At 50.4% G+C, this 258665-nt stretch overlaps 1 protein-coding gene and 1 long non-coding RNA gene across 3 annotated transcripts; one reads left to right on the top strand and one right to left on the bottom strand.

Annotated features, from left to right (window-relative positions):
* Positions 1 to 24870: 24870 nt before the first annotated feature.
* On the bottom strand, positions 24871 to 241256 carry GLIS1 (GLIS family zinc finger 1). Of its 2 annotated transcripts, none has more exons than XM_081057163.1 (11): positions 241169 to 241256; positions 239817 to 240117; positions 111198 to 111375; positions 104915 to 105797; positions 47850 to 48011; positions 43062 to 43172; positions 38715 to 38847; positions 33483 to 33636; positions 28606 to 28784; positions 27827 to 27994; positions 24871 to 25392 (listed from the first exon to the last, which is right to left on the bottom strand). In XM_081057163.1, exons 2-11 carry the CDS (start codon positions 240073 to 240075, stop codon positions 25235 to 25237), a joined length of 2385 nt encoding a protein of 794 aa, XP_080913289.1. In that variant the 5' UTR covers positions 240076 to 240117; positions 241169 to 241256; the 3' UTR covers positions 24871 to 25234. The 2 variants fall into 2 exon arrangements, with proteins under 2 accessions (XP_080913289.1, XP_080913290.1); XM_081057164.1 differs by lacking the exon at positions 241169 to 241256 and adding an exon at positions 240481 to 240548.
* On the top strand, positions 71348 to 73445 carry LOC308501216. Its single transcript, XR_013993852.1, has 3 exons — positions 71348 to 71475; positions 72336 to 72430; positions 72572 to 73445. It is a non-coding gene; the product is annotated as an uncharacterized lncRNA (long non-coding RNA).
* Positions 241257 to 258665: the final 17409 nt, after the last annotated feature.

The raw sequence follows: 258665 nt of genomic DNA, 5'->3' as shown, positions 1-258665 counted from the left end.
GCCTCCAGCCCCACTGTTCCCTCCTCTGGGGCTGTTCACCTTCCACACCATGATATCCTTTGCCCCTGCCCCACGTCCAGGCTGGGGATTCCACAGCAGCCCTGGTAAGCAAGCGGTAGGCCGGCTGGGGAGGGTTACCCACGCTGTGCAGCATCCTGTGAGCAGATGTACAGCTTCTCTGTGCCTTTGTGCTACATTTTATTAACAGCAGATTGCAAGATGCTAACATTCTATCATGTCAGCTCTTGCATTTGAGCTAGCCCAGGCATTGGCCTGTCAGTAATTAGCTGCTGGGTGGTGTCTTTTCTTCATCTTTTCTTCTTTTGTTAATTGGAATCAGAACATCTTTTTTCTTTCTTCCTTTCTTTCTTCTTGGTAGTAGATGCAGTCCATGAAACACTGTGTGGACTTGGCTGTTTTTCCACATTCATGGGCAATTAATTTCCAGCTATAATCCAGTTATCCAGCAAACACTCAGTTGTCTCCCAACAGTGTCAGCCATTTGCTGGAGCAGTTGTTTTCCCCCCACCTAACTTGGGAAAACAAGAGATAATAACACCTTGTTCTGAAATGTGTGAAACTTACCTGGTTTTGAAGCCCTGGCTATTTCAATTATCAGTCTTAATTAAGTCAGTGTTTTTGAACATCTGGCTTTTGCATTATTTTTTATTTTTTCCAATTTGGAGTGAATTTTTCACTACCACAGGATATTAACACCAGTCATGGGGTGATGTCAGCCACCAACTTTAACCTCAGCCCATATTCTGTCCACAGAGTCAATAAGCATTTTTGCACCTACAATGGGCCAGGCCATGTGCTGGGCTCCTAGGACAAGGAGGACATTTCCCCCGCCCCCCACATCCAGGCCTGGGCATCCTAGCACCCTCATCTGAATACTCCCCCACATAAAGCCCTTCTCTGGCTCCCCACTGCTCTGAGACCAAGTCCCAGCTCTCCAGGCTGGCCTTTCACAACCCATAGTCTAGGTGACTGTTCCAGAGTCTTCTATGCCTCTTTGTCCCCATTGCACTAGAATTTCCCAAAATGTCTCCAGGCCTTATCCCTACAGTGCCCTCTGCCACCGGCCTCATCATGGAGCCTGCTCTGAGCCTCCTCCTGAAGTCCAGCCTGGCTCCTCTTTGATGCCAGGTGTGTCCTATACTCCTCCTCCAAGACTTTCCTGCACTTACTTGCCTTTTCTGTGAGTTCATTGCAAGTAAATGACATCTCACTCTCCCATGGAGGTCACCAGCGATGACATCACGGCCAGATGCAGTGGTCAGTTGTCTTGTCTTCTGCTCTCTTGGTCTCCTGACCTGTTTTACACACATTTCTCTAGATTCTCTCTCCTGATTCCCGCCTCACAGTGGCTCCTTCCCCATCCATTGCTGCTCTTCTCTCTTCTCCGCTGGCCTCCTGGATCCTGGTGCTCCCCAGGTGGGTCCTGGACCCTCCTTTCGTCTTGTCAGTGCTCTTTCTCTGGAGTTGCTCATGCAGGTCCGTGTCCTGACACTCAATCTAGTAGTATGCAGGAAGGGCTAGCGTGGGCTCTGGACGTGTGTCACTTTTCTCTATGCAAGCTCTCTACGTATTTAAAAGGTGTCCTGGCAGTGAGGATTCCAGCGGGTAGCAGAAGCCAATTGGAAGGGTCAAGAGGTTTAATGAGAGGCCTTTTCTTCTCAGAGATATAAGCAGGATTAAGGAATCAACAGGAGATTCTAAGGCACTCCGAGGCTAGCAGCCATGAGAGCCATTACCGCCCAGGCCTGAAGGGAAAAGGCGTAGAAAATAGTGTTCCTGGAGCCCAGAGTGAGCTGGAGCCTGTGGAGGAAGCCTGACCATGCAGGGGCTGTGGTTACGGAAGGATATAATTGCAGCCAAAAATCAATAGCCCAGAACATGGAGAAAAATGGGTAGACCCAGTCCTACACTGCCCTCCTTCCGCCCTCTGATCTCCTGTTAGTGCTCTCCATTGGCCAAACACCATGGGGAAACTGGAGGGCAAAGGAGCCTGGGTAATGCAATTCACAGAGCTCTGGCTCAGCCCCTTGGGCACAGAACCCGGCAGAGAAAAGGTTGGGAGGGGCAAACCGAGAATCACTTTCACAGTCCACCCCTGTGCCACTCCGTATCCTTGCTTTTTTCTCTGAGCAAAAAAATCCTCAACTCCAAAATGAGAGAGGGGACACAAAGCCCGTCAGCCATTGTGTTGTCATGGAGTGACACCAGTTCAGTGACGTTCAACTACAGCCTCAACTAGAACATTAGCTAGATGGCAGGAAAGAGGAAAGAAATTAATTAACCAATATGCAGATAGCGCCGCAGTCTTCACCATCTGTAGCTGATTGAGAAGCAGAGGCCAGTAATTATTACTTGCCATGTTCCCCTTACACTCTGTGACCACCTTGTCTGTTAGGAGTTCTGTACCTGGAAGGGTGACCCAATCCTTTATCCTCACTGGGCCTGAGTCCTTGGTCACCCTGTCTCTCTTGCTTCTTGCGTTTTCTACCGACCGTCATCAGAGGATATGGAAGCATCTCTCTCTGACCCCGCTTGGTGGATCCCCGGGTTCCTGGCCGAGTTCTCTTTTCTCTGTTGTGCAGCAGAGCCCAGTTGCCCCTTGGTAATCAAGACCACCCACCCAGGCCACTATGGCAACTTTTACCTATCAATTCCACATAGTGTGAGGAGCTCAAAGTGGCCAAGAGGAAGCCCCAGCTTCTAATTTAGGGGAATCGTGGCCATGTCTCATGGTGGAAAGCCCTTGGAAAATAGCACCTCCACACCTGCTGAGCCCATGGCTGCTGTTGTAGTCTGAACTCCTCAAAAGCAGACCCCAAGGTGAGGTTTCGAGTAGAAGTGAGTTATGAAGGAAGTGCTCTCTGGAGAGCCCTGTAAGGGAAGGGGTGGGGCAGGTCAGGGAGGGGAGAGAAGCCAGGAAGGAAAACATTTCAGGCCAGCTCTCAGCTTCAGGCTGACCCCACAGGGAGCTCTGAAGTGTATATTATGCCCCGGAGTTATCGGGATTCGAGGCAAGAGACCTGGGCTTACACACTCCTTCACCTTCAGTGTAAGGGCCACACCAGGGGTGGTGCAAATGCCCAGGCACCTCAGCTGCCTGAGCCTGAGAGCCAAGCAGGCTCTGGGAGTCCAGGGGACGTTCTCTGAAAAAGGGCCTCAGCTGCGCCTGTTGGAAGCAAAAACATGGTGAACTCAGGAGGGTCCCAAACATGAGAGAAAAAGAATCTGAGGGAATCTGGGCAGAGCACCAACATGATCTGTTATGTTGCAGAAATGGGACACAAAAATTCCAGAAGCACGTTATTAAGGTCTAAGAGTGAGTGGGTTGCACAACTCTGGGCACTAAACACCATTGAATTGTACACCTTAAGTAGGTGAATTGTATAGCATGTGAATTATAGCTCAGTAGGTTACTGTTTATAAAAAGTGAGTGAGGACACTCCTGGTAAAACACCCCATCTTATGGGACAGATCCCCTACCTCATAGGGTGCTGTTTCCCACCTGGTACTGTAACTGAACCCTCAGTAGGCCATTTCACCATCCTCCCGGGCTAGCTGCTAGGTGCAAGCCTATGGCCACGCTTCTCTCCTTATAATTGCGTTCCTGGGTTGGAGGCACTATAGTGAGGCATAGCATGGTGATGGACAAACCATTCTGTATGGCCACAGACGCTGGCCCTGACAGACGTACCCAGCAGAGAAGGCAAATCTATACCAGATTCCATGAGGATTAACTGATGCGTCCTTCATGATGGAAGACATCCAATGTAATCCACTTGCCATCAAATGGCCCTGGGGAGTGGGGCCATTTGGGCACCATTCGGCAGCCTTGGCAGACTGGGCACTTAACAGTGGCAGTAGCCAGATTAGCTTTGGTACGAGGAAGTCGGTGCTGCTGAGCTATGAAAAGTCTGTATCCCTGCTGTTATGGACGGAATGGTGGTGTGCCGCCCGCCCCCACCCCCACCCCATTCATATGTTGAAGCCCCAACACCCAGAGTGGCTGTGGAAACAGAGGCCTCTAAGGAAGTCATTAAGGTTACATGAGGTTGTAGGATGAGGCCTTGATCCAATAGGATTAACGCGTTTATAAGAAGACATGCCGGAGTTCTCTTTATCTCCATGCACACAAAGAAGTCAAGGGAGCACACAGCAAGATTGTGCCACCTACAAGCCACGAGAAGAGGCCTCAAAAGGAAACCTACCTTGTTGGCACCTGGATCTTGGACTTCCCATCCTGCAGAGCTGTACATTCTGCTGTTTAAGCCACCCAGTCTGTGGCATTTTCTTATGGCAGCCTGGGCAGACTAACACACCTGTTGTTTTTTTTATGTGCGGCCCACTTTCATTTGCTTGTGTTTGTTTGTTTGTTTTTAATAATGTGATAAGCACCCATGAATCCTTGCTCCAGACAAAGGCAAGGCCCTTGATGGTTTACTATATTCAGCCATCTGGTCCCGATCCTACTCTCACCTCCTGCACCCATGGCAACCAGCACCCTGAATCTTGGTGCCTCATTCACTTGCTTTCCTTTTTTTGGAAAAAAGGAATGAAATGGAGTTCATTATCTCCATACATATTTCTAAATTGTTTTTAAAACTATTTTAGGTTGTGGTCTTTGGGGCCAACTTTTTGCACTGAATTTGATATTGCTCACACTCCCCCACGTTGCTGAGGGCTGCCATTGCCCATTTGTTTTACCTGCTGTGTGGCAGTCTCGCATGGTATCTCAGGTTTCGTGCCCTCTCCGTCTTGCTGGTACTTGGTGTGCGGGGTTGGCTGTGGGGAGCAGTCCTGCCGTGGACATCACTAACCAGGCCACTGCAAGCGCCCCTTTTACCACTTTTCCCCTCACCCACCATGTGCCATCCCTGCCCCAGGGTCTCTGTACCTGCTGTTTCTTCTTCCTGGAACGCTTTTGCTGGTCTGGCTCTTTATCATTCTGGTTTCCATGCAATGTCCCCTTCTCAGATGCCTGCCCTGGCCCACCTGGGTCTGTAGCCCTCTCCCCCTATGAACTGTCCCCATGAGCCCAAAGTCTTTCTGGGGGGCTCAGGGAGGGGCTGCAGTGGATGTGGCTGGAGCCCAGGGGTACAGGGGCGGGGTGACAGATGGGCCAGAGAGGTGGTTGAGAGCAGATGGAAGGTGTCCTCGAATGCCTTCTTGCTAACAAAGCTGTGCTCATCCCCATCCTTCAAAGCGTGTCCATTAGGACTCATGCTCCGAAAGAGGCCTCATGTAGCCTGTGTGCTGCTCCAGGCCTCTGAGGAGAGGCAGCTACCATATATGCTTGAATATAAAGCAACTAGGATTTCCTCCAAATTTATCCCTCAGAAAAGGGGGTTGCTTCATTTTGAGTGTTTACATAGTTGCACATGTTATGGAGCACTTGTTCAATTACTTTATTTTGAAGAAGTTCTGGTTGGGGAATGCATGTCAGACTAAAACAACCTCTGGTATTTTGAACACTTCTGAAGGTTATCTGTAAAATTGATAGGAAAGAAATAACGGAGGACCTTGTCACCAACCGTCACCATTCAGAGGGGTGTTACCAGACAATTGTGAGGGCAGTTTGCAGTCACAAAGCCAGGCCATGCTGTTTCCTTGGAAGGGTAGGGGCCTGCAGAGGCCAGTGGGCCCTTCCCCTTTGTTCTTCAGAAGGGGAAACCTAGGCCTGGAGTGGTGAGTGGTTTCCCAAGGTGCAGAGATACGCCTGGAATTCAGTGTCCCTGCTTCCTAGAGATTCGGGTTTTTTCAAGACAGTGTGAATGGAAAACAACATGCCAGGCACAAAGGACACAAAATCGTTCAGCTTTCTTGACCTTGAAGGCAGGGATGTTGTTAGAGGAGAAGCACCAGCTTTGGAGCCAGGAGACCTGAGTTCTAATCCACAGTTTCCCTGCTCATCAGCTGTGTGAACTTGGGCAAGTCACTTCCTCTCTCTGAGCCTCGGTTTCTTCCTCTGCTGAGTAGATGTGAGAGCAGTGCCCTGTCCTAGGATGTCATGAGGCCCCAGCTTCTGTAGAAAGGGGCGGGAGTCATTCCTGGAAGTGTGGGAGCCATGGATGTGAAGGGGGGGCTGCAGTGGGCGGTGGGCATTGGGAGCTGTGGACAAGAAGCTGCAGCTTCTCTTCAGTGATCTGAGGGGCAGCTGGGGTGTGAGCTGGCTTGAGGGTGTCCATAGGACACGGAAGCACAGGGCCAGAAGTGGGGCTGGGTGGCCGGGCCGGCTGTACTCACAGCCCTCTGGCCAGCAGGTCCAATGAGTCTCACCCCAGGAACATGTGTTTGCCACCACAGGCCTTGAACGTCCTGTAAAACTCACAATTTGTTCAAAAGAATAAACAGCATGAAAGAAGATGCAGAGCCTTCATCCGGGGCTGGGGGGAGGGTGGGAGGCTGCAGGCAGGGAGCTGCTCAGAGGCTGGTTTCCATTTAAACCAGATTTGTAGGCTCTCCGCTCTGGGAAGCCCTGTCTGGTATAGACTGTGTGCTTGGCTCTGGCCTTAGATGAAGGACGCAGGGCCTCAATTTTTCCTTCTGTGAGACAGGGATTATTCTACCCAATATATAGGATTAATATACGCGAAACAGTACTCAGGAAGGATGAGCCAGTATTCTCATAGGAGACAGACACGTATGCATTTTGTGACACCCAGAGAGATCAGCACTGTGACAGGGAAAGCCTGAGACCTGGGGGAACCGGGGAGGCCTCTGGCCAGGCAGAAGTTTACTGGAGAAGGGGACACCAGTTTTGCAGATATAAATTTGCACAGTGTATCCAAGGGGCATGCAGACCTCTGTCCCTTTTCTCCAGCCGGGATAGCCCCCTGTAGCTTGTCAGGACCCCACCTCCTCCCACCGGCCATTCAGGCCGCAGACAGCCAAGTGCTGGTGGGGAAAACGAAAGGAATGGCCAGTAGGGGGCGCCAGGAAACAAGCCAACCAGCTGCTGGGAGCAAAGTGTGCTCCCCGGTCTTTATTATTGTATTTCCAAGGGGCTATTAGCTGCAATGAGAATTTGAGCTTGTCATGGGGAAGGGCTTCTTCTGTCCTTGAGAGGAGGCAAAAGGCCTAGCTCCAATCCCAGTTCTGGCAGAGACTTGAGTAAGTCTCTGCCCGTGCTCTTTGGGCCTGTGACCCAGTGGTCAATGGTGGTACCTTCTTCACTTGGGTGGGTATGGGACATCGAGGGAGGCAGGCCCACCAGGCGAGGGCCCAGCAGTGCCTGTGCTCCCCACCTCCAACCCTGCAGTGATGTTGTGCTTGGCCCCACTCACCCACTGCCTGTGGGGGCCTCCATGGGTGCTCTTGGTCATGAGGCTGCCTCCCAGCTCTTTAGGGCTTTGAAGTTTGCTGAGGATGTTTCCACACTGGCCCAACCCTCAAAACCCTCCAGGAAGTCTGGGCAGGAGCCCTGACTCCTGGTGTGGAACCTGAGACATAGGGAACTGAATGCTTTCAAGCCTACCTGCCTGAAAATGCCCACAACAGGGGAGGCTGCACCCTGGGCCGTGGAGCCAGGGCCTTGGGCTGTGTCTTCCCTATTTGCTGTGCCTCAGGGAGACAGAAATCCCTGGGACCAGGGCTAGGGGCCACAGATACTCATCAGCCCAGTAAAGAAGGCTGCCACGCTGGAGGAAGGGCACCGAATCCAGACACAGCCCCGGGCATGGGCTGCAAAGCTTAGAGTATGAAATCTGCATTTGTATTAGTTGTCCCAAGTGGCTCTGAACCAAGGCCCACAGACAACCCTATGAGAAACCTGTAGGTGAAGGTACCTTGTGCAGGGGCACCACGCTGGACGTACCTCAAGCCTAGCAGTCACACATCCATTCCTTTCTTCCTTCATTCAACACACATTAACTATGCCACTCTAGGTGAGCCCCTCTGTGCCCTGGGTGCTCAGAGAGCAACCATGCCCACTCCAGCCTCTGAGAGCATTAGCCTGCCCACCGACAGCAGATGATACAGGGCAATGAGACCTGTGCCGTGGCCTGGGAAGCTAAAGGAAGCGTGCTCCAGACAGGGAACAGCGTGGACGAAGGCCTGGAAGCCAGGAGGGGGAACTGAAAAGAATGGGGTCTGATGGGAGAGGAGAGTGTGATGGGAGGACAGCCGAGGCTCTGCTATGGAGGGGATGAGACCCCTGAGGCCTTTGAACTTTAAACTGGGGGTGCGGCAGCTTAGACATCTTAATTGTCCTTCTACTTGCAAGTCTTCCAGCAGCTGCGGGCTTCCGTTGCTGATTGGCTGCATAAGCCCTTCCCTGACAGGAGCTCTATATCCCCAAAACATCACACATTAGTATTGAGCTGCCCCGCTGGCATGCAGGTCAGGAGGGGGGCAATGGAGCAGGATGTGTAGGAGCTGAGGCTGCAAAAGTAGGAGGTGGGGGGACAGTTGGAGGGAAAGGGGGAGGGGTGGGCGGGAAGCAGCTGATTTCTTTTAGAGCAAGGGGCTTTGGGCTTCTTTCTAACTGTAGCATCAAAGGCTGCTTGGAAACATGTACAGGATAAGGTGGAATATTATGGAAATTGTCTCCTCTGCTTTGTGGCCTGGAAATTCACGGTCATTGAGAAGAATTTCCCCTGGTCCCGTATTTCCCCCTCTTTGAAAGTAAGGCTTTTGGATCAAATAAATACAAATTATGGTCATACGTTTCTTCTGAACTCAACTGGCTTCACGAGCCATAACATGAATGGACTAAATGTTTTACAAACTGTTCTTCCAGCAGCGTTGGAGGGTTGAGTCAGCTCACCTTTGAGATTCAATGTGGTAACATTCCAGTTTTCGTTTTTTTTTGACCATCACTTGCAGTCATTGGCACCTGAGAGCCGCCTGTCCGTGGAGGACCCAGCTTCTGTCCTAACGTGGCCATGCAAGGGTCTTGGGTAAGCCCTGTAGACATACGGCGCACCTGTATTTTCACCTACCAAGAGGAATTAATTATACCTACTGCTCACTCATGTTTATTTTTCTCAAAGAAATACAAACACATTGTCTCAAAAAGTCAATTAGTATATGATGGGCTGAGAACAAATATCAACAGTCCCCAAATTATCCCAGTCTCAAACTGCCCCAATCCCAGTTCCACTTTCTATTGGCAGCTCCATTCAAACCCTGAAGCTGTTTCTTCTGTGTTCACTTTCACACTTTTGCTTCCTGGGGAGGGCACTGATGATCTGACTTTCTTCTGGTGCTCCCACCACTTCTTTCTTCCCCAAACGCCCAGTAGTGATAGCACATAAATTTTCATTAAAGAGATATTCTGGATTTATGTTATCATGACTGTGTGAATATTTACTAATCCAAGTACCATACTCTAATTAGTTTCTTTTTCTCATACTTTTACCATTTTCTGGAATTAATAATTGCATTGTTTTTCTCATGTGTCTAGTTTTTTTGTGTTCCTATTGCTAATTCTTTCCAAACCCTTCAGATGGCCGTGCATACCGCCTCTCCATGTCATTTGTCCACACTGCCAAGTGCTTCGAGTCCCCAGTTCAGCCCTCTATTCCCTCTAGTCCTGCTGCACAGCTGGCCACTTGGCTTTTCCTGCACTGAAGTCCTTGCTGGCAAGATCCAATGTCTTCCTTATTCTTGCTTTAGTCCCTCAGCTTAGGGGAGCTCGTCTTTCGGTAACTTTTTGAAAAATAGTGCATGGAAAATACTCTTTTCTGTAGTTATGGCATGTCTGAAAATATCTTTATTCTACACTCATCCTTGATTAATACTTTAGCTGGGCATAGAATTCCAAGTTGAAAATTATTTTCCTTCAGAATTTTTAAGACGTTAGCTCTACAGTGGTCTATCTTCGGGTGTTGCTCTGAGAAATTCGATGACATCCACATCTTTGAATGGAGCTTTCTGCGTCTTCCCCTTTTCTTCCTCCTTCTATTTTAAGGACCCCTCTTTTATCCTGGTCTTGTAGAGTTTGCAAATGACAGGCCTTGGTGAGGGTCTTATTTTTTTATCCGTTGTACTGGCACTCAGTGAGGACTTTCAAGCTGGAGGCTCGCATCCTTCTGTTTTGGAAATTTTTCCTATAATGCTTCTTTGATAACTTCCTTCATTTTCTCTTTCCTGTCTTTTTGAAACTTTTATTAGTCAGATATAGACTCAGTGCATTGATCCTCAATCCTTATTTCTATTCTCTATTTCTTTATATTTTTGCTGACTCTCTGAGTGATTTCTTTGATGTTACCATTCACCCATTCTGTCAGATGGCTCAGTTGGTTAGAGCGCAAGCTCTCAACAGGGTTGCTGGTTCGATTCCTACATGGGCCAGTGAGCTGCGCCCTCCACAACTAGACTGAAGACAACGAGCTGCCGCTGAGTTTCTGGAGGGGTGGTTGGATAGCTGGTTAGTGCGCAAGCTCTCAACGACAAGGTTGCCAGTTTAATTCCCGTGTGGGATGGTGGGCTGTGACCCCTGCAACTAAAGATTGAAAATGGCGACTAGACTTACAGCTGAGCTGCATCCTCCACAACTAAAATGAAGGACAACAACTTGGAGTTGATGGGCCCTGGAGAAGCACACTGTCCCCCAATATTTCCCAATTAAAAAAAAATTAAAAATGAATGACACACAATTTAAAAACAAAACAAAACAAAAGAACTGATGGAAAGCTGTGTACCTGATTTCAGGGAAGGGGCAAAACAGGGCTTATTGACTGTGGGCTTCACCTACCACAGCCTACCAGTGATCTGGTGGCAATTCAGCGTTTTGGGGGAGGCTCCAAATACCCAGTTTCAGAGAGCAGGTACTCCCTAGAAGATTCTCCATTCTCTTGTCCTGTGTGTGTGTGGGACAGCTACTCTGGGTTTCTGGGTCAGGATCCACTCCGGTTCTGTCTCTGGAGAATGAACTGTCATCTCCTGGTTTCCTGGGAGTGGGGGTGATTTGTGGGAGAGAACTAGTTACCTGGCTGTATTGGTTGGGAAAGTGAGTATCAGTGTGTCTATCAGCTCCCACACTGACTTTCCACCAGCCCCCTTCTTTTTAACCCACTCCCCATCTCACCTTCCTTAATATCTGGTATTGCTGAGTCCTGAGCATTTCTGGGGCTCCGTGGGAGACCCTGCTGACAACTGGCAGTGCCCCCTCCACAGACATCGAGCTGCTTTTGCCCTGCTAGTTCCGGCTCCCCTCCCTCATCAGCCCCATCTTCCATTGGCTCCCCTCCTGTTCTCATGGTCTGTTTTAGTTCTGTAGTGTTACCTTGATGGAGTTTTAGGAGGAGATGAGATCAATGCTTATGTCCAATCTCTCTCTACTATTTCAGTTCAATTTTCCTGTGTCAGGCAATCTGGGTAAGCCAAAGAAACGTCATCATCATTATAACAGCTAATTTTTATCCAGTGCTTGCTCCATTCCAAGAGCCCTATTAAGCATGTTACAATGTATTATCTCATGAGATTCTTACTACCACCCTATGAGGGCGTTTTCAGATGTGGAATTGGGCTAAAAAATGTGGGTGACTTGCCCAAGGTCACCCAGTGAGGCCATCCAAACTCCTCAGCTGGAGTCAGAGCCCTGGGCGGTCTTGGCACACTGACCCCTCCAGCCTCTGTCCTTCCCCACGCCTACCCACTGCATTAGATTGAACCCCCCTTGGGGCTCTGCTCACCTCACGTGCTCTCTGTCTTACTTCGTACCTTTGCACAGGCTGTCACCCTGGAGAAGGAACAAAAGATGTTGGGGGAAAGTGTGCTTGTAAGAACAAAGATTACCCAGGCTCCCAGGGCAGCATTGAATGCCTCAAGTCACCTCAGCGCTTGCCTCTGGAAGAGTGCCTTTCCATAGTGTTGCTTTGTGGTTTCTGTAGACATAAAACCTTTCCCATGAATTATTTGGGCTTCTATAAAAGGTTTCCTTTAGCCTGTGCCTGGGATGTATACCATTCCCGGCCATTCCTTTTCTTTCTTTTTTTGTTTTTAAACAATTAGTGCCTAATCTGTTAGTTTTCTGTCTCTAAGGTGAGAAAACTGACCAAGCAAGGAACAGGATTGCATACTAATGAGAAACACAGTGACAGTGGGGGAAATTATAGATTAGTCATTTGGTGCTGCTGCCAAGACAGTCACTTAATTAGACTGCATGGATCCTGTCATCATAAGAACAAATTCAGCAACAGACACTCTCTTTTTAAAAGAATGGCTTCACTGAGATGTAATTTACATATGCAATTTACTCATTTACACTGTACAATTCAATTGTTTTTAGCACGTTTACAGAGTTGTGCAACCATCATCACAATCAACTTTAGAATATTTTTATCAGCCCGAAAAGAAGCCCTATGAGTATATACCCATTAGCGTCATTCCCTATTCCCCTCTAGTTCCCATTCCTAGACAAACACTAATCTATTTTCTGTCTCCATAGATTTGCCTGTACTGGACATTTCATATAAAGGGAATCATATAATATGTGGTCTTTCTGACTGGCTGGTTTTTTTTTCTTTTTACTTAGCATAGTGTTTTCAAGGTTTGCCCATGTTGTGGCGGTATTAACACTTCCTTTATTTTCATTGCTGAGTAAATTCCATAGTATGAATAGAATGTATTTTGTTTATCCATTCATCAGGTGAACATGTGAGTTCTTTGCGCTTTTTGCTTGTTATGAATAATGCTGCTATGAACATTTATGTAAAAGATTTTAGGTGGACATACTTTAATTTCCCTTGTGTTTTTGTTCTACCTAAGAGTAGAATGACTAGTTAAATCTGTTTAACTTCTTAAGGAGCTGCCAAACTGTTTTCCACAGCTGCTCTATTATATTCCCACCAGCAATATATGAGGGTTCTGATTTCTCCACATCCTCACCAACTCTTGTTATTATCTGACTTTTTATGATAGTCATCCTAGTGGGTATGAAGTAGTATCCCACTGTAGTTTTGATTTGCATTTCCCTGCTGACTAATAATGTAGAACAGCTTTACACGTGCTTTTCAGCCATTTATAAATCTTTTTTGGAGCAATGACAATTCAGATTTTTTTTGGCCTATTTTTTAATTGTTTTTTTATTGATTTGTGAAAGCTCTTTACATATTCTAGCTACAAGTCCCTTATCAGATATAGATTTGCAAATATTTTCTCCCATTCTGTGGATGGTCTTTCACTTTCCTGATGGTGTCCTTTGACACATAGATTTTTTTTTTTAAAGACTTTATTGGGGAAGGGAAACAGGACTTTATTGGGGATTTTTTAAATTTTAGTGAAATTCAATTTATCTTGTTGTTCCTTTTAGTGTCATATTTAGTGCTTTTAGTATCATATTTAAGAAAATATTGCTGAAACCAAGGTCATGAAGATTTTCATATATATATATATTCTTTTCTTTTTTTTTCTCAGAGTTTTATAGCTTTAACTCTTTCATTTAGGTCTTTGGTTCATTTTAAGTTAATTTTTTTATATGGTGTGAGATAGAGGTTCAACTTCATTCTTTTGCATGTGGATATCCAGTTGTCTCAGCACCATTTGTTAAAAAAACCATTTTGTCCCCATTTAATTGTCTTTGCATCCTTGTTGAAAATGAATTGACCATAAATGTGAAGGTCTATTTCTGAACTCTCAGTTCTCTTCCATTGATCTATGTGTCTATCATTATGCCAGGACCACACTGTGCCAGTTTCTACAGCTTGGTACTGAGTTTTGAAATCGGGAAGTGTGAGTTCTCCAACTGTTCTTCTTTTTCGAGTGTTTTGACTGTTCTGGGTTTCTTGAATTTTCATACAAGTGTTATGATCAGATGGCCAATTTCTGCAAAGAATCCAAGTGGGATTTTGATAGGGATTGTATTGAATCTGTAGATCGACTTGGGGAGTATTGGTATCTTAACAATATTAAGTCTTCTGATCAATAAACACGGGATGTCTTTCCATTTATTTAGGTCTTTTTTTTCCTTCTACAATGTTTTGTAATTTTCAAAGTATAAGTTTTGTGTTTTTGTTAAATTTATTACTAAGTATTTTTTTCTTTCTAATATTACTGTAAATGGATTTTTTCTTCATTTCATTTTTGATTGTTTATTGCAAACATAGAAATTCAATTAATTTTTGTTGTATTAGTCTTATATCCTGCAACCTTGCTGTGCTTATTAGCTCTGATGGTTTGTGGATTTCTTAAGATTTTGTATATACAAGATCATGTCATCTGCAAATAGAGATAATTTTACTTCTTTTCCAAACTGGATGCCTTTGGTTTAATTCATTTGCCTAATCGCCCTGGCTAGACCCTCTAGTAGTCTATAGATGTCAGTTAGACCTAGTGGTTTATAGTGTTGTTCAACTCTTCTGTTTCTTTGTTGATCTTCTACCCAGTTGTTCTATCCATTATTGAAAGTGGGGGGATTAAAGTCTCCAAAATAGACAATTATTGCTAACTTGTCTGTTTCTTCCTTAAATTTTGTCAGTTTTTCCTTCATGTATTTTGGGGCTTTGCTGTTAGGAGCAATATATGTTTATAATTATTACACCTTTTTTTAGTGATAATTTTTTTTTAATTAGTTTCAAGTGTACAAAGCAATGCAATAGACATTTCACCCCTCAGATGGGCAGTTGTCTTATTAGGGAGACCACTTCATGTTATACCTTTTTGATGGATTGACTTTTATCAGGGTATAAAACATCCCTTTTTATCTCTAGTGACATTTTGAAATTTTATAATCTGCTTTGACAGGTTTTAAAAAAAAACTTTATTAGAATAGTAGCTCCTCCCACAGGCTCCTGCTGAGTTCCTGGGAAGGAAAACAGGGGCCATGTCTCAGGCTTTGTCAATTGGTCACTCTCTTCCTTCTCCCCAAGCAGCAGTTCCAAGCCTTACTTTCCCTACCTGTAAAATGGGATTTATAGTTGCTAAGGTTTTCTTTTAGTCCTTTTTGGTTCTGGCATTCTGTAACTAGTAGTAAAAATAAGTATCACTTATTAAATGCTTACTGTACATCTAGCACTTTCCTAGGTCTCATCCATTTACGTAACTACCAGTAAGGTAGAGATTTTGGTACCTATTTTACAAATTATGAAACTAAAGCTGAAAAAGACTGGAGAAAATTTAGAAGCTAGAAATAAGAGTGAAAAAGCAATCAATATCACCAACAACCTCATCTCCAAAGATAAACCATTCTTAACCTTGGGCGGTACATCCTTTTAGGTTTTCTTCTAGACATGAATGTATTTTTAGAAAATCATTTTCACACCACATATACCTCCTTATTTCACTGTACAATGTATCCCAAATATTGAGGGATGGCTTTTCTCAGATTGTCAATTGCTGCCAAGTCAGAGCTGAACAAGATAGAGGCTGCCTCAGTGGTGGTACCTCACAGTGGGAGTGTGTGAGCACAGCACTCTGTTCATGCAGCATGACAAGGGCCCGAATGGGGGCTATTTCTGAGCCTGTCTTCCCCACTGGACTGTGAGGCCATCCGGGGCTAGGACCAGGCTGAGTAATCTCACTTCCCTGTGCCCAGCTCAGAGAAGACTTAGAGGCAGTTTGATGAACGGATTTGCGAGAGCCAAGGGACTCGGGAGGAAAATGAAAAACAGCTGAGTTTAAAGTCTCTTTGGGCTGGATCACTTCAGGAAAAGGAATTGTGACAGAAGCGTCCTGGCCTGGGCTCCACCCTCGATGGCAAGTCCCTGCCTTTCCCGATCTATAAAATGGAGATTGAACTGATTTCCCGTCCAGCCCTTCTGAGATGGTCTGGGGGAAACTCTGGGCCTTGTTGACAGAACGACCTTGAGGCTTGGGAGTTAGGGCCATCTCCTGGATGGGGCCCAAGAGTCACGTGGGAGTCACCAACCGACCTGTTGACATCCGTGACGTGTGACATACTGAGTGCTTTGTTGTGTGGAAGGAAGACTCGGATGAGCTGGCCTTGAAGAACTCCCTGTCATTGGGAGATAAGATGCTCCAAGGAAATAGTCATGGAAAGATTGACCAGCTCGGAGGGGCTCTGGGAGTCCTGGAGCCCTGGCTGGGAGTCTGCAGGCCTGAGTCCAAACTTTGCAACTCTCCCACTGGCCGAGTGACCAGTCTTCTCTGTCTCTCCTCCCTGAGCCGGTGAGTTCATGCAGAGCCCTTGCACGCCATCGAGGTGGGCTGTCGAGCATTCATTATGTTCTGGTGCCAGGAGCTGCGAGCTGAGCAAGGCAATGAAGGCCTATGGGGAGGAAGTAGGATTCAGAGGGGCAGCTTGTTCTAGGAGAAAGGAGAATGATCTTAGGGTCCAGCAGACCTGCTCTGGGGCTCTGAGCCTGGATTTCTCTCTCTTTCTCTTTCATTTGTAGAGTGAGTGAGTTAACATGTGTCAGATGGTTGGCACACAGAGGGGCTCAGAAAACTCCTGTTGTCATGAACAACGCCTGAAAGATGGAGCTATTCCTTGGCCAATGGGGGGAGTAGGTAGCATAGACTATAGAAGATGTTTTGACCTTGGAGTGATGGCCTTGCTTTTAGAAAGCATAGGCCTGTCAGCTGGCTGGGTCACATTCTCTCTGCTTCCGACAACGGCAGGGTTTTCTCTCCCTAATCATTAGTCTACTCAGGGAAAGGCTAAAAGCAGTGTCCACTCCCAGGCATATGTCCCATGGCTGTCAAGAGAACTCCATGGAGGAAAGTCTGTTTCAAGAACACATTAAACGCACATTTAGAGAGAACCCAGAGATTTGCAAGCTATGAGAAGGGAGGTCATGTTGGGGTGCTGGGCCCTGAAACCCTTTACAGAAGCCCACCTGGCGTAAGAATACTCAGAGCAGGCTCAAACTCTTAGAACAAAGTGAGGTATAACGAATTACTTAATTGCTGAATTGATAGATGGAAGCTGCCTCCCCTCCCCCACCACCTTGGCTCTTCACAGTTACCAAATGCTGCCACATCTGGTTTCATATGACCTCCTCAGCATAACCTGATACACGATCATGGTTTTTTACTTTTCAGTTGAGGACAGAGCATATGTGACTTGTCTAAGGCTGAACAGCCAGAATTTGCATCGAGGTCCCAGGCTCTGGGGGATTCTGACTGGTGAGGCCTCTGCCCAAGACAGCACGGGGTGATGAGAGCACTGTCCTGAGAGTCCTGAGACCAGAGCCACCACCAAATTGCCATGTGTCCCCAGCCAAGTCAGACCAATTCCCTGGGCCTCAGTTTCCCCACTTGCCACATGAACTTTAATTTAGAGTTATGGGGGACATGCTTGGGGCATTTGTCTAAATGGGCAGTCCTCAAATAGAAATAATAGTTACACATACTGAACACCTACTATGTGACAGTATTGACCCATTGAAATCCGCCTTCTGGGGGAGGACAGTTGCTCTATCTTGCAGAATAGAGCTCCACACTCAGCGAGGTGACCTGCCCACTGCCCCATCTGAGATCTGGGAATCCTGGAATCCCTGCTGTCAGCACTCCGGGCCTCACATCTTTTGAGAGCCACGGCTTCCTTAGCCTCATTTTCTCCATCAGGAAAAATAGAAGGGTGTGCCCATCACATTCCGGACTCTCTGGGGGCATGGAATCAGTCGTAAGGCCAGGCGGGCTCCATGGAGACAGCTACACACCACACAGTGCCTTCTCCGGAGGGTCTATGTCCTGACCCCTCCCCCGCCCCCCCCGCCCCCCCCCCCCAGCCTTGCCCCTGGCAGTCTGCCTCTGCAGGATTTAGTGACTTCACCTGAGGCTGCGCTCTGCCTCCCCCATTTGCTTTCCAGCAGGAGGTCCCCGCTCCACTTCTCTCAGGCTCAGGCCCCACCTCTGGGCCCCGCCTCAGTTGCTTCACCCCACAACGGAGGTTTGAAGGACAAGGAAGAAAGCTTATGTGAGGGTAAATGCCAAATTTCTGGTGAAAAGACCAGCTTGCCTGAGCACAGCCTTTACTGATTTGCAAAATAGATCTGTTCTATTAGAGCTCTTGATTCCCCAGGAGCCAGGAGGCTGGGCATATGGTTCCCATTCTCCAGATGAGGAAACTGAGCCCCAAGTGTGAAACCATTTTCCACAAGTCAGTGGTAGAGGCAGGTTGTAAACGGGTTGACACCCAATCTTGGGATCTCATCTTAACTTGGCATATGCCCCTCACCTCAGGAGTTTGGGGATAGCAAAGTGTTGGGGTTCAAAGGTTGGCCAAGGGTGAGGGCTTTGTAGTCAGGAGAACACGAGTCCAAAACCTGGCTTGGCCAGGTTTGTGATCCTGAGCAATTTACCTCATCTCTTTGGGGATCAGTTTTCTCATCTATAAAATGGGGATATCGATAGGACCTTCCCTGCTGGGCTAGGTGAAGATTAAACAAGTAACAAGTGTAAAGCACTGACAGTGCCTGGCCCACGGTAAGTGGTAGCCCTCAGCGTAACCTCTGGGCCAGCGTTCCCATCCCTCCCTGGGTACTGGAGCCTCCTGGGGAGCTTTGCACACACGGAATCCGGGCTTGCCCTTAGACAGGCAGATTCCGCTGCTCAGAGGTGGGGTCTGTGTGTGAAGCTGTGGAAACTCTCAGATGATTCAATGTGCAGTCAGCAGAGGGGACTGTTCTATGTCAAGCTGCTCCTTGTGCAGCTGGGTAAACTGAGGATCTACGAGGCAAGTGACCCATGGGTCCCCTGGGCTCCTGTTCCGGCTCCTCCAAGACTCTGCTGCCCTCAGATGGCTTGTTCGTGAGGGTGACACCAGGTGAGCAGGCTGGGTGGGAGCTCTGGCTTCACTGCCAGCGACTTGCTGTGCTGTCTCAGGCATAGCCTTTCCTTCTCTGGGACTTAATTGCCCTTTTGAAAATAATAGCCACCCCTCACACCCCTGCCTCAGGGAATAGAGATGGTGGTTGTCATGTGGGGTCTCTGGTCCCGCTCCCCGCACAAGAACGCAGGACATGGTGAGGCCAAAAAGGAACACCCACGGAGCCACAGACAGGGAGCATACCACTATAGTCTCGCTGGCGGCTGGGTTGGAGACACAGGAAGCAGGAGCCACAGAATCCACAAACTGCTGTCCGCTTCTCTAACAACCAACAACCCCCTAGCTCAGCCACGGCAGTTATACTAGTGGCTAATGGCTCACTGGTAACAGCTGATGGCCAACTAGTCACAGCTGATGGCCATCTACTACCCGAGCCAGCACCTTTCCACGTGAGGCCAAGAGCCTGGAAACTGCTCTCTGGGACTCTGTCCCCACAGTGGTCCTGTCGGGGGCAGCCTGACCCCTTGGAGCCTCAGTTTCCCCATCTATGAAGTGAAAGTGTTGGTGAGATGCTGCCGCCCCTGTGTCCTGGCTGCCTCCAAGGCTCCAAAGGCTGGCAGAAGCTCATGAGCTCCAGCCTGTGGTCCCTGGGTCCACGTGGCTCTTACCCTGCAACCCCCAGATTCTGTTTAGTTTCCTAATACACCGGCTCCTTGCAGGGGAACGTGAAGCTGTGGAGAGTAGCTGCCCCTTCCTGCTGTCCTAGGCTGCCAGGCGTGAGGTCTGCCAGCCCAGAACCTCTGAGAAAATATTTAGGCAGTAACCCAAGCTCAGCCACCTGCTTTCCCTGCAAATGCGTAGTTAATCTCCTGGACGTGCTCTGCCTTATGTCCAGCCTCAGGAATGATGCTGGGGTGGGGGGCCCACCGCTGCTGTGTGGGAGTGAGACACGCTCTGCTGTCACAGAGTCCTGGTGGGGCCTGGGAGGCCGTCAGAGGTTGTGCAGTCCAGCCCTTGACCTAGCGACAGGACCGCTTCATAGCTTCCTGCCAACTCTTGTTTGTACACCTTCAGGGATGGGGAGCTCACTTTATTCCAAAGTAGTAATTCTGCTTTAGAGGGCTTTCCCTTTTAGGAATCTGAGATTTGGTCCCAGGTTGTTTGGGGGTCTCCCAGCATAGTCAGCTCCCTGCAGAGCTTTGGGGTTCAGGCCAAAGTCCTCCTGGGTCTCTTGTGCTCCCAGACACACCTCTAGCACCTTCAGCCATCCTCAGGTGTGAGGTGAGCAGACCTCTCTTCTCTGTATCCTGGCCCTTGTTCTGCACAGATTCTTATTTGTCACTGGCAAATTAACCAAAACCAAGAAGCCCTTATTAAACCTCCAACATGTGCCAGGACCTGTTCTGGGCACTGGGGACACAGGGCCACCAGCATGGTTCCTGCTGTGACAAGGCAGGCACAGTAAAGGAGAGATTCCAGGCCCTGCCCCAGGGGGGCCCGAGCCTGGGCTTGCTGAGTTGAGCCATCCAGGCTGCCAGGCCAGCAAGAATTCCCATCCTGCCCACACTGGGACGGCATCAGTTCTTTTCTGGAGAATTTCAAACATACACAAAAGTACAGAGAATCATATAACGAACCCCAGAGACACATATAATGGACCCATTCTCCAGCTTAGCATTTTCACCTCTAGGTGAAATCTCCTCTGCACCTCCACTGCCCAAATTAAGTTGAAGCCTGGCTGCTCCGGTTCTTTGCTTTGCCCTAGAATCGCCCACCAGACCCACATCCAACACCACGCACTGGGCTCCCGGGCCCCGCAGGGCTCAGGTAGCCCCAACCTTCTTCATAGACAGGCTCCCTCTCCTTGGTGGCAATGCCTGGCTCGGGGCTGCCTGGAGGCCCATTTCCTTGCTGGCCTCTTGATGGCCCTTCCACAGGGTCATGTTGCACAACTGGGCCCCTGGGAATAAATCAAAGAGCTTTGGCTCTGCAGCCACAGGGCTGACAGGGTTGGCAATTCCTTCCCGGTTCACGTTCCACTTGCATTTTCCCCCAGAGACATGATCACTTAGAAACCTATAAATCCCTGGCAGGGCTGAGGGCCCAGGCGAGTATATAAATCGGGACTTGTAAAAGCGTGATGGTCCCCTCCGGACAGTGGAGGAGACGGGCTGTGCCAGAACTCCTAAGGACCAGTCTTGGGCCTGTAATGCAGACCAGCAGGGGCGGATGACTGGCCCGGGGGCCACAGACTGCCCTGGAATTCCAGCTCCGCCCTGACTCTCTTGGTGGCTGCAGGCAAATCCACTCTCTGAGACTCAGTTCTTTCCTCTATAAAATGGGGTAATCCCACGTACCTTTAGAGTGTTGTAACAAGGTCGCATAGGTTTTGGAGGAGCTGTAAGCATGGGATGCAGTAGCTCATCGGGTGGACTGACAGATTGGTGTGGCTCGGGACCAGGAGGCCTGGGCTCTGTCACCGGCCTGCTCTGTCAGCGTGGGTCTCCTCATTTGGAAAACAAAGGGTTGGACAGGGGACTAGCTCACGAATATTTATGGTAGCCATGCCACACACGGGGTTCGGCACAGACAGATCTGTTGCCTTGCTCCCATCTCTCCTGCTCCATCGAGGGATTTAACAAACAGGCTTTGAGTACCTGCTGCGTGCCAGGCACAGTGCCAGGAGCTGGGCAGGCAGTAGTGAGGACTGTGTCCTGCCTCAGGGTATACGGTCTCGCGGGAGATTCCCCAGTGCATTCCCTCCACAGCAGGAGGTAGGAGGAAGCATCTCAGGTACAACTCTCATGGGTCACTCCCAACTCCCCCTTGCTTGGCGCCTCATTCTCTATGGGTTTCCTCATCTGGGAAGTGAGAGTGGGGATTGCTGGGTCATGGGGGGGGGTATGCAAGGGCCAGTGGGAACAGAGACTATGGGAGGCAGCGGAAGTCCCTCAAGGGCAGATCCAAGTATGGGGAATCCCTGTGTCCTGCATTAAGGGGACCCCGGCATGAAGGGCAGAAGCAGAGGTCCTAATACCCAGTCACCCCAGACCTGTGGCAGGTGGAATTCAGGTGGAGGAGGGGTCGCCTTGCCCCGAGGCCTCTCCAACAGCACTCTTCCTGGATGCCCCCTTTTCATTGCTCTCTGCACCAGTCACCAACGTTCTGTGGTGCCTTGGGCCAGGCACCACAGAGAATTAGGGACACTGAGCAAGGAGGGAGCACAGAAAGGAGAGTAAGGGGAGAGAGAAGAAAGAAGTCCTTATCTTGCGTTAGACCTGGCAGTTTAAAGAGCGTAAGGCAAAGAGAAAAAGGAGGGAAAAGAGACCAAAGGAATGAACTGGGAACAGTGGAGAGAGAGGAAGGGGAGAATTGGGAGAGGAAGGGGCAAATGGGCAACAGCAGGGAAACGGTGAGACAGAGAGTGGAAGGGTAGAGAGCCAGAGAGAACTGCAGGGGAGCAAAGGGGAGCAGTGAAGGAAGGCAGAGGGACCGGGAGCTGGCTGACAGAGACACAGGGAGACAGAAGACAGAGGGCCCGAGGGAGACAGAGACACGGCACTGGACAAAGGCTAGGGCTGTGGGCGCCACCTGGAGTGGCTGGCTTGGAAGGGCAGCACGGTCGCCTCGTGTGCCTGGGCACTGTCCCTGCACTCTGGGTCTCCCTTGGGGGCCCTCAGCAGGCTCAGCTCCACTGCCCTACAGGCCCCACAGGGCCCCCAGCCTTGGCCATCCCCGAGGAGCTCTCCAGGCGAAAAATACCAATCTCCTCCCCCTGAATCCCAGACTTCCTTGTGTGAGGGAGAAGTCATCCCTCCTGCCCATTAGGGGCAATAATCGCCATGCCCCCAGTGATGGCACGGACTCCTGCTGTAGCGTCCCTGGCCACGGTCCCATCTCAGGAAGGACTATGGTGTTTTCTAAATAAGATATAAAAAAGCACTGGCTGGGCAGGGAGCTCAGGTCCAGGCTCAGTCCTACCCCAGGGCCCCACCCGCTGCTGAGCTCACCCAGGACTAGGAGAGACACCCTAGGGGCGGCGCGGGCGTGGGCGTATCCTAGTGTCAGGCCAGGAGGCTCCTACGTGTGCCAGGGGAGGAGCAGAGGCTCTGAGAAGGCCCCAGCGGGGGAGGGAAGCAAGCACTTTTACAGCGCAAGGTCATGATGAAAGCTACAGCTTACCCTACTGTAGCTTTGGATGCCTTCCCTCTGTCTTTTCTCTCTCTCTTTGTTTCTTCGCCTTTGTCTCCTTGTCTCTTTCTCTCTCTCTCTGAAATTAAATGGGATCCAACTGCTGAGCTCCATGTGTGTTCTGCTCATGGCCGCAGCCCTTTCCGTTATTAATAGAAATGTCCTCATTGTACAGCTTAATTCTGCTTATCTGGAGTGGATTAAGCGTGTACAATGACATGCAGTATTGATTGCTGAGCAGCCCTGTTACAGGAACTTTGCCACGACCTAATTAGTTCCATAACGCTAGTGGAGGGTGGGACGAAGGGGCGAGGCGGGCCTGGTGGGACTCAGGAGCCCTGGGTCCTCATCTCAAATGCCGCTGCTTGGAATGGCATTGGGTCAGTCCCTGCCCACTGGAAGTTTGGATGGAGCCTGCTCTGGGAGGCTGGGGCTGGGAGAGGAGGTGGGAGCCAGGCTGTCCCCAGTCTCTGGGGGGTAGGCAGGGCAGTGGGTGAGAGGATGTGTTCCAGCACTGGAGGCTGGGGGTTTGAATTCCAGCTCTACCACCGCTGGCTGTGCTACATGGGCAAGCTACTTACTGAACTTCACCTTCCCTCAGTCTCTGCATCTGTAAAATGGGGTAACTGTCAGGCTCCGGCAGGAAACAGACGGCCCTCTGACTGAGGCAGTTGAGGAGGGTGCCATGAAGGGACTGCATACAATGGTATAGGCAGCATAGCAGGCAAACCAGGGTGCCCTGACTTCCCTAAAAGTGGGAGCCGTTCCAGCTCCACCCATGTCTGAAGGGGGTGGACGGGGGTGGACTATGTAGAGGGGGCTGCTGGACTTCAGTGGAGGCCACAGCCCCTGGGGCCCTCCCTATACCCCTCCGTCCCATGCTGAGCTCCTGATTGGCTGGAGCCAGAGGGAAGACACAGCCCCACAGGTCGGCCCTGGACACAGATTTGGGGGGAGCGCGCACCTGGTGGGTGAACAGGAGTCGCAGAGCTGAGTCACGTGAAGCTCATGCAGGCCTGGCTCAGAGCTGCGGTGACCTCCTTAGACCTGGGGGAGGGACCAGGCCCGCACCATGGGTTCTGCCGTCCATGGCTGGGTAGACTCTCTGAGCCTCAGTTCACTCTATAAAGACGGAGGTTGACTAGATCCTTCCATCTCACTTTGCCCACTTAACCCTGCCATGCGGTACAAAGAGGGGTAGAAGGATCCTTCGTAGGGCTATTTCCAGAGCACAGGAGGGTTCGACACACCACAGGTGCGCAGTAAACGTGATCTCCCTACTTCAGTAGTGACGAGGCAACAATTTTCCTTGAGGATGTTTTTTTACCAGGTGACGTTCAGGGTGACGTGGTCATGTAGGACACTATCAAGGCCACCTGCACAGGCCTGGACGGGGGTCTGTTCCCGGTGCTGGACGATGGGGACGGAGACGGGCAGGGCAGGGCACAGCCCAGGGAGACGTGGTGCCCTCAGAACCAGCCTCACCCTCCCTCCCAGCAGTTCACGGTGGGGGGGGGCTGTGTGTGCAAAGGAGGCTCAGCACCCCGGCCTGCCTCCAGCGGCCCTGCCTCTGCCCCTCACCCTCAGAACGCGGTCGGGCTCGGTCCCTGGAAGGCCTGCCCTGTTTACCCAAAGCCACGGCAGAAATGAAGTGTTTTTCCACCTGCCGAGAAGTCAGGGCTGAGAACAAAGTTCTGGGTCAGAAGGATGGGGCTTCCAATTTCAGTCTCACCGTGGTCTGCTCGCCTGCCGATGGGGATAAGCCCACCCGTAGGTGAGGTCCTGGTCTATAAGTACCAGAGTCTATAAGGCCCACAGCCATGGTGGGGCCACGTGGCTCAGGCACTCATTCCCACTGGGTACCCAGGGCCCGAGCTGGTCTCCACGGGGCCTTGGGAGCCCCCACACTGGCTCTGTAATACTCTTCCGCCCTTGTTCTGGTCTCGGCCTCTAGGCTGCAATCACTAAGCAGAACCAGGCCCCCAAGTCTCATTTCCAGTTTTTAATGTTTTTCTTGCAAAACCCAAAATATAAAACTGGCAGGGGAATGGAAAACAAGTTCTGTACATTTTATATACACGAGGTCTGTGATTTTAAAACTATTTGGGAGACAAAGGGAAGACACAGTCAGGGAATGTCACAGATCCTGGCGGGTACCTCTGAGCGCCCGGCTCAGGCTTGGACACTTGCTCCCGGCCAGTGCTGGGCGGCCGCTACAAACCCAGCACCCTGAGGGCGTGGAGAGCTTTGCTCTGGCTGCTCAGGCTGGGTGCATGGAGGTTGGGAACACACAGGAGGTGGGCAAGGTAGCATCTGTAGTAGACGGTGGACAGGTATGGGCCGGGCCTTCCTTCAGGTGTCCGTGTAGATGGAGGGGATATGACTCAAGCAGTGGTCGAAGGCTCCATTGGGGAAGAAACTGCAGTCCTCGGGGCCGCTGGACACGATGTCTTCAGATGGCTGTGGTGGCAGCGCTGTGGGGCCTGGGGCCTCAGCCAGGGCCTCGTAGCCTAGGGGTGTGTGGGGGAAACAGGGTCTGGGCTGGGGAGCTCAGAGGCTATGGCTTGTCATCTTTCCCCAACCTCCAGATCCCCCCTCTGGCCCAGGGTCTCTCCTTACAGCATCCCCTCCGCAGGGCCTGCTCCGAGCCCTCTGCCCTTCCAGGTAGGGAAGGTGGGTGGTGGGTGGGGAGGCGCCCTAGTCCTTGCACTTTAAGATGCCCATGACAGCTGGGGAGACAGGCAAGTGCTGGCTTGGGGGTAACTTTCACCCAGTGCTAGCCTGTGGGGCAGAATGTGTAGAGGAGGGGATGAGGGTAGGCAGGTCCCCTTCTGGCAGAAGGACCCTGGCCCAGCCCACCCTTTCAGGTTCCTCCACCCCACCAGACACAAGAAGCCTCAAGAAGGGGACCAGCACTCACTCGGCACTCACTAAGGGCTCGGTGAAGTAGAATCTCATTTAAGCTTCACAACAATCCTGAGAGACTCATTATCCCATTGTTCAGCTGAGAAGACAGACTTAGAGAGGGCAAGATACTTGCCCAAAGTCATATTGCTGGTAAGTGGCGGAGCTGGGCTTTGAACTCAGGTCCATCTGGCTCCGAGACACCTGGCTCTTCCATTGGACATGCTGTCTAAGGGTGGGGTCACTGCTCAGAAGCCCTCAACCTGGCAGGACCTGGAGAGGGGCCTGCACAGGCTGCCTATCCCGTCCTTGCCCCAAGGGCTCTGTGCCTGAGCTGCTGTCATGAACTTCTACAGCCTAAGACAGGTGGGCCTCAGTCTTCCCACCTGTGTAATAGGCCAGGCTGAAATATTCCTGACGCTCCATGGCCCCACCTTGGCGGTCTATTCTCAGCTTGGCAGAGGAGGTGTGGGCAGCTGAGCAGGGCCTGGGATGGGTGCTGCAGGCTGCGCTACCACCCAGACAGGGGAGAGGGGAGGCCAAAAGAACCCCCTAATCTACGTGGGGGGAGGGAAGTTCCTTTTCACCCCCTAAAAACTGTTTATTTCAGGCCTTGCTGCTAAACCAAGAAATCTGCCGTGGTCTGGCTGGGCCTGGGTGGAGGACCGGGCGGTGCGAGCGAGCAGTGCTGGGCCCGCGGCCGGTGCCTAATCACACACCCAGCCACGCGCGTGCAAACACAGAACACACCCACCCGTCCCTGCACACCCGTGACTGGGTACCCATCAGCCTGGGGTGCATGCATGTGACACATCCACCGAGAGACACACTTGCACCCGACTCAAACACCGTCTGTGCACAAAGATGGGGTCACAGGATAGAGGACCCCGGGGTGTGCACAGATAGGGTCACGGAATGAGGAACCCTGAGGTGTGCACAGAGGGGATCACAGAATGGGGAACTCAGGGGTGTACACACAGATGGGGTCACGGAATGGGGAACCCCGGGGTATGCTCGCAGACAGGGCATGAACATTGGCACAAGCACGATGTGAGCACACGTGCCCTGAAGCTCCTTATACACTCGTGGGACTCACACTGCCTGGAAGCCACCTGTGCTGGCCCCACATGCACACGTACACACAGACGTGTCCATGGACACGCTAAGAAAGAACCCAGCCACAGGCACGGGGGCATGTGTGTAAACAGAAAACATGCACTCACAGCTTTGTGTGTGCTCGACTGTAGCCTCAGAGCTCGTCCCTGTGCCTTTATCCTCCATCCCAGCTCCACTCACCCAGAGCAGCCCAAGGTGGATCTGGGACAGGGTCTCAGGCTCCCCTTTGTCTCGGGCCCCCATCCTACCGAGGCCTTGTAGCTGCAGCTGGACCTGAGCTCTGGGGCTGCTCTGGGAGGGGGCTCGGCTTGGGGAACCACTCAGATGTGTCTTGCTCTGACCAGGACGAGCCCTGCCGGCCTGAGCCCGACTACCTCGGGCCAGGTACAGACCTCCCCTCTCGCTGGGCTTCTCCACCCCAGGCAGGGGCATTACCTGGGGAAGGCCCACGGCCCTACAGGGGACACACATGTAGTACAAGGAACAAGCACGACCTTCAGGCTCTGTCCCTTCCTAGCAGAGTGGCCTCATCTGCTAAATGGAGATCAGTATTTGTCTCATTCCCTGCCGGATCCCCAGGGTCTACAACAGTGCCTGCACATAGTAGGTGCTCAGTACACATTCAAAGGGAAACATCAACTAGGCTGTGGGCTCCAGTCTGATTCTTCTCTGCTCTTCAGAAACCTGCGAGAATGCAGACATGTACAAGCCAAGTGACAGTGTAGAAGGAACAGACTGTGGAGACAGGCAAGTCCCCATTCTGTAGGATCCTGGGACCTCACTGTGCCTTTAATTCCCCCTCTGTAACCTGGGGATGACTCTGTCTCATAGGGTTGTCCCCAGGCTGTGGGACAATGTGCATAAAGCGCCCAGCACAGGGTTGGCCCTTGGTAGGCGCTCAGGGGAGGCAGGCAGGGGGCTTACCTGGGGCAGGTAAAGGTGCACTGAGGCTGTGGTAGCCATTGGGCCGCAGCGTGTTGAAACCGTGGGCCTCCTCGGCCAGCCCATCCCCACTGGCTGCTGGCTCGGCGGTCCGGTAGCAGTCACCATAGGGAAAGCAATTTTGGATGGAGTGGAAACTGCCCTGGTACCCTGCAGAGAGAGGCAGCAAGGGCTGCATTCACAGAGGAAAGAGGCCCAGGGCAGGGAGGGGCCCATCCTCACTGTACTGGTCAGCCCCCCCCACTGTCCTGTCCAGGCGTGGTGGGTGTGACTGAGAGAAGGGAGCCACAGGGCGGAGAAGGTACCAGGTGTCCTGCACCCCCTTTCTGCCCTGCACTGGAGGGGTTTGGGGAGGTGGCTTCATGTGGCTGTGCCTGACTCGAGTCACTTGTGGCTGAGAGTGCTCTGAGGGAAGGGACCGTTGGCTCTCTATTCCCTTCCCCTCTGAGATAACCAATCATTCACTGCTCCAAGCAGCAGGCTGTTCCCTGCCTCTGCCGATGCTGTTCCCTCTGCTGTGAGAGCCCTTTGACACCTCACAGATGGAACAAACGCTTTCCCCACTCAGAACGAATTTCCTCCAGGAAGTGCTCCTGATGAAGCGTGTTGGGTCACCTGACTCCGGGTTCTCCCAGTGTGGCCTTAGTGACCACTGCCATTCTGTTCCCCACCTGCCTCCCCCTGGTCGGTGACCCATTTCTCTTGGGCACCCTAGCAGTAGTCGGTGTGTGTATAGGACAGGGACCTGGGCCAGAGCTTACCTTGCGGGCTGGGCAGAGGCGGGGGTGGAGGGCTCTGGAAGGGTGGGTAGGGTGGCTTGCTGGGGAGTGTAGGGAAGGGCTGGCCCCCTGGAGAATGGCTCTGGGAGGACGGTGGCAGCGGTGGTGGCCCGAGCCCCTTCAGTGGGCTGACCATGGGTGAGAGGAGGCTGGGTCCCAACCTAGAGAGAACAGAGATAACCATGAGTGATATGGGCTCTGGGGTTGTAGGGGCCAGAGGCAAGGCTACTGCTGCTTGCTCCCCTCCAGCAGTGGTGAGCTCACTAGCTGACTTGCTCTAACTTACAACAGTGCAGTTAGAAGAGGAAGTTTTATTTCTGATTATGTTTAAACTGGAATTAAATTTTAAAATCTTGTAAGCGTTAGGGCCCAAAGGAATCAGTAAAGAAAAGCTTCCTTCTGGCATTTAGAACTGATAGTCAGCAAGAGACACTGGTTATAGGCATGACCTTTGGAGTTGACAGAATTGTGTTTAAAAGCCCATCTGCTCTCACTGGCCACGTGACTTGAGGCAAGATGCTTAATGTCTCTGAGCCTTGGTTTCCGACAGGGTTGCTGTGGTCTCTGCCTGGTACACTGCAACTCTTATAACCCCATGCAGAATACCAGCCGACCTTGCTGGATCTAACTTTGTGCTTGTTGCTCTGGACACCTGGAGGACGAGCCCAGGAATGGCCACGCTGAAAGCCTTGGCAGTTCCTTAGCAGGAGAAGACTCCGTGGCCCTAACGGTCACCATTCACTGAGCCTCCATCTCACCCCAGGCCCCGTGGGAGATGTTCCTGTGTCCTCACAGACCAGAAAACCAAGGTTCAGAGAGGATGCCTAAGTTAGTCCTGGCCACACAGCACTGCCATACACATATAGGGCAGGTAAAATAAAGAAGGCAATGTAGACAAGCACCCAGTATGATGCCAAGTACATCCTTAGCCACTCTATGAATCACCATCATTATTACCAAGATGAAGGGAAGGAAACCTAGCAGGTAGGTTGATGTCCAATTGGACTTTATTTCCCTCCATGTGCACTTTCAGTGACCTCTGTCCCCATCCCTGGCCATCTCTCATCCACTTGCATACATCCTGTGATGGGGGACTCACCACCTCCCTTCATACACAGCCTGAGGGGAGGCCGCCTAAGCCTGTGCTCTCTGGAAGCTCATGTTCTGAAACAAGACTGCAGTGGCTGAGCGGTGCAGTCACCCCGAACCCAGCTGAGTGGAGGTGGGCCATCTCACTGGACGGTACTTCCTCATGTTGCCTTCCTAAGCCTCTGGATCTGTTCACAGGAAATGACCCGAGGCTCAGTTGGACTTGGGGGCTTTGGGGACCAGGTTGAGGCTCCCAACCTATAATGCATTTATGTGCACTGCAGAAAGAGGGAGAGAGGAGCGTTCGCTCTCCATTTTCTTATTTGCATTTGTGGATTTGTTGGATCCTGCACATTAAAATACACTGCAAACTGAATGCCACAGCTCTAGGTGACCTTTGCAGGCCAGGCATCTTACCGTGGCCCACCCTCCAAGACATAAGGTGTTCACGGCTGGGTCAGCGCCTCTCACTGGGGAAGCAGGACTGTCTTGAAACCAGAACGGGGACCTGGAAATTGGTCAGTGGGCTCCACGTCTGTACCTGTGCTGGGTCCCTGTCTGCTCCCTCCAACCTGGGCGTCCTGATGTCACTACTCCTTCACTGCACTGTCACCATTCATACATGTGGGACCCACCACTGTGAGTGTGCTGAAGGCAGCAAGAAGGGGGGCCTATGCACTGGGTCCCTGGTCCTTAGCCCAGCTCCTAACACCCTGTAGGTACACTCAGCCTCCTCAAGTTAATGGACTAAATCCTCCTCCAGGCTCTGTGAAGGAATGATCATCCTCATCCTCGTGAACAGGCCAGTCTCACAGGGCTGTCAGGCGGGCCGGGTCTTCCCCTGTGCTCTGTAAATGGTGGAGAGAGCTCTGCACAAGCCGTGGGACCTCATGACCAGTGCTCCCGCTGAGGCTGGACCCAGGTATGGCCAGGAGGGTGGATGCTCCTTTGGGCCTGCTGGGTGGTGTCCGCCTGCCGTACGCCCAGCCCAGCCTGGCACCCACACTCCAGCTCTTTCCTAATTCTCTGTCAGCCTCCTGCCCTGTAAGCTCCTTTGCGGAGGGCCAGGTCTCGGGCCTCTCTGTCCCATGGTGCTCAGCCCTGGGCCTGGCACACAGCAAACAGCTGATACATACTGACAAATGGGTTTCTGAATCGCTCAGCTACAAAACCCAGAAATTAACGGCGCTGCAAAATTAAGGAGAACCAGATCTGAAGGGGAAAAAACATGCATTTCCAAAGTTTGTTTTTCTTGTCTTAAAGCTGCCATAAATTCACATTTGGCACCTTCACAGCCAGTGAAATTAAACAGAACATGACTCTCTCCATAGCAGACGTGAAGGCTGAGGTTATGCTGCTCTACCTGAACCCTTTAAAAGGAGAAAAGATCCTCTGGAGCTCCTCTTCTGACTCATGCAAATGATTCCTAAATCAAATATTTTTGCTACAATTGGAACCTATAAAAATTACTATGAAACCCCACTGGCCTGGCAGACTGAGGGCTTCATACCTTGTACAGGGCTGGGGAAAACACCACCCTGTTCGGCGTCTCCTCCGAGCCAGAATAAATAAATTTGGTCATGAAGTCAGGCCCTCTTAGCATACTTTTGAGTGAATCAGATAATTCTGTCAAGCTATTTAAACGTCCCAGCAAACCACCGGGGAGCCACGAGTGGCCTTCCCTGTTGACTTTGGCAGGGAGTGGAGGCTGAAGGCCTTTCTGCCCCCCTCTTCTCATGGGCTGAAAAAAGAAACCCATTCAAGCTGGGCCCAGGCCTGGTGTCAGGCGTGAGCACCCTTCTCTCCCGCAGCCCAGAGGAGCCTGGGCACCTCGCGGTTGGAAGACTTGAGCCCGGGTTCCAGCAGGCATGACTGGGTGGGCAGGCTGGGGGTCTGTCTCGGTCTTGTCACCACTCTGCCTCTCGTTGCACGAATTCTTGACGGGTACTTATGCAGGCGGCAGGCAGGTGATGAATGAGGCAGAGCAGAGTGCACAGGCCTGAGCGGGGAAAGGCCTCTGTGGTTTATTTTTCTTGGGTTGGAGATGTTTGGGGCTGGCTGTTGGGTGAGCAGGTGGCCTGAGCCGGTGGGTGGGTGGGTGGGGGACAGAGGGCTGTGTCCGTGGAAGCTGTAACACATACAGCATCAGGCATGTGCAGGGATCTCACTACCTTCTTCCAGGAGGGTATTTTAACGTCCACTTCACAGAGGAGGGGCTGAGGCTTGGGGAGGGCTTGGTTTTCTGGGACCTTCTTTGCACCCCATCAGGCTGCCTCCTCATGGCTCTCCACCCACCCACAACCACAGTCTTCTGCTGTTCCACGAATGGCACTTCCGCCCACCCAGGGGCTCACCCCTGAAGGCCCCTTCCTTCCCACAAATCAGAGATTACCTAAGTCCTGCTTATTCTATGTCACTAATGCCTTCTGGGAGTGCCTCCTGCCCACCTACCAGCCCTGGCTCAGGCTGCCACCCACCTCACACTCCACCCACATCTGATGCGCCCCCAGCAATCTAGGCCCAGGCTGCAGGATGCATGTTCTCATCCCCAAACCCGACCACATCCCTGCTTAACACCCTTCAGACAGAGTCCCACTACAGGCCTCCTGGTCTGGCCCTGGTAACCTTTCCCCTGCGCTTCTCACCCCACACAAAGGTTCCTGTTTCCCAGAACACACCAAGCTATCGCCATGCTTGCCTCCACTCTTGCTGTTACTTTCTCTCAACCTCTCCACTCAGCCAACTCCTACTTAACCTTGGAGGTCCAGTTTAGCACCTCCTCCAGGAAGTCTTCCCTGCCATCTGCCCCCACCGCACTGGGTTCTCCTCGGGGCTCCCACAGTCCCTTCTGCTTCCTTCCCTCAGAGCACTTGCCCTGTGTAGTCAACCCCTTCAGCTCTGTCCATCTCCTCACAGGGAGCCTCTCCAGGGCTGGCCCAGGGCCCCCCACACCAGGGTCTTCATAACTGGACATTAAATAAATGGATGAGCGAGTAGGAGGAGGAGCCCAGTGAGGAGCATAGGCAACACATTTGGTAATGAAGCCAGGTCCGACCCAGGCCCAGGCGGCCAAGGCTGTGGTCTTAGGGAGGTGGAAGGAGCTGGGGCCAGGCCTCAGGGGACACGTGTGATCATGTCCTGCCGGCGATAAGCGAGAATGGCAGGGAGGGCAGGCAGTAGGGCAAGAAAAAGTTTTCTGCAGCGTTAGAGGCCAGCAATGAGCACAGGCACCATCTCCACCCATTAAGTGGCCACAGTGGGAACCACATTAAATGCAGAAAGAGGCCACACCTCCCAGTAGTGATCCTGCAGGAAGGGCAACGGTCACAGCCACGGTGGTAAAAAGTGGGGCGAGGCCCGGGCAGGCATCTCTGGAGTGGGCAGCAGGCAGTCTGCTCACCAAATGCATGGTGCGAGCCAAACAGAAGCCAGAGTGAGGCTACCAGGAAGCCTGGGTGTGGCAACCCAGAATGCAGGGGTCACGTGAGGGCATGGCATCTCCCCAGGGCTGCCCCCAAAGGGGAGGAGAAGGTGTGGCATCAAGAAGTCCAGGTGCCGATACCCGCTACCCGGTAACATTACTGTGAGGCACCAGTGAAATCATGCATGGAAAGGGTTTGGTACAGACACAGTATACAGGAAGTGCTGCCTAAACACGGCTACTTTCACTGTTAGTAACAACCATTGAGTGTGTAGGACGCCTGCCCTCACCTCCTCCCATGCAGGTGCCTGCTTGCTGCCTTGGAGAAGGGCTGGCTTGCTGTACATACCCATCCCTGGTGTTCTCAGCCGTGGGCAGAGGGGACAGATGATGGGAACTGGTGGTGGCGTCCATTGGGTGGTGCCTGGAAGGGACATCGTGCGTGGGGGGCAGGATGCCTGATGCGAGCCCATTATGGGGGGTGATGGAGCCAGGATACACGCCTGCAGGGAAGCAAACAAATATCGCTGGGCTTCGGCCATTCCCTAGAGATGGCTGTGGATGACCTGGGAGCTGTGTGTCTGCTTATATAGAGAAAGAAGGGAAACCAGCAAGGCTGTGTTAATAGAAGGTTAGGGCCCAGACAAGGGAGACGATGGTTTTATTCTGTTCTGTTCATGCCTCGACTGAAGGGCTGTGTGCAGGGCTCAGGCCTATTCTGATAGCAGAGTTCCGACAAGGGGTTGTCAAAGACATGGGGTGGTCGAGCGTGTGTGCGTACGTGTGTGTGAGCATGCCTGTGCTGGGCAGAAGGGTTATATGGAGCAGGCTGCCTCAAATCTCTGGGGCTGTTCTGCGAAAGAAGGGGCTGACTCTGTGTATGTGTGTAGCCTCAGAAGCAGACAGGGATCCTGGAATGGAGAGAAGCTTCAGAGAAGAAGACAAGCTCAGGGCTGGGCCATTCTTTCTAACAGGCTGAGTTGCTGTAGGGTAAAGGGCTGCCTTTGGAAAAAATGAACTCCCCATCATCCCCGGAGAACTCCCCATGCACTGCCCGGAGATGTGCAAGGAGATCCCGGATATCCACTGCAAGGGGTTCCAAAGAGAGGATGACTATGCTAGCTGGATGGCAGGCTGGCCTGGGAGACCTCTGAGAAGGGATGCCACGGATGGTTGCACAGGCTGTACACTGCACAAGAGTCCCAACTGAGGAGAGGAGTCAGCCAGGCTCTAGTCTCAGATTCTAACCCTCTAGAAGACACCTGCAGGTTGATACCACCTTTTATCACCTTTTACTCCCAAGGGTCTTATCCTTGTTGAAAAGATAAGTGGGCTAATGAATCGAATGGGGACACTAGGTCAGAGTTAGTTTATTGCTCCAGGGACCTTACTGAGGGTCTGAGTGCAGTTACTGAGGACAGCGAGTCCCAAATGCCTTCACCGAGGAACCCTAATTAGAGGAGAGACACAGCAAGAATTGCAAATTTCTGACATTCCCTACTTTATCTGAAAAAAATTGGTTTGATTCTGCATGTCCCTCTTCAATCTGGCCGTGTTTATTTGAATTTTAGTAGAAACTGACATCATTTTCTCAGAAATCAATTCATCAAGTATCAAGTTAATGCCCTGGGAGGACTCCGTGGCCCCGGGGGCCATACCCAGAGCTGCACTGATGCAGTGTCCACTCTGATTGGTAAAAGCTCATCCTGGGCCAGCTGCTACATTTTGAATAGCAATCTGGTCTCAGTGGATCCAGACCCAATGCTCTTTTTCACCTCATGAGGACCATCTGAGAACTCATCACACTCTTTTCATGGATGGGGTAAAGGAGGGACTTTTACCTCCTCAGGTGGTTGGGGTTCCAAGGCTAGCCCATCCCAGGCTGGTCCCTCAGGCCCAGGCCTGCTATTCAGGAAACTTTTATAAGGAATTGAGCGGGGCTATGACAGGGATTGCAAGCTCAGTGTCTTACATGGCATGACAGGAAACAAAATAAGTGAAACTGCAGGGTTACCACAGGGAGTAGTGGGGACTGCGGCAAAGTGGAGAGAATGGGCCTCGTAAGGCCTTTACATTGAAACTGTTAAAAAAAGAAAAGAAAAGAATGAAACACTGTACTGAGACCAAACAGTTTGCAAACCCTGTCCTGGAGTTAAAGCAGCAGACACACTATGGATGGGTTTTATTAGGTGAAATTCTACTCTTACAATAAATGTTTGTTAGCAAGTTACTGTTCATCAAGAATAAGGTACATGTCAAACTTTTCCCACACCAGGTGAACCACCTCAACAACTGTCTATAGGGGAGGTAATGTGATCCCATTGTCAGACGAAGAAACTAAGTCTTAAGAACTTCAATGATTTGTCGCAAGTCACACAGTGGGCAGCTACTCAGGCCTCCCAAGGGATGCCAAGAGAAAGTCCATTGAAAGCCATGCCCAGCAACGGTCTAGGGCTCCAGATCAGGCTATGGCCTGGATGTCTGGCGAGGGGCCCCTGGTTCAGGCTTCACTGCGGGACGGGGCTCGGAAAGGGTTCCTGAGGGACACTGCCTCTCAGGCCGTGTCCTTACCCTCCCTGTCTCAGGGACCGCTGCTCACACGGCATGTACCACCCATATATCCATCCACTGCCTCCCTCGGCCACAGGTCTCTCCCCAGCTTGGTGAGAAAAGCACCAGAGGGGATTTCTGTGGATGGAGCCGGCTCAGTGCTGCGCATGGCTCGCTCCACTCACCACTCTCGCTAGCACCGCTTCACCTGCCATCTTGAACCAATTTGGGAGCCTGACAGCTCAGCAGGCCTAGAATCCTGATAAATCCCGCTCCTTCTCCCTCAGCCATGCTGACCTCATGCTTCTCACATCCTCACTGCCCATCACGTTACCCTGGGTCTGCTAAAGGAGGCCTGCCAGAGAAGCTTCTGAGGGTTTCCTCTGAGGAGAGCTGGCCGTCCCGATGAAGGACAAACTCACAGGAGCTTCCTACAGTTTGACAATGAAAATTCCATGTCACCCTCACCAGCTCCTCCCTCACCCTCACTCTTCTGTCGGAGACTCTTCTATCCTAACATGACTTGGATCTGTTCCCCTGCTTTCCCCTGCCCTAGTCTGGGTCCCTGCCTGTACCCCCGCCCCAGAGGATGAACACGTGGGGGGTGTCTGAGTGTGTGAACTAGGCATATTGAGCATGCAAAGAGATGCTAGATAGAAATGAGGGAATCACTACATGCAAGGGGCAGCAGGAGTGGGAACGCCATGGGGCCGGCCCAGCCTTTCCCCAAAACGCACCACTTCAGGCTGTAAATCAGCGTCATCAATCATCAGCCATGAGCGCTTAACCTCTGGCCCTAACATCTGTTCCCAACTGTGCCTCAGGCATCTGCTGAGCGGCCTGCAGCAGGCCTGGCGGCCGAGGCCCAGAGGAGCCAGGCCTCCTTCCCTCCCCGCTGTGCTGCAAGCTGCTCGAGGACAGGGACCAGGACGGGGCCTGACATACGGTAGGTGCTCTGTTCGGTGCAGCAGAGCCTTCACAGCAGGGGAGACGGCAGACCATTTGGGTAAGGGCACTGCCTGCAGCCAGACGGTCTGGATTCAGATCCAGCCCCTGCCATTTACTGGCTGTGGAACCTCAGCAAAAAGTGACTTGAGCTCTTAAGGCCTCAGTTTCCTCATCTGGAAAAGAAAGAGCACACTAGCGTGTACTTTATGAGGATTATGTTAATACATACATGTACAGTCCCTAGAACTGCTCTTGTACATACTCAAAAAATATTGGCCATTGTATTGTTGTGAGATGGATGAGTAAATACTCTTCTCATTCACCATGAGCAACAATAATAACAATAAAATTATTGGTCACATTAGGTTTATATAAGTGATCACACCCACAGTCATGCTTGTGGTCACAGTAGTTCTAGGCGGGGAGTGCAGGGGACTGAGGCTCAAAGCAGGGAAGACAGCCTTCACTCACTGTCAGAGCAGGGCTGGGCAGGCACGCTATGATCCCAATGCTGCCTCGTCCATGCTGCTGCCTCAGTGACTTTCTCATCTGTAGCATGGGCTCACTGGGGATTGAATAAGATGACGTTTGTAAAGTGACTGGCCCAAGTGCTCAAGAGATGGTTCTTGCTGGCTCCTGCCCCTCCGCCTGGGACAAGCCCTGGGATGGTATCTGGGAGAAAAGGCTTATAAACTGGACCTGCTGCAGATTTCTCCTGACGACCTTGGGTCAATCCTTCTCCTGAGTCCTCCCAGGCTGAAAACTGATGGGCTGCAGGAACTATGCCCCAGGGCAGCCATTGCTAATCAGTCACAGCCCTCTTTCCTGTTGGGTGTCAGAATCTTTCTCAAAACAGAGCTCTAAGAAGGAGGGAGCTGGCAGGTGAGATGCAAACCTTCATCCCTAGGGGTGGTCATCCCTATGGTACCTTCTTACCCTGCAAATTTAGCAACTATGATCCCGTGAGAAGCAGCCTGTGGCTGGAGGGAGGAGGGTAGGTCCCTTTTCCATGGACCGATCCTTCTGGGGTATCCTTGCCCTTGCAGGCCTATCTGAGCACATACCCCTGTGAAGGGCAATCCAGAAAAAGGACAAACACCTCTCTTTCCAAGGCTGTTTTGGTAAGTGCTTTGACATAGTTTTAAATCTGCTGCTACTTCCATGCTGAGAGGAAAGAATACAAAATTGAAAAATAAAAAATGTTTAAAATGGTTGGAGTAATTCAAGAAATCCCAGAGGGTGGGAAGACCTTTCTGCTCTGATGCTGTGGTTTCTTCTGGGGGAGGAGAGGGCAGAGCACAACTTTGTCAGCTGGAATCCACAGGCCACACTGTCCTGATCTGGGCTAGATTCCTAAGCCACACAGCCAGGAACTCCTGCTGGGGCCCAAGACTTGCCCCATTGCTCGTGGCTGCAGAGAGGGACAGACAGGCTGCCCCTCAGCTGGACCAGAGCTTCTGAGTGTCCAGCTGGATGGGCCTGCAGGGACCCAAAGGTTTGGGGGGCCCCATCTCTGGGCCTCAGAGTTTACTGAGGGGCTGGAAGTGATTATTGCCAAGTTGCCCACTCTCTCAGAGCCTTGGTGTTCTCGAGTCAAGGGGTCGTGGTTTGCAGTACGTGGGACTTCAACTTGAGTCCCAGGCCTGAACCTTAAGGCAGGTCCTGAAGGCAGCAAAGTTGCTGCCTTAGTGAAGAGGAGGGGGGAGGAGAAAGGCAAGGTGTGTACAGTGGCTCGGAGGCCAGAGGGAGCAGAAGGTATTCAAGGAACTGTGTCCAGTATGCCAAGGGTGGGCCAGGAGGCTTCCAGGCGCAGCTCGGCCCTGTGCAGCCTCGGAGGCCAGGATGAGAAGAGCCTGGGTTTCCTCCCATGGGCAATGGGGAACCACAGGAAAGTTTGAAGGAATACATGTCCACTTAGATAAGCTACAGACGCAATTAAGCCCAGAGGAGTGGGTGTCCCTCAGCAAATCGTGCCTATATGGCTCTGAGTGGTCTGTGGGCATTCTTGTCTTCTTGCAGGGCTGGATGGCAGTAAAAGGATACTCCAAGCTACGTGCCTGGCCCTGCCTCCCCGCATGCATACCTGGTAGTAGCTCCTGACCCAGGGTGCGGCCACCCTTCCCTTCACTGGCAGCCAGCTGTGTGGACGCGTGGAGCTGCTGTAGGGCCAGACATTCGGTCAGGACGTCAGTCTCAGCATCAGGGCCCACGTGCAGCTGGAGGGCAAGTACAGGGAGAGAGGGTGTCAGCAAGAGACCACCTGCCCAACAGTAATGCTCACCTTAGGGGACAAGGCAGTAAGGACAGTGGCCCCAGGGTAAGACTCTTTATCTCACTGAGCCTCAGTTTCCTCATCTGTAAAATGGAGCTAATTGTGTACATTGTGAAGGTTGTTAGTTCAGGTCTGAAAAGCAAATACTAAGCTGAGATTAAACATGTAAGAATGTTAACAGGGGAAGTGCCTGTGTGAGAGCGCTGGGCAAGCCGGGAGAGCCATCAGACCGAGATACGAGTCTAACCACCAGAAAAGGAGGGAGGAAAAGGAGGTGGATGGGAGCTTCCTAGACTGGGAGTCTAGGGAGCCAGGGGGTCCTCAGGGAGTCAGAGTTTGCTGGAAGTAAGTCGGGGGGCGGGTGTCCTGTGTCTCCTGGGAAGGGGTCTTATCTCAGCACCCCCGCAGGGCCTGCCACATTTAGTCACTGGCTGGGAGCAGCCCGCAGGAGGCACAGCGTCAGCATGACGCTGAGGTGGGTGTCAGTGCAGCAGCTGGGGCCTCCCACAGGTGGCTGGAGGTCTGTGAGGTATGTCCTCATGGCTGCCACGGAGGTGGACTGGTGCGGAGAAGTAAAATACAGCAGGTACGCAGTCTCTTCCCTCCTTCTCACCCATCCCCACCATCCTTTTTCCTTCCTGGCATAAGGTCCAGGGGAAATAGTCCAGGGCTAGGGACAGAAGACCTGGGTTCAAATCCCACTCCGTCACTTCTTACTCTGTGTCTGACATTGGGCAAATAACCTCTCTGGTTCTTCCTCTCCTGCCTGTAGCAACAATAATCACCTCTCACCCCAGGCTGCTCCGAGGCATAATGAGATGATGGGTACAAGCATACTTGTTAAATGTGCTGTGTAAAGGGCTGGCTGACTCTGGCTGGCCGTGTCTCACAAGGTCACATGACAGTGGGCACACTGGATCAATATATGGATCCGAGATCATTGGCTAAGAGCCAGCTTGGGCTGGCTCATCTTTGGCCAAGCACCTTCAGTTAATCCCAGAGACAGACTGGGGACCAACACCTCAGAACATCTTTGCTTCTCCAGATGGCGACAGATCGGGACAGGGAGGGGCTGGTTGGTGCCTTAGGGACATCAGGAGATGAGAGGGCATGCACCTGGAGGGAAAAACTGCTTCTCACAGGGAAATCCCAGAGCCTCACTTCTGGAGCCCTGAAGATTGACTTGTTCAAATTCTCATTTTATCCGGGACAAAACCAACCCAGAGAAGGGGACAGTCTTGTCTCATGTCACACAGCAGCTGAGAGTCAGCCCCAAGGGTTTTTCCACTCTCCGAGGCCAGAAGGGCCATCACCCAGGCTTGGAGAGGGCATGCCCAGCCTCTCCATGGGCCCTCAGCTCCTTGACCCAGCAGCTGTTTTCCATGTAAATTAAGTTTCTGGCAAAAGAGGGCCAAAGCATGCCTTGCAGACCACAATGTCGATTGGATTAGGAGCAGCGGGAGAGGAGAATTAAGGAAGAAAAGCATTTCTAATTCTCTCTGAAACGCAGCAGGGCTGCCAAGGAGCTGTCATAATACAAGGGTCGCTTTACCCAGAAAGATACATCATCCCCGATGGCTCTTAATAGATACTTATTGTTGGGAAGTTTGCAGATCTGCGGCCCCAGGTCCCTGGGGCCCAGTGCAAGCCAAGCATGGGGCCTGGGAAAACCAGGGCAGGATTCTGGTCCTCGGGCACCAGTCCCCTGGGGACAGAAGCCTCCTTGGCACAAAGCCTAGGCCGTTCCCTATCCTGCTCAGGCCCCTCAACCTGAGCATGGTGGGGAGAACTCAAGCCCTGGAGACAGATGGGTCTGGGATGGGACCCTGGCTCTGTCACTCCCATTTGGCACAACTCTGGGCAGATTTGTGAACTCTCTGTGCCTCAGTTTCCACATCTCTAAAATGGGGAAAATAATCAGTGCCCACTTCCTAGGGTTCTAGTGAGGATGACATGAGATACAGTCTGAAACATAAGGCTTGGCCCTCCCTTCTCAGGGTGAATACAGATGTGGTGTTTTCACTGGTGAGTTCATGGTCCCGGCTTTAACTATGTCCCTTTTCTGTTCTCCTGCTTCCAGTGGCTCCCAGTGCCTGCAGGATGAAGACCAAAGTATCGAGCCTGGCTGCCCTCCCCATCATCTTTCCCACTGAGGCCTGCTTGCTCCAACCCCCCCCATCTCTACAAACCCCTATCCCATGGACTAACGCGGTCTGCTTTTCTAGACTCTAGGCCTTTCTCTGCTTTATTCACACCTGTATCCACAGCTTGGAACACTGCTCGAGAAATAGTAAGGTGCTCCATGAAGCTTGCTAGCAACTGAATGGGCTCTTTCCCCTCTGTCTTCCTCCGTCATGCTGACGGCCCCGGAGTGGGCCCTGGTGTTTCTCTTCACCCCCATACCCTCCTTGGCACCCATGTACCCCCGCTCCCATAGCCCCAGTGATCTTCTGTAGATGTCGGCTAAACCCAGCTTGGTAGGCTCTGCCCCAAGTTATACTGTGTTTCCCCGGAAATAAGACCTAGCCATACAATCAGTTCTAATGTGTCTTTTGGAGCAAAAATTAATATAAGATCTGGTGTTATTTTACTATAATATAAGACTGGGAATATAATATAATATAATATAATATAATATAATATAATATAATATAATATAATATAATATAATATAATATAAATATAAATATAATATAATAATATAACATATACCGGGTATAATATAATATAATATAATAGAATAGAATAGAATATAATAAATACTGAGTCTTATATAATATAAAACCCGGTCTTATTTTACTATAAGACCGGGTATAATATAATATAACATAATATAATACAATATAATATAATACCGGGTCTTATATTAAGTTTTGCTCCAAAGGACGCATTAGTGCTGCTTGTCCGGCTAGGTCTTATTTTCGGGAAACACAGTAGTCCCAACCCTCCCACTGTGCTGGGTTCCTCAGTGGTTCACACCTTATTCAAAACGGAACCCGCTGCTCTCTCCTGCAAACCTGCTTCTTTCTTAGATTATCTGTCCTGGTGAAGGGGACCACCATCCATCCTGCCTCCCAAACTCTAGCCCTGGTGCTCCTCTGCCACTTTCCTGCCCAGCCCAGTCCCTCTTCTTCCCCTCCTGCTCTGCCCCAGTCAGCCCCTGCCATCTCTCCTGCTCCTCAGTAGCGGCCTCCCTGCCTCGCATTTCCCTCCAAGCACCCTCAACCCATTCTCTAAGCCGCCCCCAGAGCCGTCTTTCAAGGTGACACCCCTTCCCTACTTAAGGGCCTCGATGGCACCCACTGACGTCAGGACAGCCTCAACTCCCTGGCAAGGCTTCGGGGCTGTCACGTCCCTTCCCTGCTTGCCTCGCTGCTCAGCCTCGACACAGGCGGGCTGCCCACTGGTCCTCGCGCAGTGTTTCAAGCTTCACTCATTCTCGGGGGTACACTCTTCTGACTGTCTTCACCTGCCCAACGCTTCCCCTTCTTCAAGACAAAACACAACACCCCTGTCCTGAATTTTTACTTTGGGCCGAGTACCGCTCGAAACCCGTAACATGTGTTTACTCATTTCATCCTCATGACAACCCTTTAAAGCAAGTCCTTCATTGTCTCCACTGGACAGTGGAGGAGCATGAAGAATGAAGGTGGTAGGAAACGTGCCCAAGGCCACAGGGTACCTGGGCAGGCTCCAGAGCGCGTCTCACTGTGCTCTACTGCTTCTTCCACGACTCTTCTGTGTCCGCCCTGATGGGCCAAGGCCCTTCTCCGTGTCCTGGACTAACCTCTGCTTGCCTCCTTGCAGTCTTTATTATCTTGTACTGAATTAGCTCTTTACGTCTGCCACTTACCCACCAGGTCTCCATTGGAGGTGCGGACCATGGTTTTCCATTTTTTCATCTCCAATGCCTACACAGTACCTGACATCAAATGTTCACTAAACGAGCCATGGTGAGTGGGCAGATGGATGAGAGAGGAGCTGGATGGTCTGTCCAGCTGGCAGGGGGTGAGGAAGTACACTCAGGGGACGGGTAGGAGACAGATGGTGGACGATGGACAGCGGTGTCCTCGGGTATATGGAGGGGCGAATGCACTCAAGGAGTGTGGCTTGATGCTGGACAGGCGGCTGGGAGGCCAGGAACGGGGGCTGTCTTACCTTCTTACGCACCTGCTGCTCTTTGGCCGAATGGGCCTTCACGTGCTTGCGGAGCGAGCTGGGGTCCGTGTAGCGCTTGGAGCAGCCGGGGATCTGACAGGCGTATGGTTTCTATAACATCAGAGGGCAGAGGTTGTGTGAGTGAGGGACCACCTGCCAGGCCCAAGGTCCTGCTGTGTGACCTGCAGTGGGGAGGATGACTGGGCCAGGGGCAGGCTGTAGACTCACTGTTGACCCTCCTGCCATGTCCCCAGCCAGGGGGGGGTCTCTCAGCCAGTCCTGCCCAAGGGTGCAGGGAAGGTGCCTGGCCTGGGAGCAAAGGAGGGGATTTGTGTCTCCATTCTGCCCTCACTCAGGTATCTCAGGTAAGTTGCCTCCCCTCTCTGAATCTCACTTTTCTCCTCTGCAAAATGGGGCCAACTGAGGATCCTTCCAGCTCTGACACTGGCTCTGAGAAAAGAATATACCCTTTGTAGCCCAGAGCTGCAGAGAAGCAGCAAGTGGACAAAGAGTGAAATGAAGTGGCTGCCTTGGAGAGGAGGAGAGGGAACAGAGAGGGACAGCATGGTGCCAGGAGGGCAGGAACATGGGGTCAGGCTGGGGTACAGCAGGGCCCCAGGCTGGGAGTGGCTGACCACTCCCGGCAGTGGTGCCGCAGTCCCCAGACTGCTCTCTGGTCCTTGCCCCGACAATCACGGGAGGCCAGAAGGGAACTGGGTCTCACTGGCCTGGGGAGGCTGGGGGTCTGTGCCTTTTGTGTCCCTTTCCCTTGGGGCTCCCATCACTCATCTAGAACAAATCCACGCCCACGGCCTCCCCTGGTTTCTGCCCAGGCCCCACCCTGCTCTTTGCGCCTCCCATCTCCCCTCACCCTCACAGCCAGGGGGCCTTTCTCACAGAGCTGGCCATGCTCCTACCTTCTAAACACTCCCTTGCTCCCTGGGGCGTTGGATACAGCCCATCTCTGGCCACCAAAAGCCCTTTGCGACGGGCCTCCTACGTCTCCCCCTCCTCCTGCCCCTGCCTCCGGCCCTCGTCACCTCCTCGGGAAGCCCTCCGTGAAGCTTCCCACCTCCACCTCCCGAGCTTCCCATCAGCAGCAATGTCTACATGCACTGCTGGCTTTGTCCACTGTCCTTGTCCACCAGGTGGTGAGTCTTCCTCAGGGGACAGTCCCTGGGTCCCTGTCAGGTCTCATGGATGGGCCCAGGGCAGGGGCTCCGTGGCTATAACCGGATTCTGAGCTCTCCCATGGGGGCGACCCCTACGCTGTACTTGGGGACTCCAGCTGCTACTGGGGCTTAAAATCCCAAAGGCTTCCCTTTTGGAACACACCTAGTGGTTCCTATTTCTCTGGGCCCATTGGCCTCCAGTAACTGTAGGGGACAGGAGAATGTTTGGAGGAGGTGACACCTCTTGGATTAAGTACCAAGGATCTCTGTGTGCCTGTCAGACACACCCACATGGAACTGCCCCCCAAACCTCAAGGTAACTCTGCCCTGTGGACCGAGGTGAGGTTAGGTGACCTCAGACCTAAGGACCCGTGCGGAGAGGCAAGCAGAAAGAGAAGACTGTACCTTGGTGCTGCCACGGAGAGTTGCCAGGTTAAAGAAATGGAGGAGAACAAAAAGAGAGAGACAGAGCGGTGAGAAGCTTGCCTCGCTGAAAGGAAGGCATGGGGGTGGGAAGGTGGACGGTATGCCTCAGACCTGCCCCCCGCCCAACCACACAGAGACACAGACAGACACATGGCCCCTTTCCTATAGGCCTGACCCCACCCCAACATATGCACACACACACATACCCTCTCTCATGGGCCGGACCCCTCCCAACTCTCACTCTCACTCTCACTCTCAGTCTCCGGCTCTGCCCTGCCCTGCCCCGCCCCAGGCTCTGTCCCTTGGGGACACTGATACAAATCCACACGCTTTTGTAGAAAAGCAGAGTTCCTTGTGTGCAGATGCACTCGTCTGGAAGGAGGGCACAAGGCCCATCTCCATGTTTGTTTTCCCAGGGCCTGACATGCGCAGAAGAGTCCTCCGGCCCAGCTCCCCTGTGAGCCCTCAGGAAACCCTGTGGCTGTCCCAAGCAGCAGCCAAGTCACAGGCCTGGAGTCACTGCACAGGCTCCATAGCCTGGGTCGTGTGTGGGGATGGAGCGCCGAGGCTCCTAGAGCCCTCCGGGTCTGTGTTCGCGTACCGAGCGTCCCCTATGTGCCGGCACCTGCCATCTGCGATGCCCTTTCCGTCTCACACTCACCCTGCTGAGAAGCCTCCCCCTTTGCAGATGAGGAAACTGAGGCTGATGCTTTGCCCAAGATCCCAAGTGAATAAGAGTGTGCCCACGACACTCTACTAGGGCACCTCCTCTAGTCAGCAGCGGATTGTCCAGGGCAAAGAAGGGATTATCACCTCCATGTTGCCACTGGGGAAAACGAGGCCAGAGCAGGCCGTGGCTTAGTCAGGGAGTCTGAGGCAGTCAGGACTGGAGCCTATACCCAGTGCCTGGGACATGGCAGGATTTGGTCAGCATTCTGTCAGCGCCCAGGAAAGGAGGGACTCGTGTTTCCTACGGAGATGGTGTGTCAGGCTATGTTATCTGTCATCTCAGTTGATTCCCATCTCTCTCTTGTGAGGTAGGTATTTGAGGAAACTGAGGCCCAGAGAGGCTAGCATTCATTCCTTGGACCCCTGGGACCAGGTGGAGGGCCAGGATTGGGATCCAGGCTGGTCCTCTCCAGTCTGTTCCACCACTTTCCTGCCCATGGACAGAATCCCATGTTCTCTGGTACCAGACGGGAACTGGAGACACGACCGGGTCCCCTCTGGAAAACAAGATCCATCCTGCACGGGGCTGACCAGCTGGGCCTCTGAGCCTCGGGGGCTGGGAAAGCAACCCAGCCACCCAGAGCTGCCTGTGATGTTTAAGTGGGGCTGGGTGCAAGCAGGGGCTGGGCTTGGCAGCTGCACCTCCCAGGCTTCACCAGGACCTTCTGGGGTGATGAAAGCCTGAGACAACCCTGCGGGCTCATTCTGGGCTTGAGTTGACCTAGGCCTCGGAGCTCTGTTCACACACCACGTAGGGTCCAGAGGCCTGTTGGTTTGGGGCTAGGTCCAGGAAATGCAGTCAGGGGGAAGAAGGAAGGGGGTAATTCAGGGTGGGTGACCCTGAGAGGCCTGGAGGGACAGTGCCCAGGCCTGGGGGAGGACGTACAGAGAGGCCTGGTGCTATTGGTGCTGCCATGTGGCCTCTGGGAGACCTAAGCAGAGTGCTGGGGCACAGTGTGTGCCTCTCAGGGCCTGGGCTGCACCCCAAGGGCCCCCAGGGCTGGGTGTGTGAGAAGGTAATGAAGGCAAGCATGTGACCCAGGGTTTGTATCCCAGCTTTGCCACTTACTAGCTGGGCGACAATCAGTGACTTCATTTCTCCTAGTCTCAGATTCTTTATTTGCAAAATGGGGATAATGGCCCCGACCCTGTGGTTGTCACCAGGATTAAACGGGGGGAGTGTGTGTGATATGGAGATAGGGAAGATGTTTAGAACCTTCTGCCCAGGGCCTGGCCTGGACCCAAACCATGGCTTCCCTGCTATTTTCTGCCATCCCCCCATCTTTTTCAGGTCTTGTTTTTCCCAGCTATAAAAGAAGGCGTTCGGACCAGAGGGCCTCCAGCTCGGACCTCTGTTGTTTTGAGGCCTCCAGTTTACCCTGGGAGGGGGGTCGATCCCCCTTTTGGGCCCCAGTTTCCTCATTTGTATACCTGTGTCTAGACAGGCTGGGCTGGACAGCCACTCAGGTATCTTAGCCCCCTACCAGCAGAGTTCCCCAAACATTTACATGACGAGAGGAGACACAGGTAGGCCAGGGTCCCAGACTGGCCTCTGGCTGAAGACCTGTTTCCTGATGCACAGCTGGGCTGGGGTCCTCCCAGGCCACATGCACCCCCTCACACGGGCCCTGTGAGACTGGGCTGAGGCCCAGCTCTGCGTCAGCTCTGCCACCTTCCAGCTGAGCAGGCACTAAACCTCCCAGAGCCCTGCTTTCCTCATCTGTCAAATGGTTAGTGACCCCCTGACTGACAGGGTCAGTAGGAAATCCTGGGAGACCATGACTTAGGAAGCGTTCTGTTAACCGCTGAGGTGTGTATTCACAGAGGTAATGCTTGCACTGACCCTGGGAAAGCCACTGGTTGTCTCACTGTCTAGGAGGTGACATACAGGCACCTGGGGCCAGGTCACTATTCCAGGAGCCTGGAGTCTTAGGACCTGCTCACCTCAACTCCTCACCCACCAGGCTCAAGGGGTAAAAAATGGCCTTGAAGAGCCTCTGGCCTGTCTCTATGGAGAAGAAAAAGGAAGGGCAGGGAGAGACTGCTCCGGGGGTGGCTGACAACTCAGGCCTGGGGAGAGGACTCGGGATGGTGAGCTCACCCTCTCCATGGGGATATGCAAGGACACGGGTACCTTGCTAGGCTACAGCAGTGGTGCCCAATGGGGGGACACTTTACTACCTCCTCCCCAGGACATCTGGCAATAAGTCCAGAGGAATTTTGGTTGTCACAACTGAGAGATGGGAAATCACTGTCTCGTGGATAGAGTCCAGGGATACCACTAAATATCCTATAATGACAGGACTCCTCTCTCCTCCCAGTCATCCTGACCAAATGTCAACAGGGCTCAAGGATGAAGGCAGAGTTTCTGCATGGACCCGGGCTCCCATCCTGCATTTGACATGTGGGGGCGTGTGCACGTCCCGCCCCCTCCCACCCTTGCCTCCCCCCTCAGGCCTACCGTGTCGAGGTGGGTGCGCTGGTGCTTGGCGCGGTCACTGGAGTTGCTGAAGGCCTTCTGGCAGCCTGGGTGCTGGCACAGGTATGGCTTCTCGCCCGTGTGGCTCCGCAGGTGTATCTTGAGGTTCTCCAGCCGTGAGAAAGCCTTGCTGCATCCTTCAAACTGCGGGAGAGGCTGGTGAGGGGTGCTCTGCAGCCCCCGTGGGCCTCCCACCCAGCCTGGAGATGGCCCCAGCGTCCTCTTCCTCCCCCCTCCCCAGCACCGTGTCCTGCTCGAGGTGTCCAGGTGCCCTGGCTCAGCAACTCCCCATGAAGTACTCAGAGCCCACGCTCTCTCTGGGAAGCCCTGATAAGTCCAGACACAATTGCACCCCTGACTTGGAAGTGGCCACTAGGGTTGGAGAAGAGAGTGGTCTTTCCATCTGTGGATCTGGAAGGATCCCCTCTCCAATGGCATCTGGAAACGATGGCTGCTCTGACAGCAGCACAGCCCTGAATGGACAGATGGCAAGCACGTGTCGTAGTGCAAACAGCCCTGGTTTTGACAGCCCTCGGCCTCCCTGTGCCTTATTTCCTTGCCTACAAATTTGAGACTGTGTGGCCACCACTCGGGGCTGAAATGAGGGCCCCAAAGGGTAGGACACTGACTGTCAAAGGGTTCTGGCCATCTGCAGCAGTTTCAGCTGACTGCTGTCAGCACAATGACCACATTTGTAAACTCGGGGTCTTTGATGAATCATTTGGCCGTTTAAGCCATCCAATGCCCACCACATACCAGGCCCTGTGCTGGGCAGTGGGCATACAGTGGGTGTAGCACAAACATGTGATGCCTCTGGTCGGAGGTGGGGGTGGGGCTGGACAGAGAGCAGCAAAAGCAGCGCCCTCCTCCTGTGTCCCCAGGTTGACCTGGTCCCAGCAGCCTCTGCCCAGCTCCAACCTCTCTCCCTGGAATCCTCTAATTTCTAACCCTCCCTCCCTATTCTCCACACCGCTGCCCAGAGGCAGGCTCTGATGAAGAAACGGGACCCTGCTGCTCTCTGCTTAAAGCCCTGTGGGCCTGGCATCGAACCCGCCAGACTCCCACCACTTATTCTCTGTCTCTTATAACCATCCATTCAATCCCCGACCCCCAGCCTTTAAAGTCCAGCTGAAACGCCGCCTGGTGGAGGAAGAGATAGCCAGTCTGGTGTGACTGGCTGCTCCTTCCTGCCTCTCCCCACCGTCTGGCCCGTCCTCCCGTGCTGTGTGCCGCGGGTAAGGGGGGATTCAACACCGACCCACACCTCTCTGTCCGTCCAGAACTGCTGCTGGGCGTTTAACCACAGAACAACCCATGAAGTATGTGGCCTCAACGGCCCCACCTCAGAGATGGAGGCTTCCCGTGGTGATTGCAGGAAAAGACAGGATGCAGGCCACATCTGATGCCAAAGCCCAAGTGGCTCTGCTACCAGCTGCCTTCCTGGGGCAGGTGAGGGTGGGGTGACCCTTAGGAGGATGAGAACAGAGGACGCCAGTTCCCTCTCCTGAGCCATTGATTTCGTCCCCCAGGCCAGGGTTGAACTGCCAACCGGATCAGGCCCCACGTGACCCCACGCCTCTGAGCCAGACCAGCAGCGTCTCCCAGGACCAGCAGTCCCCCCATGGCCTTTCTCCACCCTTTCTCTGGGCTTATCTGCAGGTGGAGGAAGGAGCTGACAGCTCCCGCCTGTGTCCACATTTGGAAGACATAACCTCCGTCTTTTCTGAGCTGGGTACTGGGTTCCTTTCTGCCCCTACCTCCCAACGTTAAAGGTATCTTCTCTGTTAATAGTTTACGGGTGGGAGCCTGGAGGGAACTGCAGGTGGATTCAGACCCAGGCGTCCACCTGGCTTATTTTCTCACTGACAGGTCAGTGTCCCCATCCAGAGCAGTTTAGCACATTTGGTCATTTTTGGTGTTGGCTGTTCAGTTGGACTGACCAGCTCCAGCCCTGTACTGGGAGAGGCCAAGTCAGAGAGAGAACCCGACCCGGGTCCTACCCCCCAGGAGCGCAGAGCCCACGAGGAGGCACACACATACATCGTCAGGACAAAACACAGCACCCAGAAAGGGCCCGGGGGTAACACGAGGCCACAGCAGCACAGAGGCGGCACCTAACCCGCCTGGGAAAGGCGAGGCATCAGAGGTGGGGGCTGTAGCAGCTCAGAGAGACATGCAGTCAGGCACGTAACACGGAGACATTTGCTTCACTCAGTCCCTGGCCCAGCTGAGCCCTGAGCAATGACCAGGACACCACAGAGGAGTGGGGCGATGGACACTGAATGCCAAGGGAGGCAGGCCCAGGGGCACCAAAGTGCGGAGAGGACACAGAGTCCCTGTGGGGGCCCCTCTGGGGCTGAGTGGGGGGTACACACTGGGGGTATGGGGTGGGCTCTAGTAGATGAGGAGCCTAAAAGGAGATCAGAAGCCAGAGAGAGGGGGCTCAAATGGCAGGCTGAGGAGTCTGGACTCCACCCTGGGGACAGTGGCGACCACAGAAGGGCCGTAAAAAGGGAGGGCACGGGACCAGATGTGCACACGGGGAAGACCCCCCACCACCACTTGGGCTGCTGATAACATCTAGGGCTGGTGAGAAGGCAGGTGTCGCGTCACAGCTGAGGGTCAGCGAGGCCGGATCCAAGGCAAAGGCAGCAGGACGGGTGGAGACCAGGCCAGACGTGCTCGCCAGATATGAGCACACGGCCCAGAGACAACGACCCCTCCGTGACAAGCTCCCTCCCCGCCTCGCCCTTAAAGGTCTAGCTGCGGGTCCAAAGCAAGCTGCCCACAGCTGGGTTTTAGACGCTGTTCTGCTTCCTACTTCCAGATGTGCCTTTTCCATGCATCCAAACCAGAAGGAAATCCTGTCTGGGAAGTAAACAGGCCACAAGCCACACCCCTTGCTCTTCTGCGATGGCCTTATGCCAAGTCCACCCCAAAGTGAGCTGGAGAGGAGCCTGCCTCTCGGCACCCAAGTGGTCCCTGAGTTCCTCTCTGGCCCAAGCGGCGAGGGCAGACATCTGAAGCAGAGCCATGGTAACTCCTCAGGTGCTGCGGGATTTTCCTGAGCGTGGAAAGGTCCACTGGCCTCTGGAGATTGGTGAATCATCTCTTCTGCTACATCATTTCCCCACGAGGGTCTGGTCGCCTGTCTGGCCAACCTTCTGTCTCAGTACAGTTTCTCCTACCCTCCATGCCGTTGTTCAGGCTACGCCCCTTATGGGGCACCTTCCCTTCCAGCTCGCTGACAATTAATGCATATATTTTTCAAGAGCTCAGGATCTGCTGCTTGGTTCACTCTCTTCCAATATGGCCCCAAACCCTCTCCCTACTGCACACACCCCAGGTGTCACGCTGTGCCGCAGGGAGCAGAGTGTGACCCACTGAAGGCAGCAGGAACTTTCGTGCGCCCAAGGCTTTGCTGGAGCTGTCCCCGCAGCCTGGCCTGCCCTCCTTCCCTCGCTCAGTTAGCCGTGCTCAAGCACCACCTCCTCTGAGAAGCCTTCCCCAACCGCCCCAGCCCTCCTCGGGGAGTGGGTTAGGTTTCCACTGAACACCCACTGCCTTCTCTCCATGCCTCCAGTTGGAGGGCAGGGCTGGCATAGCATTCAAGGGGCAAAGGGTGGGTTAGACATGTGATCCAATGGGGGTAAGAATGGGGGTTTCTGGGCCTGGGGGTGCATTGCCCCTGTGAGAGCACTTCTTACCCCCAGTGTTCATCAAGGGACCCCAGATCTGGGCATGTGCCCCATGCCCATGCCACACCCGGTCTTGTCCTGCCCCCGCCTCTAGAATTCCCCAAAGCTGAGCTGCAGGCTGGCCAGGGTGGCACCCTTCCAGGTAGAATCAGAGGTAGCGGCAATGGAGAAGGGGTGCTGCACATGAGGCCTGGTCTGGGAGGAGGATCCCACAGGAGCTCTGGCAGAGCAGCGCCCCCTTCCGGGCCAGCACCCCAGACACGCGGGCCTTGCGGGTGTGTGGGCTCTGTTTCCAGCTGCCTCCAGGGTCTCCCCTGTCCTTCCAGTCAACAACCACACCGATGGCCTAACAGAGGCAGAGAAAGGAGGACAGAAACACTCACGGGTTCAGCACCTACGTGTGCTCGCTGGGGTAGGGTGAGGGGGACCAGCATAATGGCTGCTGCAGGGCTCTGGTGGGGGACAACCTGGGCTGCTCCACTTACGAATGAGCCAAGGTGAGTGCCTTCAGCTCTTTGAACCTCGGTTTCCTCATCTACAAAACGGGGTGAGTTCTACCTACCATAGAGGGTGGTTGTGAGGATTAAATGAAATAATGCACAGTAAGTGTTTATCCTGGCACACAATGTCGTCACTGTAACTGTCATTTAAGGTTGCAGAGCAGGTAAGTAGTGGAGTGGCATTCTGCCTGGGGTGGCAACTCCTGGTCCTACTGCCCCTCTGCAGAGTTGGAAGGGGTGTGTGTTTCTGTGTGTGTGTGTGTGTGTGTGTGTGTGTGTGTGTGTGTGTGTAAGACATGTCTCACTGAGCACGGTAGGCTCCCTTGTCCCATGTCTTGTTTCCACCTCTCACTCCTTAACCCCTCACCTCACTCCCTCCCCTCTTCTCCAGCTTGATATCTAGACATTACTTCTCACCACACCCTGGGCTCAAGGCCTTGGCTCAGGTGTATCTGGGTGTCAGCCGAGGGATGGGGCCTGAGCAGGCTGGGGACAAGTCAGAGGGATATATATGTGCCTCAGTAGCTCCTGCCATGGGGAGTTAGCCCAGGCTGTCCTGGCTCAGTCTCTGACTGGCGGGCACCTGGGCAGGTCTGTGCCCTCCTGGGGAGCCAGCACTTGGCAGGGCTCGCACAGTGGCAGAAGGGCCTGCTCTGGAAGCCAACAGCTGGGCCCCTGCTGTCTGATAGCCAGCAGCTTCACCAGACAGCCCCCAAGTCCCCTCTGGCTCTAAGGTGTTAGGAGTCTATTTCTGAACTGTCCTCCACCCCGCTCAGGACCCTCCCGGGCTCGTGGTGCCTTCTGACCCCCGGTCAGTACCTCTAGCCTGGCATGCGAGGCCCTCCACCGTCTGGTATGCCAGAGCCCAGGTGAAGGGTCCCGACGTGGGAAGCAGGCAGCCCTGCGAGCTTGGCGAGTCGGTGCCATTCTCTATGCCTGTCTCCTTCGCTGTAAAATGAAGATGATGGTGACCAGTCAGAGTGCTGTGAGGATGAGGCAACGTGCACGCCGCACGGCACACAGTGTGGGGGACCTGCTGCCTCGATGCCACTGCTGTGATGTGCCGGGAGATGTTCCTATCTTGCCCTTAGGGAGGATCCCAGTGCGGGTCTGCTTTCACTGACCCCAGAGTTCAATAACTCGGCCCCTGGTTGATGTGCTCCCATTGATTGGTCTGGCCCTAAAGCCTTTGCCATGCCAAGCCCACGGGGCAGCCTTTGGGTGCCAGAAGCAGCTCCCAATGAGAGCGAGGCAGCCTTTTGGGGTGGGAATGGTTTGAAGGGGCCCCATCCATCAGCTGCATGGGGGCTAAGAGGGCAGCAGGGAGAGGTGCCCCACCGCTGTTGTGTTGTGGGCGTACAGTTGCTGCCAGAAGGGGAATGTGGGTCTTGCTGGAGCAGAAATAGAGCCAACAGGCACATCCCTGGCTTTGGGCATCAGTTTCCCCGAGGGGGCTGGAGGATGAGCCCCTCAGGCAATGCCACTGTGACCCAAGTGTAATGATGCTGCCATGGGGTCTGCATCCCAGGGGGTGGCGCCTTTCTGACATTCTTCTCCCACCCCCCAGCCCCTCCCCCAATCCCCTGAGTTCTAGGGAATATGTTGCCCTGGGCAGAACCCTTCCTCCCTGCTCTCAGGGTGCAGGTATACAACCCTGGGGGGCAGACCTCCTGCGATGCCCCCACCAGTTGTGAGGGTTGGGTATCTGTCTGTAGGGATAGAGAAATGCCGTCTCTTAAACATCTTACATGCCTGCCTTCTTCTCTTCTCATCTGCCCACTGTCCTGACTCAACGCCTGGCATTTCTCCGGTGATTGTACCAGCCCCTGCCCTGTCTTCTGCCCGGCCCCTGCCCTTCCATCCCAACTCATTTCCATATGGCATCAGGTATCCAGACCAGACACTTCAGGCTACGGGTCTGTCCAAGGCGCTCTCTGGCTGGTGTGACTTGGCCCCTGATGATGGCTTGGTAGTGTCTGTCTCCTCGAACTCCCACACTGCTGAGTTTCAGCATCAGAGATCTGGGTGCAAATCCTGCCTCCACACTTCCCAAGGGGATGACCTTGGGCAAGTTCATCTCACTTGTTGGAGCCCAGATTCCTTACCTGTAAAATGGGCGCACCCGGGCACAGGTAGAGGGGCATTCTCTGCGCACAGGGTACATGCAGCATCCCGGGGCCCAGAGCCTTAATGCCATCTGTGTCCACCCAGCGAATTATCTGGGCACCTCTTATTCAGGCTGAATCTGAAATGCCCCGGCTCCAATAACCAAACACACTACAGACTTATCTGGCTAACAGAGCTTATCTGGCTCTGTTATCTCACGTGCCACGGATAACAGAGAGCGTGGCTACGGTGGGTAGGCGGTACACAGACAGGGGAGAAGTAACAGAAGAGACACCTATCAGTCTCGAAAAAAAATGTAAGAATGGATGTCAGGTTTTTATTATTTACCTTAAAATGCATAAACATTAAAATATATCCTAAGATGAAATAGGGGTGAATTCAGAGTGATGGAAGTAACTGGGCGACGTCCTTCTAACACCTATCAGGGGCCGGCAACTGTGTGTGTCACCTTTAATCGTGACAACACGCCCTGCTGGTGAGGTTCTTTCCCAGTCCTACTCTGCAGATGAGGAAACTGAGGCTCAGAAAGGGGATATCAGTGGCTCCATAGCCAGCAGTTAGCAGAGCTGGGATCTGATCTCAAGTCTGACTAATGTGCAAGGCGGTCTATATGTGTCCCTAACCACTCTGGCCAACTGCCTTAGGGACCTCTATGTGAAGCACCAAAAATAAGTCTGGCACTCAGGAGCTATTACTGCGCCTTCCAACTGGGCCCCTATCCTGGGTTCCCTCCCCAGGCAAAGGCCAGGCCCATCAGATGCAGAGTTGATGCCAGGAAAGGCAGACACGCTCCTTCTTCCCGGCCCCTCGAGACAGGCAATGCCACCACACAGCAAGGAAAATCAAGGCGGCACAGCGGAGAAGAAAGAGCCCCGCTGATGTGTAGAGCACAGAGGCTTGAAAGGCCCCGTTCCCACATGTGGGGCGTGTTACCAAAGAAGATTAAAATAATGGGGAAAATACCCCGGGAACCGTGAAGCCCTAGACCATCTGGAGTTTTATAGTAACAGGCAGGGGAAAATCAGAACCTAATTGAAAAAAGTCCACTGCAATCCATTACCGCTGTGTGCAGCTCACAGAACCAAGGGCAGGAGATGAAAGACAGAGAACTATCTGGGAGCTGGGGAACGGGCACCCTCCTCCCCTCTAGGCCAAGCCTGAGGACCCTTCAAGCTCGGGCTACAGGAGGGAGAGGGCACTGAGTCAGACGGCAGAATCTGCAACGCTGGGCTCACCACACTCAGGTAGCTGCCCTCTCTGTGCCTTCCTCCCATGGGTAGAAGGGCTAAGTGAGATTATTCAGGGAAGCACAAGCATGGTGCCAGCTGGTGCCTCTGGCCCCCAGGGAAGGATTGAGAGCACTGTGTCACATATGAGGTGTGGGACACTGTGCTGCAAGCTGAAGGCCATGAGGTCACTTGGGGGTTTGTGCTGGGGCCCCACTGACAGCCACAAACTTGGGCAAGTCACCTCCCATCACTGTCCTCATTTTTCTTGTCTCTAAAATGGGGCCTCCGCAAATGGCTGTTAGAAGTAAATAAAAGGACATGCTCAGCGTAGGAACTGGCACACAGTGGGTACCTAACGAATGTCAAGTTTCCTCCCTGCAGCTGACATGGCCCAAAGAGGAGGGAGGCCCCGGTTTCTCATGCTCTGGGTAAGGATCTCGGCACAAAGGGCACGGAGGGGGCTTGGGGGAGCAGGGCATGGGCGGGAAGGGGAGGAAATGTCTCCACTTTTGGCATTTGCCAGTGACTTGCTTCTAAACAAACACATTTCTGGTTTAAGGGTAAAATATATTGGGTTACAGCAGTCTGGCAGACCGTTCGGGGATCAGCTTCTCATTTTTGTACAAACTTTTAACTTACTTTGCAACAATGATTTGGATGGGAGAACTATGTGGTGCCAGATCCTTCTCTAAGATGTCAAATAATTCTATGTTTGGCCAACTTGAAAGGCCATCCAGCTGGGAGCTGAGATCCACTCCCCAACCCCACACCCTGGGAGGGGCACTCTGGCCCTAAGGTCACTGTCCAATGGGTCCCGATGGGGTTTCCACGGGGTGGTGGGGGGAGAGGATGTCTCCTTAGAGCCTGTGCTTGCCCAGTCCTGGTGGGGGGGGAGGTCAAGGCAGGAAGGGGAGGGACAAGTGTGGAGAGGGTTCTGGGAGGGTTCTGGGAGGGTTCTGGAGGGCACCGGCCTGGACTCTGCTCTGCGAAGCCCCTGAGGGTCTGGTCCAGCTTCGGGTACACAGTGCTGTCTGAATAAATGAATGAACAGGCACATTGGTGTGCAGGAGGGAAACTGACTGTTAACAGCAGCTATCACATTTTATGTACCCGGGACTGGGCCCAACTCTCCCTAAACACATCTCCTCCGTCCCATTAGGCCAGCACAACGGCCCCCACCCCCCACCCCCCATCCTGCCATTGTTACAGAGGCAGAAACTGAGGCCCCCAGATGATGTGTGAGTCCCGGAGCTCATGAGGGTGGAGCCTGGGTGTGACTCCAGCGCCTGAGCTCTGTGCCCTGGGCCACACCAGTGTCCCCAGCAGCCTGGACCAAGGCTGTGCCATGAAATCTGAGGCTAGCGTGGGAGCTCTTTGCATCTGCTCAGCTCTCTAGGCCTTCACACCATCTAGAGAAGCTGGAAGGCTGAGGCAGGGGTTGGGGCACACAACGGGCAAAAGGAGAATGGGTTGGAGGAATGGCCAGAGACACGCCTCGCTCCCGGAGCCGGGTGGGCTGCGCCTGCCTTTAGGAGGATGTTTCTAAGATGGGCATGGTGCGTATGGGGCGGGTGTAGACCCCTCACCAGGACTGCACTGAAGGCTCTGGGCTGGGCCCTTCACCAGCGTGTCCTGTCCAGGCAAGAAATGGGTTTCTGTTCCCATCTTGTGAGGACCGAGAGGGCTAGGCCACCCTTCCAGGTGTGTGTGGAGGTCCCAGAAGTAGGAGGTGGAAGAGGGGACTGAGTCTGCTCTCCAAGGAGACAGGTGGGATGCGAGGCTGAGTTGTGGGGACATCATTGGAGATGCGGAAAGAGGCTCGGCGAGGGGCCAGGGCCCAGCAGAAAGCAAGCTGCACAGAACGACTGACACATACACACACTGAGCCACCTGCCACAGATCTGGCAACGCAGACACACACACTCTGACATCCTGAAGCCCCTCCCGACCAACCCACACGTCAAAGACACAGTCCCAGGACACCAACACACAGCACTGGTTCACACACCCATGACTCCTGTCACAGAGACACACAGGCCAGCACACATGAGCTCACACATATATCCAAGGACACGTAAGCCCGAGACCCCGCCACAGGCACAAACGTACAAACTCCACACACCCCAGACACTGACACACAGCTTGAGGCCCAGCCCAGCGCACGCCATAAACTGGCCGATGCCTCAGCGTATGACAACCTCAGGGTGGTTTGTGTGCGCTCAGGGAGAAGACATTCACCCAGAGACAACATCCAGAAAAGGCTTCCCAGAGGTCAGTGCATAGAGACATGTTCTTACTCACACATTTCCACATCCAACATGCCAGACCCATGGACAGTCATGTTCCTACACACCTCTCTCCTCGCCTCCAGGGAGCCCCCCGGGAATGGCGTTGAGGCTGCAGGCAGGAGGGCCTGAGCCCACTGGACCTCCTGACTTTCCTGGACTGGCCTTGGCTTTGGGGAGGGCACGCATGGCCTGAGAGAACCCCAAGACAGGGCTGCAGGCCACTCTTTGGCCCCCTTACCTCTAGACCAATGCCTCCTCCGTCTTACCTGCCCCCGGCCATATCGTCTCGCCTCCAGGCCTCTGCGCAGGCTGTGCCCTCTGCTCAGAAGGCTCCCCTTCCGCCTGTCCAGTACACCCTGTCCTTCTAGGCTTGTCTCAAGCCTCAGCATCCAGCCACCCACCCACCAGGCCTTCTCTAATTCTCCTGCTCCCACCCTTCTCTGAGGCCACCCTTCCTGTTCTCCCTGGCTCCTGCCCTGGTGCTGAGGCCACACTGCCTGTCTCACTGCCTGCCCTGGGGTCAGACACTGCACGTTCCCTGGGGTCTTGCCTGCGGCCTGTCCAGCTTCTAGGAGCTCATGCCCAAGAGGGAAGGCAGGCCCAGGCAGGAGACCACATGGCAGCCACTCCATCTCAACAGCCAACTGAGGAGCAGAAGCACCTGGTGTCATGTGCTGAGGCGGCACATGGCCAGGTGGTACAACATCCGACCATAAGAGCTGGGGGAGGTGTGAGCGCTGCTTCAGGAGGAGGAGGGAGGAGCCAGGATGAATAAAAGGGTCCTCTCCAGCCTCCATCTCCAACCCTGGCTCCCACAGCCTGCACAGGAAGTTTCCCGGCATCAGCACTGCCCACGTTCAGGTCCGACTCCTTCTCTTCCTGGCCTATGGGAACCTCAGTGCTCTCACTGCCAAATACGGTGCCACACCTGGCCTCAGACACCTGTGATGGACAACAGCGTGTGGCCTTGGTACTGGTGGCAGGACAGTTAGTCCCCTTTTCAGCTCTTCTCATGAATACCAAGAAGGAACAGCGGGGACGGGTCCAGGATGTGAAAAATATCAAGGTCTGAAGATCTGCTTCCAGCCCTAGCTCCGTCCCGGGTTTTTACGTGACCTTAAACCAGTCACTTACCTTCCTTGGGCTTAATTACCCAGGGCCATCTGCCCAGGATGGGTAGGACAGTGGGGTGAATGTGTACCAGGGTCACACAGGTGGCAGTTGCATCAATGCCAAGCCTGGCATGACCCATGGCATCCTGGGGTTACCAGGGGAGGAAAGAGATCTAATACATTCCATCCATCCCCTAAAAGAAAACCTCACGTTGGATCACTGGGAATCATTACAGGTGTACAACACGCAAAGCTCCAGTCTGAGGTCATGGGTGGGTGGGAGCAGCCTGCCCAGTGTGTACCCGGGGCTCAGATGCCACCAGGATGTCACCCCACCTGGTGAAGGGGCAATGTTCCGAACCAGGCCTGTGAGGGGCAGGGGTGGGGCTGGGCAGCTCCAGGGGCAGCAGGGAACTGTGGGGGTCACGGTGGGGCTGGGGGGAGTCACAGAGGGACGTGCTCAGTGTCAGGAGGGACCCTGTGGCGAGGAGGTGAGTGACCAGTTCCCACATGCTCAGGAACAGAGCCCGGCAACAACATGTCCATTAGGGCGGCTTAGAGGGTGACAGATGGTTCCGAAGTTACCTTTAGGGCATCCAACCGGTCTAAATTGGGTTGGACCTGCCACCTGGGGCCCAGCGGGATAAACAGGCCGGGCTGACCCGCTTCAGCATTGTCACCCCTCTCTCACCCACCACAGATCGACTAAGGGGCCCCAAGGTGGGCGGGCCCTGGGCTGGTGCCTGGGTTCATGGTGGGTACTTAGTCATGGGGACGGAAGGAACGGTGACAGCCCAGCTTTCACACTCAAGCTAGTGAAGGAAGGGCAACTGCAACTAGGAACCAATTACACAAACAAAAACATAGGACAAATGAAATCCAGTCCTTGGAGGGGTGAAAAGCTGGGCAGAGACAAAGGCAACCCTTTCCAGCAGCAAGTACCTCAGGCTGCACAACATCGCTCTTCCTTGGTCCTCACAGAATCATAGCAACCCCGTGAGAGGCGGGACCCGGAAGCGGAGGCTGTCGGGGCTTCTCAGCTGCTGCCAATGCCTCCCCACCCCAACTGTCCCACTGTGCAAGTGGCACCTAGCTGGTTCAGCCACGAGGAGCCCCCTGGGCCAGACGTCCTGGGGAAGTCCCTGTCCCTGCTGGGCCTCAGTTTTCATCTGTCAAATGGATCCGTGTAGAATAGCATTGTGCCTCTATCCGCAGGCCTCGGGAGGAGATAACTTAGCAGAAAGCTGAGCAGACAGGAGAGAGCTCCTGGCTTTTGGGTTTCAAAATCGCAGGCCTCGGGGCTGAATGGAAAGAACTCTGGAGACAGAGATGAGTCACTCACGGTTAATATTTCAGACAAGTTTTTCTGCCATAAATGCATCTGAGAGTGCCCAACCCTGGGCCTGGCACAGAGCGGGCTTTTGTGAATATCTGTTAATGAATGAAATAACCCGATAACAAATAAGTGAGCTTTGAGGAAAGTGAGGGGCAGGGAGCCCCTCAAATTCGTGGAGGCCAGGGAGGAAGAGCAAAGCTTCTGTGCTCCTGCCCTGGAACAATGCTCCCGGTGGGATAGGGACACAGGAGGGGAAGGAAGACAAGTATAGAGGACGGGGGTCTCTAAAAGGGGAGGCTCTGAGCTCTGTCCTTTCACTCCTGGGCCAGGCCCTGGGGGTGTGGACAGCACCCCCAGCTAGGCTGCTGGGATCTGGTGCAGGGCTCCTCCATCATGGGGCTCAGGTGCCCTGTAGGCAGGGCTCCGGATGTCTCAGGAGATCCCATGGTCAGCGCATTGGGAGAGGTGCTGAGTCTGCCCTGACCCCGGGCAGCCTTTCAGAGGGATGGGACACAGGTGGATTCTGGCCAAAGATGGAGCAGGATGCGGGGCAGCTCAGCAGGTGCCCACGGGAGAAAACGCTCCGAGGAGCCCTTGGTTCAGTGTACGCCCCCCACACTCCAGAACTTAGAAACTAAAAGGAAGGATGGGCACGAGTCTGTGAGCTGCCTGTGATTTGCTACCCAGCATTTGGGCGCTCAGAATAGGAAGGGAGTCAAGGAAAACGTTACAGCCACATTTCGGTCTCTCTCTCACTTGTGTGTGTGGACTTCAGGTTCAGACCTGTTATCATAGCACAGAGACCACCGTCTGTCCACCTCCCTCACAGGGATGTGGGAAAGAGAGAAGGGATGACAAATGCCGTTGGGAGCTGTACTGTCAACCCAGCCTGTGTAGCCCTCCCTCTGTGCACTGCCCCACTGACACCTCAGGGCCCCCGGCAGGAAGGTGCTGTTTCACCCTCTTGCGCAGGTGAGGAAACAGGCTCCCAGTGCGCCTGGCTCAGGGCGCCAAGGAGTAAGGGCCGCATCAGGACCGAACCCATGGCTGTCTGATGCCGAAGCCCTGCCCCTGTTCTTGTATCATGTTCAACAAAAAGCAGAGCGGTCTATAGATTTCGGAAACATTAGGCCATGGGAAAGAAATGACTAGAAACAAAGAATTAAATGTTTCACATTATCAAAAAATTAACAGTACGACCAATAACAGCCACCACACCATTTTTCAGATTCCCTGAGAGTGATTATTTCCCTTAAGACCTAAATTCCCCAGCTGTTCAGCCCAACACAGGTTGGAAAACTCTAGAAGGGTCTGTAGGAAGATGCCCCCGGGTCTGAAAGGAAAGTTATGCCTTCTGCTGGGACAAGCAGGCCCTCCAGCCCTTGCAGGAGCCTTCTATCCCTCGGGCAAGGGAAAAAAATACCCTGTAGTCAACACATGAGAGAACAACCATGCAAACCAAAAAAATTTCTAACCACATGATAAAGTGGGAAGGGGTCCTTAAGAAGAAACCCGCTGCAAGACACTTCACTGAGAACCAAGGGGGTGGCAGGAGGGCATGCTGGGGAGCAGAGCCCTGCCCCCATGTCGGCCTGGCTGCACTGGCTGACTCAGGGGGACACCTGTAACCCATCAGCATTATGTCAGGAATAATGCAAAAGTAAAACATTTAGCTTTGGCTTCTAAAATTAGGGAGGACAAAAGGAGAAGGAGGCCATTGTGCTGAGCCACTCAGCTATGACTTGGGCGGCACTAATTTACAGAAAATAAATTGCCGCATAGCACTTGAGCCCAGCTAGGGCCCTTGGGTGGCCAACTGGGGCCGAGGACGGAGAATGAGTCCACAGCTCCATCCTGGGCGAAGCAAGTTGGGAGCCTCGGTGGGGCTGAGGGCCCAGGTGAGGCCTTCTACTTGCTCACTCCCCGGGGCAACGCCACGTATACACTCCCCTGCCACTCTCCTCACTGGCTTCCCTGTCTCAACCCTGGCCATTGCCCCCAAAGCCATCATCTACCCTGCAGTCAGACAGATTGCTAATGTGCAAACCTGCTTTGTCACTGCTCAGAATCCATCGATGGCTCCCTATGGATTTCAAGATACAACCCAAGGCCCTCAGCCTCCTCCCATCGGAATCTGTGGGATTCCAGCTGTGCCTGGCTCCCCAAGCCCTTTTCCTTGCTAGGCTCCAGTTACACCAACTACCTGGGCTCTCAGAACTTCTGTTCTTTCTGTGCTTTTGCATATGGTGTTCCTCCAGTCTAGAATTCCCTCTGGCTCAGCTCAGAGGCTCTGGGCTTTGGGGCAGGTCCTGGGCCAGACTCCTCTCTGGGTCCATCATGGCCCTGGGGTAAAAGCAGGGTGGTTGGGCTCGGCTGTGTGGGAACCCGAGACTCACACAACGTCAGGACCGACTGGCCGCAGAGGCCCTTGTGTTATAGCTGGGAGCACTGAGGCGGCCCAGAGAGGGCAGGGCTGATGAAGGCTTCTCCTGCCCCCCTCTGCCTGCTTTGTCCCCCTTCCTAGGGCAGGCTCTTCCTGTTCCTACATGCTCAGTCTGGGGTACAGAGTGCTCCAGAGCCACCCAGGCCTGAGTTCCAATCCCAACTCCTTTCAGCTCTGTGACTGGCAGAAACCACCTAACTTCTCTGGGAGTCAGCGTCTTGGTTGGCATTATGGGGATGGTGATGACAGTATAGGGTTATCCACTCCCAGGGGTGGAGAGTTAGCATTGGCACTGCTGTAACACCTCCCATTGCCACCCACAACCCCCTGCGCAGATGGACAAATGGCCAAGGTTACAGAGGTCAGGGAGTCAGGGACAGGAGACAGACAGAGGCTCGTGGCTCTGGGGAGGCAGTGTGGGCTGTTCACGAAGCCTGCCTTGTCCGGTGGCAGAAGAGAGTAGGCTGCAGAGCATTCGGTCATTCACTAGCCATTTATTCATTTCCTCACTCACTCAGCTAAGGGCACATAGTGAAATATATATATATATATATATATATATATATATATATATATATACACATATATGTATATATATATATGTATGTATATATATATAGTCTGATTCCATTCTAGGAAAGAGTATAATTGTCACATCCACAGAGAAAAGCCTGGAGAAAATACTCTAAAATGTTCAACAGTGCTTATTTCTGAGTGGTGGAGTTAGGGGTAATTTCTCCTTTCTTCTTTATACTGCACTCTCTACATTCCACTTCTTGACCCATTCTTATTGCTTTATATTTTATACTACTCTGTGTTGAAGTTTAAAAGTCACAGAGGGCAGTGTAATACTTTCACAGACTGCTCTAGACTACAGAACTGGACTTCCTTCTTACTTCTGCAAGTGACTTTGGGGGAGTTGTCCTGCATAACAGGACCTGGGGACGGCCTCTCCCACCTTCCATGTGGAGCCAGAAAGACCTGAGTCAGGTCGGGACCCAATGCTTGCTCCCATCCTATGTGACGTGGGCAAAGGACTTCCCTCTGACCTCAGTTTGTGCATAAATATGTAGGGACAATACAATGACCTCTAGAGGGAATCTGAAGATCAAAGAAGACATGGGTGGTGACCAACTTTCTAACGTTTGGGGATGAAGCCCATGATGATGACAGCTGTGTGCCTACCTCAGGGAACCCGAGGTCCACCCCCCTGGAGGCACTGAGGGACACAGAGGACACCTCACAGGGTGATGTCGCTGAGGTGGCTAGTGACTGAAGAGTCTCAGGAGACAGAGTGGCTGGTTTCATTAAACTGTGGTGATTGACAGGATCACTCCGAGGCAGAGGACACACAGGTAAGTCCGAGCCACCTGGACGGGGGAGGGCAAGGCTGCATTTCCCTTCCCAGCAGCAGCCACAAGCACAGAAGGAAGGAGCAACTGCTCCTCATCAGCCATCTCTACAGCCTCAGCCAAAGGTCTGGGGACACATCTCTGAGCCAGCTGGATGGGGCATGGGCTTTGGATCAGGCAGACCTGGGTTCAAGTCCCAGCTCTTCTGCCTACTGGCTGTGTCCTTAGGAATGTTACTTAGCCTCTCTCATCCAGAGCTGTCTTCTGAAAAAGAGTTGACACCCCTTCCTTATAGTTTATTGGAAGGGCCAGATAGGAGATGGCCCACCACCTCTGGGGTTGGGACAGGGCTCCACCCAGCAACACGACATGCCAGTGATGGTGTCACACTCCATGCCGCCTACACCACTGTGCCTCTGTTCCGGCCACATTCTACCTAAGTGCCCTTCTCCTGCCACTTCACCTGGCCAAATCCTGCTCATCTTACAAGCTTCAGTTCATATGCCACCTCTTCCATGGAGCCGCCCCTGATTTCCCTACTGTTAGGGCCGGGCTCCTCAGGGGTCCCACAACCCCATCCTTCCCTCGTCACAGCCCCTAGGATCAGGATTGTAACAGTCGGCATCTGTACCCTTCTCTCCCACTGGCCAGTGGGATGCGCAGACATAGGACGGTGCTTGTCCCACCAACTGGCCTCTCACTCCAGGGCCCAGCAATGGACTGGACAAATAGTAGGTGCGCAGGGCACGTTTGCTGACTAGAACAATCTGCTCAATCAGGGTTAGCCGCCCTTGCCCCACACCCTGCCATGGGTAGGGGGAAGGCTCTTTCCTTTTAGTATCACAAAAGGGTGAATTGGAAAGGCTGTTAGAGGAAGCCTGCCCACTTTACAGATAGGAGACCAGGGCGGGGGAAGAAGACACTGGCTCAAGGCTGCCCATTGGGTGGTGACACCAAGACAGGGAGTCAGGTCTCCAGACCCCTCCCAGTGCTCCCTGACCTTTGGCCTTGGGGGTACTCTCCTCCTCACACCCAGAGAAGGGCAGCAGAGCCGTCTCCTGCATCCTCACAGAAATAGCTCTTGACTCCTGGATCCTGAGCTTTTCCATCTTTCACTGCCGGTTACTGCCTTTAACAGATAGAAGGTGTTACTTATCTGTGAGGTCCCATTCCTAGGCCCTGACCCAGGTGAAATCCCCCCTAATATACCTAGGCCCCCAGAACTTCACCAACAGCCAAAGCTCTCCAATGGGCCCCGCAGGCCCCCTCAAGCCTGAAACCATAGGGCCCTGCTTTAAAATGTGTTTGCTAACTGCATGTACCACAGAGGGTTTTCAACATTTTGGGAATGACTATACATTCTGGAACACAAACTTGAACTGGGTGGGCTGGGTCCAGGGCTGACAAATTCTGTTTCCCTGCCTCTCTCTGTGTGCCGAGCCAAACCTGGGCTGCCAGGGATTGCCAGAGCAGAAGGGCGGTAATTTCTCATTAGGAATATGCTTCATAAAGCCCATTTCTATTTTACTCAAGGAGCCAGGAGCAGCGGAAAAAGGTCCAACTTGAGGCTCTCTGTGTGAGGGGGCAGTAGAGAGGACTTTTGCTTTCTTATAAACCTGTGCTTATTGTGTTTTCCATGTTTTCCGCAATAAACATATAAAACTTTCATAAATATTTATTTTTTTAAAAACCCAAGAACAGAATCTTCCTCCTTTTCCGACTCCTCCCTACTGGCCTGCCTTCCTCTTTGCTTCTTTGCCTGGGGGTGGTTTCTGCTGAACGCGGGATGAGTCCTTCCCCTCCAGCTGCCAAGCTCTAACTGGATCCTGGGTCTGCGCAATTTCCCTCCTCGGCAACACCCCATTTTAAAGACGACTATTGCCCAAGGCCACCCCAGGATTCCTGGCTGACTGGGACCTGAATGCAAACCTGTCTGACTCCAATGTATTTCCTCTTTTCCACTCTACCTCTCTGGGTCTCGGTTTCCCCATCTGTAAAATACATGGGAGAAGGCTGAAGACGATCTCACAGGTCCCCTTCTGGCTCTGGCATGTCACACCTAGTGTGACTGGCTTCCTTCACTTAGCATGTTTCAAGGTTCATCCATGTGAAGTGAAGTATCCACACTTCACTCTTTTTTGTGGCTGAGTAATATTCCATTGTACAGATATGCCACATTTTATTTATCCACCCATCAGTTGATGGGCATTTAATTTGTTCTCACTTTGTGTCTATTATGAATAATGCTGCTATGAACATTCATGTCGGAGCTTTTGTGTAGACATATGTTCTCATTTGTTTACCTAGGAACAGAATTGCCAGATCATATGGTAACTCTGTGTTTAATTGTTTGCAAAACTGACAGACTATTTTCCAAAGCAGTTGCACCATTTTACATTCCCATCATCAGTGTATGAGGGTTCCAATTTCTTCACATCCTTGCTAACACTTATTACCCATCTTTTTTATTACAGCCATCCTACCGTGTTTCCCCGAAAATAAGACCTAGCCAGACAATCAGCTCTTATGCGTCTTTTGGAGCAAAAATTAATATAAGATCCAGTCTTATTTTACTATAATATATGACCCAGTCTCATAATATAATATAATAATATGATATGATACAATACTGGGTCTTACATTAATTTTTGTTCCAAAAGACGCATTAGAGCTGATTGCCTGGCTAGGTCTTATTTTCAGGAAAACAGGGTAGTGGACATGGAGTAGTAAATATCTCATTATGGTTCTGATTTGCATTTCCCTGATGTCTATTGGTGTCAACATCTTCTCATGTGCTTTTGGCCAAGTTTTCTCATTGGAGAAATGTCTGTTCAAGTCTTTTGCTCTTTTTAAAAATTGGGTTATTTCTCTTTTTTGTTATTGAATTGCAAGAGTTCTTAATATATCCTGGATACAAGTCCCTTACCATAAATGTGATTACAAAAGTAAAGTCATTCTTGGGCTAAAACAACAGCTAATATATATACATATATATTAAAACTCTACAAGGTAGGTTTTTTTTTGTTATTATTGTTTTTATTGCCCCATAGTACAGATGACTAAACAGAGTCACAGTGCAGTACGCTACTCAGGTCATCCATCTAGGAAGGGGCAAAGTGGAAGCTCTGGGGCATGAAGGGAATGTCACAGTGCCTCCTGGGGCTGATAAAGGCAGAGCAGCAAGAGACCCCTCAAAGGGCACCCAGGAGCCAGGGCCACCAGGTTGAGCCCACCTCACGGGGTTTTCTGTCTCCTTTACCAACCTTCAGGGATCTGAGTTCCATTTTATTCAGGAAGGAATCAGTTTCCATAGAGCAGTGCCTACTCAGAATTGGGTGAAAAGGGAATTTTCTCCCTGGAGATTCCAGTCTGGCTCAGGAACTGACCCACTGCAAATCATGGCTGAGGATGTTTTCAGCGGTCAGCACCAGAGGGAGCCTAGCTCATTAACACATTAGCAAGTGAGTATCCTTGGCTTTTCTCTGCAGGGGGCCCTGGGCGGAAAGGAAGCAGGAGGCGGTGCTGGGGAAACACAGGGCCCAGAGGGGAGAAAGTTTGGCTCCCGGGGTTTGGAGGGTTAGATGTGACTGTACGTTGAGAGCGAACACCGACTCAACACAGAGTCAGGTTCTAATCGCCCTTTGAGATCTCAGTTCTGGGTGACCACCCAGGCTAGGGATCAGACCAGCTTTATGGGAGAAGATGGTTAATGAGATATTCTTGTTATGAACTAGGAATCATGGAAAATTAAGGAACAGCCTAGATATTCAGCAATGCGAGCAAAGCTGAGAACATTGTACCACAATCTGCACGATGGACTATAAAACTGCTACGAAAAACGATGCCTATGATGCTCAATGGAATCATGGGAAAATTTTAGCCACAATGCTAAACTTATCAATGCTAATTATTGTCAATAATCCTCTCCACAACCCCACTGGGAACTAGAGGCACACAGAGATGAACACCTCATCCAAGAGAAAGTCTGGGGTGGGATTCAGACCCTTCTCATTCTAAAATCCCAGCAATACATTTTTTTTAATTTTTATTTTTTATTCTTATTAGTTTCAGGTGCACAAGACAAGGTACTACTTAGACGTTCAGCATTTATACCCCTCACACTGTGGACCCCCCTCCCCCCACCCCCCATCCACTATCCCTCCTAGCTCAAGGGTTACTTCGTCATGCAGACTACTAATCCCTACCCAGCGATACATTTTAACTCACCCCTTGTTGAGCACTTACTACGTGCCAGACGTTGTGCTCAGCACTGTCACACAGGGACAGGAACACGCCCAAAGAAAACTTTCCACTCTGCTGGTTTGGAGTCATCTGCTCTCTCTTTTTGGTTTTGCAAAATTTCTAGCATATGATGATGTCCCATTTATATAAAGAAATTCAAAATAACCGCCACTTGGATTGGCAGTGAAGCCTGGGGACATTACAAGGCAGAACTTTGGGAACCACGTGCCCAAGATGGAAGCCTCTCTGAGGTGATGGGAGACTCCCGGGTTGAGGAAAAGGAGTCTCTCCTTTGAGGCCAAGCCGCAGGCCTCTTTCTCCCTCCCGCCCATGTTTTCATCGGTCCAATGGGCTAACGATTTACTCTAGGGCCTCCCTGGGTGCTGGGAGGACCCCCGGTTAAACATTCACTCTACTGCAGGAGCTCAGAGCGTGGGGGACTAACATGAAGCCTCATGAAGGGGCTGCCTTTCTCAGGGACCCTATGAGGACTTACAGAGCCCCTCTAGGGCCTCTTCCCTCTAGGGCCCCTCTAGGGCCTCTTCCATTGTGAGCTCTGCAGTCTAGCATGTTCCAGCTCTTCTTCCCTCTCCCGCAGAATCGAGGCCTGCTCCTGGCCTGACATTCAGTCCCCATGTTATGGCCCCACTTCCTTCTCCTCTCCCTCACCCTGTACTCCACTCTCCATGTCCACGGCTTTCCCTGGACACACTAGGTGACATTCTGCCTCCTGCTCCCTCTGCCCAGCAGGTCATGGACCCAGTGCTCTCTTCACCCCTCTAGGCCCTGCTCACTCTCATTCCTCCCCATGAATATTCCCAGATGACCCCTCTATTGAGGAGGAGAGAGTGGGGGCTACAGGCTCCTGGGTTCAAATCACAGGCTGGGCTGGGTCAGACGACTCATCTCTCCCCACCAGTGTGAGCTCTACTCCAACTCCCTACACCTAACACACACGTACATCCAACATTTCAACCCCCCCACACACAAACCCAATGCCAACACACATTCCCATACTCCATACACAAGAACATACAGAACAGATTCTCCAACGCACTCATCCAAACACATGCCTGCCTTAACGACACACCACACCCATATCCACACCTAACCAACACCCAATGCAACACCATACCCCCAACACACACACACTGCACATACAACACACACCCGAACACCTAGCCACACTCTCAAATTACCCTCTTCTGATACAGGCACATACCACATGCCGCCCCCCCCCCCCGCCAAATTAAACTCAAATTCCAACATATACACACGTACACACATTCACTCAACCCGACCCACACACGTGTGCAGAACTATTACAGGAGTGTGTCTGAGTGTACTATGGAAGTATTTGTGGAGTATGGGATGTTCAGTAGGTGTGGGGTGTGTGTCGGGTCAGGTCTTGGGTGTGTCTGGGTGTCCTGGGTGTCGTGCACACGGGCCTATGGGGTGTGCAATGGGTGTATGTCTATCTCTAACACATACCATATCCCCAATACACACGTACCAATTGCATAAACACCCCCATCCTATGCCAAACCCCACACATGCCCCAGTCACAATCCCAGACATAGATTCTGCAACCATCCGCATTCCAACCACACTGTAAACAACTCGCACACACATCCACACAGACTTAATTCCACAGATACACATACCCACCCTCTCTAATCCCCCCGATGCTGAACTCACGCCCAGGGGTAGCCAACGTACACACTCCCACAAAAACCTCGCCCACCCCAAAAGATGGAAACCCCGCTCCCAAGACTGTGCCCTACCAGCCCCCCAGGCCTCACCACACACCACAACCTTAAACTTTCTGGGTGGAGAGCATGTCCCCATGGGAGTGGGACCAGGCAGGTCCCTGTGATCCCAAACACAAGCGTGTGCACGGCTGCCTGCAGAGCGGGACCAGGCGGCAGGCAGAGAGGCTGCCCCTGCCAGGCCTTCCTTCTCAGGTCCCCTGGCCACATTCCTGCCTGCTCCAGGGGTTTATTCTTCCCTTGTTCATTGATGATTAAAATACTTCTCAGCCAACCACAAAGATTGTTGTCTTACTTTTTTTTTTTTTTAATAAAAACCAACAGATGCATTTGGGGACCCACTGATTTTCCTCCAGGGTGATTTACATGACCACAACCAGCTCTTGGAGAAGAAAAGCAAACATTCCCGTGGCCTAACAGGAACATTCCCGCTCCACCATCCATCGTCTCAGCCCCTCGGCTCATTCCCAGGAACGTGGCTGCCCAGCCCCCACCCCTGCCGCCTGACAGCCGAGGGGCAGACGCATCTGGCCGTCCTGTGGCCACGGCTCCACGTGAGACTATCTCTAGGAGTTTTTCTAGTCTTATTTTTACTGTCAACCCTGTAGTTGGGCAAGCAGAGACAAATCCCTCAGCAACAAAAAGGGGACTCCCATTTAATCAGCCATTTTAAACACTTACCTATCTTGCAGGGCGAGGCACTAGTGTTATCTCCATTTTATATACAAACAAACTAAGCTCAGAGGTAATAAGGAAGCAACTGGTGGAGGCTCCCAACCAAGTCAACGCAGAGCTGGTGTTCCAGCTGATTCCATATCCCGAGCAGGGGGACCACTGACCTTCTCTGCTTTCTTTGCCCACCCAGCGGGTCTACACTGGCTGATTTGGCAGCTGCAGCCAACACCATTCCTGGAAGCCTTGGGGACCCCTGGTTGTGCTTCAGATCTAGGGTAACCAGGAAAGCGCAGCATGGCCTGGAGGGACTGGTGTGTTATTTCATCAACCCACCCCCAGGATAGGAATCCACTCCTCAGCCCCCTGCCAGGGACCACTGCCCTCAGTTCACACGCCTGCTGAGAGGTTGCCGGGTGGCCAGCAAGAGGCAGCCTTTTCCTACCCAGCCACGGTGACCTGTCCATCCACACACTCACCCATCCATCACGCATGCAGTGTGAAGTGCCTACAAGATGCCGGGCAGCATTCCAGCTGCTGGTGACATAATGTTGAACGAGACACTTATGGCCTCTACCCTTGTGCAGCTCACATGCTGGAGTGACACAGATACCAACCAAATAAGCAAATAAATAAGATAATATCAGACCATGTGAGTGCTATGGGAAAAAGCACTTGGTCTTGTGATGAGACACGAGTACTGAGACGGGGCAGGGGTGCCCAGGGAACGCCTCTCTGCAGAAGTGGCGTTTGAGCTGAGATCTCAAGGACGACAACTTTCTTTTGTCCAATGAAGAAACTGAAGCACAGAGAGGCAGAAAAATCATCTGAGGTCACATGGTGAGTAGAGCTGAACTCAAGCCCTTTCTTCGGGGTGCCCAGAGGACCCCACCAACCCCACCACAGCCCTGTGGGGTAATGTTTGGATAACAGGTAGTAGTTGGCAGTCGGGGCCAGGCTATTTATACAGTTTGTAAAAGTAGAGACCCAAAGCTCAGAAAGGGGAAGTGGCCTGCCCAAGGTCACACAGCAAATCTGAAGCAGAGCCAGGACTTGATTCTAGTCTGGCACCACAGGACTAATCAAGCAGCTCATTAGTTCGGCAAGTTTCCTCTTCTGATGCCAATTTGGACTCAGGGTTGAGCCTGTTGGTGGCAAAGACCCTGGGCGAAAAGTGTGGGTGTGGATGCGTCACATCAGGGAAGCAGTGACACAGGCTCCACCAATCCTGACCTGTCATCAGGCTCCAGGGACCAGCTCCAAGAAGCTGGGGACACTTCCCTGACAGCCACTGCCTTGGGGGATCCGGGAAGGCTCTCCACCCGATGACCCGTGATCCTGCGGAAGGCACCACTGCAGGACACTCTGTCATCCTCCCAGGCTCCATCAGAGCCTCTGAAGCTTGAAGGACACATTCTCGGGTGCAGAACGGAAAAGGGACCTGGGATCTGAGGGGACTGGCAGTTCCCAGGCTCCCGAGGCTGTCTCTGGATGGAGTTGAGTGTTGCCCACCGGTGGCTTCTCTAGGCTCAGCAGTGCACAGGGCTGGTATGTTCCAAAACGTGCCACAGGGACTCTCAGATCCAAAACCCCCCACCCGCACCCCACCCCCGCTCAGGTGACTAGGTTACTTCCTTCCCTGCAAAGCAGTGTGTGATGATACGATGGGCCGCTCTGATTCTGTAAATCCTCTACCTCAGACCTTAGTGGTGGCTCTGAAGACTTCTCAGAGTGACAGGCAACCGGCATCCTGGCCACAGTACGGGACAGAAGGGGACCAGAAGAGGCCACGCAGGTGAGTGTGTGCGTACAGGTATATTGTGGGCACGTGTGCATGTGGGCTGCAGGATTGTGGCTGTGCTGACAGGCTTTAGGAGACACGTGAGAAACAAAAGCCCTCCATCTGCCAGCCTGCTCACACTCCACTCTGAACCAGGCCGACTGGGGAGCAGTCAAAACGAGGAGAGTTCACTTCCAGGCTGCGGAGGAGAGGGCTAAGCTGCAGACCATGTTCATCCGCCACCCACAGCCAGTGTGAAGTGTGATCACCTCAGAGACAGCAGCGGGGCGTTCGCGCCGTGTGTGCACAGCACGAGCCAGCGCCACAGCCCCACTCACGCCCTGAATCCCGGGGCAATCCTGCCAACCTGGACTGGGATTGGAAACAGTGTATCCCCTCGGCCACACTCGTACCTTGTTTGCTGGACACCCCGGACGCTCTACATTCTATCGTCAAGCCCCCAGAACAGCCCCAGTGGTGGACATTATCATCAGGACCCCCATTTTACAGATGAAGAAACTGCAGAAGGGTTGATGAAATAACACACCAGTCCCTCCAGGCCACGCTGTGCTTTCCTGGTTACCCTAGATCTGAAGCACAACCAGGGAACCCGCCGTGTTCACTCAGATACAAAATAGTAGCAACTGGGATTTGACGTAAGCCATCTGCTCAGGAGACAAGTTTAGGAGGTGAGCAAGCACTGGATGACCGACTAGATGTAAGGAAGCGAGGAAGAGTCCGCAAAGCCTCTTGGGGTTCTGGAGGAGCAGGGCGGGAATGGCAGCTGGCACCCAGATGCAGAGCAACCACAGCCTGTGGCCAAGGCCGGCAGGGGAGCGCGGCTCTGACCCTTTCAGGTGTCAGACACAGAGCAGATCACGTGGGTGTGGGGTCCCGCTGAGCAGATCCCAGGAACTAATTGTCACTCTGATTCTATTACTGAATACCTCTCCTAAATCACCTCCTGTAAAATCAGAAAGCCTATATGTATATATAATATTCTATTAAACGAAGCACGTCATAGTACCTAAACGATTTTTACCACGTTCTTTCTAGTCTCTTGCAAAAGTTCTGATTTCTAAATAATCATTATCTATACCATATGCCCCTCTGACGTCTGTTAACAGAACAGCAGAAAACACATAAATAATCTTCCCTTTTGCATGAACTTATGGTTCACTACAGTTACTGCTAATCAAACGCCCCAAACCAAAGCAGGGCGGAGCCGAAAGTGAGGTGGGAACCAGGATTCTGGAGGATGAGGTATGCGGCCAGTGGGGGCTGGCGGTCCCAGGCCCGGTGTGGGGACTGCTCGTCAGGCTGAAGGAGGGTGCACGGTGTGATGGGAGCCTGGGTTTGGGAAGCGTAGCAACATGTGGGCAGGGCGTTGAGCCAGAGGGGTACCTTCAAAGGGCCCAGTGTGATCCCTGGAGGCAGGCCCAGGGTCGCGCTGGGTGCCATTCCCTAGGGTTCAGCCTCCTCTGTCACTATCCAAGTGATCTTTGGAAAAATGCTGCTGATGACAGCACCTCTTGGAGGATCCCCAAACAATGTCCCAATTGCTCTGTATGCAATCCATGTTCTACGAGCCTGAGCCGCAGCCCCAGCTGGCCTTTCTGGTCTCCTATATGCTGCCCTCCACCCTGGGCCCTTCACCCAGGCCCAGCAGACTCCTAGTCATTCCCAAACACGACACTCATTCCCTCACACTGTCCCCAACTCTCTTCCTAACAAACTCCCACCCCTTGGGCCTACCCACATGTCCACTTCCCTTGCTTTATTTAGTGTCTGGCTTCTCAACCAGACTTGGGGCAAAGTGAAGAAAAGTGTCCTATTTGTGTCCTGGTGCACACCCCCAGCCCATGGTTTGGCCCAGAGGAGCTCTTGGCAAAGGCTGAGTGAGCGAGTGAATGGACGCCCACCTTCCCCTTGTGGGAACCCTGTATTCACCATGCTTTATTCAGGACCCTGGATGTGCAGGACAGCCTCAGTGTGCACTTCTTTCCTCCCTACCCCGGACCACCTGGAACCATCACAGTGCCCTGTGGCTTGCAGGCAACGAGAGCAGTCCTGCACTTGCCTGTGTCACGTAGAAACCGAAAGCAGGAGAGACACACAAAGCCCAGACTGATGAGAGTTCGCCATGGCAGAGAGAAGAATCAGACCCAGAGCTAGAAGGCCTGGGACATTTTACAGGCCCTGGGACCCTGGGACTTCACAGAACCAGTCACTTATAACGTAGTGGGCTTTGCTGGCCTCTGCTATTTTGTACAAATCCTGTCTTCAGGCTTCTCTGAAATCCCTGGCTGCTCTGAGGCAGGGACCGAGGCTTTCGTGGCTGTGCCCAGCCACTCAGAGCCCGACCTGGCACAGAATGGACAGTCACTGGGGACTGCTGCCTGAAGAGGGGACTCAAGGTCCAGAGCTCACAAGGTCAGAACCCTGCTTTGTCATGACTGCTTGTCAATCGCTCAGTCCTAGGGACTGTCCATCTGCTCAGTCCCTGCCGTGATCCTGCCACACTGCTTCCGGTTGGGGTGGCGACCAGCACACACCCACCAGTATCCCCCATCGGGCCTGCCTCTGCAATCCATTCTCTCACCACATGGCTCCCGGTGTCAAGCCTGACAGCCTTAGCGTGGCATAAGGGCCCGGTCCTCAGACCCGTTAGTCCCTCCTTTGGGTCATCTTCCCACGACATCACGACATACCCACCTCCAGCCCATTTCAGCCACCTGCAGCTGGCTGCGCTGATGGGCTTGTGAGAGTGCACTGTCTGTCACACACACACACACACACACCCTTTGTGCCCACCATGCCCTCTCCTGGAACAGCTTTCCTCCTCATTTGGCTAATACTGCCTCATCCTTCAAGGCCCAGCTCAAGCGGTCCCCCCTCTGGGAAGCCCTCCCTGACTTCCCAGGCCAGGTTAGGGACCCTCTATGTTCCCACAGCTGTATTCCCAGCCCTGGAAACATAGCAATATAAAGAAGTTTTCACTGGACGCTGCCGTGGACAGGGATCATCTCCTTGATGGAGATACAGAAAATCTAACGCAAAACTACAGAAGTTCACAGCCCACCAGCGAAGCCAGAGAAAGGAAAGCTGGCTCTGCCGAGCGCCTAGGGAGTGGCTGTGTCCCAGCACTGGGGGTGTGGAAGGACCCAAGGTCATGAGGCCTGCTTCTGCCCAGTGACTGAATCCCCTTGCAGCACCCAGCCTGCTCCCCACCTCAGTGACGGGGGCTCACTCCCTGCTCGTGGAACAGAATTCCCACTAGTGGACAGTTCTGATTGGCAACAACCTGTGCATTCGCTGTCCTGACACCAGCGTCCCTCCAACGCACACCAGTGAACCCCCACCCCCCACCGAGGGCAGGAGCTTCAGTGAGGAGGCCAGGCGGTGCCACAGGGAAGACTGGAGACAGGGTCCGGGTCTGTCTGGTTGATCTATGGGCACATCAGCATGACCGGCTTTCCCATGATGCAGCACATTTTTGTTATGCCTGCTATGACTCTGGCACTGTGCTAGGCACGCAGCGCTCACGCACACAGAAGGTGCTTTAAAAAGACCTCAACCACAGTCTGTTCAGTAGACTGTTCAGAAACCCATGGTGGTGGTGACGAGCACCCACGCAGCCCACCCAGCACCCATTCCCGGCCCTGCTGCCCCAAGGACTGCAGGCAATATACCACACTCTATTGCCCGCCACTGCCAGGCAGGCAGGCAGAGTCTCGGAGAAGAGGCCAGCACCATACTGGGGTTTTGTTCCTTTCAGGAACTCTAATGTACACACCCTTACTGAGCACCTACTATGTGCCAGGAACAGAGATGCGGATCGACAGCCATTGCCTCGTTGGTCTGATTTCCACAAAGCAGAGTGTGTGACTCTTCTCAAGACACATTCTACCACATTAGTCAAGTTATAGATGAAGAAATTTAGGCTCAGAGAAGCTAAACCACTTGCCCAAGGTCACACAGCAAGTAGTAGAGAGCCAGGATTGAAACCAGAACCCCCTTTCCAATAATCTCCTAGGGTCATTTTAACAAGCAGCTAGGCCATGGGGGCCCCAGACCTTTCAGGTAAGCTGAGCAGTAGGGCAGTTAAGAATATAGAGCATTTATAAACGGTGCATGACTTTACAAGCCTCCAGCTATAATTTCATCATAGCCCAGGCCTTGGAAAGTCTGCATAATCCTGGAAGGCACTGGGTTTTAGCTAAAAGACGGCTGTGAATGCTAATTGGATCCTCGGCCTACACTGTAAATCAGACCAAAGTGTGGGCACCTAAATGCAATCCTTTTTCACACAGGGACTGTAAGTCTTTACATTACTGTTGGCCAACCAGGGCCTTAAATAATTTCTGTGTGACCGAGTTCATAAATCTGCCCTCGCTCCATGGCTGGCAAATGCTGCCACAGAGGAGACCATGATCATAAGTAAACAGTTGGCTGGCAGCTGCCTCCCAGCTAGCCAACAGCTAGAGCAATGGGCCTGGGGTGGGGGCCCAGCCTGTCCTGGGGAAGCCTCAGAATGTGCTGGGCTTGGCGGAGGCCAAAGGGAGCTGTGGGCCCAGCAGTCCGTGGTGTGGAGCCAAAGACGCTCAGGCCCTTTGGGAGCCACAGAGTTTAGGTCGGGTGGAATATGCCGGCAAACAGAGCAGGTCCAGAGGCCCACGAGGGAAACTGAAGGAGACTCACCCTCACCACGAACCCACCTACACAATTTCCATCTCTCCACATTCCTGGGAGGCTGGCTTCACTCTCCCCATTTTGGAGGTAGGAAGACTGAGGTTCACACAGGTTAAACCGTTTGTTCACAGAGCCAGTGAAGGGAGAAGCCACAGTTTGGATCCAGGGATGCCTTGTTTCAAAGCCCTTTTCCATGCCACACATGAGGAGAGGACCTGGGGGCAGATGGGTTACAGAGATCATATTTGCCAAACCAAAAATGTATCCACCCAAAATGACAAGTACACATGTGGGTGCGAGGACAGTGCAATGGAGTGCTGGAATGTGGGATGACGCTGGAACACAGTGCTGGGGAAGCAGCGAGCTTCCAGATGGACGCGCAGAGGTTTACGAAGGTGCTGTCAGTGCGGTTCCTGCACAACGCGGTAGGAAGGATCCACTGTTTAGTCCAGGATTCGTCATCTGCTGAACATTTGTGATATGCCAGGCCCTTGCCAGGTGAAAAAGAACCAAGAAGAGTCGGTGCCTGCCTTCAAGGAGCTTGTCCGCTCAAGGAGCTAAGTGGTGAACAGTAAACGGCACCAAAAATTCCACTGCACACAGAGATGCGACACACAAGGAACCTGAGGACATCAGAGAAGTGCAACCGACCAGGGAAACAACGGGCACATACGTCCGTGATAACTCACAAAGTATGGAAACACACTGCAGCACCTACAACTCACCCCTCTGCTCCTAAGAGACGAGCAGGCTGGGATTCCTGCAGCCAGCACCCCAAACCACAAGCTCAGCTGGTTCAAAATCACGAACAAGAACCCATCAGAACCACAACCCTACCTTTCTCCTGAGTCCCAGCTATCCCAGCAGCCCCTAGTACACCACACTGCCCCTCAGCCAATGGGCAGGCCCCCAGCCCATTCCCTTAGACCCCGGTACCCCCACAGGTATTCCCACTGCCTCCTCTTCCAACAACGAGATAACAATAACGATCAGAATAACCGTGATGCAGTTGAACCTTAACCATTTGAAACCTTACTTCCTCTTTTATAAAGTGGAGGTGATGAAAAAACCAGATCTGCTGGAGGATTAAATGAAATATTGCACGTAAAACACTCAGCACCATAAAATATCAACAACATATGGCAATTGTTCTCAAACTAACACTTTTATGGTGCTTTGCTCTGTACGATTTCCTAGGATTCTTATGATGTGTGGGGTAGTTGTTGTTATTACTGTTCTTATTATTGATGACCATTTTACAGAAGAGGAAACTGAGGTTTTGCTTCTGGGCACTTCTACGGCAAAATGCATAAAATATAGTTTTTGTGGAGCTGCTTGTATCCTAGAAAGTAAGGACAATCTCAGAGGCGAGGGGAGAAACAAAAGGAAGAAGCCATAAGTGAAAACCAGACTAACGAGGGGGTAGAGGAATTGTCCTGAAGCAGATAACTGACATCAGAGCTGCAGCAAGGTGCGAGGGCTGGACTTTCAACTCCTAGATTGCACTTGGGGACCTGGCCAGGTTTGGAGGTAACCTGGTTTTGAGTGCTCCTTGCTTCTGGCAAACGCTGATGCTAATCCTCTAGGGAGGAAAGCATGTTCAACTCAGGCCTCCACTGGGCTCAGAGGCAAACATCAATTACGTGACCTCACACTCAAAATTACCCAGCAGACAAGGAAAGAAGCAGAGGGAGAACCTTAAGAAACAAACAAAAAGCCCCACAAAATTAGATGCCCCTCTTCAAGGATTTCAAATTTAAAAACTATCAGACTTAGAATATAAACGAATATGGGTGAAATGTTCAAAGAAATAAAGGATGGGATCACAAAATATAAACAAGTAATAAAAGACTAGTAAAAAGCAACCAGTGAAATTTGACAAGGACCAAACAGAATTTCTAGAAATTAAAAATATAATTGTTGAAATGAATTTTTTAAAACCGAAATGGGTGAAACACATTAGACACAACTGAACTGGAAGAGCTGAAGAAATTTCACAGAATTCAAATCAGAGAGACAAGCAGCTAGAAAATAAGAGATATAGAGACCAGAATAAGAAGGCATAATATACCTTTAACCAAAGCTTCAAAAGCAACAAAGAAAGAATGGAAAAGAAGTAACATTTAAAGAGACAATAACTGAGAATTTTCCATGCTGCAAGGAGGGGAAAATTTTAAAAGGAATCCACACCTACTCACAGAGCAGTGCAAATTCAGAACCCAAAGTAGAAGTCTTAAAAGCAACAGAGAAAAAACATAGATAACCCACAAAAGGACAATATTTATACCAACAGGCTTCTCTACAACAAAACGGAAATGGAAGCCAGAGGCAATGGAATAGTATTTTCAAAGTGCTAACAGAAAATAACTGTCAACTTAGAGATGGGTGTTCCAAAATCTATCTTTCAAAATGAGGGTAAAAGAAGAGACATTTTCAGATAAATAAATGAGAGAGAGAGAGAGAGAGAGAGAGAGAGAGAGAGAGAGAGAGAGAGAGAGAGAGAGAGACTGATGGACTTAGACAAGGAATTTCGAAGTGAAAATGATACCAGAAAGTAAGTCTAAAATGGCCAAGAGTTAATGATGGGCAAATAAATTTATAAATATGTAAATATGTAGGTAGAGCTAAACAAACATTGTCATATAAAATAATGCTCACTAATTTGTGGAGTTGAAACAAGGGCAGATGTAGAATACTGCACAACAGTAGGATATAAGTTTGGATGGAGTAATTAATTACACAGTGTCCTCAGGTCCTTGTATGGCTAGAGAAGAGGTTCAGGTACTAACTTCAGGCTTCTTTAGGTTCAGAATGCATGGTAAAAATTCAAAGGTATCACTAAACGGAAAGAATTAGCATGTATAACTTCCAAACCAGCAGAGGGGGTAAAGTAATAAGGAGAAAAAGAAAAACCCTTCTCTTAATTAGTCAAAAAGCAAAATAAAACACAACAAATGACAACAAAAATTAAGACAAAATAAACAAACAAAAAAGCACAGGAAAAGCAAAAGTAGAAAGTGAAATGTAAGAAACACGTCCAAATACTTTAGTAATCATAACTGAAAACAAACCAAACTCTAATTAAAAGAGAGCTCATCAGAATGAACTAAAGAAACAAAACAAATAACACCTCCCACTAGTTGCTAATTACACGTCTAAAGCGCAAGAACATGAAAAAGTTGAAAGTTAAAGGGTAGAATAAGATACACCATGAAAATGCTATTCCAAACAAAGCTGGCATAGCTGTATTAATATTAGAGAAAATAGAATTTAAACCAAAACAACAAAAAAAATGATTCGAGATAGAGTTATCTAATGATAAAAGTTTTAAACTTCTAGGAAACTAATTATGTTGCAAATATTAATAGAAATACAAAGCCTACCATCTTGGTGAGAGATTTCAATACCTTTCTTTCAATTATTAATAGAACAAAGAAAACATTCGTAAAGCTATAGAAATTGTGAACGAAACAAGACTTTTGATCCACTGAACAAAAGTAGAATGTTCACATTCTTTTCAAGCACATATGGAACATTTACAAAAAACCTGCTTTATACAGTTATAATGGCTGATATATAAATAAATGTTCTTCAACTACAGTGAAATTAAATTAGAAGTCAATAACAAAAAGGAAAATATTTCTCTATGTTTGGAAAATTAAAGACTCACTGGGTCAATTAAAGCATCATAATGGATATTTAAAATACTCGGGACTAAACAATAATGCCAACATTACATATAAAAAGCTCTGAGATTCAGCAAAAGCAGCATTGAAAGAGAAATTTATTTTGCAAATGATTGTCCTAGAAAAAGAGAAAGTCTGAAAATTAATGTGCTAGGTGACCCATTTCAGAAGTTAGAAAAGGGACAGAAAAATAAACTAAAAAAAATAAAAGAGGATAATAAATATAAAAGCAGAAATTAATAAAGTAGACAACAAAGACACAAAGAGAGAACCAATAAAGCCAGGAATTAGTTCTTGGAAAGACTAATAACAGAGACAAAACTTCTGGTGAAATGAATTAAGAAAAAAAGAAAGAAGGCATAAAGAGAGTAATACGGGGAATAAAAATGCAGACATAATACAGGCCCAGCAAAAACTTTTAAAATAAAGAGTACACTATGACAAATTCTATGCCATTAAATCTGAAAACATATACAAAGTTGGACACATTCCTAGGGACGGGAGAACTAACTTCAGAAGAATTAGAAAGCCTTGATAGGTCTATACCAATTATGGTAACTGCAACAGGAGTTTAAAATCTTTCCATAAAGATAACACCAGACTCAGGTAGTTTTATAGGCAAGTTTTATCAAATATTTAAAAAACATGTCATTCCAATCTCCTACAAATTCTTCAAGGAATAAAAAAAAGAGGAATACTCCCCAAATCAATAAAACCCTGATATTAAAGTCAAATGAGCAAAGTATGTGAAAGGAGAATAACAGGCAACTATCACTCATGAAGAAAGATGTAAAAATCTTGAATTTAGTGATGTAAAGAAAACACCATAACCAAGTTGGGTAGATCTTAGGAATATAAGAATGATTTAACATCAGAACTATCTATAAATTTAACTTACCATATTTATAAATTGAAGTAGTTAAACTATGTATACATGATAACCTCAATAGATTCAGAAAGACCCTTTGATGAAAGTCAATGCTCATATATTCCAAAATTCTTAACAAATTAGGAATAAAAAGGAATGTCTTGATCAGGAGAAGAATGTCTTCTTTCACCACTCCTTTTCAACATCGAACTGAAGAGCTAGCTAATGAAGACAAGAAAAGGAAATAAAAGGAATACAGATTTAAAAGAAAGAAATAAAACTGTCTTTTTTCACAGGTGACATGAATGAAAACCCAAAAGAATCAATAAAAGAATTACTGGGACTAATAAGCAATTATAGCCAGGTTGCAGGATACAGGTTTAACATACAAAAGTTAATTCCTTCCTATATGCTAACAATGAAAAAAAGGAATTGAAATAAAAAAACACAAGACCATTTACATTAGCACTCCTCTAAATGGAAACACTTAAGTATAAATCTAACAAAATATGTACAAGATGTATATGAGGAAAATTACAAAATTGTGATGGAAGAAATCAAAGGAAAACTAAATAAATGGAGAGCTATTCCACATTTACGGACAGGAAGACTCAATATTACCAAGAAGCCAGTTCTTACCAACTTTATATATTCAACACAACCCCAATCCAAATACGAGCAAGTTACTTTGTGGATATTGATAAACTGATTTGAAAGTTTATATAGAGAGGCAAAATAACAAGAATAACCAACACAATATTGAAGGAGAACGAAGTTGGAGGACTGGCACTACCTGACTTCAAGACATACTATAAAGACCCAGTAATCCAGAGAGTGTGCTATTGGCAAAACAATAGACAAATAGATCGATGGATCAGAATGGAGAGCCGAGAAATAGACTCGCAAAACATAACCAACTGATTTTGACAAAGGAGAAAAGGTAATGCAATAGCAAAAAAACAGTCTTTTCAAAAAATGGTGCTAGAACTGGACATGCACATGAAAAAGAAATCTAGACACACAGACTTTACATCATAAAAATTAACTCGAAATGAATCATAGCCCTACATACAAAATGCAGACCTATAGAACTCCTAGAATATAACAGGAGAAATTTTTGGTTGCCTTGGGTTTGGCAATTATTTTTTTAGATACAACACCAAAAGCATGATCCATGAAAGAAATAATTGATAAACTGGACTTCATTAAAATTAAAAACTTCTGCTCTGCACAAGGCACTGTCAAGAGAATAACAAGACAAGCCACAGACTGGGAGAACATACTTTAAAAAGACTTATCTGATATAGAACTATTATCCAAAATATACAAAGAACTCTTAAAATGCAGTAATAAGAAAACAAACAACCTGATTAAAAAATGGGCAAAGATCTGAACAGATACCTGAGCAAAGAAGACACAGAGACGCAAATAAGCATGTGGAGAGATGCTCCATATCATATGTCACTAGGGAAATAAATTAAAACAATAATGAGATACCACCACATATCTGTGAGAATGGCTAAAGTCCAAAACACTGACAACACCCAAGGCTGCAGAGGGTGTGGAGCAACAGGAACTTACATTTATTGCTGATGGGAATGTAAAATGGTCCAGTCACGTTGGAAGATAGTTTGGTCGTTTCTCAGAAAACTAAACATCCTCTTACCATTTGATCCAGAAATTGTGTTCCTTGGTACTTAACCAAGTGAGTGGAAAACCTATATCTACACAAAACCTGCACATGGATGTTTGTAGAAACTTTATTTGTAATTGCCAAAACTTGGAAGCAACCACGATGTCCTTCAGTAGATAATGGGTAAATAAAACTTACCCTGGTACATGAAGACAATGGAATATTATTCAGTTCTAAAAAGAAATGAGCTATCAAGCCACAAAAAGACATGGAAAACTTTCAATGCACATGATTACTAAGTGAAAGAAGCCAGTATTAAAAGGCTACTTATTGTATGATTCCAATAGTATGACATTCTGGAAAAGGGAAAACTATGGAGATCACTGGTTGCCTGGGGTTGGGAGGAAGGTGGGATGAATAGGCAGAGCACAGAGAATTTTTAGGGCAGTGAAACTCTTCTGTACGATGATCTAATGAGGGATATTTATCATTATACATTTGTCAAACTCATAGATGTCCATCAAAAGTAAGTCCTAATGTAAATTATGTCTTTGGAGAGATAATGACGTGTCAGTGAAGGTCCACTGATTGTAACAAATGTACTCTAGTCCAGGATGCTGACGGTGGGGAAGGCTGTGTGTTTGGGGCAGAGCACCTGTGGGAACTCTCTGTACTTTTATTTTGTGAACCCAATGTAAATGTCTGTGCATCTAAAACTGCTCTAAAAACAAATCTATTTTTAAAAAAGGGAATGCCTTTCAACCGATAGAAGGTATCTATAGAAATCCTATAGGAAGCATTATACTTAATGGTAAAATATTAAAAGCATTTAAAATCAGCAGCAACACAAGGGTGCCAACTATCATTGTTTCTTTCAAAGAGATAAAAGAAAACGTATAATGATTGTAAGTACAAAATAAAACCATCATTATTCACATATGTGAGCGTCTATAGAAATCTCGAAAGAGTCTTCATAAAAAGTAATAGAAAGAATAAGAGAATTTGTCAAAATGACTGGCTAGAAGATAAATATACAAAAAGCAATTGTATTTCTATTCACCAGGAACAAACAAACAAAATAATTTAAAGAGAGATGCATTTTAAGTTAGCAACAAAAATAAAAGAAACCTATGAATAAATATTTGAAAGAAATGTATGTAATACATATATGGAGAAACGTGAAATCTTGCAGAAAATCACTAACAAAAACCATGTTTAGAGACAGGAAGAATTAATATCATAAAGAGGTCCATTTCCCTAAACTGATCTACAGAGTAAATGGAATTCCTATCAAAATCTCAAGAGTTTTTCATGGAAATTTTAAAGTTGAAACTAAGATATATATATATATATATATATAAAAGACCTGAAAATAGCCAAGGGACACCTAAAAAAAGATTGGAGTGGGAGTAGGGTTACGGTCTTTCCTATTACATAGATATTAGCAAAAACTTCTTACAAAACTATGGTAATTAAAATAGTGTGATACTGGCACAGGGATAGGAGAATCGACTAATGGATCAGAAGCACCTAGAAACAGATTCATAAATACAGAGGGTGCCAAAAAAAATGTATACACATTTTAAGGAAAAAAACTATTAAAATTGTAATACTCGATATATACCAATAACAAAAGATGAATCCAAGTCATGTTTGATTTCTGCAATTACAAGAGGCGCTCAAAGTGGTTCCCATCAGTGTCCAGACACTTCTGATGACAGCAAACCACTGTTTGAGCAACGCTGACCAAAGTGTCCACTTGTATCCATTTTTTTGGCACCCCGGGATATAGAAACTGATATATGACAGGGTGGAATTGCAACTCACTGGAGAAGGGATGGGCAATTAAATGGATAGTTATTCAGATGGGGGGAAAAATTAAATTGGGTCCCTACCTCACGCCATACACTCTAACTAATCCCAATGGATTAAAACCTTAAATGAGAGTACAACTTTAAAAACCTTAAAATAAGTCCTCCTATTGTGATGCAAGAGGATTTATTTGTGATATCAAGGTAGAGAAGAATTTCTCATAACAGACACAAAAGATATAAACAATGAAAGGAAAGGTTGATAAATTAAACTCATTAAAATTAAGACCTTCTATTCCAGGAAAGTACCATCATGAAAGAGAAAGAATAAGTCACAAACTGGCAAAAAATATCAAGAATTCCTATGAATCAATCAGAAAAAGACAACTAACCAATTGAAAAATGAGCAAAGGAGATTAAAGGCATTTCACAGACAAGGAAACATGAATGGCCTACAAACTATGAAAAGGTACTCCATCTCATTACTAATCAGCTAAGTGAAAAGTAAGACCACCACCATTTCATACCTACCAGACTGACAAAGCTATGTAACGTTTTTGAGGATGTGGGAGAACAAAACTTCTATATACCGTAGGTGGGAATGTAATTTAGTATAACCACTTTTGAAAACAATTTGGCACTATCTTATGTTCCCTGAGCCAGCAATTCCATTTCTAGGCCCACAGTCTAGTGAAATTCTTCCACTGGTCCAAAAAGACACACGAAGAGGAATGTTCACAGCAGCAGTGTGAGCTAGCATTCAACTGAAACAACCCAAATGGCCATCACCAAGAGAATGATTAAAGTTGAGATGATTCACACAATGTAATATTACTACTCAGCAGTGAAAATGAATGAAGAGCTGCACACAAGAATACGGATAAAATCTTAAAAACGTAAGATTACGTGAAACAATTCAAGATCACATAAAGTAGGATACTACTTTTGTAAAGTTTTATACCAAACAAAACCAAACAATACGTTGTTTATAGCTCTAGATGTATGATGAAACCGCGTTAGGCAAAGCAGAGAATGCTAGACAGAAAACGCGCAGTGGTTCCAGAAGGTCATGGATGTTCATTTTGCTACGTGTTATTACTTACACATATTGGCATGTACTCTTTGGAATGTATCAAATATGATATAATTCTTGAAATGTAAACATGAGTAAGAGCTGTGGGGCTGAACAGTGCTGGTTTCAACCCTGGTGTCTCCACTTTCCCGCGTGTGACCTGCACAAATCTCTTTCCTAAACTTTTGCTTCTGTTTCTTTATCTAACAAATGGGGATAGTAACACCTCTCTCCGGAGGTGTTTGGAGCCAATCCTAACTTAGCGCAATGCCTGGCATGTATGAAGCACTGAGTAAGTGTTGGCTACTTTTATTATTACTATTCATAATGATAAACATAGTGGCAGGACACGGACCCAGCCTCCACCACTACCTCTCAGTCCCGTGCTCCTTCTATGATGCCCTTTCTGTCTGGGGTCCCCAGGTCCCTGGGAGCTGAAGCAGGGGGACTCTGTCCAACCTTGTCAGAGGAGCTGCATCAGGAAGCGCCTTGGCCAACAGCCCCTATGCAGTCAGGAGATGTTTACATTCCTGGTGGATTAAAATCCTCAGCCTGCACTGTAGCGGCCTCGGGGCCTTGGTTGTTAATAACCTGGCCTAGTGCTAAGAGCCCCCAGAAAATGGCTGGCAGGTAACAGGCGGGATGGCACAGGCACTTCTTGGAGGCACATGTGCTCTGGGGACAGAAATGAGCCTCTTCCAGGCCCTGGCTGGCACCATCATCTGGAGCTGGGAAGGGAGGGGGGCCGGCAGCTAAGTCCTGACTTAGGAGTGGGGCTGCACTCCCAGCCTTGCCTCTGCTTGCTGCAGGGATCCCAGGCAGGCTGCTTCAGCCTCTCATTTGTAAAACAGCACCTGGATCAAATGCGTTATTGCACGCAGACCAGTGCTCACCACAGTGAGCTCCATCACTTTTAGCTATGATTCCCTTGGGAACCCAGTCTCAAGGGTTGTCATCATTAGCCTATGGGTCCTGGAATTCAGCCTGAAGTATGGCTGTGTCCCAGGGCCCCGAGCAAGGCCTGGTACCAAATACGAAGCAGCAGGGAGTGTGAGCTGAACAACACTGCCAAGTGGCAGGCCAGCCTCTGCTCCCACTTCCGGAGGAGAACCTCACCCCTTCCCTCCACTGGCGAAGGTCCTGCCTATTAGCAAGTCCTTCCTGGTACTGAGCTGAACCTGCTTCCTAACAGCTTCCTCCCTCTGAGTTCTGAGATGGGGAACGACAGTGGGGAGGAGAAGCCCCCCACCCCCATTTGTACCCACTCTCTCGGGCCCAAATCCGCCTGCCCTACTCAGTGGCGCTTCCCCTGGCCATTCTGGCCAGGAGGAACGATGGCTTCCTCAGGCTTGTAGAACCCATGCTCACAGACACATGCTGCATGGACACAGCCACACAGTCACAGACCCACACACACACAGCAGCGCACGACAGCGTGGCCCCTAGAGACACATTCAATCCCACAGGAGTAGCCACAGATACTAACGTGCAGACATGTGCCTGTGCGCACGTGTGCATGTACACCCCCCCACACACAAGCACATATCAAGACACGGTGATTAGTACCCAGAGACAGGCAATCACATATAAACACAGGGCCCCAGAGGCATTGGGGAACTTTAGAAGCCAGGAAGCCCGGGCCAGAGCCCATTAGCGGAGGGGGCTCAGGCCTTCCTAGAAAGGGACTCTACTTACCCTGAACATGTCCCTTGGGGGCAGCTCAGGCTAATGCCGGAGACCACAGGTCTCCCCTTAGTCACTCAGCAAGCTTGACATCAAGGAGCTTTTTTAGAAGTGGCATAAACAGATATTCAAGACATAATCTCTGCTTCATTCCACGCCATACACAGTATCACACAAATTGCAAGCTAATGAAAATTAGAACAGCGACTGTCACAGACCAGTTAACTAGTGCGGAGACCTCGCCACTTACTCCCTACACCAGCCTGCAGCCTGCTCCAGATGTTCTACACAGCAGGACCCTGTGGTCTGGGGTCGGCCTCACCCACCCCAGGCCATCTGCGCTTCTGGCTTCCACTTGTGAAGTGCTGCTCTGAGTTCCCTCAGGGTCACTCTCCATGAGGCCCTGGTCAAGCACAGCTCTGAGCCTCAGTTTCCCCAGATGTCACTGGACCTTTGGTCAGCTTCCCCTGCAACTTGCCCACCGACCCTACCTTTGTCCCAGGTCCCACTTACCTCTGTCCCTAGCACCTTACACATTGCTGGGCGTATTCCAAGGACTCCATAAAGGACTGCTGAACTCCCTCCCCACCCTGGAAGACACTAGTGGCAGACCCTCCCTCTCTGTCTTCCCTGGGACATCACGGGTACACGAGTCCTCCTTTCAGAGTCTGCTTCTGGGACACGCACTTATACACTGTCTTACAGATGAGGAAACGGAAGCTTCCGAAAGGTAAAGTCACTTTCTAATGTCACACAGCACAGCCTGCCCTTGGTGGTTAATTCTGGGGAGGCCACCTCCCCACCCCTCATCTGAGGGTGTTGATGAGGTCCTGATGTCTGCTGGTTCCTAACTGGGGTAGAGGAGACAGCCCCACTTTACCCGCATGCCCAAGCCACATTCACAGTTCCAGCTGTGCCATTAGCCAGGAGCTCTGTGATCCTCGTTAGACATGGGGTCTAGATGTGAATACAGTTAAGAGGAGGAAGGCTGAGTTCAGCCAGGGTTTGACCACAGGCCTGCTGGAGGGGAGACGCCCACCCTGCCCAACGCCTGGGCGCCCTACCCTCTCAACAAGCGGTGCAGTCACTCCAGGGGCAGAGTGGGCGGCCCCATCTGGACCTGACGTTTTGTCAGGGGCCCTCACTGGACACCCTGGCCCAGCACAGAGGATACTTGGGCCAAGTTGGAAAACTGCTTGCAAATGCAGGGCTCTCCAGCAACCTATATAAATTTGGAGAAAAGGGGTTATTAAACCCTGGGAAACTGCAACCAAAGACACTAACTACATTCTTGGAAAAGCCTCTAGAATCAAGTCATTACCTGTTAGTGAACAAGAAGGGGGCAGAGATGTTAGTTAACCCGCTGGCAGGACTGTGTGGACGTGCTCCTGAGGCACACACACTTATGCTCACACGTACTCACGCCTCTCCTGCTGCAGCGCACCCTCGGGTCCCTGCAGCTCTGAGGACAGAGCCCGAGCTCCTCCAGCTGACACACCGAGTCCTCTGTTACCAGCCCTGCTCACCTCTCCATCACTCAGTGGTCTGGGCCTACAGGCCTTTTCTTATGCTGTTCCCTCTCTAGTGGGACACCCTTCCCATCCTGTCACACCAGGATAACTCTTACCTAGCTTCCCTCCCTGGATTAAATCCTCTCCACTGGGTCCCCATTTATATTCCTTCAGGGGATACATCCTGGGGGTTTTGTAACTGGGGCCCTGAGTCTGTCCCCGCTCTAGACCATGAGCAACTCCTGGACAGGACTCCTGGCTACGTGGCCAACGCTTAGCACAAGGCAGGCACACAGTAGGTGCACAGAGGTGAATGAGTGCACACAGGTGCACACACACCAAAGCTGCTCTGAGCTGGCCCTTGAGCAGCCCCGGGCACGGGCGCTGCTGCAGCAGCCACTGCATAGGAGGGCCCAGCCCACCAGCCTGCTATCTCTTCTCGGAGACACGTGCAGGCGCAGTCAGTAAGAAGCGGATGAGAATTCAAGGCAGCCCAGCGGGAGTGAACAACCTGAACCACCCCAGTGTGTCCACTGGGAAAGGACAACCAAAATCATCCCCCACACTGCCCTTGCTGTGTCTGTCAGGAATGTGCTCTCCTCCAGATACCAGATTCAGCTTTTTGTCTGTTTTCTCAGTGAATCTTATGATATTGGCATTACTCTCCATTTTACGTATGAGGCTGAGGCTCAGAGAAGTTAAGCGCTGGGATTCCAAACCCTGGCTTCCCATTGCTTCAGGATACTCTCGTTAAGCATTTGTTATCCAGACAAAATTGGTCCCAATGCACAAACTGACTGGCCTGCTTTCTTTCCCAGACAATAATAATACTGCACTTCAACAAGTTGCCTTCTGTGCCTTGGCTTCTAGGAAAATACAGGATTCAATCACAATTTAACTAAATGAGCTTAGGTTTTTTCATGTATGGCTATCCTTTTCTCTAATCTCTATCAGTTTAACTACATATAGATCATTTATTGTAAACACCCATGTATTAATAGAAGACCAAAACTCAATAAGGAAAAAAATGGGCTAGAACAGAAGGGAATGGCCTAGAACACCACAGCAGGATTTTTCTGATGTTTCCTCCACCTATCCCTGTTCACAGGACGAGACTGAAGCCCAGAGAAGGAGAGCATGGACCATACCTCAAGTGCTCCCTGTGTCTGCAGGCCTGGCTTCTGGCCTGAATTAGCCACTAGGCACAGCAGGCACACTACCTAGAATCAGCTGACCTTTGAACTAGGCAGGTTTGAACTGTGCGGGTCAATTGAAACCTTCCACAGATAAGTGGACCCACACAGTTCAAACCCATGCTGTTCAACGTCTACTCACTCATGAAAATGTTTTAATGTAAAATTGAAAGAAAAGAAAGAACTTTTAAGTCCAAGAAAATGTTTTAACACATAATGTGAATATGTGGTCTTTACACCAATGCTGTCATAACATGGAATTTTTCATATTTTTGATGGAGGTAGGGGCCAAAGCCAAAAGTGCCAGGATCATGAATGTCACGATGAGGCCCTGCTGGCGTGACCCATCTCACTGGTGAGTACGGTGAGTACAGGAAGCTCCTACTTCCCACCTGCCGGTTCCTGGGGGCCCAGGCCTATTCTGCACTTCCCTTTCTGACAGGATCCAAAGGGAGCGTTTTCATGAACATTCTAGGGAAGAGTGGGGCCTTGCCAGGTGAATCTAATTTATACCCTGCAGTAACCACCTCAGACAGCTCTTGAAAGGCTGAAACCGCCGCCCGGCTGTGGGAGGGGATCCCCTGGCTGATTTTGCCAACCAGTTGTCAGGACAAACCTTCCTGGGTTCACAATGTGGAGACAATTAAAGAGCTGGGGCTTTGAAGGCACAAGCTGAGAACTTCCTGACAGAGGTGTTGACTGCGGGCGGCAGATCTTCCTTCCTCATGCCTCAGGACCACACCTCGTCTTCCCCAGCCTTGAGCTGGGCTCACTGTGGGGGCAGAGTGGGAGCAGAGCTGTTCTGCAAAACACCATCCCACTCAGGGTCAAGTGGCAACAGAACTCAGAGGAGCGGTATGGCAGGGAAATGGTTTGCCCTGGGCATCACCGCTGACCCCGAATGACCCCAGGCATCACTGTTGACCCCAAATGACCCCAGGCATCACTGCCGACCCTCTGTGTGACTCTCCGCTGGCTACCCTGCTTTTCCAGGCCCCAGGGTCTTCACTGGGAAGATGGGGCAATGGTCCCAAAGACACAAGGTTGTCATGGGATTATAGGGGGTAAAGGGCAGTAAACAACTCCAGGCAGATGAGGCAGGATTCTCATCCCCACTGAACAGATAAGGTAACTGACGCCAGAACAAGGAAATAGCTCGCCCTGCCAGAACAAGGGATCCAGCGAGGCCGTGGACACAGACCTGCATCCAGGAGCCCAGAAGGCAGGGTCTGGGTCTTCCCGAGGAGTGGCCCCACCTGCAGCCTTACTTGGGTTCAAGTCCTGACCCCACTCTCCTGGCTGTGGGACCTCCCCACAACCTCTCTTCTGCCCAGTGTGTGTGGCCACGAGCCATAGAGCCCCTCCATCTGACTTGGTTCCCTCACCCTTTCTCAGGGTTGGAGCCCAAAGCAGCTGCCCCCAAACCCCTGTCTTCCTCTGCCTCCCCTAACCTGTGAGGCCAGCTCTCGTACTTCACATAGACTCCAGTGGGGGTGGGACACAAGGACGCTTGGGGCTCATGGCGCAGAGTCTGGATACAGCAACCCCCACCCGGTACAGGCAGTGTACTGAATTGGCTCCTGAAAGGCTCAGATTACATGCGATTGTTTTGAAGAGCTGCAGTAACTAATTCAGGTGCCTTGTGAGGGGTCCTCTGGGGCGAGTGCAATGAAAACAGGAAGTAATGAGCACATGCTCAATTACAGAAACTCGCTGACGCAGAAGGTATCCTGAAGCAGTGGGAGCCCAGGGTTTGGAATCCCAGCACTTAACTTCTCTAAGCCTCAGTCTCCTCATCCATCAAGTGGGAGAGTAACGCCAGTATCAAAAGATTCACTGAGAAAACACAGACAAGAGAGCACATCCCTAACAAATGCCACTTTCTTTTCCCACACTTCAAAGTAGTTGCCTCAGGGTAGTTTCATCATTTCCCCTGCTGCATTCTTGGCTGTAAAATAGGCCTTTTGTCATCAATTAATGCAAAATTGTATTCTTGCTCTATCTCTGGGCCCGTGGTCATAAAAACAGGGTCTGTGGAGACGGAATTAATGATAAACAGCTGCAGCAACAGCAGCTAATTACTGAACATCTACTATGTGGAGGACTTGACTGTAAATTTCTTTCCAAGCCCCAGAAACAGCGTGGGAACCTGATGAGAACTCCTCCTTTCGGGGCCTCAGTTTCCAAATACATAAAAGGATTGAGCCAGATGGTTTCTAAGCTCTTGCCTGGGTCACACGTTCCATGAGCTGGTGGACTCAGGGTGTCACTGTAGATTAATGAGGGAGGGAAGTCAGGGCGAGGGATGGGGTGAGAGGAGTGAACTAACATGTCTGAACACCTACTGTGCACCAGGCACTGTGCTGGCCACTCTGGGCACACTACCTATCTAGCCGAACCCAGACATGCATCTTGAACCTGAGCAATCCTCACCCCCGTCTTGAGTTTGTTGCAAAACCCCTCATTATACAGGGTAAGACTCCTGAGCCTCCGCCTGGACCATTCCCAGCACACTCCATCACTTCTTCCCCACTCTCCCCTTTTCCATTCAATCACATTCATTTAGCAAAGAGTTGTTGATCGTATAATTGTGTGCCAGGAACTGTTCCAAGCATTGGAGATGCAGCGGGGAACATGCCCCAAGAAGACTAGATTTCATGGAGCTTACATTTGAGTGCAGGGACAGATCACAGACAGACAAATATCAGGTAGTCTGAGGAGCAACGTGGCTGAAGGTGCCACTTAAGACATGTGGTAGTCAGGGAAGGCTTCCTGGAGGAGGAGACATGAACTTCCATGAAAGCCTCTGTGGGCCTGAGTGAAGGGAGGTGAAGCTGGGGCAAGAGCATTCTGAGCAGACAGAATAAACATACAAAGAGCCTGAAGTGGGAACAAACTTAGCATATTTGAGGAACAGCCTGGAGCCACCGAGGCTGGAGCAGAGCAAGAGAGAATGTGGAAGGAACTGAGGTCTGAGAACTCAACATGGGTCATACACATACCCCTTCCTGTCCTCCATCTCCTTCCTCCTCCCCTGGGCCGTACTAGGAATATGGAAAGAGAACTATGGATGTAAGAATATCTCAGTTCAAAGGATCTTAGGGATTCTGGAGTCTAAGCCTTCCATTTTACAGATGAGAAAAACGAGGCCCCAAAGGGTCTGGTGACTTTCCCAGAACAACAAGACAGTTTGAGTGCAGAGGTGGGGAAGAAACTGAGCTCTGAACCCCTGGCCCACGCTCTCTGACTGACCAAGACTGACTGAATCAGGGTCATGAGGCCTCAGGGCTTTGAACTAATCAAAATCCTTATCATACACATGAAGAAACTGAGGTTCCAAGGTCAGGTGGCTCTGTATGCAGAAGATAGCAAGGGGTGGGTGGGCAGTGGAAGTGAAAACTCATGTACCATGCCTGCATGGGCCCTTGCCCAGCAATCTATCATCGTGCCTTCCTCATGCACATAGGAGGTGTAACGTTTGAGAGACCTGCCACTGGTTAAAGTCTCCCTGGGGCTGCTGGGAGGTGCTTTGTGAAGCAGACCCTGCCAGGAAGAAAGGTGATTCTGACACGTGTGGACTATACAAGCTGCCCGCCATCCCCCGCTGCGTGACCTCCAGCAGGTCACCTCCCTGCCTTGGGCCTCGGGTCCCCATCTATCAAAGGGTGCTCCAAGAGTTTGGAGCAGCATCAGAGGAGAGTCCCTGGAAGGTTCTTTGCCAGTGCAAACCCAATACTAGCAAGCGTTCTTCAGAATTTGGGAGGCCAGTGATGGAGCAAATGGAAGCAATGCATGTAAACTCTCAACGCAGGGCCTAGCACATAGTAGATACTTGACAGACAGTGGCTCTGTTAGTGGGAAGGGCACGGGGCTTCGTTTTCTAGATCACTTTTGCTCTGTGACCATCCATGAGCCAAATCCTCTCTATGGGCCTCAGTTTCCACATCAGCAAAACCCAGAAGTGCAAAGACAGGCCTTGGTACTTGATGAGCCACCTCCTCCTGTCCTGGGTACCTGGGGAGAAGGGCTGGCGGCTGGCGGTGGGGGGTGAGGGAGAGCATCTTGAGGAAGTCTCCGGGGCACAGCAGACTCGTTTTTCTTCTTGACTTCCAATTGCTGTCATGTTTGTTGGGAACTCCTGATCAGAAATGACCCTGTAGGCTCAACTGACTCCCAACACTTGGAGTTCAGCCGATTCTGGGAAGTGCAAGTCGTGGTTAAATGGGGGTGTGGAAAGCAACTTTGGGCAGTGGGACGATCATGGAGCAAGGAGCCAGGGATGTGAGGTAGAGTCCCAGATATGACACCTGGCCAGGTAGCTTCCATGCTGTGGATTTCAGTGACCCCCCCACTGTGAAACAGGGAGCCCACCACTGCCCTGTGCATTCCTGGAGCACAGCGACTGACTACCCATCGAAAGTCTGCATTCTGGGGCCCCACCCAGGGCCTGGCCACGCCCGGGCAGGTACAAATGCTACTCTCAGCTCGAAAACCCTATGCCTTTCAGCTGATAACACAAAGCGGCTGGTGGAGGGTTCACCAGTTGAACATGCACTCTCTGGGTTCTTGGCCTGCTCCATGTCCAGCAGAGACCTCCCAGTCAGGTCCCCAGAAATGCACAGTCCTGCAGAGACCTCTAGTCCCATTGTCCCTTCAGCAAGAAATGCACAGCTTAGCATCACCATACCATCTGTCCCCAACACGCAGACGGATCAAGGGAGGCCGGGCAGGGGGGTATGGTGGGGCCAAGCGCAGGCTGTGTTCCTTCAGGGAGCCACCTCACAGCCCTTTGGAAATCACCACTGGCAGGGTCATGGAGTCCCAGTGATGGACTCTCACTTTATCATTAGCCTCGTCAGAAGAATGCGTGGTGAGGAGGCAGCACTGCACGAGTCGGTGCCGTAATCACTTACAGACCATGCTGGCCCCAGTCCTGGCAGTGGAAGGAGATTTATTGTGGAGATGGATGGAAAACAAAGAACAGTTGTGCAAACTTTACGGAGTTACATTATGGGAAATGCCTTTCCCATTTCCCACTGGTAAATGTGCTGGACGCCGTTTCCAAAGAGGATTGGGCTCCGTTACCCTGTCGGGGGCAGACACGATGCCCAGGCCCTGGCTGCCAGCCAAGCCCTGCTGTCTCGGGGCACAGCCGACCCAGGATGGTCTGCAGGAGCCGGGGAAGAGGGCTCCTTCCTGGGCCTCTGGACTCTCTCCTGCCTATTGTCACTCCCCACTCCTCAGGTACCCACCTTGACCAACATTCAACATGTTAACGTTGATCGCGTCACTCTCCTGCTCAGAACCCTTCCACCACTTTCTCTGCTGCCCTCAGGGTAAAGTCCAAGCTCCTCATACTGGACTCTGAGGCCCTTTCAGGTCCAATTCCAACTGCTATTTCTGCTCCCAGCCCCCATGCATATAACACACTCCATGCAAAAGAGGACAGTGTCCTACGTGCCCTTCAAGGGTCAAGACTATCACATTTCAAAACTTTTGCAGATGCTGTTCCATTTCCTTGAAATAGCTTTCCTCATGGTCTGCCCCTGAAAAGCTCCTAGGCTCCCCTCAATGCCCAGCTCTTATGACATCCTGGGGGAAGTCTTCTCTCTCCTCTGTGGCACTTGGTTAATTCCCTTGCCCCCATCTTCATCTGATGTCGTACCCCCTGCTTCTAGAGTGAAATCCGGCACAGTGTGGGTGTCAATACAGCTGCGTTGAAAAGTTGGCAGTGGGGAGACAGTATAGCTGAGCTTAAGGCTCTCTCCTTAGGTGGGGGCACAAGAAGGGACTCCTGAGTGTTCTGGGTCTTGGAGCACCCGAGGTGATCGAGGCCATAGAGTCGTGTGACCCATCACCCACTTAACAGATGAGGCCAGGACACTGAGGTCTCTTACTGCAGCAGTCAAATGAAGCGCACGAAGTCGGCTCAGCTAACCCATGTGCCATCAGCGGAGACAGAGCCTATTAATGCCCAATCATGAAGTTTACCATTTCCAGGATGTCCCTCTTCGAAAACATGGTCTAGACGCTTTCTTAGAGTCACTGTTGATTTTATCTGACTTTCTCATTCCAGTAAGAGAATCATTTCAATTCCATTGACATTTAATTCAAAAGCTCTTTCCCCCTTTTATTATTTTAAATTCAATTCAGAGGGTTGTGTGTTTTTTTATCCTTAATTTTTTTCATATTCCATAAAGCAGTGTTGAATTCACAAAACTTGGCCAGCGTTCCTCAAGTGTGGTGCTCCCAGGAATTCTCATTTCTACAAGAACTCAGGTTTGATGACTCGGAAAAAAAAAAAAAAATGAACAAGGGCTCCTGTTTTTAAGCACCAAGTATTTGCCAGGCATGAGGTAAGTGCTCCATATACATGATCTCATTGAATTCTTACAACACTCTCCCCTTTACAAAGACAGGACACTGAGGCTCAGACAGGCCATGTGACTTGTTTGAGATCTCACAGATGAGTAAGGAGCAGAGCAGGAATCTGAACCCCACGGGTTACCCTATGTGCTTACTTAGCCATCTGTCCATCCTGGCTCACCAATTCCTGGCTCAGAATTTAAATAAGGTGGGAAAGGAGGGGTCAGGGATGGAGAAGAGGGAGGGATGGGGATGGGGAAGTGGATGGGAAGAGGGTAGGCTAGGGGATGAAAGTGGAGGTGAGGGGTGGGGGATGGGTAGGGTTGGCCTGTGGGGCAGGGAAGAGGGAAGCCCAGGAGAGCTGCAGACCGGAAACTGCATGTGGGGAGCATGTGGCTAGTAAGTTACATGCCTGATGGGAAACCTACCTGGGGGGAACGCTCCCGTGAGAGTAACTGTGTACTCCGAGGCCAGTTACAGACAGAAGCACTGGAGTGGGAGTCAGAAACAACTTGATCCCCTCTGGGGAACACTCTGCAGTTCGCAGAGCACAGACCCCTGCCCCTCACAGGGACTCTTCAGGGGCGAGCATCACCAGCTCCATTTTACAGGTGCACCCACTGAGATTCAGGAGTGAAGTGACTTGCCAAGGCTGCACAGCCAGCGAGCAGCAGAACTGGGATGAGTCTCCAGTGCACCTGTCTCAGTTCCTCTGCCCTTCCCCAGGCATGGCATTTCCTTCTGGGGCCTTAGTTTCCCCCTCTGGACAGTGACAAGAGAAGGCCCTTAGGGCTCTGACCTAATCACGAGGCTGGAGCTTCAGAAAGCCCCTGAGTTTGATTTTTAAAAACGAGGGGAGGGGGGAAAGCATCCCAGTATAAGCCAAGATCTATGGAGGGGGAACCTTGGCTTCAAGAAGGGAAAGGATGTTTGCTTCTATTGGGCCCTCACTGAACACAGAATGCTAAGCATTATCCCATTTCACAGCACAGGAAACTGAGGCTCAGCACAGCTAAGTCCTATCCAAGATCACAAAGCTTGTCCCTGGCAGAGTGGGTACCACTCTTTGGGAATATTGGCCATTGTGTGGCCACTATCCATTTTAGACTCTCCCTTTTCTCATCTCCTAATACAAACTGCCCAGAAAAATCAGATCCATCCGTTGTGCACTTACTGTGTGCCAAGCATTGTGTTAAGTAGCTCGTGTATAGTATGCCTCATGGAAGCCCGACCACTGTTCCTTTCCCTCCACTTTACAGGTAAGAAAGCAGAGGCTTGCAGAAGTCAGTTACTTGCACACAATCACAGGCTGGTAGACAGCCACGCCAGGCTTCAAGTTAAGGCTTTCTTGCAGAAAAACCTTAAGCACCAAATGAGGGGGGTGAACGTGACCATCTTTAAGCTCCCTCCCATCGTGTGACTTCATACGAAATGGCTCTGGAGGATAGTATCCAGGCAACCTCACAGAGCCTTGGAGTAGAGAGGTTGGATATCCACCAGGGGAGAGTCTCTGTACTAGGGAACAGGCTCAGCTGTTCTGCTTCCAAGGCCAGGCCAGGCATCAAAGGGCATGTGCTCCCCAAGACACTCAGCCGCACCAGGAAACATTGTTATACACGGGGCAACACGTGCTAGGAGAGCAGGAGGCACAGAGGAAGGGGGAGGAGAAAAGGGGACACTGGACTGGGCTGTGAAGGATGGTTAGGAATTTGCTGGGCTGGGAAAGGCATTCCAGACCGAAGGACCAGCAAAAGCCGTAGCCCAAAGGAGTGAAAGAATCTGGGAGGAAAGGAAGCCTCAGAGCAGGGAGAAATAAAGCAGGCATCCCAGGGCTACTGTTAACTCTCTGGGTGACACTGGGCCACAGATCCCCCTCTCTGGGCTTCAGTGTGCCCATCTAATAAATGAATAGACACAAGAACTGATGTGACCCCAGAGCGGTTGTTAACGAGGCACATCTGGATGCCAACGTGAAGCCTGCCTTCACCCAGGAAGGTATCCTACTCAGACCCTGCCATCTGGAATGAGATGAGGCTCAGACTCCAACTCCCATTTCCAAAGGAGGTGGACTTGGTGCCTTGAGCTGGTTGGAGCAGCTTGGCCTTTCTAGGCTCATTTACAGGAGGGTTCTCCAGGGCAGGGGTTTTAAACCATGTTCCCTTTTGCAGCTTTTTAATCTCCACAGACCCCCTAGCCTCCAGGAAAGAAGATTGTTTTCAGATGACGTATTTATTTTGAAGGTGAAATGTCCAATCCTTTATCCCATGAGCACTCGTGTCATCATTGCAGGGGACAGCAACAGGCTCTCAAGGTGACTGGGCCACTGACTTAGGAAAACGAGTTAAATGCAAATGTCTGTCAGTTTCCCTGCTGGACTGAGGGCTCCCCGAGGCCAGGCTGGCTTTGATTCCCTTGTGACCTCAGGTCCACCAGGGCCTGGCACACAGGAGGTGCTCGGTGACCGCTTGCTGAATGAGTTTCAGATTTGGATATTCTCTTGATATTTGTAAGCAGACTAATGATTCTCTGCCTGGGAGGTCGCATGGGGTCTCTGGAGTCAGGCTGAGACCTGGGTTCAAATCTGACCCATGATACACTTGAGGCCTGAACTTGGGCGTGAAATGGACAGCCCTTTCCCTATCTGTGAAATAGGGATAATAATTCCAATCTCCAGGAATGTTCTGGCTGCGATCACACATGTGGGGAAGCCCCATATAAATTGAATAACGTTCCCGTCCCCCTTGACCGACTTGGACAAAATTTTACAGCCAGGCCTCAAATCCTCAGCTCCTGGCTCCCTCCCTCCCTCCATCGTCCAGCAATAATATCACAAGATTCAAGGGCAGCATCCTTCCCACGGTGCCAGAAGTCTCACATCCCATAATCCTGTCTCCAGACCCCCAGGTCCCAGCACGAGGCCCAGCACACAGGGCAGCCTACTCCTCGGGTGAGGCAAGTGATTCAGGAAGATTCTTCCCTCCGTTGAGAGTCACTTTCCCACCATCGAGCCTTCCCCAACTGTCGGCTACCAGCTCCTTCGGGAAACATGCCCCCACTGAAGCCCCTTTGCTGTGCACTCCGGGCCCCTCACCACCCTCTCAGGGTCCGTCCTCTCCATCCAATCTTTCCATGATGAGGATGGACTAACAGACCCGCCTGCTCAGATATTTCAGGCTCCTGGATAATTCCCACAATTGAGCCTGAGATGCTGAGGTGAGTCAGGGTGGCTGCTGGCCTAGAAACATGCCCAGCCCACAAGGTTGGTCTCAGGCCACGGTGGGCGGGGAAAGAGTGATGCCCAGGGACTCCGCTGGCTGTGATTTGAGAAGCGCAGAGGGCTCTACTCTGCTGAAGGAAGAGATCAGGCAAAGGGGAGTGGGTGGAAGGCAGTGTGGCCTACGGAATGGTCCAGGCAGCTGAGTAAGGTGATACAGAACAGGCCATTTCTCTGGGAATGTCAGTAACACGGGCTTGGTGACGCATGGTGGACATAGCATGTCTCAGAATATGTTAGTTCTCTTTTCTCTCAGGACTTCCCAGGAGATATGATCCCAGACCGCTAGTCAAGCCTGACTATCAACTCACAGCCTGGCTGGGCAAGTAATCATTATCTGTCCCCTGTCACATGGTAGACATATGACCTTGGGTAGTGATTTAGCCTCTCTGGGCCTCAGAGTTTTCACCAGTTTTTGTTCTGAAGATGGAATGGGGAATGGCCAACACTGAGCCAGGATATCCTATAAGAATCTCTGAATCTCAATAAACAGCAACTCCCACTCCTTCCCCACCCGCCTTAGCACCCAGGGTTTTGTTTCTCAGGAGGGGTTGGGGGCTGGGAGTCCCAGGCTTATGGAAGATGAGAGTAAATTTGGCCTGGGCTGGCCCTCTGGGAGATGAGCAAGGCACTCCCAAAAAGCCCAGCCAGGTGGCTAGTGTTCTGAGTTCCTTGGCTGGTTAAGGCCAATCGACAATGCTCAGGTTTTGGTCGGATACATTTCCCTGGTCCCAGGTGCAATGGCACCCAGGACAAACTGGCACATGGCAGAGAGGGATGGGGACCAGTGGCCAGTGCCACTGCAGCTGCCAGAGGAACCCGGACAGGATGGAACCCCACAGCTGCAGCTGAGCATTGGGACTGGGAGGGTTGCACCACAGCCTCCTCCCTGAACCCCTGCCCCAGAGCCCCCTTCTAGCTCCAGTCACTGGACACTGCCTGGAGGAGAGCCCGTGCTCTGCATCACTGGCAGACACCTGACAAGGCCACCAGCACGATGACAGCCCTGCCCACCTCACCAACAGTGGAGGCTACTGCAATTAGTCGACCTCACATCCAGCTCTACCACTGACTGGCTCTTTTGAGCCTCCATTTCCTCATTTGTAAAAGAGTCACCAATGATCCTGTCCTAAGTCCTAGGGCTACTGCACGAATATCCCGAAATGATCAGTGTGAAAGAGTGTGCTGGGGGAAGGAGGGAATTCACTAAGAACTTCCCTATGTCATCTCCTTTAACCCAAACAACAATCCCAAAAGACAGGTACTATTATTAACCCATCTTACAACCAAGTGTGAGTCAGCTCAGAAAGGCCAAGTCACCTGCCTGAGGTCACACAGCTGGTATGTGGCAGGGCGACGAAGGGACCCAGGTCTATGTGACTCCAGGTCTGTGCTTTTTACCTATCTACACACACGTTCCACGCTGTACTCACAGCTTTGGTAAAACTCTTCACAAAAGTCAGGGACTGCAGCCATTCTTATTTCTTATAAAACCCAAGATGATGAGAGGTTTTCCTTTTCACCCTGCCTCTCTTTTTCTTGACATGGACAAAAGCAAACTAGTCTGCTAATTTCTGCAGTCTCAGACAATCAGAATTCCAACTGTCTGGGAGAACCGATCTAACAAAGCAAGAAATTAATCTTTTCAAAGTTAACGTCTTAGAGGCGTCGTGGCAGTATTTGGGTTGGATGTAACCTTGCTATCGTAACACAGATGAAACCCCCAATTTAATAAGGCTAAGACAACTCGGACAATGTAAGAAACATAACAGGATATTGCAAAGAGATTAGGGCGCTTCCTCTGGACGGCATGGACGAGCCAGGGAGAGGGCAGGGTGGGGGATGGATGGTGTGGTCTACTGGGCGGCCAGCGAGGAGGGTGCCAGTCCCAGGGTTGGCCTGAGGTCTAAGAGGCCTGGGCCGAGGAGAGCTGGGCTCCTTGAGACACCTCGAGGCCCGCCTGGTGCAGGAGCTGAGGCTCCACACTTAGGTTAAATGCAAACCAGCTGCAAGGACGGGAGAGTTACAGTTGGATGGAGTGGGGAAGGCTTACCTCATGAAAGAACTGTGGAAACGGCTGCTGGAAAGATAATAAAAGGATTAACTGCTATTTTAGTGGGCCATTTACTCTTCAATCAAAATGTCTCATCTATTTCCTGTTCTCCAGAGGCTCCAGGTCCAAAATTCCTTTGTCTATTACAGCACATGGTAGCAGAGGCCTGTCATGAGAAATTAATAATTTTACAGGGAAGGGTGATTTTATTTATCTGGGTGCGGGCTGGGGCCGGCTCCTTCCCAGCGGTTGCCTACTGCACCAGCATCTGCGGAAGAGGGAGCACTCCCATGGCTGCTGGGAGGAGCTCAGAGGAGATCTCTGCTACCATCTCCAGATGTGGCACCCAGCAGGGCTGGCCCTAGGACCCCAGAGAACGGGAGAAGATCTACACAAACCACAGCACACAGGTTAGAAAGACGCGAGTTCACATTCCACCCCAATGGCTACTAGCTGCGTAATCTTGGGCAGGTTATTTTTATGTTTTTGTTACTACTACCGTGTTTCCCCAAAAATGAGACCGGGTCTGATGTTAATTTTTGCTCCATTAGGGCTTATTTGCAGGGGATGTTGTATTTTTTCATGTACAACAATCTACATTTATTCAAATACAGTCATGTCACCTTCTGGAACATCGTCATAACGTACTAAATGCGCCCGTTTGGCTGACTATCTTAACTGGGGCTTATTTTCGGGGAAACACAGTATTACTATCATGATTACTAGCCTCTGTTATTATTGTTGTTATTGTTCATCTGTAACTAGCTGTGTGACCTGGGGCAAATTATGTAATCTCTCAGCCTCCGTTTCCTCCTCGGCAATATGAGGATTAATAGCATCTACCCCATAGGGTAGCTGTGAAGACCACGTGGAATTATCAATTAGAACACCCCCTGCATATGGTCAGCACTCAGGAGCTGCTGGCCGGTATCATCGCCATCATCCCAAATCCCCAAAGAGGCAAGCTGAAGTGTTCTTATAGCGGTAGATGGAAGGCTAGCTGGACCCCACCGAACTTTTGTTTCTTCATCTATAAAAAGCGTTGGTTTTATAAGACTCTTGAGAAGATTAAATACAACCATGGGTGAGTGCAGACACAGCTTTTACATCATCTCCTCCCTGCCACCCTTCTGGGCCGCCCCACCCGGAGCATATGCAAACTCCGTCCCAGAACCTGTCCCTGATCTCCACCCCGATCCCTGACTGTGAGTGCACGCAAGGCAAAGACCTTAGCAGGTCAGGGTCCGGTCCCCAGAGCCAGGCATGAGCCAGGTGTAAGCCAGGGTGCTGGGGAGTCCGCAGAATCAAACAAGATCCCGGCAGGCTGGTCCAGGAGAAAGAGCGCTAGAGAGAGATCCTGAGACGACAGCGAGTAATCTGGGTTTCTCCCACCCACGTGCTGGTTTTGCATTTATCAAACTGGAAAATGGGCAGTGAAGGCCTCAGGCATCTCCAACGGCACTAACGGCCAACACAACAACTCCTGGATGCTATGACTCCACACGGGAGGCCGAGTGTGAGAAGGCCACTGACCACAGCACTCGGGGTTCAGGTCACGCAGCCTCCACTAGACCCCACAGACACGCAGGATCCCCCACGGGACACAGGATATTAATGAGGACTGTAGCTCAGCAGCTGTCAGCTCCAGGGTCTCAGAGGGAGACAGGGCCCTCGGTCTTCTAGCAACCCCGGCCCGGGCTGTCTACTGATCATCTCCTTCCACACGCTGTGCCGCCTTTCTGCAAGTTATGGGTCACAACACTCCACAGAGAGTGGCCCAGCCACCAGCTCTCCCTCCAGCTTACTCTTGGGCCAAAGGCATGTGATAAACTCAAATTCTCAGCCTGTTCCCGCCAGCCTCTCCCCATGACATCAGCACACCAACCATAGGCTCCCTCCTACTTCCGGGCTTTTGCAGAGGTTGTTCACTGCCTCTTACTTGTCTCTGAAGTGAACTCCTTCTCATCCTCAAGACCCAGCCTCCTTGAAGCTGAATAAACCGGCCAGTGGATCCCCAGCTCACAGCGATATAAGCAGACGGGGACCAAAGGGCAAATACCTGTTCCCTGCAGGATGCACTTTATGCTGCTGGTGGCCAGTACTTCCTGCTTCCTCCCTACTCCCACAAATGCTGCCCTGGACTTTGAGCAGGGACAGATGGTCCCCTGTTCCCGCTGCACCCAGACTGAGTGCTCCATGAAGCAAGGCCCAGTGACAGTGACAACACAGAATGTGGAGGAACTTGACCTTGGCTATGACACTGGCCCTGCAGACCAGACACACTGCTTCCTTCCTTCCTCTGCTTCATCAATGCCCCAAGGGACCCACAGCTCGCAAGCACGTGCACGCAAGAGAGAAGGCTGGCCAAGCCTGCGCTGACCTCGGAACATGTGTGTCATCAACTGAACGAGTACGTGGGACATGAGGCCATGTAGTTCGCCTTGGGGTGAGGGATGGGGCACCCGGAGAGCACGCAGGGCACTCTGTCAAGGTCCCAAGTGACGGGGCACTGGCCATCTTGACCAGTGGCTACACCCATGGCATTGGTCCTTCCCTCCTAACCACAGATTTTAGCTAGCCACCAGGTAAAGAGGCTCAGGTAGGCCTCTCTGGGCAGTGAGGGGGCTAAACGCGGCCCGGGCGCCGTGGGAACTCACCATGCATTTGTTGGGCTTCTCGCCCGAGTGCACCCTCATGTGGATGAGCAGCTTGTAGCGGGCGTTGAAGGGCTTGTAGCGGCGCACGCAGCCCGCCCAGAAGCAGGTGAAGTCCTCACCCTTGCGCTGGTCGATGTGGCTCTTCTCGATGTGCCGCACCAGCTCCTCCTGCTGCTCGTAGGCTGCACAGCAGTCCACCCAGCGACACGCCTGGCGCCCGGCCACCACTCTCCCCGCCAGGCCCAGCCCGAGGCCACCAAGGCCTGGGCCTGGTGGCAACTGAGACAAGGGGTATGGGGGTGGCAGGCCCTGCTGGTGAGGCCCAAAGAGCTCTGAGAACTCGTCCGCAGGCTCCTGCTTCAGGAAGCCCGCCTTCCGGCAGGATTCCAGTTGCAAACTGCCCTCATGGCTCTCAGTGGTCACAGGGCCAGCTCGGACCCGCTTGGGAGGGCCCCCAAGATCTCCCGGCAGAGGGGGGCTCCGGAGTCCATTTATGCAGGTGACCAGAGCCGTCTGGGAGGAGCGGATGATGGAGGTGATGTCGGAGGCAGCACAGGGTGAGGAGGAGGCTGAGGAGGTGGGCGGCAGGCCCATGAGGCAGCAGCGCTTCAGGCCGCCCTCAGGGAGGTGGGCCTCGGGCGGGGGGCCTAGGCTGGAGCTGGGCTCACTGCCCAGAAGGTAGCAGGACGGCGCGGGGTTGGCGAGGCCTCGGCCTGGGACGTTCAGGTCTGTGTGCAGGCCTGTGGCTGGAGGGGCCCGGCAGTGGGCAGACAGGGGTGCTCGAGCTTCCATCATGGCCCGGTACCCAGGCAGGGACTCCTGCTTGATGTGCTGTGTGGCCGGGAGGCTGCCATTCACATACATGGCCTGGGGTCTGGGTGACCTGGAAGACAGTGGCCAGAGAGGCCATGAGAGGGTGGGTACTGCACAGGGGCAGGTCCAGGCAGGGGAGAGCAGGAAGCCTGAGGACCGAGGGCCAGGGACGCCCAGAGCAAGAGAGGAAGGCAGAGGGCTGGAAGCAGAGAGAAAGGGGAGCAGGGGACGGAGGAGGACAGACTGGTTGTCTGGTCAGCAGGGAAGAATGTGGAGGAAAAGGATAGAGAGGGGAAGAGGAGTGGGGTTGGGGAGAGGTTCAAAAGGGGCATGAGGCCTGAGAGGAGAATGCAGGAAGCAGCACTGTACCATCTGCTTACCAAGGCCGGCCCACCTCCTCTGCCCCTGGGTGCCCATCCTGCCTCTGAAGCCTCCCCAGGGTCTGCTCTAACCCACTCCCCCTGACCTTCTAGTGAGTTCTGGAGGAAGGAAGCCATGGTTGACGTTTTGAAGGATACCCAGGTCCAATCTGTCTTAAATTTTGCTTTTATATGTTCCTTAAATCTTTGTTCACTTTTATAATCTTTCATAATCCTGAACAATGTTAATTGTGTGACGTTTTGCCCCCAAACAATCTGTCTTTTCCACTGTGAACATCAGTGGGTAGTGGGTTGCAAACACAGTCATGGTTGGAAATAGGAATAACCGAGGAAAAGCGTCTTAGCTAGGGATGTCCCAGAATTTCAGGCCCAGACAATGTGACTGCATGAAATGCCACTTTGGGGAGAAGCCGTCGCAGGCAGGCCAAGCAGAACGGCATGTGTGAGGCAGAAAACTTGGTTTCGAGGCCAGGGTCTGCCACTCCCAGCTGGGCACACCTGAGCAAGGTGGTCTGGGGCTCTCCCCTCACCCCAACATCACAACGATTCCCCTCTATGGGTGAGGGTGAGGCTGCTGTGATGGGTAGGCTAGCTGAGGTGGTGTCTTCTTCACACACGTGATCCATATATTCCTAAAGAGGGCGTCTCCCAAACCGAAGACAAGAAAGTACAGGGAGAGAGTTCAGAGCCTGCTGGTCACTAGAGGCCTCTGAGAAGGGGCGAGGCCAGAAAGCTGAGGCTGCGTCTCTGGTCAGAAAAGCCCCCACTGGCTGGCGGGGCAGATCAGGAAGGCTGCTTATCTGCTTAACCTCTGACTAGGACACCCCATGCGTCCTCAGACCTTGCATGGTCTGAGCCTTGGTTCCCTCACCTATAAAAGAAGGACCAACCTTCTCTACCTCAGAGGGTGGCTACCGGGATCAAATGATAGGACGGATGCCATGACAACCGTCTGGAAAGAGGATGGCAGGGTGACTGGTGCCATCATTACTGCCGCCGTCCTGGGGCTCTCTGCAGCCAGGCCTGTGGGGTCAATGTCTGTCCTTGTTTCCCAGTGTTATTTCCTGCAGCTCCAATCCCTCCCTCTCTGGCTCTGCAGCTGTGGCACTCCCCAGCTCCAGTCACAGGAGGAGGAGAGGGGAAGGAAAATGAGAGTCCAGAGCCCTCAGAGAGCATCACCTCCAACCCCTCACTACTCTGACAGGAAAGGAGTGAAGAGGGCAAAGGGCTTACCCACAGTCATGAGCAGCAAGCCAGTGACAGACTGGACCAGAACGCGTTCGCATGCCTTTCTCCTGTATAGAGCTGACCTGAAGCCCTTCCTGTATAAAGGCTTGGGGAGGGGCTCTTGGGCTTGTTTCTCAACTACACTTGCACAGTTCTATGCCTAGGGAGACCCCTCTTCCCTCCCAGGCACTCTGCTGCCCAGAGCGTAGTCAGTGGGTGGCATCAGAAGGAGCTGAGATTCCAAGGCAGACAGCACACACACACACCCCTCCGCAGCCTGGGAATGCTGGGCCCTCCATCACCAGCACAAAGCTCTGAGAAGCTTAAAGATCTGATATACAAGTGGTGACTTTGTGGAACTTAAAAGATTAAATAAAAGCACAGCTGCTCCTCGCATGGTTGTGATCCTGGGCCTGGCAGTGGGCGCATGGGCAGGGAAGGCCAGCCAGGCAAGCCTCTGTTTCTAGCAATCCCTTTAAAAACAGTGGCAGGTGAACGCAACCAGAAGAGAGTAGCTGTAGCAGTCTGTGACTTAGTCATCCAAATAATCAACAGCAGAAGCTCGAATGACATCAGGTGGGGAGGGGGCAGCTGTGGTCCTGGTGTTCGTGGCTTCCACTTCCCTCACTGTCCTTGTGAGGACAGAACCCTGTTCCGGAGCTGCTCTGCCACTGAACCCTGTGCACCCCAGGCACCTCCCATCACACTTCTAGAAAGTGTGAGCATGAGTGCCCTGCAGACAGAGCAAACAACCTCAGCGCAGCCCCACGTGCCAGACGCTTTCCCGAGGGCTGTCTCGTGCAATCTTAACACAGGAGAACCACGCGTGGTATCTGTTGAATGCATGACCAAATTCTTCAAGGGAGAGGCCGCCATCTGTTTAACACTTACGAAAGCTGAAGCCCTCACCCAAGCCGGCAGAGGCAGTCCGTGATGGAGCCGGAAGTTAAACTTAGATCTGTTTGAATCAGAGCCTGGGATTTTCCTGCAACACTCTCCTGCCCAGGGTCCTGCTTCCTCATCTGTACAGGGACCTAATTTAATGACCATTACGTTTCCTGGCAGCCTCAACCTCCTGAGTCTCAAGGACTCAAACGTGCTTCTGACTGACTGTCATGCTAGACCCTGGAAGGGAGCTGCCAAAATTGGGAAACTCAGTGTTTCGTTAGCAGCGACTCAAGGAGAGAGGAGGGTAATCTCGGACCTTGTGGGGTCCGTGAACCCGCTGGTGGTTCAGGCCTGGGCTGCGGGCCAGCGCGGTCGCTCCACGGGCTTTTCACTCTGCGCTGGGTGATCTGGGGACTCAGTACAGTTCAAAGACCAGGTCCTGCCCTTGAGAAGCTCCGCTTCTAATGGAGAAACTGAGGGCCAGCCCGAGTGAACGCTTAAACTGCAGAGGCGAGGGTAGAGTCGTGGCAAACAGTAGACAGCAAGGGGCCTCTGAAGGCTGAGACGTGCAGCTGTGACACGTGTGGCCCACTCAGAGCAAAGTCAGGAAGCTGGTGTGGTGGCAGGCAGGGGCAGCTCCTGGCACTACTGGGGCCTGCCCTGTTTCTATCCTCATCTACAGGTAAGGAAGTGAGGCCTGGAGAGGGTCAGCCTCATGCCCAAGGTCGCCTAGAGAGCCAGCGATGGAACTAAAACTTGTCATGCACTTAACAGTGCATTCTGCTGGCCATGGTGATGGCGGGCAGTCATTTTAAGCACACAAATGACAAAATCAAAATATTGCTGAAGGCCCTTAAAACTGCTCACTCTTTGCTGGGTGACCTCAGGCCCGTTTTGTAGCCTCCATAGCCTCAGTTTCCCCACCCAATGGCGGTTGTGAGTTGTGTGAGTTAACACGTGTAAAGTGCTTGGCCCGCTGTGTCACATAGTAAGAGCTCCAAGATTGTCACATATTAGCAGTAGGACCTGGGCCTCCATGACTGTGTGGATTAAATGAGAGAATGTGCACAGGTGGCAGTCACTCACTCAGAAAGTGGGAGCTATTTGATAGTATTAGAAAGCTGAGCTGGAGGCAAGGAGGCTGGCTGGTGCGGCTGCTGCAGGAACCCAGGCAGGGGAACAAGGTGCCGGAGTTCAGGAGGGGACAGCAAGAATGAGAGGAGGGGCCACAAACACAAGGCAATCTAGTGGGAGAGAGAAGGGACAGGATTCAATGGGTGTGGGATAGGGGCTTGTTCCTCTTTTTCTTTAGGAAAATGAGGGAGTCTGAAAATGCCAGAGTAAATTCAACTACTGTAGTGGCAGCCACTTAGATTGACGCTGGTGTAGAGTTCTGGGTACAGACTCTCCTGTGCCCTAAATTGTCAAAATGACATTCAAAATGACAAGCGATCTTTCTGATCATCTCTATCAAGACACAAAGGCCACTTGCTTAGCTTTCCCTAGGTTAGCATAGCTTCCACCCTGTGATAGAAAGAACTTCACGGAGACATTGGACACGTCTAGGGAGCTTCAGTGAATAATCAAGCATTTGACCACACAACACACAGCTCAAAGTCTGAAGGAAGCTTGCTCCTTGTTATGTACTGCATTTATGTCCCCCTAAAATTCATAAGCCCTAACCCCCATGTGCCTATTGGGAGAGAGAGCCTTCAGGGAGGCACTTAGGGTTCAATGAGGTCATGAGGGTGGGGCCCTAATCCCACAGGACTGGTGTCCTTACAGGAGGAAGACACAGCGGGGGTGGGCGCACAGAGCAAAGGCCATCTGAGGACACAGCGAGAAGGCGGCTGTCCGAAAGCGAGGGAGAGAGGCCTCAGGGGGAACCCATCCTGCTGACACCTTGATCTTGGACTTCCAGCCCACAGAACTGTGAGAAATAAATGTCTGTTATTTAAGCCACTCAGTCTGAGGTGTTTTGTTATGGCAGCCTGAGCAGACTAATACACTCCTAGACAGCAGAAGACTCACTAACATCAAAGAAGGCCCCAGGGAATCTAAATTCTCAAAGAAAAATGGTTCTATGGAGAAAGAATAAGCATCCTGCCATTGAGTAATATCTCCCACTGTGGAGCTCCCCCTGGAAAGTCAGCTCCATCGGGAAGCTCTCTGCCTCCTTCGCCAAGGCACCAGTAACGCACAGTGCCTGGCACACAGCAGGCACTTGATAAATGGCTGGAAAAGGAATGAATTGCAAACAGGCAACTGGGCGAGTTTTTAGAATCTCTGATCTGTGAGCTGGCCTCAGGTCAGCAGCCCCAAGCAGTGGGGAGAGGGCCCTGGGGGCCAAGTGGGAGGGCACACAGGCCTGTGCGTGGGTGACCTCCACCTGTCAGCAAAGCAGAGGGCACGAAGGTAAGGGTGGGAGCCCAGGAGAAGCCACAGGAGGAAGATTCCAGCTCACTATGCAATCTAATGGAACATTTGTGCAGAGGCGGATGTCACTAGAATTGTATAAGCATTGAATGAGGGTCACCCGGCAGGGTGCCGAGGGGCGATGGTTTCTGGGGCAGGTGATGGGTCCAGGTGGAGGAACCCCCTCTCCAGGCTATGAGTACTCCAGAGTTTGACACTATGAACCCTGAGCTGAGCCTTCCTTCCCCAACTCATGCCACAATCTTCCTCTTCTGAAATGTCTGATTCTCCATGAAAAGCTACCCCAGCTTCTGCAACGGGGAAATATATCTCAATAAAACCATCTTTGTCTCTCATAAGACCCTGTAGTGCAGGAGGTGTGGGCCTAGACCAGGCAGCCTCACTGTGCTATTGGGCTCTGGCGGGTCCCTGGCAAGCCTCGGCCTGTTTCCCTGTGTATCCCACGAACCAGGCAGACTAGGTGAGGTCGGGAGACCCTTGGTCCTTGGCCTCCAGGGAGTGTCCACAGAAGGCAGCTGACGGGGGGATGGAGCACATACCTGCTAGGGTGAGGGAAATGGAGCAGCCTCTCGCAGGCTGGGGAGTGGCCCCGGGGCGGGGGGGTTCCTGCAGGGAGAAATAAGCCCTGGCGGCAGGTGGGGCTGGGGCCCTCGGCAAGGTCCAGGTCCAGCAGGCTCTTCTCCGAGGCCGGCGTGCAGTGGCCGTAGCTCCCGTTCACTGGGCAGAGAAAGACAGGAAAAGGGGACAGAGTGAGTGAGCGCAGCCTTCAGAGGTGTGGGGAGACGGTCGTCACTGGGTACCGCGTGGAACAGAGCACCCGTGAGCTAACGCACTGAACTGCTGCTGCATTCGAGGCAGCGGGAGACCTCATTCAATTCCCATGATCAGCCGCGGGATCGGTAAGAGGACCAGGCACAATTCTAGGCACAGGAAACACCGCTGAACTAGCCAGACAAGCACGTCTGGGAGCTCATCCGCTGTGATCCTCGTGCCGATCACCTCGTGCTCATTTGCCAAGGTGTGTGGCCACCGGCTGGGGCTGCTGATGCAGAGTGTGTGTCAGGGAGCGGCTGCTCACTGGGCAGCATCTGCTCGTTCCCACCAAAGCTCAGTCTATGTTGTTGTCCCAGTGGCGCTGCAGCATAGAAATGCAGGATCCAGGTATTCGCACCTCTGTACCCTCCATGGTTCCTGGATAGCCTGACGATCGTGTGCCCGGCCTGGCCAGGCTACTGGCTTTCTATGAACACTAACTGAGGCAGTAGATATGAAAGCCCTTGAGAAACGATATAACATGTAACAAAAATGTTAGGCATGGTTGTTATGTTACTTCCTCTCCCTGGGCCTCAGTTTTCTTATCTACAATGTGAGGAGGGTTAGTCTGGAAACACTTTTCTTCTAAAGCTCCACTAGATTTGTGCCCTGTCACCTGGCAGGGTTATGCTAAGGAGGAAAGGACATGCGTGGGTTTTGGGGCCCTGCGGACCTCGGTGTGAGCCCCTACTGCCCACACACAAGCCTGTGACTTGGCCAAGTCCTCCCCACGGCCGACCCTCCCTGAGGCTGCCGCTCAGCCCCCTGGTGGAGTACAATGGAGACATCTCCACCACGAGACGCGGGGAGGTTGTGAGAGCTGAGGCACAGACGCCCTACCGAGCACAGTGCTGGCACCGAGCAGGTGCGCCAGGAGGAGAAATTGTTTTTATTGCCATATAACACTTTGAAAAGCATAAAGTACCCTAGAGAAGTAATAAAACATTATTAACAGCCCAAGTATTGTCCAGGTACTGTTACCACTAAGCGAGATAAACCACTAAGATGAGGAAAGGCCTGACCCAGAACACCATCGGCCCCTTATGTAAGAACAAGAACGACAGACGTACTATTTGCTGAGCAGTGTGTGCAGGGCCCGGCTGCAAGGCCACTATCTCCATGGAGCCCCCCCCACTACCCTCTGGGGGAGGTAGAGTATTATGATCCCTATTGTACAGAGTGCAAAACAGAGGCTCAGGGAGGTTAAATGACTCACCCAAGATCACACAGCTACAAAGAGTCTAGACTGGATCTCTGGCTCAGGTCTGCCAGACCAAAACCTCCCCTTGTAATCGCTGTGTAATAAAAAGGGGTCTCTTAGCCAAACATCCAATCCCACCCTAGTTCTAGCCCACCCCCAAGGCCAGACATTCACAGCTAACTCGCCATGTGCCCATGGCACTGGATAGGCACCAGCACTCACTGGCCAAGCATTTTACAGTTTGCAGCTGAGAATGCAATGCTCTCAAGGTCCCAGGGCGGGTGAGGGACTCGGACAAGTCTCCAGGGCCCCAGGCCCAGGCAAGTGGCTTGAGACAGCTTGGATGAACATTTGCTCAGAAGCCGCCCTCTGAGTCACCTTCCCAGGCAGAGGCTGGGCCCAGGTCCTGCTGTGAGAAACACCCACTCCCGCTGGCTTTGGCTGCTGCTCAGCCAGCCCCTCACAAGCTTATTTTTTAATAACTTGGTTGTTTTTTAATTAAAAAGAAATCCCTGGTAACAAATGTGAATGGCCTGAGTTAATGAGAGCAGGCTGCCGCTCGTTTAACTCCGTCTGTGCTTGGCGGTCTTGGCCTTTTCCAAATCGTTTCTGCATGCGATTTTATTGTCCCACTGAGGCAAATCCTGGGACTGGGCCTCAGAAAACTGTGGATAATTTTATGACCATTAATAGCATTTGGAGCAGAGAAAGCTTAATCATTACACAGGGCTGTTCTCCCAGAGTCTTTGGGTCGGGAACGCGGTTCTGAGGTTCCTTCCAGGACCCACCAGGCCCATTGGGGACTCTGGGTCACTTACTCCTCTTTCACTCAGGAGGATGTGTGGCACGATGGAAAGCCACTGGGGAGGCCAGCACTTATCAAGCCTTTATTCATCCGGCCCTTCCTAGGCGCCAGGAACTTTCAGTCCTTTCATGTTCTATCCCCGTGAGGCGGGCTCATTACAGCCACTTTCCAGATGAGAAAAGTTGAGGTTTGGAGAGATGAGGGGCTTCAGCCAAACTCAGGGGTATATATGAGGCGGGGCCACAAGTCAAACCCAGATGTCTCAGACTTCAAAACCCGAGTTCTGTCCTGTCGCCTCTCAGCCAATTGATGAACAAGTGGAGCCCTGAACAAGCATCCCCACCTGGGACCCCAATGAAGACCACGTTGGAGGACCTTTGGGGGAAGTGACAGTACAACCACTGCCAGGACTCCTGAACTCTGCCAGGTGGTGGGACCGCTCCATCTACAGATGGGCACACGAAGGCGCAGGGAAGTTTAGTGGTTTGTCCAAAGACACACTGGGAGTCAGGGGCTGAGCCGAGATGTGGAAAGAGACAGTCATGACGGGACGAACAACTGGGGCCTGTTGGCTTCTTCTCTGTTGGATACAGTACGGAGTCTCCCTGTAATACATAAGCAAGCGGCGCTGGGAGGGAGGAAGGAAGGAGCCCCTCAGGTCAGAGTTTGGCACTGCTCAGGGTGCGTAACTTCACAGACCCTGGATGAAAGCATGGGCCTCGCCACCTTGCAGAGGAACCGAGCACCAGAGCTGGCAAGTAGCTGTCCAAGGTCATATGCCAATTGCTGGCACGGTCACGGCCTGCACCCAGCTCTCCCAAGGCCTATGCCAGACACTGCCCTGGGCCACCTGCTTTCTCAAAGGCTAGAAATTAAACTACAGACCGTAACATGTGTCCCAGAGAAGCTGCCACCACTGGAAAGATATGGCTACTGTCATGGCTGCCCACCCCAGGCACGAATCCGCCTGGGGACCTCCTACTGCTCTCCCACCTGTTGGTGTCTGGCTTCTCTGTCCCCAAGTGTAACACAGGACCCGCCCCTGATCATTCTCCACCTCCAGGGAGCACGGATTGAGTCTTTCTCAGAGGACGCAGGGGAAGGAGAGGGGCACAACGGCCCCACTGCCCTGAGGCAGGCTGGGGATACCCTGGGAAAGGGCTGTACCTAGCAGCCATGTCTCACTCTGTGCCACAGGGGACCAGACCCTGGACCTGGCTTTCCCCATGTAAATGAAGCTTCTTTGGAGGCTTAGAGGATGAGGGGGGTCCCGTGTTCATTTCTACAAGTTGGTGAGAAAACCTAGAACAGCAGGGCTGGGACTGATTGACCATCTATTTCATTAATAGATGAACAAACTGAGGCTCAGTGAGGAAAAGGACCTTCCTGGGTCACACAGCAAATCTATACAGAACCTGGACATGCACCATGGGCGACTAAGGAAAGGTTGGATTAGTTTCAAGTCTCAGTTTTTTCATCTGTAAAATGGTGCTAAAACTGACCTCACAAGGTTGTGGTGACAATTAAGTGAGATATGATCACAATGCATTTGGAATGATGCCTGGGTCATGGTAAGCACTTGAAAAGTAATGATGGTGATCATGCTAATTATTTCCTCCATTTATCCTTGAGCTTTGGATGGGACCAGGAGGCAGGGCCCTGTATGAGAAGCATTCTGTCCCCACGAAGGTCAGGTCTGGATGATCCTGAGGCCAGACTCAAAAGGACAAGCCCTCAAGGCTCGGGGGGTCACAAACGCAGGAGCAGGCAGCCTGCATGAGGTCACAGCCAGCAAATCTGAAGCACATGTCTCCAGTTACACACCACAGAACTTTGCAAATTACCGTAATGACTTGGCTATAAAGCGGTACCACATATAAGGTGACTCCCCACAGGAATTTTAATGTGCGCCCAAAGCTGCCAAGACTGCATTAGAGGGACAATGATACATTCAGCATCGCAGGCCCGGAGGCCGCCTCCTTGCTATCCCAGGAGCAGCCAGTGGGCAGGTCTAGCACGGCCTACAAAACAACTGCTCCTCGTTCGTGGACAAGCACAGCAAACGTTTAGTGCCCACCAGGCGCTAGATTGGTGACAGACTGGTGACAGTCTACGAAACATTTCACAGCCGCCACCTAGGAGCTTCCCTACAACCCTCAGGAGTAGAGCTGGATAGGCTGGGGGGTGAGGGGGCGGTGGGCAAGCAATTTGCCCAAACTCACGAAGCAAATGTAGGGCTCAGACTTACACCGGATAGCGTGACTCGGCCATCCTGTCAGCAAACTTTTGATGTAAAGGGCAAGATGGTAAATATTTTAGGGGTTGTGGGCCATACAGTCTACTGTCACAACTACTCAACTTGGGCTGTGAAAAGCAGCCATAGACAATGTGTAAACAAATGAGTGGGGCTGTGCTCCAATAAAACTTAATTTAGAAAAACAGCTCACTGGCTCTTGGGCTATAATTTGCCAACCACTGAGCTAGTGCAGCAGCTAGAGACAGGGCTGTGCAGTTAGAAAATCAGGGCTTCAAAATCTGAATCTATCATACTTTCCTGCATCTGTGAAACGGGGAGAATTTCACAGGGTGCAGTTGATGGCTTGAAAACCGCTGTCAAATACTGAATGCAGGGCTGGCTCCTGGTGGGCATCCAATAAATGGAAGTGCCTGCACCTGGCTCAAGGAGGCCCCCACAGCCTGGGCTCACACTTCTAGCTGGGCATCGTTACCTCACACTCCCATGATGCTTTGCTGCTGTGCTGCGCACATCCTAACCCATCCACTCAGGGCAGCCTGACACCTCCCAAACCCATCTAGGCCCTCAGAGCTCCGCAGAAGTGCATCTCCTCCTGGAATGTTCCCTGGTCTCTCCTGACCTCTCTGAGCTCCCCTACCTCAGCTCACGGCAGTCCCTGTGAATAGTCACCATGTAAGGTGCCCCTTCGTTCTGCTCAGCCAGCATATGCCGAATACTCATAATGTTTGATCTCTAAGTCTCTGCAACGTCACCCAAAGTCGGGATTAGAACGCTCTGTACTGGCACATGGCTGTTTTTAAGGGCAGCTAAAGTCCTGCCTCCACCATGAGTCTGTGGAGACCCTTTAGGACCAGGGTCTTGGAGCCCCCGAGCTGCTGAATGTCACAGCGTCCTGACATGTGATTTTGTCCAATTGCCTTCACATACAGAAACCAGGGGCCCAGGTGAGGGAGAGGCTTGTGCCAGCCACTCAGCAAGCAGGTTCTTCAGATACCGGGGCCCCACTGGGGATGCGCCCCTCATTCCTAGCACACGGTTAGACTCTCAGGAGGTGCCTGGAAACCCTGGGAGGGTGGATGACTGAAAGGACTTTCTCAAGTTGACTCTCCTGCCTACTGTATGCCAGACACTGTGACAGGAAACGGAACAAGCTTTTGTCACACACACACACACACACACACACACACACACACACACCCCTAAGTTGAAACCCTGGCTCCACCATTAACTTTCTGGTTATTTGGTCCTAGATGAGTTACCTCCCCCTCGGAGCCTCAGTTTCTTCCTCTGTAAAATGGGGGTAAGGAACCCAGTTACAGGGGGTGCCTGTGAGGATTAAATGAGATAATATACGCAGAGGCATGGTGTCTGGCATGGAGTCAGCACTTTAGGTCCCTGGTTTGGCTCTCTTGACCGGCAGGAGAGACATGGGCCTCCCTGGGATGACATGTGTCTCTAGGAACAGAGGCCTGCTTTCCTGGGCAGTGAGCACCGCTGGCCAGAGAGGGCAGCTTCAGGCAAACAGAACCTTGAGTTGGCGCCCAGGCTCTGCAGGCTGGGTCTGTGCAGAGCAGAGCCTCAGCCCTCTCTGAGCCCCCTGAGCCTTCCCCTCTGAGCAGCAGGATGCCAGGCTGGGCAGGAGGGGCACTAGAGATCCCAGAGAGTGGGAGACACAGGGTTCCACTTCTCAGGCTCAGGGAGGGTGAGTGGCTCTCTAAGGACACACAGCAGAAGCCAAGCCCACACTGCATCCACACTCCAGGGCCCATCCGCCTCTCCAGGCTGCCTCGTCCTCTCCTCTATTCCCTCCTCACCAAATCCAAAGGCCTGGCAACCAGCAGGAAGTGGGGGCTTCTGAAAGAGAAGCAGGAAGGCAGACAGCTGGGGTTTTTCTCCATTTTCCACAGCCTGGCAGGATGGGCTAGCTGAGACACGCTCACTCAGCCTGGAGCCACCTCGGGGAGCGGGGGGGTGGGGGGGGGTTCACGGCCATCGAGGGGGGCGGTAAGCTTGGCAGGGCCTCCGGAGCTGCAGAGCCTGATGCTTGAGGCCACATGCCAGGTTTATGGCCACCCGTCGTCTCTTACCCCAGATTACAAAAGCTCCATAAATTCCCCTTTAAAGCTAAGCTTGATTTACGGGACTCAGGCCAGTAAAACCTGAGCAGGCTCACCTCAGGACGGCGCCGCAAAGAAACCAGAGCGAGCCCTCGGCTCTGTCCCAATCCAGCGCCAGGAAGTGAGCAGCCCAACGCTGGTTACACAGGTAGGTGGAGGCATGTATGTATATAAACACATACATGGGCTGCGTTTTCCCTCACACGCTCTTATTGCTACCAAATTAGCACATATTTACAGTATGAAAATATTAGAAAATGTAGGTAGGCAATAATTAGAAAACAGGTATCATCTATAAGGCCACCAGAGAGAGCCACAGCATACACGATGACACAAAAACCTCTGTGATATTTCCCTATGCATCTCCATAGATTTCTGACAAAAAAGCAAGATGATATACTTATTTTCTTGTACTCGGCTTTTTTCATTTAGTAACATATCATGAATACCAAAAAGTTCATGGAGTGCCCGCCCAGTACCAGGCTCTTTCCGTGCCAGTCTTATTAACACCATTTTCCAGAGGAAGAGCGACTTGCCCAAAGTCATCCTGCTGGCAAGTGGTGGAGTCAAGATGCAAGACCAGTTCTCTCCTGCATGGAGGGTAGTGCATTATTCCATATCATGAAGGGATTCAGAGCCGAGGCAGCTTATTTCCTAGTGTATTGATCAGCCATCACAAAATAATACCATGAGCTGGGTGGCTTAAACAGAAATGTATTGTCTCATAGTTCTGGAGGCTAGAAGTTCACGGATCCTGCTGATTTGGTTTCTGGTGAGAGCTCTTTTCTTGGCTTGCAGACCTCTTATTATGTCTGTCATATGGCCTTTCCTCAGTGCATGCATGAAGGCGGGGGGGTGGAGGGGGTAGGGAGTAGGGAGAGAGGGGGGGGGGAGAGAGAGAGAGAGCGCATGCAAGAGAGAATGGATTTGCTCTGGTGTCTCTTCTTACAAGGACACTAACCCTATTGGATCATAGTCCACCCTATGACCTCATTTAACCTTAATTACTTAGAGTTTCCATCTCCAAATAAAGCCACACTGGAGGTTAGAGCTTCACCATGTATTTGGTGAGGCGGGGGGTGGGGGTGGGGGTGGGGGACACAAACATCCAGGCTATAATACCTGGTGTTCATTCCCTCCTTTGCCCTCCCTAATAGAGTCCCATCTTTTCATACCTATATCTAGAGATATATATATCTTGAGAAGGAGACACAGTATCGCACAGCAGGTAAGAATGCAGATACTGGGGCCCCACCAACTAGGTTTGAATCCTGGTTTTGCCATTTACTAGCTGTGACCTTGTCTAAGTCACAGGACTTAGCTTCTCTGCGCCACAGTTTATGAAGTTGCAATGAATTCATACACCCTCTGTAAAGGTCCTAGAACAGAACCTATGACACACAGTAGACACTATGTCAGTGCTTGTTCTCATGGTCATTCGCATGGTTAGCATCACTCCAGGTGGCTGTGGACGCCTTAACTGATCAGCATGACCTCGTCTCCCCGGCCACAGGGACACAGCCATTGGCTCCGAGATTGGTGTGTAACACGAGTTGGTTTAATTAGAGGCCTGGAATTTCTGTTTAATGACTGAAGAAAGAACAGCCTCTCCTCCTCTCTATGCGAATAAGGAAGCGTGTGGCCCTGGTAGCTATTAGAAGCCACCTTATTATCCTAAGGGAAGTCAGTGGGAAGACAATGTCAATAAACCAAAGTGTCTCAACCAGGACAGCAAAGCAACTATGTCACAGCACTAGTGGCACCAAGAACCTCTTGTGTGAGCAATAAAATTCCTATAGTGTTTTAAGCTTGTCTAGGATGTATTTTATGACACTTACAACCAAAAGCATCCTTATTAATATGATATTCTTCTGTAAAATAATTTTTATGCACTCTCACAATCTTTGCTTTTAATTTGAGTATTTAGTCCATTTATACCATTCACATTTAATATAACTTACATTTCAGTTTAAATCTACAACCTTACTATTTATTTTTATTTGTCCCATATATTCTATATTCTTTTCCTCTTTCTTGCCTTCTTTCAAATTAATCAAGTATGATTTTATTATTCCATTGTCTCTATTAGCTTGCAAGATACACATTCTTATTAGTAGTAATAGTTATCTTAGCAATTATAACATCCATCCTTGATGTACTGCAGTCTAATATAGACTAGTACATTTACTACTTCCTGAAAAGTGCAAAAACTTCAGGACTCTTTAACTCTGCTCTCTCTCTCTTTCTGTCTCTCTCGTCTCTCTGTTATTACTGTTGTGCATTTTTTTTTTTTGGTGATTTGAAGTGCTTCCTTTTTTTTTTTTTATTAGTTTCAGGTGTACTGTTGTGCATTTTAATTCTACATCTATTTTTAAACCTCACCAGATGTTACCAATGTTTTGTGTAGTCAACATGTACTTAAATATTTTCCCTCCCTCTGGCTCCCATATAGAGTCCGTTTCCTTCTGCATAAAGATTTTTTTAAAAAACTGAGTCTACTGGCAAGGAATTCTCTCAAGTGATGCTTGTCTGACAATGTTCTTCTATCACCTTTATTTCCAAAGGATATTTTCACTAGGTATAGAATTCTAGGTTGGCAGTTATTTTCTTTCAGTATATTACAGATTTCTTCCACCGTCTTCCGGATTTCATCATTTTTATTGGAAAGTTATCTGCAAGTCTTTTAAAGACTGTATCACCCCCATTTTTAAGATTTTTCTCTTTGTGTTTAGTTTTCAGTAGATTGACTATGGCTGTGACGTGCCTACATGTGATTTTCTTTGTATTTATTCTGCTTGAGGGTCATAGAGCTTCTTAAATATGTGTCTTGATGTCTTCTGCCAGTTTTGGCCATTATCACTTCAGACATTACATCTGCCCATTATCTTTCTTCTATCTTTCTTGGGCAACAATGTATGTTAGAACTTTTCACCATGTTCCATATATCTATTATGCTCTTTTCTGAGTTTTCCATCCTTTTTTATCTTTCATGCTTCTGTTTATACATTGTCTACTAATCTATTTTTGTAATTCATTAATCTTTTCTTTAACTGTATCTAATCTATTAAATACATCTTTTGGGTTCTTAAATTTATTATATTTTTCAGTTCTAAAGTGTCTACTTGATTAATTTTATAGCTTTCAGGTATCTGTTGAAATTCTTCATTTGGTAATCTATTTTTTTGAACATATTAATCACAGTTATTTCAAATCCTGTATCTCCAACACGTGGGCCCCCTGTGAGTCTGTTTTTATCATGTTTTTTTTCTCCCTCCTTGTCCTGGTATCCCAGGTAATTTCTGACTGAATGCCCAACATTGTGTATGAAATTTGTACAGGCTCCATCCAGATGATGTTATCTTCCTCCAGAGGGAATTTTCTTTTGCTTCTTATAGTCAATTAAAAGAGGGAAAGATTATCTTTATCCAGTCTTGGAATTAGCTGTTTTAAAGTTGGTCTTCAGGCTTTGTAAAGGTTGTGCTATTTCTTGTTCATTCTCTCCTCTAGGATGTTGCCCTCAGGAGCCCCAACTGAAAGTTTGGGATGCCAGGGCTCCTCCTCCCTAGTTGGCAGTGAACTACGATATATGTTTTCCCAGAACTTAAAGCTATCGAAAGGTCTGCCTTGCATCTCAACCTCTTTACTACCATACTTGGTTCATTTCTCAGCTGCTTAGCTGGTGCTGCTTAAGAATCAACAACTATCTTGGAAGGAAAAGCAACAGTGAATGTTAGGTTCACTTTTCATTACTTCCTGCCTCCATGGAATCTTGACCCCCCTCAAGATCTTCCTGTCATGGTAGCCCTAAACCCCCGTTTTTGTCTCTCCATCACAGTGTAGTCTGCAGGAAGTTCTGTTCAGCTCTCTGACTGTCGGTCATACATCACTTGCAAAATGGCAAATATGTGAAAGGAAGAGGCACAGTGTCAGGTTCACCTCAGTGCATTTCCTTTCTCTTCAGAATGTTGGTCTCTCAAGTTCTGGCTGTTATTTGATACCTTCAAACTGTTGGTATTTATGTTTCATCCAGAAGAAATGTCTGATCCAAGCTTATTTGGTATAGTGAGATGCAAAAAGCCCCTTACAACAAATACCTTTAATGACTATATAGTATTACATTATATGGTGGTATATATTTTATGTAATCTATTTATCCATACTTGGGATTAAGATTGTTTAGAAGAGTTTAAAACTAGAAACAATCAGGTAATGAATATCTTTATAGACCCATCTTCATGTCCGTCCATATTTATAGCCTTAAGATAAATTCCTAGATGTGGGATTATTGAGTCAAATAACATGCAAAATTTTAAGAATTTTGCTACCTGAACTTCAAACTGCTTTCCAAAAGGAATATATCAATTTCCTATACCATCAGCAGTATAGGAAAGCACTTCTTTCCTTGCACTCTCACCACAAAGTATTCTCATTTTAAAAAATCTGTTTAATTTACCAGCTCAGGGTTATTTATAATAGAAAAAAATAGGAGATAGACTGCATATATCCAATAATAGAAGAATGATCAAGTAAACTATAGTAAGTTCCTCAGGAATTTTATGTAGCCATTAAACATGATATAATAAAATCCCACCAATAATCCAATAAGTATGGTCCAAAACCTTCAATTACTTAAAAATGCAGAGTTGTGTTATTATGTAGTTAATAAAAAAAAATACACTTTTGGTGGTTTTCCTAGTTAATGTGTGTGGGGGAAAGTTTTCATTTATTAGACATGTCGGAAACAGGTCACTTATCACAAAGTACACATCACACTAAGAACTGGTATCAAGTGGTTATAAGGCAGTCACTTCCTAAACCCATCATCCCCTGAAAACCCCAGAGAAAAGAACTCTCTCTGCCTGATTTTTGAAGAGGCTGGACAAGGGTAAGTGCTAACTGCCAATCATGTTTTATATGATTTTGCCTCATCATAAAAGCATCATATCACGGGTTTCACTGGATTTACTAAAGGTTTCAATTAGATGAGAAAATATTTATAAAAACTATATTAAATGAAAAAGAGCAGGATTCAAAATTCCATATACATAAAAATAACCTGAATAGTAAAAAAAATCGAAAAATCAATACATCAAATGTTAATCTTTCATTCATTCAACACGTGTATACTGAATACCTCCTATGTACCAGGACCCAGCTCTGAGTACCAGAGATGCAGCATGCCAGGTATCAGTCACCAGGAATGAATGAGAAAGGAAAATCTCTACTGTCATGGTGTTTACATTCTAATAAGAGAGAAGACAATTTAAGATGAAAGTAAACACATCAACACATACCATGATATTAGGTAAGTAAATGTTGTGAATGAACATTAAAAGTAAGAAGCTAGAAAGCGCAGAGAGATGGGGAGAGTTGGGCCACGTTTCTCCGAAGGGCTGACATCTGCACAGAGGCCCAAGTGAGGTGAAGCAGGGAGCCATGTGGACACATGGGGGAAGAGCATCCACAGAGGGAGCGGCAAGTACACAGGTCCAAGGCTGAACACAGACAGCCTGGTGTGACTGGAACTCAGTGAGCAAGGTGAGCGAGGCGGGTGATGAGGAAGCAGGGCTGACGTGCAGGGTCCTGTGGGTATGGTGAGGAGCTGAGTGTTATACCCACGTGGCAGAAAGCCACTGGAGGGTGACAACAGGAGTGACCAGACCTGACCTGTGGTACGGACTGATGTCTGAGTTTTATGTTGACAAAAGACTTTAGAAAGAATAGAGTAGATGCAGGGAGAAAGGTGGCTTTATTACAGAAGTGTTTCCAAAAATGTCCCTTCTTTCTTGAGGGGAGGGAACTGTCCCGACTCCTGACTGTATTTACATTCCTGATGTAATGACTATGCATTTGTCAAAACTCACACAACTCTTGACACACACACACACAAAAACTGAATTAAACTGTATATAAAACTTAAAATAGTTTTTAAAAATAATCTCCACATTACGTTTCAAAATAGTTCATATTGTTTTAATAATTTTTAAAAACTGTGCGCAAACTATTCTTGAGAATTGACCAAGTGCTGCCACTAACTGGGCATGGACCAGCCTCCAGGATATTGGTCTGCAAACAGGCCCTGTCCCTCTCAGCCCATTGCCAGCAATACCAGGGCAGGGGATGTGTGGGGACCCCAGGGTAACCTTCCTCTTAGTGGCTTATCAAAGAGGACAGCAGCCCTAAAGGAGACAGGCACTTTCATATGAGATAAGGCTGCTGACAGGAAAAATGCACTACCCGGTGCATCCCCAGGATATGCTACCCGGTGCATCCTCAGGACATGCTACCCGGTGCATCCCCAGGATGCGCTGCTACCTGGTGCATCCCCAGGATGCGCTGCTACCCGGTGCAATCCCAGGATGCACTGCTACCTGGTGCATCCTCAGGACGTGCTACCCGGAGCATCCCCAGGATGCGCTGCTACCCGGTGCATCCCCAGGATATGTTACCCAGGGCATCCTCAGGACGCGCTGCTACCCAGTGCATCCTCAGGACTCACGACTTCCTCTCCTCAGGGTGGGTCTGTGGGAGCCTCTGCACTCTCCCCGTTCCTATTGCAGTCTCGAAGCCCCCTGGGCCTCTCCTCCTCCTCCTAGCTCCTTCACAGGAAAGGCTGCACTCACCCCAACTGTAAATGACTGCCAGGGTCCTCTACAGGAGGGACAGACATTCCAGACTGAATAGTGGCGGGAGTGGTGCAAAGCAAGGAACCCAAAGGTTGGCAGAAGAAAGCACTGCCTTTAGTGTATTTCAGTCTCTCCCAGGGGCTGGGGAGCGGTGGTCTAGGAGATGAACCAATATACTTTAAAATTCGCAGATTCCATGTTTTATCATACTGAGCCATCATGTTGCCAAAATTTCAGTGCATCTGGGATTCAAAAATGCCATGATTCTCTCATTCTTATATGATGCCATTTTACAAAGCTTTACATTACTATGGCTCTAAGATTCTCCAATGTCATGGATTGGACATAAGGAGATTCTCTGATTCCAAGGTCATAAAATTCCAGGTTAAAAAGCCTGCAGCTTCCTAGGGTGCCCTGAGCCCTGCACGAGCCCATGCTTGGCCCAGATCATCAGGGAACAATAGTAATAATCACCAAACAACCTTCGTTTTTTCCCAAGCCCAAAAGAGCCAGGAGAGTAATGAGATGACAAGAAAACCAGAGGAAAGGCTGTTGAAATCTATAAAAACTTCTCAAAGACAAACATTTCCATCTGTATTTTTTCAGTAAATACAGTACATTAATGTTATATCAGGCATATATTTATTATTTTATGTTTGGCCTTTTTTTCCTAACATCTTCCACTTAAATCAATCTAATTAGTTAACTCTTGTGCCCATGCCCAAGTTGGTCCCCCCACATGCCACATCCCCCAACTATTAAAAAATATATAAAGAAAGAAGACCTAAAGGCAATGGGGTGGGGGTTGGGGCGGTCGGGGATGCAGAGCTCCAGGCAGCTGGAGTGGAGCGGGGGTACATGAGGCGCCAGCACTTCCAAATCCCTTCCATCCATCTCTGTCTCTCTGAGAGGGATCAGTTGTTCTGACTGAGAAGATACCAACATCCTGCAGGAAGACACTGCAACCTCCAGGAAAGGGCACCACCAGAAATACAAAGCAGGCAGTGGGAATGGTTCCTCGTCCCTCAGAGAGGCTCAGAGTTTCTAGACTCTATGGAAAAGACGACGTGCTCCACAGTATGGCCAGAAAGGCTGGCAAAACCTACTGGAGAAGTCACAGAAATTGCTTTGGCTTCTGAAAACTCCCCAGATCTGAAACCAATCAGCAATTAAGGCCTTTCCTCCAGGAGGCCCTCCCTGACCAGCCCTGTCCCACAGGGTTTTTTGTTCTCTTCTGCCCTCCCTGAGGACCCATAACCAGTGCTCCAGTCATCCTCACCTGCCAGGGCACAAGGGGCAGCATGGCAGCAGGGGTTCTCCAGGGTGGGGGCTTCGTCCCAGGGGGTACACTGAAAATGGGTGGGGAAGGAGACAGAGGCTGGTGGTCACAGTGACTGGGAACCACTAATTTAGTGGTAGGAGTCGGGGATAGACCACTCACTGCCAAGGGTGGGTCAGCCTTACACTAACTTTTGAATATCTTGCCATGTATTCAAAATAACTGTAAGCGAGCAACTGGTCATTTAAGCCTAGAACACAGCTCCATTTTACACACAAACACAAAGTACTTTTTTCATGTTTTTAACATACACTGAATTTTCCAGGAATGGAACTACCATGTAAATTGAGGACAGACTGCACTATGTTTTGTTTGGAACTTAAACAGGAGGCATTCACTATTTGAGAAAATCACGTCACCCTCGGCCACTCTGCTTGTGACGTGTGTGTGTCTGTAGCAGTCAGGCTCGAGGATGCCGCACGCAGGGTGCAAACAACTGACAACCACCCCGTCTTCTGGCCCAGTCGTGGCTGAAGGCTTACACGGGCAATGCACATTACTTATGAGTTACTTCCCTTGTATTTCTTCTTGATAATGCAACTGAAACATTAGATGACATTTTTAAGAATTTTGGTGAAGGCAGGTTACATTAGGTTTGAATTTCATTTCAGGGGAATAAAAGAGGCCCTGTTCGAAAAAGGAAGCGTGGTTGAGAACTACGGGCGCAGGCCTCGTTTTTTAGGTGGAGAAAGCAAGGTCTCCTCCAAAGTCACACCACACCACGAGGTGACGTGGGAGACAGGGATTTGGCCAGGTGCCTCTGACTCGACAGCATTGAGACACACCGAAGTCAGAGCCATGTCTTAATGCCTTTGAATGCCAGGGTCTGTTTCTGGATTCAGCAACACACAAAGAGCCCCGAGCCCAGAAGGACCCTGGGAAGGTAGGCACGCAGTTCCCAAGGGGGCATCTCAGGGAAGGCGAGTCAGTCATCTAGGCCTTGTGCTAGAGACATGAGGTAGGGGGTGCCAGGCTGACAGTGGAAAGCCCTAGAAGGGGTGCAGTCTCGGAGGCCTGGCCAATCAGTAGAGGCTGGAGGGGAGGGAGGGGAGGGAGACCATGAGATGGAGCTCACCTCCCCACTCCCTTCCTCCTGCACCCAGACTTGCCCTTTCTCCTGCTGTGTTCCATTTCCTCTCTTTGTCAGCTTCAGTCCCCTTCCTCCCACTTAACAGTCATCCCTCCTCCCCATCCTCGCTGTCTCCGCCTCAGATCAAACCACCCACAAACCTGGGTCCGTCTCCTCTCCTCCTCCATCACTCCACCACAGCCAGCGGGGTCTTTCCAAAGCACAAAAATCTGACGCATCTCCCTCTGCTCCTAAACCTCCATGGCTCCCACTACCCACTAGATACCCTCTCCATGCCTAAGTCAGGCAAACGAGAGACCCTGTACCTTCTGTTGGTTCCCACCATCCAGCCCCTCTCCTGCCAGTTCCCAACACCCAACACTCTCCCCACCCTGTGGCTGTGCCCAACTGCTCACAGCTCCCCAGACTTGCCCTGTCCCCTCTCCCCACCAAGCACCAGCCCTGTGGGCCCCCCATCAGAGCTCCCCTCGCTCTGTGTAGTGTGGCTCATGGGGAAGCGTGTCAAATGCCAGTCAGAGGGACAAACGCAGAAAAGAGTCCACTGGGTGAGAGCTGAGAGGCCTTCAGTGACACCTGAACTGCTGCCAGGAAAGACAGACCTAGAAAGACAAGAGAGTCAGAAGACTTTTCTCTACGATGCAGCCCTGGGGGGGAGAGTCGGGGGGTTAGCCGGGCCATAGACCCCACTCTAGCCATTACCACTTCATTGGCTGTAACCCAGTGCTTTCCCTGGAGAGACAGGGGATGAAACATCATGAACATTTCCACAAACATGTTTGCGGGAACATGAAATGAAGCAGCACCTAGCAGTGTTCGCATTGCAAACAGGAGCAGGCCTCTGAAGGGAGGGCAGCCTGCAGATGTAGCCCGGCCCAGCCTGGGCTCCGCTCTGGGCTGCACCAGCCCTCGTGCAACCACACTGCCCTGAGTTCTGAGGCTGCAAGGGAGGCGTTCTAGGGAAACACAGCTGCCGAGGCAGCCCATGCAGGGACTCTCACGGCTGGGCAGCTGCAGAGGAGAAAGCCTGCACCTCCATGGGAGGGAGCCAGGTTCTCACCACAATAAATGAATCAATGCTCAGGTGTTTTGGTCCAGTAGCCCCCACATTCAGTCCTGGTCCCCTTTCTCACACTTCAGGTCAAGAGGCTGGGGAAAGGCCCCCCTGGGCAGGGGAGCCGAGCCCAGCATTCTAGGCTTCCCTGAAGACTCATGACATGTCTTGGGCAGCCCTCAGCCCCTGGGCCTCAGTTTCCTTTGCTGTAAAACAAAGGAAGTGGACTGGAGATGCCACCAAATGTGTGTGATCTCTTCCAGCCCCGGAGAGCCATCATGAGTTCCGTCAAAAGGCCTCATGATCCAGAAGGAAGGAACTGGCACCGGCGGACCTGGCCCCAACATCTGCGAGGCCTCACTACCGGCCAGGCCTCCTGCTCCCCACAGGAAGCCCAGGCTCTCTGTGGAATGGCCAAAGCCAGCACCTGTATATCCACCCCCAAGCTCCTACTGTGTGCCAGGCCTGGACTCCGGGACACAGAGATGAGCCGAGCACCAGTGGTATTCTCAGGAGTCTGGGGAGCAACGTGGATCCTTAAACAGAAAAGAACGCTAGGATGGCTCAGCGCCAGGGCTGAACGTCCCCCCCACTCCCTAGGACAAGCTAGTATACCTGCCTTCCCTATCCTTCCTCCAGTGCGCTCACTGTCTCCACGAAGCCTTCCCTGACCCTGTCATCCTCTCCCTACGTGGTTGTCCACTCCCATGCATGCTGGAATCCCTCCCCTATGGCCCTTACCATGTGGTATAAGTGTTGTATCTGTAACTTGGAGGGCAGAGCACTCTCCTATATGTTTTATCTAAGCCTCTCAAAAATCTTATTAGATAGATCAAGTAGCCCATTTTTCTGATGAGAAAACTGAGACCCAGGAAGGTGCAATCACTTCTCAGTAACATGCCTAGAAAGAAGCAGACCTGGCATTCAGTCCCAGGGTCAATTATTCCAGATGACAGTAATTGGCTGGGGTTACAGCGATCAACGCATACCCCCCCACACACAGGGCTGCCCACAGGGCCGCCCACAGGGCCGCCCACAGGCCCAGATTCCTAGGGGCACAGCACCCATCCCGAGGAGCATCCTTACAGCATCCTATTGTAATATGTCAGGGCTAACACAACCCTGAAAGATAATCTAATCTCAGCCTCCTAGTTCACGGAAAAGGGAGATGAAGGCCCACAGAGAACAAGGGGCTCGTCCAAGGTCACACAGCCGTAGCCACGTCAGGACCAGACCTAGCTCTCCACCAGGAAGTCACTCCACAACACCTCACTGCTGCCTCTTAAATGCAATCAGAGGGGATAACGTTCTCCTTGGCATCCCAGGCGAGATGGGACACGTACAGGAACAACTTGCTCTACGAATGTGTCTCAAAGGTTCTGCCATCAGCTCTGCAAGGCAGAGGTCATCGTTAACCCCCTGGAGAGATGAGGAAACTGTCTGGGAGGTAAGGGGGCCGTGCCAGGACTCAAGCCAGGTCTGTCCAGGGTAAAGCCTGGGCTCGCTCCAAGAAGCTGTGCTGCTGGCTTCCATGACGTGGCACTTCACATGTCCACAGATAATCTATCTCGTCGGTCCTCACCACGGCTGGCAGATAGCACTCACCCGCCCTTCAGATGCCAGCTTGGTGCCCAGCATCTTTTCTTCAGATCAACCCTGAGGTCGCCATGGACCATCTTAACGGATGTATCTGGTTAGAGAATAGGGTGGATAGAAAATGGGCCAGAAGGCCTCCCGGGCACAGGACGTGATTTCCCTGACGTCTGCCTGCTTTCTTGTCGCTCTTCTTGCTGCCAGGTTTTGCCGGGTGAGCTGTGGCAGCTCACTGCCAAGCACAGGGACCCTGTCAGCAGGCTGGCCATGAATGAGTGCACTGTTTGGGACCAGTCAACAAGATGGATGTTGTTTCGTTTCGGCTCCGCGCACCGTAAACATTCTGTGGCAGACGCAGCTCCAGGTGGCTCGCTGGCTCGCACTCGGCAGCTGGGCTGGCCTGCAAAGGCCCATTAACAGGGACATAAACATGGAGAGCTGGGGGATGGGAGGTGGAGAGGCCACTGGGGTCCGTCCCACTTTCAGAGACAAGAACACAAAGGAAGAAATCCAGGAGCCAGGCTGGAGGTGGAGGCAGCGAGTGGGTAGGCACAAGGCCCTGCCTGGTTCCAATCTTAGTTCTAACATGGGTCCTGTGTGAACTTCGACAAATTTCACACGTTGCCCAGTCCTCAGTTTCCTCATGTGGAGAAACAGGAAAGGGCTCCACTGTCAGGCTGCAAGGAGGCTGTCAGAAATTCTTTATGAATGAGCTAACCGCACCAGCAGCTGTTTGAGGACAAGGGCTATATCCGATCCATTTTGGCCCAGCCGTGAATAGCATGGACTTTAGAAACAGACACCTACCTACTGGGTCTGGAATCCGCACTTTGCCATTCACCCGCTGGTGTGTTCTTGGCCAGATAACCTAACCGCTCTAAGCCTCCCTTCCCTTATCTGTAAGCTGCAAACCAATTGTGCTTGGGGCAGGGGCTCTTGCGAGGGTCACATGAGAAGATGCCCATGGGTGCTTCGCTCCAGGCTCAGCACACAGTCAATAAAAGTCACCCTCATTCTGTGATTTGTATCCCCAAAATCTCGCACAGCCTCGCCTGACACAACAGGCTCTCAGGATGAAGCGGGTGGCCAAGGCTGGGGGATGGCCAGGTCTTCTGAGATTCTCCCCTCCTCGTCTAAGATGATCTTTGGATCCCAGACCAAGCGCTTAGCCTGCCAGGCGCCCATGTGGGCCTCACAGCCTGGCCCCCGACACCAATCCCCAGGCCTGTGTGGGAGGCAGTCCAACTTGACGAACATTAATTCTCTAAGAGCCAGTTGGCTAAAAATCAATGTGTCAAATGACCAATTCATCAAAAGCCAATTAGCCACAAATAACCTCGCCAAATGGCTACATTCCCAAATTACCCAGTTACCCAAAACTTGTTTATTTGAACCATTTATAAAGATGACAACAATTTATGTTGGAGGAGATGGTTCTAGTTTTAGCAGATTTGGGAAAAGGGTTTTTGCAGATGTAATGAAGTTAAGAATCTTGAAATGAGATCTTCCTGGATTATCCTGATGGGCCCTAAATCCAATGACAAGTGTCCTTAGGAGAGATACACAGACAGAAAGGAGGAGACAATGTGACCACAGAGGCACAGACTGGAGTGACGCGGCCACAAGTCACAGAATGCCAACAGCCACCAGAAGCTGGAAGAGGCAAAGAACAGATTCTGCCCTCAAGCCTCCAGAGCCAGCACCGCGATGCCAGACTTGCAGAACCGTGAGGGAATAAACGTCTGTTGTTTTCAAGCCACCAAGTTAGTCATCATTTGTGACAGCAGCCCCAGGAAACTAGTATACATTTTTTTAATGATTAGTTCATGCCATTTTCTGTTTTACCTGCTCTTAGCTTTTTGCCTTTAAAAGACTCTTAATTTTCCTTTAAAAGACTCTTAATTTCTCAAGAAACTTTAGTTTATTTCTAGCAATTACCACACAACTGTGATATGGCTGCTTATGCGACTGTTTAGTTTATATATTATTTTGCCCATCTTTTCAGACTTTTTATGGTTTTTAACCAACTTTTTTTTACTTTCTTTACAATTTCATCTTTACAGTTAAGTATATCAAATCTACTCTTTTTAAATAAAGTATAGTTGATATACAATATTATATTAGTTTTTATGGGCATAACATAGTGAATCGACATTTATATACCTTACGATGTGATCATCACGGTGAGTCTCGAAAACATTTGCCACCATACGAAGTTATTACGATGTTATTGTCTACCTTCCTTGCGCTGTACAGGAGATCCCCATGACTTATTTATTTTATAACTGAACACCTGTACCTCTTTTTTAAACGTTAACAAATTAAATTCAGAATATATAAAAAAGGATAAATCATCATGACCAAGTGAGGTTTATCGTAAGAATGCAAGCTTCTAGATCAGCCAACATAATTTACCAAATCAAAGGAATAAAGGAGAAGAATCCTCTGATCAGCTCAACAGATATAGAGAAAGCAATATCCATTCATGAAAAACAATTCTCAGCATAGTAGGAACAGAAAAGAATTTTCTCAATATAATAAAACACATCAGTAATAACTCTAGTTAACATCATGCTTAACGGTGAAAAACTGGATGCTGTCCTCTGAGATTGGGAACAAATTAAGCATGTCCATACTCACCATTGCTATTCAACATTGCATTAGAGAACTTCGCTAGCGAGTGCACTTGGGCAAAGAAAGCAAAAGGCATGAGAATAGGAAAAGGAGAAGCATAACTCTTTATTCTCGGATGACATGATTATTTACATGGAAAGTCTGAAGGAATCTCCAAGAACACACACATACAAAGAATAAAGTAACCTAGCAATGTGACAGAATACAAGGTCAACACATATAAATCCACTGTAATTCTATATACTAGAGGAAGTAATGGGCATATGGAATTTAAAGAGCAATATCACATACAATAACACCGAAAAACATAAAACATTTAGGAACAAAGTTAACAAAAGTTGTATAAGACCTTTACAATGAAAACTACTAAACCCTGCTGAGAGAAAGTCAAGTCCTAAATACATGGAGAGAGGTGCTATGTTCCTGGATGAAACAGTCAATGTTGTTGTCTGTTCTATCCCAATTGATCGATAAGTTTCATGCCATCCTAACCAAAGTTCCAGCAGGCTTTACGGTAAAACGTGACAGATTGATTTGGAAATACATATGAAAATAGCGAGGACTTAGACTAGCCAAAACAATACTGAAAATGGAGAACAAAGTTGGAGGACTCACACTATCTGATTTCAAGACTTTCTATTGAACTACGGTAACCAAGACAGTGTGGTGGTTGGCGTCCGAGGAGACATACAGATCAATGGAACGAACGCAAAGTCCACACATAAACCCACACTAATATGATCAAGTAATTTTTTACAGCGTGCCAAGTCAAATCAATGAGGGAAAGAAGTCTTTCAAACGAATGTTGCTAGAACAACTGGTTAACTGGAAAAGATGAACTTTTACCCGTATCGCACGCCATACACAAAAATTAATTCGCAATGCATCATTAACCTAAACTTAAAGCTAAAGCCATAAAACTTCCAGAAGAGAGCATACCTTGGCACTGGCAAAGTTTTCTAAGATAGAAGACAAAAAACAGGAAACATAAAAGAAAAAGTTGGTAAATCGGACTGCTTCGAAATAAAAAAAAAAAATTTGTTCTTTGAAAAACACCGTTTAGAATATGAAAAGACAAGGCATACTGAAATGGGAGAAAACATGCCAGAAACGTATCTAACAAGACTTGTATCCAGAATATAGTAAGAGCTCTTACAACTCAACAATAAAAGGATGTAAACAATCCAATTGAAACACGGACAAAAGACTTGAATAGACTGGGTACTTCTTGAAAGAAGATATGCACATACCACCACGCACATGAGAAAATGAGAAGATGCTCTACATCTTTAGTCATCAGGGAAATTAAAATAAAACTAGAGGACAACAGCAACCCTGGCTTTAAATGTGGGTAACTGGACACCCCCTGAAGGGCCGATGATTGCTGCTCTCATGAAGGGCTGTCTTCCCGCGGCCAATTCTGAAGAGAAAACGAAGCACAAGTCCAGCTTCTGGCAGCTCTGGGTCTGGACGATACACTGGCTTCATTGGTACGGACTTCCTTTTGTTGCTTCTGAGCAGGAAGAAATGAGAAAAAAACTCCTAGAAGAAATGACTCTTGAGCTAAATCCTGAAAGATTATTTGCCAGGAAGACAAAGCAAGAAGCACATTAAAAGTGCGAGGCGTAGCATCCAGCCAGAGACATGCAACAGCAGGAAGTATTTGGGAACATGGAGTATCTCTCACCTGGGACCAGGAAGCCCAGCAAGAAAGATGAGCAGGGGCTGGGCAGGTAAGGCCTGGTGGGCCACATCAGTAACCTGGGACTTTGTTCGCTATCATTTTATCACTTGGCCCAGGTGTAGACCAAATCCCAATATGCAAACCATATTTATTCATTCATTCATTCATTCATTTACTCAAGTATTCATTCAACAAACATTTACTGCACACCTACTGTTGACATGTTTTGTCTGCCTAGCCTAGAGAGCATCCCGCATTCCCAGCCTGGTTCTTTCTCTGGAATACACAGCCACCATAGAATGAGCTACTATTTTGTGCCAGGAGCTGGACCTGATGCTACACAAGCAAACTCTTACTCAATTCTCATGTTTTCTCCATTTTGCAAATGCATAAATGAAAGACTCAGAGAAGCTGATTCAAACCCAGGCCTGCCTGACTCCCAAATCCCCATTCAGATCCATCCACCCGTCTGCGCAGAAACAGTGCCCAAGTGCAGGCTGTGGGCCAGGTCCTGTGACCAGCACAGGGGCACAGGTGGGACACAGGTGGTTACAATGCTGCCCTTGAGGAGCTCACACCTGCGGAGGAGCCTGGACTGCCTCTCCCATCAGAGGCAGAGTCACCTTCCCTCACAGCGGTCCCGAAGAGCCCGGCTGAGTGACCATGGACTCGGTCTCACTACTCCCTTCGCTAGCAGCTCATGGGTGACAATGGGTGATCTGTCCCTTTGCCTCCAGGTAGAACCACCTGGCTCAGAGGGGGCTGCTCCTGGGAATGACAAAGGGGGCAGGGCATGGTGCCAAGGTCCAGCCTCCCCCCCACCCCGCAAGCCCACACCTCTCTTTGGCATAACCAGGCCCTGGCCAAATACTGAAGTCCTCATTATTGCAGCTAGTGGGGTTGTTAATCCAGTTAGAGGCAAGTCAAATAAACAAACATCAGACACAACCCATAACTTCCCCAGGAGGCAGCCTTCCCACACCTCTCTGGAGTTCCTGCCAAGTCTGTCCTCGATAGCCTGGCAGCCACAGGCTCTGCACCCTGCCACCTTACCCCAGGAACCCCCATCTGTGCTCCAAATGCTCTGCACTGGCCCCCACCACCCAGGCCTGAAGGCCCCCGCCTGCATCCAGGGAATCCCTGAGCTGGCTGGGCTAAGTTCTCTGCCTCTTTAGCAGCCCCATTTCTCTGCTCCAGCCACACTCACTGTGATGGACTGAATGTTTGTGTCCCCCCAAATTCTTATGTTGAAACTCTACTCCCAATGTGATGGTATTAGAAGAAAGGACTTTGGGGAGGTAATTAGGGCAGAGGTCACGGGAGTGGAGCCCTCATGAATGGGATTAGTGCCCTTATGACTGTCACCAGAGACCTTGCTTCTCCTTGCACGCCCCAAGTGAGAACACACTGAGAAGACGGCCGTCTGCAAACCAGGAAGCAGGTGCTCACTGGACACTGAGTTTGCCGGAGACATGACCTTGGACTTCCCAACCTTCAGAACTGGGAAAAATCAATATTTGTTGTGTTTTTGTTATGGCAACCCGAACACACTAAGATCCTGGCTTCATCTTCAAACACATTGAAGTTTCTCATCTCTCTGGCCTTTCTTCTCCATGTCTGCCCAGTTCCTTGTCACCATTCAAGTCTTGGTGCAAATGCCACCTCCTGCGGGAGGTCTTCCCTGATGCTCTGGGAGTCCCAGAGTCACACCATCCTATTTGACCATCTTTATAGCACTCATCGTTATTTAAAAGCATTTGTGTCTTTGTTCACATCTTTATATTCTACTCCGAGAGTATGGAATTGGTCTGTTTTGATCACCACCCAGATCCAAGAACACTGCCTAGCTCATAACAGGAATTCAACAAACATCTGTCCTGGGCATGAACCCTACAAGACCCAGCTTACACGACACCTCCTGGGTAAGACCTCCCTGGACACCCTTGCTCAGCTCCCTCAGATGTGCAGACCTCACCACCCCCTCCCTCATCTCTCTCCCCCTGGTGCCTGAGGGCAGGGCTATGGCTGATTCATCTCCATATTCTGCCCCAAACACAGGGATTGGCCTGCCACAGGGGCTGAATATATTTTCACTGAATAAATAAAAGAATACAATTTGGCTTTCCCACCTGTGATCAATGTGGAAGCACTTTGTAAACTGTAGAGTGCTGTGTACACGTACACACACACACACACACACACACACACACACACACATCTCCAGGGCCTGCCAGTGGCAGGGCCTTCACACACAGACGCTGAACTGAATTCTGGGCAGTTCCTGCCTGTGCCCTAACTCCCGGTCCCACAACCACAGCCACACGTTGGAACAGTGTAGCTCCTATCACAGTTGGCGTGGGTCTTGAACCACTCATTACCTGAGCAGCCCAGGAGGCAGAGGTTAAGAAAACCACAGAGCTGAGTGCCCCGCAGACCTAGGAGGGGGAAGGAAGTACGGAGAGCAGCCGCACATGTGAGCAGCAGATGGTCAGCCCTGCGATTGGGAGGGTTCTATTTCAGTGACAATTCATTTTCAGTAATTACCCCTCTCTCCTTTAAAGTCACCTAAGGCAGCCCTCGTGGGCACAGTGAACCTCTTCCCTGGGCGAATTTTCAAGTTATTTGCACTTTTGGAGATGCGTGGAATTAAAAGCAGATGTGCCAAATTGAGCCTCCCGCTTGCCGCTCCATCTCGGACTTTTTTTCCTGCCGGCCCACTGTAAATGTTTTTAAAATGGGACCCCGGTACTAGACATGTCAAACAGCTGAATTCAAGGTAGAGGAGGCTGCCAGCAGAGAAGACGGATGAAATTTAAAATCCCTTTCGACAGATTAACTAGAGACACTTTGAAGCCATAAATCATGCAGACAGTCTAGAAGAAGCTAATAATGGATTTCAGTTTTGTTCGTATTTATTATCTCAAAGAGATAGCAGAACGCAGGGCCACTGCGCCTGGCTGGGAGAGCCACTGGGGACTTCCTAAGGCGGATTATCAGCCAGAGAAGAGCTGGGATGGGATGAGAGGAGGGACATAAAACCTCACATCAATTGTGAGCCTGCTGTGTGCCAGGCACTGAGCTGGGCATGATTTGTTTTGTTTCCGCTACAATGCCAACCACAATATTGTCCCCATTTTAAGGATGAAGACTCCAAGATGCCCTAAGATAACGTGTGCCAGCCCATAGAGTTTGCAGGCTCTAAAGCTCTGCTCTTTTCACCCGACAAATGTAGGAAAATAGATGGCCCAATATGAGAGCACAGAGAACCTGAGACAGACAGCCAGTGAGGGCATGAGCTCCTGTACGTGGCTGATGCACTTTTCCACCACTGGGCCTCTAGCCTTGCTGTGCCCTCTCCCTGGGGTGCCTTCAGTGTCATTTCCTGAGCTCATGCTCAGGCCAGGACCTTGCCTGGGTCTCTGATCTCAACAGCATGCGCTGAATTACAGCATTTCTGTGTTTGTCTTGTTTATCCCCAGAGGGCTTGCCTCAAATACATACGGCCTCATCCATCCCCATATCCGCCCATGGCCACACAGGAGGTGCTCCATGCTGTTAACTGAATTCTCTGAGGCCCCAGCACCCTGAGCAGCAGCACCACATCTGCCCAGGGCCGGGGGATGGCCGGGCGGGAAGCTAATCTGTACAGAGCACCTCACTGGTTCATTCGACACACGTTTTGAGTGCCCACTCTGTACCAGCACCATGGATAGAACCCTGCACGAGACGTAGTGCCCTCACGGAGCTTACAGCCAAGTACCAGGCATTTTATAAAATACGAATTCAGCCCTATCAGCACTAGGCGAGGAATCGTTACCGCCACCTACTAGACAAGAACCTGAGGCTCAGAGGGTGAAGCCACTGGGCCAGGATCGCGTGGGCAGCCCTGGCCCCCCTCTGCCACAAGGCTCCTCCGCCACAGGCCCGCCCGGCGTCAGCAAAGCCCCATCCCACTCGCCAAAGGAGCAGGTCTAAATGCACCTACTGTGTGCTGAGCATCAGGCAGTCACTGGTGCAAAATGCAGGGTGGGGACAGGATGGAGTTAATGACCAAAGGCTCCCATCCAGGGGCAGAAAACGACATCCTGAGAGGCCAGAAGGGATGGCCATCGGGGAGAGCTCCCAGGGCAGAGGACAGCGTCCTCGGCCACAGAAATGGGCCCCAGACTCTCTGACACATCAGAATCACCTGGGGAACTTTTGAAAACTATGTCTGGGTCCTGCCCTAGATATGTCAGTCAGAAGCTCAGGGGATCTGAGCTGGCAAGCTCTACTTTACGAGCGCTCCAGAGCGTCCTGCTGAGGCCAGGCTGGTGCCAGCCCTACCTCGTGGCTTCAAGAGAAAGTCTCATCTCTTTGGTCTGGCACCGACACATTCAACGCCCTTCACAGCCTGGCTCCAAACTCTGGTCTGATCTTCCAGGGCTGTGCACTAGCGCGCACACTCACACACACACAACGTATAGTCAAATAGCCCAGGCCTAACGGCTGTTTATCATCGGTCCAATATGCCTGAATGTACAACCTCACCCCCACGCCATGATTCCTGCTGCTCCCTCTCCTGAAATGCCTTCCCATCCATTTCAACCTGGTGAATTCGTTCCACTTATCCTTCAAGGCCCAACTCAAATACTTCCTCCTGAAGCCCTCGCAGACCCCGCCGTGTTTCACAGCCCCGTGAATAAGCCCCAGCCGTCCCCATCACTGGACAGTGGGCTCTCAGGGGCTCTCTCTAGTTAATCCTCTAGCCTGACTTCCTGGCCCAGTGCCTGGCTCAGAAGGGTCCCCTGGAAACGAAGGAGGCACGTGCTGGTCTTGGAAAACAGGCCTCGACTCCAGGACAAAAAGGGGAAGCAGGGGACTCACTGGGAGCCTCGTCCCACGCGCCCCACCGTGCTGCAGCCACACTGGCTCCGTGCACGCCGGCAGCTTTCCCCTCCTTCTGGGCCTCTGCACGGGCTGTTTCCTCTGCCTGATGGGCTCTGCCCCGGCAGGTTACGGATGTTTCTAGTCATTCGGACCTCACTTCTGCAGGAGATCTCCTCCGACTTCCTCCTCCATCATCACCAGTCCCTCATCTGCTTCAGTTTTCTCCTTAGAACATACCATTACCCACAGACTATTCTATATGTTCGCTGTCCGTCTGCCCCACTTGAGCACAAACTCATGTGGCAGGAACTCTCTGAACTCAGTCAACATTTGCTAAGTAAGTGGACTCGATCATTCCTACACACACACACACACACACACACACACACACACACACACACAACCTGAGAAGGCCATCCTACACCATTCAATACGTGAGCCTTGGGTTTTCCTTTCTGAGATATACATATATACATGGCTGACTGTACATGTTCATTACGGTGAATTTTAGGAAAAAAACCTTCAAAGAAACTTTAAATCCCACTATCCCAACTCTCAGACTGCATAGATTTTGGTATGTTCATATTTTTTTGCTATACCTATGTGTGTGATTGTCTGTGTATACACACACACACACACACACACACAAATATTTAGCATCTTACCACATATTGACATTTGTTTAGTATTTGTTACACTCAACATCAAATCACGAGCATTTTCCCCTTGTCACTAAGGATTCTCAAAAAAACCCTTTTGAATGGCTGCATACTATTCTGTCATGGGATGGCAACATAATTTATTTAGCCAGTCCCTGTTGTTAGACATTTAGGTTGTTTCCCTGGTTTTGGTTAGTATAAATAACGCTATGATGAGCACCCTGAACATAAATCACTGTCTGAATCTCCAAATGTTTCCTCAGGATACCTTCCAAGAAGAGCAATTCCTGGGTGAAAGGGATTGAATATTTTCCAGGCTCATGGAACACGTGGTCACACTGCCCTCCAGAACTGTCCCAACCCACACTTCCCCAGGTACTGCAAAGGCCAACATCACCGCATATAGCAGCAAGGAGAAGCAGGCTTTCCTTCATCTCTAACTTGTGAGACTGACATGATGCTTCACTTTTATTTGGATTTTATTACTAGTAGAGGCACATATTTGAAAATAGTGTTTAGCTATCTGTACTTCTGTCAACTGTCTACTCCTGTCCTTTCTCCATTTTTTTTTTATCATTTTGGATCATGGCTTTTTTGACATATTAAAGATACAGTCTTGGGGCTGGCCCGCGGTGGCTCAGGCAGTTGGAGCTCCGTGCTCCTAACGCTGAAGGCTGCCAGTTCGATTCCCACATGGGCCAGTGGGCTCTCAACCACAAGGCTGTCAGTTCGACTGCTGCAAGGGATGGTGGGCTACGCCCCCTGCAACTAAGATTGAAAAGACAACAACTTGACTTGGAAAAAAAAGTCCTGGAAGTGCACACTCTTCCCCAATAAAGTCCTGTTCCCCTTCCCCAATAAAAAAAATCTTTAAAAATAAAAAATAAAAAAAAAGTAAAGAAAGATATTAGTCTTGCTCTCTGTAGCAAATACTTTTCTTAGTGTGTTTATTGCCTTTAATTGTTATAAACTTTTACATGTAAAAGTGTTCTAATATTTCACGTGATTGTATCTAAGTCTTTAGTTGAAATCACTTCTATGGGCTTACTTATGTAAAGCCAGTCCTTTTCCAACCAGACATAAGATAAATATTTCCCTATAATACCTTCTAATTTTTTTGTGTGGCTTCATTTTTCACTCTTAACTCCTTAATCCATCTGGAATGTATTTTGCAGGATAATGTAGGTGAGGATTTATTTTTTTCCCTGAATAGTTAACCAATTGTCCCCATCTGTGTTATTTTTTTCAAGACCCGTAGAGCAGGGTTTCTACCATCTCCGTAGTAGCACCATAGTGTAATAATAATCACAAGTATCACATGTATATACTTACTTTACAAAACATTATTCATTCATCATTCATTCATCATGTTTTTATTGAGTGCCTTCTATGCACTAGAGACTATTCTAAATGCTAGGAATACCACAGTGAATAAAATAGACAATCATCTCTGTTCTCATGGAGCACAACTTCTAAGGGGGGGGTGTGTGTGTGAAATAACATAAATAAGTGAATGATACCGAATGTTAATGATAAGAAAAACAATAAAACAGGAAGGAGCATCGGAAGTATTTGCAGGAAGGATGCACTTCTACATACAATGTTCAGGGAAGACCTCACTGAGACGTGTCCTGTGGGTAAAAACCTGACGCAGGTGAGGGACTGAGCCATGTGGATGCCTGGGCTTGTGGGGAGGACATCCCAGGCAGAGGAAACAGCCAGTTCCAAGGCCCTGAGGCAGCAGGAGAGCAAGTATACTCCAGGATCAGCAAACAGCCAGTGGCGCTAGAGTGGAGTAAACACGATGGCATGAAGGAAGGGCTGAGACCAGAGGTATAAGGAAGAGTGTGTGTGTGTGTGTATGTGTGTGTGTGTGTGTGTGTGTGTCTGCTTCACACAAAGCTACACAAGTCTGGCTTTATTTCCCACATCTGGATGCGTTTTTGGTGAGTTTTAAGCAGAAGAGCAGCATTGCTAATGTTTGAACACAGGGTTTGTCAACCCTGGCACTGATGACACTTAGGCTGGATAAGTCTTTGTTCCGGGGTCTGTCTTATGTATTACAGAATGTTTAGCAGCAGTAGCTCATGTGCATGCGCATATCTACGTAGACACATACACACACACACACACACACTGTGACAATTTAAAAAGTCTCCAGACATTGCCAAATGTCCTCTGGGGAGCAAAATGGCCCCCAGTTTGAACCACTGCTTTACCAGTATGACTCTAACCACAGTGCTGATGGAGACAACGGCAGAGACAGAGAAACGAGCTTGGAGGCTACGGCAATCAGTCAGGGGGAGGTGATGGTGGCGTCAGCCAGGGTGGTGAGAAGTGGCTGCACTGTGGATACGCTGTGAGGGCAGAGGCATCAGGATTTATTGACAGATCAGCTCTAGGGAGTGAGAGAAAGAGAAGAGTCAAGGGTGACACTCCAGGTTTTATCCTGAGAATCTGTAAGGATGGAGTTGCCATTTACTGAGATGAGGACCACAGGAGAAGGACCAGGTGTGGGGAGACCATCGGGACCTCAGTCTTGGTCATGTACGTGGAGACACTTTTTAGATATGCAAGTGGAGATGCTGAATAGCAGCTGGATTTACACGTCTGGAGTTTAGGGGCCCGACCAGGGCCAGAGACCTTACTTTGGAGCCATAGCAAATCAATGATGTTGAAATGCAGTTCTACAAGAGACAGTCAAGAGAGTGAGTATAAACAGAAAAGTGGGGTCGGCCTGGTGGCTCAGGCGGTTGGAGCTCCGTGCTCCCAACGCCGAAGGCTGCCGGTTCGATTCCCACATAGGTCAGTGGGCTCTCAACCACAAGGTTGCCAGTTCAACTCCTCGACTCCCGCAAGGGATGATGGGCAGCGCCCCCTGCAACTAAGATTGAACACGGCACCTTGAGCTGAGCTGCCACTGAGCTCCGGGATGGCTCAGTTGGTTGGAGCGTGTCCTCTCAACCACAAGGTTGCCGGTTCGACTCCTGCAAGGGATGGTGGGCAGCGCCCCCTGCAACTAAGATTGAACATGGCACCTTGAACTGAGCTGCTGCTGAGCTCCCAGATGGTTCAGTTGGTTGGAATGCATCCTCTCAACCACAAGGTTGCCGGTTCGACTCCCACAAGGGATGGTGGGCTGTGCCCCCTGCAACTAGCAATGGCAACTGGACCTGGAGCTGAGCTGTGCCCTCCACAACTAAGACTGAAAGGACAACTTGAAGCTGAACGGCACCCTCCACAACTAAGATTGAAAGGACAACAACTTGACTTGGAAAAAAGTCCTGGAAGTACACACTGTTCCCCAATAAAGTCCTGTTCCCCTTCCCCAGTGAAATCTGAAAAAAAAAAAGAAACAGAAAAGAAAGCCATCCAAGTACTGAGCCCTGGGCAGACCTGTGTTTAGAGGTCAGACAGAAGGAAGTGCTGCAAGGAATGGAGTGATCAGCTGTGCTCACGGCTGCTGATAGGACAACAAAAATGAGGACTGAGAGTTGTCCACTGGATTTGGCAACATGGAAGACACTAGAAACCTTCACAAGACTGTTTAGGGGTAAGGGTGGCGTGAGGGCCTGACTGGAGTTCATTTGTGAGGGACTGGGAGGAGAGAGCCTTGCGACCTTGAACATGGCAGCTCTGTGCTTTGCTGTAAGGGGAGGGGTTCTCAGACCCCTCCTGAGGGCCTCTGCCGTCTCTCAGCCCCACCTCTGATTGCTGTCACTGCAGCAGCAGCCACTGCAGTCTGGCTTCCGCCCTCCAGGCAGGGCAGCCTGACAGGCCTCCTACAAAGCCAGCGCACATGATGTCAACTCACACACCGAACCCTAAAGTGGGTCGGGGTTAATGCTTCTGGAGCAGCCCGGCCAGTGGGGAGGGGTGCCCACGAATGACATTTCCCCGTTGCTGGTGCCTGAAATGCATCTGAAGGCCCCTCAGAAGGCAGAGCCAATAATGCACTCTCGATAGGGTCTCCCCCATACCCCCATCTCTCATTCCTGCTCCCTGGGGTCACCTCCCAAGGAAAATACTTGCACCAGGGAAGGGGATGAACAGGAGGTGGGAGGTGGACATGGACTCAGGAGAGGGTTTGGATGTGGGTTTGGGAGGCTTGTATGCCAATGGGAATGATCCAGGAGGGGGGCAAAAATTGGTGTAGAAGAGAGAGGGGAGAATGGCTGGAGCAGTGCTGTCCTTGAGTAAGTGAGAGGAGGGTCCACAGCCCTATTTACAAAATTGCCCACGGGCTGGGCACAAAACAAGTCCCAATATATTTCAAAGGACTGAAAAGAACAGAACATGGTATTGTCTGAACACAATACAAAAGATTAGAAATCTCATGTATTTGGAAATTTGAAAACATGCCTCATAACCAGGGGTCAAAAATATATGGAAATTAGACAATATTTTGAATTGACGGATAATGAAAATTCTATGTATCAGTGCTTATGGGATGTTGTTAGATCAGTACTCAAGACAAATGTGTGGGTTTTAATGTCTTAAATGCCTTTGTTAGAAAAGAAGTGTTCAGATTTAGTGAGTTAAGTATCCATTTCAAGATGTATTTTTAAAAAAGCAAAATAAAGCAGAAAGAGAGAAATTATAAAGACATGGACAGAAATAACAAAATATAGAAAATATACACACATGCCTACACACAATAGAGAAGATCAATAAATTAGGCTAAAACTGGTTCTTTGAAAAAATAAATAAGATTCACAAACAACTGATAGGACGGATTACAGAAAGAAAGAGGAAGAAATAACTAAAATCAGGAATAAAAATGAGCCCATATTTGATGTTCCAGGCAATAAAAAGATGTTTGTGAATATCTTTAGGCCAGCAATTTTGAAATATAGTCAAAATGGACAAATTCCTGGGAAAATATAATTGACCAAAACTGATTAAAGAAGAAGTAGAAAATCTGAATAGTCTTATAGGCATTAAATAATTGAATAAATGGTCTAAAATCTTCCCACAAAGAAAACTCCAGGCTTTTCCAGGGATTTCTACACAACATTGAAGGAAGAAATAATTCTAATCTGTAAGACTACAAGGAGAGGCAATACTCCCAAATCTACTGTATAAGGCTAGGAAAACCCTGATATTTAACCTCAAGAAGGACAGCGTGGGGAAGGATAATTACAAGTTAATTTCATTCATGAACGCAGAAGCAAAAAATTCTAAGTAAAATATGAACAAACTGAATCCAGCAGTAAGTAACAGGAAAAATATATCATGACCAGGTTAGGTATATCCAAGGAATTCAAAGTTGTTTTACATTAGAAAATCATTTAATGTTATTTACCACATTAGTAGATTTAGAAAGAAAATAGTCCAGCATGTCTATAATTGCAGAAAAAGCATGTGATAAAATTCAACATTCGTTCATGGCTTTAAAAGAAAACGGTTAGCCCATCTGGAAAAGCAAGGAACTTCCTTAATGTGATAAAGGCTATTTATAAAAAGGCAACAGTACATTTCGCAGTCAGTGGTAAAATGCTGAATGCTTTCCCTTTGATGATGGGAGCAGGACAAGGAAGCCCTCCGTCCTTGCCTTCTGTCCCCCATTCTCCACTCTTATCACAGCCTATATGATAATACTGTATATTGTATTATGGGGGTCCTAGCCAGCGTGGAAAGGTAAGAAAAAGAAAACAATGAAGGATATACCAATAGAGCTGACATCCATTCCCAGGTTTCTCTGATTGTAGGCCACATAGAGCGCTCCCATCTCTAATTCCAACCTGAGCTTTACCTGTCTTCAATCCTCTCCCGCCTCCCTCCCTCAGTCACTCAGCAAATGCCCCGAGCCTTCTGGGAACCAGTCATCACCTGCTCTGCGCTGTGCTGGGTCTCTGACTTCCCTCGCACATAGACTGCATTCTGGAGGCAGGGACCACTCTTGTATTGCTCTGCGAGCATCACTGTCCCGACCACAGCTGCTTCCGGTCCTTGTGGGCGGGACCAGGTCTGCTTCACCTGGGCCCCACCCCTCACACGCTGCAGGGCCCAGCGAGTGCTTGCTGGACGATGACTGAGTCAATGCAGCGTGATGGCAGCAGCAGGACCCTGCCTCCCCGGCAGGGCCTTCCTACTTCGCCCACATCCATCAGCTTCTTCCTTTCTCCTTGAGAGACCATTTCCACTGCTCTGCACTGAGCAGCTCTGCACTGGCTCTATGCTGGGTGGGCGCTGGGGACACAAAAGTGCACACTGAGACCCTGTCCCTCCTTGGTGGGCTGACAATGGCCAACCAGGGTGGTGGGAGCAAGAAGGTGCCAGACCCAGCCTATAATATCAGGAGAGGCTTCCAGGACGAGGGGGCTTCTAAACTGAGCTCTAGACACGAGTGGGTATTAGTGTCTGAAGCAGGGTGTGAGGGTGTAGGTGGCTGAGGAGCTCAGGTGGGTCCCCAAGGGTAGAGCACTGTGAGAGTCAGCAGGGAGCAATGAGACCAGAGCGGGTTGTTGCCATAAGGTGTGCAACTGTGGACCCTCACCCCAGAAAAGTGCATGAATACATTCACAAGATTGCACACACTCCTTGACGCTCTCTCTGGAACCCCTAGGTTCTAAGAATCTGGACTATAGCCTAAGAACAGCAAAATCAAACTGTTCCAGACTTAAGGGGGAAAAGGTACAACTGAGGTTCATTTGCTGTCCACTTTCACCTGTGACCTTGGCCAGGATCCAAAATAGCTTCCCCGCCCCCCCCCCGAAGGTCAAGGCTGACCTCTCGGCTGGAAGAGACACCCCACTTGTACTGCGCAAGGGTCCCGCAGGCCTCAGCCCGTAGCTCTGTCAGAGCATGCCTTGCAGTGACTCCATCACTAGGAAGGAAATGTACCGCCCACGTTACCAGAATTGCTGAGAGCTCATCATGTGGCAAGTGGTAATAGGCACACATGTGCCAAACAGGCAGGGAAGAGAAGGATGATTCTGAAACAGGACACGCGTGAGCGGAGAACATGCGTATGAAAGAACCTGGTATTTCAGGGCCCCGAGTAGAACATCCAGCGCCAGCCCACTGGCCGGACATGCTCGGGAGGGGCTGGCCCCTGGAGCAGACCCCAGAGCTGGATGCTCTCCTGACGGGAGGAAAGTCCCAGGTTCCAATGTGGGTTTAGAGCGATCGCTCTGGTTGGGTGTGAGGATGGATACATACCACGGTGGTGAGTGCCACGCTATGCTCACGGGCGGCCCTACCGGAAAGAGGAAATATATGTGGGAGGGGGACCAGGCAGGGCATCTCTGGGGAAAAGGGACTTCCTTGTTTCTGTTCATTTTGACAGATAATAACCACAGGCCTCCTTGGAGCTGGACACCAAACATGTGAAGGTAAGGGTGCTCGCCAGCTCCTTGCCACCACCGTAATGGGTGCCGGCTGCGGGAAGAAAAGACTGAGAGGAACAGACACCGGCCCGGAAGAACCAGCTTCCTCCGGGTCAGCCCAGGCCCCGAGGCTCAGGCGTCCAAGGCCTTCCCTCTGCTGACAGATGAGGACGAGACCTGCACAGGGCTAACCAGGGGCCACCGCAGAGTCACAGAGTCTAGAAGTGGCCACACAGTCCGGAGCCTGGTCTGTCCCCCCCTTTCCCCAGCCTGGCTGCCACTCAAGCCCAGAAAGGCCGCTGAGGCAGTGTGGAGCAGCCGCAGGGACCCAGGGGTCCTGTGTCCCTGTCCCAGCTACACACTCCGGTGTGTTCCTGGCCAGCTCACCTCACTGTCACCTCAGCTCAGACAGCTGTCAAGAAGCTGCTTTCTAACCCCCCAATTTCACATACCCAGAGGCCAAAGAAGGAGGGCAGCAGGAGCCAATGGACATAAGCCAGCAGTGACCCTGGAGGGGAGAGGTCAGGGAAGCCGCTGGAAAAGGTGGGCCTGACCAGTGGACTAGAAAACAGCAAGACCAGTGGGAAGGGGCTGCTGTGTCCCAGATCTGCCTCCACTCAGGGGAAGACCTCAGGCAAATCACTACCCCTCTCGGTGCCTGCATCGCCTCATCCATAACCTGAGGGCAGGGAATGGAAGGCCGGAGAAGAGAGTTGGACCAGATGCTCCCAAGACCTTTCAGCTTCGCGCTGATAACACAAGCTATAACATGAAAGGACTGAAACCAGGACTTACCACTGGGAATTATGTGACTTTGAGCAAGTCCTTATTCTCTCTGAGCCTCAGTTTCCTCATCTATAAAATGGGGATAACACCATCCTGTTAGGGTTGTCCTAGAGATTAAACTTCACCAGGTGACGATGATGACACACTGTCCAGCATTACAAGGAAGGGAGCCGGGGAAGGCCGGGGAGGGTGAGGCCAGCGGGCTCCCCCAGACCTGGATGCTTCTCCCAACCTGCTGCCATCACGCCAGGCTGCGGGGGAACCTCTCGAGCTGCAGCCAGCTTCCCCCTTCATTCAGAGGAGTTCTCCTTGGACCCTGAGGAGCGCTGTCCCCTCAGGGTGGCAGCTCTGGGAAGTCCTGTCCATCTCCTCAGGGCTGGCAGGACCGCCCTATAAATCAATCAATGAATTCCAAGCAGACATGCACAAGTTGTTTGGGTTGGAATCCTGGCCCTTTTCTGCGGTTGCCATGAAACCAGACTCTCTCAGGTGATTCACAATTTGACGGGCTGGGCCTGGATCCACTCGAGGGTGACGATAATATTTTCTTTCCTGTCTTACCTCAGAGACAGGGTGGAGTTTTTTCCAGCCCTCTATTCTGGGCTGACAGCAAACCCAGGTTTACTCATTGCATATTTATAGACCCCCAGGCTCGGGGAAGCCAGTCACAAGGATGGCCGCCACTGCTGTGGGCTTCCCAGCCTGTGAAGGCCTTCTCTCCCAGGACTCCATGTTCCTCACAGCTACCCCTGAAGCTCTGCCTGAGGAAACCAGCAGAGTGCCCATGTGCCCAAAAGCTGTGGCTTTGCTGCTGAGGGGCCTGGGTTCGAATCCCAGCTCTGAAACTTCACTGGGCCTCAACTGATATTTTTGATATTTTTGTTTTGTTAACAGAGATCATGTATGTAACAAATTGTAAACAGGTGAGGTTTCAATTAAAATAAAATACATGACTAGCTCCAGAGTCCGTGCTCATTCTTACTGTTCCCTGTAGCCTACTGGATGGCCTAGCCCCCCCCACATACACAATAAAGGGGGCAGCAAGGCAACAGGTCCCAGAGAAGGAAAGGAATGGAAGATGCCCCCCAACGGGTGCGTCTGCGTGCTGGGCCTGCCCATGGACAGGGACGTGCCCCCTGAAGTCAGTCACGGGGCCACACCCAGCGCCACCCATCCGGTTCTCCGGGCAGCCAGGCTTCCGGACAAACAGCAACTCACCTTTCCAAGGTCCCACAAACCCCTTGTATGAAGAATGCCCAGAACGAAAGAAAAATATCTGAGTCTGCAGCCAGATCCAGCTAGTGATGTGACTACTTCTCATTGTAACCAAACAGAAGAAATACCAAAAGGCCCCGGGTCTGGTTTAAAAGCAGTCCAGTTACTCTGCCCCTTTTTGGGCCAGAATCCTGACCTGCGTCTCCTTAGGTCTCAGTTTTTCATCTGCCAGCAGGATGTTTGAGGTCCCCGGCGCTCTGCCACTCTCTGGGCCTAGACCCGAACCTGCCTGTGAGTGGGTGTGTGGAATCTAACAGCCACAGCCATTTGCTGAGCACGTACTAGGTGCAGGCACCACGCTGAGCGCTTACTTGGACAATGGCTCCGGGGGTGGGGGGGGGCACCACCACCATGCCCACTGCAGGGAGGGGGAGCGTCAGAACGCGGAAAAGTAGCTGCCTGAAGTCATCAGAGAGGTAAAGGCAGGACTGGAAATGCAGGCAGTCTGGTCCCTGAGCCACTCTGCTGCCCCTATCCCTGCCCTGTGCCCGGGCACACACACACACACAGACAGACACACAGACACATACACAGAGACACACAGACAGACACACACAGAGACATACACACATAAACACACACAGACACACACACACACACTCGGGCCTATGTCGAAGCAGAACCCAGTCGGGGCTCAGCTGAGATTCACAGCAGCACTGTGACCTTATTCTCTCTGAGCCAAAGTTTCCTCATCTGCAAAATATGGATAATAACACCTGCTTTATAGCGATTAAAATACTCCAGACGACAGTTTCAGAGGTGACCCTGACACTGCCAACCTAGCCTTAGGAGTTAATGGGACAGCCAAGCACAGAGAATTATGGCGAGAGCTCATCCTGGCCTCTGCCCACCTCTCACCATGACCTGCTCTCAGGATACACCGCACCCAATCACCTACAGAGCAGTCTGGCTCTTTGCTGCCCCTGAGCCATCCACCAGGCACCCTGAGCCATCCACCAGGAACATCCTTCCTCAGCACTGTCCTCGGCAAACTCCTACTCATCCTTCAGAAGTCAGTGTAACAGCATCTCCTCCAGGAAGTCTTATCTGACTACCACAGGCTACATCAGTGCCTCTTCTGGCTCCGCCACCCCGGGCCTCTCTCCGTCCCAGCCCTGCTCCAGAGCCACTAGGCCAGGCTCTTCCAGGGCTGGTGTTGTGTCTGTTGTCTGTTCCCCTGGGGTCCCCAGCATAGGGCCTGGCCCAGAGCAGGTGTTCGGGGGATATGCATGGCATGCATGAGTCAGTAACTCAACAGATGGCTGAGGCAGGGATGAGTGGCCAGAACCCCTCTCTGGAGACCCAGCTCTGTCTGTCCCCCACGGTGCACCCCCTCTGGGCCCTGACAGCATTTCACCCATCCATCTCTCTTAACACTTCTCCTTTGGGACACCTGTACTGAGATACAGACACATGCACACACTCACTCATGCCCATACTGAGCCAGCACCTAGTCTGGGCTGGGCACAGGAACGTGGAAATGAACTAGAGGGGCTCAGGAGGGGCTGCAAATTGCAGGTAAAAGTGTCCCGTTGGGTGCCCTATCCACCACCGGAGCTGGAAGGGCGGGGCCTGTGACATCCTGCCAGCCACCTGCTCAGCCACAATGGTGTGGCCAGGCCAGGCAGGCCAGGCTGCCAGAGCTGACTCTGCAAAGAGATAAAAGCTCGGGGAAACAAGAGCACACAAGGGAGGGAAGGGCAAGAGGGAGAAGGAAAAAAAATATATTAAAAAAGGGTTCTTTTGGTATTTGTTTTCAAAGCCACTGACGAAAACCAGATTTGAAGTTTTGGGGAAAAAAGGGATTTGGGCCTTTCAAATTCCACTCTCCACTAATTGACTGCAGTTTCCTTTGAAAGAGCCCCCAGCTCTTCTGAACAATCAGCAGCCCAGCTGGGACTCCACAAGCAGCGGCTTCCAGGCCTCCTGGCTCCAGAGGGTCGCCCTGGCTGTGTGAGCCGGATGGACAAATAGATGAAGGGACACTGGGGCTAGGATCCTCGAAACGAACTCTTAGTGTCAGACCCTGTGCAACGTGCTTTCCATGGAAAGAGGTCAGATCAGGACTCAAACCCAGGTCTGTCTGAATCCAGAGCCGAGCATTTGCCGTTTTGCTGCCTGCCTGCCTGCCTGCCTCTCAAGGTGACTGTGGCTTATCTGAGGCAGTAGGGAGCCACAGCAGGTTCAAGCACAAAACTCCTAGAGGGCAGGTTTTCTCAGAGGAGTAGCAAACTGCCTGATCCAACATCCTGGAAGCTGAGAATAACAATCTTTACAGGGTGAGGTGCTCACTCTATCTCTTTCTCTCTCTTTCTGTCTCTCTGTCTCTGTCTCTCTGTCTCTGTCTCTCTCTCTCTCTCTCACACACACACACACACACCCCATTACTCCCTTCCCACTCAGCCAGTGAAGCTGCTCTGTTCCCTGTTCTTCTCCTGACAAGGTCAGAAATGCTTCCCACCTGAAGCCCTTCAATCCCCTGCCTCCCCTCGCCTGGCCTTGCAGCATCTGGTCAATGGCTTCTCTTTGGGCTAGTTCAGAAACAAATGTCCCTGCTCCCACTTTGCATTTGGAGAAACTTAAACCCAAAGGCCACAGAATCCCAAAAACCCAGGCTTGGAAAAATCCTAGGGCCTCACCCAATGGCCGCTCAGTCCATGAGCACCCCCACACAAGGCTCTCCTATCTCATGTCTCACACAGAGTCCACAGGGCAAAGGGACTCGCCCGAAGATACCCGGTCAGTCCTGGAGTTCGCAGGGTCTAAATCCAGACCCGACTGGGAACCCTGCCGCTTTGGCTGGTCCAGCCCAAACACCTGGACAAAGAGCCGCACTTGCATTCCTGAGCCGTTAGCCAAAAGGGATTTATGAACAGCAAAACCAGCCTGTCCTGGAAATGGCAGCTGTCCTTCCACGAATGAACAGGGCTGCCATCCTTCAGCAAAGGTGGGCCTCCCAGCTTTGGCACATGCCGTCCCTCTGGCTGCAAAGCCTCTTCCCCTGGAGAATTCATGCTAGGAGGTCTGCCCCAGGGCTCGCCTCCTCCAGGCTCTGCTTCCTGACCCCTCCTCCACGCTCCTGCTGTCCTCTCTCATGCCCTGCTTGGCACAGAGTGCAGTGACTCTGTCCCTCTGTTGATTCCCATGGACAAGCTCCTCCAGGGCAGGAGCCGCTTTCCTATGGCACGCCCCAGTGCCACAGTAGGAGCCCCAGCAGTGTCTGGTAAGGGAGGGAGGCACGGAGGGTCAGGGGAGCCAAGTTCTCTGGGAAGAGCCCTGGGCGCAAGTCTTGACTCCGTCACTTGCCGACTGTGTGACCATGGGGAACTCACTTCCCCTCTCTGTGCCTTGGGCTCCTTGCCTGAAAAATGTGGGTAACAAACTCTGCCCTGTGGGGTTGTCACAAGATGTGACAAGACTGAGGGTATGGAGACGCTTTGTGAATTATGGAGCTTTCTATAAATAACAGCAACGAGGGGTAGTGATGATGATGGGGAACTGGGGACGGGGAACCTCAGTGGTGAAGTGAGGGTGATATTCCTAACACATCTTCCTGACATCTGTCCACCTCTCCTCAAGCTTCTCGGAACAGTCTGTCTGTCCCTCTGTGCTGGGAAGTGCCACAGCTAGCACCTCAAGAGGGGTGGGTGCCTAATACCTCTCTTTCTTGAGGGAGCCACTGGTCCCAAGGAGTGAGCTGGTTGGCCCAGGTCTCCCGCCCTGGGTACTCCCACTCCAGAGCCTCCCAGCCGAGTCAGAGCCCAAAGCTGTTCCTGACAGTGCCCACTCCCCCCTCAGGTGCTGCCAGGCATCGGGCCTCAGGCTGCTCCTGAGGCCAGCTGGCCAGAGCCGGGACCCCTCAGTGGCCCAGCAGGCCCACAGCCCCTTGGGCCAGGCCCTACCCCCCTGAGGAATCCCCAGGCAGCATGATGCCCTGCTTCTGTTCCCCATTATGAGTGAGGACCAGTGCATGTCAAATAAATCAGGCTTATGAAGTCTGATGAACAAAGATTCTGATGGTGGGATGCTGTAATTATAAACATCAGCAGCTCAGCAATCTGGGATTGGGGGAGCGCCTTGCTTTGATGGGGGCAAGCAGCAGAGTGGCTTGATTTAGATTTTTCTGGACATCACAGGCAGGAGGAGCCAGGGTCCTCTACACCGACTTCCCGGCACACTGTTAGGGAGTTTCAAGTTGCTGCATGGCCTTCTACCACGGGACCCCCACCTCTATGAACCCCACTGGAACGGCTCATCGAGACCCACACTCGCCATGCTATTACACATTTCCCGGTCTTTGCAGTGGTTGTTCCCTGTGCTGGTGAAGTCCTATGCGTCCTGTAACACCCAGCTCAAATGCTACCTCCTCCAGGAAGCCTTCTGAGCATCCCATGTAGAAAAGCACGCCTTCCTCCTGCTCTAAGGCTTGTCTCTCAAGCCCCACATGAGCTAAGCTCACATGAGCTAAGCTCCATCTTTTCTCGTGTTGTTGCATACGCCATTCCCCCTGCCTTCTCTGCAGCTTTAACTCCAACTCACCTGTCCTGTTTCAGATTAGATGCCATCTCCTCTGGGAGGCTCACTCTGACCTGCCGCCAGGCTGCTTTGGGTGCTGCCCTGGCTCCCCAGCTCCCTGCACTTGCCTCGGACTCTAATTGTCAGTTGGTGTCCCATCCTAACCTAGAAGCTCTCTGTCCCCAGCACCCAGCACAGGCCACTAAGTAGGTGCTCAGAGAACGTGTGCTGAAGAAATGTGTTCAATCACTATCAAACAGCCAAGAGGCAGGACAGTCAGAGGCTCACCGACTGTGGTCTGGGTCCTCTGTACCCTGTCTTCTCAGACTGACAAGAAGACCCTGCTCCCAGTAACTAAATAAATGAAACCACCAAGAACTGCCAAGACCCAAATGCAAAAGGCTTCATATGGAAGGAATCAAGAGGACTAAGGAATAAAGTATCAGTTGGAACAGACACTTTATTATCCAGGCCATAAACCTGATTTACACTCAGGTTTCTTCTTTCCAGAAGCTCTGTAAAGTTTTACCTTTGCCCCAGCAAGCCTTGGGAACAAACCTTCAGAGCAACAGGAAATCGCCCATTTATCTGGGGGAGAAAAAAGGGGCTCCCCGATGTTCCTGTCCTCCAGGTAACCCTGTAGGTGGAGTCACTCAACAAGGTGCAATGGATGGGGCCTGAGACCTGAGTTCAAGTACAGACTCTGCTACACACATGAGTGTGGCTTTGATAAGCTAAGTCTGGGCCTCAGTCTCCCCTTCTGTGCAATGACCACAGGAAAGGAGATTAGACCAGATCTAGCACTAATGTTCAAGGAAACTGCATAACACAGCAGCTGTGGGTTCGAATCTTACTAGCTATGTGACTTGGGGAAGTCAGTGACGCTCTCTCTGCCTCACTTCACACATTTCTACCACGGAGAACTGCCAGGATGGCACCGACCTCTGAGGGCTGCTATGGGCACTAAGGGGGTTCGTGGTAGAGAAGGGCACAGACCAGCACTTGGCACAGGGCAAGTCGTCTCCACTCTGCAGTGGGCCTTCTCTCCCCACCCTCAGTCAGCAGATGCTAACAAGTGGATACGAGGTCCTTCCAAATCCCTTGTCAAATTCATCCCTCAAGGAAGATAGGAAGTACACAATCTTAGAGACGAGGGAAATGAGGCTTGGAGAGGGGACTTAATTTGCCTGTAATTCAGTGAGCTGGGAGCCCAGCCCTGGACTCCCAATGCCAATCCACTGTTCTTTCTCTGACAGAGAATGTTCTAGGCCATCTTGTTTTGAAAAGAAGGGGCAAAGTGGGCAAAGATCCATCTTAGGGTCAACTCACATATATTGGAAAATGTGCCTAAAAGACACCATTTAGGGTCAGCCGATTTGCCTGTTTCTCTGTCCCACCTGCCCCGATCACTGGCTTCCCCCGAGCTCAGGCTGCCAGGACACCCTTCCCCACAGGACGCTGGGCCCTCCCTCATGGCACCTCGGCCGCTGCTCAGATGACACCACCGCAGAGAGCCCTCCCCACCCAGCTGAAATACCATTCCCGCCTCTCGGTCTCTAGCCTCTCATCTTCCTTTTTTTAAATCACCTTATATCATGCCATCAGACACTGTATCAATTTTTTCCTTCAATAAACAAATATTTATTGAGCACCCATTATGGACCAGAAGCTGCTGTAGATGTCTGGGAAATAACAGTGAACAAAACAAAAACCCCTGTCCTCCTGGAGTCTGCATAGCAGAAGGGGAGATAAATCACAAATAATAAACATGATAAAATTATAAAATATATAGTATGTTAGAATGTGAAAAGTTATTTGAAAAAATTGAGCAGGGTAATGGGATTAGGTGTGCCAGGGGAGGGAAGGTACAGAACTTTTAAACAGGGTGTTGAGGCGGGTGTCACAGGGAAGGCGGGGAGTTGGTCCAGCAGACATCTGGGGGAAGGGCTTTCCAGGCAGAGGGAACAGACAGTGCGAGGGCCCTGAAGAGGAAGTGTGCTCAGTGGAGTGGAGGAAGTAAGAAGTGGAGAAGCACACGGTGCTGTGGTCAGAGGGTCCCAGGCCTGGTATCATACTGCAGGCGGCTTTCTCAGGACTCAGGCTCCTGCTCTGAGTGACAGATCTGACTCACAGTATAAAAGGATCACTCGGGCTGCTGTGTTGCCAGCAGACTGCCTCACTTGTTTTCTGGTTTATTGTTTGAGACCCACGAGGGTAACACTTGATCTGAGTTAATCCCCATTAGCTCGGGGCCCAGAACTAGGGTTGCACACACAGGTGCTCGGGAAATGTCAGCGAAATGACTGACTGACTGACTGAAATAAACAAACATGCCCTCTGGCCACACTGTCTCTTGCTATTCCTCATACATGCTGAGCACACTCTGGCCTCAGGGCTTTTGCACGTCCTGTGAGCTCGGCCCAGAATGCGCTTCCCCTAAGATATCTTCATGGTTTATTTCCACACTTCAGGTCTTTACTCAAACGTCATTGCACACTCAGGCCTTCCCTGGACAATTTATCTAAGAGGGGCATACCAAATATCTCTCTCCAACATTTCCTATCCCTCTTCCCTGCTCCTTTTTTTTCCCTGTTGCACTTGTTACCAAATGACATACTCTATATTTTCCTTTCTTACTATCTGTCTCCATTCACTAGAAAATAGGCTCCTGGGAGACAGAGATTGTTTTCTTTCTATTTTATTCACGGGTTAATCCCTGGTGTCTAGGACAGACGCATAGCAGGCGGCCAGAAAATGCTCACTGAATGAATGAGCGACTCCTGCTGTCTGCTCAGTGAGCAGGGCGGTGGCCAGGGCAGCAGCGGATGGCCGAGAACTCCTTGCCCAACAGCAAGACCCCATCTACCACAGCCCTGGAGGCAGAGGCCAAAGCAGAAGGAAGGGCCGGCCCTCTGTGTGGTTTCACGGCAAGTTACCTCATGGTAACCACACAAAGTCTGTGTTATCATCTCGTCTACTCAAGAGGAAAACCTGAAGCTCAGAGACACTAAGTAACTTTCCCAAGGTCACAAAATTTAGTTAGAGCTGGAATTTGAACTTGAGTCCACCTGACTCCTTCCAGTTCTTACTCAAATCAAGCTTTACTGACCCGCCATGCCGTGCCTGACACGTGGTCCTGAGGAAGGCAGCAGGGAACTAGGGGGCTGAGGGCCAAGGTGAAGCGCAGTATTTCATGGAGGGAATGGCATGTACAAAAGCCTGGAGGTGAGTGTTGCGGTCTGGACAAAGACCTGTAAGAGGAGGTTGAAACGAGAGAGTCAGAGCAGTCAGGCCTTCCTCGTGAGATGCGAAATGCGTTAAGAAGCTGGGACCACAGGGAAACGCAATTCAAGACCAAAGTCAGGTGCCGTTTTACACCCGTTTCATAAGCAAAAACTACTAAGTCTGACGGTACCAAGTGTAGGCATGGCTATGGCAACAGAAGCTTCCATGCAGTGTTGTGAGGTGCAGACTGGCCCATCACTCTGGAAACGTGCTGGGCATCATCTTCAAAGAAGAATTCACATGCCCTTCGGCCCAGAGATTCCACACCTCGGTGATGTTTAAGAACAGGAGTAATTAAAGTGGGGTCTGTGGACCACAGAAATCAGCAAACACTACAATCATGGCTCTTTTTTTCTTCCCCCAGAGAGCCAGTTGTTAAACATTTACTAGCACATTGCTGGATATAACCCCCATAAGCAAAAGGTCTTTGGGGGGTCCTTAATAATTTCTAAGAGTAAAAGGGGTCCTCAGGCCAAAAACGTTTGAGAGCCGCTGCCCTAGAGAAACCCTTGTGTACGTGCACCGGGAAATGTGGACAACAGTTTGCATAGCAGCACCACTAGTAACAGCCGAAAAAACAACCCACCTAGAACCAACCCGAATGCCCACCAACCAGAGTGGAAAACAGTAACTGTGGGATATTCATACAATGGAATGCTATACAGCAGTGAAAATGAACCAACCAGAGGATCTGCATGACCTGTAACATAATGCTCAATTTAAAAAGTGCACCCCAGAATCTAGAATAAAGTCCAAACCCAACTGAAACTAAACAATATATTGTTTAAGCACACATATATATGACAGAGACTTTTTCATAAGAACTATTTTAAAGAAATGGAAAGAAATAAAGTTACCGCTAGTGGGTAAGCAGGGATGAAAGAAATAAAATATACATGAATTGCAAAGGAAGACAGAAAACTGTTATTATTCACAAATGATAATCAAATCAAAAAGAATCTAGAAACAAATTGTTAACATCAATAAGCAAATCTGACAAGGTCAGCATGCATGGGGTGAGCATGGGGTGAACACTCAAAAATCAATTTTAAGTCTATCTACAATAAACAGAAAAGGAAATTTTTTTAGATATTTATGAGCATATTGAAAAACATCACATACCTAGAGATACATGTAACATAAGATGTGCAAAACCTCTACATAGAATATTACAAAACATTATGAAGACCTAAATGAATTAAGGGATATATACCTATTCATGGGTCAAAAGATTCCAAACGTGAATTTGAAAATTCCACATTTATCTTCCCAAACGCATCGAGAGAGTCAATGCAATCCAAATCAAAATCCCAGCAGGCTCTTTTCATGTGTGGAAATTACCAAGTTAATTCTAAAATTTATATTAAAATCCAAACAGCCAAAAATAGCGGGGGTAATCCTGAAGAAGAACAAAGTCAAAGAACTTTCACTACTAAATAGCAAGGCTTATTGTAAAACTGTCGTAATTAAGACTGTGAAGTTGGCACAAAGATAAACAAATAGTCCAATAAAACAGAAGAAAGAGTTCAGAAATAGAGCTGCTCACTGAACTGATTTATGGCAAGGGAGAGTGGAGAAAGGACAGTGTGTTCACTAAAAGCTGCTCCCTCAATCGGATTTCTACATTAAAAAAAAATAGACACTTAACCCCTACCACACACCATAGACAAAAATCGAATCCAGATGGATTCTAGATCTAAATATGAAGTGTAAAACAAGCAAGTTTCAAGAGGAAAATATAGGAGACTATTTTTACAATTTGAGGCAGGCAAAGATTTCTTAACTAGGATACAAAAAGCACTAACCATGAAAAGAAGGATCAGTAAAGTAGACTGTTTTAAAACTAAGAGCTTGTACTCATCATAAGGCATCATGAGAAGGACAGGCCACAGAGTGTGAAAAGGTATGTCTAGCACACCTGCCTAACAGAGGGCTTAAATCTAGAATAAAGATCTTCTACACATTAAAAGGCAAATAATCCAAAAATAAACTTGTTTAAAGAGCTTGAATAATTATATTCCATCCAATGACTGAACAACAATGTATGCATTCATTCCCCCCCTTATTGGCTATCTAATAGTTTTCCATATTGGATATTTAATAGTTTTCACTTTCATTCAAAGTTGGCAAAACCTGCTCAGATTTTTTAAAAATCTACTATAAATACGGTTGTCATAAATATCTTTTGCATATAAGTATTTACCCACATTACTGATTACTTTCCAGCATAAATCTCTAGGATTATAATTCTTCAGTTGAGTATAATTGTAAGTACTCTGAAGAGTCTTCATACACATAAATTGCTTCCAAGTAAAGTTCAATCAATGTGTATTTCTGTGCACAGTACAGACACTGCTACCTTACCATACTACCATCAGCATTATCACAATGTAACAAATCGTTGCCATTTAAAAGGGTGGGGGGGCTCCAAAGGCACTTTACAAGCGACTACTCCACGGTCAAACGTATAAAATGGTGCTCAATATAACCAATCATGAGAAAAATGCAAATCAAAAGCACAGCAGTACCAGCACACACGCACCAGAATGGCTAAAATCTAGAAGACAAGTAACACCGAGTGTGAGCAACGACGATGAGCAATGAACTCTGCGGCTCTGCTGGTGGGTGCTGTCGCTCTGGAAAACTGCGTGGCACCACAAAGAAAAATGAACAGACCCATAGCACCCAGCTCAGCGCTTCCTTTCCCACACAGACACCCAACAGAAGTGCAGGTACGGATATAGTCATAGGAATGCTACTCATAATGCTCAAAAACTGGAAACAACCCAAATGTTTACCTGCAGTGGGGGGAAAAAAACAACACAAACTATAACACTACACATCCATGAAAATGAATAAACCATAGCTAAACAACCACATGAACAGATTTCAGAAACATGCTGCTGGGTAAAAGAAGCTAGACGGCGAGGATGTACAATACAGCCTGTGGGGACAGAGCCCCAGAGAGCAGTTTCCAGGCTCTCGGCCTCACGTGAGAGGGGCTGGCTCGGGTAGTAGGTGGCCGTCAGCTGTGCCTAGTTGGCTGCCAGCTGTAACCAGGGAGCCAATTGGCCACTAATATAACTGCCGCGGCTGCGCTGGTTGGTCAGCCGGTTGGTTGGCGGGCAGAGAAGCCGACGGCAGGTTGCAGGTCGTGTGGATGCTGGCTCCAGTGAGACTACAGTGGTGTGACTCCCCTACCTATGGCTCCGTGGGTGTTCCTTTTTGGCCTCGCCACGTCCTGCGTTCTTACGTGGGGAGCGGGAGCAGAGACCCTGCAGGCTGCCCCGCAAGATACAGCCCTAGCTAGATGAGTTCAAAAACAAGTAAAGCTGCTCTGCAGGGCTAGGAGGCAGGCCTGAGGTCATCTTGGGGAGGGAGGCAAGAAGCGGACACGTTGGGAGGAGGGGTGAGCGGAGCTGCCTGAGGGGACAGTGATGGTCTATTTCTTGATCTAAGTATCAGTCTCACCGTTATGTTCACGTGTGACATTCACCAAACTGCATGCTTATGGTTTATGCATGTTCTATATGTAAGATTTACTTGAATAAAAAGGATAATTAAAATAGTATAGTGGGAACAAAATTTGGTAAAGTGATTACCTCCAGACTGGAGGCAGGAGACCACATAGGGTAGAGCCCATAGGAAACTGTACTTTTGCTTATTAGTGTTCAAATGATGGGGGAGGGGGAGGTGGGGGGGAAAGAGAAGTGGGCACATCAATGGACCAAACAAGATAGTGGCAAACTACTATTTGTGCTTTATCCAATTATATGCCTTTAAGATTCAAAACATAAACGTATAAAAAGGGCCACACTCCAAGAAGAAATCGCTGAAATCAAACCACCACCCCCCCCCTCATGCAGCCATGAGACAAGGGGTGTAGTGCCCTGTCAAAGCGAGAACAAAATAAATATTATTTTCTTGATTTTAATTCAGCATCTAGAACAAGGCAGAGCTCCAATAAATAATTACTGAATAAAGAGATGGGTGCTCCAGTTGTAAGATAAGTAAGTCCTGCAGATGTAACGCACACATGACTATAATTAGCAATACTGTGTTGTATATTTGAAAGTTGCTAAGAGAGAAGATCTTAAAAGTTCTCACCATAAGAAAACGAAAATGTGTAATTATGTGAGGTGATGGATGTTAACCAAACTCATTGTGGTGATCATTTCGCAATATATACTTACATCAACTCACTATGTTGTACCCCTACAACAAATACAATGTTACATGTCAATCATATATCTCAATAAAACTGGGGGGAAAAGACATGGATGGACCAACGAATAAGTGAAGCAAGACACCCCCCTCAATGCACTCGTCTCACTGCACCCATGTCCCAGCTTCCTCTCCCCACGCTTATGTTTCTTTGGGGCTGGCACTGGCCTAATTAATGCAGCCTCTATTAAAACCCTCTTACCAGCCTCTCTCTGGCGTTGCACACTGGCCCGGGGAGCCCTAGACGATGGGCCAAATGAGTTAACAATTTCCTTTCAGCCCTATGGTGTTTCTCAAACGTTAGTCCACTTTTTCACAGCCTAGAAGAGCCGGAGTCTGTTTTAACAGTCCGGTTCTGGGCTGGATCTGTCACCGCGACAGTAAAAAATAAGAAATGTTTAAGTGCATCATGTGCTTATTAGAATAAATAGTTTGCCCCAAATTATTCCTTCCACATATGGGCAGAGCGATGCCTTTAATGTGTCCGTTGTTTGTGGAGAGCCCGTAACTGAGGCTGTTACTGGGCAGAATGTGGAAGTTGTTTTCTACTATTAAATAAAAGAAACACGGTTCTCATTTTTCAATTAATTCAATGAAGACTATTAAGCAATTGGCTGTGAATGCCTCAGTATTTTTTCCACACTGACACTAATGAGAGCTCCCCCTCCCAACCCTCCCTAAACAAAAACACAAAATTTACCACATAATTTCCAAGAACATTTCCCCAGAGTTGTTCTTTAGAAACAAGTACCAAGGAGGAGCATGCAGATCCAACCGAAACTGAGACCCAAGTTCCTGGGACACTGTCTCCGGGTGGGTTGGGCGGGGCAGCCGCCTCTTGGTGCCAAGGGCGGGTGAGCAGTGCTGTTCCCTTTATTCAACTGTCAGTTGTGTGGGGCGCCCTCGGTCCTGGGCTCCACCTGAGTGGAGGGAGGGAACGAGGGGTGAATGAGACAAATGCAAGTGCCACGGCTTCTCCAAAGAAGCATCATTAGCCAGTGAGGACAATGTCCATTGTGGGCAAAAATGACTGCAAGACTGGTAGTCAGATAGATGTAGATTTAAATCTCAGATATGTCACTTTGTCGCTTGATGGGCTTCGTGTCTTCCTCTGTAAGCTGGGGCTGCTCTATGCCCTTGATGTGTCCCCGCATGTAAAGCATCCGGCACAAGCTTGGCACGCAGCAGGTGGTCATCTGATGTTGGTCCCTTTAGTCTCCTTCCGGGGGACAGCTCTGCGCTACGGACGCAGAGACAAGAGTCGGCCACTGCTCCCAGTGGAAATACAGCTCATTAGGACAGGAAGTACGGCCTGCTCTGGGAGCTCGGGGAGAGGAGGCTGGATCGGAGGCTGGGGGGGTCTCACAGGTGCCATTCCTTAAGGGGGGTCCTTAGCTGCTGACACTCAGACCAGTGCTGATCAGGAAAGGGGGTGGCAGGGACAGCTGAGGAGGCCAGGCCAGGACGACATGGCCAAGGACTCTCTGGGAGCCCCAGACTACCCTCGGGTGGACGGTTTATGTGTCCATGTCCCCCAGGCCCTGTGACTCAACCTTTGGAAGGCAGGGAAAGCACCTGACTCATCTCTGAGTCCTCAGTGCCCAGCCGAGCTGGGAACAGCCCAAAACTCAGGGAAGGTTATTAATAAACAAATGAGTCCTCAACACCTTCCCTATGTTTTCTGTGGTTCGCAAGGAAGGTCGCCCTGGGTGGAAGCCTGGGTCCCTACATCATACAGATCTCTCACGCTGCCCCTCTTAAAACTGAGACCCACGGGGTGATGGAGGGGCTCAGACTCTGGGGCCAGGAAGACGAGGACAGGCTACCGCCAGCAAAAAGGGGGCGCCACTGAGCTCCTACTTCCTCTCTAAGTGGGGCGATGGAATAGCATCAATCCTGCCTCCCAGGGTTGCTGAGAGAATCCAATGACAGAAGGGAAGGGGATGACAAGTGCTGGACACACGTGAGTCTCACCATTTTCCTCTCTGCTATCTGTCTCTCTCTCAGCAGGTTCTGACTGCGCACCTACTGTGCACGAAGCCCTGGGGCCCACAGGGAAGAACCCAGACTAGAGGTCGGACTGGAGGTGAGAGTGGTCCTAAGAGACGCAGGGGTAAGAAAAGGACACAGGCTGCCTGGCATGAACGGGAGCTTATTTAAATATTGGATTGACAGACAGAAGATGGACGTATGGATGGGGACAAAGGAATGAAGGACCGCCACGCAAGTGCCTGTAAACAGCGTGCATCACGGCCAAAGACTCCACTGGGTCTCTGTCCTCCCTCTTTGTCCCTTCCTGGCTGTCTGTGTCTTCTGGCTTCCAGCCTCTTTCACCGGGTCTCTGACTTTCTCTGTCTCATTCTGTTTTTCTCCATAGGCGGGTGTCTTCCTCCTTCTCTCTTGGTGTCTCTGCCTCTCTTTTTGGCTTCTCTCTTTTCCTCTCTCCTTCCCCTCACCCTATTGCCCGCCTGTCTTCCCAATTCCCCTGGGAAAGCCCCGCTACCCGTAGGCACAGGTGAGCCTGCAGATGTTTTATCCAGAGAGACACTGCTTAAAAGCAGTGAGCGAGGATGGGGTGAGACGGACACCCCTGCTGAAAGGGGGAGTGGCCCAGAGTGCAGCTGTGAGCCAGGCCACAGGCAGGGGAGACCAGGCTTCTCTGCCATGCGCCCCCCCACTAGTGCATCCCACCGCCTCCCCATCCCTGTGCCTCCCTGGGCCCAGCGCTCCTGGGTGCCAGCAGTGGGCAAGGAAGGAGGGCACCCAAGGGAGAGGCCTCCACCTGGACCAGACCCTACCGAACAGGTGCCATGCAGCCACTGGGCTCTGCTTGCAGTCAGGGGCTCCCAGCCAAAGTACTGGCACTGTGCTTGGGCAGAATCGGGGGCTGTCTCTGTGAGGACAGCATCACATCCCGACTGGCTTGGGGCTGAGATCAGACATGCAAGACGCCCAGCACCACAGCAACACTAGTCACCTGCGCGCATGGGCCCAGCGCTTCTCAACGTCAAGGCCTGACATCCCAGCTATCCACTCAACGGGTACTCACTGCGCACCCTTCGATGTCAGGCACAGCTCTAGGTCCTGGCATAGGGCAGGAATGAGATGGACGAACGCCCCTGCCCGCGTGGAGCTGACCTGCTAGTGGGCAGAGATGGACAAGCAACGTACGTACTACACTGGAGAGTGCAGATGGAGCGGCCATTACTGTGACAGGAGCCGGTCTGGGGGCCAGACTATCCCCGGCTCAGGTCTGACCACATGACATCTGAAGTGCCACCTGGACATCCAGGGGGTGCAGGGGAGGCAGCCAGACGCACAGGTCTGAGCTCCAGGGGAAGGCCTGGCTGGGCATATACACGTGGGACGACGCACCAACGCCTGAGGAGGTTTCAAGCCACAGCCTGGACGCGACCACTCGGACTGAGCTGGTCAGTGACATGAGGTGGGCCCAGGGAAGGGGCCGGAGCAAGCAGTGGGGGGGATGGAGGGATGGGGAGTGTGCGGTGGCAGTGAGGCCCTGACACAGAGGCCACGGCACCTCTGGAGGAGCTGCGTCAGAGCACTTGTGGACGTGAAAGCCTCGTGAGGGCGCAGAAGAGAACAGAAGCCAAACAGGACACAAAGTACAGCCAACTCTTCCAAGGAGCGGTACTCTCAAAGAAAGGCCAGAACAAGGCAAGTGGGTCAAGAGGTCTGTTTTGTTTTGTAATATGGTAGAAAGAACCGCTTGCTTATGCGGGGATGGGAGTGACTCAGCAGGAGGAAGCGCTGAGGCGGCAGGAGCAGGCAGGCTGCTGGGGCTGCGCCTTTGAGTGGCTGAGGGGCACCCCGTGCATGGTCCACCTGACACCCACACACCGCAGAGGGGCACCCCGAGCATGGTCCACCTGACACCCACACACCGCAGAGGGGCACCCCGAGCATGGTCCACCTGACACCCACACACCACAGAGGGGCACCCTGTGCATGGTCCACCTGACACCCACACACAACCGAGCTGGCGGGCCGGGGTACCTGTCCTCAGTTTTCACATGAAGACACTGAGGCTAAAAACGCTAGCCTGCACCTCCAGAGCGGTCACCCCGGGCTTTCCTTCCCCACCTGTCCCCTCAGAAACCTCTTATACCCCCAAGTCAGGGCAGGAAGCTGACGTTAGCCTGCTCCTTAAGTGTTCCACGTGCACGCTACAGTTTGACAATCACTGCTGGAGACCAACAATCTCCAAGCTTGTTTGGTCCCTACAGGAGAAAACATATTCATTCATAAATCACAGACACAAACTACAATTCTTATGCATATTATCAAAAACTCTCTAGCGCACGCTAGGTACGCAGCCTTGGGCGAGTTGCCCACATCACCTCTCTGTGCCTCAGTCTCCCCATCCATAAAGTGGGAGATAACAAGAGCTCCTGCTTCATAGGGTTGTTGTGAATACCACGAGTTACAAACACTTGCAGTGCTCAGCACAGAGCCTGACACAGAAGTTCATCATCGTTGTTATTACACCAAAAATGGGATATGGCATAACTATTAACCACGTTCTAATATTTCTCCCCCATCCCACAGGTTGTCCTGGTGCCCCAGCTTAGTGGTCACTGGTCCCCACAGTGAGGTCCTCAAGTTCAGGGACCAATTATTTCTTAGTCATGCTTTACTTCCAGTGCCTAGCTGAGGGTCTGGCACACAGCAGGTAGGCAATAAGCTGCTGCTGGAGTGAACCACCACAATTTGTTGGGATCCAGCTGTGAGCTGCACGTCACTCAGCCCTTGCAGCAGCCATGGAGCTGGGGATCAGTATTTCATTTTACAATGGGAGAAACTGAGGCTTTGAGGGGTAACATAAATTGCCTCAGGTCATAGAGCAAGTAACAGCAGAGCTGGGGCCCACACCAGGGCAGCTGGGTGCCCAGTCCCACGGCCAGTGGCCTGGGACCATCACCAGAGTGCAGCCAGGACATACCGCTGGGACCCGGCTGCTTGCTTGGAGGGCAGGTGTCAACTCTCAGCCTGATTGTCCCCCAGCCCCCGGCAGAAGAGGAACGACTAGCTGGCCAGATGCACAACAGCTCGTAATGAGCAGAAGCACAGAGGGAAACAGAGCCCAAGTGTAGGCAGGAGGGGCACAGACCGGACCTGGCAGCCCCGCCCGACTCCACCCCTACCCCGGAGCTGAGCCCGGCCTGCGCCAGAGAAGCAGTGCTGCCATGTGGGAATCTGCACCTTCCCTTCACCTCACGCCTCCCTCCCGGCCAAGCTGCATATCAGCCGACAAGCCTGCATTAACGGATTTCTGAAATGTGACCAAGAACAAAGCTCCCCTTTCTGCCAGCCCCTAGTATTTACAAGCAAGCACAAATCTGTGAGAAAATCCAATTGAACGCAGATGGCAGGAAATTCCTCTAAAATGACAGTGGCCAAATTCAAACCACAAGACATGAAAATAACCCAACATACTAGACATGAAGAACATATCTTATAGACTTCTCCTCGTGCGATTTGCAATCTGTGATTGATTACCAGGAAGACAGACTGCAGATTTATTGGACTTCTGTAGAACACGGATTCCATTTGCAACAATTAAACCTTCCGCGGTTGAGAAAGGGGTCGGAGGGGGCTAACAGGAGATGGTGAAGTTAAGGAATGCGGTGTGAGGCTGATAACGGCTGGTGTTAGCACGTAGAGCGGGGTGCTGCGGCCCAGGTACCAGCTGGCAGGAGAGGACCCGAGTATGCTAATGCATCCAAAACCCGGATGCATGCCATTGGAGTGGGCATCCGGCGGGGGGCACTGGGTTGGGAACAGAGGCGTGCCGACAGGCTTCTAAAGGGACAAGTAGACGCAAACCTGCTGGACCTCTGGGTACACATGGCTAGACCAAAGCCGTGGAGGGGTCCCTATGATGGCAGTGGTCCTGGAGGTGCTAAGGGGAAAGGGGACAACGGAATAGTGAGCTGAGAGACAGTGACAGTGCCTCTCCCCAGGCCTTGGACAAAGCAGACATCACGAGTAGATCACCCCAATTCTTTCCCACGAAGCTCAGAATCCTTCTCAACACAACTGTCCAGGCAGCACGAGCAAGTGGCCAAAGCTGGGCTAAGAGCAGAAGCCTGCTTGCCAGCCCGGAGCTCAGGGTGTGCGTGGCGGCACGAGCACGAGTGGTGTGCAGTCACCTCTCAAGGGTCTCGGTACGTACTGAGAAGCTCGGGACGCGCATGTGTGTAACGGGTCAGTAGCTGAGGTGAGTGCGAATAGGTCACAGATTCAAATCTGCGCTACAGAGCTGAGTTGTGTTTTCACCAAGTGGCTGATGCCCGGCATCTGGAAGATTCCACCTCCCAGCCCTCCGAGTCCTCTGAGGAGCTCAGCTCTCTGAGGAAAATGGGGGGAGGGGGACGGAGGGAGGGAGGTTGCACGTGGATTAAAGATGGCCACACATTCTTGGCCAGTCTCCCGTCAAGAGGTGGGTCTGTGCCCCTCTCTGAATCTGGGCTGGCCTGTGACTGTCTAGACAAAGGGAGCATGGTGGAAGCGACGCTGTGCCTGTTTATACGCCTGCCTTTCTGAGGACTGGCAGCTTCCCGCTTGGTCTCCTGGAGCCCTGTGCCTTCACAAGAAGTTTGACTACCCTGCTGGCGACACCCAGCAAGAGACTATAGGACAGGGAGAAGGGTCCAGCTGAGCCTAGCCTTCCATCCACCTTCGCCCATGTGCCAGCAGACCATCAATCTTTCCTGGACTCTCCCATCGGCCCAGCCGCCAACTGAATACACCAAAGTGACCCAGGTGACGTGACGTGGAGCAGAAGGACCACCTGGAAGAGCCCTGCTCCAAACTCCTGACCCACAAAACTGTGAGCCACAGTGAAACAGTTAGTGATTTCAGCCGCAAAGTGCTGGGGTAGTTGTTATATGGCTCATCCAGCCTTGCTCCCTTCCTCCTCATCCTCACTGTCCCCTCGCTCTCAGCCTCACCACCTCAGCCTAGAGGACCACCCTGGCCTGGCTTCCAGCTTCCCGTCTGGTCCCCGCCTGGCACACTTTCCCTGGCCTCCGGTGACCTTGCCAAGCTGAGGCTCTAATCGCACCCAACCGCCAAGCCCTGTGAGGCCTTGACCACCTCTCCAGCCACCTGACCCACCACGCCCCTCACACCCTATGCTCACCATTCCCCAGACGGAGAAAACTCTTGAAAGACCCCCGTGCTGTTGTATATGTTGTTCCCTCTACCTAATGCCCTGCTCTCTGCTGTCTGCTTGGCAAACTCCTATTCAACCTCCAGTGCTCAGCTGAAATCCAGGGCATTTGTTGGCTCCCTCCTCTGGGCTTTTGTAGCCTTCACCATCCTGTGCTGTCATTATACATTAGACTGGGACGCAGCTGGAGGAGAGGACAGAAGCTCTTGGTTTTTTATCTGCTCAGTACTAACGTGGTACCTGCCATAGAGTCCAATCGAGTTTTATAGAATAAGTTAATAAAATAACAAATGCATGATGCAGGAAACTCAGTGCAGGGCCTGGCCCCAAGCTGTGTATAGGGAAGGAAAACATGAAAAAGTTGAATTTCAACAAAGAATGCCGACAAGCAGCGCAGCAGTGATACGGACCCCAGGTCAGAGAAGAGAGAAGCCACTGGGGCCCGGGTAGTCAGGGAGGACCTACTGGAGGAGGAGAACCATGCTGGTGTCAGAGTCTCCTCCGCTAGGAGCTCTCCCAGAGTCCTCTGGGCCGAGGCTGCCCGTTGCACTCCCACTGGCTGCACTCACCTGACTGCCTCACAGAAGTCGCTCACGTGTCCCACCCCCGCTCACGGCTGTATCCACACTGCCCAGCCAGGAGCGTCTCAGACAAGCTGACCTCTCCCATGGCATCATAACTGGGTTCTGTCGCTCCTCCCTCTGAGAGACAGGGACCGGCCCTGGGCTTCACCCAGACTAGGCCCTAAGAGGCTGGTGGTGGAGATGAATGAGGAGGCGGTGGTGGAGGGATGGTGGGCGGGAGGAAGCTCAAAGAGGCCCAAAGAACGAAGCGAGGAGCCATGCGGCACTGATGGCACCGCTGTCCTAGCTGCACAACCCACACTTCCCCTCTGTGAACAGGAGTCATGGCGGGGGTGGGGCGGGAAGTGCTTGTTGTGTACTGATACCTGGTAAACAGGCGTCTGGGCATCAGCGTGTCACTGAGGGACGGAGGGATGACCCCGGGCCCTGAAGTCCTCTTGGTGCTCTGACCACAGAAAAGGCCTCCAGAAGGAGCCAGGGAAAGGAAGAAAATATTTTCCAAGCCAGCGGCCAAGGGCCAGGCCCTGGGCATGGCTGCCACTCCCAGGGAGGGAGCGGGGTGGGGGGGGAAGTGACCAGGAGAACAGACGGCAGAGAAGCCCTTGAGCCCTTAGTGGGGCTCCGTGTGAAGGAGAGCTGTCCAGCATCAGGATGGGGTGACGAGACAGGTAGTGAGCTGCCCATCACAGGGCATTCAGCAACTGGCTAACCTCGTAAGTCAGGAAAGTCAGGGCTGGAGGGTCTTTCAATCTTCCTCAAGGTGCACACAGGGAAGCTGAGGCCCAGAGAAACGAAAGGAATTGCTCAAGGTTACATAGTGAGCTGCTGACAGTGAGACTTACACCCTGGTCTCCTCACTCCCAGTTAATACATCACCGCACATAGGCTCTCCTCATGACCCAGAGCCAGTGGTGTTTATGAGGGGGGCTGTAGGCAAATTCCACCCCAAGACACCTCCCGGGCCCCACCCACTGATACTGAATCCTAACTCCACGGCTCTACAGCACTGAGAGGCTTGAGCCACCCTGGGAAAGTTGTTCAGCTACTTCAAGCCTCAGTGTGTTCATCTCTAAAATGGAAACAATAATGGGTCCCACCTCAAAGGATGTGTGTGAGGATTAACGAGATAAAAGTAAAAAGCACTCAGAATAGACCCAATATGTTGAAGGGTTCAATAAACGTCAGTTGTTGACTTTTTTTCCCCTTTTAACTATTTGAGGCTCAGCTCCCCTCTAGGTAGTGGTCTTCGGAAGGCTTCTTTCCCTCTCTGAGTTCTTCTGCCTCATCTAAAGTGAACTCTTTGGACAAGGGATTGCAAAGATCCTGGCCAGCTCAAAAGTTCTTCACACCTACTTTAGGTTTCCCCAGATTTCTCCAAGTTGGGGCACCATCTCATTAGGGTGCGAGAAACCTCGCCCCTGTACCGGACACCTCAGGTAGCAGAACATCCGAAAGGCATCAGGGCCTTCCTTTGGAGGCCAGGGACCTACTGCCTCATTCCCATCTCCAGATGTAAGGTATTTCTTGGCTCACTTCACACACAAACACACACACACACAATTTTCCCTTTCTCACCAAGGAAGGGGCTGGTTTCTCATCAATAGAGTAATACATTCAGCACCTACTATGTGCCAGGTAGGGCACCAGGCCCTTCACGTACGTAATTTCACCTAACCATCACAGCAGCTCAGGGATGGGGATAGCACACCCCCTGTGTGCCTGAACAAGCCAGCTCACAGAGGGGAAGTGACAGGCCCTGGTCACACTGGTACACGGCAGAAAAGGGACTGGAGCTCAAGCACACACTCCACCCTCAGGTGCCTTCCAGGCATCCTAGGCTGAGCAAAGGTGGAGGAGGGAGAGAGCCGGGAGCACAGTCTGCCTGAAACCTGACCCCTGGCCACCGGTGGAGAAAAGGAGAGAAACTGAGTGGGCCTAGAGTAAGGCAGGGAGAAGGGAAAAGCACAGCCCCTGGGGCTGCATGCAGATTCAGACCCCTGCGCAGAGCCCAGCCTAGGCTTTCCTGCCTCTCATCTTCTCATCTGGTTGGATGGGGGAGGTAGCGGCTTTCTGCAGTGCTCAGGTTTACAGGAATGTGTCCCCCAGGGCTCAGTGGGGAGGAGCAACTACAAAGAGAGCAGTGGGTCACTGGAAATCAAAGCGCAGTCCAGCAGCAGGCCGCTCTCCCAGCTGGGCAGGGAAGACCACGGTCGTCACAGCGGGATTCACTGGGGAGGCAGCCAGGTGGAGTAGAAAGAGTGTTGGCAGACCCATGTTTGAACTGTGGCTCTACGACTCATCCACTGCATGGCCTTGGGCAATGCCCACCCCACAGGGTTGTAAAGCTGAGCAAGGAGACGTGTGCATATGTGTACACACATGCACGTGTATGTATTTCAGCACTGCCTGGCTCATAGGACTCAATTGGGAGAGGTGCAAAGTGAGAAATGCTAACACTTCTTGGGGATCAGAGACAAGGCTGGGGTCCCTGCCTTGTTGGGAAGACAAGAAAGCAAATGATTGGCGACAGAGAGATGCCTGAGGACTGCAGGAGCCCAGAAAAGGCTCCTCACCCAGTCAAGAAAGTCAGAGAAAGCTTCCTGGAGGAAGGGGTATTTGAGCTGGGCAGAAGGTTGCGGAGTGGGAAAACTGAGGGCAGAGCATTCAAGGCAGAGGGGCAAAGGAAGGTTCACAGAGGCAGGCCAGACCCACCATGAAAAGCTTCTTTGCTCTGCTATACATTTGGCCTTTGTTCTGGAACAAAATTCCCCCCAAAAATGAATTTGCTTTCATCAAAAACAATCTCTCAACATCACCCCCCCACAAATGTCCAGTCTTTTAAGTTCCCCTAGACTACTCCACAGAAGCCCACACAGTCGGAAAGACCTTAAAGGTGGGGGGCAGCTGGAGAGGACATGACTGAGTGTTGAGAGCTACCGAGGGACCCCAAAACCTTCTGATTCAAGGAGGCCTAGGGAAGTGCTGACTTGTCAGTGTCCAACGGAGCCCAGACCCCCAGGTACTCATCCCAAGACTCCTCACCATCACTCCCCGGGTGGGACTGAGTCTGCCACATCTGTGAGGAAGCACCAGGGCTGCCCTCCTGGGGGACAAGAAAGCAGAGACGGTGGGACAGACACAACACAAAGATGAGGCCTAAGCTGCGGGGGGAAGCCTGGATCCCCCCTGGTCCTTTGAAAGGTAATTCAGCCCAGGGCTCACATGAGGGGAGACACCCAGGATTCCTCAGCCAGGCTATGTGTTGCCAGACCACACAGCTGGGATGAGCGGGGGGGGGGGGGGGACAGAGAGCCATGGACTGGGGGACAGACCTCCACTCGCTTCAGGTGGTGAGCCTCCCATCCTGGAGGTATGTCACCTGCTGCTCCAGAAGGGAGGCCTGCCCCTACGGGAAGCTAAACTGAAGGTGAAGATGCCGTGAGCCTCCCATTCTATCACTTGGGTCGCAGCCCCACAAACTGGACACCTCAAGCACGTCACTGGAATTCTCGGGGCCTCACATTTTCTTGTCCAACAGGATGTTCGTTCCTGGTTGACGTGCCTTGTGAGGAGCCACAGTGAGGGCCAAAGGCAAGCACGGATGTGAGGGCACTTTGCAAAGTACAAAGCACTATAAAAAGGCGCAGCACTATCATCATTTGAAACAGACTTTCAGAGGAGTGGGCCCCACAGGACCCCAGAGAAAAGCATCCTTTGCTTCTATTGGAACCATGTGTTCCCAGTGAGGTAATGGATGAGAAAGCACTTTGTAAAAAGTAAATCCCCACACAAATGGTAGTTGTTATCATTGCCATTATCACGATGATGATGGTGATGACGATTGCTCTTCTCCCATCTCCTGACTCGGGAATCCCAAGGGGCCCAAAATAATCTACCCACAGATCCTGAAGGCAGACCTGTCACCTGGGGGGCTATCAGCCTCCTAGTTTGGAGGCGGCCGGGAAGCAGTTTCTGGCCAACCCCAAGAAGGCCTCGCCATCTCCAGGGCAGCCTGGACACAGCCAAACTCCCAGCCGTGCCACCCCACACCCGCTCCTCGTTTCCCGCCTCCAGATACCCAGGGCACTATCCTCGATGTCTCCCTCTAGCCCGGTCTCCCACCTGAGCGGTCACCAATAAGAACAGTCATGACAACGAAAGTTTACTGAGCCCCACACAAGTGCTGAGACTGTTCTAAGCCTTCTCAAGGCTCTCTTCCCTGGCCCTTAGAGAAAACACCGTTAATACCCCCTTTTTACAGATGAGGAAAGTGAGGCACATGCCCAGGCTCACATGGCTGGTAAATGCTAGAGCCAGGTTTGAACTTGGGCAATCTACAGCCGACGAACTGCCTCTTCCATCTCCTAAATGTCTCTCACATCTCTGCACTCTGCTTTGGGACCACTGCCACCACCCTGGTCCAAGCTGCCAGTACCTCTCATCTCAGCCCGTATGACCACTTGTCTGCCACACCCATGGTGAGTAATGCAAGTGCTTGGACCTGGCTGGCTTTTCTAAGCTTCTAAATTCTGGTACTGGGCTTGGCCCAAAGCAGGCAGGCATCCATCAGTACTAATTACACGGAACCAAACCAAACTCACTCAGGAGGCTGGGGGGCTGCTGAAGCTGATGTGGGGGCCACAGGCAGCAAAATGGAGGGCTCCTGGTTGCCGGGTACGGGCTGAGTGCTTTCCACCCATTATCCCTTTTCATCCACACAAGGAGCCCTCCAGGTATAACAGTGCCACTCAACAAATCAAGGCTCCTTCTGTCCCACCAGCTGGAATGTCTCCTCTCGACTGCAGGGGTGAGGGATAGCCATAATTTAAGATGGGAGATGAGGCTGGCCTCTGTGCCCCCTCACTGCCCTTCACTGCTCTGTGCCTCGGTTTCCTTGTCTGTCCTGTGAGATAAGCCATCCTTTCCCGGCAGGGGGGTGGAACATCAGTGAATCACTGGCCCAGCTCTGGCATGCAGCTGGAGTTCGAGAAACACTGGCTGCCCACGCCCCACAGAGGTCTCTCTCCGGGGAGGGCGCTGGAGCCAGGGGTCAGGAGGACAAAAAGTTCTGAGGCTGAGCTGTGACTCCCTCTGGACCAGTGGCCAGATGGCCCCAGGCAATGACCTTTACCAGGAGCCGTGATTTATGGGGCTCATGTCTTAGGAAAAGCCTCCTCTGACGTGGCTCCAGACACCTCTGAAAAGAGCCAGGAGTGCAGCAGAAGACGAGCCTGGCGGCCCCCTTCCAGGCCGGCCTTCAGGCTCACTCACTCCCTTTCGCTTTCTCCTGTCCAGTGGGCAAGAAGCACAGCTCAGAAAAAGAAGAGCAACCCAAAACGTGCTCTACACCTTGTTGGGGCCCTGCCAGCCAGGGAGTCTGGAACAACCCTGACAGGCTCTGTATAGTACCCAGTCCAGGGGAGAGCCCAGCCCCACCAGACACTCTGCAGTGCAGTCACTGGAGGATTCCAAGCAGAGAAGTGACATCGACGGGCTGATGTCAGAACGGGACCCCAACAGCAGGGAGGCCACATGGAAGCAGAGAGCCAGATAGGTGGCAACGACAATAATCCAAGGGAGACTGATGGATGTGTGGGCCGGACTGACGGCAGGGAAAGGACGAAAGGGGTCAGGTTCTGCCCATGTGGTGAAGGGAGAACCAACAAGATAGGGTGATGGATTCACTTGAGGACGTGAGAAGGAGGTGAAAAGGGGACTCCAAGAATGAGCAACTAGTAAGAAAATGGGGGGACCTGGGGGCATGCTGTGGCTGTTATAGTTCAGCTCTGGACATGCTAAGTTTGAGACAGCTATTAGACATCCGGTTGAAAAACGGGGCAGTCTGGAGTTCAGAGGCAAGGTCCCAGCTGGAAATACAAATTTGGGATTTACCAGTTAAAGCCATGGGCGCAGAGGAGAGCGCTGAGAGAGTGGCGCTGACGAGACGAGAACCCTGGGGCACAGGAGCATCTAGATGTCAGAAGGAAGAGCAGGAACCAGCAAAGGCAAGTGAAAACCAGCTACTGGGAGGAAGGGGGGAAACAGGAGGCGTCCTCCAAGCAAATGCAGAGAGTGTCGCAAGGGGGACGGAGGGAGCACTGCATTGAAAGCTGCTGAAAGGTCAAGTCCCATGAGGCCTAAGAGCCACCCCCGGATCCAGCAGCAACACGGGGCTCTGATGACGGACTTGGGTGACCCCTGTGGTGGGGAGGAGGGTCAGAGTGGAGTCGATGCCAGGGAAAACGTAACCCATTGAATACTCACAACAATCCTATGAGGTCAGTATGACTTGCCTCAGTTACAAATTAAAAACAGCAAAACAGGAGACAGAGAGGGCTCCCCCGAGGCCCCCAGGCACCTGGCCCGCACTTGGTGAAGGTAGATCTGACCCTGGGCAGGCTGGCCCTCGGGCCACGGGTCTCAACACTCCGCTCGGCCGCCCTTACTCGGTGACTCAATGCGCGTACAGCCACCTGTTGTTTCAGCCTCTGCTGTGTGCCACGCTGGCTCTTCAGGAATACCCCCCGACAGCGTGGCACCTCCCCTCCACCAGCTGCAGGCTGCTTGCTATTTCCCTACTTTGCTGATCAGGAAAGCTGAACTCGGGGTTAACAAGAGGTGAGACCAGTGTCTGAAGCCTGGTCAGGGTGACTCCCATGCCTGTGCCCACAACTGACAGCTTCCAGGATGGCACCCGAATTGATCCCTCTGCTCAGGCAGGGACCAGGCCACAGCCCTGGCTGCGGGCGCCCAAACTCTCCGGTTGACAGAGAACCTGAGCATGGGGAGCAGCTCTTGGGTCCTTGCAGGGTCTGGCTTGCCTCCTGTCCTGCCTCACCTTCTGCCCCGCCCCCCTTCCCCCACAGCAGTCATTCCTGGGGATCCAAGCCGCAGCCCGGCAGACTGAAAGGGCAGCAGAGAGAGGCGTGAGCCAGGCACACCCTTGGATGGTGCAAATACTCACACCCCTATGCCCTCCATAGCACTTTATCAAACCCCTTCCATGCTACTGGTCTTGGGCCAGGCTGGGGAGCTACAGGGCAGGGGTGGTGAAGTCAGACTCGGCCTTGCTCCCAACGCCACTGTCCAGTGACCCTGCGTCTCCCTGCAGGCTCAGCCTGCCCCCGAGGCAGGGACCAGCAGCTCAGTTTTGCCTCTGTCCTCGGAGCACAGCGCTTCCTTTCACACACCAGGTGAACATTTACTATGCTGCTCATCCCGAGCTACTTCATCCATTCATTCTCTACAGGGAACCTCCTTCCCCTGATGTCTGGGACCCAGTTTCTCACTGGGGAAATGTGGCTCATGATTAATGCATCCGTTTTAGCACAATAATGAGGATAAAGAGATTCAGGGGCAGGAAGCACTTGGGGATCTGTAAAGTGCTGTGTATATGCGCCACCCCAAGCCTCCCCGGGAGCCCAGGGGGCCCTGCTCCCCCACAATGACACTCAGCCCCACTGCATGTATGATGCTTATCAACCCCCAACCCTCCCTAAACACGAGCTCCCCGCTGGCCAGCAGCCCATCCAAAGTGTCTCTCTGTCCCTTGCTTTGGAATGGCCACTTCCACAGCTCTCATGACTCCCATGTTGTCGATGACGAAACTGAGGCCCGGATCAGGGCACTGCATCCCGCGGGTCACCCAGCCAGGAAGAAGTGGAGCTCTGCCGCGGTTCTCATTTACTGAGCATCTACTGCATGCCAGGCAACGCCAGGGTCCTGGAGGGGCTGTGGTGAACAGGCCCACAACCCCAGCCCCCACGGGCCCCACGGGCTGGCAAAGCGTCCAGGCCCCGTGTCTCCCTCAGTCCCCGCGCCTCCCACCACACGTGTATCCTGAGAGCTCCCTGGAAGCGAAGGCTGGTCGAACTCTTCCTGAGTCCCCACACCCAGCACCCAGCCATGAGCCTGGCCCTGAGTGGACCATTGCTGGTTGAACGGAACAAGTGGTGTGTCCAAGGACTGGAGTGAGAGCTGTTCTGTTTGCTTTTGAGAGGACTTGCTGACCAGGGCAGCGTGCAGCCCAGAGGGGCGTTGTCACACCAGACACTTGAAATTGCTGCACAACCTGCATGACAACACATGGAGAGTACTGGTATGGCTTTTTATCTGCTTGAACCTAAGTGACCCAAAGCATAAAACAAAAGTGGCTCAGTAGCCACAACCCAGGTGGGAATCCTATTTCTGGACTGGATCTCTCTCTGAATTCAATATTCAACCAGCTCTGGCCACAAAGGGCTTGGCTGACAGGAACTGAGTGCCTTCCCAGCTCGATCCCACATCTCCAGGGAGGGGAAGCAATTTCCCAAGTCACACAGCACCTGACCAAACAGAGACGGAATAACTCAGGCAGTGTGAAAGTTTTCACTGAGGCAACAACCCTTTAGACTGTAAATCCTCCCAAAGTGAGACTCCTCCCCAAAGCCACAATCTGATGCCTTCCTTTTCTAAGCCCTCTGACCGCTTAACTCGTCTTTGATGTCTATTTTGTTTTACCAATAAGGCTGATTCAAAGGTAGGGTGAGTCACACTCATTTCTTCTCTGCTCCAGATACCAGGACACAGAAGTGCTTAGTAAAAATTTATGGTTTCCACATCTTAACAATTCTCTAAAAAGGCACCTGCCATCCAACTCCGCAGACACCAGCCAAATGAAATCCCAAAGGGCTAAACGTCAAGTCAAATCCTATGATGAGGTTCAAGTTGTTACGTGCTGGGCCTCTAAGGTTTCCAAGTAGAGCTCCAGCCTCGGTGCAAACTGCCAGCAGAAACCCAACCAGACTCCAGTCTGTGCACACCCGTCTCCAACTGCGCTCCTTCAAGGTGCCTTGTTCAGCTTTGCTCGCCAGCACGCAGCACGTCACCTGGCCCATGTTACTGGTTCTTTGTTATCTGACGATGTTCATCACAGTGTTATTTACAATAGTACGTGAAAAGCAGGACACAACCTAAATGTCCAGCAACAGGGGAAAGATTCATACAGTGGGGTGTGTCCAGGTAATGAAACACCATGTGGCCATTATTTTGAGAGGCTGTAGCTCATGAAGAAAACTTTTAAAGTAGAATATAGAAGTATCACCTATGCCATGGTTTAAAAACTATTTTTAAACCATGCATGTGGACAGAGTTTGAAAGGATTAATGAGCAGGGGAAACTGGTGATTTTTTGTGGGGGTGGATTCATGAAAGAATGCATCTCATGTTTGAATCAGTTATTGCTACAGTGTTACCAGTGAAGAATTTTTTAAAATAACTTGCACAAGAACAGGAAGGGAGAAACCTGCCATAATAGCAGACGATGTCTGCAAAGCATGGAGGGTTCTGAAGGATGGAGATGTTTGTATACACTGAGTCAACAAGCTGACGATATCTGAAGCTGTGTTTGCTAGAAAGGTTCAGGTGTAAAAACTTTCCTCCTACCTGGGCCCAGCTAGGTACCCTGGGGCACTAGGCTTAACTTCTGGCAGCAAATTCGAAAAGGAGTTTGGGTACCTACTTTCTGAGAAGAGCCCAAGGCTCATGGCCTGGGGTGTGCCTCCTGAAGAAGAGAAGGCTCACTGGCCTTCAGTGTCCGAGGCCTCACGAAGGAGAACCAGGATCGATGGGGAAAGCTACAAGGAGCCAGATTTGCTCCACATAAGGACTGTCCTAAAAGCAGAGAGCTCCCTATCCCTAGGTGTATTCAGGGACAGACTGGAGACTTTCCATCAGGAATATTTGAGAGAAATAAGCAGATGAATTTCATGTATGCTGTGGAAAATAAAACATATTTTTAAGTACCTATGTGAAAATGAATGCACTCTGAATATATTATTTCATTGAATCTTCATGGGTTTTCACAAATGAGGAAACCGAGGCTTAGGAAGGTGAAATGGTTTGCTCAAGCTTTCAAAGTGGGCTGAGGCAGAGCAAAAATTCAAACCCAGATCTGCAAACGCCAAAGCTCCTTCCCTTCACTCTTTTAACTTCTTAAATATTTCATTCATTACCAAGAGGAGACTGCATCCTCCTTTAGACTTCCTCCAACTGTAGGATGAGGACATTCTCAGTTCTCCATCGGTGAGCTGTGGCCTGGGGAACACAGCAGATCCTGGGCCATCTGCAGGGTATGAGGGCCAAAGCCAGGGAGTCAAGCCCTGCCTCCGGGCAGCTCTGAAGACACCATGCCCAGCCATTCCCACTAGTCCAGGTGCTAAAATGAAACAGAAGCCCAGGACACATCCGAAGCCTTCCCAGGGCTACTGTGGGTGTTTGAGAGTAGATCTAGGAAGCAGTGTGGGGCAGTGGGTAGAACACCGGATAAGGAATCAGGAGAAGATCTGACACTCCTCACCTTGGGCAAGACACTCCACCTTCCCGAGCCCTGCTTTGTCTTTGCACAAAACAGAACCATTCCACCCACCTGGCCAACTCAGAGCTGCATGGGGTTCTGCCTGCAATGCCCTCTTACCATCCTGTCTGTGAACTCCCACACATCCTTCAAGGCTACGCCCAATGTCACCTACTCTGTGAAGCCTGCCCTGATTACCTCCATCCCTAGGCCCAGAGTGAGTTACTCTGTGCTTCTCTAGCACGCAGAACATCCCCTACCTTTGGGCTATTTATTTGACCGTGGACCTTGGAGCAGGTGCCATGTGCCTCTAGCTGCACAGACTGGTAAGCTGGACTGACAACAAGTCTTCTCTGCCAACCTCAAACCAACATAGCCTTTCAAGTCTTGCATTTGCTGATCTCTGTGCAGTCTGCCTGGAGCCTCTGAGAGCAAGTTTTCTACCTGCTCCTCTCACCCCACCTGCCCCACCTGAGCCTGTTTTCTCTCTCCTGTGCCCTACAGTCCCCAGCTCAGGCCTAGCCACGTACTAGGACAAAGAATGCCTCCCAAATCTACCTGCCCACAGCAGCGAGAGTGCCTGGAGCTCTCGCAGCCTTACCCTGCTCTGCAGGTAATGGCACCTGGCTCTCAGTGACTCTGAAACCCACCCACCAGGAGGCGGCAGTGCAGGGCCCTCCGCCTGGTGAGCCAGGCCAGAGTGTCGCCAGGTCTGTGCCCAGCCAGGTCACTCCAGTGTTGGGTACGTTCTTCCCTGAGCTGGCAAGCACGTCATGTTCCCCATAATCTCAAGCCTGTAACGGCCAGCGCGGCGCCAGTGGTCATGGAAGCCTTGCTCCAGTCTGCGTCCCCAGGAGGCTGCCTGCACCGCCCAGCTCCTACGCTTAATTCAGGACTGTACGTGTTATGTCTTTAACCTCCTGTCCATAGTGTCCCCACAGAATTTTATTAGTGGAACATTCGAGTAGTTGAGAGAGATAGCAGTGATAAAATGACTCGAAAAGGGCCTGGATTAACATTGGGGCCACTTGCCCAGGGAAACCCAGCCCCAGATGCAGAGGAGAAACAAAATAAATCCATCCCTCCAATTAGACCATGTTGAGAAAATAAGCCAAAAGGGTTTTATGGAGAGACAGCGCAGTTCAGGGGAGAACTGGCTTTAAGTCTTGATTCTATGCTTATTGGTCACATGGTCTTGGGCAAGTCACCTTTCTTAGAGAGCCTTTCCTGCTTCTCCCCACCCCAATCCCTGTCTATGGGCACCCACTACTCCTGGAGCTTCCCATGCAGCCCCTATTACACTGGCATTTCCTCTGCCAAGGATACCCAGCTCAGGGCCTGGGACAAAGGTGCATCAGGCATCTGTTGGATGGACAGGTAGATGGATGGAAAAACAAAAGAACAAACAAAATTCAACTCTCTGGGCCTATTTTTCATCTTTAGAAAAAGAAAGAAGCCTCCTCCACTGTATCTCTAGCGCTAAGCACCACGCCTGGTGTGCGGTAGATGCTGATGACCAAAAGAAGGCGAGAATGAACAGGAGCCTGTGTGGCCCGGCTCCGCAGGGCTGTGGGGAGGAGCAGCTGAGATGCGGGTGAACACACTGCACACACCTGTGTGACGGTGGTTTGAACTGGGGCATCACCTGGGAACTTAGGAGAAATGCAAATTCCCAGGCCGCACCCCCGACCAACTGAAGCAGACTCTGGGCCTGGGGCCCAGGAATCTGGATTCTAACAGTCTGACAGGACTTTTCTGCAAAGGAAAGTTTGAGAAACACTGGTTTCAAGCACAGGTCTAAGTCCTCACATCCTCTGTGCCGGCGTCCATCTCGGCAAAATGAGGACAATGTAATGTAATGTAAATACGCTCAGGGGAGTCCGCGGCTGCTGCTGTCACTAAGCGTCTCCACCAGGAACCCGGCTCCACGAAGCACGGAGGGACACAGACGCAGGGGACACAGCACCACTCTGCCCCCAGAGGTCTGTTCCCAGAGCGCAGGCGTGGGATAGAGCCACGTTACACTCGAGGGGAGGTGTAACGACGTGCTCCCCAGTGTGGCTGGGGCCATGTGAACAAAACTCAAAGCTGACACAGAGGCCCTTGAGCAGAAGCTGTCCCCGTAAGAGACGACAGGAACCTACAAACTCCATTTTACACAGGGGGAAACTGAGGCCAGAGAGGGCAAGCCTGGCCTGAGGTCGCTCAGCAGTGTGGGTGAGCCACGCCTGGGATAGAGGGCTTCTACGGAGATTTCAAGCCCACTTGCCCACTGCAAGACCCCTCACTCACCTTGGCCCAAGAACAGTGAGGGCAGGCTGCCTGCACACAGTAGGGGCCAACTCAATACTCCCAACTCGTTCCTGGCTAGGAGCCTCACACGGACTGAAGTTCAAAGTGAGGAGCCACAGCGTGTCACCTGGTGATGGTTGGTTCTCTCAGGCCCCCTGCTCTGCTGGACCTGGGGTAATGGAGGAGGTCTGGCCTCTCCAGCATCCCGGAACTCCTCACCACAGTCTCTTTCCCCAATCCTGACTCTTAAACTCACATCCATTATTCTCTGTGCATCACGCTTCGTCAGATACCTTCAATCCCAGCAATGACAAGAAAATTGTTCCTGTGGGATGACTATTCTGCTTTTAGAGTGAGGCTCAGAGAGAGCACATGACTGCCTGTGGTTACACAGCGAGAGAGACGCCGAGGAGAGTGGGCCGACCCCAAAGCTCGTTGTCCACTCATGCTCTTCCCTGAATTAGAAGCTTGGCTTTGGGCTTAGCTGAGCCCCAAATTAGGTCCCAGATTAGGCAAGTCACAGTCCCGCTCTGAGTGAGCCCAGATTCCCTAAAGCCTAGGCCTGTCTCGAGAAATCTCACAAGAAAATAGAAATAGGGAGATGTGCAAACATGGGGTGTCATTGTCTGGTCACTGCTCACCGCTAACTGCAAGGCACAGACACTTCCAGGGGCATCTTCTCATGACCCATAGGCAACGGGACTGTTTTCCTCGTTTTAGCAGAGGTTTGAAGATGTGAAGTTCTCATAGAGGCACACAGCACCCAAGCCTGGACTTGAACCCAGGGTATCTGGCTCCTGGGCCAGGGCCCCTTCCATGAGGGTTCTCACTGTCCTGCCACCTCATTCACCAAACCTCCTCCCATAATCACCCCCGGAATAGCGGCCCTAGCCACTCCACCCCACGCCACCACCTCCCCCCTCTACCTGGCCCAGAGACCCCACCTAGCCTGGAGCCAGCAGCCACCAGGACCCTGTCCAAGAACCCCCAGGCCAAAGCAGAAAGGGGAAAGAGGCACAGTTTAAGATTTTAAACTTCTTGAACAGAAACTTCTTTTATTTTGAGGAAGAAATTGTCAACTTGGTTCACAGTTCAAAAAAAAAATAAAAATCCTCGGGTTTGGTTTGGGATTCAGCAAATTAACACCGTTTTCTTTGGTTTGGGGTTTGAGGTTTTGGTCAGGTCTGTGGGAAGCAACAATTGGGGAACCTCATTCCACAGGCCCCAAAGGCGTCAGTCTCATTGGCTCCATTTAAGGGACAGGAAATAAGACCATTCACCGTTTCGGCAAGAGTCTGACTCTCCTTAGAGCTCTGAGAGCAGGGGGCCCAGGCCTGGATTGAGAAGCACCCCTCCTTGCCCAGCTTCTCTTCCCCCAGAGCCCGCTGAGTGCCGGACCAGCCCCAGCATTGCCCCTCCCCCACACCCTGGCTCAGCCCCCGATTAGGAACCTCCAAGCCCGGAGTTCCCACCACTTCTACCTCCGGTTCCCCTTGTCTTCCCTGATCCTCCCACCTCCCTCTGCACCGGGGGCCCCTGTGGGGTGGGCAGGTCCCATGCCAAGCACAGGTCTGACCACCGCAGATCCTCAGTCAGAAATCAGCCACCCACCCGGCCTGTCACAGACATAGACACGCTCCTTCAAGAAAATCAGCCGAAACAAGCTAGGTGCCCAGTCCTTCCCCAATCCTCGGCTGAGCCTGCAGTATCCAGTGGCCATGTCCTCGGGCCAGAAGCGCCACCCACGCCACCTCCCGAGAGAGTGCCCTGTAGCACCCACCCGCTAGGGGATACATGGCGGTACCCCCTCCTCAACCTCACTGAGGAGTGGCTTCAAAGCCACTTCAAGTTATTAGAATTTCTCTCTCATACCAGGAGGAGCATGGGCTGTGGACAAACATGCCTTCAAATCACACCCAATGGTCATGCAAATTTGAGCAGGCCCACTGGCCTCTGTGAGCCCTATCTGCCAAATGGGAGTAGCAGTGATCCCTATTTTGCAAGGTCTTGAGGACTAAGTGACGTGACATCAATCTCAAGGACTAAGTGATGCCCACCGCAGGTACCCAAGAAGCCCAAGCTCTCCTTCCTCCCGTGCCCTCTCCCAGGGTGCAATCCATTTCTCCCTGTGAGGACAGGGCACGCTGCTGCCCACAGCTCGCAATTACAAATGTCTGTGAGGAGTAAAATAAGCTTCGTGAAGGGCTGACAGAGCCATCAACAGGGCACAGTTTGTAGACTGGTCATAATGGGAGGTAATAATCACTGAAACTGCTTTGCACCAACGAACAAGGCTGGCGGCACAAGAGAGGCTCCTTCTGGGCAGGAGGCGTGGTCATCTCCATCTTCCAGGTAGAGAAACAGAGCAGCCAGGCAACTTGCCAAAGTCACCCAGCCGGTGGTGACAGAGCTGGGGATGGAATTCGGGTCTGCTGGCTCCAGAGCCCACCAGAGAGAAACACCCTGTAAATGACAGCCTGGCCTCACCAACACCTCAGCGTGTTCCCAAAAGTTCTGCTCCCCCAGCCTGGCCTTTCAACACACAATGGCCAATGGAGAAAAAAACAGCTCAGTTTGGAAGGCAATCAAAATGTGTTTTTTCTTGCTAAACAAATTAGTTTACATCTGGTGATGTACAAATAAATAGAGGGGCCTTCGCCAGGCCCAGACCAGACGTCTCCCAGGGCCTGGGCCCTGCTCCGACTGGATGTGGCCCAGGGCGCCACGAGGAGCACCCTCACTTCTCACTTGCTCTCACGCCATCTCTAGGATCTGCTCGCGTCCTTGTCTCCTCTCCCCTTCTCTGTCATCACCTCAAGAACTGTCCATCTGTGGGGGTTCCTCCAGTCTTCTTTACCCCAAGGGTAGGAGCAAGGTATCAGGGAGGTCCCACCTCCCTGCTGGGAGCCTCCCGGCATCGCTTTCTCCCACAGAACCTCAGTTTCCTCATGTGTAAAATGGGCATAGTGGTGTCTTCCTGCCAGAGCTGTTTGAGAATAAAAACATCTGATGTTCCTACCACAGCACTTGCCACTTAGAAGACGGACCCAAATGTAGGATTCCTCCACTGTTCCAGCCAGGAATCAAGCTCCCTGGGGAACATACTGAGTGGGGAGAGCCCAGAGCTCGGCTGAGCCTGGTGCCCCCACGCTCTTGAGGCAGGGAGTGCCCCCATCATTCTGACTATGCTCCCCACCAGACCAGTCCCTGGAGACACCGGCCACCCCTCCTGGAGACCCCCACCGCGGACCAGCATGTCACGCCCCCAAGGGAGCCTGTCATGGAAAGCCTCGTGCACTATTGGTGGGAATGAAGACTGGTGCAGCCGCTATGGAAGGCAGTGTGGAGGTTCCTCAAAAAATTATGAATAGAATTACCATATGACCCAGCAATCCCTCTCCTGGGTATCTACCCAAAAAAATCTGAAAACATTTATCCATAAAGACACGTGTGCTCCAATCTTCACTGCAGCTTTGTTTACGGTGGCCAAGACATGGAAACAACCAAAATGTCCTTCGATAGATGAATGGATAAAGAAGTTGTGGTACGTATACACAATGGAATACTATTCGGCGGTAAGAAAAGATGAAATAGGAACATTTGTGACAACATGGATGGATCTTGAGAGTATAATGCTAAGTGAAATAAGTCAGACAGAAAAAGCAGAGAACCCTATGATTTCACTGATATGAGGTATATAAACCAAAAACAACAAAAGAACAAGACAAACAAATGAGAAACAAAAACTCATAGACACAGACAATAGTTTAGTGGTTACCAGAGTGTCAGGGGGGTGGGGGGTGGGAGGTGAGGGTAAGGGGGATCAAATATATGGTGATGGAAGGAGGGCTGACTCTGTGTGTGGTGAACACACAATGGGATTTATAGATGATGTCATACAGAATTGTACACCTGAAATCTATGTAATTTCACTAACAGTTGTCACCCCAATAAATTTTTTTAAAAAAGAAAAGAAAAAGAAAGCCTCGTGGCAGTTGTCTCCAAAACACAAAGACGGATGAGCAGGTCTCTGACAGCTGGGGAGATGCTGCCCTGAATGGGCAGAGGTTCTTCACCCCTCCACACACAGGATGAAGAAACTGAGGCCCAAAGGTTAGATCACGTGCCTGGCGTCATGCAGAAAGCCGTGTCTCTGGACTCTCTGCCCCAATAGCTTCTAATTCAGACTCGTGAGAAAAAGCTGGTACCTGCCACCCAAGCCGTGAGGGGCAGGCCACCACAGGGATACACTGTGGCACAGAAACAGCAGCCAAGTAGTCACAGCCACCATCAGCGCCAGTTCCCCTGGGACTTAAAGGCTTCAGACTTCCAGGGCCACTAACTGAAACGTACTCACTGAGGGTGTGCGTGGGGGTGGGGGAGACCATACCTGGTATTATCAGCTGGGATACAGACACTATTAGCTGGGGGCAGAGCAGGAGTAAAGCTCTGAGTCGGGGGGAGGCGAGGAGAGGCAGTGAGCCCCCTCCCTCTCTGGCCCTGTCTCCTTAACTGTGAAAGGCAGGCACTGATGACCCTCAGGATCTCTTCCTAACTAGAAAATCTGATTTATTTGGATCGTACTTTGCAGCTTATTTCAGCTGTACAGGGGCATGTGTCCGTGGTCCTGGTAACCAGTGTGACCCTACAACCAGGCCAGGCTGCTCCTTCCCTAGTGACCCCTCCTCAGCCTGAGAAGTGGTCTCCACCCCCATGTCTCCCTTTCCGAAGCTGACCTCTTGGCCACTGCAGCCGTCGGGTTCTTAGATGGAGCAGGTGGACATGGGAGGGAGTAGCCTGCCACCTCATTCTGTCTCCCTGACTACCCCAGGCCACCCTGGGCCTCTGGTGGGAGGGGACGGGTCCACAAGGGGAGAGGGAGGCAGCAGCCACAAATGCCCCCAGCAGCAGCTGGATGACTGTGGGAGCTGGGTCTGCAATTAAAATAAACCCCCAAACAGCCTTAAAATAACTACAAGGCATTTCAAGAAGATTGTATTGTTGAATTTACTGTTTGTTTACTGAGACAATTGTGCGTTGGGTTTCAGATGAAAGGAGGAGGGAGACCAGATGTGAGACTGCACATCTGACATGCAGCATCTGCTGCTCCGGCGGGACCCCCGCATGCTTGGGGGGCAGGGGCCGCCCAGACAAGACGATGAAGACCCAGAGCCCCCAACTCCTGCCCCAAACCACAGGCTGTCCAGGGCCCGGAAGGCCAGCACCCTACCTCCATCTGTCCACTTCCCTCTTTACACAGACACTCAGGAGGGCTACTCAGACACAAGGGGTCCCACAAAGGAGTCTGGTCTTCGGAATCAGAGATGAAAGTTCAATGCCAGCTGTGGAACCCTGGGCAAGTCACTGTGTGCTGAGCCTATGTCCTCAGCTCTAGAACTGGGACAGCACATGCGTGCCTCCTGCCCTCCAGGGAGGAGGAAACGGGAGGTCTGGAAAGCCCCTGGCACAGCGCTGGCCGCAGGGGGGCTCCATGACGGCAAAGCCAGCCCCACTTCTCTTCTTTTCCCTCTGGCTGGTCAGTCTTTTCTTGTAAAGACGGACACCCAAGCTGCCCACCTGAGGCAGCCTGGCCTGGGGAGGGCCACTGCCACATTCTGTGTACTCCTCAAGTTCGGGGACCAGGTCAGAGCCCACGGCTGGACACAAAGCAGTGGTGCCCAGACATCTGTTGAATGAAGGAGCGAGATGGCAGGGAAGGAAGGAGCCTTCACTTGCTTTAGCAAAGGTCTGACAGGCACAGGTGGTCCATAAGTCTCAGCTAATAGCTCTAAAACCTTTTCATATCAAATACAGCCTTTTTCCTTAATGTCCTCATAAGGGAAGGCAAAGAGAGACATTTCCATCACATTGATTTCACAGGCAGGAACACAGACGCCAAACAGATTAAGAAAACTCACTTCCCGGGGTGGTCGGTTGGCTCAATGGTTAGAGTGCAGCGCTCACAACACCAAGGTCGCCGGTTCGATTCCCACGTGGGTCAGTGAGCCGTGTCCTCCACAACGGGACTGAAAACAACGGCTTGACTTGGAGCTGAGCTGCGCCCTCCACAACTAGATTGAAAACAACCACTTGACATGGGGATGTTGGGTCCTGGAAAAACACACTGTTCCCCAATATTCCCCAATAAAAAGAGAGAGAGAGAGAGAAATGAAAAGAAAACTCACTTCCCTTTCCACAAATCCCTGCTCCTTGGCAGGATGTAGATACTTCTACCCATGTCATGAGAATGGGGCGTGTGGCACCAGTACCAGGTTGGGGCCCTGTGGGCAAAGGAGACACCCACACATCGCTGCTACTGACAGCTGTGTCACCTTGTATAAGACACTTAACCTCTCTGAGCCTGTTTCCTTCTCTCACAAAATAGGGATAAAATCCCCGCGCCTCAACATCAGATGAAATAATGGAAGGGGAGGTATTTGTGAACTGTAAACCACATGGAAATGTGAGGGGTTATCATCCTGTTTTAATTAGAGAAGCTTTTAAAACTCACATGGTCAGAAAACAGGTCAATCCTATTTGAGGAGGGGTTGGGTACGCACACAAGTGTGTGTGTGAAGCTCCTGGTACGCGCTGAATGAATGAGTGGACTAGTGAACAAAGGACATTCCCAAAACAGAGCTGTTCAGGCCCCTTGGAAGTGTGCTAAGACTGACTGGCCCTAATAAGTACGCAGTAGGAATAAAATGTCATCCCCAATTCTACCGCTACAAAGGAGCAGGTGAGACACGTCTGAAGACTTAGGACTGACAGTGGGCGAGCGCTTCACCCCTTGCCACACCCAAGGTGAACTTCTCCAGAAGGTGAGGGCACACACACCTGCCACCATCTGACACCTCCACTCCGCAGCAGGCACGGGCCAGATAAGCTGAGTGCTGGACACAGCTGAGTAAAGGTTTCCTGGGCCTTGGGCGCGACAACACTGACACCATCTGCCGGTATCAGAGGGATGTAGCTGCTCGTTCTTTCCCCGCCTGAGGCCCGCACACGCCTCCAAGTCTCTGAAATTAAGTCACAAAGGAGAACTAAGGCACTCTGCGGGCTGCGCTGGGGTCCACACTTGCACCGGAGAGCAGGGCTTTCTTCCGAGTTGGTGGCTGCCTGAGGAGGGATGCCAGTTCTCAGTCACTGGACAGGGTGATGGGAACACGGCGTTCTTCACCAGGACCAGGGCTGCGCCCAGAGTGGGCAAAGACGATCGAGGCAGGGCTTCCGGGCCGCACAGCCTCTCGTCTGGACTGCTGCCTCACTGCTCCAGGGACGATGCCAAGTGGGGTAGAGGATGGTGGTGAGAGGCAAGAGAGGGGCCTGGACCTGGTAGCAAGACTTGGGAGACCATGTCAAACTGTGAGGACAATGAGAGAAATGGATGTCCGGTCAAGGGTGGCCCATAAAGAGAACATTCACCTTCTCTCTGTGCTGACAAAGCAAGGGACTGGGCTTCCTGAAACCCCCAGCTCCAGGGGTGAAAGGACCAAGCCCACTAGTGGCCACCTGTCCCACAAACACATGTGGTGCCTGGGACATGGCGAGGACCCCGGCATGGCCTCCGCCCTCAGGGGGCTTACAGTGGATATCTCACCTTCTCCCAAGTGACTCAGGCTGAGTGATGTGCTCGGGCCGCACAGCGGGCAGGTGGTGGAGCTGGGCCTCAAACCCGCTTTCTGATCTCCCATCATCTCCTTCCACAGAGCCACGAGCACCCCGTCAGCCGTTTGTGCCTCCTCTCGGGGACCTTCCCGACCCTCCCACCTGCCTCCCTACACACACACACACACACACACACACACACACACTCCTGTGCTGAGTTTACACTACACTAACTTAAACCACTTTGTCAGCTACTTTACAAGTGTTCTTAATCTTTCAACTAATTCGTTGGTTCTTGGAGAATAAAGGAAATTTGAAATTGCTATACTACATGCAATAAACCGTTGGCACGTGGCCAGCGGGCCGTTCCAGGCAGATCCGGCAGCAGCCCTGCTCAGACGCTTCCAGCTGCACAGGTGAGAAGCCTCTCTCCCTCTCAGCGGCCCCTTCAATGACCCCGACCCTGGGACCCACTCCGCAACCCTCATTCTCTCCTTTAGCTGTTCAGCCACTGACAGAGCTGACACCTGGTGGCAGGCCCTGGGCAAGGCTGGGGGATCAGAGGTCAATCAGACACAGTCCCTTGTGTCCCCGTGGGAGGAGCTCACAGGTTGGAGGTGGATGCCGAAGGGCCATGCCCCTCTCACTCTATAGATGTGACTGAAATAAACAGAATGTTATCAGAACAGGCCTTCCTCTGTGGGTTACCTGTCAGCAGGTGTCCCCATAAGGCATGCTGGGGCACAAGCAGGTCCCAAGGACCCTGGCTGCGGCCCTAAGTGTTGGTGCTGTAGGCAGGTAACTTTTCACGAGGGTGGATTTGGCATCGCTCATTAGAATATATTCACGCATTTGCCTGGACTGATTCTTCATGAGCAATAACTTCAGAGTCAGGAAGAGCAGGCAAGGAGGAAAAAATGAGGACAGGTCCTTTTACCATTGATCCATCTATCAGGTTCTGTCTTTTACAATTAACAAAGTGGGGGTGTGGGGGGGAGCCGCAGTAACACATTAACTCATACTACCAGAGAGTAGAAAGGGACCTTACGATCTTTTCAAACAACCTTTCCATGGGGAGACTGAGGCCCAGAAGAGAAAAGGGGCAGCTGCAGGCCTCACAGAGACGCAGGAACAGGACATGGACAGGAAGCCAGGTGTGGTATCCAGCAGAAAGCCTGGCTTCATTAGTCCAGACCACCTCTGCCTTCCAGGAAAAGGTGCTGGAAGCTGAAGGCGGATGTTGGCCAACACACAGAAATCCGTAACTAGTGAACTTCCCAAACAAGTGTCACAATGAAGAGTCGTCGTTGTAGGCGGGGTCCCTGGAAATGTTGGCTACCTTGAGACCCAGCCAGCTCCACTGAGGTCTCTTCCTCTCCTTCCAAAGGCCCCAGGTACCTTGCCATTCTTTCCTTTGAACTTTAATTCAACAAGTATTTGTGTGGACCTATTATGTGCCAGACACCATGGACATAATGACGAGCTATACAGATGTCCCTGCCTTGACCTTAATGTCTAGTGAGGGTGCTAAGGTAGCCAAAGAATCACACAAATAAATGCCTAATAATCTCTGTTGGTGGTATGAACAGTGTGTACAGGGAGCTATGGGAGCACAGGAGAGAAGTGAGGGAAGGCTTCCCTGCAGAAGTGGCATTTGAACTGAGACATGACTTATGAGTAAATATTAAGTGAACAAAGGTTGCAGCAAAGGAAAGAACATCCCAGGTCAAGGGAACAACCTGTGCAAAGGCCCAAGGCAGAGGAAACAGTGCTTTGGAAGGGAACTAAAGCAAGCTAGTGTGGCTGGAGTGTGGAGAATGAAGGGACAGCCATCAAGGAATAAGCCAAAGGGGCAATCGGGCCAAACTGCACAGAACCCTGGGGGCCAAGGTATAAAATGTGAGTGTTATTCTAAAAACAGCAGCAAACGAGTCAAGTCCTAAGCAGGGTGAGGGTATGTGACAGGATCAGATTTTTGTTATAAAAAGGTCACCCTAATTACAGGGTGGGAAACAGCCTAGAGGGAGAACGAGACCAGCAGGGAGCTCACTCCGTTGGGCAGGCTTGGCCTAGACTGTGACAGTGGCGATGGAGAGAAGTGGACACACTCAAGCGAGATCCAGGAGGTCCAAATGACAGGGCTGGTAAGGGGCTAGAAGTAGGGGAGTCAGAGCTGCCCCCAAGAACAATTCCAAAGGTTTGATGGTGGCAGCCTTCAGTGAGCCTGGGACACCAGGCAAGGACCAGATGATCTCAGTCCGGGCACGTGGAGGCTGGGGTCCACTTCCTCTCTCCCCACTTGCCGTGCTGGTGGACACGGCTAATACCCGAGCATTTACCAAGGGCTGGCCTCCTCTGAGCCTTACAGCCATTAAGTCCCTTCCAGCAGCCTCACATCTGGCGGGGTGACTCTGAACCCAGGCAGGCAGGCTCCAGAGCCCAAGCCCTTACCAAAGGCCCCGTCTCAACCGCGGGTCAGAGTCCTGGGTTTAAGCCCGAGCTCTGCTTCTCATTTCCTGCGTGACCCTGGGTGAGTTATTCTATCACTGTGGGCCCCATCTGTGAAACAGGGATATGATGGTACCACCTACTGCGGAAAGGCCCCCAAGTGGATCAAATGGTACAAATGAGTCAGCACCGTGCCTGGCTCACAGCGAGCACAAAGAATGGAAGCCAGGACTCGCCGTGGCAAACCGTGTTTCCAGCACCGGTGGAAGGCCTGGCACAGGGCACGTATGTGGAATGAAGGAATGAGCCAGGTGCCCTGTCAGTGCTCGTCAGGCAGTGAGCGTTATGGTCGTGAAGTGGGTACACCGGGGAGGTGGCGAGCACCTGTCCCAGAGTACTGGAGCACGCACAGGGTGGCCACTTGCTGGGGACGCTGCAGAAGGGATCGGACGGTGGGAGTACCTGGATTAGGAGGAGGAGGGCTTCGCACAGTCCTTCCCAGACCTGAACTTTGGTGCCTCTCCCCACCCCCCAGCCGGCCAGAGCATGAACAACTTTATGGAGTTCAGTTTCTTAACCTTCTCCTGTTGGTGCTTAGAGCTGAATCCTTTCCCCAAATTGACCACTTATGGGGCTGGAAGAGGGACAGAAGAGCAGCCTGGATGAAGTGTCCACATTCCAGTCGGGAGGTTAAGGGTTTTTGTGTTCCTTCCTTCTAAACCCCAAACGTGCCCACCAAGCCTGCAGGCATTCACGTCTCCCTCAGTGGGCAGTGCCCCTTCCCAGACTCTGCAGCCCAGCTCCAAAGGGAGCCAGGCTACCAGGACCTCAGCGCACCCCCAGGGCTCAGCAGGGAGCTGGCACACAGTAGGTGTCTGTGTGTAGAGTGTATAAGCCGTGCTCAGCCTGATTTCAGGCTAGCCCAGCTCTGCTCCCTCTTACTCCTGGGCCATGTGGCCGCTCCGTGCTCAGGACCAGCCACGCATGCTCAGGAATGGGGCCAGACATGGGGACTGTGCAGGTGGGCCCACGGTACACTGCAAGGTGAAGCAGTCAAGGTCAGATCCACCAGGGCAGCTGGTTGTTCAGAGATCCCATTCTCACAGAAGAGGAAACCGAAGCATTTCCTGAAGCACAGCTCCATTTCTGTCAGCGCCCCCAAATGAAGAGCCTTCAGTGGCTCCCCAGTGCCCAGAGCATCAAATCCACACTCTTCAGTCTGGCACTCATTCCATCTTCCCTCCCAGCGACTCTCCTCTGTGCACTCCAGCCTGGTGGGGCCACCTGCCTCTCCTCGGCGGGGCGGCAGGTGACTGAGACACCTGGAGATTCCTGACCCTGGCCGGCAGGCTCCTGGCACCCCACCTTCACGCAAGAGCCGCTCTTGGCAGAAGTGCTGGGGCTGCTCCAGGGCAGGCAGGCAGGCAGAGCCCACCTCTGCGGTGCTCTTCCCAGCCATGTGGCTTCAGGGACTTGCTTCCATGCAGATCAGGGAACTCAGCCTGACAACTAGCTCTGTGCTTGGCCCTGAGCTGGACACACAGGGCATGGAGAAGCACACTACCATTGAGAGGCTCATGAAGAGGTTTGGGGACACACAGAAATAGATGATGACAATCCCATGAGACCAGGGCCCTGGGGACCCAGAGGAGACACCTGAAGTGAGAGTCAGGGAAGGCTTCCTAGAGGAGGTGCGAGCAAGCAGTGTCCTAGGGGAAAACAGAAGACAGAAGAGGGTGAGGCAGACGTTTAACACAGCAGGAAGGGCAGGAGCAAACATGCGAAGGTGGAAACAGTGAGTCCCGGGCCCTGGCTGACCGCAGCCAATGCCCCGCTTGCAAGAGCAGTCCTGTCGACGGAGACCATAGAGAAGGAAACAGAGACCATGGAGAGGGGACTAGGCTTCCACACGCGCCCCCTGCCACCTTCATTCCCATCCGAGCCCGCGGACATACCATTCCTTGTGGCCGCCCTGCCGCGGAGCACGGCGGCCCCAGAGCGCCGTGGTGTCTGCGCTGCCGGGTGCGATCTGTTATTATCCCCCGTCAGGGCTGCCGGCCTGTGTACATTCCTGGGTAATGAGTCTGACCCTCCTCGGCAATGTTTAATCAGAGCCTAATCGACCCTGGCTTTGATCTGCTTCATTTTCTGCAGAAACCCCAGTACCTGATTTTTACAATCTGATTAGCAGAGCTGGTTCTCCGAAGCCAAAATTACCCCGAGTGCAGAGATCCCTGCTGAGTTCTTTGTGTTCTTCCCCTCGCTCCCAACAAGTTATTTCCTGAGACAACTGTCATTTCCCCACTTGTTGGTGACTGTCCCCCTCACCCTCATCTTTCACATCCATTCGGTCGCCAAGTCTCCAATAGGGGGCCCGGATCCACCCCTCCTCTCCCTGCTGCTACGCCTGCAGCCAGATCGGATCAGAGCCGCCACTGTCGCCAAACATCTGGCCACAGGCACGGCTCCCTGCTGACCCTGCAGCCTGACCTGTGACTCCCCCCCCACCATGGACACCCCAAGTCTTATGTACAGGTTCTGTCACAAATATGCTCTCCCCGCCACCTGGACCCTTCATCCAGCTCACACGCTCTGCCCAGGCTCACCACGCAGGCTGCTGGGCTGGCTTCCTTCCCAGTCACCCCACTGTCCGCGCTTCCTTCATCTTTCCCACCAGACTGTGAGCCCCTCTCTCTTATTCTCCACTTTTTCCTTGAGGACTAGAGCAATGTTTGACATGCAGCTGGGTCCTCACCAAATGATGAATGAATGACCGAACGAACAAATGAAGATTCCCTTGCAGCCCATGTTGGAAGCAGCACATTAACGGGTCGATTCTCCTCGGGCTCAGCCCCATTCCACTTCCAGCAGCAACTCAGCCTCTCTGACAGGGGTCCTCGCTTGGTCTGTGCCAGACCCTGAGCTGGGCACTGAGGCCCAGACGAAGCAGACCCTACTTGGGAAGCTCAAAGCCGCCAGGGGGCTGCAGAAAGGGGAGCAGATAAACTAGTACACAGAGTCAGGGTGCTGGTACCTGGTCACCTTGAAAGAGATCGGAAGAACTCAAAGAGGGTACATCTGAGCTGGGTTTTGAGAGATAAATAAGAGCTCTCCAGCCAAGAAAAGAGCAAGCGTGTAAAGGCAAAGAAGCATAGAGCCCATGGTGTGTTCAGAGGATGAAAAAAGTTGAGCGTGGCCAAAATCGAGGCAGGAGAGAACAGTAAGTTTACTGGCCAGATCACAAAGGACCGTGTCCACCACGCTAGGGAGGTCAGCCCATGTCCTCCAGGATCACTATTTCTGTCACCTACCTGAACTTGTGACAGTGTTGAGCCCTTCCTTGGCCTTAAATTTCAAAGGATTCCAGAACTGTGTGTTGCAGGCTCCCGAGAGCTGTTCCTATGCCAGGATTTTCCTGTGAGGACACAGGCTCAGAGAGGCCAAGTGACGTGGCTGAGGTCACACAGCCTGTGAGGAGCAGAACTGGGGCTGGAACCCAGCATTTCCAGAGTTAAGAAAAGATTTTCACAGGATGGAGACAGAGGAACAAGGGGAGGAGGGAGCCAGAACCAAAGCCAGGCAGGAGAGCTGGACTTGGGAGGGGGCCACTCAACTCTTCTGCAGACATGGGAGGGAAGTAGGTCCCAGCTCACACCTTTCACGCCCTTCAAGCCTCCGTCTATCCATGATTCTCAGACACTCTCTTGGGTGGGGGTGGGGTCACAGGCAGGAGGAAAGAAAGTAAAGTTCTCCTGAGGACTTCTCATGGGGTTCTTTTGCTAATTATTTATTCGCAGAAATTCCAAGGAGACAGAGATATTGACCAGCCGATCCAACCAGGCAACCCTGCTTTTATCCAAATTCAACTAAGCCCGTGTCAGGCCTTGCATAGTTTACTCCCCACCATGACGTGTTTTGGGAGATACTACTATCTGCCTGTTACCCTTTCCTCCCTAAAGGTCACCCCGCTAGAGAGTATGCTTGTTCATTTGCCTCCTCCATTCATAAGATTTGCTTCACAAATGGTTGGTCTCCCCAGCTAAGAGATGGCGCTGGACCAAAGCCCCTGCCTCCCGCCACCCATGCCAGGGGTCTGTCCTCCACCATCGGGCCACCTCCTCTCCACAGGGAGGATGATGGGGCATGAATTCTAGGTAACAGGGTTTCCAGTTAACTGAGGTTATCAGCCCCAGGCTCTGATGGCAGCCCCACGTCACCAGGTAGTAGGGACAACTGCCCCAGTTGCAGGCTCTGGGCAGCTGCTCACCGCCCTGTATCGACCTCTCACTCCGACTAGGGGAAGCTAGTGATGTCACCTGTCACAGGTGAGGAAACAGTCACAGAGGTAAACTAGACCTGTGACCACAGTCCAACCACCACGAGTGACAGCAGGGTCACTGCTGAGGCTGAGGACTCAGGGCCACTCCGTGGAAGGCTGGATTGGCCCCATCGCCAGATTAGTAGTGTTTTCCGCACCCGTGGCCTGGCCTCGTGTGTGGCAGGTGACAAGTGCTCCACCCAGGTCACAGAGAGCGCCTCCCAGACTCTCGTGTTTTCTCTGCAAACATGCCCGCAGGCCACACCCCTCAGGTGCCCAGGAATGAGACCCTGGCTCACGGGGAATTCATCCGTCTGCATCTATGCATTTTCACTGGTCCCTACAACACATGCTGTGTGAGCACTTAGCAAGGGAAAGGTGGGAAGGTGGGACGGCAGGAGGGCTGGAGAGAAGAAAGATCTCCTTCCTTCCTGGGGCAGAGGTGCAAGCTCCTGCTAAAGCCAACAAGCAGGCACCAGCATCCTCCACACCTTTGCCTGCCTTTCCCACCACCCTCTCTGCTTTCCCCCATCACTGCCACTAAAACCCTTCCCATTCTTTAATGCCCCCTCCTCCAGGATGTCTTCCCTGGTTTGCCCCCACTGGGGACGATGCTGTCCTTCCCTGAGCTTCCACAGCACGTGCTCCTCCTTTATCTGACACTTGCTTTCCCCACTGGACCATAAGCTCTGCCTGTGATGAAGAAAGGGCAGGTCCATAGTACCCATAAAGTATCACGTGCCACAGTGGGTGCTAAAGAAAAATCTGCTAAATGAGTAAGTCCATAAGTGAATGTTCCCACTTTGACAATTTCCGAGTTTGTACTGAAGGTGGAGAATTCACTGGGTGAACACAGAACTCTCGAGGGGCACCTGCCGGCAGAGTCTTCCACTGTCCAGGAGTTGGGTAGGTCTGGTATCAGCCACATCCCCCAGGTCAGAGGCCGCCTCTACGCCAGGCCTCGCCGGGGCGATAAAACGCAGTCATGGTAATTTTAGAAACGGTAGCACTGCTTTTGCTTTCAATAATACTTTGTGGATAACTGGGCCTTTTCTCTCAGGTTACTTGACTGTCTCCATAGACACCACCCTTGGGAGGTGGGGGAGGTTAGCGACCAGCCCGAAGTGTGTCCCTCCATTCTTTAATCGCTCACGGAACAGAGTGAGTTAGAAAGACACACAGAGAAAGGAGGTGGGGACTGGGAGCAGAGAGGGCCAGGGGCTCAGGGAGAGGGCAGGCGGTCAGGGAGGGCTTCGCAGAGGTGACATCTGAGCTGAATTTTGAAGAGCAGGTAGCAAGGACTCAGCCACAAACATCAAGAAGGGCGGCCCAGGCAGAGGAACAGCACAGCGCTGTGAGCAAAGAGCTCATGGTTCAGCGCGGCTGGAGCAAAGGTAGCAAGACAGACGTGGCAGAGGGCAGCGGCACTGTGTGCCAGGCTGGGTCCTCGCCCAAACAGGGAGGTGCGGACATGGGCAGGAGGGGAAAGGCAAGAAGGAGGTTCACGGCTCTCCAGGCAGCTCACCTCTCTGGGAATGAAGCTCCCGCTAGGCTTCCCCACCCTGAGTCACCCTGTGTGGTCATTATCTCACACCCCGCTGCCTGACCCCTCAGCTGTGAGCTCTTCAACACAGGCCTGGACCTGATTTATCTCTGGGTCCTCAGCCTCCAGCTCTGGCCAGAAGGTGCAGAAATCAGGAATCAAACTGCAGCAGGTCCAGTGGAAACCTCAACCGCATGCTATAATGAAGGCATCAGACTGGTGAGCCTCACCCCATAGCACCCAGAGTACCACGGTGGAGCCTCTTCAGGGATGGGCAGTGTCATCTCACACACACACACACTCACACACACAGCTCCAGTCCCCCATCAGCACTACAATGGAGAAGCAGCTGATCTCCAAGTCCTTCTGAAGGTCTGTGATGCCAGACGCAGCTGGGACCCCTTCAGCTAGCCTCACGCGGGACATGGCAGGGTCTCCTCCCAGCACCAAACATCATTTGGCCTCCGCCTGAACTGACGCCCAACCCTGTGATGGAGGAAGAACTCTAACCCAGTAAGTACCTCCCAGCCTCAACCTCTGCGTCTTAAAATGGGAACAACAGAGCAAGTCAGAGATTGCAGCGCAGCTTACATTGGACAGCGCCATTCAGTGTGCCAGCCCTCTCCCATTGCCCTTTTGTCACCCCGGGAAACAGTCAGAGCAGAATGATTAACCCCTTGTCACAGCTAAGAAAATGAGAGTCAGAGGGCAGCACGCTTCAACTGGGCAGAGATGGGAGGAAAGGGCATTCGGCAGAGGGACTGGCATCGGCAGCACCAGCTGGTGATGGTACACAGCACGGCCTGTCCAAGGGCGCGGCTGGAGCAAGAATAAAACCTGAGTGCCACTGGACCCACACTGCCTGTATTCAGAAACTCCCTCCTCATGGCAGCCCCTTGAGGTGGGTACATTATTTCCCCCTTTTCCAAGATGACACACAAAAGTGAAGCACCTTCCCAAGACTGCCCAGCTAGCAGGTGAAGGGAGGGAGACGCAAACCCAGGTGCCAGGGCCCCATTCTGTCTTGACCACCAGGCAACGTTGCCTCTTGAAAAGGAAGGGAGCATGTGAAAGCAGACTATTCAGCTCCGCCTTGATTCATATTTGATGAGCAAACAGTGGATGACTGAATGGAGAGTCTGGGCATCTCTCCCCACCTGTAATACTAGCTCCCTGGTCTGAAGCCCTTACCAGTCCCTGGGACCACGCACCCGCCACACACACACACACACACACACACACACACACACACACACAGTGTGCTCATTCCCAACAGGCTCTGGGGCCTAACCAGTCACCAGCTGGAAAATCTGCAAAGGTTTCAAGGAACCCCGAGTGACACTCAGGGAGTCACTGGTCCCGCTCAGCCCTTGGTCCTACCGCTCTGGCCAGGACCCACTGGAGCCACCATCCGTACCACCAGCAGACTTGCTCTGGCCCTCCTTTGTCTCCCAGCGGCGGACCCGCTGCTGACCCCTCAGTCTGATCCCCTATCCAGTCCCCACCCAGCTCGTGGATCCCCACATGCCCTCAACTTTACCATCACTCAGGACCCGCTTCTAAACAAAGCTCTCCAAAACCTCACTCCCACTCACCCAGCCCAGGGTCCCCCACGTCTGCCCAGGTTAGGGCCACCTTCTCTCCCTTCCCTTCCACCAGCTGCAGCCCCACAGGGAGTCCCTCCTGCCCTCTGCCCAGGCCCAGCCCGGCTCACCACCTGCTGCCCATGGCATCATTCCTTCCACCTACCGTGGGAGCTGGAGGTGGACCTAAATCCGTGTTCCTTAGAGACTGCTCCTTTGACTTTGTCCACAGATCCTTGTTTATAATGCAGATTTCTAGGCCCACCCCAGACTCCTTGAGTCAGAATCACTGAGATAAAGTCTGGGAAGACCCCTGGGCCCAGGGACTCACACGCACACACATCCAGAGGAGCTGAGTGGCCTGGTCACCTATACCCCGCCCCCCCTCCAATTTCTCTAAACTTCCCTCCTTCCCCAGCTCCTGCTCCCTTCCCACTCCCACTCCCTCCCACTCATTTCCCACCTCCCCTCTAGCTGTGCTACTGGCCACTCTGCAGCCACACAGCCACACACTGGCTGAGCTCGTGTCTGCCAGGAAAGGGTGTTTCATCTCTGCATTGCTCCACCTTAAATATCCCATAAAACAATAAATGCCTTTTTTGAGCTAAGCACACCTTCTAATGAAGTAAACCCATTGCCAGATTAATCATCGTGGAGCCTAGCTCTATGCCATGCCCTTGCTCAAAAGCACTCCATGGCTCCCCGTTGCCTGAAGGATAACAGTCCTGAGCACAACCATAAAACAGCAAGTGGTAGCCAGTGTGCTCTGGGCGTGTGTGGAAAGAATGTAGTAATAAAGTGAAGAATGTAATCATAACAATAAAAATATCATGTAACAATTACTGAGCACGTAATACGTACTTTACACATATTAACACATATTACTTACATTACCTCACAGAGTTCTATTAACTGTCATCACAAACTGCCAAATGGGTGCTATTATTCTCCCTGATTCAGAGTTAGGGGTTGTGGAGAGGAACTGGGCTGAGAAGTGAGAGAATTCCAGCCCTTCTACACCACCCCCTTCAAGCTTCGGCCTTCTTTCTCTCTGCTGGGCTGGAACCACACACTGGCCCAGGGCCCCTGCAGGCCCTGGTTCTCTGGACCAGCACACCCACCCTCAGAGCCCCCCACAGCTCTTCCTGGACCCTGTTGACTGCTCAGCCGTGCTCTGGCTGCAGATGGCGTAGTCTTCTCTGGCGGGACTGGACCATTTGCCAGCCCAGCCCTCGGGCTGGCTCCTCGAGCGTATCCTCCCCAGGAAGCAGCTTGAGAGCCAGGCTCTGTCCTCCACATCTACCTCCCTTCTTTTTGAGAGAAGACAGGTACACAGCACTTTACAGTGTACAGACTGCTACCTCTGGACCTCTCATCAACCCAGGGAGATAACAAGCAGGGTAGGTACAATTCCATTTCACAGAGACAGAAATTGTGCTACTTGGTTTGTTCCAGGCACTGTTTGATGATTTAATCCTCCCTAAGCCCCTAAGAGACTATTATTATCCCCCTTTTATAGATGAGAAAGCTGAGGTACAGAGAAGGGCAGTGACTTGTATGGCCCCACATCCAGTCAGTGGCATTACTGACTAGGCAGGATTGAACCCAGGTCTCCCTGGGGGCACTCAGTCTCTGGAGACACTGAACCTCAATAGGCCAGAGGAGTCACATTAATCTTCCTTGCTGCTGTTGATTATCCAAAATCTTCTGGACACCCAGACGCATGGGTCAGGCGTCTGGCCAACCACTGAGAATGGTTTTCAGTGGAAAACCACTAAGTCTGGTTCTGATGTGTTTGCCCAGCCACCCCCACCCCATTCGGGTCCCCAGCATCCCCACCCAGAGCTGCTCCCCCAACCCAGCCTCTCACCCCTGTCCACTGGTCCAAATTTCCATTCCCTCAGCAGCATGAGCTCAGTGGGGAGGCAGGCCATCTGATTACAAGCCATGCTGGCCGCGGGGTCGCCTGGGTGTGGGCGCCATAAGCAGGTGCCTTCGGCAGCACCCCTGAGGCGGTGGGGAAAGAGCGCGCAGGAAGCCTTGGACTTAGAAGGCAGGCTCTCCCACCATCACGCCGGGCAGCTTCCTGAGCCTCAGTTTCCTCACCTGACCACCACAGCCTTACCTGACTCCAACCATGGTGCGGCTCAGTGTGACAATGGATGTGAACACGCTTGGAAAACAGACGATATGGTTCAAACAGAAGGGGGCTCGATCACTGCTCATCAAACTGCATAAGCTTTCCCTGAGCGTGCTGGGCACCAGGAAGCACGGGGGACACAGCGCAATAAACACAGTGCCACCCCCTGGTCGTGGGAGCCGCCTGGTCGGAGAGACAGACGGTGAGCCTGTGATCACTACACACAGGGGCCGAGGCTGTGGGGAAGGAGGTCGGGGGTCTGTGTGGTCAGCACAGGTCTTCCAGGGTGACCCTGAAAGGAGTCCTAAAAGACCAACAGGAGTTAGCCCAATAAAGAAGGGTGCCAGGGCACGCTAGGCAGAGAGAAGAGTACGGGGAAAGCACGGGCACACAGGGAGGGTGGTGCTTTCACGGGAAGTGCAGCCGGGCGCTGGGGAAGGGGTGACGAGAGAGGCTGTGGCATGTGGTACACCGTAGGTGCATAGAACACGCTTGTTCTCTTCCTGCCCCCAAACACGCCCCCATGGACTCAGGTCCAAGCTCAGGAGGCCACACTCCCTTTCTGCGAACCAGCTGACCCGAGCCTGGACCCTTTCTGCCTTCTCTTCTCCGCGGGCTGGGACTCAGTCTTCCAGGATGGCCCTGCTGACCTGATCTGGGCTCCAAACTGGACCTGGACCCTGAATTAAGACCATGCTGAGGAGAGGCCAGTGAAGCAGAAGTGCCACTCAGGAAAAAAGCCCAGGCTGGGCAGATGCTGCCCCAGCTCCACCTTTTAATGGCTACGTGACCTTGGGCAAGTCACTCCAGGACTCAGAGCCTGGACCTGAGGTAAAAGGAGTTACCGTAGATGGGTACACACGGTTCCCAGCACAGACCTGCACAGACCATTAAGTGTTCAACAATGGGAACTAAGTTCTCACCATCATAGTAATTGAGGCTATCTCCCAAAATCCAGGTCATAGCGTGAAATATTGTGCAGGCAATTGCACCGATGCAGAGGGCAGCATCCCGGCAGGGAGGGGGGAAGGACAGCCCTGGTGTGAGGCTGCTCAGGCCCTTCTGGAAAAAAGGCTGGCTCGCTACCTCCCCCACAGATGCAAGGGAGCAAGTGGCTCCTCATAAGTCAGGGGAGGTAAGTCCATGAAAATGTGACAACCCACAGTAGGCCCACAGCTGTGAAAAACCGTGTTTTGTGCAGCAGCAGGGTCTGCGGCTCTCCTCTGGACCTCGGCCTGGATCCCCAGTTTGGTGACTTCCCACCTATAAAAGGGGGTGATAAGCCGCCAAGGTCCTGGGGAAAGTCCACCAAGAAGATGTGTATAAATCACGAGCTGTAGGTGAACAGTAAAGGAGCAGGCCGAGGGAGAAAGCGGAAGTCAAGGAGAGTCACTGAAGGAAAGCTGAGACCTTCCAGCCGTCAGACGGTGGCCGACAGGGCACTGTGACAGCCAACGGAGTTGCTTCTCTCCCTCAGAAGTCCCCGCAGCACCTGCAGGAGGACGAGGTGCCCCTGCTGGCCACTCCTCACCACCGAGGTTCACTCACTCCCTGAGAGCAGAGGCCTAAGGCACAGCATTGCTCGGTGCCAGCACATGGCAGGTATCTCACAGAGCTGGCGGCAAGCCTGCATCAAGGAGTGACCTGCCTGGCACAGTGGAGACGTCAGGCTGAGGGGGGCCGCTCCCCTCCACCTGGTCATGGCGAGTGGGCTGGGGCTGGCCCTTTAAGCAAGAACTTGGAGCCTGGAGTCAGAGCCAAGGCAGGGAAACCACCTGAAGAAGTGCACAGCACTGGGACCATTAGTTGGGATTTATTAAGCACCTACTAAATACCAAAATATTCAGTGTGCATAGAGTGTCTCATTTTAGCCCTAGGACCTACCCCTAGAAAGGACAACTCCCCATCTACAAAACAGTAGATGAAGTAATGCAGCCAAGTTCGCCCATCTTAGAAGAGACTCAGACTTGACCCAGGCACTAGGGTCCTTTCCTCCGCCCTTTTTGGCCTCTGTCCCTGCTGCCAGGGGACAGAATGGGAGCTGAACCCATCGTCAGGAGGCTGCACTCCAAGTCCAGAGATGCCAGAAACGCAAGTATCCCCGGGGCGTGCAGATCCCAGCAGTCACCCTGCTTCACAAGGTGGGACGACTCGGAGGGCTTCCCCCCCTCAGGGAGCCGGGCAGCGCCAAGTGGCTAATGCTGTGCTAAGCAGAGGATTGAGTTTAATAAAACTAGAAGCAACTAATGGCTAACAATAAAAAATAATATTTTTCCTTCAAGCAATTAAATTGTAATATAGAGCTCGCTAATTCCTTCCTGTTCTTTCCCATGGGATCTCAGATCAAGCACCAGGAGAAATAAATTATGTGTCGCTATTCCCGGCTTGAAGCCCAAGTTTTAAAGACTCTATGGGAGAAAAATTGCCTCCTTCATCAAGGCAGAAATCTCTAAGGATTTTTATAATGGCTTCATCACAAGTTACCTTTCTGCAAATGCAGGATCCACGACTCACCCCCAACTTAAAGACTGAGAAATCCACTTCGTGTCCCTTCTCCAAAGACCATAGTGTGCTAAACCTAAGGTCTACAGCACAGCTAGTAGCTCCCCCAGCTCCCTGTGAACAGGGAAACTACCAAACGTGCCTGCTCCCGGCCCCGCTTAGGCCGGCACTCAAGACCCTGCAGCCTTATTTCTCTCCATTCCCTCCACGCACCCTTTCCTCCAACCAAGCAGAAAATGCTGCTCCTCACGCGTGCCCTCTGCTTTCCCACCTTGGCCTCTGTCCACGCTGACAGTGCTGCCTGGAATCCCCTTCCCACCCGTGCTCCAAGGCCCACCACCTCCAGCAGCCTGGCCCAGCTCCCGAGCTAGAACATGTCCTTCACCTGTGGATCTCGGTCTCATGAAGACCTTCCCCTTCCAGTTCTGAGTGACAGCCTTTTGGGAGAGCCTCCTGAGACTGGGAACAGAACACCTGTGACACGGTACGGCCATGTGCCTCTTCTGTGTGTGTCCCTCCACTGTGCCTAGCGTGGTGCCCGGGGCTTTACAGGAGGTGAAAACAGATTCGTTGGGTGAACTAATAAATGAACTCAGTGACCTCTAAGGCCTGCTTCCTTCAAGACTAGGAAAGGGAGCTGGGAGGAGGCAAGACAAGCACCTTGGACACTAACCAGGTAGAAGGGCAGACAGTCCTACGCAAGCCCAAGAATGTGTAATGACAGCTTCTCTAAGAAAAGTGTGGGGGGCATGACAATGCCAAAAACTCTTCCATGGCTCCCCTACCTACTGGGTAGAGTTCAGACTTCCTTAGCTTGGCATTCAAGGCCTTTAGTGAGCAGGTCACCAGCCTTGCACTTTCTACTCTAGTTGCCTTACACATGCAATTGCTCCCCACCACTCTGCCTAAGGAACTCCTATTCATCCTTCAAAACACAGTCCTGTGTCGCCTTTTTGACCCCTCCCCTTCTGGGCGGCCACTGTCTGTTCTTGAGCCTTCCTTGCCCAGGCTGTGAGTATTCCTATTCCTAGGGTAGGCTCAGAGGATCGGACCAATTCCCAATGGAGGGCTTGGCCCCACTAAGGTCTCCGTAAGTTTTAGTGGAGCTGAAGGAGAAACAGTTCTGCTGGAAGGACCTACCCATCCTCCACGTGTCTTGCACAGTCCAGCTAACATTTATTTAGTACTTCCTCTGTGCTGGACGCTGTTCTAATCGCTTTTGCAGATGATCACGTCCTGGCAAGAACCAATGAGGGAGCTGCTATTATTATTGTTTTACAGATGAGGGAATGGAGGCACAGAGAGATTAAGAAACTTGTTGCGGTCACAGGGCCCGTCAGAGATGGAACTGGGCTCAGTCCCAGCGGCTGTAACCATGACAGCCAACATGGCATGCCTCTCTGAAATACAAAAACCTATCGGGTGGGACCAGACCAGAGTTATTGTAGCAACCAAACCCCTTAGTCCTTACGTTTGCAAACCTCCCGTGTCCACATCCGTTTTTCTGACGTCTGCCCTCCTCTGTCCCAGAGAGGCCTTCTGTGCTGCTCAGGCCAACATTCCGAGGACACCCCACCCCACCGCCCCAGACCAGACAGCAAACAAACAGGACAGGATTAAAGAACCAAGCAGAAAATCCCATAAACTCTCCCGGAACACACTCCAGTGCGGGATGTCTGAGCTGGGGGAGTTGTCTCAACTTGGGGGACGACTTCAGCCCACAGCTCTGAAGACAAACGCAACAGGCAACAGGAGCCCCTTGGGACCCGTGCCAGAGGATGACGAGGAAGGAGTTCCAGACAGGGATTTTCCATCGGAGACTTCCGAGTCCCTGATGTCATGGAGCAGGGAACACGAGCCGGCTGGACTCGTGCGTCCAGGTCTCCTCATCTCCCCAAAGGCAGCTTTTGGCTGCAGCCTGTGAGGTTTCTCCGTTACCCATGGGTCTCCCTCACGGAGGGTCCAGCAGTGCCAAAAGGCAAGGTCGTGAGCTGTGTGCAGCCTGTCCTCCTCCTCCCACGTCTGAGCACAGACCACGGCTGGTGGCACTGGCCCCGCTTCCTGTCCGCCTGCCTCATTCAGGGAGAAGACACTTGTGAGCCCAAAACACCAGCCTCGGGACCTCTGTGCAGCTGCTACCACCTGGTATAAGCAAACAGTCACGTACTGAAAGGGCCACAGGACAGCTTCTGAGCCAGGAGGGCCCTCCGGACCTGCTGTCTCCATGGTGCTGCTCACACTTCACCCACATTTGTCTGCAGGGCTTTCTCATCGCTTCCATTCCATAAACACCCACCCCTTCCACAGGCACGCCATGTCAGAGCTGACGAGCCTCTCAACCTAGATTGTGTCATCGGACCTTTGCTGCAGCCTGGTGTGGGCAGCATCTGGACCTCATTCCACAGAGGAGGAAACAGCTCGAAAGTAAAGTGACTTGCCCAAGGTCCCACAACTACTAATGACCACAGTCATAAAAGGAGTCACCTAACAGTAATAGCAGGTGTGTTCACCACACGCCAAGCACGTGCTACAAGCTTTATATCCTTTATTGTTTTTACTGCCTTGCCACAGGCAACCCAGGCTGCCATGACAAAATGCCATAGACCAGGGGGCTTAATCAGCTGACATGTATTTCTCACAGTTCTAGTTCTAGAGGCTGGAAGTCTGAGCTCAGGGTGTTGGTTTCTGGGGAGGGTTCTCTTCCTGCTTGCAGGTGGCCACCTTCTCAATGTCTCCTCCTATGGCAGAAAGACAGAGAGCTCTCTGGCAGAAAGACAGAGAGCTCTCTGGCATCTCCTCTTCTGAGGGCACTAATTCCATCACAAGGCCGCACCCACATGACCTCATCTAACCCTAATCACCTCCCAAAGGCCCCACCTCCAACAAAATACCATCACACGGTGGGGAGGGCTTCAACATATGAATTGTTGGGGAAACACAGTTCAGTCCACAGCATGCCTACCACAGCCTGTGTTTACTAAAGATGACATGGAAGCACAGAGAGGTTGACTGAGCTGCAAAGGTCACTCAGCTAGAAGGAGAAGAGCTGGGATTCAAATCCAGGTCTCCCTGACTCATAGCCAGGACTCTCAGCTGGGCTGCCTCTACCAGGTGATGGCAGAACCCCACTTTGTGCTCAGCCAGAGCCTGGGCCGCACCACTGTCCTACACTACCCCAAACAAGCAAGACACTCGACCCTGAGGAACGAATGCATGATGGAGAACTCAGATGCTTCTGCTCGATACCCACCCCAGGCCCCTGGCTGCCCTCACCTCCCCTCACAACCGTCCTATACCACATGTTAGGTGAGCAAACTGAGATCCAGAGGCAGGGGCCAGAATAGGAGAATGCAAGGCGCAGTGGCTCCAAAGCTCCGGACTTCTTCCGGGGATATCACCTATGAAGTGTTGATTCTTGGCCCCAGACAGCCTGCCTCGGGGCCAAGGGATGGAGAAGCCATGAGCAACGGCCTGGCTGCGCGGGGCGGTACCGCCCGGAGCAGAGATGTTTGTCCCCAGAGGAGATAGCGGGGTCGAGTCAGGCAGGGTTTTTGTTTTTGTTTGTTTTTTAATTGAGATATAACTGATAAACCACAAGACTCACCCTTTTAAAGTGTACTGTTTTTAGTATACCCATGCAACCAGTAACCTCCTTTCTGTCTCTATAGATTTGCCTATTCTGGGCACTTCATGTAAATGGAATCATGTAATATGTGGCCTTTTGTGTCTGGCTTCTTTCACTTAGCATAAGGTTTGTGAGGTTCATCCACGTTGTACCATGGATCAGTACTCATTCCTTTTTATGGCTGCAGAATAGTCCATTGTCTGGATAGACTATATTTCGTTTACCCATTTATCAGCTGATGGACATTTTGGGTTGTGTGCACTTTTTGGCTAAGGTGAATAATATTGCTATTAACCTTTATATACAAGTTGTGTGTAGATGCATGTTTTCAATTCTCTTGGGTATAAACCCAGGCACGGAATTGCTGGGTCATTTGGTAACTCTGCCTATAACCTTTTGAGGAGCTGCCATACAATTTGCCACAGCAGTCGCACCATTTCACACTCCCACCAACAGTGCTTGAGGCTTCCAGTTTCTCCACATCCTAGCCGACACTTGTTATTGTCTGATTTTTTATGCCTGGGTGTGCCGTGGCTTCGGTTTCGGCAGGGTTTTGAACTCCTGACTCAGGGACAGTCTTCTCCCATAAAGAAGAACTTTGGGGTTCAGAGTCTCCAGAATCAGCTCCACCATCTATCCCCTCCTGTCCCACACCCTCCTGTCCTGCCCAAAGGAACACTCACCGCGGGTGCCCATCATGTGCCAGGTGCTATTCTGAGCCCTATTATTATCCCCATTTTACAGATGCAGAAAGAAGTGGCTGCCCCAAGCTCATAAGTGGTGGAATCAGGGTTCCAACCACGGGGTCCGGCTCCAGAGCTCTGGCTCTTCTACCTTCTGAGTCAAAAAAGACACTGCTGGGAACATACGTTGTTTGAAAATGACAGGACTGCATTGCCATTAGCTATTATTGCTATCAGAGACCCCAGCTTCCTCCACGGTCAGCCCAGAGCCCCACCCCCAGGCGCAATGCCCAGCAACAGTAAGTATTTAATAGAAGTTTATGGGAGATGGGCTTCCCGTATTTCTCCCTCCCTGTGTTTGCTCACATAGGTGACTTCTCCCTCCAATGCCTTCCAGCCCCTTTCCATCAGGGGCAGCAGGGCACTGCAGGGTCCTGACTGGGCTGTGGTTAGAGCTCCAGTCCCGCCTCCAAGCTCAGTGCTCCTCTCCCTCATCTGGCTGCCTCTCCAGGAAAATGCCAAGGCTCCTTCCTCACCTGTAAAATGGGGATACTGACAGTCCCCATTTCATGGGGTTAAGGTGAAGATTAGGGAGTAAATAGAAAGAGCTTCACAGAGTGCCAGGTTCAGGAGAAGTGTACAGTAAATGTCAGCTTCCAAGAGGGGACCTTCCCGTTGCATCTGCCCCCTTGCCAAGACGGAGAAGCACAGCTCTGCGCCCTATGGCATGAGGGAGCAGGGCTTCCTGGCTGAGGTACGAACAGGGGAGAGAGACGGCTGCCCATGAGCCACTCAGCCGTGGGCTCCCCCTCCTGAGTCAGCCCAGGGCGGGGCTGCTCTCCAGGGCAGGGGTCACTGCTAGTAGGCTGTCTGCCGTGAAACTGAACCCAGCCAATTAATAGGGAACAATTGTGTCAGCAAGGGACCGTCTGCCTTGGGACGTCAGCCACGGAAGATTCTGGCCACTTTCTCTGCATGGCATTAAACTCTAAGCCAAGAGCCAACCCAGGCCAGTCTACTAAACCCTCCAACAGGCCTGGGGTCCCTGTCCTCAGGAGCCCAACCTGTCCACAGGGCGGATGCGGGAAGTGGCCTTGGAGCCCACTACAGCTTGTCCCCTGTGGGCGTGCTCCTGCGGTGTGAGAGGCATTGCAGCATGGAAGCACTCACTCGTCTTTCAACAGAACTGCTCTGGCTTTATCCGTCAACCCAGACTCGAAGCCCTGCTCTGCCACTCACAAGTACGAGCAAGTGACTGCCTGTAAGTCTGAGCCACGTTCAATGTAAATAGTAAGCCCATCCCTTCCTGGCAGGGTCGTCATGGGGGCTGCTGTTGTCTGCATTATCCTGCGCCTCGTACTGTTCTAGGCTCTTTCTAGGTATTAGCTCACTTTGCCGTGACCCCTGCCCTATGCAGCAGGCACTGTTCTTGTCCCCATGTTACAGAGAAGGGAATTAGACAGAAAGGTGTACAGGGGACAGACACCTACACAGGGTGCCAGGCCCAGCTCCTGGCATTTGGAGCTGCTCACAAACGCGAGTCCTCCATCCCCTGAGGACATGGGGCCAGGGCTTAGGGCGTCTGACAGCGATAGGACAGCCCTTGCCCCAAACAGGCCACGGAGACAACTGAGCCCCTTGCAGCCCTCAACACAAACCTCCCAATCCGTGGCAGAGCCGGGCTGGTGCCCTGGACTCTGCCTGCCCAGGACCGGAAGGCTTCCCAGCGACCCACCGGTAACACGGGGTGCGGGAGGGGCTGGTCACTGCCACAGACCATCTGTGGTCTCACGGGTCTATAACCATAGCGCAGGGCAAAGCACTCCAGAGCCCTCCACAACCTAAACCGCACACATTTAAGCCTCTTAGATTTTCCGATTTTAATCAAGTCTAGCCCCGAGCAACATTCTTCAATAAGAGGGAATTTGTTTAGCTTGCTCTGAGAATCAGTGTTACCTACTAAAACAAAACCCTCTCCCTCAGTTCCACTGTGCATTTAAGACTGTGCGTGGCCTTTAAAACTCTTTCTCTCCCAATGTGGAAGGAACGTTTGCTCACAGCCAAGCTTACAGAACATGGGGCCCTCTCCCAGGACCCCGGTGCTCAAACAGCACCTTGCCTGACGGCACTTTTCACTGAGTCGCACCTGCTCACTGCCAGCACGACTTTCAACCCTTTGTAACAAATTCGTGGCAGGAATAAAGGCATCAATCCTGTCTTATTCATGGAGAAATCGAGACACAGAGAGGGAAAGGAACATGCCCAAGGACACACAGAGTTAATGGCAGGGTCCTTCACTTGTTCATTCCCAGAGCTTTTCCTTCAGCGGTCTCCCCATCTCGTACCACTTAGCCACACCATCATCCTAAGCCCGAGTGAGTAGACCGACTACGGTGAAGAAGGGGGAGGGAAAAGGAAGGGAGGAGATGGGGAAGGGGAGGAGGAGAGCTCATTTAGGACAGAGAGAGCTCCTGTTTCATGTCCATTCTGACTCCGGGAGTCCAGGGTCTCTCCGAGAATAGGTCATCAGGGCAGGGATGGCGCAGGACTGAGCTGTAGTGGGACAGACCTCAGTTTAGCTCCTGGCTCTGTGGGACCTAGTAGCCCCCAAATCTTGACAAGTCACCTCCCCTCCCAGCACTGCCTCCTAGAGAGAAAGATGACAGCCACCCCAGAAGAGTGCTGTGAGGCTCAAGGCAGTGACGCTCTTTGTAACCTTCCCTGTGAAGCACGATCATTGCTGCCATTACTGTGATTTGAATGGTCTGCAGTTTCCCAGGTGCTTTCACATGCACTGCCTCATGGGAGGCAGAAAAGGGACTGTCCTCCCCGTTTTGCAGATGAGTAAGGGGACCGAGAGAAGGGAAACAGCAGGGGCAGCCTGAGCTCACACCCGCTCCCAGCATGCACGTAACAGGACGGCAGGCAATGAATGAAGACGGCCTTTTGGTTCTCGGGGCCCCTGCTGCGTCCTGGATCTGGTAGATTCCACCTCAGTGTCCAGTCCTGATCCTCCACATCTACTGAGGCATCTGCCGCCCCTGGCAACTATTTATCCTAGGAGGACACCAAGGCCCGCGGGACAGTGACCTACCCACAACACCCACACGGCAAGTGGCAGAGCCACTGGAGGGTGAGTCCAAGCGGCTGACTGCACAGCCAGCTTAGCTTCCCCACAGCCCCAGAGCCCTCCCTGACCCTGCCGTTCCATGGAAATCAGACGTCCCATCTCCAGGGAAATGGCCAATGTGGTCAGTAAAGGCTCTCAGAAAGGAAGTCAATGTTTCCCAAAGCAAGCTTTTCCATTCAGGGAGGTGGGGGGGGGGGAGGAGGCATCTTTCCTGCTTCTCCTAAATAGCAGCTAAGCTAGTTAGAGGTCTGAATAAGGGAAAGAAAATCCCATCTGTTCGTTCTCTGGTACCTGCCACCAGGCGTCCAGAACAGGAATAAAAGGTGGGTCGTCTGGCTGTGCTCAGCCCCATGGGTCAGCAGACACCCCCCCAGGCCCCTTGTGTATTAAAGGGGGCAAATGGAGGGAGGCAGAGCCAGGGAGGAAAGGTGAGGGTGGGGGAAGCCTTCCAAGCTGTTTCCACTTTTTCTATTTACCCAAATCCTTTCACTGACCTCCATGGAAAGACTCCCGATTAGACTAATCCTGCCTACTGAGCTTTCCCATTAATGCTCCGGGAAGCCTAAGGAAGGCCGAGGGAACAGCCCATGTCCTGGTGCAGGGGTCAGCTGGCCTCCCTCCCTGGCCATCTGTTGCCCACTGTGCCCCACCCCCCGCCTCCCAAAGCAGGCGGAGCAGCATCAGGAAAGACTCTGGAACCTGAAGACCTGGGTTCTGGCTGTAACCCGCTCTGGGCAGTGGCCTTGGCAAACTGCTGTGCCTCTCTGTGCCTCCATTTATTTCATGAGGATAAAAACGTTGGCTAACGTACTGTGAAGCACAGTTAATGGCCGATATTATTCTTATCCCCATTGTACGGATGAAGGGACTGAACCTAGTGAGGCTTAATCACTTGCCCAGATTCACAGGCAGTGAACGGCAAAGCCAGCAGGACCTGCAAGTCTTCCCGCTGGCTGAGCCAGTCCGCATTCCTACCCCTGCACCATTCTGACTCCCCTTCAAGAGGGTAACCCCCTCGGGTTGTTGAAAGGTTCAGCTAGACCCTGTAGGAAAGCAGTTATGCGACAGAGCCTGGCACACAGTAGGTGCTCTAAAAAGAAGCATTCTTTCCCTTCCCTCTTCCTCAGGTGGTTGAGAGTAAGAGTGGCTCTTCACACCCATTGTTTCAGACCTCTATGCAGCCTGGGTCCCTCACTGGGAAGGAGTGACCACTGGGTCCACCCAAGCCAAGGGACTGCCTGCCACCTTCCGCATTTCCTGCAGCCAGTTGGGGCGACTCCACCAGTAAGGCCCCACCAGGGACTGCCTCCTTCTCTCTGAACCTGGCCTTTCAAAGGGCCTTTCATTTATCGGGCTTTAATGTCCCACATGATTTAATCGGAAACACGTGCCTTGTAAATATCATCTGTCATGTTCCATTAGGTTCACAGGGAAAAGTACAAGTCAATAAACAAAGGTTGTAGCATAAATCTACCTTGAACACATAATACCTCAAATAAGAAAATCAAAACATGTGTGGCCTCTGACCTGGGGAGTTTCACGAGCGGGAACGCTGGGTATAGTTGGGAACATTTCTAAATGTTCATAATTAATAGGAGGCTGGAGCTCGTCCCGTTTGCACAGTACGAGTGCATGCAAAGCCCTTCCAACAAAAGACTCTGCTTCTGCAGCACCTGTCAAATCACAAAGCATGCCTAGCTAGACCACAAACGGGCTCTCTCCATGGCAAAAAGACTCAGAGGGCCCAAGAAACTTCTTTTTTAAAAGAGGAGGCATTTTCTTCCGATGGAGGATGCAGGAGAGGAGAGTACTATAGAAAAACACCACCAACAACAAAAACCAACCTTCCCTCTTCCCTGTCAGTCCTTTCTTCCCTGGCACACTCCCAGACTGTTTCGCGAGTCCTGAAACAGAGGCGAGGGAAAGGATGAGGATGTTTAAGGAGTCAGACAGCCTTGGGTTTGAGTCCCAGCTCTGCCATGTAAGACCAAGTAGCTACTGCCAGAGTCTGGTCTGACCTTAATAGGAAAGCAGTTCATTACAATATGTTCTGTTCCAGCGTTCCTGCTATTAAAGACATCACAACCATGTATTGAGTTTTTGTCTTCAAAAAGAAATGAAAACGAGCATTTGCCATCTTAGATAGGCAAAGATGGAGCTCATGCACCCCGCTCAGGCTGGAGCTTTCAGACACACACCTCCATCCACCCCCAGTGAAGCTTTCCCAGAGGTTTGAAAGGAAAGCCAAGGCTGAAGGCAGCTTGATAGAGTGGGAAGACTCGGTTTATTCATCTGCAAAATGGGGGTAGTACCTCCTCCCTCACAGGATTGTTACAAGCTATATTCAAGAATGCCACTGTAGAACATGATAAATATGTCTCCCCTTTTAATTAAATTCATAGATCTCAGAGTCATAGGAAAGTTTACAGCTCATCTAATCCAACCTCTTCATTTTGTGGTCTTGGGACAAGGGATCAGAGTGAGAAAGGGACTGGCTTCACCCAGCAAATTGGCAGGAAGGCCAACACTGCATCCCAGACATTGGATGGCACTCGGGTTCAGATGGCACTTTGCACATTTCGGCAGGTTGTCTGATACTGTGACCTCCTACAGGCTGAACTCTGGTCTCTTCCCCAAAACCTCTCCCTTGGCTGTCCTTCTGACCACCTGCAGTCCTTGCTGTGGAAGTGCACTCCAGTCAGGAACAGCACATGCGCAGATCCTGGGAGTGTTCCCTGCCCAGACTTGTCTCACCCCCCACGAATCGGAAGCTCCCTGAGGAAGCCTAGTCCCTACCAGGCACACAGAGACACATACTACAATCTCTATTTGCTGACTAGTGAGGGTGTGTCTCCCCTACTAGAATGTAAACTCCACGAGGTCAAGGACTGTCTGTGTTGTTCACCACAGTACCCCAAGTGTCTATAAAAATGTCAGCAACAGTTGGGTATACGGGTTTACTGAAATGAGAGCAGGATCCCCGTCTTGCGCTTCTGTGTAGTATAGAATGTCCGAGCGTTAAAACCAAGTCCCAGTAACTCACCTGCTCCAGGTCATACATCAGGCTCGTATTCCAGGATCTAATACACGCCGCATACATACTGGGAGTTTACAAACATACGGTACCTGGTGACGGTGTGAAGGTGAATGAGCTGGCGGGCAGCCGTGTGGCTGAAGCGCTACTGGGCTAGTTGGGTGGCTCCTGGCAGTTAGATGGCTTCATGGTTGGTTATACAGATGGGTGGGTGGGTGGACAGACAGACAGACACATGACTGGGTGAATGGGTAAATGGGTAACTGGACAAGGAGGTGGAGGCGAAGGAAAGCTGGAAAGTAAAGACTCGTTCTCTAACCCAGTTCATCTTTAAAGGACAGTCAGGGTTTATGGCCCTCCTTGATGCCCAAGTTAGAAAACTACCCCCACCCCCGATGGCCCCTCCCACAGAGGCAGCTCTGAGTCATCTCAGTGTGACCTAGTGCAGAGCGAGCTCAGGGAACAGGATGGGCCTGGTACTGTCGGCTGATGGGTGACTGGGTGGATGGATGAAAATACCGATGGGTGTTCATGCATATGGGCACGAAGATGGGTGTGGGGCTGGATGGACGAAGGACAGTGCACCTCTGGATGGGGAAAGCCTTGCTGTTGGGGGGATGGTGTATGGCCAGTCAGGGAGACACAAGGGGGTACCCACCGAGGTACAGAGGATGGGAGGGGGCCCCTAGACGGGACGCACAGGGCAGAAGAGGGACCTTTATCTATGTCCCAGTTGTTCTGAGGACGGCACACCCCTTCATCCAAGCCTAAAGAAGTGGGGAGTCCCTGACAGACTGTCCACGAGCTACAAGCCCCCGCTGGGTCTGCCCAGTCAGCTCAGACAAGGGCTCCTTCTTCCTGAAGCTCCAAAGAGTGCTGGGAGCTGCCCTGTCATCAGCCCGATACCCCCAAATGCCATCCCTCTCCACCTCCAGGGGGGACTCTGAATACGAGGGCGGACAATTAAGTTCACAAACTAATCCTAGGAAAAGTGCTCCATACGTCATTACTGAATATCACTACGGTCACCTTCAAAGTACCCCCCTTGGGAAGCTGTGCACTGATGCCAGCACCTAGTCCACCTTTCAAAGCAATTTGGGAACTCTTTTTCTGGAATGGCCTTCAGAGTTGCCGTTGTATTAACCTCGATGTCCTGAATGTCATCAAAATGTCTTTCTTTCGATATTTCCTTTATCTTTGGGTAAAGAAAGAAGTCGTTGGGAGCCAGATCAGGTGAGCAGGGAGGGTGTTCCACTACAGTTATTTGTTTCCTGGCTAAAACCTCCCTCACAGACAGTGCTGTGTGAGCTGGTGCATTGTCGTCATGCAAGAGCCATGAATTATTGGCGAAAAGTTCAGGTCGTCTAACTTTTTCATGCTGCCTTTTCAGCACTTACAAATAATAAACTTGGTTAACTGTTTGTCCAGTTGGTACAAATTCATAACGAATAATCCCTCTGATATCAAAAAAGGTGAGCAACATCGTTGCAACAAGTTCGCGAATTTAATTGTCACACCTCATTGTACGCAACCTGAGGGCCTCTCTCCCACTGGACTATATGTACATGAAATCAACAGCCCACAGCCTTTTACGTTTCATATGTAGGAGTTGTGTGCAGCCGCAGAACCTGCAACTGGAACTGTGCAAAACGGTGGCCACAGTCAAATCTCATTTTATTTTCACAACAAGCCTGCTAGGCAGGCACTCTGACAGATGAAGAAACCAAGGCTCACAGAGCTGAGGGGACTTGCCCAAGGTCATACAGTGAGAGGACCAGTCCAGCTGTCTCCATGTCTGTGCTCTTGCTGGCACATGCCCTGCAGGGCTCTCCGTCACTCCTTGTGGGGACGAGATCGCCTACTTCACGAGAAGGGTGAGCGATTCTAAGCAAGCTCTCCTCTACCAGCCAGTGCCTAGAATATTCACTCCCACCCATCTGCCCACCAGGCCCCTGGGAAGAGCTCCCTCAGCTCATCCTGCAGGATCCCTGAGCCCCGGGTGACGGCGGAGCTCCGACACGGTGCCGGTCACGCTCGTGCAAACGTGGTGCCTTCCCGCAGACCCCCAGCACATGTGGAAAGCCAGTGCCAGGCACCCTCCCACGCATGTGAATGTTCCCAAACAGAGTAATTAGAGCGGTGTTTAGGTAACTCTGACACAGGCCCCTAATCAGAATCACATGTGGGACGGAGTCAGCGATGGTGGCCGAGCTGAAGGGGGCCGGTCAGTCTCCTCCCCTCACACCCCTTCTGCCTCCTGTAAGCCCTGTTTCTCTGACTACGCACACCCCAGGACTGAAACTACCCGCACCCTATTACAGATCAACAGGAAAACACTTGTGGGACCCGGATCAAGCCACCCAGCGGCAGCTCTGTCATCGGAGCATGACATACACAAAGCCAGACTCAGAATGGACCGAGACCTCTACTGGAAGTGCCGTGGAAACCCCAGCGGTGAGGAAACTAAGAGGAGGGAAAGTGCTCACCCAAGGCCACCCAAGAGCTTAGTGGTCACACACCAGGTGACCTTCCCCAAAGCCCAGAGCTGACCAGATCCTTCCCCAGTTCCAAAGCCTTTCGGGGCTTCCCACCGCCTCTAGGATAAAGCTGTGTTTCTCTGCCTATCTGCCAGGTGGGTAAGTGGTGGGTAAGCACAGCGGCCCCGAAGTCCAGGCCCTGGAGTCAGCCAAACATACGTTCAGAGCCCAGCTCTGTGCTCATGTCATTTGATCTTGGGGCAGACATCTTTACGTCTCAGAGCCTTAGTTTCCTGTCTGTTAAACGCAGATCACAATAGGACACTGACCTATTTCATAGCCCCACGGGAAGCACTTGGTCTCATGCACGGCTTGTAGTGTGACCTTAATAAATAGCAAAACAAATACATTCCCCAAAAAGCATTAGCTGTGGAGTCAGAGAGCCATGTTTTTCAGTCCCATCCCTCCTCTTATTTACTGTGTGACCTTAAGCAAGTCACTTGGGATCTCTGGGCTTCAGTGTCCCCCATTGGTCTCATGAGAAGACAGGGACTGATGATCCCAAAAGGTCTTTGCTGACACAGCAGACTGTGGCCTGTGGGTCTGGCAGGTACTGGAAGGAAGCAGGCATAGCTCCGTCATCCTGATGGCTGATTCAAGACCCAGCACAGTTCGAGTCCAGTCTTCCTTTCTAGCCTCATTCAGCCGCTTTCAGCCACATCCTGCAACACTTAATTCTTCCCCACTGCCCAACGCACGGGCTATCTCCCCACCAGGCCTTTGCACAGACAGCCTTTGCCGAGAGCAGAGCTCTCCAGCTCGGTGGGCACGTGACTCACCTGGGAATCTTGCTAAAAAGCAGATTCTGACACAGTGGGTCCGGGTGGGGCTGAGAGTCTGCATGTTTTACTGGCTGTGCTGCTGGTCTGCAGACCACACTTTGAACAGTGAGGGCCTAGAATGCCTTGTCCCTATTCTCCTAGGAAAGCACCTCCTTGTCCTTCAGAGCCTGGCTCAGGTCACCCTTCTGCTAGAAGCCAGCACCCGCAGCAGGATTCGCAAAGCCCCTGCTGCTCTCCTGGATATATACCTGAGAGTCACCTGCCCAGTGCTACTCACACAAGCAGTTTCCAAGCCCATGTCCCCACCAGGAGCTGAGGCTGGGGCAGTGCCCTGCTGCCCAGCACAGGACTTGCACAGAGCGAGGGTCAGTGAGCGTCCCCTAACTGAGTAAGCTCAGGGGCCGGGGCGTCGTTCTCATACCACCTGGCCCCCAGGACTGGACCACGTGAGACTTCATCTGGTTCTACCAGGCCTCTGTTTCTAGGCAGCTCAAATGCAGTGAAGAGCAGCAATGGGCCATGGGCTGCCACACAGATTCTTCTTTAACACAATTGCAAAAGTGGCACTTGCCAGAAATAGCAGGTAGCAGGGACCTAAATGTGAATATGGACCCTAAAAGGCAGAAATAGAGAGAAGGAATTAAAAAACACAGAGAAAAAATGAGGCAGGGAGAAGCCTAGATAGGAAGACATGGAAAGCTCCAGAGGGAGAAAAAGAAAAAGTGGGAAATAGAAACAGTATAGAGACCCCAAAAGGAACGAAAGAGATGGCAACAGAAAGAAGTAAATAGATATAGCGAGCACGTGCTAGAGAGCAAGACAGAAGGAAAGAAGAAAGATAGGGGAAGAGAGGGAAAGCCGAGGAGGGGACAGCGCTAAGACTGCAGCTAACTTATCCTGAAAGGCATTCATTCCCAGGATGTAGGATAGCCTCCTCACAGAATGTCACCTTGGACCCCTGAGTACCTAGGTCTCTTCATGCCGTGCCTCCATCTCCACCCCTGGCTTTGGGGTATGTGGCGGGACAGGGTCAGTCCTCAGACCTTTTGCTCACTTCCCTCCACCTTCCCCAATCTTCCCCCTCCCCCATAAATTACTAAATGAAGAATAAGAAGGAAACTGTGGACAGCAATTTGACAGCAATCCTTCTTTTTTCTTTTTTTCCTCTAAAGACGAGATCCAAAACTGTAGGAGACTGAGCTGAGCCTAAGAAAACGGAGCCACCACAAGCTCCATGGATTGGAGTCACTCATCTGGGGCCAGCAAGTCACTCAGCTCCTCCAAGTCTTAGCTCCTTCAGCCGCACAATCCCCAGAGTCTCACAAGACAGTTGAAAAGATTAAATGAGTCATGTATCCATGAGAACAGGGTCTTGTTCTAGCACATAATAGATGTTTCACGAGTGGTCGCTGCGTTTGAATTGCAGGATGGGTTACAGAAACAACCTCTTCTCTAGTCTTTGTTGTTGTTTTTAAGTCCTTTCCTATCCTGTAGCTCCCCTAAACCTCACAGGAGCCCAGGTATCACCCCATTTCACAGAAAAGGAAACCGAGAGATTTCATGTGGCAACCTCGGTGCTCAAAACCGTGTGGAAATTCAGTCCACTGTGGCCCCCCACTTTTTCTCCTATCCCAGCTGCAGGCGGCATCGAAGCTAAGGTCCACACAAGATGAACAAGAATGCATTTTTTTTTTTTGTACAAGGAGGAACCAAGCCGCTACTGACGCTGTGCCAGGCCCTGTGCAGAGATGGGCACAGAGAGGGATGGAGCGTGGCCCTGCCTCCCTGGGGAGATGGACAATGCAGTGCGCCCACTGCTGAGATAGGCAGGAGCAGTGAGGGAGCATTCCACTCACTGGGCTCAGACGCCTACTCTTTGCAAGCACTGTTCTAGGCCCCAACCAGGTCCCGGCTTCTCACAGAGTTTTCATTCCTGAGAGGAAGGAAGACTGTGAACAAGAGAATACTAAGTAATGACAAGCGTTCAGGTGAAAATGCAGCAGAAGAAAATAACACAAAGCAGCTGGGTAGTCAGGGAAGGCCCTCTGGGAGATGACACTTGAGCAGACACCTGGGTCTGCCAGGCAAAGGTGAGCTGGAAAAGCACAGCAGGCAGAGAGAACAGGCCGTGTCCAGGCCCTAACGAGAGGACAAGCTAACTGTGTTCAAGGGACAGAAAGGCCAACCTGGCCGAAGCATGGTAAGGGAGGCACGGAGGAATGCAGAGGATGAGGATGGCCACCACATCAGCCTCAGGCCAGGAGAACAGAAAAATGATGGAGGGCTTTGAACAGAGAGCCGTCATGGTATAATTTACATTTTAAATCAACTTTTACCAGCTGTTGTTAGGTACAGAATGGACTATAGAGAGGCAAGATGGCAGCAGGGAGACAAATGAGGCAACTCCTCGGAGGCTACCAGAAAAGAGGTGCTGGCGAGGCAGAGACCAGGTGGTGCTGGTGGAGACGCAAGACTAAGCCCAGACGCCAGCGACACCGGAACATGGCGCTGCAGGTGGAGACGGTGACCAGGGCAGCCCCGGAGGCGCCTAATGCTGCTGTGAGGGCACTGAGAGGAAGACAGACACCATGGCTACCTCTGGCCAGGCAGCGGCCATGGGGACCTTGACGAGAACAGTCTGTGGATAGGGGAGGACAGGGACTGGGAAGCGAGAGAAGAAAGACTGCAAACCGAGGCAACTCCTTGAGGAAGAGTCGCCCTCAGCAGAAGCAGAGACATGAGCAGCAGCAGGGGGGAGTGTGAGCTCCAGGAAGGAATGCCAGCTAGTAGGTTCTGGAGCATGTGTGGGTGCTGATTGAATGACCCTCAGAGCGCGCGAGATTCACGCTGCAGGAGAGGTCACTGCAGAGGCAAAGTCTTTGAGGAAAAGGATTGAAGATGGGATTCTCAGGACAGTTTGGCCTTTGACAAAAGCAGCGGCACTGTGAGCACACAGTGAAGGGGGCCATGGGACTGTGAGGTGACGAATGAATGAAGACGGGGCCCCTTCAGCACGGCTGTGCGTCCTCCAGCACCAGTCACCAGGCAAGCACAGGTGCACTGGTCTTAACCAGGGCTGTTGAGGCCTGACAGTGAGAAGAGTGCCTGTTGGGAAAGGAGTGACCATAATGATGGACTCTAAGGGGGGAAGAAGGGCAGTGAGGACACAAGAGGCAATGGGCAGCAAAAAGCAGTAGGGTTTGTAGATGTGATGTCATCATAAGGTCAGAGCACTGTCACCAGCATGTGAGAACAGCCCTCGACCTGAAAGAAGGAGACCGCACAATCAGCAAATGGAAAACAAACAAATGGGAAACTGGAACACAGGGCATAGGAGAAATGATGGTTTCATATCCTAAAATCTCCTGAGACGTATGATAAGATTTTGAATTCATAAAGAGATAGAATGAATGAAAAGGAACCAGTAGAGACCAAGAAGGTGCCTCTGCAAACTAAAACTTACAAAAAGAAAATGGGAAACAAAGTCAAGGAAATTCTCAGAAAACAGATCAAAAAGTCAAAGACAATAAGAAAATTAGAGGATCAATACAGAAAGCAAAACATGCAACTAATGGGATTTTCAAAAAAAGACAATAGAAAAAGGATACGGAAAAAAATTCCCAGAACTAATACACAAAAATGTCTAGAAGTGAAGGTCATGAATCTTCAGAAACAAAGGGCCCAACAAGCAGCTAGTCCAATTAATGGAAGAAAATCCACATCGAGGCACATCACTGGAATTTTCATAACACCAGAGATGGAGAGAATATCCAGAAAGCTTCTAGAAAATAGAGGCAGAGCCAAGAATCTGTACAAAGTATCAGAAATCCACATGGCTTTGGACTTCTCAACAGCAGTAAGGGAAGCTGATCATTCCCACTGGAAACTATCCTCAAAATTATTAACAATATCAGCTCTGAGGCCAGACAGCCTGAGTTCAACTCCTGGCCCTGCCACTTACTAGCTGTGTGACCATGGACAAGTTGCTTAACCTCACTGGGTCTATTTCCTCACCTGCAAGATGAAAATACTAACAGTCTCTACCACCTACTTCAATGGATTGTTGTGAGGAAGAATGAATCCCTGTAAAGCACCTAGAACTGTGCCTGGCATATAGTAACCACTACTTAACCAGTTAGTTCTTATTATTAAAATTCCCCAGCCAAACTACTAATCAGGAATGAGATACTTTTCAGACAAGCATCTTCTCTTAGCTTTCTTACAAAGTCATTGGAGGATGTTCTCCAGCAAATTATAGGATTAAACTAAGAAAAAGGAAACTACAATGCAAAGGACACATGCCTTTCTTTTTGAGTGCCCAGCATCTGAACACCTTTCTTCTACTAGAAAAATTACTCACCTTATGAAGGCAACCCCAAGAAACACACACACACACACACACTCGCATGCATGCGCATGAACATATACACAGAAAATGTCAGTTCCCTCACATTTTTTGTCTTTGTTCAATGTCACCCTATTATGATTTCCACATTGTAACACAGCAGCCCCTCAACCCTGCTTTTTATCCACAGGCTGTACCATCATTTGGTAAACTGATTTATTTGATAATTTTGTCTTCCCCCTCTAGAATGTAAGCTTCATGAATGCAGAAAGTTTTGCCTGTTTGCTTCTTTTCTCAGACTCCGGAAGAGTGCCTAGCGCATAGCATTTGCTCAATAAAAAGCTGTTGAATAAGGAAAATACATGCTTTCCCAGCCTCCCTTGCAGCCAAGGCTTCGGCACATGGCCTTGACTCTGCCAATTAGAAGCCCCCGCCCCAGAACATTACTCTACGGGGATGGCTCCAATCTACCCACATGGGTCAGAGGCAGCCAGCTCTCTGCCAATGTCTGGTACACACTTTCACTGTGCATTTTCACTACACAGGCCTGTGGCAGGACTTGAGAGAACTAAATCCTCCTGGCTGTGTAGCTTCAGAGCCGGGTTCTCTAGCTTTAGTAGGAAATTCTGAGAGCCACCCAGCATCCTTATAATAAAATCTTTTCTGCTTTAAATCAGCCATAGTATGTGATAGATGGGTGAGCCAGGAAACGGGGACTCCCACCCAGGAGAGCTTCAGAGAGGGTCCCTGGGGGTCAGCTGTGCAGTACAAGTACCTCCTACTTCTCTGGGACGCGGGAGACATGGAACTAAGATAAGCTGATGCGTTTGAACACTGAGAAAATTGTGAAGACAGGCATTTGACAAAACTGATGGAACATTTAGTGAAAATGGTAATAGATACATAAATATAAAACTATGCAAATGAAAAAAGAGGTCCTGTGTAACCCCAGGAAAACACAAGGTTGTACCCAAAGGAATAGCTCCCATAGTGCCTGACTTGATTCAACACCTGTTCCAAACGGAATCGCTGTGCTGAAAGAGCAGACTCCACAGGGTGCTACAGAAACAATGTAATGACCCCCCCCACACCTCCACTGTCCCTTTTAAAACCCAATCTTCAGACTTGTTTCCCATCCTGTGAGGTCTATGGCAGTTCCCTTAACTCTGGCTCACTCTTAGATCATAAAACAACTTCCAGACAATTTTAGTCCCAAGAACAGTCTCCGTTTAGTAATTAAGATGTCCCGTCCAGATTAATAATCTCAACTCTGAGCTTCACTGCAGTCCAATTCCTCCCCCCTGCCCGCCCAGCTCAGGCCTGCCTCGGGCTGGGGACCCTAGGTAGGGTGGAGGGGACAATTCTCCAGTCCTTTTGCTCTGTTTGGAATGGCAGGAAGGGGCGCCCTTGTCACGTACCATGGGAGCTCTCTGGACTCAGATGTTCAGTGCCCACTTCTGTGGGTTCCCAGGAGAGCTCTCCTGGTTGACAGACGTCCCCCCACCCCCACCCCACTGCGCCCCATGGGACACCTCCAGTCTCTCTCACCTCTGCCTGGCAAGAAGCCCTCGAAGGCCAGGCAGATCCTTTGGAACACAACCCTCTGCCCCACACAATGCAATAGTACAGCTGCCTCTCCACTCTGTCCGGGGCAGGAGCTGCAGCCACAGCTTTCATCTTTGACCCTTCAGGCATGGGTACACACACGTGTTCCCGCAGCATCGGGCTGTGCCCAGCTCTCTGAGTGGCCATCTTAGAGCGCCTCACCTGAACTGTGCTGAGGACAAAGCAATCCCCTCCACCCACCTGGCTTGGGGGAAGAAAATGTCACAGCTTTCTCACAGCTCTCTCCAAGGAAACCCTCTCTGGTCTCTACCTGAACCCTTTACACCGCCAAAGCATGTGCCTGGTAAGGATCACATCCAGACTTTAGGCACATCGAGTCCCAGTGCAGAGGGTCAAGTCCCATTATAGAAGGCGGCGTCCAATACCTACTGGCAGCACCTATTGTCTTGGGCACAGAGGCCTCCTGTTACACACAGCCCCACCTGAGCACTGGCTTAGCCAAAGAACTCTGCTGCAACCAGAGCAGGAGGGAAGGGAGGCGCCGTGCACATGGGAAAAGACGTGGGGTGCAGGTGGGGTTTAAGAGAACTAAATCCTCATCACTCCCAACAAGAAGCCAGCAGGCAGTGAGTACAAGTGATCCAGACACTGCAGCGTAAGTCTTACTTACAGGCGGCGGCGCACAGAGACCAAGCTGTGTGACCCTGGACAAGTCACTTTCCTCCCTGGGACTGTGTCTTCAAATCAGGGCTAATCACAGCAACTCCTTCGTAGGGTTGAGGGGAGAATTAAAGGAACGATGTTTGTAATGTGCTTAGAGACTGACTAGACCATGGTTAAGTACCAAGCTTAGCTAATGTTTTTATGTTTGTAACTGAGACATATGTACAAAAATACTAGAAAACGACAACTAAATGAGTTGAAGGCAGGGCCACCGTGTTGCACACGTCCAGAGAGTACCATCCACATACATGGGGCCTACGTAGTGCCCCACGGAGGTGGGCGTCCCAGCAGCCCTGCTCGAAGGCTGCTGCCTCTCAAGGGGGTGACAATGAAGGAAAGGGGACTGACTGACTCTCTTCAAAGTCTTATAGTATAAGGTGATTTTAAAGCTATGTTTAGCCTTATTTTACTTAAAAAAACTTTGTTTTTAGAATGTTAATAAAACAAGCTCCTCAAAATAGTAATAACAGCAAGCAACAGGACTTGGTGAACGAGGAAAAGAAAAGCAATGAAGGAAACGACAAAGGGAAAAAAATCTTAGAAATACCATATTTCCCCGAAAAGAAGACCTAACTGTAAGACAATCAGCTCTAATACATCTTTTGGAGCAAAAATTAATGTAAGACCGGATATTATATAACATTACATTATATTAACCCAATATTATATTATATTATATTATATTATATTATATTACATTACATTACACCTGGTCATATATTATAGTAAAATAAGACCAGGTCTTACATTAATTTTTGCTCCAAAAGACGCATTAGAGCTGATCGTCCGGCTAGGTCTTATTTTTGGGGAAACAAGGTATGACTATAAAACATTTTTAATTTTTGTTTCAAAATCATAATTAAAAATTTGTTTCAACGGTATATTCATAAAAATACTAGCAGCAAATATGAACAGGGCATTAATACTCTTCACTTAATTGAGCACTTCAAAATATGTAAATTTTTAATTTTATAAGTAAAATATGCAGACTCCAACATAAACACCAACTTGCAAAAGAGGAGCTGTGAATTGTGAATCAACACACAATATACGTTTGACTACATGAACAATTAAATAAATGTGAAATGAAATGATAACCAGATATCATTTCTACCTATGACTTAGGAAATTATTTTGGAAACGGGTGAAGATGCAGGGAAGTAAATGCTCTCCGATACTGCCTGCAGTTGTGAACATTTGTGTAACCTTCTAAGAGCTATTTGGTAATATGTGTCGAATGTTACTACCCTTTAGCCCAGCAATTTTCACTTCTGGGAATCTATCCTAAGAAAATAATCGGAGATGCAAATAGACTACCACATAAAGATATTCACTGCAGCAGCATCTACACTAGGGGAGAAGCTGAAAACGCCTAAGCATTATGCACACGCAAATAATATATGTCCATATTTGTTTGTGTGAACATAAACGATTTCTGAGAGGCCAAACAAAAACATGGGCATTACTAGTTGCCTCCAGCAATGGGAACTGGGAACAGCGGGGAAAAGAGAAAAGGAAGGTTTTTCCTAAGAACCCTTTTTGGGTCTTCTGAATTTTGAATCATTTTAATGTATCGCCTATTCAAACTAATTTAACAAACTTAATAAAATGTGACATACTTTTGAATGCCTACAAAGAATTTTAATAACATGGGAAAGGTTTATTATGTTAGAATGTGAAGTTTAAAAATAAGTACAGTTCAATTCCTCGACTGCAGCAAGGGATGGTGGGCTGCGCCCCCTGCAACTAAGATTGAACATGGCACCTTGAGCTGAGCTGCTGCTGAGCTCCCAGATGGCTCAGTTGGTTGGACCGCCTCCTCTCAACCACAAGGTTGCTGGTTTGACTCCCGCAAGAGATGGTGGGCTGTGCCCCCTGCAACTAGCAACGGCAACTGGACCTGGGCTGAGCTGCGCCCTCCACAACTAAGACTGAAAGGACAACAACTTGAAGCTGAATGGCACCCTCCACAACTAAGATTGAAAGGACAACAACTTGACTTGGAAAAAAGTCCTGGAAGTACACACTGTTCCCCAATAAAGTCCTGTTCCCCTTCCCCAACAAAATCTTTTTAAAAAAAAAAAGTATACAAGACTTTTATATTCAGAATTATTTCAATGATGTAAAAAATATTAATATAGTACAGGTAAGCATAGTAAAAAGACTGAAATGAAATACATCAAAATGTAAATGGATGTCCCAACTGAGGGTGAGATTGTGAAGAAATACTATTTCTATCTTTATGTTTCTGTAGTTTCCAAATTTTCTACAAAAAAAGAAGTACTACTGATGTATGTGGGAAAAAGAAAGATGATGAAATGAAGTTATCTTTAAAGGGTCAGCCACGTCGCAAAGAAGGGTTAGGAGCGAGACTGAGTACTTTGTCGGCAGTCAGGAACGCATTCCCACAAGGCGGCTACCCAGGGCGCCATCAGGAGCCCTGAGCACGGTGCCCATCGCAGCGATGCGCTTGCATGAACCATCTGCCCACCCTGGGCTGCTGCCCTGGGGAACCGGCAGAACCCACCAAGGCTTGGCCACTCAAATGCCACCTCTCAAGGAAGCGTGGTGTGACCGCTCTCACCAGTGCTGGTCTGTGAGCTCTCTGAAAGCAGGACAGACCCTGAAGATTCACATCAGCGTACCTAACAGGAGCCAGGCCTGGTACCCAGCATGCTGGCCCCACCTCCAAGCTAGTAGGCCCATCTGCCTGCCCTCTTGACTGGATACTCTCCAAGGCAGAGGCCAGGCCTGGGTGACACTTACTTGTCCGGGGCCAGACACAGAGCCTAGCCTATGATAGGGCTCCTGGAAATGTTTGTGGAACAAATGAATAAATTAAAGAATTATATTCTAGACTGGTGCTGTCCAACTAAACTTTCTGTGGTGATAGAAATGTTCTATATTTGCTCCAACATGGTAGCCACTGGCTACCTGGCACTTGAAATGTGGCTAGTATGACCGAGGGCCCGAATTTTTAATTCAGTAATTATATTGTGAATGAATGAATTGTAAGTAATTTAAATTTAAGTAGTCAGAAGGTCTTCCATAAGAACACATACATCATGGGGTCATTATAAGATTGCACAAGATTAGGAAAAGAAAAAAAAGGTGACCCAGTGCCTTACAGTCCTCAACAGATGATCCCTGCAAGATACTGGAAATGATGAAAAGGAAGAGGGAGGGTCCCTAACTGCCCAGAGCGCCCACCTACTCGGCCAATCACACAGTGGGAATTTCCTTGTGTCCGTGACTCCCTAGCAAATTGCCCGCTGTATTCTGAGTACAGAAGCAGCCAGAGCCATTGAGAGCATGGAAAACCGGGAAGAGAGGAGAGGAGGGAAGGGTGTGAGGCTGAGAGAGGAGAGACCGAACAATTTGCAAAAGGCCAGTTCTTGGCCTGTATTGCCAGAGACAAGGAGAGAGGCGTTCAGTCCACGGGAATTGCCAGGTACAAGAAAAGGGCTGACTACCCTTGCCGCTTCACCGGCAGTGTCCTGCAGAGGGCATTCCCGCTGTCCCCAGAGGCTGAGCCGTCAGCCCTCCGACCTCACTGACTCTCTCACTCGCCTTGCAAGGGGAGCTCGCTAGCAAATATTTCATTTCATAAGCCAGCAAACCAAGGCCCCGTGAGATTGTCCGAGATCACAAGGTTTAGACTGGCTGGAGCCCAGGAGGCCGCTTAGCACAGCGAGCCAGGTGATACAGCGGTGAAGACACACAGAGGACTGGGAACCTGGCCAGGCTGTGAAAACCCGTCCACTGTCCTCTGCCCTCCAGACTGCGAGCCCACCATGGTGTCCTGGGGACCAAGCCAAAACCTGGGACACAGCAGCCATTCAGTACATATTGATGAACCAACCAAGCAACAACCACAATCGGGGCAGCCCTTCCATTTGCAGGATTCTTTCACATACTTCATCCCATATGCTCCTGACAACTGAGCACGGATTACTCTAGACGCTTTACAAATGGGAAACTGAGGCTCAGAACTAGAGGGCCACTCTGGGTTGCTTTCCTGAAAATCTGCTTGGAAGAATTTCAGGAAAGCCTCACCGTGACTGGAGAGGGACAGATTCATTCCACTGGGGTCCTGCGTGCATTCAGTTCTCTGGTCCACGCTCCCTCTGCAAGTCAGACATGCATTCATTACAGACCCTGCTCCAAGGAGTCTCGTCAGGGAGGAAAGCATGGAAGTAAGCATCTCAATACCTGACTGTTCAGTGAAAGAAAAGTGACAAAGGGCAGTCGGAAGATGAAGGAGGGAAATGGGCCTTCCGGCCCGAAGAGGCAGTTTCTCGCTGTGGTGAGTGCGTAAGACTGGACTCCTGGCAGCAGACGTCCAGACGACCTAAGGGAAGACCCTGTGAGGTGAGACAGGGTGGGGTGTGGAGTCAGACAGGCCTGTGGCTCCCCACTATCAGCTCTGGAACTTCAGGCGGGTCATTTAGCCCCTTTGGGCCTGAGTATTTCTCATCTGTAAAATGAGGGTGATGGCACTCCCTCACCAGGAGTAAATGTAGGAAGAATGAAATGGCCTCATGAACTATCTATTCATAACTGGGCTCCCCGGATGGAAGCCCCTGGAGTAGTGCCAAGAGCCGCCAGCATGGGGAAGTGGGAGCAGAACAGCGATGGCATCAGACATTTAGGAGGTACAATCAAGGAGGCTATTAGAGTCAGAAGGCAACTCGGAACCAGGGATGGCGGGAGGTCCGAGCCTCCTGGCCCACCCCCCAAACAGGCCCTCCTCTGGACATCACAGCAACCACAGGCTGAGTGAGTGCCTTGGACTGACCGCAGGGCCAGCCCTGTCAGAGAGCTGTGCAGAGGCAGCCCGTGCCCACCTCGGCAAGGGGCACAGCTCCTAACCTTCCCCTAGCCCTAAGCGAAGCCAAGATGCCAGCCAATCAGATCTGTGTCTCCAGCACAAATTAAAACCTCAGTCTCCGACTCCAAAGTCCTTATTCTATTCATTTACAAAAAAAAAAAAAAAAAAAAAAAATCAGAGTAAAGAGGTAGGGTCTGTGGTATAGAGGAGAAACAGCGTGAGAGCAAGTCAGGCCCGGGACCGAGGCCCAGCTCTGCACTAAGACTAATACGCACAGCTCAGCCTTGTCACCCGCCTCCTATGCGCTAGCCCCTGAGCTAGGTGCTCCACAGCCTTCTCATCTTGGTCCCCACCTCAACCCTATCAGATAGGAATCATCCTCATCTTAAATTTCCTCCAGTGAGGAAAAGGGGGGCTCAGAGCTCAGCGAATGAGCCCAAGGTCCAGCAAGCGGTCTAGTTGGGATCGGAAACCAGTTTTGACCCCAGAAGCCATGTGGCCACCTTTGTACAAGTAATATGGCCTCTCTGAACCTTAGTCTTTCCATCTGATCAAAGGGGGATTGAACGAATAATGATTTGGGCGGAACTTGACAGTTTACAAAGGTCAAACCACTGCAGGGCCTGGAGAGGAGCCAGGAGACCAATACAATCCCTCCAGGCCCCTGTCGAAGCCTGTCCTGGAATGGGGATCGGGGGTGTGTACCTCAGTCTCCACCCCAGGAGGGCTGCCGAGAGCAGGCTCTGGCTCCCCGTTCCAATACTTGGTCCAAGGTTCTTCTTCATCTTAGAGAAATCTGGGTCAGATGTGTTGCAACCACCAATATCTGCTCTTTAAACCACAAGACAAGACACATTTTACAGCGCCTGGGACTGCCTAAAAGGGAGGGTAAGTGTGCACAGTGTGTCTACAATCCTGGACCAGGCAGGCCAGGACAGCCATCAGGCCTCCAGCTCCTCTAGTCGCCTGGCAGCTCTTGGTTAAGAAGGGTCTGTGATCACTGAAGCCAAGTCTTTGAGGGGAGGGGAGAGGAGGGGAGACAAACAGAGGGGAGAGGAGGAGAGAGGAGGGGAGGGGAGAGAAAGGGAAAGGAGGGAAGGGAAAAGGGAAAGGAAGAGAAGAAGGCCCAGATAGGTAAGAAGACTTGTCCAAGGTCACCTTGAAAGCCATGGGGAAGACGTCATTATGAAGAGCCCCCAAGATGGTGCTAGAAAGAAAATATGACCGGGTCTGCATGGGAGAACTCATTGCATGTTTACTGGAGTCTCGTGTGGGCTGACAGCCTACCGTGTGGTCAACCTTGTAGGAAAAAGAACATAAAACTCAGCTCCTCCTGTATCGGCTACAAGTTCCTTGAGGGCATTACCAACCTTCCTGGTCGCCCACTCTGAGTCAAGCCCTGTGCTGGGCACGCGGGGGGCAGGGATAATGAGACTCAGCCATCCTCAAGGACACTTAAGTAAATAGAAATTCAATAGAGAGAGTGACCAGTGCTACAGCAGAAGGAAGGATGGGGCTGTAGGGGCCAGAGCTCTAGCATGACCCAGCCTAGGAAGAAAGGGAAGGCTTCTGAGAGGAGGTGGCACTTTAGCTGGGTCTTAAAGAATAAGTAGGAGTCAGTCTGGTGGAAAGGGAGGGCAGGAAGGCCCTTCCAAGGCTGTTGTTTACTAAACATTTACATGGTAGCAATAAGGAGGAGGAGGAGGAGGAGAAGGAAGAGGAAGAAGAAGCGGAATAATTCCAACATGAATTGAGCAATTTACCATGTGTCAATCTCTGTACATAAGCACTTACATGTACAAGTATTAACTCATTTCATCTTCCTAACAGCCTTTTGAGATCATCAGTATTATTACCCCCACGTTACGTATCGAAGCCCAGAGAGCTCAGGAACTTGCCCGAGATCTTCAAATCAGCATCGGAGCCAGAATTTGTTCCACACCCGCAGCCTCAATGAACACCCTATATGCTTCTTCGACGTGTACTTTGGGCCAGACTTGATACTGGACTCAGGGTACAAAGGGAAATATTTGAATAACTATTTTCCAACTTGTTCTAAAAAATGATTTAAGGAGGCACAGAGACTAATTAAAAGAAGCTCGAGTGTATCAGGACAGGACAAGGAAAGAGAAAATTCCAGGTCTGGAGCTGCATAAGGAAGTCCGACGCTGCTCCAGAACCAGCCAAGCAGGCATTAGCGAGGAGGAAGCTGGACTGGCGGGAAAGCCTTAACTGCCAGATCAAAGGGCTTTGGGTTTTTCCCATTGGCCAAGCGGTTGCCAATCTACAAGCCAAGTCTCTCAGAGGAGAGCATTAAAGCACATTTCTACAGATCTGTGAGGAGTTGATAAAATACAAATCTATTTAAGAGAGCTCTTAAAATTAGCAATCTCATTAGGTATTTTTTCCATCAACAGATACTAAAAATATAATTGTTAGCATGTGGACATGGGAAAGATTTTTGTCCTTGGATTTAGAAAACTTGAATATCCCTGCTGTCAGGGATAGAAGTAACAGAAAGGTTTTCAGCAAGGAGTTACTAGGATTCAAGGTCTGGGATATTTGCTGTGGACCTATACCCCTGCCCTATACCCCTACCTCTCCAAGCCTCTCAAGTTGCTGGAAATCAACCATCTGAGAGCCCAGAGATGAGCCTACCCCAGCGAGACGCTCCAATGCAGAGATATTCTCACAAAGAGCGCTGCGTAAGTACAAATGACTGTTTGATCAATCATTTGGCCTCAGCGTGGGATTTGGTTAGAATTAAAGCCATCTGGCTTGGGGGGGGGGGTGATGGGGGAGGAGACAACCAGGCGGGAAAATGACCCACTCCCTCCCCCAAAAAGCATTGTTAAAATATAACGGGGGAAAACAGTAAAGTCTCTGCTGTTATTTCAGCCTAAGCCACTTAATCCTTCAGCACATAAAGCAACTTATTTATGACCTTTTCCCTTTAAAAAGTAAATCAGAAGACGCTGCCTTGAATTCAGATATCGCTGAAACTCACTACTCATCCCTCCCAGAGAAATATCCTGTTTCATAAACCTTCTTCGAGATACTTGAAACTGCAGATCAGTAAATGCCTAGCTTTAGGCATCTGACATTCCAGAGAATTAATATTTAAACTTATTATAGGAAAAAAGAATTGAGTTTGGTTGAAGCATGAAATATTTAATAGTGTTCTCCAAATTAGAAACCCTATTTTGTTTCGCGCTGGAAATGCCAACGTTATTACCTGGGCTTTGCACTCAAATAAGATAAAATGCAAGGGCGGTCTTGAGATTAAACACACAATTACGGCCGATTTCTCCAGAGAGAAGGGGAGTGAGACAGGTTTGGGGAGTGGAAGCGATTGAGTTACGATACACTTAAAATTATATTCTCATTCTCTGCCTTGAGGGTTGGACTTGAGAGGGCTGAAGCCACTTAACCACCGAAACTTGTGTCAAGATCAGTGAATCCACGGAGGCCTGTTCAACGTGCTTGGAATGGGCCGGCCAGAACCCTGTAACTTTCTCTCCTTGCTAGGACAAAAGCATTAAGAGGTTTGGGATAAAAATTAAGCTTCATTTGATACAGTGGATCCTGGCAGCTTCTGCCGGCACGTGTAATTTATTTACAGGGTTGGAAAGTCGGCAAAATACATCATCAACTCTTACACAAACTTCTACTAGGTATTAAATACTCAAGCCTCAGAGAAATAATTCATATAGTCCAGCAACCGTCCAAAATAAACCCAATCTCCAGCCCTGGGGAGAGCTTGAAAACAGCAAATGGGATCTGTATTTTTTAAGTCAGGTTTATAATAACTCTCTGGTTTCTTACTGAAGCCTTATTTTCCACCAAACCTGTTATTTAAAAACAAAAGCAACAAAATCTAAAAGAGTAATCTTGTTGCTAGAAAGATACAAATAGGAAAATGCTGGGCCACCTGGCAGCCAGGGCCACGCTGATTGATACTTCTGCCTACTCTCCCTTTCAGATGTCTTCACATCCAAAGGCAGAGAAGCCGTGGGCAATAAAGACTCCCGCAATTTCACCTTCAGAATAAGTGTGATTCCTTGAGAATATCGGCACATACATTCTCATGAACGCACTTGGCCTTATGCAAGGCCACAAACACAAACGAGCAGAGAGACCTTTTCCTTCCATAGCGGGTCATTTGGTTCATTCATCATTTGATACACAATACCCATTTCCCACAAACAAACTCTCAGGTTCACTCTGATCCCTGGCCTTTTCTCCCTCCCAAACCCTCTTTCATCCCAAGTGCTTAATAAGAAATAATTGTTTAATAGATCTCAAGACACCGCGCCCAGGGAAGCACGCGTTCTACACACCAGGCGTGGTGGAGATTGTGAGGAATTCTCTTCAAACAGATGTCTTCAGAAACCGTAGAAGGGAGGCCGCACCCAGGGCCTGGGCCAGGAACCTCCCCAAACTGCACGAAAGTCTCAAACAGGAACTAACACCCGCCTTCACAGATGGGGTGTGTACATGTGTGCCGCTGCTTCTGAGAAGGGGTGCTGTAGGGGGCCCCTCCATAGCCTCAGAGAGCCCTTGCCTGAGGACCCCATGGCACAACTGGGAGCCACTGAAGCAGGGCGGTGGGTAGAGCCCCAAGACAGAGTCCCCCCTGAAAATCACACCTGGGCCTGTTAGCTGTGACTCAGAAAGTGCTGCTCCAGGGAATGGCTGTCTGGCCCGGCCTATGGCTTTCCGCTGCCTTTCCCCTCCACTTCCAGGCACACTCTACAGCCACAGTGACTTCTTGCCAACGCTTGGGTGTTAAAGGCTGTCCTTGAGAGCCCTGTGCTTTAGTGGGAAAGTACCAGCTTTGCTGTCAGAGGGAGCTGGGTTCGAATCCCAGGCTCTCCTACTTACTACCTGCATGGCGAGTCGCTGTGAATTACATAGTGAGCTTATTAGGATAAATCAATAACCTTTCCAAGCCTCAGTACCCCCATCTGTAAAATTAGAATAAGGCCTCCTGTCCTCATAAGGTTGTTGGGCATTATTAAATGCAATCACAGCTAGAAAGTACCTGGCCTGGCACAGAGTAGGTACTCAATACAGGTTAGTTGATCTCCCTCTTCCGGTTCCTTCTATGGTCAGCTTCAGGAGTCAAGAGTTCCAAGGAGAGGTCACATCTATAACCTGGCCTGAGACAAAAGTGGCCTCCTTCCACACCCTGGATTCTTCCCAACCTTCCCAGCCTAGTTCATGTGGAATCCTGGAGCATCAGAGCAGGAGGGGACTCTCGTTCATCCCATTAAACTGCTTCCCATTTTACAGATAGGGAACGCGAGGCTTAAAGCTAAGGGCATGGTCCACATGCATGGAGGCTGTACAATGGCGCATGTGTTTGCTCCAGACAGGCCCAACCACCAAATAAATCCAGGCCATACAGGAAATGCATTATTCAGTTAGCGGACTGAAGGTCTCCTCTCAGTGCATCTGACTCAAATGCTGACTTTAAAAACACAGCTCGTAATGCTAACACAATCCGCCTCAACCAGCCGGAAACCTTCTGAAGGAATAACCCTTTGGAGTTTAGGGAAAGACATTGGGGGAAGAAACAGATGCTTTAAAGTGACTTTAAACTATAAGACCACTGGGTTAGGGTTGTATCCTCTCCACCCCCACCCCACCCAAGCCTGTTTTCTTTCAGTTTCTTATAAATAAGGCCTTGGGAGACCAAAGCAGCCACAAAACATTCCACCCCCCCACCCCCGTATTTCGGTTGTGTTTTTTTTTTGCTTTCCTTACTCAGTAACTCAGCTATCAGTCCCGGACTTTGCTTCTAATGCGGAAAGCATTTTTTTTTCATTGTAAACTATTAATTCGGGCAGCGGTTGTTGATAAACAAGAAGTTCGGTTTTTAAACTGCTAGAATCATTAGCACAGTGAAGGCAAGCAGCACAAATATTTCAAAGTGTGCTCTTTTTTCCTGGCCCTGATATTACAGCTGTGCTCTTTGCATAATGCAGTTGAATTTTTCAAGGCCCACTGCAAAGTTTGTTTCATTTCTTCTCCGGCTTGCACTAGCTTGCACTAAGTGTCTTCTGTTTCTTTAAACACAAAAATAAACTACCCCCTACCAAAAGAAGCAACACAACTCTCTAGGTCCAAACTAATAGCAACTAAAATCTGTATTAAGAAAAATAATTAGCAAACCACACATTAGAATTTAACTTTAAATATAATCATAGCTAGAAGATAAGATTGTTGAAATAGCACCACATGGGCTTCAATACAGAGATTTCTTTTCCAAGAAAGTTGAGAGAAGAAAGGGAAATTACACTCTCTACAAAAAAGCCACAGTTAAGGAGAGTCACTGGTCAACCTACAAATAAAGTTGGTATCTATTTGTTTGTTGTTTTTTTCCCTAATCCTATCCAAAAAAGGATTGCAAACCCTATTCCAAACTTTAGTTTCTCTCCTTTTTTTCTAGAGTGCTGGCCACACTCCACAAAATAAAACCGAAGAAAATGATGACAATTATGCAACATTCAGAACAAAGAACATAAGAATATATTTTTTTAAATGATTCATTGTGCACTTATGCCTGTAATGAGATTTTAACGCATTGTAAAAATAAGTGCATTGTAAAAATAAGTGCGCTGGCTCACTTAGCTTCTCACGCAAATGCAGCGAAGGAAGATGAGTAACTCAAAGATCGGGTGGGTTTCGGTTTTTAATTCAGGAGAAGTGTGAGGGAAAACCACGGGCATATAAAGAACCATGTTTTTAAATCACAGACAGAACAATACAGTCTATCAATGTGATTCCACAGCTGAGAGGGTCCTGAGATCTCAGCCCAGCTAAGCACTGCAGGTAAACTACTCAGAAAAGCTAAGCCTAAATTAAGTTATGATCTCACGTGACGGTCCCCTTTTCATTTTGCATGCCAAGTCTTAGCAGCTTCTAGAGAGCTAAGGGAGGCAAGAAGGGAAGAGAAATTCTAGCTGTACACGACTTTTAGGGAATCTTGGGGAATTATATTTGCACTATGTCTATAAAAGATTTGTCAGATACGTAGCTCCTAGAGATGTAGACACAACATACTTCCTATCTTATTTGTGTACCCACACACAAACATGTTTCTCTTTGTCTTACTGAGCCTGACATTTGGCCAGCAGGTTTTTCTCCCCCTTATTTGAAACCTCAAGCCCCGAAAAAATTTGGATCTGATTATTTCCGGATCACAGGACCAGCACTTTAAAATGGATGAAATGCAAGCAAATTGCCCACCAGAGCCAGAGGGGGTAAATGCTTTCACCATAACTCATACCTTTCTATTACGGATGCAATAGCCCCTCCAAGGCTACCCCAGAACAACAAGTGACTTCTGATTCAGATGGAGAAACTCTACCAGGTAACACCACCAAACCCATTACATTTACTCTCCAGCACCAGCAGCCCCCAACGTCCCTACACACAACCTACAACTGCTTTCCTTCTTTGTTTTCCACATATACATTTATATATATATATACGCTTTTTTGTTTTTAAGTTACAAGATTGACTACTTTGGGGCATTTACAGCCTTGGTATGACGGCTGTTTACTAATGGCAGGGCCCACATTTGTCGTGATCACCAGTCCTGTTTTTATTGCTAGGACGTGTCTAATCTAAGCACATAGTGAAAAGGGCCCAGTGAGTCTGTGAATTACAAAGGGAGCTTATTATCTGGTTTGGTCTGGGCACAGCGACTCTGGACAAATGGAATCATCTGGTAAACAAAGATATTTCCTAACGATGTCACAGATACTAGTCAGCAGTTTCCAAAGATTTAAGACAGAAGAAATACCAACAGCAAAAAGTATTTTAATTTCTCTGGGAACATTTGGGAGGCCGTGCTGAACACCAGCTCTCGGCCACAACCAGACACATGTAAAAGGTACAAGTTGTAGAACCAGAATCAAATTTTTGGAACAGGAAACCTTGAAAATGGCCATGTACAGCCTGTAGCTTTGAGCACATCCTTGAACCTTAATATCTTCATCTATAAAATGGGAATCATCGTAATTAGAGCCGGTACCTGCCCAGCACCGGCTGGGCAGATACAGACTATAAAGTGCTTCTACATCTGTTCCCTCAGAACAGCCCACGAGGTAGAACACAGCTGGCAGGAGGACAGATGAGAGAATATGTAGGAACACACGCTGACAACTGTAAAGCGCTGTGCACGGAGAATGAGCCCCATTAGGCCATCGCCAACAAGAGCTGACCACCTCCATGAAGCCCAGATGTTTACCTTCTTTCCTTGTCAGGACTTCCACAAGCTGAGTGTTGGGTGTTTAATAATAAGAAAGAAAAACGCAGCATCTGGTATTTTGGCCTTTCCAGCTGTTTGGAATCTGGATAAACGGGACTCTGCCATAAACAGATCGTGATTCTTATTGTAAATGATGATAATGTTAGTCCATAACGTTGCACCATCCCCAATGCCTCCTGACTCCAGATCTGGAAGCACAGAGGACCCCAACATGTATGGATAAGCGGCCGGATGCAAGAACTCACTCCCTTCGGGTTTGTCCAAGACAGAAGGCAGATCATCTGAAACCTGATTCCAGACTGAGCAATATCGTCTTCTCTCCCGTCACTGCGCAGCAATGGCCACACCAGCCCTGAAGCCGGGCTGCTCTCAGCTTCCCTGGCTACAGCATCAGTTAACGCTCTTCACATTCAACATTTTAAAAACCAAACCTTGCTCCCCGCTTGCCCTACCCACGTTATCTCAAGTATTCCTGACTGCAGCATGGTTTCCAGCATGAATTAATAAAAGAAACGCCTTCTTCCTTTTTTATAAAGCATCCTTACAACCATTGTTTCCTTTACCCTGGGAGGTAAGTATTATGATCACTCGTGCAAATAAAAAGCCGGAGGCTGAGAACGGTACACACATTACGGGAGTAATACCCCACATAATAGGCACTGAAGCAGCCCTTTCACACTCTATCACTGCTGCTCTCCTCAGTCTTTCAAAGTAAGTCTGCCGGTAGATTTATAAACGAAGAAACCAAGGCTCAGAGAGTGAAATAACTTCCCCCGAGTCCCACAGATCATCGGCCGCAGGGTCTTACAACTTCCAACACAGTCAATAAATATTTTGCAATTGGTATTTCTATCTGTCTGTTTCCAATAAGCCTCAGACTTGGAGCTAAACGACAAACACTGAAAGGGTTACGTGGTCTGGGGAATATTTTGGTGGGAATAAGGGCAGTAACAAGGTGTTGTTTCCTCGTAGCGCTTTTAAGACAGCTACCACAGTTCTGCTTTTGTCTCAGGCCACTGGGTGACTTGACTGTGAAGAACTTGGCCAGAGGGACAGAAGCCAGGTCAGAAACCTCTTGAAACCTCTTCAAGCCCAGGTCCGTGAGCAACGGCTTGGCTAGAGATCCCCAATCATACCTGCTGGGTGGCCTTTTACAAATGAGACACTACCCCCACCCTCAGGCTTCAGTTTCTTCATCTTTCAAATGGGTGTGATAAATCCTATCCCACCAGCCTCACTGCAGGCTGCGAGGTAAACAGCCTCTTACAAAAAGCTTAACCAGAATGACCATCTTAAGGTACCAAGAAAGAGGTTCTTCTTCCCATCCCTTTATCTTCCTCTGCCTTTCTAAATACCATCCTGATTTAAAGATCTCCTGTTTTAGACATTGCGGGGAAAGGGGTTATAGATAAAAATAACTGGGGTTTGGGAAAATAGAAGTAGGAAGATCATACACGAGCATCCAGATGAAAGGTGTCTAACCACAACTTGGAACAAAGGCTATGTCTGGGAAAGCCAATCACCAGGTCTGTGGAACCGCAATGTTCACAAGACAGCTACAAGTTTTTTAGACACAAAACGCAGTAAGAGGGTATTCGTTTAAATGAGGACTGTGTATGGAGGGGGGCAAGCCAGGGAGCTCAGGGCAGCAAGTATTACTCACATCTTGCTGCGCAGCAGTCTTCTCTCCCTACGTGTGTATTCCAGCGATATTACTCTAAAGGTGGTGTTTCTCTATCTTTCCTCTAAAATACGATCTCTACCTCTTGGAAAAGAGGCTGATGTTTAAAACAACAAGACAAGAAATAGTGCTCGCCTACAAAATCACGTGTTTTCATTAAAAAGAAAAAAAAAACCTGTTTGTGTTTATTTCATTTGGCCAGTCCCTGAATTGGGAAGTCGGGTATGTTTTCTCCAGGAGCTCTCAATTCTAAAAGGAAACCACCCTACCTTTTCTAAATTGCTGGGGCTGCTGCTAAAGGATGATGCCTATAGAGCCATAAAAGAACTGTTTTTGTCTTCCTTGAGAATCACCTGGAAATAGAACCAACAGGCCCCAAACGCCGAAAAACATGAAACCCCAAAACCTTGGTTTCTCCCAGGGGAAAAAAAAAAGTGTGTGGGGGGCAGGGGTGGGCACAGAGCCTTAACAATTTCCCTAATTTCTGGTTAATTATCTGTCAGCATGAAACTTATAAATAATGGCTCAATAATAATTAACTGTGATGAAAAGAACATGCTCATGAGAATCCTGGCAACATCGCTGGTTTTGAGCCCTTAAATGGTACTGGGGCCTGCACCCTAATGGGTAGAGGAAGAGTATTGCAAAGTAACTTTTAACCAAAGACTATGCTTCTGAAGCATCCAGTCCTGAAAAATCATTTTTCAAGTCAGAACTTGACTGAGGCTGGATCACAAATTCATAAAATTTTCCATCAGGAATCCAGAAATCACCTGGTGTAATTTCTTACTTGACAGGTGGGGAAACTGAGGTCCCAAGAGGGGAGGAGTCTTCCTGAAGGCCTCTGGTTTTTGTTATTGAGAGAGATTGGAATATTTCAAAACATGCCTTTAGCGGGCACAGAGAGATACTCAAGTGGCTACTCACCCTAATTTATGAGATTTTAACAAGTTTCACATAACTTTTATCAGAAACATACAGAAGCTAAATGATGTAATCTGACCTTTCTAGACACACACTTGCCCAAAACAGACTTGAGTTTAAATTAGATGCTTCCTAAACAGGCATCGCTTTAGAATGACACACAAGCTAGTCCCAAACAACTAGAGAGAAACTGAAGACCTCTGGAGAAAGTTCCACCAAGTTCTCCGGAGGATTCCTACAAAGGCGTGCGGTGGCGACTCTAGGCTGCCCGAATCTCTCCACGCCGCGGCCTGGTACGCTGGCAGAGACAGACTTACCCTTCCCGGCGGCGGCGACCTTGGACGGACCATAGTCCCGGGGGCTTCGGGGCCGGAGGAGGTCGTGGGCGCGTGGCTGTGGCACGGGCAGCCGGGACAGCAGGTCACGAGGGTCCCCATCCCCGCAGCCGCCACCGCTCACGGTGACCCTGAAGGCCATGTGTGCGTTGAGGCCTGCGGGCCCACCGCAAGGACCCGGGGCGCCGGGGGCCTCCTTCGGCCTCTTTTCTGAGTGCGCTTCGGCTACCTCGCAGTGCATGGCGCCGGGGCAGGGCGCGCCTTTGGGGGTCGCGCCGGACTCCTGGGGAGCAGAAACAGAACACGAGCGTTAGAAGGAGGGGAGCGGCTCCCTTCTGGTCCCGGGGCCGCGGTTTGGGCGGGTCACCACCCCTCAGTTTATTCCTTACTCAAAACTGGGCTAGCACCAGCACACGTACCCTAACCCGGCAAACTCTCCTGACCCCGGGTAAAAGCTCCTTCCTGAGGCGTAAGCGGCCCGCACTTCCTTACCTGGTGAGTCGAGGGTCGCCGCCGCCGGCCGCCGCAGCTCATCCCCGAAGCCTCCACGCCCTCCCACCCAAATCCGCCTCCACCGACTTAGGCCCTCTTTGGACGAATGGGGAAACTGAGGCCTAGCGAGGGGAGAGCGCCTGTGCGGTATTACCCAGTGAGAAAGGGAGTAGGCGGCAACGAGGATTCCCCGGGCAGGGCTCTAGCGAAGCCGCAGAGACTGCTCCAGGTGGGTCGCAGGCTGCGCCTTGGGGGCGCTCTGGGACCAGGTGGCTCGCAAAGATCGGGAACTGCGCACCCACGGGTCCGAGGCGCAGACCCTCGGAGATTCACCCACGACCACCTAAGCTGCGAAAATGGGAGTCCGAATGGGAGTCCAAGGATGGGCGCTCAATCCGGTGAGGTGAAACCATCACACACGCACGCTCCCACGCGCAGCAGATAAATCGAACCCACCACGCGCTCAAACCCGCACCAAGTCAGTGACGCCAATGCACGCCCACTCCCACGCACATCACACACCCCCTCCAATGCACGTTCGGGGACATGACGTACACACAGAGACTACTCTCCCATTCACCCGCTCAGACACTCAGCAACACTAGCAGCCGCACTGTTTCACACTCCACATGCGCGCGCTGGTTCCCCCTCCACAGAGCCTCGGTCTTCCCATCATCCCTTCCAGAACGAGGGACCGGGGACCCCAAAATCTCCTTTCCCCTTGGCGCTCCCCGCGCCATCCCAAAGTTCCCAAAGACTCGAGCGTCGCGGGGACGCCAGCCCCAGACCTCGGTCCCGGGCGCCCGCCCCCTACCAGCGCCACGGGCCGCGCCCCCTCTCACCTTGCCACAGCCGCAGCAGCTCGCCAGGCGCACGCTCGCCGCGCCTCCACTGGCGCCCCAGCCCCCGCAGCCGCGGCTGCGGCCGCCGCGTCCTGCGGGGCGGCACCCCGGGGTGGGGGCGGGGCCAATGCTTGCTCGACAGCCACTCCGGCCACTGGCTCGCTGAGGCCGTCCTGCTGAGGCCAATCGCGGCGCGAGGCGGGGCCTCCTCGCCTGGGGGCCTGGGCGGGGCTGGGCGGAGGGTTTGACAGGCGGTGGCGGGCCAAGCACTCCCCTGCCTGCTGCACTCCCGCCGACGAGTGGGCCAGGCGCTTGAGACGGCGCCGCGGGTGACAGAGGCTGGGCTCTGTCGTTGAGACTGGGCCGGCCTGGGAGGTGGAGTGCACTGGGCGTCGGGAGAGCCGGTTCAACCCGGCTCTGTCCCCGTCTCTCCCAGTGGCTGGGGCAAGGCCCTTCCGCGTCCCTGGTCAATTTTCTTCTCAAATGGGAAGGGTGAAACCTGCTAAGGGGAAGGTAGTAGATGTGAAAGTGCTTTAAAGTTTTCTTCCAACCCGCTCACTTTAGAGCTCGCATAGATTTCACACCGAATCAGCTTCAAAGTTGGGACCCAAACCCAAGGCTCTCAGACCACTTTTCTTACGTTTCTGTTTTTTATGGTGTTTTTCACCGGGAAAAGCCCTGGCTAGAGGATTTCAAACTCCAAGGATAAAAGGCAAACAAAGAAACAGAATCCCAGAGTCCGACTAGAAAATATTCCAATTGAATCTGTGAATCTGTCTGGAGGTTGGGCCCCAGCCCCTATATTTTTAACGGTTCTCCCAGGAGACCCTTACAGCCCTGGGGCCTGAGACCCAGTCTTCTAAGTTAAGTTGCTCCAGGGCCTGGACCTGGTTCCCCTGCACTCTGAGCTCTCCTCACAGACAGCTGTGTCTCAGGGCCCAATATATACAAAGAACACTGGACAAAAGAACAAGACTCAGGACAACAGGAAGCTATGGTTCAGTTGCCTTCTCTGAGCCTCAGTTTCCTCCTGTGTAAAATAGGGTTGCTCACCCAGCCCAGCCTATGTGCCAGGGCTATTGGAGGATCCAACCAGGCCTCTGAGATGGTCCCTGCATTTCATCTCGACCTGCCTCATCTGCACTGTTTGCTGGTGACATGAGTGGGCTCCAAGGGTCCTATCTGGCTTCGCACTCTTTGAAAGGAGAGGTCTGGTCTCTTTGGCCTTGGTCTCAAATTGAAAAATGTATATGGAGCCACTCTTTACTACACAACAGGTCAGGTCTCACAACACAAGATTCTGCACAGAGTAATAGACCTGAAGCAGCATCCCTGGAATCTTTGAAAACCAGTATTTTGGAATCACAAAGTCCTAAAATCTGATTTCCTATAATTGATTAAATACAGCAGCCTGCAATTAGAGAACAATAATAGTAGGAAGGACCTGGAGATTCAGATGCACCCCACATGCAGAGGAGAAAGGATGTGACTGGCCCACGGGAGTATCGTGGGTGTGGCAGAGCTGGCACTGGAATCCAGGCTTCCTGACTCTCAATCCAGTGCTCTTCCTCCTCTGATAGGTACCAGTCAAGCTGCCTCTAATAGGTACAGAATGTCAACCAATCCCGCCCATTACACACAGGCCAAGGACCAAGGGCTGCATAGGGCATCTTAAAGGTCTCGCCTCTGTCTGGGGATTTAGAGTTGGGGATTGTTGCTACTTTTATGGCAGGAGGGGGAAGAGTAGAAAGGAGCAAGAGTAGTTCACCAATCCCTCCAACTTGCTACCAGGTACTCCTCCCTCCCCGCCCCACACTTCTGAAGGTCCAATGTTGGCTCATATACTTCATAGCTTTCTCTATGTTTCCTATGCTAACACTTTTCCCTCTTGTCCAGCTTCATATTCCTTCCTAGGAATCATTTAAGTTCTTGTGGATTTAGGCAAATCATAACCTCACTCTGGACCTGTTTCCCCCTCAAAAAGCAAGAAGGTAGAAGATCACTGGCCTTTCTAGTTCTACCCTTCAGTGAGTCTGGGAGCCAAGTCCTCTGCCCTTCCTCCATCACCACACACATACTCACACTTGGTCAGGACTCTGAAAACATTTGCTGAATGCGTCAATTAGCCAATCAGAACTGCAGGCAAAGGGCTCCACGTTTCCAAGATGCAGCAATGGCTCATTCAGTTATTCTTCACTGGGCACCTACCCAGGGCTGGGATATGGAAATCCTGCTTTCCCCCTGTTAGCACACGGCTCCACTCCCTCAGACAGATGGGTTTGTAAAGCCTGGTAAAGCAATGAGAAGGTTAACCTGCTCAATAAAATGTGCTTCTTAAACATTGTATATGGCAGGACCTCTTTGGAGATACATACATTGTGTTTTCCTAGAAGGAAACACAGGAAAGTGTTAACAGTAGTTAAGGGAATGAGGGACTAGAGGGAGGCCTGTACTTTTCAATTTATACCTTTCTGAACTATTTGTATTTTCAAACAATATATATTATCCTCCTTCCTTTCAACAGGGGTTATTTAAATAGTAGGATTATGGGCTGTATTTTTTTTCCTTAGCCTTTTGCTATTAAAATAAAAGTCACTAATATTTTAATTATCAAAGAACAAAACAAAGCAAAACAAATAAAACCCACTCCTCCCTTTAGCAGACCAGACAGTCATATGTGCTTTTTAACACTAACTCATGTTCCAACTCAAACTTTCTTTTGTCCTCCAGTCCCACGTACAGTCTGTCTACTGTATGTCTCCATCTGGATCCATCTGCAAAAGCAAACATCACGTTTTCTTCTCCAGCTTTGCTTCTCATTCTGATGTCCCTATATGGGTGAATGGCCCCATAGCCAAGGCCCCAAGTCAGAAATCTGAGAGTCATCCGAAGCCCCTCCTCTCCCCATCCCCCCATACCTGATTTGCCATAAGCCCACCTATAGATCCCCCACTCTTTATCCTCTACATTTCTTCCCAACGCTTCTTCCTGCTTCCAGTTTCATCCTATTCCCTGTCATCCCCTTTCCATACTGATCTCCCTATCAATCTCTGAAAGGTAGACTCGACACTGTCACTTCCCTGTTTAAGCCACTAATCACTAACAGATCCCAATGGCCATTTAGATAGTCAAAGCATTTTCTCACCCTACCACTTATCCCTATCCTATGTTCTAAGCACCCTAGAATATTTTTCATCTCCTGGAACCCAGAACGTGTATTCATGCCTTCACAGCTTTATATGATGTTTCCTATACTAACACTTTTCCCTCTTTTTCATCTTCATGCTCCTTCCTATGAATCATTTAATACCCAGCTCAAGTGTCACTTTTTCCCAGAAGCCTTCCCTGAATCCTCTGGCTAGAGTTTTCTTCTTGCACACTCACACTCTCACAGTAATCTCTGTCTCATCCATGTGGAAAATCCCATGGAAACTACACCCCCACCCCCCCCCCAAAAAAAGCTCCTAGAACTAATAAGTGAATTTATTGAGATTGTAGGATGTATATTTAAAACATTGGTTGTATTTATAATACAACTAGCTATAAACTATTAGAAATTTAAAGTACCACTTCTAATTGCACTTAAAATGATATAGTTAGATATAAATCTGACAAATATGTGTAGAATCTGTATGTTGAAAACCTCAACTCTAATGAGAGAAATCAAAGGTCTAAATAAATGAAGAGTTGTATCATGTTTATAAGATTCAATATTTTTAAGCTGTCAATTCTCCCCAAGTTAATCTATAAATTCAATGCAACTTCAATCAAAATCTCAGCAACATTTTGCAATAGAAACCAACAAGCTGATTCTAAAATGTATTTGAAAAGGCAAAGGAACTAGAATAACCAAAACAGTTTTGAAAAAGAAAATGTTAGAGGACTCACTACCTGATTTGAAAACTCACTGTAAAGCTACAGTAATCAATACCACAGTGTGGTATTGGCAAAAGAATATACACCTAGATCAATAGAATATTCCATATTCTATGGAAACCCACCTATGGCCAACAGACTTTGTCAAAGGTACAAAAGCAATCCAGTGGAGAAAGGATAGTCTTTTAACAAGCAGTACTAGAACAGCTGTACATACATATGCAAAAAAAAACAAACTTTGACCTGTATTTCACACACTATACAAAAATTAACACAAAATGGCTCAAAATGCAAAGCTACAACTTCTAGAAAAAAGCTTAAAAGAAAATTTTGTAACTTTGGGTTAGATAAACAGAAAATAGATATGATGCCAAATACACAATCCATAAAAGAAAAAATTGTTAAATTGGACTTCGTCAAAAATTAAAAATTTTTGCTCTGTAAAAGACACTGACTGTACATTTTATGGACGGTGTAGGTGCCTGACCACTGCACTGTACACCTGAAGCTGAAGCCTGAATAATAATGAATGTCAACTATAAGTTAATATATATATAGTCACAGGATGTGGAGTACAGCATAGGGAATAGAATCAGTGGAACTGTAACAGCTATATACGATGTCAGAGGGGTAGTAGATTGGGGGAGGGGGGTTATCACTTTGTGAGGGGTGAATTGTCTAACTATTACATTGTTTTGTACTAAAACTAAAACTAAAATTAAAACAAAAGACACTGACAAGAGTATGAAAAAACTGGGAGAAAATATGTGCAAATCATATATCCAACAAGTGACTTTATTCAGAAAACATAAAGAATTCTTACAATTTAATACAAAGAAAACAAAGTTTTTAAATGAGCAAAAGATTTGGACAGATACTTCACCAAAGAAAATATGCAGATGAAAAATAAGCACATGAGGGGCCGGCGCTGTGGCTCAGGCAGTTAGAGCTCCGTGCTCCTAACTCCAAAAGCTGCCGGTTCGATTCCCACATGGGCCAGTGGGCTCTCAACCACAAGGTTGCCAGTTCGATTCCTCGAGTTCCCCAAAGGATTGGGGGCAGTGCCCCCTGCAACTAAGATTGAACACGGCACCTTGAGCTGAGCTGCTGCTGAGCTCCCAGATGGCTCAGTTGGTTGGAGCGCGTCCTCTCAACCACAGGTTGCAGGTTCGACTCCCGCAAGGGATGGTGGGCTGCGCCCCCTGCAACTAGCAACGGCAACTGGACCTGGAGCTGAACTGCGCCCTCCACAACTAAGACTGAAAGGACAACGTGACTTGGAGAAAAGTCCTGGAAGTACGCACTGTTCCCCAATAAAGTCCTGTAAAGCCCCTTCCCCAATAAAAAAAAAATCTTTAAAAAAAAAAATCTTAAAAAAGTGGGGAAAAAAATAAGCACATGAAAAGATGCTCAGAATCATTAGTCAGTAAGGAATAAAATTTTAAGCACATTGAGATCACTACACACCAATTAGAATGGTTAAATTTAAAAAAATAAAAAACTTGCGATACCAAATGATGGTAAGAATGTGGAACTGGCACTCTCAAACATTGCTGATAGAAATGCAAAAAGGTACAACTACTATGGAAATGAGTTTGATACTTTCTTATAAAGTTAAACATAATACTTACCATACAAAATACTTACCATACAACCCATATAAGCCAGCAATCCCACTGCCAGGAGTTACCCAAGTGAAATGGAAACCTATGTTTACACAGAAACCTGTACATGTAGAGTTAGAAACTTTCTTTGTAATCTTCAAACGCTGAAAACTAAAAGTCCCTTAACTGGAGAATAGATAAATTGTGGTAAATCCACAGAATGGACTACTACTCAGCAATACCAACTTAACTATTGCTAAACATAACAACATGTATGAATTAAATGAATTATGGTAAGTAAAACAAGCCAGACTCAAAAGACTACATACTGTATGACTCCAATGATGTAACATTCTGGAAAAGGCACAACTATAGGGAACAGATCAATAGTTGTCAGGAGTTAAGGATTAGAAACTAGTTGACTACAAAAGAATGAGGGACTTTGGGGGAGGAAGGGACCGTGACAGCTGCTCTCTTGACTGTGGCGGTGTTCATGCGACTCTACGCATTTGTCAAAACTCATAGATCTGCACACTGTGAATTTTATTGTACGTAAATTTAAGGAACAAAAGAGTCAAGTTGATGATTTTTAACATTAGAGTCCTTTCTGAGTGAAGCTTCAGGTGAATCAGACACATTCTCGACATAGAAACTGCTAAATGGTTTGGAAAGCCAAGTTCTACTAAACTCACTTCCTCCAGCTCTCCTCCTCTCTTCCTTCCTCATCCCGTTTTCTCTTACCTGACTGATGACACCACCAAGTTGGGATCCTAGGGATTATCCGAGGTCCCCTTCTCTCTTTCTGCCCACATTGGGTCTCCTAGGCCCGTGATTCCTACCTATGTACTTTCTGTAAGTGCTCCTTCTCTCCATCTCCACAGCCGGGACCCCCATCAGGCCCATCTCTAGCCCGAATCACCGGACCAGCTTCTCATCTGGGTCTCCCTGCCTCCAGCCTGACCCCTCCAACCCATCCTCCTCCCTGAAGCCAGAGTGTTCTTTCTAAATCACTGATCCAGCCATGTCGCTGTCCTAACTTAAAGCCTTCTGAGTGTCCTTTGCTCTTTGGGGCCAGGAATTGGTTTACTTGCCACTGCAGCCCTAATACCAAGCACAGTGCCTGCTATCTATGCACACTCCGGGAAAGATAGTTGAATAAATGCATAAATTAATAACGTGGATGAAGGAGTTTTTCAAGGATGTGCAGGCCCTCCAGAAACTCATTCAGAGAGGTCAGAAGCCAATATCTAAGAGTGGCCGGGGGGAAGCACCAAGGTCTGTATCCCAGAGCGGCCTCCATCCTGACCCCACAACATCAGCTGAGCACCTACCCTATCCCCGGCACTGCCCCTAGGAGGCAGAGAGGCATGGAGCTTCTGACTGCTGGTGGACACAAAGTATTCAGCTCATCATATAAATGAATGCAGACTTACAAACAAGGAAAAGGCCCTGAAGGCGAAATGTTCCATGAGAAGACATGACGTGGGGAGGAGGTCAGAGGCTTGACAGACTCTAAAAGGGTCAAAGAAGTCTTCCCTGAGGAGGTGATGATTAAACTCGAATGTAAGAGGATAAGAAGTTACTGGTTGTCAATTTGAGGACGAGCATTCTAGCAGATGGAGAGGCACGTGCCAAAGTCCTGAAACGATGGGAACTGAGATCCCTTCCAAGCAGCCAACGAAGGGCAGTGTGATTGGAGCCACAGGGCGAAGGGCGGAAGCCACCAGATGCGACTGGGGAAGGGAGGGCTGGGTCCGAAATCAGTGAAGAACTGTAGGTTGGAGACTGATGCGATCAGGTCAGTTCTGAAAATATTCAAGCTGTTGTGTGGAAGACAGGTTGAGAAAGGGGCAAGTGTGGATGCTGAAAGAACAGTCAGGAGAAGTGGCTGGAATGCAATACATTTGAAAAGCCTGGGTGATGGGAGTGAAAGAAAAGGAGAGGATGGATGTGTGGAAGAACAGCAGTTTTCGAGTTGGGAACTTGCACTGGGTGGCCCAAGGCACTCCTCGTACTTAATGGTGGTTTCTGGAAGCAAAGATGCCACAATTACCACGCCACTAAGTGATACCCCTTCCTCACTCTCATTACTATGCAACTGCTTTTCCATAAACATGGTAGTTGTTTTGCAGCACATCACTGCATTTGTAGGGAAACAGGACTTAATAGAATATAAAATGCACAGCAAATGCTGCTAATGAGGACAATGATTTGACAGCTTGAAAAGTTATGAGGGCCAATACTGATTATCCATATAGGAGACGGGGCCAGCTATTTATGGAAGCACAGAGTACCACGCTCTGCGGCAGTTCCTTTTATATAAATTACTGCGGATGACAGGACATACATACATTCTGTACAGACAACAACCCTATGAAGAGGGCAGTATTGTCTCCTCTAAGGAGACAGATGGAGAACATGAGACCCAAATAGGTTAAGGGACTTGCCCAAGGTCTCAGGTAGCCAAGTAACAGATTCAGGGTTCAGTTTTAGGTCTACTGGGTCCTAACTACCACGATCTTTCAGTTGTGCCACTGTACCTCCTCCACAGTTGAACTGGAACTGTCGCCTGACCGCTCCTTCTCTTTCATCCAGAATGGCTTTGTAGCTGACAACTCCCACCCGGCCCCACCCAGATCTGCAAGGCTAACCTCAGGTGGCATTTCTCCACATCCCTGCATCCCTTCCCAGTCAAGCACACAATGCTCCTCTCACAGCACTTAGTTTCCGCATCCTTATACACCTATTTGTATACTTATTGTACTCCCAATTGCACACCCACTAAAGCCATAGACTTTAATGCGTATGTATGCGACATAAGCAGCACTGTGTGGTTTTGAACACAAGTACTCCATTTTTCAAATAGGCCAAAAGTTGGTAAGTGAGGATACAACAAATATATACATGCAGTAAGGAGTGGGATAGTTTATTACTCATATTTTTACTTAAATTTTTTATTATAAAATAAATATCAGGTTTATCCAGCATATAGTAGTTTTATGTAATTCATACGCTTCTTTTCAAGCATGTGTTAAAATCATCTATACCGATATGCAGAAAGCATTCTGAAAAATAGAAGAATGGAATTGTATTCATGAGTAAGTTTGAAATGAATCTGTCAATTACAAAACTCAATTTTAAGACATTTGATAGACATCTCCTTGCATAATCTTCTCTTCAAGACTTACCTCTTTTATGAAAACTATACTTACCTTATTATATGACAAATTCAAAGACTCATGCAATGTTACAGTTAGAAGGGAAGTTAAAAATCATTCAGTCCAATTCTTTTATTTTGCAGTTGAAATAGAGGTTTAGGTGATGGAATCTTAGCTCAAAGTCACAAAGCTAAATAGTGCCAGAGATAAGATTAGAACTCATTTTTTCCAAAATCAAACTCCAAACTCTAGAGGAGAAACTATTGGCAGCCTACTTTAACATTCATTCAGAGCCCCAGTAATAGTACCTCAATTTTATTTAGGGGTTACACACAACCTCTAAAAGATATTTCCCAGACTCCCTTGCAGATAGATGTGGCCATATGACTTCAGCCAATGAGACGCAAGAGTTAAGTGTGTGGACTTTTAGCAAGTCTCCTTAAAAGGGAAGGTATACACCATTCTCCCTTCTCTTCTTCCTACCTGTTGCCTGGAATTCAGATATGATGGCTGCAGTTCTAGCAGCCATGAGGACCACACCTTGGGGGGAAGGAGAGAGCGAGAATGAGCCTGAATCCCTGATAACCTTCCTGAGAATTGCTGGCAGAATGGTTGTGGGTTATGAAAGAAAGCAAGTCATTAATATTGACTCCAAGGTTTTTGGCATGAGCAGTTGGTAGAATGAAATTGCCATTTACTGAGATGGGGGAGGAATGGGTTTACAGGGGGGCAAGTAAGATGCATTAGTTAAGTGTGGCTACATATAACTGAAAAACTCAAAATAATGATGGCTTAAATATCATAGGAATTTATTTTTCACATAAAAGAAGATCCAGAAATAGGCTGTCTCTTCCTTCCCGGTAGCCCCAGACCTGTTTTCTTATCGTTTTCGCCACTGTCGCCCTGGTTCCTCTCATTTGGTTGACAGCAGTGGCCCCCTAACGAGCCTCCCCGCCTTCATTCTTACCTGCCACCCCCTCTCCCCAGTCTATTTTCCAAAGGACAGCCAGACTTCATTTTATAAAACATAAGTGGGTCAATGTTACTCCTTTGCTAGAACCTTCCAATGGCTGCCTCTGACTCAGAGTGAGAGCAAAGTCCTGATTGTAGCCTCCCACGCCTGACAGGTCTGGTCTTCTCCTGCGTCTCTGACCCCGCCTTCTACTCTCCCCCTCACCCGCTGTGCTCAGCATCGGCCCTCTTTCCTATCCCTTGAACTTATCAGTCATGTTCTTAGTCTCAGGAGCCTTCTGCCTCTTGGAATCTTCCCCCAGATACCCACTCATGCTCTCTCTTACCTCACTCAGGCCTCTGGCAAAACATCACTTTATCAGGAAGGCCTTCTCTGACCAGGTACCGAAAACAGAATCCCACCCTACTTTCTCCTTGTTCTTGGGGGTATTCACCATCACATGCACGTTTATATTCATTGTCTATCTCCCCTCACTACAGCCTTCGCTTTGCTACTCTGAGCTACTGGCTATCCCTGTGAAAGCTTGTTAAATATTTGCTGACAAATAAGCCAGCTTCAGCTATTAGTTAATTAAGACAATCTAAAAGGTTAATGCTGTTTTCTGTTCTAATAATATAGTTAATAGCAACCACACAACATTAAAAAATTTGAAATAATAATAGCAGTATGTCAGGCCAATTTGTAAGACTGACTCCAGAACCAAATGTCCTTTTATAGCAGCCCCAAAAGATACAAGGCCTTTCTTACCGTTATCACATGACCTCTTCAGTGAGAACAGAGGGGTCAAATTGACCACTCATTATCTGGTGATGAACGCAGCTGTCCTCTTCTAACGCTCCAGCTTTATGAAAAATCCTGGTGATTTACTCATACATGAATAAATAAAAGTCCACTACAACAGATTTACCTTTTCATTCAGTCTATTTCTTTTCAAAGTTAGGAAGTTTTCCGTTGGGCTTGTAAAATGAAGAAATCTTTTTAGTAAACTTTACTCACTAAACAGGTTCGTCAGCTTGAGACATTTTTGGAGACACTATATTACTAATATTTGTTTTCATGTGGAGAAGGAGCAAAGCCTGACAGAACATCACAGTTCCTATTTTCAAAGGAGACTAAGAAGTAAAGTCTACCTTCTTCATGAAAATAAGCTGAAATTTGCAGAGGAAAAAACAGCAAGCTATTTCTAAGGTTTTGCTTCAAAAATACAGACTCCCCTCATACATTCTTGGTGATTGTTGCTTCAAGCTGCTAATATATTCCCTCTCTGGGAAAACAAAGTACAACGCCCAAAAAAATTAAGATCCTGACTTTGAAGACAGATCTCCCTGCCATTCAGATAGAATCTGAATTCCATCTCCACTAGATGTGTGTCTTGGGGTGAATTAGCACACTTCTCCTGCCTCAGGCTCCTCTTCCGGAAAACTGAGGTAAACTTCACAACAACCCTGGAAGATAAATGGCTATTAAAGAGAATGCGTGTAGAAAGTGTGCACAAGGGCCAGCACCTAGTAGGTGCTCAATAAATGGTAGCAGTTATTCTTCTCATAAGCAATGATCTCCAGAAACCCACTCAAGCCATCAGCACTTTTAAATGTAATATTTGAAAACAACTGATTTTTTAAAGAACATTTGAAAATACAGAAAGTATGAATAAAAAGTCTCCCACCAGGGTGATGAATAAAACCTCCCCAAAAGAGAAGTGTGGACTGTAGACAATTTTTCCTCAAACAACTTTGAAATAGTGACCTCTGCTGGCTCGTGGAAAACATGAGCTTTCCAACCAATGCTTCATGATGGAGCAAGGGTTGAGTCAGCCAGGCTTGGTCCCTGTCCCTGGAACAAAAACCAGGTGTTGCATTACAAGGGACAGAAATCGTCACAAGGGTTACCACAATGTAATTGGGATGTTAACAAAATTAAAGGCCGGCCTTTCCATTTGCTCATCCGCCCAGAAGATTCTTTTTTTTTCAAACCCCATGGTCTCCTATTTTTAAAATGTTATAATTGCATGCAAATGTTACAGCCGAAAAACAACACAAGGGGCATTAAAAATCAATCTTCCATGTAAGCCTCAGATTTTCCAACATGAAGATCCAAAAGCAGAAGTGGTGACAAATGTGTAGAAAACAGAGTGAAAAAGTCAGAATGCATCATTAAGAATATTACAACAAAAGGAGGGAAAAAAATCTTTGGGAACACATGTCTGATTCAGCTGGGGTAAACGGCCAACTACAAAGAAGGCTTTAAAAAACTCTGCAAACCTCTTACAGATCTGACCCAGAAATCCCATTAGGAAGCAGTCACGACCCTTTTCTTCAGGCAGAAATATGCTTGATGGAAAAGGCAGCTCAAGAGTCTATTGGCTGGGATGTTTAGACATGAAACACATTCCCACCTCTTAAAGGTGTGAAGTAAAACAGAGGTTGCAAACTGACAGCCATAGGGCTGTGTAGTTTGGTTTGGCACTCACTGTATTTTTTTTTAATTAATTAGTTTCCAACTCTTAAAAAATGGAGATTTCACATCAAAATCTGAATTTCTGCCTTCTTATAAACAAATGGGGAGATAGACATACCAGGCAAGCATTCTCCCACAGCAACAATCAACAAGGGCCAAACAGCAGCGGCAGTCACCGGGGCACATGCTCTCTAGTTTCCCAGGCTCCCCATTCCCCATACTTGGGGCTCACTCATTGTATCACCTGCCTGGCTTTTGTACACACTTGAGTTTGAGACCCTGGGTTTCTAACAACCCTAAGGCACTGAAGTACATTCAGTTCAAACAAGTATCAACCGTGTGTGAGGTACTTTAACAGGCACTGGGGATATAAAAAACATGATCCCTGAACTCCAAGAGCTCATAGATCACTGTTTCCAGTGAGAGCACGTAAACTGGCAATTATAATACATTACGACATGTGCATTGAAAAGGTATAAAAGTGGTAACGACTCAAGTGAGTAAACTCACTGTCTAGCTTTCTGAGATGATGGTCAGCTCACTGATGTTCAGCCTTTTCTTCTTTTCTAATATATACCTTTAAGTGTATAAATCTCCCTCTAAGCTTGGCATTTGCTGTATCTCACAAGTTTCCACATGTATGTTTATTATCACTCCTTTAAAAACATTTTTATCATTCCGACCTATGTGATGTCTTCTTTGGCCTGTGGACAATTTAACAATGTATTTCTTAATTTCCAAATATATGGAATGCTCTAATTGTCATTTTTAATTGATCTTTACCTTAGCTGCCTTACAAACATACTCTAAACGACTTGAATCCTTGGAAATTTGTTGAGACTGCTTTATAGGCCAACATAGGGCCCGATTTGTAATTGTTCGATGTGAACGGGAAGAGAATGCATGGTCTTCCGTTGGTCGGCGCAGTGTTCGTGTCCACTTAGGTCACGTTTGCTAATCGTGTCACCCAAATAGTCTACGTCCTCAGTGATTTCTACAATCTGCTTGTTCTGTCAGCTACTGAGAGAGGTATGTCAAATATCGTTATAATTGTGGATGTCTATTGCTCCTTGTAAGTGGCTCTGTTTTTGCTGCGATGTATTTTATTAAGGTATAACATTCGTCAAGTACATACATCTGACATAAATAGTTCGATGCATTTTTATATGCATACGCCCACATAATCCAAATCAAGATTTAGAACCTTTCCAGCACCTCTGGTTTCCGCGTGCCCTTCTAAATCAATGTGCTGCTCCTCTCTCCATGACCACTATTCTGACTGAGGGTGACGTTGTTACCTATTCCTGACATGCATATAAATGCCATCATACAGTATTCCTTTGTGTCTGGCTTCTTTTGCTTAATATTATGTCTCTGCGCTTCATTCATACTGTTTCACGTAACAGTTCATTCTTTTTATTGCTATTTAAAATTACACTGTAGAAGTACAGCATGATTTATCCATTCTATTCATGGACATCTGAATTTGTCTCCAATTTGGGAGCTATTGTGAAAAATCTTGCTATAAGCATCTTGTAAACATGACTGTCGGTGGACATATGCACTCATTTCTCTTGGGCAGAGACCAGTTAGTGGAATTGGATAGATTCTAAGATAGGTGTGTTTAACTTTAGTAGATATGGCCCATTTGTTCACTACCTCCTGCAATTATTTGAGTTTTAGTTGCTGCCCATCCTCATCAACACCTGTCATTGCCAGTCTTTTTATTTTGAGCCCTTCTGATGGGTGTGTAGTGGTATCTCAGTCTAGTTTAAGTTGGTTTCCCTAATAACTAACAGTGAATACCTGCCTTCTCTTATAAGCCATTTGAATACCCTTCTTTTTCAAGTGCCTGTTCACCTTCCACCCATACTGTTCTAATGCACTGAGACTATGCTCTTAGGGACAGTAACATTGAGAACTGTATCTTTCTCATGAATTGAATCTTCTGCTGTTTCGAAGTGCCCTCTTTGTCTCTAATCAGGCTTTTTGCCTTAAATTATACTTTGTCAAAAATTGACTACACCAGTTTTCTTTTAGTGTTTATCTTTCCTATCCTTTTATTTTCAGTATATCTATCCTTGTTTTAGATGTGGTCTTGTTAACAGCAAACAGTTGAATTTGGGTTTTTATTTAATTTGATGATCTTTGCTTTTTGATCAAAACATTTAATCCATTTACATTTAATGTAATTACTGATATATTTTGGTTTAAATCTACATCTTACTGTGTGCACCTTCTTTGTCCTATCTATTACAGATTTCTTTTTCCTTCCTGCTTACTTTCTTTTAGATTACTTTTTATTGTTCCATTCCTCCCCGGTCTCAGCTTGAAAGTTTTAAACGATTCTTTTAGTGATTATCCTTGAGTTACAATGCACATATTTAATGGTATCAAAAATCTACTGTTAGTACTTTTACTCTTCCCAGACAATGTAAAAAGCACAGGATATTTTAAGTCCCAAATACTCTGATTTCTATGCCACTGTGTTGTATACTTTAATTCTCTATATTTTTAAAACCTCATCAGACATTATTGTTTCCTAAGTCAAGTCATATTTACCTTTTTGTTGCTCTTAATTTCCTGCTTCTCTGTCGTTCTCCCTGAAAAAGCTACCTTTATAAATTTTTTTTTAAAATGTGACCTGTTGATGAAATTTCTCAGCTTTTGTCTAAAAACGTTTTCATTTCCCTATCATTTTGCAGATTAATGCTGGATGTGGAATTCTAGGCTAGTACATTTCTTTCATTGCATTCCATTTCATTGCATTCCATTTCATTACATTTCATTTCATTGCATTCAGCTGTTTTTGTTGAGAAGTTAGCTGTCTAGCTGTTACTCATTTAAAACTGGTCTTTCTTCTCCTCTGGCCACTTTTAAAACTTTGCCTTTGGTTTTTAGCACTTTTACTATGCTGTACCTCAGTGTGCATTTTTATTTATCTGTTTAGGGTTCACAGAGCTTTTCCAATCTGTGACTTGATGTCTCATCCATTTGATAAAGTTATTTGCTTCTAAACCTTCAAAATTGCTTCTGTTCCATTAGCTCTCCATCTTTCTAGGATTCCAATTAATTACACTTATAAGCTTTCTCATTGTATCATGTGTCTTAACCTGTCTTCTGTATTTCAATATTTTTTATTTTCCATGCTTTATTCTGGATAATTTCTTCTGACCTACCTTCCAAGTCATTTTTTTCAGCTATGTCTAACCTGTAGGTAAACCTAACCACGGACTTCTTAATTTTAGTTATTCTGTTTTTTGGTCCTAGAATTTCTGTGGCTCTCTTTCAATGTTTACTTATAGGTATATATAACAAGGGTTGCCTCCACTTACTTCTCCCACACAAGGTGGTAAGTTCTTCGAGGGCAAGGTTTGTGACTTTGTACCATCAATGCCTATCACAGAGCCGGGTATACAGCAGGCAGGGAGTGAATGCTGAATGAGTAAACGGAAGAATTAACAATATTCTACAAAAGCAAGTCTACAAGGTTTTGTCTTAAACTCCTGATGCCTGATGTTTCAGAATAAAAATGTTTCAGAGTTTAGAAAGGTAACAGTGATGCTCATTACATACAACTCCCATGGAGTCTGGGACCACAGCACCTCATAATCAAACATACTATAGTGAATTAAGCACAGTCATACTACCTGGAATAAATTAAGTCTACAAACAGTCTCATAGGTTAAGGTCAGATTGAGCTGCCAAATCTATTTTGTCACAAAACTTACCAATAAACAACAACAACAACTAAAACCCCTTGATATTTCAGAATCGTAACTAAAGGTCTGCTAATTTTCACTTATTTATTGGGAAACCATTGTTAGTGGCTCATAGTCTATATGGCATTCATTGATGGAAAAGTAAAAAATATTAGAGAAGACTGGCTTAAGACATAGACGTACTGAGAAAATGTAACTGGCATCCTGGAAGAAGTCTACCAAGGGACGCAGATATGTAATCAGTTAAGTTACAATTCAGTGTGACAAGGTCCAAAAAAGGCATGACAGAGCACTGAAAAAAAACTCATCGAAATCTCTGGAAAGCTAAGGTCACTGTGCAGAATGAGAAATATGCCCAGACAGAAAATCAGGCAAAGGGAGAACACCAGCTCAAGTGCATAATTGTATCAAAGAGCAACTTAAGTCATATCACATGCTGCGACTTCAAGATAAGCATATGAACACCTGAGTATTTCTCAGCATTCCTGCCTTATGGGATCTAACCATATTCTTCAAGCTTTCCAATAAATGACTCAGATGGAAGAAGTCGACCTTATAGCAAATGATAATTCCTATGCTTCACGCATCTGAGAGAACACCACACATGAGCAGTGATTCTCGGTGTAGTCTTCTGATTAGCACTGCCACCTCAGCACAAAGTCTTGGGCCTCACCCCAGACTTAATCAGAAACTCTGAAGATGGGACCCAGTTATTTGTGTTCTTACAAGCTTTCCAAGCGATTCAAATGCATGCTAAGTTTGGTTAACTCCTGATCTATCATAAACAATTCTCACAGTGTGATTCTCAGACGGCTCTTGGCAATCAGACCAGATCTCCCAAAGCAGAACCTGCACTGAAGTGGAGTCCAGACTCTGCACCTCTACTAAAGTTTCTGTGATTCTGATGTTTCTGATTCCACATTCCAAATGCCACTACATTAGATTATAAACTCCTTGAGGGTACAGACTGTCTTGCTCACAGTTCAATTTGTTTCTACCATTTCCCCGAAAATAAGACCTAGCAGGACCACCAGCTCTAATGCGTCTTTTGGAGCAAAAATTAATATAAGACTTAGTCTTATTTTACTATCAGACCGGGCCTTATAATACCTGGTCTTATATTAATTTTTGCTCCAAAAGGCACATTAGAGTTGATGGTCCAGCTAGGTCTTATTTTTGGGGAAACACGGTATTAGCAGGCCCATAACAAAGACTCAGTGAATATTTGTGATTGATTAGTTAGCTCTACGTCAACTTGCTCATCACCACGGCAACTGCCCAGGCTGCCTAGGATCACGACTGAGAACTGCAGGGGTATGTGCTTGTCTAGCCCACCTCGTACCCCTCAAAACAATAAAGATTTTACTTATTTAAAAATGGTGGTCAGCAGCTTGCTAGTATAGCTGGATTGTTAATGGGTAAGTTCAAGCCATCTTTGTTATAAACTACATGGTTTTAAGGAAAGACGACTGCATTGGGAGAGCAAAAGAGGGAGTGAGGGCCTTGGTGTAGTACCTCAACTACCTTGAGGTTAAGTTCAGACTAATGTAAGCCAAGCTGACAGACATAACTGTTAGCCTGGGGGAATCTGATCCATTTGGAAACACTACTCTGGCAAGAAAAGAAACCTCTATTAAGAGATGTCTTTCAGCACCTGCCTCCTTTGTTTAGTTTTGGAAGAAAGGCAGCCAAGACAACGAAGAAAGA

This window comes from Rhinolophus hipposideros, assembly GCF_964194185.1.
Source record: "Rhinolophus hipposideros genome assembly, chromosome: 8".
Lineage (NCBI taxonomy): Eukaryota > Metazoa > Chordata > Mammalia > Chiroptera > Rhinolophidae > Rhinolophus > Rhinolophus hipposideros.
The sequence above is the reverse complement of the archived record's forward strand: the minus strand, read 5'-3'. Positions and strand labels throughout refer to the sequence as shown.

Bases quoted from the DNA above. Each gene is read 5' to 3' on its own strand.
- GLIS1 (XM_081057163.1), bottom strand. From the start codon at position 240,075: ATGCACTGCGAGGTAGCCGAAGCGCACTCAGAAAAGAGGCCGAAGGAG. The intron at 28,785-33,482 runs GTATGTACAGCA...TGTTCTCTCTAG, and splicing joins GCTGAGAACACCAGGGATGG to GTTGGGACCCAGCCTCCTCT. The intron at 25,393-27,826 runs GTAAGCCCCCTG...ACACACCCCTAG, and splicing joins TGCACCTTTACCTGCCCCAG to GCTACGAGGCCCTGGCTGAG.